This window comes from Peromyscus leucopus, chromosome 7 (assembly GCF_004664715.2).
Source record: "Peromyscus leucopus breed LL Stock chromosome 7, UCI_PerLeu_2.1, whole genome shotgun sequence".
NCBI lineage: Eukaryota > Metazoa > Chordata > Mammalia > Rodentia > Cricetidae > Peromyscus > Peromyscus leucopus.
In genome coordinates this window covers 50,156,078-50,436,402 of record NC_051069.1, presented here as the reverse complement: position 1 = coordinate 50,436,402, position 280,325 = coordinate 50,156,078, and the positions used below count along the sequence as shown (strand labels likewise).

The window sequence follows — 280,325 nt, the reverse complement described above, 5'->3', positions numbered from 1 at the left end:
GCTGGAAGTCTGCAGTCCAGATGGGAGGCTGGTCATGAGTGCGAGACTGGCTTTGGCAGCACTGGGTGCTGTATCAGCCTCTCTGCTGCTAGTGTGGGGATCCCCTCCTTAGGGAGCTGGAAAGTGCCTGATTGTTTTCAGTTTTTCTGATGGATACCTGTAAACAAAAGTTCTTTTGTCTCCTTTTAGTAGGTTTTCTAGACTAGTTTAACTGTGAATAAACTGTGCCATTACTTATTTTTCTCAAATTCTTCTGGTCTCAAAGTCTTACAAGAATACTTGCTAAAGTTTCTCACTCTTTTTTTTTTTCTTTTTGTTTGTTTGTTTTTTTGTTTTGTTTTGTTTTTGTTTTCCAGACAGGGTTTCTCTGTGTAGCCTTGGCTATCCTGGAACTCACTCTGTAGATCAGGCTGGCCTCGAACTACAGAGATCTTCTGCCTCTTATCTCCTGAGTGCTGGGATTAAAGGTGTGTTTTCACCACCGTCAGCTTTTCTTTCATTTTTGAAGTAGTGGCTCACTATGTAGCCCAGGCTGGCCTTGATTTTGGAATCCTTCTGCCTCAACCCAGGCTGGAATTATATTTGTATGCCACCACATCAGGGTCTCCACCATCCCCAGCATTTTGTTCTATGGAGAAGGCATCCAGGCATGGTGAGGATCAGTTGGAGGAGTAAGGTGTAGATGTGAGTTAGAAGAACATTTCTTTGGACAAGGTCCCTTTTAACCCTTGGAGATCCACCTGTCTCTGCTTATTGAGAGCTGGGATCAAAGGTGTGTATCATCACATGTGGCTAGAAGTTCTCTCTGAACTGGGACAGCTTTACCTGTGCTCTCACAAGGAAGTCCAGACTGGTTTCAAAGTGCTTTAAGCCGAGTGCTGGGATTACAGGCTGTGCCAGTATGCCTTTATTGATTTCCTTGTTATTTTTCTTGTTACTTATTTATTTATTTTTTGGGTTTTTGAGACAGGGTTTCTCTGTGTAGCTTTGTGCCTTTCCTGGAACTCACTCTATAGCCCAGGTTGGCCTTGAACTCACAGAGATCCGCCTGCCTCTGCCTCCCGAGTGCTGGGTGTGCCACCACCGCCCAGATTTTTTTTTAAAGATTTATTTATTCATTATGTATACAGTATTCTGCGTGCAGGCCAAAAGAAGGTACCAGATCTCATTATAGATGGTTGTGAGCCATCATGTGGTTGCTGGGAATTGAACTCAGTTCTTCTGGAAGAACAGCTAGTGCTCTTAACCGTTGAGCCATCTCTCCAGCCCCAGAAAGTGGTTCTTATCCTGAAGAAATAAATGTAGATTTCTCTTTCTCTTTCTTGCTTATGCTGCCTTTTTTTTTTTTTTTTTTTTTAGACAGGGTTTCTCTGTGTAGCCCTGGCTACCCTGAAACTCACTCTGTAGATCAGGCTGGCCTCCAACTACAGCCATCCACCTGCCTCAGCATTCCTAGGGCTAGGATTATAGGCATGCACTCTACTGCTGGCTAACACACTGCTGCTACTTTTTTTATTGTAAGCGATACATTTACTTGCTTAGAGTCAGGATCTGCTACATAATATCCAGTTCTTGATTACTTGAGCCATTCTGAAAGATGGGTAATCTCATCATTAAGTATTATATGTATGGCCCATGAACTTGTGACTTCTGCCCCTATTCAGGGTCTCTCTAGGTAACCCTGGCTGTCCTGGAGCTCATCCTATAGACCAGGCTGGCCTCAAACTCAGAGATCCACCTGCCTCTGCCTCCAAGTGCTGGGATTAAGGGTGTGGTCCAACTCTGCCCTGCTTAATTTTTCTTTCTGAAACAGGTCATGTGTTATTGTCCAGGTTAGACTAGATTCAGGCCCCTGGTTTAGACTTTTTAGTGGTTGGGCTGTCACCCTGCAGGTGATTGAGTATTTTTTGTTTCTTTGGTTTTGTTTTGTTTTTTTAAAACAAAATCTCAATTGTTTGATTTTACCAATAAAGACTCAGGAGCCAGATGCTGGAGTGAGAGCCTGCCTGCTCAGAGAGGCAGAGAAAGCACCCAGCTGACCTTCCTCCTCAGCCTCTCTCTTCCCCTATGCCTTCTCAAATCAAACTCGTCAAACTGAGTGTCCTCCCCTTCTACTTCCTGTGTGTCTGTCTGTCCTCCTGAGTCAGTCTTACTCTCTCTGCTCTTGTTTTAATAATCCTATGTCCACTTCCTGTCAACTACTCTGCCTCTTGACCTGTGGTTGACTTTATTTAATCCTGTTTACAGTATTCAAGGAGAAAGCTCTAGGATTAAAGGTGTGTGCTAGAGCTGAGCCACACCACAACCAGACACAAGTTTTTCCAGTAAATAATGCAATCTTGGGTTTCACAGTATGATCAAATTATCCTGCAACATTTCCCCCCTTTTGTCCAAATAAAAAGGAAAGTTTTTTTTTGTTTGTTTGGTTGGTTTTTTTTTCCCCTCAAGACAGGGTTTCTCTGTTTAGTCCTTGCCGTCCTGGAACTCACTTTGTAGACCAAGCTGGCCTCAAACTCAGAAATCTGCCTGCTTCTGCCTCCCGAGTGCAGGGATTAAAGGCGTGCGCCACCAACGCCCCGTCTTTTTTTTTTTTGGTAAAAGTAAAGGTTTTCAATCTAACACAGTAAAACTATTTACAGTAATGAAGCTGTTTCTGCCAAGCTTTCCGCAGTGTCCAACTTGGTTGTATTTGGTAGTCTTAAGATTTTTAGCTTCCAAGTGCTGTAAAATGTTCATGTCAGTCTCATGAACTCAGCAATTTGAATGTCCTGAGCAGTTTGTAGTCAGAAGCTGATCTTTGGGTGGTGTTTGTTTAGTGACAATTTTGACTAGGTAGAACACAGCAGTCAACCCAAAGGTATCCATTATTTGCATGGTGCCAGAAGAGGCATGGAGCAGTTTTTCCCAGTGGTTAGCGTTACCACAATCAAGGTGGATTCATCTTTGCAGGGCCCCATCATCTTGGAGACCTCAAAGGTTACTGTTAGGAATGGTCATAGTTTATTGTAGAAAGCTTAAACATTTTAAATGCCATATTCAGCAGCTCTCCGAAAGGTTTGAGGACTACAGTCTATTGCGTACATCTAAGGTACACAAACTTAGTTCCTAGTTACCTGCTTCAGACTCAAACCCAAAAACACGTACAGGAAGTTAGAGGAAGCTTATTTCTAGAATTAGTACTCTGTATGACTACTGGTATCACAATGGAAAGTTTATGTACGCTTTATAATCTTTCAGATTTTGAGATATTTATACCTTAAGATATTTTAGATGTGAGTCAAATGAGAATAAGATTATGGTAAGATTAATGGCAATAGAATAGTCCCTTATTTTTTGTGTTTTCTTCTGTCCCATACCCGGTGGCTCTTCTGATATGAGACAGATTTTTAGATTTTACTTTAACAAGCATGCATGGGTTTATTAGAGGAGAGAGTAATGCTCCAACCCCAAAGCCAGCTTTAAATTTTTTTTAGGAGATTTATTTACTATGTATAGTGTTCTGCCTGCATGTACGCCTGCACACCAGAAGAGGGCGCTAGACCTCATTACAGATGGTTGTGAGCCACCATGTGGTTGCTGGGAATTGAACTCATGACCTCTGGAAGAGTAGCCAGTGCTCTTAACCTCTGAGCCATCTCTCCAGTCCCTGCCAGCTTTAATTTTTAATTGAATTGGGACCACATAAAAAACCATTTGTCACTCATGTCTATAGAGGGCAGCAGCCACAAGCTTTTGGGAATCTGCCATGATTGGACCAGCCACATGGGGGGAGGGGAGAAGGGAGCACCCTCCTTGTCCTGCCCCCAGACCCCTGATGGTTGCCTAAAGGGAAGGTTGTCTGGTGGGAGAGGTTAGCCACTCAGGCAAGATGGTGGAATGGGTGCCAGCTCTAGCTAGTCTGGGGCTATGAGCCAGGATTTCAGGCCAGTTAGCTGGAGGTGGGTGATACTGCTTGGCTCTTTTACTCTTTTTCTTAGGACATTTTCTCTTGATCTGTTCTTTCTCTTCAGATGTTTCACTTGTCCAGTGGTCTCTGGATTCCTTAGTTGGATGCTTTTATTCTCCTGGATAAAAGCAAAACCCTGCCCCAACCTTAACTCTGGGAGGTTCCTTTATTGGCAGGCTATATCTATCCTAGGGAAAAATGTGGTTTTTTTTTTTTTTTTTTTTTTTTTTTTGCGACAAAGTATTATCTTTCATTTGAAAATATTCTTTTGAAAATTTGGAAATAAATATCCCTTATTATGTGTGGATAAATATGCCTGTATTCACCTTTGTCTTTATATATAAATTCAAGGTTTAAGTGTATTTTTAGATCATAAACATTCAATTTGAATTTCAATCTACCTTTTGCAAGTGGCTTTTAAATTTAAACCATTATAATTCTTATGTACCTGCCTCTGCCTCTCAGGTGCTGGGATTAAAGGTGTGAACCACTGCCTGGCTATGGATTCGTAATAGTAGATATTCTCATAGGGTTGTCTCCATTTCCCCTTATTTTTTAGTGTTAGAGGTAGACTTTGAAGTTTTTTGAATGTGTAATCTATCATTCTTGTTGATTTATTCTGAATTTGTTCCCTGGCAAAATTTAATATCCTAGTTTTAATTAAATGTGATGCTAATTTGTCCACTATTTTATTATTTTCAGACATTTTGTCTGTCTTGCCTGTATGAGCTACCTAAAGTTTGATGTCTTTTCTAAGTTTTGCTAGGTTTTGCTGTCTCCGTTCATTCTTCCCATGACCAGGTTTTTTTTTTTTTTTTTTTTTTTTTTGGTTTTTCGAGACAGGGTTTCTCTGTGTAGCTTTGTGCCTCTCCTGGAACTCACTTGGTAGCCCAGGCTGGCCTGGAACTCAGAGATCCACCTGGCTCTGCCTCCCGAGTGCTGGGATTAAAGGCGTGCGCCACCACCGCCCGGCGACCAGGTATCTTTACCATTTGTCTGCCAGTGAGTGGTTTCCATTTTGATGGCCACATAGCTGTACCACTGCACGTGCACCATGAATTGGGGAAGATGGAGATTTTCCTTTTGCTTTCCTAGTTGTTTGATTTGCATAGCCAGTAGTGCTGTGCTGATTTTTGTTGTCCTTCCTCAGGATTGGCCATTCCATCATCTCCTGGTCTGTAGGCCGCCATCCAGTAAGTTTTGGTTCCATCAGTGGTTGATGAGCAGTCAGCAAACCATGCCTTAGCCAAATGCTGTGACCATTCTGTTAGTCCCCACAGTTCAATAGGTGCCTCTCAGGGAGGGGTGAGCAGTTTAGGGATGGGGCTTAAGGGCAACTGAGCTCTTTCCTCAGTGCGGGAAGGCACAGACCCCTTTACTACCACATCCTGGTCACAAAGAAATTCAGATAGGTACCGGTTCCACTGTAATACCTTTCCTTCTATGGCTAAGCCTGAGAAGGACTCTGCCTTTGAACTGATCCAATCCATCATTGTAAGAGGTGCCCTTATGACCCTAGTGTGGTTGGCAATGACTTGAGTATAACGTTCTCCAAGTCTCATAAGATGTCCAGATTTGTTTCTCAAAGAGAGAATATTTACTTTCCATATATGGAAGGAAAGTGTTTGCAGTAGAAGCCAACAGGTAAATGTTGATGGATTCCTTTTTGCTTTATGAAGAGCCCCCAGTTTCCAATTCATCAATAAATATAATATCCACAATTAGGGTATACTCGAGTTCAATATTGGTCAGGGTTACATGCATGGAGAAAAGCTTACCGGCTGTCACAAAAGCTGCTCTTTGTTCCTGTCCCCTGTCCTCAATGGAAATTAGCTGACTTTTTAGTAACCTTGCAGAGGTTCTGCACCCATCCCATCCTGTGTCCCCCACCCCGCCCCTGTTTCTCTTTGTAACTTTGGAGCCTGTCCTGGAACTCACTGTGTAGTCCAGGCTGGTGTTGAACTCACAAAGATCCACCTGCCTCTGCCTCCCCAGTGCTGGATTAGAGATGAGCACCACTGCCCGGCTTTTCTGATTTTTTTTTTTTTGAGGATTTTTATAATTGTAAATAAGATGTGTGATTTCTCTCGTGTAAATGTATCACTTAGGAGCTGTATCAGAGTTTTGTCCCTGGGTGGTGGGAATAAAGGGGTACACCGCCACTGCCTTGTTCACTGTACCTCTAGAATTTAGAAAACAACTAATTATAGAGATTCCCCGTCTCTGCTGGAATTAAAGCTCAAATATTTTAGCTTCAAATCACCCACCTCTTAGAAATTTAGAAAACAACTATGAACTGTAGTAACCCTTTGAATTCACTTAACATATTTTAAATGTCTTAACTGTGTTTTTAATACCAAACAACAGAAATCCACCCCCCACCCCCTTTTTGTTTTTTTGAGACAGGGTTTGTTTGTGTCATCTTGGTGCCTGTCCTGGATCTCATTCTGTAGACCAGGCTGGCCTGGTCTTTAAGCAAATCTTTTAAAGTGCTATTAGATTTTTCTATAACTGGAGGATTTTGTGATATACCTGTAATATGCTTTGTATTGCAATATGCAAAAGCACTACATTTTACTAGAGACAATGCTGGAGCATTGTCAGTCTTAATTTGTACAGATATCCCCATATTTCTAATAAATCAGCCCTTGCAGAACTTAAAGTTTCCATTGGGCATGATGAAAACATTGTATAGATGGAGGGAGAATAGTGATGGTTGACTCATTAGTATTAAAGTCCTTAATACCCCTGAACTGTACAATTAAATTGTTAAAATGAGAAGCTTTTATGTTATACATGTTTATGATATAAAACAATGTGTTTTTTAAAACAAAATCTCAATTGTTTGATTTTACCAATAAAGACTCGGGAGCCAGATGCTGGAGTGAGAGCCTGCCTGCTCAGAGAGGCAGAGAAAGCACCCAGCTGACCTTCCTCCTCAGCCTCTCTCTTCCCCTATGCCTTCTCAAATCAAACTCGTCAAACTGAGTGTCCTCCCCTTCTACTTCCTGTGTGTCTGTCTGTCCTCCTGAGTCAGTCTTACTCTCTCTGCTCTTGTTTTAATAATCCTATGTCCACTTCCTGTCAACTACTCTGCCTCTTGACCTGTGGTTGACTTTATTTAATCCTGTTTACAGTATTCAGGGAGAAAGCTCTAGGATTAAAGGTGTGTGCTAGAGCTGAGCCACACCACAACCAGACACAAGTTTTTCCAGTAAATAATGCAATCTTGGGGTTCACAATATGATCAAATTATCCTGCAACAATTGAGCCTTTGAAGGGATTTGAACTAAATTTTCCCATGTTCTGTATATTTGGTGTCGTGCCCCCCATCATAACAATGTCTTGGCAGAGAAAGATTTATTTACTGTTTGCAGTGGTTTACAGTTAGAGCAGACAGGCTTGACTGAAATCTCCGTAGTGATGAAGAGGGCTCTGGTCTCTGGAGAGATGGACTGGACTTGAGTCTTGCTGCAGCCTTCTGCAGCTGTGGTTGCCTCACCTCCCTTCTTCATTAGCAAGTGTTGGAGGGTACAGAAAGGCGAGGCTGTGTGAGCCTCATTTGTACTACCTTTTCTAAGTACCCAACAGTTTGGATATGTTGGGTCCTTGAGATTTTTACAAGACATCATTGTCATAGGTGATCCTATTGATAGCAGTGGAAAGCCGGACACATGGAAATCACTGCTTTATCTGTATGTGTGGATGTTTTGCCTGCATAAATGTCTGCACCACTTCTGTGCTGATACCTGAGGAGATCCTGTGAAGTCAGAGTTATGGATGACTGAACTGCCAATGTCCTGTGGAAACGATGTCAAGTTGAAACTTTGTTTCTCTTATTTAAATGTCCAAATAATGAAGATACTGAAAATACAACTGAGGGCAGGCAAGATGGCTCAGTGGGTAAAGGTACTTACCACCAGGCCTGACAACTTAGTTCTGGCCCTCGAACCCACATAAAAGGAGGAGTCCCCAAAATTCCCTGACCTGTACATTTCTGCTGTAGTATGGATATATCCATACCACATACACAATGAACAAATGTAATTTAAAAAAATTTAAAAAACACAACTAGGTTAGTTAGTTTTGTCTTGCCACTTGTGCTTGTGTATGGTTTTGGGAGCTGGTACCCAAGGCCTTGGGCATCAGGTTCTGAGCTACTAGCTATGCTTTGCAGCCCTTCAAAGTAGAACTACTTTGAAAAGAAAACTGTATTTATTTATTTAGAATTTTTGATACAGGGTTTCTCTGTGTAGCTCTGGCTGTCCTGGAATTGACTCTGTAGACCAGGCTGGCCTTGAACTCAAGTGATTCTCCCTGCTTCTGCCTCCTGTGTGCTGGGACTAAAGGTGTGAGCTACCATCAACCAGCAAAAAATGTATTTATTATTCAATGGGTTTTCTTTCTTTACATTAAGTTCTTTTCTAATGTCTGTGTGTGGGTACGTGCAAGTGAGTACTGGTGGCTGAGGGGCCTCAGGAGTTTGTTGTCTACCCTGCAGCTGAAGTCTGAGGCAGTTGTGAGCCACCACCCATTGTGGCTGCTGGGATTCAAGCATGGGTCCTCTGCAAGAGCAGTGTGAATTCTTAATCACTGAGCCTTCTTTCTCCAGTCCCCCAAGGTCTCTGTCCCCTTTTTTGAGTCAGGGTTTCACTGTGTAGTCCTGCCTGGTCTGCTGTGCTTCAACTTAAAGAGAAATACTCCTGCCTCCACCTGCTGAGTTTTGGGTGTGTGGCAACTTTCTTTTCTGTTTGTCTTCCTTCCTTCCCTTTTTATTTATTTTTTAAATGTAACCTTGCTGTTCTGGCACTTGCTGTGTAGATCAGGCTGACCTGATCTACTCGAATAGATCCACTAGTCTGGGATTACAGGAGTGGGCCACCACACCCAGGTTTTCTTTCTTAAAAGATTTTTTTTTTGTGTGTGTGTGTGTGCATGTATGCATGTGGGTGTAGGTGTTTTCAGAGGCCAGAAGAGAATGCTGGATACTCTGAAGCTGGAGTTAGATGGGTGATGGAAACTGACCATAGGTCCTCTGCAAGGGCAGTACATGCTCTCAATCACCCTGCCTCCCTTCCTCCCTCTCTCTTTTGAGACAGGGTCTCTCTGTGTATTTCTGGGTAGCCCAGAACTCACTGTGTAGACCAGACTGGCCCCAAACTTAAGAATTCAGATCCACATGCCTCACCCTTTTAGAGTGCATGTTGGGAGAAAATAACATGCCCTATCCTGCCCAGTTATTATCTTAATTTTTGAAACTATCTTATTTTATAATTCAGGCTGGCCTCCAACTCACAGTTCTCCTGCCTCATCCTCCGGAGTATAACTACAGACATCTGCTATTATGCTTGGCAGGGTCATTGTCTCCTGGGCCACATCTAAGCACCAAGTATCATTTAATTCTGTATCCTGTCATTTGGGTCTGCAACTGTGTATGACCCTGGGTGGTTAGTCTGAAGTGGCTCCACTGGCATTTTTGGAGTGCATGACTGGGTTCTCAGGCATGCTGCACAGCTGTCGTTCGTCTTCATGAGGCCTGGTTGGCTCAGCACTTAGGTGTGTGTGTGGGATCATTAGTCTTTCTGACTGCTTGCTCTGCTGCTGCTTTCCCTGTGACTACTAACACTTGGTTTCATTTCAGTGTCTGTATGCTTGGTTTGTGTGTGTTTCTTTAATTTGTGGTGTGTGTGTGTGTGTGTGTGTGTGTGTGTGTGTGTGTGTGTGTGTGGTTTTTCCAGACAGGGTTTCTCTGTGTAGCTTTGAGCCTTTCCTTGTTCTTACTCTGTAGACCAGGCTGGCCTTTAACTCACAGATCCGCCTGCCTCTGCCTCCCGAGTGCTGGGATTAAAGGTGTGCGCCACCACCACCCAGCTCGTGTGTGTTTTGAGATGGTCTCATGCAGCTCAGGATGGCTTGCAGCTTGCTGTATGATTGGGATTGGCCCTGAACTCCCGATCCTTGTCCTCTGCCTCCCAAATGCTGGGACTTCTGTCTCTGATCACCATGTCTACCTTGTGTGTAGTTTTAAAGAATGAAATGTTGCCAGTTAGATTTGCTTCTGGGTGTAGTGTTTTAGAGTTTTTGTAGTTTAATTCTTTATTCGTAATTTATTTAAAAAGCCTAAGCCAGAGGACTAGGTCTGTAGTTTGAGGAGGCTGTGAGCCCAAGAGCTGGAGGGGAGCAGAATAAGACCCATTTAAAGTGGTACCAGAGTGTAGATGCCAGCATTGCAGAAATCAGCCGCTCAGTCTCTGCACACAGGGACTTGGGTAGCCTTGCAGGAAGGGGTCTCTGGTCACTGTTCTCAGAGGTACTGCAGGATGCCTGACCACAGCTGTCCAACTAAGGTGGGTAGCTGACAGGTGCGGAGGGGAGCTTGAATTGTTTTTGGTGTTTACTTGAATCTGTTATTTATTCACCTAATTTTCTTGTGCCATTAAAAATCAAACCCAGGGCTCCACACATGCAAGGCAAAGGTCTCATGTAGCTTAGGCTGGCCTTGACTTGCTGATCCTCTGCTTTACCTCCTAAGTGTTGGTGGCAAAGGCGCATAAAGCCAGCAGTATGGAGGCTGAGACAGGAAAGTATCAAGTTGGAGGTCAGCTTAAGCTACCAAGTGACACACTGTCTCAAAGCAAAAGTGACTGGGACAGTGACACATTCCTTTACTTTTAGCATGGAGGAAGCAGAGGCAAGTGGTCTCTGTGAATTGGAGATCAGCCTGGTTCATCGTAATTTCTAGTCCCCTCTCCTCCCCCCTAAAAAAAGTAAAGATGGCTTATTGTTAAGAGCACTTTGTGCTCTTCAGGACTTGATTTCAGTTCCCAGTACCCAGGTCTGGAGACTACTCCCAGTTACTGAAAGTTAAGCCCTGCAGACCAGCCTCTGCTGACACCTGCACACATTGGACACCCACTTACACATTTTCTTTCTTCCTTCCTTTTTTAAAATGTTTTGGTTCTAAATTATTTCTTTGTTTGTTTGTTTTGTACGTCCTAAGTTTCTCCTCCCTCCTCTCCTTCGGATTCCTCTCTCTATTCCCCCATCCACTCTTTCACTGTTTCTCTTCAGATAGAGGTGAGCCTTCCATGGATATCAGCCGGCCAAGGTATATCAAGCTGTAGTGAGACTAGGAGGCTCCTTCCTCCTCTTAAGACTGGAGGAGGAATGGGTTCCAAAAGCAGACCTCAGAGTCAGAGACAATGTAATGTGGTCTCTCTGAGACTCCACATACACAGTTAAAAAAAGATGGGCCTCTCGGGTGACTTGGAGGGCTAATGGCACTTGTTACACAAGCCTAATGACCTGAGTTTGATTTTTGTTTTTGGTTTTTCGAGACAGGGTTTCTCTGTGTAGCCTTGGCTGGCCTGGAACTCACTCTGTAGACCAGGCTGGCCTCAAACTAAGGGATCCATCTGCCTCTGTCTTTGCCTCCCAAGTGCTGGGTTTAAAGGCGTGTGCCACCGTTGCCTGACTTGGCTTCACTTTATGTGAGATGTATGCTTGTGTGTGCACCTGTGTGTGCATCTGTGCACATGTCCACTGAGGCCAGAGGGAGGTCGCATGTTTGGCTGCTGTATCATTGTTGCCTTGTTCTTGAGACAGGTCTCACTTGGTAGCCCAGGCTGGCCTCGAACTCACAGAGATCCGCCTGCCTCCGCCTCCTCACTGCTAGGATTAAAGGCGTGTACCACCACTGCCTGGCTCTACACTGGTTCCTTTTGCAGTTCTGGGAAGCAAACCTCTCCACATAAAGATTTGTGCACTCTGCACCACAGCCTCTGTCTCATGTTGTCCTGTTGATCCTTAAGAGTCTACCCCTCTGACCCCTCTGTCATATTTCATCTCTGGGTTTTCTTCCCATTAAAAAAAATAACATTTCTATGTGTATGTTTTGCCTGCGTGTGTGTATTTGTGCATTGAATGTGTGCAGTACCCAAGGAGGCCAGAGAGGGTGGCTGATCCTCTGGAACAGATTGTTGTAAGCTGCATGTGGGTGCAGTAACTGACTCTTGGTCCTCTGCAAGAGCAGGCAGTAAGTGCCCTTAACCACTGAACCATCTCTTCAGCCTCTTTGAGGTTTTTTGTTTGTTTGTTTTTTGGCTCATTTCTTTTGGTGGTACTAGGGATTGAATGCAGTGTCTTAATATATGCTGGACAAAGCTCTACCATTAAGCTGTGTTCTGGGCCAACATCTCCAAAACCCACCCCTACCCCCTTTTTTTCTGGTCTCACTGTGTATCTCTAGTTGGCCTGGGACTCCTTATGCAGACCTGGCTAGTCTCAGAAATCCCCCTGCCTTTGCCTCCTGACACTTGACAGACCCTCACTTGACAGACCCTCCCTGCAGCTAGAGTTGTAGGGAGTTGTCAGCCACTCAGTATGGGTGCAGGGAACTGAACTTTGGTCCTCTGCAAGTGCAACAACTGTCTTTTGAGACAAGGTCTCTTGCACCGGAGACTTGCTTGAACAGATGCTCATGCCTTCACCTGAGTGCTGGGATTACAGTGCATTCCACACAGCTCAGTCATTCGGGACATTTTAAAAACAAAGATAGAGTGGCATGGTTTGTCAGTTTAGATTGGTGGCAGCTGGCTGGACTGCTTTCAGGTTGTTGGGGGATCTGTGTGGGACGGAAGGTGAAGGAAGGAGCTGCTGAGTGCCGCACAGTGCTGTCAGCTTAAAGCCCTGTTTCCTGTAAGACCATGCTTCCCCACAGTGTCTGGGAAGGAAGGCTGGATGGTTTTCTGGTTTGTTCTTTGGCAGCACAGTGTTGCAAGCCTTACCTTGTATATAATTAGAGGTGGAATGATGGCTAGCATATCATAGCCTTGTGGTGTAGACTTGCAACCCTGCTTCAAAAATAAAGGGAGAGACTGTGTTCTTGTCCCTGACCACTTGGAAGTTTTTTTTTTTTTTTTTTTTTTTTTGAGACAGGGTTTCTCTGTGTAGCTTTGGCTGTCCAAGAACTAATATCTGTAGACCAGGCCGGCCTCGAACTCACAAAGATCTGCCTGCCTCTGCCTCCCGAGTGCTGGGATTGAAGAAGTGCACCACCACTGCCGCCCAACATTTGGAAGTTCTTTTTTTTTTTTTTTTTCTTCGAGACAGGGTTTCTCTGTGTAGCTTTGAGCCTTTCCTAGAACTCACTTGGTAGCCCAGGTTGGCCTCGAACTCACATAGATCCACCTGGCTCTGCCTCCCGAGTGCTGGGATTAAAGGCGTGCGCCGCCGCCGCCGCCGCCGCCGCCGCCGCCGCCGCCGCCGCCGCCGCCGCCGCCACCACCACCTGGCCATTTGGAAGTTCTTAATCTCCATCCCTCACTCACCCCTTGGCTTCTCAGAGAGGCTGGTTGGTGTCCTGGTTCCCTAGCTTGAGTCCCAGCCCTGGAGACAGGTGTGGATTTTGTGTGGAATGATGTGGGCTGTGGGCCTCTAGCCCGCTTTATTTCTTCCTAAGAACCTTGTATTTAGGAAGTCTCTGCCACTGGGAAGGCTGCTGGTGAGCTCATGAGATGCGGATCTGGGCTCTCAGACAGCGAGGCTTGCTTTGAGGATGTGCAGGGCAGCCCAGCTCTGGGTATTGGAGACACTGGCATCATTAGAGATAACTCGTCCTTTTGTTTGCTTTGTCCACCTGAATCAGAAACATCTCCATGATAGTTAAGTCTGAAGGAAGAAGGCCCAGGGAGAGTGCACCACAGGCTGCCTAGATGTGGTCATTGGCAAGCTTATGGTGCCTCCTGAGTCAACGTGGGGGGCCTGTCTGTGGCATCTGAGGATGAAGTTTAGGCAGCTGCTGTTGTTTCCAAGGCAAGCCCATGACCTCTCCTCCACACTGATTGTGGTAAGCTGCAGTTGACAGTAGCTGCTATGAAGACAGAGTACACTGGGCTGGTGCTCCCTTGACGCTGTAGCTCACTGAACACCTAGATTCTTGTTGGTTCCAGGTGATCCGTTGTTTTTTTCCCCCTCTCCTTTCTCGTTTCCTCTTCTCTCACTTTCCTTCTCACAGTGTCTCTCAACTATGTAGCTGAGGCTGGCCTTGACCCTCTACCTTCCAAGTGCTGAGATTACAGGCTGCTGCCACCTCACCCAGTTTATGCAGTGCTCTGTGGGAACCCAGGGCCTCCTGCATTGCTAGACCAGTGCTCTCCATCTGAGCGCCAGCCTCCTTCCAGTAAGGTTTTATTAAAGAACTGTCAGTCAGCTGGGCATTCAGAATACAGTGCAGTGAGTTGTTTTCCTCTTTTCAGTATCTTTGTGGACTTGTAGATTTGTATTTGGCCGTCCTGAACCCCTTTTCTGTATGGTTTTGTAACTTGTATGTAAAAACATTCAAACAAAACGGGTTCAGGTTCGAAACAGAGAACTTCCTGTCCCAGTAAGCGTAGCCGAGGTTGCTCACTGACGGTGCTGAGCTTGCCTGGAGTCGACTGTGTACCATTTGTAGGTTCTGTCCATCCCTCAGTTGTTCAAATTCTCCCATTTTTATTTTCTTTGGTGTGTATGTGTATGTGTGTTCATGGGTTTGCTCACTCAGATACATGTGAAGGTCCAAGCCTAGTGTAAAGTTATCACCCTCAGTTGTTTTCCACCTTAGTTTCTGAGGTAGTCTCACTCACAGAACCTGGAGTTTGCTCTTTCTGCCAGACTGGCCTGCCAGCGTCAGGAATCTGTCTCCCCTCCCAAATGCTGGGGTCACAGACGTGCACTGCTGTGCCTTTCTTATGTGGGTGCTGAGGATCCGAACCTAAGTCCTCATGCATTCACAGCAAGCCCTTGACCCACCAAGCCATCTTCCCAGGCCAATTCTTCATTTAAAAACATAATTTATTGTGTGTATGTACGTTTGAGTGCAGTATGTTCGTGTGCATGCCTGTGCATGTGGATGCAGATGGCAGAGATGGCAGAGGAGGATATCAAGTGTCCTGTTCTGTCACTCTTTACCTTATTTCCCTTGAAAAGGGTTTCTGAACCTGGAGGTAGGCTGGAAGCCAGCAAGCCCTGGGGTCCTCCTGTTCTCACATCCTACAGCAGGGGGTTTGTAGGCGGGATAGCTATGCCCCAGCATCTTGCATGAGTGCTGGGCTCCACTCTGAGATCCTTGTGCCTTGCATAGCAAGCACATATATCCAGTGACCATCTCACTCAGCACCTCCTTTATTTTGTTTATTTTTTTAGTTTTTTTTATGATGCATTTAAGACCAAGGAGCAGAGTGTTGCCATCTTACAAAGTTATTTGGAGTTCAGTATTTATTTGCAGTTCTTCTAATTTGAGATGTTTGCTTTGTTTCTGAGACAAGATGTCATTAAAAAAAAAAAAAACCTTTATTTTATTTTTGTGGGTATTCACTTGCACGTATGTGTACCATGTGTGTGCAGTGCCTGCAGAGGTCAGAAGAGAATGTTGAATCCCCTGGAACGGGAGTTACAGGTGTGTGAGCCACCATGTGGGTGCTGGGAACTGAACCTAGGTCCTCTGTAAGAGCAGCAAGTGTTCATAAGTGCTGAGCCATCTCTCCAGCCCGATTGTTTTTCTTATTAACATTGATTCTGCTTTATCCCAGTGATACTTTATAGTGTCTCCTAGGATGAAAAGTTTGTGGCTAGAATAAATGCTACATTAAAGTTTAGCATTAGTAGTTGTTACCTAAGAGCCATCTACTAGGAGACAGGAGAGCCACCACCTCTGTAGGAGCAGCAGTTAAGGCCATTGACTCACCTCACAAGTCCCTCTGTCCCCAGCCTGCAGGCAGTAGTTTGCCTTATCTGTCACTGACCTACCGTCTGACCCAGTAAAGGAGATAAACACTGGACAAATAAAGTGGCACATACTTGTTTAACTAAATGACTGAGGCCTGCAGAGGTGGCTCTGTTGGTAAAGTTCCTGCAAGGAGAAACTTGAGTTGGGTCCCAGAACAAGTGTTTTAAAAGCTAGGTGGGGCCGGGCGGCGGCGGTGGTGGCGCACGCCTTTAATCCTAGCACTCGGGAGGCAGAGGCAGGCGGATCTCTGTGAGTTCGAGGCAGCCTGGGCTACCAAGTGAGTCCCAGGAAAGGCGCAAAGCTACACAGAGAAACCCTGTCTCAAAAAAAAAAAAAAAAAAAAAAAAAAAAAGCTAGGTGGGGGTGGAGGCATATCTCAGTGGTTAAGAGCAGGAGTGTCGCCATATGTATGTTCACAACCATTTACAACTCCAGTTCCAGGGGATCTGATGCCTTCAGCTGACCTCTTTGGTCACCAGACATTTACATGGTGCACAGACACATGTGTGGGCAAAACACATATGTCTGTGTACTACGTTTGTGCTTGCTGCTGCTGCCTGAGGAGGCTGAAAGAGAGTAGATTTCCCAGAACTGGAGTTACAGAAGGTTGTGAGCCACCATGAAAATGCTGGGACTTGAACGGGGGTCCTCTGAAAGAGCAGCACATATTCTTAATTGCCAAGCTACCTCTCTGGCCTTCTTCTTAAACGTACTTCTGTTGTTGTTGTTGTTGTTGTTGTTGTTGTTGTTCTTCTTCTTCTTCTTCTTCTTCTTTTTAATGGAAACAAGCCTTTATTAAGTAACTTTTAATATCAGAAAAAATAAAACATAAATGTACTTCTTAAATAGAAGCTTCATGATCGTGCATTCGTGAGATTTCACAAAGATTTGGCTTGATTGATAATGCTGTATATGGGACTTGGGGTGACAGCCAGCTACAGCTGAGGTATTTCCTTTGCCTGGCAGAATCCAGGCTGTGGTTGGTTTCCTGGTCTTTGGATTTGTTTATAGTTACTTGCCACTGGCTGTGCTTTATCAGAAATACCTGTTTATTATGCAGTAAACGTAAACTAATGGGGCTGGTGTGATGGTCCAGTGTGTAAAGCACTTCTTGCCGAGCCTGATGACCTGAGTTTATCCCCAGAACCCACATGGTGGAAGGAGAGAACCAACTCTGACCACCACAGGCACACTGTGGCATGCATATGTGCCCACCTCCCTTCCAGTTTCACCAAAGACACACAAAATAAATAAATAAATTAAACAACTAGTGGTGTGCACTATTGCACACATGTATCCCCAGCATTTGGGGAGGCTAGGGCAGGAGGGGGTGGGTTGAAGGTCCACCCAAGGGAAATTGGCAAGATTTTCTCAAAATAAAAAGTGAAAAGGTGTCTACGGCCATACCACCCTGAACGCGCCCGGTCTCGTCTGATCTCGGAAGCTAAGCAGGGTCGGGCCTGGTTAGTACTTGAATGGGAGATCGCCTGGGAATACCGGATGCTGTAGACTTAAATAAAAAATTAAAAAAAAAAAAAAAAAAAGTGAAAAGGGACCAGGCTGTGGTGGCGCACAGCTTTAATCCCAGCACTTGGGAGGCAGAGGCAGGCGGATCTCTGTGAGTTCCGAGGCCAGCCTGGTCTACAGAGCGAGATCCAGGACAGGCTCCAAAGCTACACAGAGAAACCCTTTTTTAAAAAGAAAAGAAAAGGGGCTGGGGACACGACCATTGTAGAGCACTTGCTCAGCATGCCCACAGCCCTGGGTTTCATTCCCAGTACTGCACACCAGGAGATCTGTCATGAGTTTCTCAAAGGAGCACAAATGAGCTCCAGGACAGCCATCTCCCAGGTTTCCTTTCCCCTCCAGGCAGGGTTTCTCTGTGTAGTCCTGGCTGTCCTGGAACTCACTTTGTAGACCAGGCTGGCCTTGAACTCACAGAGATCCTCTTGCCTCTGCCTCCCAAATGCTGGGATCAAAGGCGTGCTCCACCACGACCTGGCCTGTCTCCCAGCTTTAGCTCTGTCCAGTGCCTTGCAGTTTTACTCATCCTTTTGTATTTTCTCTTCGGAGTATTCCCGGGAAACAATAGGCTTGTAGTAATTTTAACCATGTATTTATCTGAACTAGGCATAAGCAGGTAGATTAACATATTCCTCCCCTTCTAACAGCTCAAGGCATCAAAATACCATAATTATTTTTTCGCTTTTTTTTTCCTTTTCTTTTCTTTTCTTTTTTTTTTTTTTGAGACAGGATTTCACTGTGTAGCTCTGGCTGATCTGGACCCTGCTTTGTAGGCAAGCTGGCCTGAAATTGAGCTGTCCACCTGCTTTTGCCTCCTGGGTTGCTGGTTTAAAGGTATCTTATTTTTTTTTTAAGATTTGTTTTAATTTTTTATTTATGTGTGTCTCTAGTTATGTTTAGTATGTGCATCTGTGTGCAGGTGCTGTGGAGTCCATAAGAGGGATGTCAGGTCCCCTGGAACTGGAGGGAGATGCTGAGAGCAGAACTTGGGTCTGTTGTTTTATTTTGCTTTTTGAGACATAGCCTTGGCTTCCTGGTATGTAGATCAAGCTGGCCTCAAACTTAAAGACCCCCTGCCTCTGCCTCCTGAGTCTTGAGATTAAAGGCGTGCTCCATTATACCTGGCTCTAACTTGGTCTTCTTGAGAACAGCAACTGCCAAGCCGTCTAGTCCCTAGTTATCACATCTAAGCATTAAATTAAAAAAACCTCTCTTTTTACTTTCGTGTATGTATCTGCTGACCTGTATGTGTGTGTGTGGGTGTGTAGATAGTAGGAGAGGATAGGTGTTTGTGGAGATGAGAAGGTCGCCTAGGCTGGAGTTAGAGAAGGGTGTAAATCACTGAATATGGATTCTAAGAGTTGAACTCCAGGACTCAACAAGAGTAGCCAGTGCTCTGAACCATAGTGTCTCTCCAGCTCTCGAGTATGGTTTTTGAGATAAATTTTCACTTAACCTAGGCTTGCCATGAACAGGATCCTGATCCTGCCTGTACCTCCCAAGTGCTGAAATTATAGGTGTGCGTAAGCATCTTATCCAACACAGCTATGTATAGTTGACTTGTAGTTGAGTTCCAATCTCTTCTTTGACATGGGAAGAACCTGGATCAGCTGATCACAGCAACAATTGTGAATAGGAGCTGCTGACACTTAGGGGTCAGAGGGACTTGGGTTTCATTGCTTACGTAGGCTGGTCTGCTTAGTTTTTCGGGATGTTGAACTTCTAACTTGGCAGTGTTTGGTAGGTAGTCCTGACGCCCTTTGGGAAGGTCTCTGGCCAGTCTTGGCAGTTTGTCCTTGCAGCTTATACCTTTTGAGAGTTGTGCCTACCATACAGTCTTTGTTGGAACACTGTGGTTGGAGGGCTCCTGGTGTGATGGAGCACAGTGCCGTGGAAGGAATCAGCCGTTGGATGGTGCACAATTGCAGGCTGGACAGGCTGTTTGTAGGGTGCCGGAGTGGGGTAGGTTGTAGTTTGCATGTGTTCAGAGAGTTTTTTGCCCTGCAGACTTGAGTTACACACTTGGGTGCCTTAGCTTTTCCAAAGTTGAGTCCATGGGGGTATCTATTTGGTGCACTTGTTTCTACCTTTTTGCTTTTCCACATGTTACTTTGTCTTTTAATTATGTTAATTTTTTATTGCTTGGGGGCGGGCACATGCCATGCCTGAGGAGGTTCAGAGGACTATTTGGGGGAGGAATTGTTGCCCTTATCCCTTGAGCCATCCTGCTGACTCCTCCTTTTAGAAAGGTTTTTCAACAGTTCTGTACATGTATATAATATATTTTGATTATTCCTGCTGAATCCCTTTCAACAAGTCCCCTCTTGCCCCAGGTTTTTTTTTTTTCTTTTTCTTTGTGTGTTATTGTTTTGTAGCCCATTATCCCTAATTAGGGTTGCTTGTATATGTGCGAATGTGTGGGGGTGGGGGTGGGGGTTGTTCCATACTGGAGCATGAGCGACTTCACAGTGGCTTCCTTCCTCCCTGAACAAAATGACTGTCTCCCTCAGCAACTATTAACTACCTAGAGCTCCTCAGCAAGGGTGGGGCCTCATAAGCTCCTCCTTCACCCATGCTAAAATGTTGATGAAGCCCTGCATAATGTAGCTCCTGTGAGGCTAGCTACTGCTGCTATGAGTTCGTGCGTGCAGTGGCCATGCCGTCCAAAAGACACGCTTTCTTTCACAGTACTCCTGCTGCATCTGCCGCTCTCCATGGTCTCTGCTCTCTCTCCTGTGATGTTTCCGGGACCTTGTAGTGAGTGAATAGATGTTCCATTTAGGGTACTCACGCAGTAATCTCTTACCTTTAGCATTCGGACTGGTTATATGAATCTGCATTAACCCAGGCCCACTGCAAACAAGGCTGAGAGCTCTCCTTGTTTGTCTGTGTGACAGAAGCTCTTTAGGACCGTTTGTCTGTCCCTGTAGAGTCCTGTGGGTCAGAGCTCCCACGTTTTTTTCCTTCTCTAAACGCTTAGAGTTGACATTTTGATCTCTTTGTGTGTGTGTGTGTGTGTGTGTGTGTGTGTGTGTGTGTGTGTGTGTGATTTCTTTATGTGCTTGATGTGTATGCATGTGTGTATGAGAGGAGAGGACCCAGAGGAGGAAGATAGTGTGTGTCCTGCTCTATCACTCCAGAGACCTTAGTCCTTACACAGGCTCACTCACTGAATCTGGAGCTAGGCTGTAAGCAGAAAGCTGTAGCCATCCTCCTGTCTCTGACCCACACACTGCTGGGATTACAGACTTACATGAGTGTTGGGGATTTACCCTCTGGTGCTCATGCTTGCTTAGCAAGTGCCTTTATCCAGTAGGCCATCCCCTGCTCTGTCTGTCTATCAAGATAAGAGTTTTGCTCGGTAGCCTAGGCTGGCCTCAACTTTTTTACATCCCTTGGCCTCTGCTTCCTGAATACAGGGCTACAGGGGAGTATTGCCATTTCTAACAAGCAGTTTTCTTTTCTTTCTTCTTTTTTTCTTTTTGAGACAGGGTTTCTCTGTGCAACCCTGGCTGTCCTGGAATTTGCTCTGTAGACCCAGTCTATCCTCTATCACACAGTACTCCTTCTGTTCCTGTCCTCACAAAGTGCTAGGATTGTACAAGAATAGCACCCATATTTTGATGAACATTTCTACTTGCAACATTTTTCGGTAGCTTCTTAATCTTATGTCTTACTTATTTGATTTTTCAAAAAAAATTTTGTTTGAGACAGGGTTTCTTTGTCTAACAATCCTGGCTGTCCTGGAACTCTAGACCAGGCTAGCCTGAAACTCACAGAGAGCCTCATGCCTGTACCTCCTGAGTGCTGGGATTAAAGGTGTTCGCCACCATCAGCTGGCTGATTTTTCAGATTTTTGTATTGCATTTATTTACACAGGGAGAGATGTGCTATGGCACACATGTGGTCAAGGGACAACTTGTGGATCTATCCTTCTACTGTGTGGGCCCTAGGGTTTAAACTCAGGTCATCAGGCTTGATGGCAACCCATCAATCCATCTTGCCAGTCCTCCTTCTTTGTTTTTCGTTTTGTCAGGATGTTGCCTTGTAGCTCATTCTGGCCTTGAACTCTAGACATCCTACCTGGATCACTTATGTGTGCCATGATGCCCTGTTACATTATGTTTTGAGTTTCCGATTTAGTGCTGGGATAGCACCCAGTGCCTGCAGTAGTAAAGCTAAGCACATGCTTTACTACTGAGCAACCTCTGTTTCGTCTGTCTCCTGCTTCGGTTTATTTATAAAGCCCAGCATGCTTGGGTGGCGGAATATAGGCAGTGAAATGAGCATGTGCTTAGCTCTATGAGTCTCTGTGGTCGAGTCTGGAACTTCAGACTAAGTAAAATTTTGATTTCTGTGACAAATGCCTCTAATCTAGCACTTGAAGGTAGGGTAGAGGAGAATCCAGAATTGAAGGTCATATTCCCCTGTGTAGCAAATTCAAGACCAGCCTAAGCTACCAGAGATCCTACCTTGAAAAACCAACCCTGGGAGGGAGATAGCCTGATGGATAGGAATGCTTGCTGCACAAGCATGAAGATCTGGGCTAGAATTCCCAGTGTCCTCGTAAAAAGCTGGACTGGACATGGCCTCAAGAAGGATGTAGCCCTACTATGTAGGTGGGGCAGAGACAGGAGGGTACCAGGGGCTTTCTGAGTGCCAGCACAGCTCTAGGTTTGGTGAGAGGCTCTGTTGCAAGGGGATAAAGTGGGGAATGATAGAGCAGGACACCTAAAGCCTTCTCTGTCCTTTCACGTGTACCCACAAAGACTTGTGTGCATGTACCACACATTTGCAAGATTGTCAGTGGTAGAGCATATGCCCATAGGAATGCTCTAGAACTGCAGAAGAGTCCAAGCTAGGCTTGATGGTGCACACCTGTACTCCTGGCACTTGGGCAGTGGAAGCAGAAGGATTTAGACTCTGGAGCCAGCCTGGGTTGCATAAAATCCTGACACCCTCTCTGCTGCCCCCCAGCATGCTATATAGGAAGAAATGAAACATGGGCAAACAGAAAACCCTCAGTGTGTGGCTGGATTCAGATAGGTCTTCTGGAATCCTGCTGTCTTCCTGTGAAGGGAAATTGGAGTGAGTTGCTTGGCTACCTGGGAAGACAGATGTGTCCTGCTGTGATCCAGCCCTTTGTGAGCTCTAGCCTTCATTCTTACTACCAAGTATATGGCTGTTGAGAGCACGTGTCTCTGGGGTATTTAAAACTAAAAAGTTTTTCTGGTCTTATAGATAGTTGAAGTATTGGTAACACCAAGGAAAGCTGTCACAATTTGAAAAGATATCCAAGACTGATTTCCAGACACTACAAGAAAAAAGGAAGGAAAAATGGTAAGACAAATTTTTTCTTTGATCATAGACACTATTTTTTCACTTATATACGATACCCATAGCGTGTCCCCAAAGCATTTGCTGCGGTTAACATTTTGTCTTAAGACATTTTAAATTCTTTAAAATAATTACGTGTCACGATGTGAATACAGTAGTCCCCCCTTAGCCGTGTTCTTGCTTCCCGCGGATTCAGTTACCTGCGGTCCACCGCAGTCTGAAAATATTAAGTGGAAATTTCCAGAAAGAAAAAAAAATTGCTAAGTTTTAAATTGTGCGCCATCCTGATGCCTGCGTCATTCACCTCACTTCATCTCATCACGTAGGCATTGTACCATCATCACTTCATCACAAGAAGAAGAAGGGTGAGTAGGATGGGCAGCTACTTGGAGGGAGATCACATTCACATTCTGTCCCGTCTAAGCCCCTCCTGTGCCCACTGACTGACCAGTTAAAGCACCTGTGTGCCTAGAGGTTAAACCCAGACCACATTTGGATTTTGGTGCTGTCCGCGGTTTAAGGCATCCACTGGGGTCTCGAAATGTGTACCCCGCGGATAAGGGGGGACTACTGTAGTATAGCGAGCGATACGTAAAGTACCCCATGTCTGCTGCTGCTTGAGAGTCTCCTCTCAGGCTGTGGGCCATATTCCCACCATCTGTCTTCTGTGAAGGATGGACTGGTACTAAGTGGTGAGGGGTGGGCTGCTGGCTGTCCTGGCGTCATTTTTAGCGTAGTTTTCGCATTTCCAGCGTCCCATGAGAATTTTTGTGAACGATGATCGCCATGTGATGGCAAAGCATTCTTCAGTGTACCCAACGCAAGAGGAGCTGGAGGCCGTACAGAATATGGTATCTCACACTGAGCGGGCCCTCAAGGCTGTCTCTGACTGGATTGATGAGCAGGAGAAGGGCGGCAGCGAGCTCGCTGAGGCAGAAAATATGGATACGCCCCCAGATGATGAGAGCAAAGAAGGGGCTGGGTGAGTCTCAGGGTTCTCTCTCTCTCTCTCTCTCTCTCTCTCTCTCTCTCTCTCTCTCTCTCTCTCTCTGTGTGTGTGTGTGTGGGGGGGGGTTGAGGAAGGCTCAGGCCTTTTCAGGCAGGGTCTCATGTTGCCCAGACTTGCTACCTCACTATGTATTGAAGGCTGCACTTGAATTCCTGATGCCTCCTGCCTCTATCTTGCCTAGCTCTTGTAGGGTTTTTTTGTGACAGGATCTCATGGGATAGCCCATGCTGACCTTCAACTTACTTTGTAGCCCAAGGTAGCATCAAAACTACAGAGGTCCTTCCTTCTGCCTCAGCCTCCTGAGTGCTGGGATTACAGGTCTGTGTCACAGCTAAGCTAGCATCTCTCCTAAGAAGTGACAGTCTCCTTGGGTTCTGGCTAGGTTGGCTTCCCATTGAGCCCGACTTTTGTCTGTCTCTCAGGGAACAGAAGGCGGAACACATGACTAGGACCCTGAGGGGCGTGATGCGGGTCGGCCTGGTAGCCAAGGGTCTTCTGCTCAAGGGGGACTTGGATCTGGAGCTGGTTCTGCTCTGTAAGGAGAAGCCCACAACTGCCCTTCTGGACAAGGTGGCTGACAACCTGGCCATCCAGCTCACTGTGAGTCACCGTCACCACCACCACCACCACCACCACCACCACCATGCCAGAGGGGGTCCTAGCGCTTGTGGAGAGGATGGTCAGAGGAAGAGAGGGCCTGTGTCATGTGCCAGGGAGCACCCCTTATATCTGCCATGTGTTCACCTTGATACCAAACAGGTCACCACAGAGCCTTTGAGGGCCTGTGGGAATCACCCACTGCTTATAGTGGTTCACAGTCTCCTAGTTGTTAGTGAAAGCCTTGTGCCCGCACGTGTGCAGCCTGGGCTACTGGGCTAGAATAAACAGTACCATGTGTAGGCTGCATGGGAGGAAGGGAGGAAGGAAGGGCATTAACCCTTCGTGGGTCAGACCTGGACATACTTAAAACTCCACCCATTTGGCTGCAGCTGGAGCTCAGTGGTAGAGGTCAGAGAGAGAAAGAAGAGGGAAAACAGTGGTCATGGTAGTTTATACCTGTAATCCCAGCAGTTAGGAGGCTGAGTCAGGAAGATTATGCGTATTCAAGTCCAGCTTGGGCTATAGAGTAAGACCCTGACTCAAAAAAACACCTCAGTCATTTCTTCCGTTACTAAAATATTGCATAACTAATGGTCTTTGATGCTTGCTGAACATTTACTGAGCCAGACTCCAGGTCAGATGTATGTGTATCTGCCTCCCCCACTTTCTTCGAGAGTTTGTCCATTATGGCCCACCCTCCCTGCCCTGACTTTTTTTGATAGAGTCTCATATAGCCCAGGCTGGCCTTGACATCATTATCTTCCTGCCTCCAGAATGCTAGGATTATAGGAATGAGTCTTCCTGACCAGTTGTGGCTAATCTCATACTTGTCTGAGTGATAGGGGTGATGTGACTGACATTCAGGAGCTGAGAAGCTGATCCCAGCATATGCCCCTGGGGGGGGGGGGCGCAGCCAGAGACAGCAGAGCTTCTTTACTGTCGTACTCTGAATTTCTAGAAAAGTTCTCCTGGATTTAACTTAAAAGATAAGCATACAGAAATTTCAGGTTGGTTTTAAGTATTGTTACTTTGCAAAGAAAAATGCCTTTGTATGTCAGTAAACATTCCATTTTGGGTACATGCTCTGGAGAGGTGTGAATTGAGATCTGGAAGAGCAGCAAGTGCAGAATGTTAGAAACTAGAGAGGAACTGCCACAGGTCAGACTCTCAGATGGTTTCTCACCGCTGGGATTTCATGATTACTATTGTCTCTTTCTAAAGAGTGCTATGTGGAGCACGTTGGTCAATATTTTGAAAGAAAGAGCTTTGGGATCTCTAGGGGTGGTAATGGATCTGGTGGACGCCTCACAAGGCGTGCATAGAGCTGTGGTTAGCGAGCCTGCCCAGTCCAACCCTAGTGTGCACACAAGGGTGCTCATTCTGTCAGTGCTTCCTGACAGCCGAGAGCTCCACCCTCTCTGGAGAGAGACAGGGAGAAGTGAGGCACTCCTTCCCCAAGTGAGTGGTTGCCAGGGATGCTTTGAACACCCTGTGTGACACGGGACAACCTCCTCAGCAAGAATTCCCTGATCCAGAGGTGAGCCATGCTGAGGTCCATTTCCAGGGCACAGGTCCTCTCTACAGTATATGTATGCGCTTTCCTTTTTTTTTTTTTTTTAAAAAAAAAAAGATTTATTTATTTATTATGTACACAGAAGAGGGCACCAGATCTCATTACAGATGGTTGTGAGCCACCATGTGGGTGCTGGGAATTGAACTCAGGACCTCGGGGAAGAGGAGTCGGTGCTCTTATTAACCTCTGAGCCATCTCTCCAGCCCGCACTTTCCTTTTTTGAGACAGGGTTTCTCTGGGTAGTCCTGGCTAGCCTGGAACTCACTCTGTAGCCCAGGCTGGCCTTGAACTCAGAGATCTGCCTGCCTCTGCCTCCCAAGTGCTAGGATTAAAGGCGTGCACCACCACTGCCTGTCCCACTTTACTTCTTTTAACAAAAATAGTTTAAGAGAATGAATTTTTTTCCAATGAACAAGAATTAGCTTATAAAGAAGTTGAGTGTGGACTGTTGAGCCCCCTGTAGACCTGCTTTGCAGGACACACATGATTCCTTGTCTCTCGCTGCCTATAGGCTAGAGTAATGCATGTGCTTCTCTTCCATGTTGTCTGCTGACTGCTTCTCCCAGCATGAAACTTGCTGAGGCTGTGGATCCTCCTCTGTCATGGGCTTTGTTCTGTAGCCTTGAAGTGTGTGCATGTTAGTCCATGTTAGAAATTAGAAGCCCCAGCCTTGAGCCAGCACTAAGGCTGAGACAAGAGAGCCACTGTGCAAGACGAGCTTGTCTCAGAAAATGACAAAAAAGACCTGGTTTTCTCCAGATAGGCTCTCCCTTGTATCCCAAACTGGCCTTGCGTTCAGTCTCCTGCCTCAGCATCCCGAGTGCTAGGGTTATAGACATATGACTTCCTGGTTGGCTAGCTGTTGCATTTATTTTATTTTTACACTAGATTTCACTCTGTAGCTGTGACTTGCCGTGAGCTTGCTCTGTAGGCCAGGTTAGCCTCAAACAGCAGTGTCCTTTTGCTTTTGTCTTCAGGGTGCTGGGATTTCAGGCATGTACCCTGATGCTCAGGCTTGAATTTCATTTGGTTTTTGTTTGTTTTTAAATTAACATTGATTGTTTTTGATGTCATTGTGCTACCCAGGCTTGCATTAACTTCCTGGGCTCAAGTTATCTTCTGGTCTCAGTCTCCCAGTCTCAGCCGCTGGAATAGCTGCCTGCCACTGCATTAGCTCCTTTCACTTCTCTGCCCTTGGGGTAGTCCTGTTCTGTGGCCTGGGTTAGCGTTGACTTCATTATCCTGCCTTAGTCTCTGTAACTGCTGGGATTATAGGTATGAGCCACCTCATCGGACTCCTCCCTTTACATTTTAACATTCTTGGTGGAAATAGCTTCTCTGGCTACAGGGTTAGAGGCCCACCCAGTATTCATAACCTGAGACCCAACGGAGTTTGTCAGGATTGTTGATTGCCTTACAGAGAAAGTGTTTTGAAAGCTACCTTCTTTTCTCCTCCTCCAGACTGTAACAGAAGACAAGTACGAAATACTCCAGTCTGTGGATGATGCTGCGATTGTGATAAAAAACACAAAAGAACCCCCCTTGTCCTTGACCATCCACCTGACCTCCCCTGTTGTCAGAGAAGAAATGGAGAAAATATTAGCCGGAGGTAGGGAGGCCGAGAGAGGCCAGCAGAACATTGCAGACTTGGTGTTCCCTCTCGCTCAAATGTGCTATTCAGTTTTAGAGTGTTCTGATGAGAGGGTGTCAGTGTAGTTCTGACTGCCTGTACTCTAAAGTCATGTCTCCCCTTGGCCTTGTGTTCTTGGGAGTTGGACTCAGCAGTGGTACTAAAAGTGAGTAGCACTTTGCATAGGGAGTGCACATTTTGTTTCTCATGCTCCTTGAATGGTCTTGAACCTCCTTGTTGAACTTGTTTTCCTCTGAAAAAAAAGTGTGTCCCCAGGAATCTTCCAGTGTTGCAGTGGTTAGCGGCAGCCAGATGGCTTCTCTATGAACGGCACGTAGGGGTAGCGATCCCTGCGGCACAGCCTGGGTGGTTTCCTTTGGCCTCTCTCTCTGCCTGTGGCACTCTGTGAGCTTCAGAGAGTCCAGGAGCTGCAGCAGAGTTTGGGATAAGGTTTTAACCATTGTGCTGTCTTCCAGCTCAGTCTTTGCACTTCAGATGCCAAGCTGGTACTTAATCTCCATACAATTCACGATCTCTCTGCAGCCCTCCTGGACCTGCTATCAGGCCTTATCCAAATCCCTGAGAGCCAAACGACAGCCTAGCTGTACCGCAGCGGAGATAGACTTGTTGATTTCCCTTTGGCACATGTATCTGATGCCAGTGACCAAAGCCCTCCACTTAGCTTATCCACTCAGGGACGCTGGACCTTTGACCAACAGGACTCTCTCTGTCAATGCCTGGGGCTAGGGCAGTCCTGCCTGGTGGGCGGAGGTGGTCCCCTGTGCTTCAGGTGGATGCCTGTTTGTGAGAAGCAGAGAGGGAGTTCATTTCCACTCCCCCCACCTTTTTGTTTTTTTTGTTTTTTGTTTTCCCCTATTGTAAATTCCAGCCTAGCTAATTTATGGGGAAGAAACAAGGGAACGGGTCTCTGAGAAGATAGGGTCAGCCTATCTATCTTTTCCCTTCCCCGCCAATTATGCCTTTAGAGTAACTTTTCTTTTTTGATTTTGGTTTTTGTGTCTGTGGTTTAAAATTTTGGAGAGGGCCTCCCAGTTTCTCTGACTTCCTCTCAGAGCAGAGATGATGGCACTTTATTTAGCCTCTCCTTCCCTTGTCCAGGGTGGACACAAATTGAGACTGTGGGAGACTCAGCTGCCCTTTAGGAAGCTGCCACACCCCTTTGCACCTGACAGAACCCCTTGGTCAAACTGTGCCTTGTCTTCTTATTCCATCCATGAATAGAAACGCTATCAGTCAACGACCCCCCGGATGTTCTGGACAGGCAGAAATGCCTTGCTGCCTTGGCGTCCCTCCGACACGCCAAGTGGTTCCAGGTTTGCATTTTGTTCTTCTCTTTGTCTTTCGGTAGAGAATGCCTAAGTTTGACAACATGGCTAACTTTGACGTAAAGTGTCCGTAACATTGACTGTAGTAGCCGTGCCGGTCTTGTTAGCACCTGCAGCCTGCAGCTGCTAAAGGAGCGCGCCTAAATCAATTGGACTTGACACCCCTGAGGAGGAGGCTCCCGCTGAGCAGTGGGCTGCTTTGCACTAAGAGTAATAGGCTCCCTTCCACATGGCAGGGAGCTAGCTCAGTGCTGGCCACACACTTGGTGGCTGTGCACCCCTGCAACCGTTTACCCTTGGCAAAGCAGCACCATGAGATTCGTGTTGTTGATGTTTGCCTGCTGTCCTCCGGGGTGCCCTGAGTGTGAAGAGACTGCGCTTTCTTCCTCTAGGCCAGAGCCAATGGGCTGAAGTCATGTGTCATTGTCATCCGTGTCCTAAGGGACTTGTGTACCCGAGTGCCCTCCTGGGGTCCCCTCAGAGGATGGGTAAGGCACATTATGATTAGAAGTGGGGGTAATGTTTGTCCAGGCAGGTCCTTTCAGAGTGTGGCCTTCACATAGCTTCATGGTATTGGCTTGGGTGGCTGTTGTGATCCATCAGACCCTGGGTTGGGATGGAAGCAAGACAAGGGCCTTCTTGGGTGGGGGAGTGGGTGGGAGGAGCAGTTCAGAAAGGAGGTGGGAGCTGCCTGGGCAGTCCACTGTGACTAGTCATGTGAGGAGAGGTGTGCGGGTGTTCTTGAGTAGTTTGCCACCCACGGCCTGAGGCCCGTTTCCTCCTCCTCCTTCTCCTCCTCCTCCTCCTCATTTTATTTTTTAAGCTACCTGTTTCTTAACAGCCCACTATTAAGAGGTTACAGTTTAAGGCTAATTACCTCAGTCCTCAGTGTTGTCCTTGGCCCATACCGCCTTTATGAAAGCCCCTTCCTAGATGTCTGATGTTGGACTTTGACCTCACTGGCTGGCTTTCAGTCTCGGGACTCCTAACCCCTCTAGCCAGTGATAGGGCTTCCTAGGGTGTTTCCTGCGACTGGGTGCTCATTGTCCCTCTTGCCTTTTAGCCGCTGGAGCTGCTGTGTGAGAAGTCCATCGGCACTGCCAATAGGCCCATGGGTGCTGGCGAAGCCCTGCGAAGAGTGCTGGAGTGCCTGGCCTCCGGCATCGTCATGCCAGGTTGGGGCCTTGTGATTTTCAAGGGACAGAGAGAAAAGGACAGGGATGAAGGCCTCACCGCCACTGCCTCACTGGTCCACTGACTGGGTTAGGGATACAGCAGCTCCACGTCCCCCTGCTAGGGCCAAAGCACGTGACTACCCTCTTGCACCATCATATCCAGCCCTGTGCCGGGTCCGCAACCATGAATGGGGCGGACCCAGGGCCAGTGGTGACCCACTCCCACGTGACTTTCTTCCTCTGAGACACATATAATTTATTTCTGTCTAAGGCTGGATGCCGAGTGGGTCACCGAGCTCGGTGTGTTTTCCAGAGCTGGGTGTGGATGGGGTGCGGGGGGGTAACACACCTGGTTCCCTCAGCCAGCAACTCTTATGAGACGACAAGGGATAATCCTCTGCATATCTTCCTTGTTTCCTGCCTTCAGATGGTTCTGGCATTTATGACCCTTGTGAAAAAGAAGCCACTGATGCTATTGGGCATCTAGACAGACAGCAACGGGAAGATATCACACAGAGTGCGCAGGTATAGTCGTCGCCATTGCCAACGTGAGCCCTTACCCAGTCTGCACTCACTGGCTCCAGTTCCATTACTGGGCATTTGAAGGGCAGCCCCTGGATCATAGGCTCAGGTTGGGGACCAAGGCAAAGGCATGGTGTCAGATACAGGGAGCCCCAATCTGGGCTGCTGCTTTGTTCTGGTGCCACATGTGACTGTCTGCCTCTCCTCCTGCTCGACTGCCATGTTGGCGCGGCGAGGTCAGTGGGCCGCAGCTTTGCTGTGAGAACTGCTAGAGGCTCTTCCCCTGCAGCTCTACCCCTTGGCTCCATGTGGCAACCAGCCCCCAGGTTGGGGTCTCCTGTATTCTTCTTGAGGGGGGTGGTCACAGGCTGGCACTCCCCCACAGCAAGGCTGGGCCAGAGCTGTCAGGCCCTGCCCTGGCTGTCAGGGGACCCCCTTGCTGACCTAAGGGAGACTCTTAGCAGCCCCCCAGTCCCACAAGCTTCCACCCCATCTCAGAAGGCATTAGTGAGCGCACATGTGGTCACTGTGGCATGAGGCAGCCGAGTCAGACTCCTCTTCCCCTTCTCTAGCATGCTCTGCGGCTCGCTGCTTTTGGTCAACTCCATAAAGTCCTAGGAATGGACCCCCTGCCTTCCAAAATGCCCAAGAAACCAAAGAACGAGAACCCAGTGGACTACACTGGTAAGGACACATGGGCACTCATGTCTGGGTTCTCTCCAGAGTGCTGTTTGCATGTCTCAGCTGCTTCTACCTGGTCTCCTTTCAGTTCAAATTCCCCCCAGCACCACCTACGCCATCACACCCATGAAACGCCCCATGGAAGAGGATGGGGAGGAGAAGTCTCCCAGCAAAAAGAAAAAGAAGATCCAGAAGAAAGGTAAGAGCGTTCCCTGGCTGGTGCCCACTTTCTTCCATCTGGCTCAGTCACTGGACATCTGGATGGTTTTGCCTTTTTTTTTTTTTTAACAGAAATATTCCTTGAAGACCATACTAAAAGCCTTATCTTACTTTCTTACTTACTTACTCATTCATTCATTCATTCATTCATTGATTTATAGTCTGCATATGTTTAAAAAGAATTTCTCTGGGGTGTGAATGTGCATGTACCATGGTGTTCATGTCGAGGTTAGAGGACAACCTTGGGTCTGTCCTTGCTTTCTACCTTGTTTTAGACAGGATCTCTTTGTGGTTTCCTGCTGAGTAGGCCAGGCTAGCTGCCCCACAGGGGCGCCCCCCCCATTCTTGTCTAGCCATGGGAGTGCGAGGATCACAGATGTGCCCCTGTCCCGTGTGGCTTTATGTGAGTTCTCAGGAGCTGAACTCTTGGGCATTCACAGTAGGTCCTTTGGCCTCTTAGCCATCTTCCCAGCCTTTGATTTTTTTTTTTTTTTTTTTTTTGAGACATGTTCTCTGTTATTGTTGTGTAACTCTAGTTGCCCTTGAACTGCTGTGTAGACCAGGCTGCCCTTGATATTTAAGTGTTGTGAAAACCTAATGTCCGGGACTGGTGGCTCACATCTGTGATCCCAGAACCCATGAGGTTAAGGTGAGAGAACTGTGACTTCCAGTCCAGACTGAGATTCAGAGTGAGGAAGATGCTTTCTCACCCCCCTCCCCACGACCCCCGGACTAGTAACCGGCACAGGTGCAGTGGGAGGGTCCCGGGGTGAGTTACACTTGCACTGGCTTCGGGAACGGCTCAGGCAGCTCACTTGCCCCAGAGTCATGTAGCAATCTCCAGGCTTTGGCTTTTCTGGGCTCTGCACGTTTCATCCCTTTTAACCTTGGTCTCTTTTTAGAGGAGAAGGCCGAACCTCCCCAAGCTATGAATGCCCTGATGAGGCTGAACCAGCTGAAGCCGGGGCTGCAGTACAAGCTGATCTCCCAGACAGGTCCTGTTCATGCCCCCATCTTCACCATGTCTGTGGAGGTAGATGGCAGTACCTTTGAGGCCTCAGGGCCATCTAAAAAGACTGCCAAACTACATGTGGCTGTAAAGGTAAGTGCAGGTGGATACTCTTTTTTTCAAACAGAAAATGCACTTCCCACGTAGGCCTCAGTTTGCAAGCTGACAGTATGAATGAATCTCAGAAAGGGTGTAGAAACAGAGGTAGATAGAGTTTTGATCACAGCTTCAGAGGCAACCTGAGAAACTAAGGGGCGGGGGACCTTTGCAGGTAGCTAAGATTGTGCTACAAGTTACCTTAGGAAGTTCTGTGGGGTGTGGGGAGGACCTTTGTAGGTGGTTCCTTAAAAGCCTTCTATCATCTGAGCCCTGGGTCTGTCTGCTCCACAGGTGTTACAGGACATGGGCTTGCCAACAGGCGCTGAAGGCAGAGACTCCAGCAAAGGGGAGGACTCGGCTGAGGAGTCAGATGGGAAGCCAGCCGTAGTGGCTCCACCTCCTGTGGTAGAAGCTGTCTCCAACCCCAGTTCTGTCTTCCCTTCAGATGCCACGACTGAGGTGAGTGAGCCTGTGGTGGGTGCTGGGAATGACGCTGCATGCATGGTGGGCCATATTACCAGGACAGAGCAGGTAGTCACTAGTCCTTATGTGCAGAACAGAGCCAGGCATGTCCAACATGTGGCCTAGCCTGAAATCCTGAAACCACTTCAGACATTCTGAGTTGTTTTGCAGTTTTCTGTAACCGGGGTGCATGGTTCTCAAACTTGAACTTTTTTTTCTCTCCATTTTATATTTTATGTATGTGAATCTTTGGCCTGTGTGTATGTCTGTGCAACACATGTGTGCAGTGCCCTCAGATCTCTTGGAACTGGAGTTAAAAGAGGTTGTGAAGCTAGGTGGTTGGTGATGCATGCTTTTAATCCCAGCACTCAGGAGGACAGCCAGGGCCACACAGAGAAACCCTGTCTTGAAAAACAAAACAAACAAACAAACAAACAAACAAAACCAAAAGGTTTGAGTCACCATGTGGGTGATGGGAGCCAAATCCATGTCTTAAGAGAGCCGCCAGTACTTTTAACCACTGAGCCATTTTCCCTCTTTGAATATAATAGACCCTGTAGCAATTTCATTTTATTATTACTATTTTTATTACATTCATTATTGTGTGTATACACACCTGAGGGCACACATTTAGTGGTCATAGTATAACTTGTAGGAGTCTGTTTTGACTGAGCTTGGATCATCAGGCTTGGTGGCAAGTGTCTTTACACATTGAGCCATCTTGCCGGTCCCTGTGTGTGAGCTTGGTTGGTGTACAGTAATGTTTTGCAGTATCAGAAGTTTGGACTCACCTGCCAGATCTTATAGCCAGTCACCTGCAAAGGGAGCAGCTGTGGAAGTTGTGGTGCTCAGAACCTGTACTCAGGGAGCCAGAATGGTGTGGGTGGAGTTGGTTGTATCACTGAGACATGTCAGCTGCCATGCACACAGGATGGTCCAGATCTAGAGGCTCAAGTGAGAGGCCTTGGCTCAGTGGCTGTTTGGCTTCTGGGTGGTGGTGGAGTGCCCAAGTCTAATTTAGTGGGGTTTTCTTTGTGCTTTCCCTGAGGACGTCAAACAGCAGGGGCCCATATTGACTAAGCATGGCAAGAACCCAGTTATGGAGCTTAACGAGAAGAGGCGTGGCCTCAAATACGAGCTAATTTCTGAGTCGGGGGGCAGCCACGACAAACGGTTTGTTATGGAGGTGAGTAATCAGGTGGCTAGAGGGAGGCACCTGAGCTTCCTGGGAAAGAAGTGCTCTGGGAGAGGCCTGGGCCTCTGCAGAAAGGCTTTAAATTAAGCTCCTCACACTAGAGGAGGTGCTGGGTTCACTCAGTCCCCACACACTGTTTTTTCCACAGGTTGAAGTGGATGGTCAGAAGTTTCAAGGTGCTGGTTCAAACAAAAAGGTGGCAAAGGCTTATGCTGCTCTTGCTGCGTTAGAAAAGCTTTTTCCTGATGCCCCCCTTGCCCTTGAAGCCAACAAAAAAAAAAGAACCCCTGTACCTGTTCGAGGTGGACCCAAATTTGCTGCCAAGGTGAGAATTCAACTTTGAGCCCTCTGGCCTCAGGTAGGAATTTGATTGATCTGAGGATGGGGTGACCCCACTCCTGTGCACTCTCTTTCAGCCACACAACCCTGGCTTTGGCATGGGAGGCCCCATGCATAACGAGGTGCCTCCACCTCCCAACCTTCGAGGCCGGGGTCGAGGAGGGAACATCCGTGGGCGAGGACGAGGGCGAGGATTTGGTGGCGCCAACCATGGAGGAGGCTACATGAATGCTGGTGAGGGTCTCCTCCTTCCTGTCGCCCATGTATGGCACACTCCAGGGATGACTGTGTCCCTCTCCTTGGAAGGAAGGGGTAGATGGGTGCATATCTACCCTGCAACCTGTCTGCTGTCTTGCAGGTGCCGGATATGGAAGCTATGGGTACGGCAGCAATTCGGCCACGGCAGGCTACAGTAAGTGTGCGTTCTCTCTGTCTGCACTTGGGAAGCTGCGGCGGCAGCAGCGGCGGCGGCAGCGTAGTCTGGGTCTGAGTTAGGGTAGGTTGCTGGCCTCAGCATCTCTGAGGTTCAGGGCCACCAGCCGTACCTTTTTGCGGTGATTAGGTTAGCCCCGGCCCTCAAGTCCCTGTCCCCAAAGTGTGTCCAAGCTGTCACAGTTTTAATGCTAACACACCCTTGAGTACCGCCTAAGTTCCTTTGAAGTCGGCTTTTTAAATTTCTCTGCTTTAAGCACCAGTCTTTGAGAATGCGCCTTCCTGCCCGTGCACTGCTCTTTGTCTTGAGAAGGAGCCTTCATTGGGGGGTCACACGAGCAGAGAAATCTAAAACCTGAATTTCAAATGTGGCGCTCTGTGCCCTTTTTCAAAAGAATTCTAATTTCTTCTCTCTGCTCTGTCTCCCCCTTTTGTAGGTGACTTTTTCACAGACTGCTACGGCTATCATGATTTTGGGGCTTCCTAGAGCGTCTAAAAGTATTGACACAAAATCAACTTTTTACTCCAATTTCCTCCAACTCCAAAACCCAAAGTGTCCGTGCTGTGTCCCTGTGCTTCTCTGGGGTTCTCAACCGTGGCTTTCCACCGCAGCTTGTCTGAAACTGTTAGCCTGCAGACTTAAGACAATGGCAGGTTCTATCATGAATTTGCCTTTGAACTTGGTCATTTCGAAGTACACACTAAGTGGAAAAACCCTTTTCTCAGATTTTTATTTTTATTTTTGTGCAGCCTCGCACAGAATTCAGAATTCTAGAGCCAGCGTTGTTCAGCATCAAGGCAAAAGCCCATCTTTGCTTTGTATGGAAAGCATTCCTTTATTTGAAGAGACAGATAATGGCACGTTTTAATCTACCTTTGTCTTAATTTACAGCAGGTTTTGTATGCATTTTTCACAAATTTCCACATCTGATTGATGCCTTTGGCAGTGTTGAAAACGGTTTCAGTACATGAGAATCCAGAGCAACTGACTTTTTCTTGCCTTTTTAAGGAGCATGTAACCTGGGATGGCCAGGACTCGCGTAGAGCAGGGCCTTCCACCTTTTGTAAATGCTCTGGTGGGTCCTGGGCTTAAAGGGGATTCTGTGGCTGCTTTAGTTAAGAGCGTGAATTTGCAAAGGCATCAAAACTGCGCTTCCGTTACCTGTGTGAGAAGTAAGACAGGCTTGAAAGGAGAGAATAACGTGAAATTTTGCAAGTCCCGATCACAGCTGTTAATGCATGGACTTCTGGATTGGGTTTGGGTTTATCTTTTTCACAGTGGGCCTTTAAAACTGAGCTGGAAGAGGCCCGCACATTCCCAGTCCCCCCCCCCACCCCCTTTAGCAAAGAGCTGGCTTTGACCCCACCAGGGTCTACACTGCCAGGCACCTAGAAGTTTGTTCCCATGTGTAAAGTACAAGGCCCCTTCTCTCTGGTGGGGATCCTTGTGATACTGCGGTTAGGCCTCTGTCTGCTCTGTAGTCTTTGCTGCAGATCTGCCCCTGCTTTGACTTGCAAGATTTGATGTTTATTCAGACAAAAAAGTGGCCAAAATGGTTATCGTGTGACTTGTTCCCCAAGGTTTGAAAAGTCAGTGGAACTTTCTAAGACTTTGCATGATGTGTTTTATTTTATTTTTATTTTTTAGAAAGTATTGTTTGCGAATAATGTCTTTTTATACCAGGAAATAGTTCTGAATGACGTTGAAAACCTACCTTTTCCTTATTACTATTATTATTTTTTAAATGAATACATGTTAAAGTCATGAGCCCTCCGTCCTGGCGTCTTCATTCATGCCCGGCTTCAGGCAGGCAGCTCAGTCGCTCAGCATAGGACCCTGGGGAAGCCAAGGCAGGGGCCTGGAGGAGGTGCTGGGGTTGGGGTTGGGGTGATCTGGAGCCCTGGGCTTCCCAGTATCCTCACTGAGCCTCCATGTGTTTGCTTTCTTGCATTGTGGGACCCTTCCTCCTCTGTAGTGTTGTGGCTGTGTGATGGGGTGGGAGAGACCTGTCTGAAGACAGGCTTGCACAGGGGCATTGCCTCTGCCAGTGCTTGTGCCAGCAGCTGGGGGAGCATCAGCATGGGCGTGGGCTGTGGACCCACCAGCGGGTAGAGGGAAGGCATGGTGCCCTTAGTTCTCAACCAGGGAAGCAAGGTCAGGCTGTGTGAGAGCACCCTTCTCCCTTCTGCCTGTCTGGGGCCTAATGGGATTCACTGGGCTACAGGTCTGCATGCTGGGGCTACTTTGGGAATCCAGGCTTCTGGGAGCTCCAAGGCCCCTGTTGAGCACTGGAAAATATCCTGGCTTCCCCTGAGACTGGAGGTGGGAACTCCCTTCTGTAGTGGGACTGAAGTGATGCCTTGGCCAGCCCTGTTGTCTTCCTGCTCCTGTCAGCTCTCCCACTAGGGAGCACGCTGATAAACCCAGTGGTGAGAAGTGGGGGGGCCAGAGACCAGAGCGGCCACAGTGCTAGCTCACCAGTCCTGCCACTGAGGCCCCGTTCAGACCCTGAACCTCAGTCTCAGCCTGGGCTTGCCTTCCCAGGAGACGGGGGACCCACTCTATGCCTTCAGTTGTGTTTTTCACACTAAGGAGGGAGGCCGGGCAAGTGTCTTGAGTCTCAAGTCACTGTCTGAAGAGCAGTTGGTCTTTGAAGACCATGGTGGTCTTAGAGACCTCATGGCAAGGCATCTCCTGGGGTCCCCAAGGCTTGTGCCTGTTGAGCTCATTTCCTGCACGGAGGGAGGGGGGGGCTCACTGCTTCTGGGTGCTTTGCTTTTCCTGTCACCGTTGGGGACATCTGGGTAGCCGTCAGCTAGTCCTGAATGTCATCCACGCTCGGAGCCCATCTCATTGTAATGTTGACATCTGCAAAGCTGCTGTCGTGCTGCTGCTTGGCAAAGACCCCTTGTCATCAGCTGAGGGTGAGTGGAGCTGAAGGCTGGGCTGGCTTAAGCCAGGCTGCCTCGACCAGCAGAGCCTCGTGCTCCCGTCTGTCCCTCGCTGCTCTGAGCAGTAAGCTGTGGGCCAGCCTTCAGGGCCCACGACTGCTGCCTTCCCCCCTCCCAGCCCTCCCTCCCTCGGGGACCCTCCACCTGACCTGCTGCTTCCCTGTTTAGGTCAGTTCTACAGCAATGGAGGGCATTCTGGGAATGCCGGTGGTGGAGGCAGCGGGGGCGGTGGTGGCTCCTCCAGCTACAGCTCCTACTACCAAGGAGACAGCTACAACTCACCAGTGCCCCCGAAACATGCTGGGAAGAAGCCGCTGCATGGGGGCCAGCAGAAACCCTCCTACAGCTCGGGTTACCAGTCCCACCAGGGCCAGCAGCAACCCTACAACCAGAGCCAGTACAGCAGCTACGGCACGCCGCAGGGCAAGCAGAAAGGCTTCGGCCATGGGCAGGGCAGCTACTCCTACTCCAACTCCTACAGCTCCCCTGGTGCTGGGGGGGGCTCCGACTACAGCTACGACAGCAAGTTCAGTGAGTTGGCTTTCAGCGCCCACTTTCTGCTTGGGGATGACGGCCGCAAGCCCGGCGCTAGCCAGGAGCTGGGAGGCGCTCTGGGAGAGTGAGTGTAGGGAGAAACCTGGACGCGGGGTCTCTGCCCCCATGCTGTGGCTAGGCACCAGGGCAGATGCTGCAAGGCTGCCTCCTGGGACTTGTCAAGGGCTGCATTCCATCCAGCTCCTCAGTGAACCAGCCCCATGCACTGGCCTCCAGGCTTCATGTGCACTGTCGCCCAGCAGGGTTGAGTAGGTGTGAGTTTGTCCTCCTGACAGAAGAGCAGTCATCACAAAGATTGGGGGCTGAATAAGCTGTGGGATGGGGGGCAGATGAGAGCATTGTGTCCGGGGGAGAAGAGGCAGTTGGGAAGGTGAGACAGGTGGACTTCAGAGTGGGTGAGTCATCCTGACCGGGGCAGAATGACTGTGACAGGGCTCCCCACCCAGGCTCCTCCTCGCCTGTCTGAGCTGCCCTTGGCCCCAGGCCCCACTCACACTGTTGCTTTGTTTCCTCAGACTACAGTGGTAGTGGAGGTCGCAGTGGCGGGAACAGCTATGGCTCCAGCGGGTCCTCCTACAGCGCGGGCTCACATGGGGGTTACGGCGGCGCAGGGGCCGGGGGCGGCGGCTCTTCATACCAAGGCAAACCAGGTGGGCCCCACAGCCAGTGCTCCCCAGGGGCCGGGGCCGTGAGCGGCTGTGCCAGTGACTGCTGCTGCTGCTGCTGCTGCTGCTTCCCCAGGGGGGCTGGGCTGGGGCTCTGGCCAGAGACCTCAAGTCGCCTCATTCTTCAATGCTGGCAGCTACTGAACTGACCTGGGGGGCTCCTATCTCTGGTCAGCCAGTCAGCACTTGACGTCGGCCCCTAAAGGCAAAGTTGCCCCACCTCTTGGGGTAGTAGCGAGTGGTAGTAGGCCAGTGTGACAAAGCAGGGCCCACTGGACTGCCACCCTGGGGACAGTAGTGTGTGACTGTCGCCCAGACCTCTGTGCTAAGCTCCCTCCCTCCATCTTGCAGGAGGCTACTCATCACAGTCGAACTACAGCTCCTCTGGGTCCAGCCAGAGCTACAGCGGCCCTTCCAGCTCCTACCAGTCCTCACAAGGTGGCTACAGTCGGAACACAGAGCACAGCATGAACTACCAGTACAGATAAAGGCCCAGGCTGCCCGCCCTCCCTCACCTTCTGCACCTCTGCCTCCAACTCGTCTCGGGAGATTGTCTGCACATCACAGTCGCCGTGTCCACCGGCGCAGCGCCCACCCGTCCACGTTGCCGATGTTGCCACGCTGTGAAGTGTGGTGGTCCCTGAGACCCGTGCCGTGACCCCTGTTTAGCTGTGTCCGGGACTCCGTGTCTTCAGTGGTTTGTTAGTTGCCATTACACCTTGTCTGAGTAGTGTTGGAGTTGTTGCCTTGCGGTATCCCTCTGTCTGTCTCTGCCCGGTGTGAGTGCCATCGGGCGTCCTTAAAGAGTTGCAGAAGGGACACGGCATCTGTTACTGCTTTTGTGAAGTGAGTTCAATGAGCTGGCTTTATTTTAATGCTTTAGTGTTTCAGTTTTATAAGTGAAAATTTTATTTTAAAAACCAGTGAGAAAGAGTGGTTCGTTTTGTTTTTGTTTTGTTTTGTTGTTTTGTTTTGGTATGTCTGGATCATTCAGGCAGTACATTTGAGTTCCGCTGAATGTAGACAAATAAAGAAAAACAAAACTGCGCTTGTCGCAGGCCTTGCGGCAATGTTTTCTCTTTGGATGGTGTTTCTGCTTCAGGTCATTATTCACCTTATATGGCCCTGGCTAACCTCAAACTTGCAGCAACCCTCCTGCCTCAGCTTCCCAAGTGCTGGGGTAACACGTGTGAGCACCATACCCAGCTTTTTGATGAAGTTTGAAATGTCATCTCACACCATGGCAGAGCAGACTGTCCCTGTAAGACTGTGTAACTCAGTTGGGAAACCACAGGCTGGGGCTGGGTGAGGTTTCCTAGGCACAGTCCTGCCTAGAGGTGCTGTGGAAATGGGAGAGCAGGGCTGAGACTTCCTAAGGGCAGTGGTCGTCCCTGTCAGAGACCTCCGTCCCCAGGTGAAGTCCTGCACTCGAGGGAGGGTGCTGCCGAAGCCCCTGTGGCCTGGAGAGGCATTGGGAAATGCTGCCTGCACCTCTGTCAGGGAAGGCCTTCTCACTCTGACCCTGCCCAGACTGGGATTCCGGGGGGCGGGGGGGGCACCTCCACTGCTGCCAGCCCCAGCACAGGTGTGACACCCTCGGCCAGTGCCCCCTTCCACCACACACACACACACACACACACACACACACACACACACACACACACACACACACGGTGGCTACTCCAGGCTGCTACCTCAATGCAGGAAGTCGGCCAGTGAGATGGATCTCTACTGCAAGAAAGGGACTCGGGTGCCTTAGATGAGCCACCAGGCTGAGGGAGGAGTCCTGAAGCCCGGCACCTTTTGAACTCCTCTGAAGAACAGAGACTGCACCCTCCCTAACTGGCTCTCCCTCGAGCGGCTCTGGGTGATGGGACCCTCCAGCCACACTGAAGTTTCTCAGTGGACACTCAGCCAGCAACAAGGGATTCCACACACCCAGCCCTGGTGCATCCAAGCTCATCAATGTAGGAAGCTGGCTTTAGGAAAGTGTAGCTTGTCCCCTGAACGTAAGAGGATTTCTAGTGCTGGCCCTTGGTCTGTGCATAGCTGGAGGCCTTCCTCACAGTTGCCCTCCAGCCCTAGAAAGCCACCCCGGGAGCTACTGTCTCTTCCCTACCTGGTAGTCAGTAGGCAGGAGCTGGTTTATGATGGACGCTCTCTTGCGTGCTGTTCTCCAGTTGCTTTGAATGGTATCTCATGTCATCTGTTAACAGATCTCCAGGAGTCTGAGCAGGAAAGGGCAGAGGTCATGGTTTGTCTCTGATGAGGGCAATGCACTTTTTTTTTTTTTTTTGGGTGGGGTGGGGGTTCGAGACAGGGTTTCTCTGTGTAGTTTTGGTGCCTGTCCTGGATCTCGGTCTGTAGCCCAGGCTGCCCTGGAACTCAGAGACTCACCTGGCTCTGCCTCCTTAGTGCTGGGTTTTAAGGCGTGCGCCACCGCTGCTTGGCAGCAATGTACTTTTTGTGTAAGCGTAGAGGTTGGGGCCGAGGCTTCAGGTGCAGACTGCTCCCGAGGGTTAACACTTGTCAGAGGAGGGCACTAAAGGCCACCTTGGGTTCCTGACAAGCATGCAGGCCCAGGGCTTCCACCTGCTTGAGCAGTGCCCCTGGGCTGTGGCCAGTCTCTGCCAGTTTACTATCCATTTGATAGCTTTTGTCCCAAGGGTCACTTTGGCTTCTGGCTTCTGCAGCTAAACATCTAGTCAGGCTGTGAGGCCAAGTCTAATAGTGCACATGACCTGCTGAGACCTGGTGTAGACAAGTCAGGTCACAAGAGACTTCATGTGTGTGTTGTTTGAATTTTTGAAACAGGGTCTCACTTCCCTGGCTGACCTTGGAACTTGGGGACCTGCCTCTCCCTGAGTCCTGGGATTTGGACATGTGCCGTCATCACCCTTGGCTCCTGGTCTGTTGGCCTACCACGTGGTTTACTAGGAGGCGCTTATGTTCGGCGTCTATGCCACACTGCTGGTTATTGTCATTGTGCTGCCAGGGCCCAGTGGGCCTCCCCCAGCTTGATAGCAAGACAGGCTAGGGGAGTTGGAGCCAGAAGAGGGGTTAGGTGCAGGGCCGAGGGAAGAGTATGCCAGGCAGAGGAACAGTCCAAAATGTTCCCGGAAGTTTCTCCGGTCCCGCCCAGCCGTTAAGACGAACCTCTCCCATGTCCTGCAGCCACTCGGTAACAAACGCCAGAGGCTTATACTACTTACAAACTTGCTAGCTAGCTCTTATAACAACCCATTTCTATTAATCTATATGTTGCCATGTGGCTGTGGCATTACTGGTTGCTCTTTGGGCAGCTGGTGACTTCCCTGACTATCCTGTTCGAATGTACTGCCTAAACTTACCTGCCCTGCCATAGGCCAGTGCAGCTTTATCAACCAATCAGAGCAGCACATGTCCACAGTGTACAGAAAGACATTCCACAGCGCCAGAATGACAGAACAGCCAGAGTAACAACTGGGTCTGGGCCTGGGTTGAAGCCTTACGTATTCGAAAGGGAAAGGTGAGCAGTGTGACTGGGGGGGGCGGGCAGGAGTCATCAGATGCCAGGCCAAGGGCGTCTTGTAACCCTTGTCCTAAGGACCATGGAATGAATGGATCACTGAGGGATCTGAGCTGGGAAGACCTGGGTGACTACTTTAGTCCTTTGAGTTGTGGAGCAAGGTCAGTGGCATTGGAAGACAAGAAAGGGGATTGCAGGCCAGGAGGTGCTGAAGTTCTGGAATGTTCTGAAATTGAAAGCCCTCTTGGATTTGAGAGAGACTTGAGGTGGTTTAAAAACTTTTTGTCTGAGGAACTCCAAGGTGGGCATTTTGAAAAAGGGGCCAGTACTCACTTCTCCTGCGAGGCAGAATTGTCTGAGCTATAGTGATTGTGATTCCTTGACCCGGGTTTCACCACCACCCAAGAAATGGCACCTACTGGCTTATCTGCTGTGGCACCTAGGCATTGTGGATTGTCATGGACACCTCCACCCTGGCTGGCTAAACAGGCTTACCGGGTCCAGGAACACTTACGGCACCCACCAGAATCCATGGTCCTAAGCACCGTTTCACTGTTGGTTCTGGAACTTAATTCTTCATTTCTGAAAGCTCTGAGCTTTTCCCTGAACCCAGAATTCTATCTAGTCCCTGCCTGTTTTGGACCTCTCTGCCTTCTCATGCCAGCCTGCTAATCTGAGTATGTGGGGGGACTCCATGGAATCCACAGGAACCCCGGTAAGTGAGGACAGAACACCAGTCACCCATGGCTGGACAGAATGCAAGTGCGTGGAGATCCTCCCAGGCGGTTTCTGCACACACCTCTTCTAACCCATTTCGCCGCCTCCTCCCTGCTCAGGATTTCCTAGGTAACTCCTGGGCTTTCCCGCGCTGGGAACCCAGCCAGCTTTAAACTCCCGGAGTCCCCGCCCTGGGCCTCAGCCCCGCCCCCTGCGCCGCAGCTTCTCCAATCGCCTGGCAGCAAGCCTGGCGCTGTCCCTTGTGCTGAAGCTGAGCTCCCCATGCTGTCCCCAGCCCTCCCGCTGATGGCATTAAGTCGCTGCTCCTCCCTTGCCCACTTACCCCAGGGTCGCACAGCTGTGCCATCTGCCCTCTACCCTATCCCTCAGTCCCTCCAGCCACTCTTGACATTTCCTTCTCCCTGCTGCCTGGAGAGCACTCTCCAGCCTCTGCACCAAATCCAGGTCTGTCTTCAAGCTGGGCCCTCCACCAGGCCCACTTCTAGTTTCTGTGATTCTGGACCATGGGAGGCGAAGGAATAAGCTTACTTGAGCCCAAGAATCTTGAAGCCAGCGTGCGCTACAAAACCATCAAAGCTGGGCATAGTGACTTTAAACTGCTACTAGGCATTTGACCACACCCCAAGAAAAGCAAGGGATCCAGGCGGTGGTGGCGCACGCCTTTAATTCCAGCACTCAGGAGGCAGAGGCAGGTGGATCTCTGAGTTCAAAGCCAGCCTGGTCTACAGAGTGAGTTCTAGGACAGTCAGTGCTACACAGAAACCCAGTCTTGAGAGAAAAACAAAAACAAAAACAAAACAACAACCACCAAAAACCACTATCTAAAGATCTGGGCCCCAGAGACGTCCACTCTGTTCCTTCTTCATAATGTAGTCACCTCTTATGATCAGCCTGTAAAACCTACCAACCACTCACAAGGTCCTGAGGTGAGCCACAGCATATGCAAGACCACGGCAATGTTCTCCCATAGTCCTATTACTGGGAGCAAGACAGGTCCTTTGTGTTCATTGGCCAGCCTAGCCTAATGAGTGCATCAAAATAGCATAGGGTGCTGGTGTGGTGACATGTGCCTTTAGTCCCAGCACTCAGGAGGCAGAAGCAGGTGAGCTTTTGAGTTCAAGTGCAGCCAGGGAGGGCTACGGGGTGAGACCCTGTCAAAAAAGTTGAACATGGACGCTGGCTCTAGCAGCTTACACCTGTAATTCCAACACTTGGAGGTTGGACAGGCAGGGAAACTGACGTGAGAGGTCAGCCTGGACTACAGATTGCAACCCTGTCTCAAGATGAACCAAAACAAAAACTGCCAGGTATGGTGGTTATCCTAAGCACTTTAAAAAACAGAGGCAAGCTGCTTGGTGGTGCCGCCTGCCTTTATTTGGTGGATCTCTTGAGTTCGAGGCCAGCCTGGTCTTTGGAGTGAGTTCCAGGACAGCTAGGGAGGGCTACACAGAGAAACCCTGTCTTGACAAAAAAGAAAAAAAGTGAAAGGAGGATCAGCCTCGGCTGCACAGTGAATTTGAGGTCAGCATGAACTATGTCATGTCTTGTCTCAAAAATAACCAGTACAGGACTGGAGAGATGGCCCTGAAGGTCCTAGTCCCATCATGTACATGGTGCCTCACAACTGTAACCCCAGTTCAGGGGTCACACCTGTCCCCCCACCAAGGCTGCACAGAGAGACCCTGTTTGGAAAACAGCTAGGGAAATGGATCAGTACATTAAGGTGACAATCTGAATTTGACTTCCTGGGACCCATATGATGAAAGAACAGATTCCTGGAAGTTGTCCTGGCAAGTGTGTGGGTGTGTGTATGACCACACATGTACACCCACACATGTAAATAAGTGTAAAAATTTAAGAATGGCTCTGACCGTAACCCCAGCACTGTGTGTGTGGAGGTGGGGTGGTGACCATGAGGATCAGTGGGGCTTGCTACCTGACAGCCTAGCTGTAGGTTCAGGCTTGGACTGTCTCGAGAGGTTAAAGTGGAGAGTAACAGAGCAGGACATTCGACATCCTTACACGAACACAAGGGACACCAGCTTTGGTGTTCTGAAGCGGCCTGACTAAACCCAGTCCCACCACTTCCGGAAGCTGGAGTCCTTTAGCCCCTATCACGGGGTAGAGGCGCTAAGATCCTAACCACCTACACCTGCCCAGGAGAGCAGGTTCCCCATAGCAGCCCACTGGGAACGTGGGACGATGGTGCCCTCTGCTGGCAGAGGCGACATCTGCTTTATGTTGACGTTAACTCGCCTGGCTTTATTATGTTCAGGGAGAGGGCTGGTGTGGAGGAACATGAGCATACACACCCACGTGAGCACACACACACTCAGACATCTCACACCGAGTGAATAAAGTAATGGTGGGGGACGAGTTTCTGGACTTTAGGGTTCTTTTTGCAATGCTAGGATTCCTTTGAAAAAATAGCTATTGACTGTGTATTGAGCTCTTGACTGAACGCTGGGTCCTTCTCTAAGCTCTTTGAGTGAATGAATGAATGAATGAACCATGCCTCTAATCCCAGGACTCAGGAGGCAGAAGCAGGCATATCTCTGTGAGTTTGAGGCCAGCCTGGTCTATCAAGTAAGTTCTGGGACAGCCACGACTGCACACAGAAACCCTCTCTTGAAAAAAATAAAACAACAAACAAGCAAAAAAAAAAAAAAAAAAAATGAATGATGAATGAACACAGTATGACAGAGGCTAGTTAGGGACTACACGTATGATACATCCATTCTCATGCTGTTTCTATCTGTGTATGTGAGTGCTGAGAAAGAACGCAGAGACTTATGCATGCCAGCCAGAAAGGAGCCTTATGCATGTCAGCTTTTAACTTTTATTTTACTTAAAATTGTAAAGTTGTGTGTGTGTGCATGCGCACGTGCGTAAGTATTTGACTTACAAGTTTGTGCACCACCAGAGGAGGACATCAGACCCCCTGGACCTGGAGTCACAGGTGGTGGGTGCTGGGAATTGAACCTACGTCCTCTTCGAGAGCAGCCAGTGCTCTTAACTGCTGAGCCAATCTCTCCAGCCCCTATTTTGCTTTTTGAGGCTGGTCTTGAAATCACTATACAGCTGAGGATAGTTTTGAACTCCTAACTCTAACTCTCTTGCCTTTACCTCCCAAGTGCTAGGATTGCAAGTGTGTCTTTTTTCCCCTGGAAAAAAGTTCTGGAGCTTGCTGTATAGACCAGGCTGGCCTTGAACTCACAGTGCTCCACTTGCCTCTGCCTTCCCAGTGCTAGCATCAAAGCTGTGTTGGTTCTGTTCTCTTCTCCACACAATCCTTTTTGCTCAGCCTCACAAACCTTGGGATTCCAGTTGAGTCGTCGTAACGAGCTGTTGTATTGTATACAGTAGGAGAAAAATATGTCTTGGCGTGTTTTTAAATTACATTCATTGTGTGTCCGCCCACACGAATTTGCAGGAATCGGTTCTCATTCTGGGTCCCAGAGACTGAACCCAGGTCATCGGGCTTAGCGGCGTGTATCTTCGCTCGCCCTGCCGCTATCTAGCCATTCATTACCCAGCGAAAGGGACAGCAGTGGGATCTGGAAGCCGCGCGCCCCAGAGTGAGGTGGAGGTAGGCGTCGGTTGCCATGGTTCCCTGTAGCCCGCAGGTCACGTGATTCGAGACATCATGGCGCTGTCCTCTGTGGTCTCAGCCCACGTGGTTCCGGGGCCGGAAATGGCGGCGGCAGGCAGCCCGGCTTCGCTGGAGTCCGCTCCGCGGATCATGCGGCTGGTGGCTGAGTGCAGTCGCTCCGGGGCCCGGGCGGGCGAGCTGCGGCTGCCTCATGGCACTGTGGCCACCCCGGTGTTCATGCCGGTGGGAACACAGGCCACCATGAAGGGCATCACCGCGGAGCAGCTGGACAGCCTGGGCTGCCGCATCTGCTTGGGCAACACCTACCACCTGGGGCTGAGGCCGGTGGGTGGATTCGATCCGGCGGTGGGCGGCGAGGGGGCAGCCCGGCCGGGACGCGCCTCCCAGACCGTCGGTCTGCGCGGGCTCCCCGCGCCTGGGCTCCCCCGGGCCGGGCCGGGGAGCTGCGGGCGGGCGGGCGCCTCACCCGGCCCTTTCTTCCGGCATGCCAGGGCCCGGAGCTGATCAGGAAGGCCCAGGGCCTCCACGGCTTCATGAACTGGCCCCACAATCTGCTGACGGTGAGTTGGGGTCGCCGCCCGAGGTTGGGGTGAGGGCCCCGGGCTCCATCCCCTGACAGCTTCGCCGCCGGGTCCCCCCAGGATAGCGGCGGCTTCCAGATGGTGTCTCTGTTCTCCCTGTCCGAGGTGACCGAGGAGGGCGTCCGCTTCCGCTCGCCCTACGACGGCGAAGAGACACTCTTGAGCCCAGAGAGGTCTGTGGAGATCCAGAACGCGCTGGGTAAGAGACGCTGCTGGCCTGGGGGCGGAGACGCCGCGTGCGGTTTGGGACGTCTGTGAATTGGGACTCGTTCACCCCGCAGAAATGAGGATAACGAATCGGTCCTGTGCTGGGCCAGAGTCCCAGCACAGCAAACACAACACGTAGAAATGCACGCGGTGGCTGCCTAGCGGGAAGATTCTTGCGGGTTCCGGGCCCGCTTGGGCTTCCCAGTGAGAACCTGTTTCCATCTCTGACTCGTGATATCAGCAGTGGGAACACAGTGGTGGATATGTAGCTGCCTTTTTTGGTTTGTTTTCGTTTCATATGTATGTATATTGTTGTTACTTTATTTACTTATTGTTTTTATTTTGGACAGTCTTACTATGTAGCATTGACTGGACGGGAACTTGTTTGTAGCCTGGTAGACCAGGCTGACCTCAAATACACAGAGACCCGCCTGTTTCTGCTTTTGGAGTGTTGGGATTAAAGGCGCGCGCCGCCACACCGAGCTGTTACTGTTCTTAGTAACGAATTTAATGAAATAATAGTGGTAACAGCATGAGACAGGAGTTGTTGTAGGCCCCTTATTTCGTCTATGGAGTTTATATTTTTATTGTGTCTTATTTTTGAGACAGAGTCCTACACAGTCTAGGCTGGCCTAGAACTCACTGCCTTATTAACTGAGGTTGACTTTGAACTCTTGATCCTCCTCCCTCCCTCCACATCCAGAGTGGTGGGATTACCGCCAAATGCCACCATGCCCAGCTTTATACTGAGCTGGGGATCAGGCCCAGGGCTCTTGGCACACTACATAAGCCCTCTACTCACTGAGCTGATCTACAGTCTAGGACAATTTATACTGTATAGATTTTGAGTGATGTTGGAGCCTTGTGCCAACATCATGACCAACAGCAAGTTAGTGAGGAGAGGGACTATTCATCTCACAGGTTTTATCCGTCACTGAGGGATTGTGGGCAGGGCTCTACCACTGCACCAAGGCCCCAGTTCTGGATTTTAGATACAGGATCTCCCTGGAACTGGCCGCACTGGAGCTCAGGATCCTCTCTTCCTGCTGGGATTACAGGCATGCTCAACCACATCTGGCTCTGCCTTTTGGTTTTTGTTTTTGGAGAAAGAATGTAGCTTTGTTGCTCAGCCTGGACTTGACTTCTACCCTCTAGATCTGGTTTTGATAAAAGTCATCCATCTGTCTGTGTTTTAGTTTCTTTCTGTAGCTGTGATAAAAGAGTCTGACCAGAGCAAGTTGAGGAGGAAAGGATTCATTTTGAGTGGGCATATGCTTCCGGGTCACAGTTGATCATCGAGGGCAGTCAAGGCAGGGTCTTAGAACAGAAGCCATGGATGAACGCTGCTCACTGGCTTGCTCGCAGGCTCATGCTTAGTTAGCTATTTTGCTTTAAGATTTATTATTGGGGTTGGGGATTTAGCTCAGTGGTAGAGCGCTTGCCTAGCAAGCACAAGGCCCTGGGTTTGGTCCTCAGCTCTGAAAAAAAAAAAGATTTATTATTGTTATTGTTGTTATTATTATTATTAGTTTTTTGAGACAGGGTTTCTCTGTGTAGCAGTACTAGCTGTCCTGGAACTCTCTTTGTAGACCAGGCTGGCCTCAAACTCACAGAGATCCTTCTGCCTCTGCCTCCTGAGTGCTGGGATTAAAGGTGAACACCACCACCACCACCACCACCACCACCACCACCACCACCACCACCACGCCTGGCTTATTTTTATTACATTGACTTATGTGTTTGTGTGCACACGTGAGTGTGGCGCCTGAGGTAGTATATTTTCTAGACCCGCAGTTACAGACAGCACTGGCCTGCCCGGGTGCTGGGAGTCGGGTCCTCAGGAAGAACACTGCATGATCTCAAAGACAAAGCAGCCTCCTCAGCTCAGAGCTGGCTTTTTCATGCAGCACAGCGTCACTTGCCCAGAGAGAGCCTGCTTCTAGAGGGCGGGTCCTCCCACATCAGCCATTCATCAGGAAAGTCTCAGATGTGGCCACAAGCCAGTCTGATCTAAGAAATTCCTTAATGCTGGCTTTTCTCTCAGATGACTTTAGGCTGGGATAGTCTGTCTGTCTAGTTGTCCTTCAGTCCTTATATCTGTGTTGTCTATCCATCTAAATCTGTCTGGCTATCTATCTAAGCTGGGGGTGTAACCAGGTCCTCACGCGTGCCAAGCCAAGACTGTGCCTTGAGGCATGGCCTCAGGCCTCCACTCTTTGATTTGGTAAGCCTTTGGGTGTCAGATTTGTCAGCAAGCAGCATTAAGCTAAGGGAGGCTGCGGTTTATTTCTATCTTGGTGTGTGCTCTTGCACCACAGAGCAAGCATGGGAGACAGAGGTGAGTCTTGATGCTAGTCCTTGCTCCATCTTGTCTGAGACAGGGTCTCATGGTCCAGGCTGACATCAAGCTCTATGTACCTAACAATGACCTTAAGTTCTGTTTTTCCTCAAAATATATTTTTAAAGGTTTTATTTATTTCTGTTGGATTTGAGACAGGGTCTCACTATATATCATTGACTGCCCTGGATCTTGTTATGCAGGCGAGTTTGGCCTGGAACTCACAGAAATCTTCCTGCTTCTTTTGTGCCAACCATGTCTACTTATTTTATTTATTTTTTGTATATAAGTATTTTGGCCTGCGTGTATGTCTGTGTACTGTATGTGGCCACCAAGGCTAGAAGAGGCCATAAGATTCTCTTAAACTTGTTGTGAGCTGCCATGTGGCTTCTGGGAACTAACCGAGGTTCTCTGGAAGAGCAGCCAACACTCTGGCCCCCAACTTCAAACTCCCGATTCTTCTGCCTCCACCTTCTGAAGGCTGGGGCCACGGGCCTCAACCACCACACCCACTTTATGCAGTGCTGGGGATGGAACCTGAAGCCTTGTGTGCTGGACCATACTGGCTGAGCTGTAGCCTCAGATTCCGGAGTAAAACTGCAGCAGTTCCCTATAAAGCTGGGCACAGTGGGGGCAGAGGCAGGGGGATTGGGAGCTGGAGAACAGCCTGAGATCCATGGTGATCATTTGCAGGAATAGTCCCTCCTTCCACCATGTGGGTCCTGGGGGTTGAACTTGGGTAGTCAGGCCTGGAGGAAAGCACGTTAACCTGTGGAGCCATCTCACGGGCCCATGAGGGCATATGGAAGAAAGAAAACAAGCCGGGCCGTGGTGGCGGCACACGCCTTTGATCCTGGCATTCCGGAGGCAGAGGCAGGCGGATTTCTGTGAGTTCCAGCCTGGTCTACAGAGTGAGAGCCAGGACAGGCATCAAGACTACACAGAGAAACCCTGTCCCAAAAAACAAACAAAAAGAAAGAAAGAAAGAAAGAAAGAAAGAAAGAAAGAAAGAAAGAAAGAAAGAAAGAAAAAAAGAGCACAAAAAAGTTCCCTAGCTTCTGTGCAGCCATATTAGGATGATGGCAAGGAGGTGGTGGTACCCGCGCGGGTCTCTCTGTCTTGTTCCCCTTAGGCTCTGACATCATCATGCAGCTGGACGACGTTGTGAGCAGCACAGTGACAGGCCCTCGAGTGGAGGAGGCCATGCACAGGTGTGCGCGTGGGCGGGAGGAGTGCACAGGTGTGCGTGTGGGCGGGAGGAGGAGGCCGTGCGCAGGTGTGCGTGGGCGGGAGGAGTGCACAGGTGTGCGTGTGGGCGGGAGGAGGCCGTGCACAGGTGTGCGTGGGCGGGAGGAGGCCGTGCGCAGGTGTGGGGGGGCGGGAGGAGGCCGTGCGCAGGTGTGCGTGGGCGGGAGGAGGCCGTGCGCAGGTGTGCGTGGGCGGGAGGAGGCCGTGCACAGGTGTGGGGGGCGGGAGGAGGAGGCCGTGCACAGGTGTGCGTGGGCGGGAGGAGGCCGTGCACAGGTGTGGGGGGGCGGGAGGAGGAGGCCGTGCGCAGGTGTGCGTGGGCGGGAGGAGGCCGTGCACAGGTGTGGGGGGGCGGGAGGAGGAGGCCGTGCGCAGGTGTGCGTGGGCGGGAGGAGGCCGTGCACAGGTGTGTGTGGGCGGGAGGAGGCGTGCGCAGGTGTGGGGGGGCGGGAGGAGGAGGCCGTGCACAGGTGTGCGTGGGCGGGAGGAGGCCGAGCGCAGGTGTGCGTGGGCGGGAGGAGGCCGAGCGCAGGTGTGCGTGGGCGGGAGGAGGCCGTGCACAGGTGTGGTGGGCGGGAGGAGGCCGTGCGCAGGTGTGCGGGGCGGAGGAAGGCCGTGCACAGGTAGGTGTGCGTGGGCGGGAGGAGGCCGTGCACAGGTGTGTGTGGGCGGGAGGAGGCCGTGCACAGGTGTGGTGGGGGCGGGAGGGGAGGAGGAGGCGGCACAGGTGTGCGTGGGCGGGAGGAGGAGTGCACAGGTGTGGGGGGAGGGGCGGGGGGGGGGAGGAGGAGGCCGTGCGCAGGTGTGGGGGGCGGGAGGAGGAGGCCGTGCGCAGGTGTGCGTGGGCGGGAGGAGGCCGTGCACAGGTGTGGGGGGCGGGAGGAGGAGGCCGTGCGCAGGTGTGGGGGGCGGGAGGAGGAGGAGTGCGCAGGTGTGCGTGGGCGGGAGGAGGCCGTGCACAGGTGTGCGTGGGCGGGAGGAGGCCGTGCACAGGTGTGGGGGGCGGGAGGAGAGGCCGTGCACAGGTGTGCGTGGGCGGGAGGAGGCCGAGCGCAGGTGTGCGGGCGGGAGGAGGAGCGCAGGTGTGCGTGGGCGGGAGGAGGCCGTGCACAGGTGTGTGTGGGCGGGAGGAGGCCGTGCGCAGGTGTGGGGGGCGGAGGAGGAGGCCGTGCACAGGTGTGCGTGGGCGGGAGGAGGCCGTGCACAGGTGTGTGTGGGCGGGAGGAGGCCGTGCGCAGGTGTGCATGGGAGGAAGACTCGGGCCCTGCGGTCCCTGCTGTCTCCCAGCCACAAGAGGACCTGTGACCCGGGACCCTCTTGCAGGTCGGTCCGCTGGCTAGACAGATGCATCGCAGCCCATAAGCATCGGGACAAGCAGAACCTGTTTGCCATCATCCAGGGTGGACTGAATGCCGATCTGCGGACCACTTGCCTGAAAGGTAGAGTCAGGTGCTGGTGGAGGTGGGGCTGGTCCAGGCACAGGGTGATGCTTTGGCCATAGCTGTTAACTGGCAAAGGATGCCACAAGTGCAAGATGCACGAGCCAAAGGTCCTGAGGCAGTGTGCAGTAGGGCAGGTCTAGAAAATGGAAGTAGCCAGGCGGTGGTGGCGCACGCCTTTAATCCCAGCACTCGGGAGGCAGAGCCAGGCGGATCTCTGTGAGTTCGAGGCCAGCCTGGGCTACCAAGTGAGTTCCAGTAGAAGGCGCAAAGCTACACAGAGAAACCCTGTATCGAAAAACAAAAAAACAAAACAAAAAAACAAAAAAAAAAAAAAGAAAGAAAATGGAAGTAATGAAGGCAAATACTGGTCCCAGGTTGAACTTTCTAATTGTTTAGCTCTCCCATCCCCCATCTCCCTCCCTCTCTCCTCCCGCTGTGTGTGTGTGTGTGTGTGTTGTGTGTGTGTGTGTGTGTGTGTCCGTCCATATGAGTATGGAGGTCAGAGGACAACTTTTGGGAGTCAGTCCTCTCCGCCGTGTGGATTCTCGGGTGGAACTCTGGTCACCAGGCCTGACAGCGGTGCCTTTGCCCATGGGGCCATCTCGCTGGCCCTTTTCACATATTTTGTTGAAATATTAGGTTGACTTATGACAGGCTTTCATGTAGCCCAGGCTGGCCAGGAGCTCACTGTGTAGCAGAGGATGATCTTGTACTTATTCCCCTGCCTCCACTTCAGAGTGCTGAGATCCCTGGTATGCATCACCAAACTCAGAGGATGCCTTGCTGAGCTGGAACCCAGGGCTTCACGCATACGAATGAAGCTCGCTACCCGCTGAGTTACAGCTCCTCCCCAATTTCTCATATGGTTCAGGGCGGCCTTGAATTCCCGATTCTCCTGCCTCAGTCTCCCGAGTGCTAGGGTCCCAGGGGTGCATTAGTATTTGGCTTTGGAATCTTGTTTCTAGAAAATGGTAAATTCGGGGATACACTTGGCTTTCAGCTATGGGCCTCTTCTGATGATCCGTGTAGAGAGCATTGGGTTGTGAGCAGGCTGAATGGATAAAGAGAAGCTGCCAGCCTCCCAAGCTGTTTGGTCCCTGGAACCCACAGACTCGGTCAGCTGTGCTCTGGCCACTGCGGTGCCTCCGTGTCCGTGAACACATGAATGATGTGATAAAAATGAGCTTGCGCTCCGTCAGCAGGCGTCAGCAGTGGCAGCTCAGGTCCCCAGCAGCAGCTCAGGTCCCCAGCAGTACCCTTTGCCTCTGCTCCCTCCTCCCTCCCTGTGTCTGTCTGTCAGGGCCGGGTCCTTCCTGGGGACTAGGTGCGGTAGGCCTTTCAGGTGGTGACACCCGTCAGAGTTGAAAAGACTGTTGTCAGAAACTGGATTTGCCTTGGGACGTTTGCTGGTGATAAGACAGAGTCTTGCCCCTGATAGGAGGACCCTCTACCACTTAATACACCCTGCCTAAAATGGGTTTACTACATCAAACTACTGAACATCCTAGTCCTTCTTGAGGCTGTAAAGCCAAAACTGTTACCACACACACACCCTTTCTTCCTATCTCTAGCCTTTGTTTCTTGTAATTTTTGAAATGAATTATTTAATTTTTTTTAAAGATTTATTTACTTATTATGTATAGTGTTCTGCCTGAATGTATGCCTGCCCACCAGAAGAGGGCACCAAATCTCATAGATGGTTGTGAGCCGCCATATGATTGCTGGGAATTGAACTCAGGACCTCTGGAAGAGCAGCCAATGCTCTTAACCTCTGAGCCATCTCTCCAGCCCCCTAATTATTTAATTTTTGAGACATGGTCTCTCACATAGCAGCCCTAGGTATATTGTGATTAAAGGCATGTGCCACCATGCCTGGCAAAAAACATTTTTATTTGCTGTGTATGAATATTTTCCTGCATGTATGTATATCATATGTATGCGGAGCCCAAGAAGACCAGAAGGTGTTGGGTCTCCTGGAACTGGAATTACAGATGGCTGTGAGCCCTGTGGGTGCTGAGATCTGAACCTGGTACCCCTGAGAGAACAGCCAGTGCTCTTAACCTCTGGCCCATCATCTCCCACCCTCTTCCTTCCTTCTTTTTATGTAACCATGCTGTTCCAGGACTCGCTCTGTAGCCCAGGCTGGTGACAAATTCTTGATCCTCCAGCCTCAGTCTTCTGAGTGGCTGGGATTCCAGGGTGGATCCAAATGCCTGGCTCAAGGCTTGGTTTTATGGTAAGTTATTGGAATGCTGTACTGAAAGAAATGTAGCCTTGTGACTAGAATATACTCCTAACTTTTTGTAAAGTCACAAAATCCTAAATCCTCCTAAGCTGGGGCCACCTGTTCTTTCAGAGATGACCAAGAGGGATGTGCCGGGCTTCGCCATTGGAGGTCTGAGTGGGGGAGAGAGCAAGGCACAGTTCTGGAAGATGGTGGCATTAAGCACCTCCATGCTGCCCAAAGACAAGCCGAGATACCTGATGGGGGTTGGGTATGTTGGGGCGGAGGAGACAGCCCTGAGCCCTGCTGTGGGGGCAGATCTGGGGTTCCCATTCCCTTTGGTGTGTACTTTCGGGAAGAAGGGATTAGCATTACTGGGGAGCTAATGAGGTGGCACACAGGCACTGCCTGATGAAAACAACGTTCTGGGGCATCCTCACTATGTAGGGAGTAAAGGCCAGCCTGGGCAATGTAAAGTACAGTCTTAGAACAAAAGTAGATAAAAGAGAGCACTGGGCTGTCACCTGAGGTCCACTTGGGGGTGGAGGGAAGCCTGGGAAACCTCCTCCTGAGGCTGACTCTCTGCTCCTCACCCTCACGGCTGCACCCCAGCTATGCCACCGATTTGGTGGTCTGCGTGGCTCTTGGATGTGACATGTTCGACTGTGTGTACCCCACACGGACAGCGGTGAGGCCCGGCAGGGGACTGGAGGGGCTGGGAGCCCATGCCCCTCGTGATCTCGACCTGCCTTGTCCCCGTGCCCCTCGTGATCTTGACCTTCCTTGTCCCCATACCCCTCGTGATCTCGACCTTCCTTGTCCCCATACCCCTCGTGATCTCGACCTTCCTTGTCCCCATGCCCCTCGTGATCTCGACCTTCCTTGTCCCCATGCCCCTCGTGATCTCGACCTTCCTTGTCCCCGTGCCCCTCGTGATCTCGACCTTCCTTGTCTCCAGCGCTTTGGCTCTGCTCTTGTGCCCACTGGGAACCTGCAGTTGAAGAAGCAGCAGTACTCCAAGGATTTCAGTCCCATAAACTCCGAGTGTCCCTGTCCCACCTGCCGAAAGTAGGTCTTGGAAGGTGGGGATTGGAGAGGGGCGGGGCTCAGGCTCTGTAGCCGCTAACCATGTGACCGGCAGGCACAGCCGCGCCTTCCTGCACGCCCTGCTGCACAGCGACAACACCGCAGCCCTGCACCACCTGACCGTGCACAACATTGCCTACCAGGTGCCTGGCGGGGCCCCGGGGCAGGGGGGGGGTCTTGGCTCTGAGGACAGAGTTGGTGGAGGCTGGGGGGGGCTCCTTTTTATTTGAGGGTGTGGTGTAGATCTGTGGCTCAAGTGGGGTTCCCTCTTTGGGGGTGTCATGAGTCCGGGCCCTAAGGACCTTTTGGGGGTGCCTCATCTAGAGGGTGTGGCATGGACGGGCCCCTCAAACATGACCTGTCTCCCTTTGCCTTGGGTTTATGATGTGGGGGCACTCTTGGCACACCTGGTGCCTTGTGGGTCCTCCTGGGACTGATGCTGGTGCCCTCCCCCGCAGCTGCAGCTGCTAGGCGCCCTGCGGAGCAGCATCGTGGAGCAGCGCTTTCCTGACTTTGTGCGAAACTTCATGCGCACCATGTATGGGGACCACAGCCTGTGTCCTGCCTGGGCTGTTGAAGCACTGGCCTCCGTGGGAATCACACTCACATGACCTGGCTGCCCGAGGAGGGATGCTGGGGTATGGGGAATACTGAAGGATTCTTTTTTTAAAAAGATTTTGTTACTGCTTTTTGTTTTCATCTGAGATCTTGTGTCTTCTTGGGAAGGTGGCCTGTCTGTCTTCCTCCTGGTCCCAAGCTTCACTGTAGATGGATGTCTTGCTGCTTCTTTGTAGGAAGTATCATAGGGGGTGCAGGAGAGCCCATTGGTTAGGTATGCGTGAGGCAGCTCTGAGTGATCCAGGACAGAGAAAGAAAGGCAGAGTCCGGAAAGGCCAGAGGTGGCCCTGAGGCCTTGAGTTTAATCTGGTGGCTCTCAGTTGTAACCCTGGCTCTGGAAAGGCAGTCCTTGGAGGATAGCTGCAAGTTCAAGGCTGACTTGGTTTTCATAGCCAGCCCGGGGCACTGAGTAAGACCCCTTCCCAACAAAACAAAACAAAAACGTAGCCATAGCACCGGTGGAGTAACTAGGAACCACCAGGTACAGCCCACCTTGTTGAATGCAGTTGAAGACTCAGGGCTCCTTGTTTGTTTGTTTTTGTTTTGGAGATAAGGTTTCCCTGTGTAGCCCTGCGATCTTGGAACTTACTCATGAGCTCACAGAGATCTGCCTGCCTCTGCCTCCCGAGTGCTGGGATTAAAGGCGTGCACCACCACTGCCCAGTTATCATTTTACTTTTATTTATTAATTTAGATAGTTTTTTTGAGAGAGGTTCTCATGTAGCCCAAGTTTGTTATATTCTTTTTTGTTTTGGTTTTTTGAGACAGGGTTTCTCTGTGTAGTTTTGGTGCCTGTCCTGGATCTTGCTCTGTAGCCCAGGCTGGCCTCGAACTCACAGAGATCTGCCTGCCTCTGCCTCCAGAGTGCTGGGATCAAAGGCATGTGCCACCACCACCTGGCGCTTGTTATATTCTTTAGGAAGACCCTGAATCTCTCTCTTCATCTGTTTCTCTCTCAAGTGCTGGGATCACAGGTAGGCGCTCTCACACCTGGTTCATGTGGTACTGGAGATCAAACCCAAGGCATCGTAGACAAGCACTGTGCCCATAGTCACATCCCCAATCCTATGCATTTTTTTTTATAGTTGCCATGTAATAGTATTCAGCCAACTCCTGACGTTCTGATAAAGTCTGCAACACCAAGTGCCAACCATAACCCCAAGCGTTTGAGTCATGTTCCACAGACAATGGCTTCTCTGTGGCTGGACAATTTCTCTCTAACTCCCACCAAGCCCACTTATAATATAAACACACAGACGCTTATATTATTTACAAACTGTATGGCCCTGGCAGGCTTCTTGCTAACTGCTCTTATAGCTTAAATTTATTCATTTCCATAAATCTATACCTTGCCACGTGGCTCGTGGCTTACCAGCGTCTTCACATGCTGCTTGTCCTGGCTGCGGCTGGCAGTGACTCCCTCTGCCTTCCTGTTCCCTCAATTCTCCTCTCTGTTAGGCCCGCCTATACTTCCTGCCTGGCCACTGGCCAATCAGTGTTTTATTTTTTGACCAATCAGAGCAATTTGACATACAGACCATCCCACAGCACTTCTCCATTGATGATGCCTATTTCCTGAAAGTTCCAAGTTCCCACTGGTTTACACACATCCTCTCATTCCTGTGGCCAATAAGGCAAAAGAGAGTGGGCTTGATCCTCTGATTTTTTTCTTTTTCTCTTTATAGCTAAGTCTTTCCCTCTGTCCTCCTTTCTCACAGCTTTAGCAGACCTGGGTACCACCTTCTGTCAGCTGCCTTCCAGAGTGTCCATTGCGCCAGCCTCCTCACTGGACTCCCTGCTCAGACACATCTGTGGCTCGAAGCATCAAATTACTACTGAGTAATCGTTTCATCCTGGCACGGTGGTGCATGGCCATAATCCCTAAAGTCAAGAGGCTGGGGCAGGAGGATTGGGAGTTCCAGGACAGCCTGGGCTACATAGTAAGGGTCAGCCTGAGCTACACAGACTGACTCAAGTAAACAAAACCACCAGCTGGGACCCTGGCCTATAAAAGAGCTCTTTGTTCATAATAAACTGGGTGTGGTGACTGGTGCCCGTAGTCCCAACACTTCAGAGTTAGAGGCAGGAGGATCTAAATTCAAGGCCACCCTCAGTTATACAAACAGCTTTGAGTCAAGGCCGACTAAATGAGGCTCTATCAAAAACACCACCATTCCCCCAAAATGCATCTGAGTATGGAGTCCAGTGGGCAATTAGAAGGTCTAGAAAGCAGTGAAGTTCAAGAAACAGGGAGACAACTGTGGAATATTGGCTTCTGCCTTAAGATGGCCGGGGGGGTGGGGGGGGTGGGTGGATCAGATCCCATCCCAGTAAAAACCCCAGGGTGGTGAGCCTGTGTAGTTCCAGCCCTGACAGGGTTAGCCAGCAGCCATTCCAGCTGAATTCACCAGTTCCAGGCCCTGAGAGATCCTATTTCAAAAAATAAGAGAGGGGAATGCCTAATGTCAAACTATGACCTCCACATGCACAGGGCAGTGCACCACAGGCTCATAATTGTGCAAAAGTTGGGGGCTGGAAATACGGCTTAGAGTGCTGTTCTTGGAGATGCCTGCAGTTCCGTTCCCAGCACCCATAGTCAGGTGGCTGACAAATGCTTCTAACTCTAGCTTCAGGGGACCCCATGCCCTCTTCTCATCTCATGTGCATATAATACACCCAACATACATAATTAAAAATAAAATAAAGGGGCTGGAGAGGTGGCTCAGCAGTTCAGAGCACTTGTTGCTCTTGCAGAGGCCTTGGGTTCAATTGTTAGCCCTGTCAGTAACTGGTTCCTGGTGATCTGACGCCCTCTCCTGGTCTTCTTGGGCCCTGCATGAACATAGTGAACAAAACATATATGTATGAGAAACACCACATGTGTAAAAGTGAAGTTTGGGGTTGGAGAGAGCTCTACAGTTAAGGACATTTGTTGCTCTTGTGGAGGATCTGGGTTTGATTCCCAGCACCTATATTGTGGTTCACAACCATCCAGAATTCTAGTTCTAGGGGATCTGACACTTCCTGACTTCTGTGGACACCAGGCACATTACATGGTGCACATAAAAATAAAATAAATCTTTAAAGTCTCTAAAATGTTATTTAATGTAAATTTTTAAAAGATGTATTTGCATAAAATTAATTTTTTATGTGCATGGGTGTTTTTCCTGGATGTGAGCTTGTGCATCATGTGTATGTCTGATCCTGGTGGAGGCGAGAAGAGGATGTCAGATTCCTGGAACTGAATTACTAATGGTGGTGAGCTGTCATGAGGATGCTGGGAACCAAACTTGGGTTCTCTGCAAAGCCGGTAAGTGCTCTTAACCACAGAACCATCTCTCTAGGAGCATTTTTTTTTTTTAAGTAAAAATAAGCCTAGGGTTGTAACCACTGGTAAAATGCTTGCTTAGTTTAGCTTCATGAGGCCCTAGACTTAATCCCTATGAACATTCAGGAACATGTGGGTTCAAATAACCACACTCACAGCCTGCTATGAGACTCATCTTCCACTGGCACTGGGACTCTTCTAGAGCTGGAGTCTGTGATCCTTTCTAAGATACAAGTTTTCTCCAGCGCTTAAGAACGCTTGCGTGACTGTCACGGAACCATACCATGAGGTATGGCACTTCCTGAGTACTGTGGCTTTTTGCTTAAAAAGTATCACAAACTGACAACAAAAGCCAGGAAAGCTGGGAAGAATTCCTGACTGACAGACACAGCTGTAAATCAGTATGTGTAATCTTAGCAGGAGGGAGCCCGAGGCAGGAGGATCACCTCGAGTTTGTGGCCAGCCAATGGTTCAGAAACAGCAGAAAAAAAAGGTTGCGGCTCTCTTTTCTCTTATTGGTTGGAGGAGCGAAGTGATATTTATATCAACCAATGAGAAACTTTTACGGAACTAACTAATGTCAAGTGACAAACCAGTGTTTAATGATGGATTCCTTACATCATTGGCAGCCGGACGTTTCCAGAGACCAATAGGACAACCCAAATCAGCATAGTGAGCAGAGGCCTGGGTGTCTGCACGAGACCCCGCCTTCCGGGCGTGACAACCCGGTTTCCACTTCTATTGGTTTTCTCATATTACTGACAGTTCCACAACCCAATGAAATTGTGAGACTAGCCCTTCCTCGTGTCTTTTTTATTGGCTTGCATCTTTGAGTGGCAGCATTCTTGACCAATTGAAGGCAGCATTAGGAATTCGGGCTCCGCCCCAGAGGCTGGGCGGGGAGGTCGCTCGGGTCGGGTGTCGCCTGAGAACCGGATGAGGCGGCGACTGTGAGGCCGAGCCGGGAGCGGGCGTCGCGGCCAAGGGGAGCCCGGGCGGGCTGGCAGAGCGGAGCGGCAGGAAGCAACGGCCACAGACGCCTCGGGGTCGCGTGTCGTCGCCGGGGGAGCCGCGGGGCGGAGGCGGGCACCATGGGCAACCGCGGGATGGAAGAGCTCATCCCGCTGGTTAACAAGCTGCAGGACGCCTTCAGCTCCATCGGCCAGAGCTGCCACCTGGACCTGCCGCAGATCGCCGTGGTGGGCGGCCAGAGCGCAGGCAAGAGTTCGGTGCTCGAGAACTTCGTGGGCCGGTGAGCGAGCGCGCCGGCGGCGGTTCCCAGGCTCCGGCGGGGAGGGCGGGCGGCGGCCTAGGGCGCGGAGGGCGGGCGGAGAATGGCGGAACTGCGGCTCGCGGACGTCGCAGGACCGGTGGCAGTGGGTAAGGTCTGGGGCAAGAGTCTCTATGGCTTTCCGCAGGGGCTGGAGATGCAGTCCCACGTCAGGGACTGGCCAGTGATAGTGGGTGAGGTTTGGGTCAGGACGGTCAATGCAGACCCTTCTTGGTGCATTTAGTCTCAACTATCACTGGTGAATTCTGACATCACTTTGCCTGTGATCCGGGATAGATCCACTCCTCTTTTCTCTTGCTACCTGGAATTCTTAGTGTGCGCGCTGCTGAAGCTACACTTGTCCCCAGCCGTTCATGGGGCGAGAATGACCCCTGGGGTCTGTGTCAGGCTGGTTATTTATCTGGAACCTTCTCTACCGTCTGATTAGCTGTTTATCCGTTCTGGACAGACTTCCTACCGGCACCATTTGGTTGTCCCATCTGTCCAAACCCACCCTGAAGTCCACTGTTGTCTGGCTAGCTGTCTAGGGTGACCTCTGGTGTGCAAATGCCCATCTGTGCCCCTTGCTTACTTGAGTTGGCCTCTGCCATCAATGGCTGAACTTTAGGGGCCTCTGTTGTCTTCCAAGTGAATCCATTCCGTTAGTCTGCCCTGCTGTTCTCCATCACCGCCCAGGCAGTCCTGCCTGGCCTGGCCTCTCTGAGTGACAGAAGGTGAGGGACTTTGGGAAGAAACATTCTTTAGAATTCTTTCCTGGCTCAGGATCCCTGAACCTCCTGGCTGGCTCCTGAGCTAAAGCTTCCCAGTTGGAGAGCTCTCCAGACAGCGCTGGGGGCCTCAGCTTGTTCCATCTGTCCAGTGGGCAAATTCCACTTGCAGCTGTTTCTGTGATCCAGGAAGTGAGTGAAGGAGGGATGTTGATTTACTCCTGTCCCTCCCCCTCGGCCTGTCACATAGCACTACTTCTCCATTCCAGGAAGTGTTCCGTGAATGATGTGGTGTGTGCCCAGTGATAACATTTGCTTTGCTGTGGACATTATCATTGTGTGTGTGTGTGTGTGTGTGTGTGTGTGTGTGTGTGTCTCTGTGTGTGTGTGTCTGTGTCTCACAGTGCACTTGTGGAGGTCAGAGGACATCATCTTTGTGAAGTCCCTCCACATTTATGTAGGTCCTGGGGATCAAACTCAGGTCATCAGGCTTGGATAGCAAGCCTCTTTACCCATTGAGTCATATCATTCTTTGCCCTTCCATCTTAAATTTTTGAGACGTGGTCTCTCTCTGAGCCTGAAGTTCACTGATCGGCTAGCCTGGCTGGCCAGTGAGCTCCAGTGATCCACCTCTCTCTGCCTCACCCTAGCATTGGGTTGGTTACACCCTCCCTCTGTTGTGTGTTATTGTTGTTACTAGTCTTTCGTGGAGGCAGGAGCATCACTGAATTTGAGGCTAGCTTACTCTACATAGAGAGTTCTAGGGCAGCCAGGGCTACATAATGAGACCCTGGTTGATGAAAGGATACAGGGACTGGGATGTTGGCAGTGTCAATTTAGGCAAAATTAGATGCACCTGTGATCTTAGGCACTCGGGAGTCTGAGGCAGGACAATTCTTGAGTTTATGGTCACCCTGGGTTTCATTGTTAGACCTTGTCTCAAAAAAACAAAACAAAACAAAACTGTGAGAGGGTTGTGGATGTAGCTCAGGCATAGAGCACTTGCCTACCGTGAATAAGGCCCTGGGGGTCCCCAGCACTAAACTGATAATAAATATTATTGCCGTTTATGTTATCTTTGATTGCTTCATATTCAAAGAGACCTTTCTGTGACTGTGTTTTAGGTACTAAATTAATTTTTATGTATATTTTTAATTATTAATTTTTTTAGATAGAATCTCACTCTCTAGACCAGGCTGGCCTTGAATCCACAGGGACCCACCTGCTTCTGCCTCCTGAGTACTGGGATTAAAGGTGTGCGTACTCTTCCTGGATTTTTTTTTTTTAAACAGTCTCACACTGTAGACCAGGCTGACCTGGAACTCACCATGTGGCACAGGTTGGCCCTCAGAATTGTAGCAGTCTTTCCTGCTTCCACTTTCCAAGTGCTAGGATCACAGGCATGTACTGCCGTGCCTGGGCATTAAGTTCTTTTTGCTCTGGAATGTCTTAAAGCCCCTGGGCTGCAGGGCCCTGCTGAGAGCGGTCCTTTCGTGGGTCCCATTCAGTCCTATTCTGTATTTCCTGCTGTGAATTTGACTAAAGAGAGTCAGAACTGAGAGTCTGTTTCCTCCGTCTGCTGCTCATGAATGTCCAGTGGGCGTCTGGCTGGCACCCAGGAGCAGAGGATAGAGTGTGTCACCAGCTTGGGCCTGCTCAGCTCCTGGGGACAGCTCGGGCTGCTGCTTGTCAGTGCTGCCATTGGAGTTTTCGCAGAGTGTTGGTATACATGTGGACGACACAGTTGGCCCCGCCTCTTGCAGGGGCTTGCATGCAGTTTGCTGCCAAGGACTTGAAATGTGTGTGACAAGTTTCACATCAAGTCCAGATTTCTACAGAGCCAGAAACTACCCAGAAGGTTCTAAAGAGTAATGATAATGGTGTGGAGGCCTGAGGCCCCCAAGCACAGGTCTGCCATGATTGACTTTGTGTCTTTAGTCAAGTGAATTGGGCTCTCTGGACCCCAGGTTCTTTTGTGTCTGTCTGTGTACACATCTGAGTATGATTATGTGGAGGTCAGAAGTTAGCCTCAGGTGTGGTTCCTCAGGAACCATCTACTTGGTGTTTTTGAGACATGGTCTCTCACTAGAACCTGGGGGTTGCTAATTAATCTAGGGTGACTGGTCAGCACACTCCAGAGACTCACCTGTCCGGCTCTCCACAGTGCTGGAGTGACAGGTGTGCATTATGACGCCTGGCTTTTCACATGGGTGCCAGGCTTGACCCGGGCTTCATGCCTGGGCTCCCCAGCACCATACAACTTTTGTTTGTTTTTTCAAGACAGGGTTTCTCTGTAGCTTTGGAGCCTGTCCTAGAACTCACTTTGTAGACCAGGCTGGCCTTGAACTCACAGAGTTCCGCCTGGCTCTGCCCCCCCAAATGCTGGGATTAAAGGTGTGTGCCACCACTGCCGGGCCATACAACCTGTTTAAAAAACAAAAGCAAAACAAGGACTCCCTTTGAAATGACTGTGCAGCAACCTGGAACTCCCGCGCTCCTGCCTCCACCTCCTGAGTTCTGGCAGTGCAGATGTGCACCATCATGCTTGGCTTTGTATAGTGCTGGGGATGGCACCCAGAGCTTTGTGGGTGAACCAGTCAGCCCCCTAGATTTCTTTTCTACATGATGGGGAGCTGTATGTAGTTTGGGCAGTGCAGGGCAGGGGTAGAGTGCCTGCTTCCATGTGCTAAGGCTCCAGAAGTTCAAAATAAGTAAAACCAAGACCCTGGGGTGAGCTGAGTTAATGGGTAACTCACTGGGTCCTCTACCCAGGGTTGCTCCTATCCTTTTGGAAGCTTTTGCATTGGAAACCTTTGGCTTTGTGCACAAGCCCTCTGTGGCTGCTGTGGCTTTCAGGAGGGCTTGTTTGGTCTCTTCCTAACCTTTGCTGTTTAGCCTTAAGGGCTGGCAAAGAGAGGCTGGTTGGATACTTTTCTTTTTTTCCTCCTTTGGATAGAAGCCCAGGAAGTTGGGGTTCTAGCCTGGGCTTCTCTATCCAGGTAAGCTGAGGCTGGCTCCTTCCTGTGAGTGTTTTGCCTTTCAGAGTCAGTCATCCCAGTAGGAAGTGGGGCTACCATCCCAGCTGAGTGTTTGACCCACCAGCTCCTGCAGTTAGCTGGTGCATGTCATTGCACTGGAGGAACACCTGGTGTGCCGGTCACTGGCGCCTTTGGCAAGGGACTGCATCCCACCTCTGTAAGACCTAGGATCAGGCCAGCAAGATGGCTCAGTGGGTAAAGGGTTTGATCCCCTGATGGAAGCAGAGGAGCAATTCGTGTGTGGTGCATGCACACATACACACAGACCCAAAGAGAATAAAGAAACGAAGTGGGTGTTTTTTTTTAAGTTTTGTTTTGTTTTTAAAGGAAAACAGAAAGGAGCTCCAGGGCTGTAACTCAGTTGGTAGAATGCTTCGCATGAGTGAAGTCCTGGATTCCACCCCCACCATCACATAAGCCTGGACATGCTTGTAAACCCAAGTGGAGGCAAAGGATCAGGAGTTCAAGGTCTGCTCAGCAGCATAGTTAGTCCTGCTAACTTGGGCTACATGAGACCCCCGCCTCCCTGAAAAAGTAAAAGAGAGTTTCAGGCTCAGGCCTGGAACCCCAGCACTCAAGAGGCTGAAGGCAGGAAGATTGCCAGCCTGGGCCCTGTAGGGAAACCCTGGCTAAGCAAACAGAAAGTTGAGGGTGGAGGGGTAGCAACAACTCTTCCTCAGGCCCAGTGAGTGTCCTAGGACAGTGTTTTCCAGTGCTAGCTCAGTTTTCCCATGTGCCCAGGGATATGGCCTTGAGGCAAATAACCTTCCAGCAGAGACTAGATAAAATCCCTGGTGCAGGTGATAGAAGTGCTGGGGGGCACAGAGTGGAGGAGCAGAGCCAGAGAGTGAGGATTGCTGTCAGAGGGGTCCGGTGACACCTGGCTTTGGAGAAGAGCTGGGGAGGGAGAAGTTGGGAAAGGTGTCCTGAAGACTGGGTATGGAGATAGCCAGTGTGAAGGCTCTGAGCTGAAAGCTCCGCCAGGCGTGCCGGGAAGCTAAGACTGTGAGCTGAACTTTGAAAAGGAATTGGTGTGTGGCTTGGTACAGGCCACCTCTTTTCTGGGGGGCAGGGAGGCAAAGTGGCCGGAGGCACTGCCCCATCTCTTAACTGGATGCTTCGGTGGGCTGAGGTACTATGCTCTCCTGATTGGCAGTTTTCTCTGTCTTCTGTTCACCTGTTAGGGCCTGGTCTTATTTTCCTTGGATCAGGAGGCCTTGGTAGCTGTGTGCACAGGTACATGTGCACATGTTCCTATGCATGTGGACACCAACTCACGTCATCAGATTCGGCAGCAGGCACCTCTATCCACTGAGCCATCTCACCAGCATTTTTTCTTCTGTTCCTCCCACTCCCCTCCTGGAACTTGATCTGTAGACCAGGCTAGCCTCGAATTCACAGGGATCCCCCCCCCCACCTCTGCCTCCTGAGTGCTGGTATTAAAGGCATGAGCCACCACTGACGAGCTCTTCTTCTGTTTTTAATACATAGTGTCTTTGATGTACAGCCCAAGCTTGTGAGTCTTTGTCCCCTCCCTGCCAGAGCTGCCGTGGCAGGCCTGCACCATCACACCAGACTGAGCTGAGCACTCTCCAGAGCTGGGTGAGGGCTGGTCACTGAAGGAACCTCATCCCTCTCCTCACATTTGGAGTTGCTCAGAGCTGCAGCTGGTCTAGGCTGTGCCGGGTTTGAATACAAATGCCGAAATGACAGGCTCCTTGGTTGCTGGGAGAAACTTGGGCATCCGCTGAACCCTAATTTACAGGGGAGGGGCCAAGTGCTGGCTGTAATTAGGCCCTTATTAAAGTGTCAACGCTTTTGGAGAAAATACAGTCAGTAATGAGCTACTTTACACAGCCTCTCTGCACACTGAGCAAATGGAGGACATTGTCATGCCTCCTGAGCCAGGTGACACACTAAGAAAGACTCCTGCACCTAGGTGTATGTGGGATTCCTGTGAGGTCATCCTCAGCTTCAGCCAGAGGCTAGGTGAGCATTTTAAGACCTACATTGAAGCCAGGCACTAGTGGCTTGGGAGGCAGAGGCAGGTGGATCTCTGAGTTCCAGGCCAGCCTGGTCTACAGAGCAGAGTTCCAGAATTGCCAAGGCTACACAGAGGAACCCTGTTTCGAGGGGAAGAAAAAAGAAAAGAAAAGAAAGGAAAAGAAAGACCTACTTTGTTATATTTTTGTGTAAATGTGTGTGTGCAGCATACATGTACAGTCCTTTGAAGGCGAGAGGGCGTTGGGTCCTTTGGAACTGGAGTTGTAGACAGTTGTGAACTGCCATGTGGTATTGGGAACTAAACCCTGGTCCTCTGCAAGAGCAGTGGGTGCCCATGACTCCTGAGTCACTTCCCCACACCTTCTCTTGTTTCTTTTGAGGCAGGGTCCCTTTTAGCCCAGGCTGGCCTGGAATTTCCTAAGCAGCTGAGGTTGACCTCCTAATCTTGCTGTATCCATGTGTGCTGGAATTCCAGGTGTGTGTATCACTCTGGTTGGTTCCTTGCTGAGATGGAATCCAGGGCTTGCTGCGTGCAAAGCAGTTGAAGCGGTCCACCAGCTGAGCCCCAGCCCAGCCCACTGAGGTCTCACTCTGATGTCAAGTAGGATTCCATGGTTACTGCCCTGATTTACAGAGGGGGAAGCTGAGATTGGAGAGGGAGAGTACTCTGTTCATCATGGAGGTCAGACTCCTGTGAAGTTGTCAGGTGTGTGTTAACTGTCAGGCCTTAAATCGGGTCAGGTGCTGGAGACTGGATGGGGACCTAGACCTAGCTATACAGAAGATGGGTGAGAAGTGTGGTGAGAGATAACATAGGATCAGAAGTAAGAGATTGGTTTGAGTGCCCATCGTCATGTGGATGCCCCTCAGTTGAACTGGAGACTGGTGGGAGGGGACAGCAGGCACAGAGTCACCCCTCCCCCCAATCTGGTTAGCTGATTGCCGGATGCAGATTCGGCATAGCCTGGTGTACATGGGACTCAGGACACTGCCTGTCCGTTTTTAATTACATGAGTAGAGTGGGAACCAGTGACAGACCCTGCCCTTCTGCCAGCTCCATGGGAGCCGACAGTGTCTGTTTGGAGTCTGTCTTTGATAGTGGAGTGTGCATGCTGTTCCTGGGCTGATCCCTTATCTCCAGCCTGGATTTTCTGGAGCTCCGATCACTCTGCTTTTATTACTTAGCTAATTTTCCAGACTGAGTGTGCTAGCTCACTCCTGTAATCCCAGCACTTGAAAGGCTGAGGCTAGAGGATTACCATGAATTCAAGGCCAGCCTGGGCTACAGGAGACTTGTCTCAAAAAAACCAAACAAACCTAAGGGAAACAAAACAGTATAACAACGAAAAAGCCCATAAAACCAACTAATCAACTTTCTGTTTCTTTTTCTGTGGTGTGTGCGTGAGAGAGAGAGAGAGAGAGAGAGAGAGAGAGAGAGAGAGAGAGAGAGAGAGAGAGCGAGCGAGCACGTGGAGGCCTGAGGTTGATTTAGAAATCTCTTACTACCTCCATTGATTCAGGCCTCTCAGTCAAATCTAGAGCTCGCTGATATGGATAGTCTGGCTAGCCAGTGTGCTCTAAGAACCGACATTGTCTCGTCTTTCTAGGTTGGGATTACAAGCCGGCCGCCATACCTGTTTAGCATTTATGTGTGTTCTGGGGATCCAAACTGTGGTCCTCACTCTTGGGTAGCAAGTGCTTAAAGCTGAGCCCACAGCTAGCTTTCTAGCCAGGGGCAACTGTTAGAAATCTTTTCAGGTAGTTTCCACCTGTAGCTTGGAACCTCCTGACCACCCCAGCATGTTAGGGAGTGGAGGTGGCCTGGGCAGTGCTGGGGAGCAGAGGTGACTGCTGATATTGAGACAGTAGAGCCCTCCCTGGGCTGCCATCCACCCGTCTGCAGCCCTGCATGTGAGCCCACTCACCAGTGTGGATTCCTTGGCAAAGAACCATCATGAATGCTGTGTTTAGAGATTAGCCTCTTCTCGGCCTTCTCTCATGGGTCTTACCCTGAGGCTTGCTTGCCTATAGACCTCCCTAACAGAAGGATTTTCCAGTCTTTCTTCTGAGCCTGGGATAAAGTCTGGCTCTACTACTGAGCTAAACCCCAACCAACCCCCTATTTATTGTTTTTTTTTGAGTCAGGGTCTCTCTGTATAACAAACAGTCTGGCTGCCCTGGAATTCACTTTGTAGACCAGGCTGACCTCGAACTCACAGAGATCCACCTGCTTCTGCCTCCCTAGCACTGGGATTAAAGGTGTGTGCCACCATGCCTGGCTTATTTATTTATTTTATGTGTTTGAGTATTTTGTCTGTGTGTGTTTTGTGTGCATGCCTGGTATGTAAGGAGACAAGAGGACATTGGATTCCCTGGAATTGGAGTAACAGAGGTTGTGATCCACCATGTGCTTACTGGGAACTGAACCCTGGTCCTCTTGAAGAGCAGTCTGTGTTCTTAGCTACTGAGTCATCTTTCTAGGCTCTTAATTATTATTTTTGAGACACTGAACCTGGTTTCCCTGCCTTTGCCTTTGCCTTTCCCCCTCCTCCAGAAGAAGGATTCTAGGCATCTATCACCAAGCCCAGGTTTTTCTCTCGTTTTGGGATTTGACCTCATGTTTTCGGAGGAAGTGCGTTATCCACGGAGCCATCTCCCCAGCCTCTATCGTTTGTTTTATTGATAGAGTTTTGTTTGCAGCTCAGGCTGGCTTCAGACCCGCAGTCCTCTTGCCTTAGCCCCTGAGTGCTGGGACTTGAGGCGCTGTCACTCCACCTGGGCCCTCCACTGTCCTCACCCCGACTGTGGTCCACAGTAGAAGCAAGGCCATCAGGTGACCTAGGAACACCCCAACTCCCTGCTGAAGAAGGAGACACCCAGAGACTGTTCCAAACACACTTTCCCAGAGACTTCCAGGGCTCTAGAGCAGGCAGGCATTGTCCTAGCTGGTGTGACACTGCTTGCTGGGTGATACACCCTGGCACAGCCAGACCAGCTCCACTGAAAGCCCCAGAGGTAGCCTCAGTACACAGCTGTCTGTCCTGGCTGTGGGGCTTCTGTCTTCTGGACTTCTGATGAGGTCTTTCTAGAGCAGTGGTTCCCGCCCTTCCCAGTGCTGCGACCTTTAGTACAGTTCCTCAGCTGTGGGGACCCCAGCCATGGGATTGTGACCTTTAGTACAGCTCCTCGTGCTGTGGGGACCCCAGCCCTGGGATTGTTTCATTGCTGCCTCGTGACTGTAATTTTGTTACTGCTGTGAATCATAATGTAAATATCTGATATGCAGGATATCTGATATCCAACCCCTGTGGAAGGGTTTTTCGAACCCCAAATCCCTGTTCTAGAACTACTGTTGTAGAGAATGGTGGCTTTCTGGCCTTGAACTCCTGCTCCCTCTGCTTCCACCCGACAGTGCGGGCACTCGAGGTGGTGCCACTGTGCTGAGTGGGAATGCGTGCTTGCTAGGATGCTTGTGGCTGCTGGAGGAAGCCCAGCAGAAAGCCAGACCAGGAGCTGGTGGCCTGCGCCCGGAGCCCCGCTCATCCGTCTGCCTGTGGTCAGCTTCCCACGCCACCGTTTTGCAGTGCTGACCTGCCGCTCGACCAAGCCCAAGTCCGGCTCATGCAGCCTCTGCCTTGGTGGCACTGTCAGGGGACACTGCTCAGCACAGGCTGTTGAGGAGTTGGGGTGGGCTGTTTTCTAGGGAGGGCCTTACCTGGGTTTGTCCCTGGCCTGAAAACTGAATCTTAAACTTTTTTTAAAAAGAGTTTTCTTGAGAAGGTCTCATGTCGTCATTGCTGACCTCAAACTAAGTTAAGTGTGTGGCTGAGGCTGGGCCTGCTCTTCTGTGCTTCCTGCCTTCCCCTCCCTACGCTGAGATGACAGACGTGACACGTCACCAGTCCCAGCTGCTGCTCCCCCTGCCACCACAGTCATTCCTAGATGAATTGTGTGTGTGTGTGAGAGAGAGTTTCGTATAATCCAGGCTAGCCTCATACTTCATCTGCCTTCATCTTCTAAGTGCTCAGATGACAGGCATGGACCACAATTCCTGGCTTATGTGGTGCTAGGGATGGAACCCAGGGCTTCATGCACCCCCAAGCCTGGTTTGGTGAAACAAGATCTTCCTTTGTAGCCTAGGGTGGCCTGGACTCCTGATCGTCCTGAGCGCTGAGATGATTTACATGTGCCATCACACTGGACTTGAAACAATTTTATGGTACTGGGGATTGCTCCTAGGGGCTCTACCATTGAGTCACCTATTCAACTTTAAGTTTACAGAAGTCATTTATTTATTTAGGATGTTAGAAACGGGTTTCCCTGTGTAGCCCTGGCTATCTGAAGACCAGGCTGGCTCTAAACTCGAGGTCTGCTGGCCTCTGCTTCCCAAGTGCTGAGTAAAGGCATGTGCCACCTGGCTGCAGAAGAATTATAAGGATAGGTCAGAGAGGGACTGGCCAGGTTGTTCAGTGGGTAAAGATGCTGCCTAGGCAGCTGATGACCTGAGTTGGACCCCTCGGACCTCTACAGTGGAAGAAGAGAACAGACAACTAAATTGTCCTCTGACAGCGTTGGCCATGGCAATCCTGCCTCCAAACAAACAAATCAATAAAATGTAATTTAAAAGTTGGGCCGTGGTGGTGCATGCCTTTAATCCCAGCACTCAGAAGGTAGAGGCAGGTGATTTCTATGAGTTTATTTCTATGAGGCCAGCCTGGTCTATAGAGCAAGTTCTAGGACAGCCAGGGCTACATAAAGAAACCTTGTCTCAAAACAAACAAACAAACGAAACCCCCAAATCAAACAAAAAAGTAATTAAAAAATGTATAGAACTGGGTCAGGCAGTGGTGGCGCACGCCTTTAATCCCAGCACACTGGAGGCAGAGGCAGGCAGATCTCTGTGAGTTCAAGGCCAGCCTGGTCTACAGAGGGAGATCCAGGAAAGGCACCAGAACTACACAGAGAAACCCTGTCTCGAAAAACAAAACAAAATAAAATTATAGAGCAGGTTGCTTGTGTTTGTCTGCCTTGCCTCTCTCTACTGCAGACTCTGTTGAGACCATCACTGTCACTGTTGATGGACGCCACCTGTCAGATGGCTGCCATCACCCTGTCACCCTTCTGACGCAGGATCACATGTCCAGCTGCCTCACTTCTTGGATCTCTAGGCTCTCAGGTTCTCCTAGTTTCTCATGACCTTGGGTTTTGAAGGAGCATGAGCAACAGTAACTTATTCTGGCTTATCTAGGTTTTTCTCACAGTTGACTGTGAGTTCCTTCATTTTGGGTAAGAAAATTATCCATCCTCTAGGGGTTCATGGTGTCAGCCAGCAAGACATGTTACCAGGGAGATGGCTGTGGTCTCCTGTTGAGCATGGCATCTGTCACATTTCCCTACTTGAAAGTCACTGTTTCTGTTTTTCCATATTCTATCCTTTGTAAGTATCCAGACCCTAAAGGTTTCATGTGTGAGGGTGCATGTGTGTCTGTGAGTTAGTGTGTATGTGTGGATGCCAGAGATTGATGTCAAGTGTCTCCCTAAGAAGTGTGGAAGAGTCTTTGACTTAAACACGGCGGCTTGTCCAAATCTGCTCATCTGGCTAGCCTGTGTGTGTTCCAGGGATCTCCTGTCTCTCCCCTACAAACACTGGGATTCCAGGCAGGGAACACATCTGCGTGCAGTTGATGTTGGTCCTGGGGTTCTGGACTTTGGCTCTCGAGCTTGCAGGGTGAGTGCTTTGCCTGCCCAGCCATCTCCCCAGTCTTCTTCATTTAGAGTTTACTCGGGGCTGGGGATGCAACTCATGTCCTAGACAAGCTAGACAAGGCCTCTACCACTGAACCCTCAGGCTCCCAACCCCTCACGGGGTGAGGGGACAATTCTAGGCCAGGGCTCTACCACTGAGCCACGCCCTCGGCACCTCATTGGTGGGGATTCTAGGCGGGAATTCCACCTTTAAATAGTACCTCTAGTTTCTCACTGATAGATTCCAGGCAAGTGCCCTTCCGCTGAGTCAGTTTTCCAGCCCCTGATTAGGGAGTAGAGGGCAACTGTTGTAGGCAGGGTTCAGTACTGAGCCGCATCTCCGACCCTCGTTGGGGTAGTCCAGTCACTCCACTGTTGAAGCGCATTTCCTAGCCGTCTACTGCAGTTTTGTGTAAAGTGTAAGTTGAGAGCTGTGTTTGGTGTCAGCGTTCTATTGCATTGGATGGCCTTTGTCAGACGGCCGTGGTCTTTTATAGGTGCTGCTGGAGCACTGCCCAGTGGTTCCCACATCTGCCCAGCCACATCTGTTTATATGACTGCAGCTCTCAGCTCAGTGTTGAAATGAGGCCCTGTGAGCACTCTTTGTTCTTTTTCTCAATTGTTTTGGATGCTCTGGGTCCTTTAAACACTGACTGTGTGTTTCTCTCTGTGGTTCTGAGAGTCGGACTTTGCTGCTCACACTGACCCGGAGCTTGAGCCACCTCTGCTTCAGTTGGGTGCGTGCTGGTGTCAGCTCGAGGTGCCCACTTTACCGTCCGCTCAGGGATCGGGTGATTGATTCATTTTGTTTCTCTGTGTAGCCCTGGCTATCCTGGAAGTCACCTGTAGACCAGGCTGGCCTCTAACTCACAGAGATCCACTTGTCATCCACCTCCTGAGTTTTGGAATTAAGGGCATGTGTTACCACTATTGGCTTTATTTATTTATTTTAGTCAAGATCTCACTAAGCAACTCTGGCGGTTTGGGAATTTAATCTGTAGACCAGGCTAGCCTCAATGTCAGCCTCCGAGTGCTGGGACTGACACAGTGGGCCTCCAGCCCCAGCTGTGTTGTGGGTTTCTACCAAACACTAAACACAGTGATGGAGTCCCAGTCAAGTATAGACCAGAATTCCATCTTTAGCACCAGTGTGCGTGTGTGTGCGCGCACACACACACACACACACACACACACACACACACACACACCACCCCTCCCTCCAAAAAAAAGAAAATAAAAAATACTGTTTCTGTTTATAAAGCCCTGCTACTTGGTGTTTGTTTTGATTGGTTGAAGCAATATACTGTGCCATCAGGCTCACTTCGTACCTGAGGATGACCCTGGACTCCTGGTCCTCCTGCCTCTCCCTCCCAAGTGCTAGGACGAAAAGCTTGCATCCCACACTAGTTTGTGTGATGCTGAGGACAGACCTCAGGACTCCGTGTGTGCCAGGCAAGCCCTTGACCAAGTGAGCCCAGCAGGGCCATGGTTTCACTTTATTCATCTTTATGGTTGTGTGTGCACGTTTGTGGTGTTGGTTCTGGCCTTCCACCTCCTTTGAGAGTGGATCTCCTGTTCAGTGCTGTGTAGGACAGGCCAGGTGACCTCTGATCTGGGGGGGTCTCTTGTCTGTGCACCTCAGCCTCCTGTTAGTTTTGAGTGCTGCGTTGTCCATCAGCTGTCCAGGCTCCTCACTGCCTGCTGCCTCCCTCTTGTCCATTTGACTACCCACCCCATAGAAGGAGCCTGCCCCAAACCCTGGGGCATGTGGTGGTGCAGGCCTGTGCTCCAGTGCTGCTCCCAGGAATGCTGGAAATGGCCTAAGTGTATTGCTTAGGAAATAGCCACTCAGAAGACGTCAGTGCTGGTTCACTACAGATGTAATTGTATTTTTTCAAGTAGTTGATGGAGTCTGCAAAAATGGAAGCTACAGATACAAGGAGCTGACTGAATATTTTCCCTCTGCCCAGAATCTCCTATAGTTATTAATTCTTTGAAGGTCATTTATTTTACTTTATTTTGAGATGAGGCCTTAGTGTATAGTTCTGGTTGTCCTGGAACTCACTGTGTAGACCAAGCTGGCTTTGAGCTCACAGCGAGTGTTGAGTGCTGGGATTAAAGTAAAGTGTTTGCAACACTGTACCTGGCTTATTTATTTTTATTTCTATTACTCCTGTGTGCTTATATGCGCAAGAGTGCAGATGTCCACAGAACCAGCGTAGCATCTTTCTGGAGCTAGAGTTACAGGTGGTTGTGAGCCACCAGCTGGGTGCTGGGACTCCAACTCTTCTTTCAACTCCCTATTTATCTTAAAACTCTTTGGTTGTTGTTTTGTATAGTTGGGAGACAGGTAGCCCTGGCTGTTCTGGAGCTTGCAATGTAGACCAGGCTGGCCTCAAACTCCTCACAGAGATCCACGTGCCCCGTGGGTCTTGCAAGTGTAGGGATTAAAGGTGTGAGCCACCACATCCAGTCATAAAAACTTGTGTGTGTGTGTGTGTGTTAGTGGTGTGTGTGTGTGTATGTGTTAGTGGTGTGTGTGTGTGTATGTGTGTGTGTGTTAGTGGTGTGTGTGTGTGTGTTAGTGGTGTGTGTGTGTGTGTGCGCGCGTGTGTGTGTGGGGGGGGTAGTGGTGGTCAGAGGACAGCTTGTAGGAGTTGGTTCTCTCCCCTGTGTTGGTCCAGGTATTGAACTCAGGTCTTCAGACTTGGCAGCAAGCACCTTTACCTGCTGAGCCCTCTCATAGCCCCTTCCTTTATTTTATTCCAGCCCCACTGGGCCTTGATGCTCCTCGACCTTTGACATGCTATCTGCACTCCCCTGACCACTGCTGACCCCTCAGGTCGCTCTGCAGCGCACTTCCTGCCTCCTGCAGGCTTCCCTGCAAATGTCCCCTCCCCGGGCTTCCCTGGACACTGCGGCTGTGCCACCACTTGTCACTCTGCCACTGTGATTCCTTTGGAAGGCTTCGACAGCCTGTGTTTGGCCTGAGCTTCCTCTTCCTGGGTGTGCCCTGCCTTGCAGAGCCTGGCCCAGCGCCCTGTGTCATTTGCATCCACCTAGGCTTTAGTCACCAGTCAGGAGTCACTCAGCAGAGGAGACAGGTGTACTCGGCCACACCGTCACCTGGGCTCCACCCAGTTGGATCACACCAGCATGCTTAGGGCTTTGCGTAGCTGGGTCACAGTGAGACACTGCAGCCACACACAGCAAAAGGAGGTGAGGACTTCTGCTCACAGCGGGGTCACAGCGGGGTCACAGCAGGACAAGGCTTCAGGGCCAAGGCCTTCCTGGGCTGTCTGTGTTGGCAGCAGTGGGGTTTTTGGGGACAGGGTCTCATGTTGCCCAGGCAGGCCTCAGACCTACAGGAGGCTGGCCTTAAACTTCTGATCTTCCTGCCTCTACTTCCCCAGTGCTAGGATGAACCAACACCAAGCACATCTGCTTTATGGGGTGCTGAGGGTGAAACCCAGGGCTCTCTCTCATGTGCTAGGCAAGCATTCTGCCGCTCACCACCAGCACCGCCATGGTCCTAGAGTTTATAGAGACATAAAATCATGTATGTGTGTATGGCATGAAAATACAAACCAATGCAAGTTTAGAGGAGTAACGGCTAATAGGAGATATATGATCGGCATCCACTACACACGCACATGAAAATGCCCTCCCAGAACACAGTGTCGTGTACAGTGAAGACCAACAACAAAAACCACCAGAAAATGTAACAGAAACAAAGACATGAGAAGGTAGCCACAAAAGCCATGTGAATCCACTCGGAAGAACAGTCTGAGCAAGCTAGTTCCCAGAGACAAAGTAGACTAGTGCTTGTGTGTGCGTGTGTGGGGAGGGTTGGGGGGGGGTCAGCGGGGTGAGTACTTGGCAGACACGGAGCTTGGGGAAGATTAAAATGTCCTGAAATTAATGGAAATGGTTTCACAGTCTGAATCCACAAAAAACCCCAGTAGCCACTTAAAACCAGTGGATCACAAGGCCTGTGACACACTTTCCAGAAAGAGTTAAGCCAGAGGCTGAAAGCAACTCTCCCATCCCCCCACGCACTTACAAGAGAATGAGTAGTTCTGTCTTGCAGACAAAATACAGTGCTGGGGCAGGGCCACTGAGGCAGGAGCATAGCCAGAGTTCAACCTAGCAATGGTGTGAGACCCTGTAGGAGCCATAGATAAGAGAAACAGATCATTTCTCCTTCCGAGATAGGATTACCCACTTCTTGGTGAGCTCCAGCCAGCTCCGGCATTGCAGGTGCTGTACTCCTGTGTGTGTGCATAGCGTATCACCATCCCCCTGTGCAGGGCTGGGGGAGGCTCCTAGGCTCATCTCATAACCAAGCTGCTGCAGCTGCTGCAGTAAACAAAGGTGCAAAATGTCTCTGGTGTGTTGATTTGAACTCCTAGGAGTGGTGTGCGGGCTTCTCCCTAATGTTAGGTCTCAGGAGTCCACCGTTCCTCCATGCCAGACCAAGTTCTAGGACGTGTGTGTGTTTGTTTGTTTAGAGCTAGAGATTGACCTCATGCATGTTAGGTAAGTACTCTCACACTGAGCTTGAGCCCTCTTTATTGTTTTGTTTTTGGGTTGTTGTTGTTTGAGACAGGGTTTCTCTGTGTAGCCTTGGCTGTCCTGGAACTCAGATCTGCCTGCCTCTGCCTCCCAAGCGCTGGGATTAGAGGTGTGCGCCTCCTCCTTCTTTTTGGTTTTTGAGACAGGATCTCATCATATAGTCCAGCCTGGTCCCTAACTCCAGTGCTGGGGCAACAAGTATCACTACTGCACCCTATTTTATCTGGTGCTGGGAGTGGAACCCAGGGCTTCTTGCATTCCAGGCAAACACTCTACAAACTGAGCCACAGTGCCAGCCTTCAAATATTCATTCATTCATTCATTCATTTATCCTTTTTTTTTTAAGATTTATTTATTATGTATACAGTGTTCTGTCTGCATATATCTCTGCAGGCCAGAAGAGGACCAGATCTCATTACAGATGGTTGTGAGCCACCATGTGGTTGCTGGGAATTGAACTCAGGACCTTTGGAAGAGCAAGTAGCGCTCTTAACCTCTGAGCCATCTCTCCAGCCCTCATTTATTTTTATTTATTTATTTATTTATTTATTTATTTATTTATTTATTTATTTATTTATTTATTTGAGATAGAGTCTCAATGTGTGGCCCTGTTGGTTTGAAATTCAATATGTGGACCAGGCTGACCTCATACTCATGGATTCCTCCTGCCTTTGCCTCATTCCCAGAGCTGGAATTAAAGGTTTGTGATACCATGTCAGGCTATACAACATGTTTTGGTTGTATTCACGGCTACTTCCTCTAACATCCCTGTGACACTGTCCCGCATTCCCTCCACATTTCACGTCTTCATTCTTTAATGCCGTGTGGAGTCAGTACTGCCCACGTATGTGTGGATGTGAGAGGCCATCCATTGGAACAGGGCCGCCGAACAGTGGCCACATCTCTAAAGAAAAATAGACCCTTTGTTCCCCAGGGACCTCATGAGCCTTTCCCATGTTTTGTCTTTGAGGTAAATTCTGGCATTATAGCCCTGGTTAGCCACAAACTTGTGATTGCCCTGCCTCAGCCTCCTGAGCACTGATATTACAGGGGAGGACTTCTGTGTCCAGCTTCATCTTTGTTTTCTTGTGATGCTTTTTTAAAAAATTCTTCAGAATTTCATTTGTGTATATACTGAATGCTTGGTTGTTGTGGTGTTTGAATGAGAATGGACCCATTGGCTCATATTTTTAAATAAATGGTCCTCAGTTGGTGAAATTGTTTAGGAAGGATTGGGAGGTGTGGCTTTGTAAGAAGTGGGTCACTGCCTGTAATGAGCATAGTAAAAATGCCTCTTAGACATGTAAAAATAGCTTAGTCAGGAAATTCACTACACCCAAGGCTGTACCTGAGAACCACAACCCAGTGACATCACTCACTCTAGATAACCAGACTCAGTCCTAGAACCCCATGGCACTCACTGGACAGTATATAAGCAGAGACCAAGAGCAGTGCTTTGCTCTGCACATCTGGGGAGACTCCACCTTGATCTGTCCTGAGGCTGGAGAGTCTCCCCGAGGACTCTGACCCTCAAATCAGATACTCTTGTAAGAGGCTGGACCTGACCTTAAGCTTTGTCACACAAGTGAACAACCTTAGGGAGACAGGTTTAGGATTAGGAATTTAGAGCGTGAATTTTGAGTGATAACTGTCAGCATAATAAAATATAACTTCTGTTAAACTAACTGTGTGTATCTGCCCTCTTGCTCTAAACACCATTCCCAGTTAGTTCTCTCTGCCTCACTCTCTGCCTCTTGCTTGTAGTAGATCAGATGTACTAATCCAGTGCTCCGGCTACCTGCTGGCTGCCATGTTCCCACCTTGATGATCATGGACTCTGGTACCTCTGGTACCATGAGCCCCAGATTAAATCCTTCCTTTTTAAAAAATAATTTATTTTTATTTATGTGCGTTAGTGTTTTGCCTGCATGTATGTTTGTGTAAGGGTGTCAGATCCCCTAGAACTAGAGTTACACACAGTTGGAGCTGCCATGTGGGTGCTGGGAATTGAACCTGGGTCCTCTGGAAGAGTAGCCAGAACTCTTAACCGCTGAGCCATCTCTCCAGCCCCATAAATGTACCTTTCTCATGGTGTTTTGTCATGGACACAGTGGTGCATGCCTCTAATACCATCACATCACTCCAGAGGCAGAGGGAGGCAGATCTTTGTGAGTTCAAGGCCAACTTGGTCTTCATAATGAGCTATAGGACAGCCAGAGGTGTGTAGAGAGACCCTGTCTGGGAGGGGGGCAGGTAGTCTTTTTTTGCTTTCCCTTTGCCCTCACTCTTCCCCTCCCACTGATATCCTGTTCAAATCCCTCCCACTGGTCTTGTTTAGCTATGGTTGCTTGCAAAGGCATGAGTGTGTGTGTTGTGTGTGTGTGTGTGTATGTGGGAGGGCTATTTACTGCATATAATACTGCCTCCCAGAACCATTTCACTGCCTGTAGTCCTTCATTGAGGGGTGGAGCCTCCTGAGTCCCCTGCTCCATGCATAATGAGATGTTGGCAGGCTGAATCCTGTGAGGGAGTTGAGCCGCAGCTACAGCTCCATCCTGTCCAGAAGATACTACTTCTCAGCACTCTTCGCCCTCTGGCTCTTAAAATCTTCATTTTATTTGTTATGTATTTATTTGCTTTTTAGTTTTTCAAGGCAGGGTTTCTCTGTGTAGTCCTGACTGTCCTGGAACTCCCTCTGTAGATCAGATTAAAGGCACACACTACCACAGCAGGCTTGTTTTTGTATTTTTGAAGCAGAGTCTATGTACCCTTGGCTGTTCTGGAACTCTCTACATAGGCCTCAGACTCACAAAGATATACCTGCCTCTGCCTACTCAGTGCTGGAATTAGAGGCATGTGCCTGGCTTCTTAACATCTTTCTGTTCCGCTTTCAGATGCCTCTTGAACTTTGGAGGCACTGATAAAGCTGTCCTTCGTGAGCCGCCCACTGCTGCAGAGGCAAGCTTCTGATGGAGGCCGAGAGCAGCACTCATCAGTAGTTACAGACTTAAGCATTTCAGAAGCCTGTTTGACAGTAAAATAGCGGTAGGTCCTGCCAGGCTGTCCACACCTTTAATCCCAGCACTTGAGAGACAAAGGTGGGGGCTCTGAGTTCAAGGCCAGCCCGGTCTACAATGCCAGTTCCAGGACAGCCAGGCTACATATAGAGACCCTGTTAAGAAAACAACAAAAACCTGTAGGAAGTTATCTCCCAAAGCCTGGACCTCTCTAGCCACCAGCTGCACAGAGCCAGGTGTGAATAATAACCCTGATACCATTGCTGCACCAATGGATATATCTTTTCAGGCAGGTTGTTACTGTAGCTTTGGGCACAGCTGGGTAGGACATTGATGAGTTTCTCAGCACATTTTTTTTGGTAAGATTTGTTGATTTTTATTTATGTGCATTGCTGCTTTGCCTGCATGTATGTCCTTGTGAGGGTACCAGATCTCCTGGAACTGGAGTTGCAGACAGTTGTGAGCCTAGATCCTCTGGAAGAGCAGCCAGTGCTCTTAACCATTGAGCCATCTCTCCAGTCCAGAACCGTACTGTGGTTCTGTTGTTTTGTTTGTTTGTTTGTTTGTTTTTGTTTTGTTTTGAGACAGGGTTGCTCTGTGTAGTCCTGGCTGTCCTGGAACTCACTCTGTAGCCCAGGCTGGCCTCGAACTCACAGAGATCCACCTGCTTCTGCCTCCAGAGTGCTGGGATTAAAAGGCGGCCGCCGCCGCCGCCACCACCACCGCCACCGCCGCCACCACCCTGCTCTCAGCACCTTCTGATACCTGCTGCTCGTCAGGGTGTGGTATCTTCAGCAATAGGTCTGATGTCTAGCTCTGCTGGCCCACCAAGGGCAATGTGTCAGGGCAACATTGCTGAACTTCCATTTACGCTCCCAGCTTCTAGGAAGAGGGGAACTTTCTGCTGCTCCTGTCTGACTTCCTGAGCAGCAGAGTGCTGGCCTTGCAGAATGAGCTCAGACGTGTTCCTCCTCCTCCTTCCTTGGAAGAGTCTTTGAAGAATCAGTGTTCGTTCCCTTTTCAGTGTTTCTTAGAATTCACCATGAAGATGTTGGCTCTGGGCTGTCTTTTGGGGAACGTTTTGAACACTAATTCAGATCCTTTATTCCTTTTAAGTCTCTAGAGATTTTACCACTTTCAGCCAGATCCTTTCTAAAAAATTTTTTTCCATTTCCTCCAAGGTTTTTATGTTTCTTCCATAGTGTTCTCTTAGTCTTTTAAAAATAGTTTTTCATGGACTGGAGAGATGGCTCTGTGGTTAACAGTAGTTGTTGTTTGTTGGGTTCAATTCCCAGCACCATATCCTCGGCTCACAATCCTTTGTAATTCCAGTTCCAGGAGATCCGATGCCCTCATCCGGTTTCTGAGGGCACTGCATACACGTGGTGCACATACATACATGCAGGCAAGCACTCATGCACATAAAGTAAAAATAAACAAATCTTAGCTGGGTGTGATGGTGCAGGCCTTTTATTCTAGCACTCAGGAGGCAGAGACAGGTGGATCTCCATGAGTTCAAGATGAGCCTGGTCAACATAGTAGATTCTAGGCTAGCCAGGGCTACAGAGTGAGCCCCTTTCTCAAAAATAAAAAAACACTTTACAAATGTTAATTCATGTGTGTGTGTGTGTGTGTGTGTGTGTGTGTGTGTGTGTGTGTGTGTGTGTGTGAGAGAGAGAGAGAGAGAGAGAGAGAGAGAGAGAGAGAGAGAGAGAGAGAGGCACTTGGAGGTCAGAGGGCAAATTTGGAGTCAGCTCTCTCCATCTTTACATGGGTTCTAGGGATGGAACTCAGGTCTTCAGGCTCGAACAGCAAACACCTTTTCCTGCTGAGCCATCTCGACATCCTTTCTATTATTTTTTGGTTAGTCGTGATCTCCCTACATTTATTCCAAATACTAGTATTTTTGGTCTCCCCCCACTCCCTGGGAAGTCTCGGTTCTTTCCTTTCCCTCTCCTCCCCCCACATTTGTTTTTTTAAACAAGTTGGCCTCAACTTCACTGTATAGCAAATCTGAATTCCTGCTTCTCCTATATCTACCTCCCCAGTACTGAGATGCCAGGTGTGCACCACCGTGCTTGATTTGTGTGGTACTGGGGATGAAAGGGCTTCTGTATCCTGGGGGAGCATTCGACCAATGGAACCCCAGTCCTTGAGACTTTGGTTTGTTTGCCCCACCTCCCACCCACACCAAGACAGGGTTTCTCTGTGTAACATTCTGGCTGTCCTGGACCTCACTCTGTAGACCAGGCTGGCCTCAAACTCAGAGGTTCACCTGCCTCTATCTTTGGGATTAAAGGCATGGGCTACCACCTCCCAGCAGTTTGCTTTTAATTACTGGGTCTCCCTCTACAGACTGCAGGCACACAATGGCTGATGTCCACATATATTCGTACTTCCCCAATCCCGTTCTGACTTAGGTTTCTGCTGAAGCTGGGGAACATACATCCCTCCCTTCCAGTCTTGACTGTGCTGTGTGCACTCGAGGGTTGGGAAGATGGCTGAGTGGGACAGCACTAGTTTAGCAATCAGAGGCCCTGAGTTCTAGCCCACCATGAAAGAAAAGGAGGAAAAGTAGACAGACAAAACCCCCGGAGAGTGTGGGCCTCACTGTTGCCAGGTGGATCTGGGCACAGGTCTTTCCCACCTTGCTGTTTCTTGGTAGTATTCACTCTAAATATTTTCTATTTCCTTACTCATCTTTTTTTTTTTTTTCTTGGTTTTTGAGACAGGGTTTCTCTGTGTAGCTTTGCGCCTTTCCTGGAACTCACTTGGTAGCCCAGGCTGGCCTCGAACTCATAGAGATCCTCCTGCCTCTGCCTCCCGAGTGCTGGGATTAAAGGCGTGCGCCACCACTGCCTGGCTTTCCTTACTCATCTTTGATTCATTTTTCTTTCCTTTTTGTTGTGGGGGCAGGGTCTCACTATATCATCTTGTCTGGCCTGGAAATTACTATGTAGACCACTGGCCTTAAACTCACAGAGATCCTCCTGCCTCTGCTTTCTGAGTGCTGATATAAAATGAGCCTGCACAGCCTAGTTTGTTTGTTTGTTTCTTTCTTTCTTTCTTTTTTTTTTTTTTTTTTTTTTAAGTAAGAAAAGATTAAACTGGGCAGTGGTGGCGCAAGCCTTTAATCCCAGCACTCAGGAGGCAGAGGCAGGTGCATCTCTGAGTTCGAGGACAGCCAGGATTACACAGAGAAACTGTTTCAAAAAACAAAAACAAACAAGATTTATTTGTCTTATTTTTATGTGTATGAGTTTTTGCCTACATATATGTATGCAGACCATGCATGCCTGTGTCTGAGGAGACCAGTAGGGTATGCTCGGTTCCGCTGGAACTAGAGTGACACTCTTTGTGGGTGCTAGGAATCAAACCTGGGTCCTTTGCAAGAACAGCCAGTGCTCTTTAACTGCTGAGCCACCTCTCCAGCCCAACCCCCACCCTGATTTTTTTTTGACAGGCTGTTTCTATATAAACCCAGGCTAGTCTGGAAATTCCAGTATTTTTGCCCTAAGCCCCTGGAGTACAGGGGCCCTTTCTGGCTATTTGTGCAATTATTGAAAGGGTCATTTTGAATTGGATGGCCAGAACTCACCTAAAAAGCTGGGTGGGTGTTGTGGCCTGCTTCCATCAGGAGGGAGGCAGAGACAGGAAATCCAGAGTGAGCTGACTGGCTAGACTAGCTGAACCACAGCTCTGGGTTTCCAGGAGACACCGCCTCAGAGAATAAGGTGAAGGGCGATGGAGGAAGACACTGCCATCAGCCTTGATTCCATCTGCTCACGTGCACATGTGCACCCACACAAGCATTTACATGCACATTACCCACACACAAACAAGTGGGGTGTTGACATCCACACCTATGGAATGACCTAATTCCCCTGCCCTGTTCTTTTCTACCATCACACAGTATTCCTTGACTCGCCAGGCCATTACCTCCGTCATTGTCTTGCAGGGCCTTCTAGTTGTTTCTAGATGTCATTCTCCTGATGGAGCCTGAGGGTCATCAGCTTGTGTGAGTGCAGTGCTGAGGAATCAGTCCCTGAAGAAAGCAGGTAACTGGAGAAGGAAGTAGATTTAGGAATGTGTTGCCTCACCTGACAGGAGAAGGGTCTGAGCTGCTTGTGGTGGTTTTTACCAGTGGCTTCCCCCCACCATTGCCTTTTGTGGCAGCCCCCAGCTTCCTGTGCCTCCTCTGCCTGCTTCTGCCTCAGGGCATGGCCACGTATTAGGACCTCATTTATAGATGGAGGGACTGGGACAGTGATGTCCTTGTGCAGGTCACACATGGTGAGGCTGTGGCTGAACTGTCAGGGTGCAGACTCTGACTGTGGTAGCCCCATTCTTAATTGGTGCCAGGAGGCAGCCATAGTGGCCTTCCTGTGCTCAGAGTTTGCTGGTTTCTTTTCATCCTGGCTCCCAGATGTGCTGAGGGCAGGATCACTGCAACTTTGGTAGGGCACCTGAGCGGTCAGAAGTGTTACTTTTACCTGTGTGGCTTTGATCTGAGTTACTGAGTCCCTGGTTTCCACATCTACCAAATGTGAGTAGAGAAAGCATGTAATTCCAGCACTCGGGATACCAAGCCAGGAGGATTAGGAGTTCAGGTCTGCTAGAGCTACATTTTGATACCATTAAACAACCAAAAGACCAACTGGGGTTAGGAGAGCCCCATGGGAGCACAGCAAGACTCCCTTCCCACAGCCAGGCCAGCTCCTGTGGGGGATGTGTGTTCTGCACAGGCCTCAAACCCAGTATGTAGCCAAGGATGACCTGGCACCTCTGATCTTCCTGCTTCCATCTCCGGAGTGCCGGGACACACAGGTATGTCCGCCATCTCTGTTTTGTGCAGTGCTGGGGATAGAACTCAGGGAACAGTGACAGACACTACTGGAACTTGGTGCTGAGACACAGCAGACCAGCTTCCCCGGCCTTGTGGGGCTGCCAGGCTGCTTTGGAGCTGAGAGTAGGGTAGGTATGTGACTGCTGCTGAAGGAGAAAGATCACGGGTGGCTGAGCTGCCAGAGGAGGGGTCTGCAAAAGGGATTGATTGCCTTGTGAGGTCGATGGTTCTGGAATATTCTGGTAGACTGGAGGCTGCCTGTCTTTCCTTCCTTCCTAGGGACCAGTTTGGCCCACTGAGTTGGTAATCCATGTGTCGCCAGCCATCTCTCACACAGAGGCTGTATAGACTTGTTGGCAATCATTGTCTCAGTCCCCAGCTCACCCTGTTTTACACAGCCCTGCAGCTGGCCCAGGATATGAAAGAGTCCTCTGCCTAGGGCACTTAACCTGGCACACGGCAGGGCAGGGCATGGACACAGCTCTTCACTAGCAGTTCTGAGCCATCAAAGGGCCTAGAAGGGCAGAGTTGAGATCCATGGTTCCATGATTCAGACAACTCCCCTGATAATGTTGTTTGGCTGTTCCATACAACTGGATGATGACAGGTTAAATATTTACCTGTTATAAAGTTATACATGAACTGCAAAAACCTGGAATTCATGTCACCTTGGAGACTGAAACATACTCTTGTTTTGTTTTGAGACAAAGTCTCATGGAGCCCAGGCTGGCCTCACAGACAGTAACCCTGCCTCCTGAGTGCTAGAATTTCACACACACATACCACCACTCTGGGACTTTTCATTTTTTTTTTAAGCAGGGTCTCCTGGAGCCCAGACTGGCCTAGAGTTTACTATGTAGCTGATGTTGACCTTGAACTCCATGGGCCTCCACACCCAGGGAAACAGATACTGTGCTATTCTGAATCCATGGAGGACCTCCATCAAGCCAGCTGCCTCTGTGCAGAAAGATACAAACAGATGAAACCCCTTGATTATGGCTAGGTCTGTGGCTTAATGGTTAGTGTCTGCCTGACAAGCACAAATCCCTGGGCTCCATCGACAAGCCGGGCACCGTGGTGCACACCTGTGGTCTGAGCACTTGTAGGGGCGAGAGGCTATACTCAGCTACCTAGAGGTCAGCCTCTAGATGAGATCCCACCTCAAGACAAAGAAAACAAACATCAAACAACAACAACAAAAAGTTGCGCCAGGCGGTGGTGGCGCACGCCTTTAATCCCAGCATTGGAGGCAGAGGCAGGCGGATCTCTGTGAGTTCGAGGCCAGCCTGGTCTACAGAGCGAGATCCAGGACAGCCACCAAAACTACACGGAAAGTTTCTGTCTTGTGAACCCCGCCCCCCTCCACCAAACAAAACAAAACAAAACTTCCTAAATATGGTGCAGGTTCCCTTCTTATAGAACGGGTTTCCTCTGTACAGAGCCCACTCACTGTCCCACACTCTGAGGGGCACCTGGAACTGGACTGCTTCTCAGAACAGTTACAAAGTTGAGTTAGCCTCTTCCCTGCTGGTCGGACAGTTGGGTCATTAATGTTGCCGTCTGTCCTTGTTAACTCATGTAGGCAGTGACTGGTCTTTAACTGTCGGGTTTCTGCCCTGGATCAGTGTGATGATAGGTGTAGGGGTCCCAAGGAGACTGAGACCCATCTCCTGTGTGCCCTGGAGGTCCATGTTCCAGCTGGAACTGATTATTTGCTAAGTAGATGAACCAGAAAGTGCAAGCTAGTAAGGACATCTCTGTGAGGAGAATGAAAACAGGCAGTGCAGGGTGAGTGTGGGCTCACCAGGGATCAGCTGACCTCTCTGACGAGAGGTCATCTCAGCTGAGCCCTCAGAGTGCAGAGGAAGCCAGAGTTTTCATAAGAAAGGTCAGTGTGTGAGGATGAACAAAGGCCCTGAGGCAGAAATATGCTGAGCTCCTCTGAGGGTCCTTCACTATGGACCCAGCTGGAGGGAATAAGTGAAGGAGTCGGGTGGTGATTGTTGAGTGATGACAGGGTCTCCAAGGCCCTTGGGGAACACATGGCAGCCCCTGAAAGTTAGGAGCGGAGGGGTGATTACAGTTACCCCAAGTTTACTTTGGCTGTGTAAGATGAATGCTGTCATGTGTGGGTGTGCATGCCAGAAACTGAGAGTGGACATCTCTTGCTATGTTGTTCTCCCCCATATTTTTTGAGACTAGAGTCTTTTACTGAACCTGGGATTTATCAGTTTGGGCTAGACTGGTTGGCCAGTGAGCCCATGAGCCAGGGCTCTTTCTGTCCCCACCTCCCAAGTGCTGGGATTGCAGCTGTAAACCATTGCTTGGCTTGTGTGGGGCTGGGGACCCACACCTGGGTCCTCCTTTTACTGACCAAGGCATCTCCCTACCCCAAGAATGCCGTATTGTGGGGTACATGGCAAGAACTTTGTAACTGAGACTCTCCTCGAGGTGGGTGTCAATGAAGAAACTGAGGCAGTCAGAGGACTCTCAACTCACCAGATTGTCCAGAAAGGTTCTTGAAGTAATCCAAGGACAGGATTACATCTGGGCCTTGGAAAGTCCCAGAGACACAGCTCTCAAGTCACCCTATTTCCTGCTCCTGCTCCCCGCCCAAGCTGGTCCTCAGATATGAGCACAAGCAGGTGACACTCGGCCCGAGTGCCAAGGGCGGGACTGATTTGAGTCCTGCCGGATTCCTGGCTGGGGAGGGACTGCTGGGCAGAAGCTGGGAGGCCAGCAGCACCAGGCCTGAGCTCACAGGGCCAAGCAGGCGCCAGGTCACCGCCCCCCCCCCCCACCTGAGCTCAGTCTGGTCTGTGATGTTGTACCTGTTGTGTGCCCAACTCTGGGTGGAGAGATTGGGGGAGGAGAGCTGAGTTTGGATCTAACCATGGAGTGGCTGCTGCTGGGATGGGAGCATGGTCGGGGCAGGTGGGGGGTAGGGAGCATGGTCGGGGCAGGTGGGGGGTAGGGAGCATGGTGGGGCAGGTGGGGGTGGGGCATGGTAGGTGTAGGGAGCATGGTCGGGGCAGGTGGGGGTAGGGAGCATGGTGGGGCAGGTGGGGGTAGGGAGCATGGTCGGGCAGGTGGGGGGTAGGGAGCATGGTCGGGACAGGTGGGGGGTAGGGAGCATGGTCGGGGCAGGTGGGGGGTAGGGAGCATGGTCGGGGCAGGTGGGGGTAGGGAGCATGGTGGGGCAGGTGGGGGGTAGGGAGCATGGTGGGGCAGGTGGGGGTAGGGAGCATGGTGGGGCAGGTGGGGGGTAGGGAGCATGGTGGGCAGGTGGGGGGTAGGGAGCATGGTGGGGCAGGTGGGGGGTAGGGAGCATGGTCGGGGCAGGTGGGGGTAGGGAGCATGGTGGGGCAGGTGGGGGGTAGGGAGCATGGTTGGGGCAGGTGGGGGGTAGGGAGCATGGTCAGGGCAGGAAACAGCTTAGGTGGAGTCAGGTCTGGGAGTCCTACAGGAAGAAGGCTCCTGATAGGTGGAAGTGGGCCTGGCCATGGTGGTGGTGGTGGCCGTGGTGGTGGTGGTGGCCGTGGTGGTGGTGGTGAACGTGGAGGTCTGTGTTGGCAGAGAGGGGAAGAGTTGGTAGGAGTGGGTCATGCAGAACTTAGTGGGCCATAGGAAGGCGGGAGACCCCCCCCCCCCACCAGAGGCCCTAATCAGCTTGCTGAGGGAGAGAAGGTGGATCTGATCTGGTTTGACCTCTAATCTAGTAGCTCCAGGCTCCTAGGTCTTGGGAATGAGGGTGAGGGGTCTCCACCCAGGGCCTTTGCCTACATCCTGCCAGAAGCCAGGCTACTGCAGTGATGTTGGGCTGGCTCAACCTTTCCTGCTTGTGTTTGGTTTCCCACCCTCTCCTCAGGGCGAAGCCAAGCTCTCTACACAAGAAAGTAAACAACCTGCCCTTGTGCTGTCTTCCTGTCCCCACCCAGGAGCTCTTTTCCCTCTTCAGGGAGCCATAAGGCTTAGAGCCCTACGAAGGCTCCCAGGGGGAGAAGCTCTTCACAGGTCCCTGTCATTAGTCCTGTGGACAGGGGATGGCCTTTTATCCCACAGGGAACCGAGCCACTGCCCAGAGAGGGCCTAATACAGCCCACAGAGACGTGTGGCCCAGGAGCCCTTGCACGGCCGTCTGTCCTCTCAGCACACACGGATTATAGCTGCTGTTTGTGCGCTGGCCCAGGCCGAGTTGGTGGCAGTGGGAATGAAGGGTGGGCTCAAGCTCTAGCCTCTGCCCATGGGTAGGTGGGCAGTTGCCCAGGGAAGGGTACCTGGCAGAAGGAACAACCCCTGCAAAGGTCAAGGGTTCAGAGGGCCACTGGGGGACCTAGATAGACCGAGATTGGATTGGCAGCGACAAAGGGCCAACCCTTTTGTGAGGGAGCTCTCTGGAGGTCTGTTATTAGAAGTCCATGTGGGGTGAGGGGTTGGGCTGTGGCTCAGTCAGTAGAATGCTGGACTAGCGTGCACAAAGCCCTGGGGTCTGTCAGCACCACATAAACCAGGCATGGTGGCATACCTGTAATCCTAGCACTGGGAGGTAGAGACAGGAAGATCAGGAGTTCAAGGCCATCCTCTACTACATAGAGCTTGAGGCTAGCCTGGGCTACAAGAGTCCCTGTGCCAATAGAAAAAGGAGAAAGGAAAGAAACAGAAGGGGGAGAGCTCCGTCTGACAGTGGAAATGATGTCACACTTTACACTGACTAAACTGATCATGTTCTGTCGCTGTACTAGGCCTAGAGAAACAGAAGAGTGGAGCCTAGCCTGGGGAGCTGATCCTGCGCTTAGATATAGAGTTGTGGGTGTCTTTGAGCCCGAGTCTCCCCATTCCCCATATATTTGTTGCCATCCCCCACAGTTGGCAGAGTTTTACTGACCAGGAAACCCAGACCTGAGAGTGACCCCAAGTCACATAGCACAGAACTGGTAAGTGAGAAACTGGAATGCTAGGGCAGCCAGAGCACACAGGAAATGCCATAGCAACAGCAGAGAGAGGGACTCGTGCCTTGGGAGGCGGGAGGCCTGGGGAAGAAGAACTGGATGAAGCCAAGGCCATCTCCATTGCCAGCTGTGGGCAGTTGGCATTTGTGGGAGAACTGCTTAGGAGGCCTGCAGGGTGTATTCTGCTGCTCTGCCCAGGAAACACCCCTCCTTTTTTTCAAAGATTATTTTTTATGTGTGTGAGTGTTTGCCTGTGTGTGTATCTGTGTACTTACTACCTATGTGTGCCTGGTGCTTAGGTCAGTGAGGGTGTGGGATCCCCTGAGACTGGAGTTAGAGATGGTTGTGAACCACCATGTAGGTGCTGGGAATTGAACCAGGGTCCTCTGGAAGAACAGCCAGGGCTCTTAGCCACTGAGCCATCGCTCCAACTCCAGAAAAAAGGGAAAAAATCTAAAGCACATTTATTTACTTACTTACTGTTGGTGACTTGACGTGACATGCAGGTGGTAGTGGTGGTGGGGGTACTTGACATGACATGCAGGTTGGTGTGGTGGTGGTGGTGGTGGTGGTGGTGGTGGTGGTGGTGGTGGTGGTGGTGGTGTACTTGGCATGACATGCAGGTGGAGGCCAGAGGACAACTTTTCAGAGGCAGTTCTGTCCTTCCACCATGTGAAACCCAGGTTTAGCAGCAGATGCCCTTATCTCCTTGGCCGTTTCACTAGCCCATGGGATCATCTTGACCAGACCTTTCTGCACCAACCCTGAGGGTTTACAGTGGGTAGCCTTGGGGCTGTCCAGCCACACGGGGTGCTGCGTACTCAGTTCCAAGGCATGTAGGAACAGCCCTGGCTGCTAGCTCGCAGTCTGGCCTGTGACATGACTGGCCGTCTACTTCCTCTTCCTCCTCTGGCTCTGCCTTCTTGTTGCCCTCCCTATTGGCCACCAAGGCTCCAGCCTTTTCTTGGGGAGAACTAGAGCTTATCCAGGGCATCACATTTGAAACTCTCTGTGTCCCTTGTCTGAGGTGTCACCATTGTCCTCAGGGTGTCTTATCCCTCAGATACCCTCAGTAATGCCACTGTGACACATGCAGTGGTTACTGGTCCCGGGGGCAGGGGGTGTGGCTCAGTGGTAGACTCCCCCACTGAGAGGCTGCACCGTGAGGAGGGACTGAGATTCTGGGACCCGGTGGTCAGAGTCTTCAGGTGGACCTCATGTGATTCGGTCTAGGTTGCTGCCTTTGCTGATGCACTGCAGCCTTAGGCAAGGCCTAGTCTCTGCTTCACTCAGTTCCGTGAGATGGGGCATTGAGTCATCTGGCAGGATCTTATCATCCATGCAAAGTGCTCTGTTCCTCCCTGGTCACACCATAGGGACTGCTCCACAATACCTATGGATGTATTTAACTAGTCTCAGATAGCTGAGGCTGGCCCATAACTCACTGTGTAGGCAGGTCTGACCTTGACCACATTGACCATAGCTATCTTCACAAAGTCCCTTTGCAGTCAGCACCCTGTGACACAGTCAGCAGTCAGCAACGTTGAAGACAGTTGGTGACTCCTTGGTGTGGAGCCAGCTCCATGGGCTCTGTTGTAGTTCATTTGTGTTTTCTTTAATATCAAAACAAATCCTCCCAGTTTGGTCCACCCAGGAGGAAGTTCCTTGTGAGACGATAAAAGGCTCTTTTTCTTTTATGTGTCTGGCTTCCTGTGCCTCTGGATGGACTGTCGTCGGTATGGACTAGCCCCTTTGCTGAGTTGTGGAGATTTTGTTTAACTTACTCTGTAAATCACTTAACAGGCTACATTTCATTGATTTATTGTGTGTATGCACGTGTGCATCTGTGTGTGCTCCTGTGTGTCATGGTCACGTGTGGAGGTCAGAAGACCACTTATGAGTTGGCGCTCCCTTCACCATGCCAGTCCTAGGCATTAAGTTCATTCATCAGCCTTGCTGGCAAGCACCGTCACCCTCCTCTCCTATCTTGAATTCCTTCTGTTACAGTGCTGGTGATGAGCCCCTTAGCTGCGCGTGCTAGGCAGGTGCAGTGATGCTGAGCTCTAGCTCCAGTTGATGTAGCTCAGGCTGGCCAAAGACGACCTTGACATTCTGATCCTCCCACTGCTGAGTTTCCCTCCTCCCCAGCAGAATTCCCACGTGGGGCTCTGGAAGCCACGCAACCCAAGTTCTTTTTGTGCTGTGTAAAGGACTGAATCTGGGGTTTCGCACACACCATGCAAGTATGCTGCCATCCTGTATTGCTCTGCAAATTCTTTAGATCTGAGTCGTTTTGTTTTTCCAGATGGTTACCTATAGCTCAGGCTGGCCTTGAGCTCTCTATATAGCTGAGCCTGGTCATGAACTTTTGATCCTTCTGCCTCTCATGCCCTGCTGGTGACCTTTCCTGAGATATAATGTAGATACAGTAAAATATAGATCTTAAATACACACCCTGATTGTTCTGATAACTTAAATAAAAAAAAAAAAAAAAAAAAAACTGCTGATCGCTGGACAGATCAGCATTGAAGACATTTTTGCCACCCCAGAAAGTTCCGTCTTGTATCTTCCTGTCTGTTTCTCCGAAAGAAGCCTCTGCCCTGATCTGATCGCAAGAGACAGCTCTGGCTGTTGAGGTTCAAGTCCATTCATTATGTACCAGCTTAGCCTGGGCCATGTGCCTGGAAAGGGTGTGCATGGGGTCTCCAGGACAGCTGCACTCATTTCTGCCTCCACGAGGCAGGCCACACAGATGTCCATTCACCAGACAGACAGAACTATGGACCAGCCATTTGACAGTGCTGATGGTTACCTAACTCGGGATGCTTTTGCCTCCCAATGTGCTGGTACAGACATTAGCCACCATCTCCATTTCCTTCAGTGGGAATCCACCCCAGAGCCTCCTGCATGCTGGGCAAACACTAGCTACTGAGCCACCTTTCAGCCCTTGTTTTAGTCTGAGACAGCATCTTGCTGTGGAGTCCCATCTACCTGCCTCAGTCTTCAGTGCCCTGGGTTGCTGGTGGTTGGCTGTTTTAGCTCAGCTGACCTGTCTTTGCCATAGGGAACGTTGTCTGAATACAATATAAAGAGGGGCTAGTGGAAGTGCTAGAGCACCAGAACAGCCCTGGGCACAGGGCTCTGTGTCCTCAGCCTCCAGACCCTCTCTAGCCTGGGGTGGGGAGCGGCTGGGTTGGTGTGTTGGCTGAGGTTTGCAGACAGTTGCACTGCCTGTGCTCACGTGTCCTGCCCTTCTAGCAGGACGGGGAGTCACTTCTGCTGCTTTCTCTTCTCCCAGGGACTTCCTTCCACGAGGATCAGGAATTGTCACCCGGAGGCCTCTCATTCTGCAGCTCATCTTTTCTAAAACAGGTATGAGAAGTAGAAACTTCAAAACAAAACCCAAGAAAAAATCAAAATAACAAACAAGTAAGGGATACGGAGGCAGCCTAGTTCACAGACCGCTTGCCCGACACATGGGAAACCCTGATTCCATCCCCAGCATAGCATCAGCTGGCATGGTGGTGCAAGCTTGTGATCCGAGCAGAAGGGTCAGAAGCTCAAGGTCACCCTGTGCTGCACGAGAGTTCAAGACCATCCTGGACTACTAAGACCCTGTCTCCAGACACCAACAAACAAGTACTACGAGGAGGCCATATCTGGATGTAGAAATGGACTTGGTCCCCTGAGGGTATTGGGGCCTAAGGAGAAATCAGAGCTCTTGTGTTGTTTAGGTTTGGATTTGAAGGTCCCACATGTACAGGGAAGCTGAAAATCAGCTCAGTGAACACCCCAGCTGCAGCCCGGAGTTCCTAACCAGGACCAGGCCACCAAGTGCCATAGTTACTTTCTGAATCTTTTTTTTTTTTTTTTTTGTAAAGAAGTCTTGCATTTCAACTAAAATCATTTCCTTATACTTTGTGTGCAGACACAGACCAGACCCAATTAAAAGAACTAGTGTGCCTGGCATTTGAGGCCTAGCCCATGGTCTCATGCTTCCAGTTGTTTCCCAACATGCCCTTCCACTGAAAACTGAAGCATAGCCAGGCTCCCTGCATTTCTAGTGGGCTGCTGGCTTGAAATCCCCAGCCAGTCCAACATGACCTGACAGCCCCCACCCCCACCCTCACCCTGCCTTCCAAAGCCCTGCTGTTTTCCTTCACCCTGATTCTACCAGGCCGGCTTGGAGGAGAGGCTGCACTGAGACCTGGTGGTTTGGTGCACAGTGCCCTTTGCGGGCTTTGCTTCATGCATGATAGGGTGGGCTGCTGCTCTTGCATTGGGCTTCCAGTCAGCCGTCCTGGGAAAGGCCCTGGGCAGCTCTTCTATGTTTGTCTCCTTGCCCTTCAGGAATCCCCATATGCACTTTTTCATGGGGTACCAGCTGGCACTGTTGCTGCTTCTGGTCCCTGGCTACCCTGGGAAAAGCCTGCCTGGGTAAGCAGGGAAGGGAGCAAGCCTTCACAGGTTCCTGTACTGGCTTCCTTTGTGGGCACCCTGCCTGCAGGGTGAAGAAAATGGGAAGGCAAGTTAGTCATGTGCCAGGCCCTGGATGAACAGTGCTAGCTGTTTGGTTGCTTGTTTGGACAGCTGGTACCCAGGCTGGCCCCAGATCTCTTGGACATGAGTGCTAGGATGACTTACTAGGTGAGCCGCCACGCTTTACTGTAGTCTGTAGTTTGATTTACTTTATTTATTTAAACATTTTTTGTATCTTTATTTTTAATTGTGTGAATATTTTACCTGCATATATGTCTGTTCACTACATGTGTACCTGGTCGCTGTGAAGGTGAGAAGAAGGCATCAGATCCCCCAGAACAGGAGTTACAGGCACTATGAACCACTGCTTGGGTGCTGGGAATCAGACCCAGTGCTCTTAACCTCTGAGCCATCTCTTCAGCCCCTTCTTTTTTCTTTTCTTTTCTTTTTTTGTTTTTGTTTTTGTTTTCTGAGACAGGCTTTCTCTGTGTAGTCTTGGTGCCTGTCCTGGATCTCACTCTGTAGACCAGGCTAGCCTCGAACTCACAGAGATCCTCCTGCCTCTGCCTCCCGAGTGCTGGGATTAAAGGTGTGCGCCACCACCGCCCGGCCAGCCCCTTATTTTATTTGTTAAATTATGTGTATGCATGTGTGTCTGTGTGTGTGCATGTGCATGTGAGTGCAGGTACAAACAGAGGTCTGAAGCCACCAGATCTCCTGGAGCTCAGGTGGTCCTGAGCCACCTTACCTGGGTCCTAGGAACCAAACTTGGGTCCTGTAAGGTCAGAGTATGCTCTTAACCGTGGATTCGTCTCTCTAGCCCTGTTTTTTATTTATCTTCTGTGTGTGTGTGTGTGTGTGTGTGTGTGTGTGTGTGTGTGTGTGTGTGTGTGTAAGTGCGCACGTGCTTGTGTATGGAGATCAGAAGACAACTTTGCAGAAGTCAGTTCTGTCCTTCTGCTCTGTGGGTCCCTGCGTCCAGCTCAGGTTGTCAGGATGGTGTCTTCCCCTGCTGAGTCATCTCTCTTGCCCATTTACTGTAGTTGTATGCTCGCTATTGTTAGACTGTCTAGGGACGTTTGTTGGGACAGCACATCAGCTGACCCCTACTTTGGAAGGCCATTGCTTTTGCCATAGAGGCTGCCACCAGTAGTGGTCCATGGGGCACTCACAGTTCACCGCAGGCGGGCCCAGAGAGTGAGTGCCACCCTGTGCTCCCAGGGAAAAGGAGCTGGGGAGAGGGCAGGTGACAGGGAGGGTGAGTCTTTAGGCCTCTCTCAGGAGCTGACGTGGAACTGCTGCTGGCACGTTTCCCGTCCTGCGGAGCGCTCCTAAGGCTTTGGGTGTGCTGGGCAAGTGCTCTGAGCTGCATCCCTCGCCCTCTTGATTTGCTTGTTTAGAATTGCTAGCTCAGGCTGGTCTCCACTGGTGTCTGGGGATGATCTTGAGCTCCTGGCCTTCCTGCCAAATGCTGGGATTATAGATATGCACCACCATGCCTGGTTTAGGGGGTTGGGGATGGGGCTAAGACCTTGTGCACACTAGAAGAGCACCCCCTGAGCTATAGCTCCCTCCAACGGCATTGTTTAACTCTTTATTTTGAGACAGAGTCTCACTTTGTAGGCAGGCAGGCTTTGAACTGTATTCCAGGTGGGCCTTAAGCGTTTGATCTTCCATTTGCAGCCTCCTGAGTAGCTAGAACAGCACACCTCAAGGCCTGACTGGCATGTGCAGGGAAGAGGGGGTGCTGGTGCCTAGCAGATCTGGTGTGTAGAAGTTCCTGGGCTGCCAAAGTCTGCTGGAAGTCTGAGATTCTCTGGGTCTGGGTAGTCTTGGGGAAAAGCCCATGAAAGGAACCATTGAGCTGAGGACACCTGGCCAAAGCTGACCTTCATAAAGGTCAGAACAGTCCCTGACCTTTCTCCCTCTTGCAGGGACCCCAGACTTTCCCACCTCTTGCCTGAGGCCACGAAGGATTACTACTACTTAGATCCTTGATGGAGCTGCTTTTGGGGATATGACCAGGCATGTGGGAGGAGGCTGGAGCAGGTCACTAGGCATGGCTGCTTGGGGCAGGGGGACAGTTTGTAGAGATGGGACAGAGCTGGATCTCCTGGGCTGGGTGGACAGGTGTGTCTCAGGATTTTCCTATCCTGAGTCCCCTAAGCTTGAATGCCCCCACCCTTTGCCTAATAGTGGCATTGCCAGTCTCCTTGCTTCAGGTAGATGCTCATACTGTGCTGGGCCTTGGTAATGCTGTAGACTGCATTTCCTATTCTCAGCTGGCTGAAGAGGGTATCGCTGGGCTGGTTAGAGAGCAGATCAGGCTTCAGATCTACCCTGGGCCAGGGACCCCTGGAGCACATTCTAGGTCCTAGCAGTAATGAGTGCAGAACTGGGAGTGGAGGTGGAGAGGTAGGAGACGGATAGGCGAGCCCTAGAGATTACAAATTCCTCACATTGATGCTGGCTGCAGAGCCAGGGATTTGGACAGACCAGTGTCCTTCTGTACCTCAGTGGCTGCTGCTCCTTCGAGGTTCAGGACTGTAAAGATATGCCTCGTGAGGCCAGACCAGGGTCCTCCCCGTTAGAACTTCAGACACCCAAGTGCCTTGTGGCTTTTTGTTCAGGCTGGTTTACTGAGCCATGACTAGAAGCTAGTACTGTTTAAAAATTACCTAAGACCACAAGTTCCAGGGAGCCTAGTGGCCCACGAGTGAATCCTCTCCTCACTCAGAATCATCCTGCTAAACTCTGGGGGTGAGGGTGGGGTTTCTCTTCCATCCCCAGCCTTCACCCTGACTTTGGTCTGTGATCACTGGGCCAGAAAAGAGATGTCAAGACACGGCCAGTCCCTAGCAGAACCCAGCCCCTCTTGTTCCCCAGAGACAGCCATGCCTCCTCACCGCCCCTCAAGCTCATGTGTTCCCACCTCTGGCCCTCACCATGTTCCATGGAGTCACTTTTTAGACAAAACTGTACTTTCTTGAGTCAAATTGAGTTTTGTTTGAGACGGAATCTCGTGTAGTTCAAGCTGGCCTTGAATTTGCTTCTATCTGAAGCTAGCCTTGAATTCTGATCTCCCATGTAGTGGGATACAGGCATGCCTCACCATGTCTGGCTGTGTTCTCCCTACGTCTCTTCCTCACTAAGATGGGAGATACGCTGAGGCAGGGGGATGCTGAAATACTTGGCTGTCCGTTCTTGCCTGACACCCAGCCTTGGGCCTTAGATCCTTCATCAGTGCTCCAGCTGCATGGGCTAGGACTGGAGAATGAATGGAGCTGTTCACCATTTCCTACCCAGGACCTCCTTCCCTTCCCTGGGCTGTTCGGCCATGGAGGCCCTTTTCCAAACCTGTGGCTTCCATCTGTACAGGCGTGGGTGGCCATCAGGACATACTTTGGGGTGCTTCTGGGTCTAAGAAAAAAAAGTCTGGAGCAGGTGTGGTTCAAGTTGGGGGGCTAGTTGGAATGATGACTGCTTTGGAGTAACAGTGTATCTTCGGGCTGGAGAGATGGCTCAGAGGTTAAGAGCACTGACTGCTCTTCCAGAGGTTCTGAGTTCAATTCCCAGCAACCACTTGGTGGCTCACAACCATCTGTATTGAGATCTGGTGCCCTCTTCTGGCCTGCAGTCATACATGCTGTATACATAGTAAATAAATAAATCTTAAAACAAAACAAAACAGTGTATCTTATACAAGCCCCTGTTTATCTCAAACCCAGAGGAGCTGTAGGCTGAATAGGAATAGTAAATGTGTACTAATGCTCCTAAGACTTGGAGACTCATGCATGCACGAATCCTGGGGTTTTTTGTTTGTTTTATTTTTGAGGCAGAGTAGCACAGCCTCAAACTCACGTATAGCTGCAAGTGACCTTGAACTCCTGATCCTCCTGTCTCTACCTCCCTAGTGCTGGAGTTATAGGAGTGCTCCACCACATAGGGTTTATGTGGTGCCGGGGTCAAAAGGCTTTCTACCAAACTGCATTTTATTCCCACTCCTATTTTTTTAGATCTATGAATTTAGTGTGTGTGTGTGTGTGTGTGTGTGTGTTGTGTGTGTGTGTGTATGTATTTATGTATGTATGTAGATGCCTGTAGAATTCAGAGGTGCTGTATCCTTTGGAGCTGGAGTTTTAGGTGTGAGCTTCCTGACGTGGGTGCTAAGAACCAAACACAGTCCTCTTCAGGAACAGCACTCACTCTTGATTACTGAGCAAGCTCCAGCCTCCTGCTGGTTTGTTTGAGACTGGAACTTAGTACCTCACCTAGGCTCCTACAGGTTGACAGATCCTGTTTCGTTGTTGGATATATCTGGGGGTCTCCAAAGTGTGTCTGAGCCCCCAGGCGTTTTTGTCCAGACATGCATGCCAATGCCAGACCTGAAGAAGGCAGATCTTGTGGTCCTGGGCATCAGGAGCTGGCCAAGATGGCATTGCTTTTTGCCAGGCTGTGGATGAAGTCTCACTGCTTTCATCTTCCAACACCTACATACATGCTTAGGAAGCAGAAGCGGGTGCTGGCGAGTGTAGTGACCCACACCCAACCCTTTGGTTTATAGCCACGTCCAGGCAGGTGGAGAGCTCTTTAGAGACCCTCCCAGTTTGTTCCCCGGGCACACAGTGAGGCTGCCGCTGGCAATTCTGCCAGGAAGACTGGCTGGCCCACCAGGGTGAGCAGTGTGGCTGCCAACCCAGGCCCACCTTTGGGAGAGCCTGTCTGGGTCACTGTGCAGGGCAGGGCCTGGGGAAATGCACTCTGCTGCCAGTGGATGTGTGGTTGTCAGAACACTGCGGTGTTGGCCCAGAGACCAGAGGAACATGGGGACCAGGATAGGCAGAGCTGGCCGTGACTTAGAGGCGTGGTCTGGACTGCTGAGGACAACTGGCAGGCAGCTCGGCCTTAAGGCATCCAGCACACTCTTTGAACATTTGAGCATGTGCATTAAAGGGCAGCTTTTTTGAGGCAGAGTCTCTCTTTGCCTTGGACTAAGTCTCTTTGTCCAGCGAGGCCTGTCTGTGCCTGCCCAGCACTGGGCTGACAAGCATGCGCTACCACACTTGTCTTATTAATGTGAGTTCTGTGAATCCCATGCAGGCCCTCATGTTCACATTGTAAGCTCCTCACTGACTGCGTCCTCAGCCTTGAGAGGTTCTTTTTAAGGCACGGCTTCATGTGTAGCCCAGGCTGTCCTCTAACTCGTGATCCTGCCTCTGGCTATTGACTGCTCCTGTAGGTGTTGGCTGCCCTGACAAGCTTAAAGCAGGCATTTGTGGTAGGACCTGTCAGAGGTGCTGTGTGCCTTATATGAGTGGCATGCCCTCCCTGGACAGGGGATGACAGAGCCCTCTCCCCCAACACTTCCCATATTGCACCTTGGGGTCCTCTGCTCCCTAAATGCAGAGGTGCTGGCTGCCACTCTTCCTGTCCTCACACAGATTTGGTTAGGATGTCTGCTTTGCTGCAGGTCAAGGGGCCCTCTAGGGCTGGTCAAGCTAACAGCTGCAGCAAACACGGGACACCTGGTCTGCTGCTGCTGCTGCTGCTGCTGCTGCGCTGCAGGTTCAGCCCATTGGAGTAGTGCAGGTGGTAAAGAAGGCTGAGATGAAGAGTGACAGGCAGGAAGCCCTGCAGGGAGTGGGGGGGAGCCAAACCAGGCGCCGCCACCATCTCACACTTGCTGACAGCTTTGATCCGGAAGAGAACTGCGGTCCTGTGGGGGCTGGGCAGCTGATCCATTTTTAGTGGCAGCTGCAGGAAGAGTGTTTCCGCTTGTCTCCTGGAAGGCCAGAGCAGGGCTGCCTGCCCTTGGGAAGTGGGTCAGCTGATAGTGTCCCAGAGCCTCCTGCCCACACCCTCACTCGCCGCGCTCCTTGGTGCCAGCACCCATGCTAGATACAGACCTGGTCCTGCTGAGACCATTGGTTTGAGAGTCACTAACCCTGTCAGGTGGTCTGACCTACCCAGTCCCAGTGCCACCTCTGAGCTTGATCAGCTCGATGTCCTCTCTGCACGTCTGTGAAATGGGCATTGAGTTTGTGTATGTGTGTGCATGAGTGTACACGTGTGTGCTGGTGTGCACCTGCACATGTGCAGAGACTAGAGGAGGAGGATGTCCGGGGTCCTCTTCAGCCCTCTCCACCTGTTTCTTTGAGGCAAGGTCTCTGGGGCTTGCTTTTTGTTTATTTGTTTCATTTTGTTTGAGACAATATAACCTTGGCCTGCCTTGAACTCACAGAGATTCTCCTGCCTACACCTTCTGAGTGCTGGCATTAAAAGTGTGCGCCACCATGCTGGACTTTTTTGTTTTTGCTAGGCTGGAGGCCAGCTAGCCCCAGTGAGCCTCCTCTCCCTGTCCCCTTTGGAGCTGGGGGTTACAGGATTTGATTTGGAGGATGCCTGGTTGGTGTGTAGGTGCTGGGATCCAAGTTTACATCCTCATGTTTGCATTCCAAAGACTCTTAACTTCTGAGTCATCTCTGGCCACGTGCTTTGTTTTTATTGAGACAGGGTCTCATGTAGCCCAGGCTGGTCTCCCATTCCTCATTCCTCTGCCTCCACATCCCTGGATCTGGGATAACAGGTCTTTGTTACCACACTGCTTTGTCCAGTGCTGGGGTCCCCCAGGCTTCCTGCATGCCTGCTAAGGGTTCTGCCAGCTGAGCTGCTGGACCAGCTCTACCTGTGGAGACTCTTCTCAGCCCAGGCTTTTGGTCCCAAGCTCCCTGAGACTGCTCTTCTTTGAGGCAGCCTGCCCTTTCATTTGTGATTTGGACAGCCAGGTTCTTTTGATTTTCATTCTCGGATGCTCCACACAGTGTTCATCCTGGCCTCTCCCTGCAGGGGTCTTGCTGCCCCACAGTGTCAGCCTGAGTGAGAATGAGAGTTGGCACCTCCTCAGCCTTTTACTTGGCAGATTCAGGCATTTAGACCCCAGCCCGGCAGCTGATGCTTGCAGTCCAAACACAAACACCTACTTATTTTGTGTTTGTCAGACAGTATCTCCTGTGTGGCCCAGTTTGTCCTTGATCTCATCATCCTTCTTCCTCAGCCTTTTAAGTCCCTAAACCACAGGTGCATGCTGCAGTACCTAGCTCTTCCCATCCTGGACCATGAGTGAGCTTCAAATTAACCTGGGACTGAATCCCTTTATCAAAAAGAAAAAAGTCTGTCAGTAAAGAGTTTTTCACAAAGTATGAGGACCTCTGTTTGTCCTCAGTACCCTTGTAAAGGTCAGGTGTTGGGGTGCACACTAGTAACCATGTCCCCGCAGTGGTGGAGATGGAAGGGTTGCTGCAGTCACATGACCAGCCAGTCTAGCCCAATTCAAGCCTTAGGCCCCATTTAGAGGTACTGTCTCAAAAAGTGAGGTGGGGAGCAGCAGAGGAAGGACATCCGAGTTTAATCTCTGGCCACCACACACATGTGTGCATGAATACTTCACACACACACACACACACACACACACACACACACACACACACAATTTAAAAAGAAGAATCAGTCAGGCCTGGTGGTATACACCTTTCATCCTAACAAAGACAGACAGATGTCTGAGTTCACGGCCAGAACTACATAGTGTGACTGTTTCAAAATATAAACCAACCTGATAAAATGAAAGACAGAACAAATGCCATGATCCTCAAGTTTCTGTGGGAACTGAAGTGGTTTCATTTTTCTCTGCCTGGCACACGGCGTGCTCTGTGCATCCTCCTCCCCCGTACACACCCTTCTCACCGTGAACGTCTTCTTCCCGTGTCAGAATATGCCGAGTTTTTGCACTGCAAGTCCAAAAAGTTTACAGACTTTGACGAAGTCCGGCAGGAGATCGAAGCGGAGACCGACCGGGTCACGGGGACCAACAAAGGCATCTCCCCGGTGCCCATCAACCTGCGGGTCTACTCACCACATGGTAGGTGGCTTGGGCGGGGACCGAGGGCAGCTGGGATAGTCTCCTGTCCAGGCGGATCTTCCCACTTCTCAAGCATCTGAGAAAAGCACATGCCTATACCCTCAGTTCTGGGAAGAGCAAGGTCAAGGACATAGTAAGACCCCATCTCAAACAAAAGCCAAAAATTAGGGCTGAAAATGGGGCTCGTGATCAGGCAGTTGTGCAGCAGGCAAGAAGTCAATCCCCAGGACCACACTTAGAATAAAAACGAGCCAGGCATAGTGGTGTGTGCATCTGTAATCCCAGCACTCAGTAGGCTAAGACATAAAGACTGTGTTGGATGCTAACCAACATCAGCGAACTTTTTGTAAAAGGTTCCGTCTTTGTAAAATGTAAATTTTTTTTTTAAGATTTATTTATTTATTTATTATGTATACAGCATGTATCCTGTAGCCAGAAAGGCACAGATCTCGTACAGATGCTGTGACCACCATGTGGTTGCTGGAATTGAACAAGGACCTCTGAAACACCAGTGCTCTTAACCTCTGAGCCATCTCTCCAGCCCCAAAATGTAAAATTTTTAAAAATGTTACTTGATGTGTGTTTTGCCTGAATGTATGTGTACATACCATATATATTCCTAGTACCTGAGGAAGTCAGAAGAGGGCGTCAGATCCCACGGAACTGGAATTACAGGTGGTTATGAATGGGAGTTACACCCGGGTCCTTTGAAAGGGCCAATGTTGGTAACTACTAAGCTACTTTTTTTGGGGTGGTTTTTTTGAGACAGGAGTTTCTCTGTGTGGCCCTGGCTGTCCTGGAACTCACTTGGTAGCCCAGGCTGGCCTTGAACTCACAGAGATCCGCCTGTCTCTGCCTCCTGAGTGCTGGGATTAAATGTGTCTGACTCATTTTTTATATTTCTTCGCCGGGCGTTGGTGCGACGCTTTAATCCGCACTCGGAGCAGAGCAGGCGGATCTTGTGAGTTCGAGGCCAGCCTGGGCTACCAAGTGAGCTCCAGGAAGGCGCAAAGCTACACAGAGAAACCCTGTCTCCAAAAACCAAAAAATATATATATATATATTTCTTCAAAGTTTCTTTTGTGTGTGTGTGTGTGTGTTCTCACATCATATGGCGCACATATGGAGGCTGGAGGACAGCTTGCAAGGGTCAGTTTTTCCACCATGTAGGGCCCAGGGATGGCTCTCAGGCCATCAGGTTTGGTGATAGGAATCTACCCACTGAGCTACTTCACTGGCCCTGTTTATTCCCCCTCTTCCCCTCTCCCCCTTCCTCCCTTCTCCCTCCCTCCCTTCCTCTCCTTCCTCCCGTCCTCCCTTGTTTCTTTCTAAAACAATATATCATGTAGCCCGGACTGGCCTCAAACCCCTTTTATGGTTCAGAAGACCTTGAATTCCTCATCTACCTGCTCCTACCTCCCCAGTGCTAGATTATAGACGTGCACACCCAGACATGGTTCATGTGGTGCTAGGAACAGCATGCAGAGCTTTGTGCATGCTAGGTGTGCCCTTTACCAGCTGAGCTCCAACCCTGGCCCTGTAGCTGGAGCTCCATAGTATGTTCAAGGCCGGTCTGGGCTACACACCCAGGCTCTGCCTCAAAACAGGGAAGGTGTGGCAGGAAGGGATGCGGCTCAGTGAGTAGAATGCTTGCTGCACGCATATGAAGACTTGCATTCTCCCCATAGCAGCCACGCACAGCCCAGCCCAGCCCAGCCACGCACAGCACAGCACAGCACAGCCACGCACAGCACAGCACAGCACAGCACAGCCACGCACAGCACAGCACAGCACAGCACAGCCACGCACAGCACAGCACGCACAGCCACAGCACAGCCCAGCACAGCTCAGCACAGCCCAGCACAGTGTGTCTTTAATCCTGGAACCAGGACACTGGGCAGATGATGTGTAGCTCAGTCGGTAGCCTAGGCTCAGTGAGGAGACCCTTTCTCAAAAGACACAGTGTAGGAGCCAGCAAGATAGTTCACCAGGCTGGATGGTGGTGGCGCACACCTTTAATCCCAGCACTCGGGAGGCAGAGGCAGGCGGATCTCTGTGAGTTTGAGGCCAGCCTGGTCTACAGAGTGGTTCCAGGACAGCCAGGGATACACAGAGCAACCCTGTCTTGGAAAATGGAAAAAAAAGATAGTTCACCAGGTAAAGGAACCTACTGGCAAGCCTGATGAGCAATACCTGGGTGACCTCTGACCTCCACATGCATGTGCTCATGAGGGCATCCACCAAACACAAAAGGCACACACAGAAGTGTGTTGTAGTAGGAGTGTTAGGAGTGGGCCCAACTGTGACTCCCCTGAGGAACTTGCTGATGTCTACTGGGTCTCCAGGGACTGTGTATGTATGCTCCGAACCCTTTCCTGGGCTCTGACTACTTTTGCCTCTTGATTTCACCCTCAGTGTTGAACTTGACCCTCATCGACCTCCCAGGAATCACTAAGGTGCCAGTGGGGGACCAGCCGCCAGACATCGAGTACCAGATCAAGGACATGATCCTGCAGTTTATCAGCCGAGAAAGCAGCCTTATTCTTGCTGTCACACCTGCCAACATGGACTTGGCCAACTCAGACGCCCTCAAGCTGGCCAAGGAGGTGGACCCCCAAGGTGACCCTCCAGCCCCAGGGCAGCAGCTCTCTCTAGGAGTACTAGTCCCCCCTGGTGTGCACTCTGGCACAGGGCTGTTAGAAAGAGGCCTCCTGGGATTCAGCGTCCCCTGTGTGGTGGGCATCCCTTGCAACACTTGAAAGAGCTAGACATTCCCTCTTTCTTGAGTATTAATGAGGTCTACTCTGCCAGCCCTGGAGGGTGGGATCTGGCTTTAGTTAGTAGTCAGCTTCCCATCACTATGACCAACACCCTGACATAGTCATCATCTTTTAAAGAGCATGCAGGGTTATTTAGGCTCAGTGTCAGAGGTTCCTGTTGTGGTTGGTGACTTTGAACTCACAGGGATCCGCATGCCTCTGCCTATCAAGTTCTGGGATTAAAAGGGTGTGCCACCATGCCCAGCAGAAAGTGCTAAGCTGTTGGGTCTCCGAGAAAACAGTACTTCACTGTGTACATGGGAGCAAACCCACTCACCTCACATCCAGGGAACAAAATAGAATAAGAAAAGGGACATGGGACCCAGTGAACAGAAAGCCTCAAGGAGACCTCACTTCAAAGGCAGATAGCTTAGCACATGAGCCTTTGACTGGTATTTAAGATCCAGATCTTAGTCTACAGATACTACTCAGTGGTAGAATTGCCTAGGGAGGGGTTGGGGGTATAACTCGGCATGAATGAGGATCTGGGTTCGAACCAAGGGCTCATCTGTTAAGAGCACTTTCTGCTAGGCAATGGTGGCACACACTTCTAATCCCAGAACTTGATAGACAGAGGCATGCGGATCCCTGTGAGTTCAAGGCCAGCCAGGGCTACATAGTGAAACTTTGTCTAAAAAAGGAAAAAAAAAAACAAACCAAAAAACACTTGCTGCTCTTGCAGACGACATGGATTTGGTTTCCAGCACCCACATGTTGGATCCCTCTTCTGACCTCTGCAGGCAGCAGGCACGCATGTGATGCACAGACATACATGCACGCCAAACTCAAACTCATAAAAATAATGGAAATGAGCTAATAAAATTAAAAAGCCTTAGCAAATATAAATCACTAAGACCCAGTCTTTAGCAGCCGCCCTCCCAGAACAGTTATAACTCCAGACACATGTGTCTTCAGTGTTCAGTCCTCTCTGTGGAGATGGGAACATCTGGGCCTGGAGTATAGCTCATTTGGTGGTGTGCTAGCACACAGAATCCCAGCCCTTCATGAACCTGGTGTGGTGCTGCACACCTGTGATACTAGCACTCCAGGGGTGCAGGCACACACCTGTGATACTAGCACTCCAGAGGTGCAGGCGCACACCTGTGATACTAGCACTCCAGGGGTGCAGGCACACACCTGTGATACTAGCACTCCAGAGGTGCAGGCAGGAGGGTCAAGACTTCCTGCTACATTTTATTTGTTTGTTTGTTTGTTTATTTATTTGCTTGGTTGATTTTTCAAGACAGAGTTTCTCTGTGTAACAGCCCTGGCTCTTCTAAAACTCTCTTTGTAGAGCAGGCTGACCTCTGCCTCCCGAGTGCTGGGATTGAAGGTGTGCTCCACCACTGTAGGGTGAATTGTTTTGTTACTTCTTAAAGTGGGACAGCCTTCCTTATTTTTGTGTGTCTGTAATCTGCCCCTGTTTTGTGGTGGTTGCTTTGGTTTTTGTGCTTTTTATTTGTTTATTTTTCAGTCATTGTTCCAGAATGTAGTGCTGGCAGTATTCGATACCTGCCTCTGCTCCCAGGTGTTGAGATTGCAGGTGCCCAGCCCTGTTTTATACGGTAGTGATAGTGTGTCATTCTGTGGGGAGGCCCCATTGTCGAGCTACCCACTCCTTAGCCTCACTGATCTGTTCTCATCAACGGGTGTTTCCATTGGAGTCCATGCCGCAGGCCCCCCATTTCTTTTCCTGGTGTGGCCTGTGCCCTTCACAGTAGTACCAGCTAATGCAGCCGCCTGTGACGTCCAAGTTCACCCCGTCTTCTGTGGGCCTCCGTTAGCTCCTGATGTGCTTGCTCATGTGGTACATACAGACAACACGTGTGTGCATCCGGGCTGTGCCTGGGTTCCTGGTGTGTCCGTTGTTCCTGTTTAGGCTGGACCTCGTGTAGTCTACATTGGCTTAAAAATCTGTGTAGGTAAAGATGACCTTAAAGTCCTGATCCTCCTGCCTCCACCTCCCAAGTGCTGAGATTACAGGTGTGCACCAACAAGTCCAGTATAATTGGGTACTTAGGAAGAGCCCCAGGCTCCTTTTCAAGTGCTCTGCAGCTCAGCTGGCACCAGGGTGGTACCCAGGGCTTGTGAATGCTAAAGCAAATATGGTCCATGAAGTTCATCATCCTCACCTGGCTTGGGAGCTCAGCTTATAAACTGTCCCAGTGAATTGTGGCCAGGACCCCAAGCTAAAACACTTTGGCTGCAGGGATTAAGGGGTGGAGAAGCACAGTAGGCTTAGGGCCTGGCTTTGCTGTGTGGTGCGCTGACTGGCAGGTGCGGGTCCTTGGAGTGGAACTTGAGCTAGGTAACAAGGAGCCCTGGAAATAGTTGCTCGGGTTCAAGTATGATGTTGGGAATGGGCAGGGGAGAGTCTAGTTTCCATGATGTTTTCTGGTTCTGCTGTGGCCCGCTTATATTCTTGGCCAGTGTTTATTGAGAAAGCACTTGTCCCTTGACAATTATTGGGGCTGTCATTGTCATTTTACACTGCCAACAGGTGTCCAGGCAAAGTGACACACAGTTTGTCCCTTGTTTTGCAGCCTGTCAGTGGGTCCCAGGGCCCTTCCTCATGACCCCTTCTGATTTCTGGGCTCTTTCAGGCCTACGGACCATTGGTGTCATCACCAAGCTGGACCTGATGGATGAAGGCACAGATGCCAGGGATGTCCTGGAAAACAAGCTACTGCCCTTGAGAAGAGGTATGCAGGGCAGGGCTGGGGTGGGCCCACAGGAGTATGTATTTTGAGATTCTCATCTGGACATAGTGGTTTTGAATTACAACTGTTTTCTGGAACATTCGGAAGCAAGTAGGTAGCCAGCCTTGGTGCATGCTATAATCCCAGCACTCTGGAGGTGGAGATGGGGAGCAGAAATTCTAGGTCATCTTTGGCTACGTAGCAAGTTCTATACCACCCTAGGTTGCATGAGACCTTGTCTCCAACAAACAAATGTAAAATGCTTTTTCAAAAATAAATTTACGTTCTAGGAATGAATCTCCTTCCTAGGTAGAACCATTGCCCACCATATGCTAGGAACAAGAGTCATTCCCCAGCTGCACAAACCAAACATAACAGAGACACGTACTACTTGATTCCACTTATGGAAGGACCCTAAGCTGTCACTTCCCAACATGTAGATGGTGGCATTTAGACACTGGAGGACAGCCAGGCGTGGACACACACCTGTCAGTCCGACATTCAAGAGCCTGCGGTGGAAGGGTCATGAGTTTGAAGACAGCGTGGGTAAAGCACTCCTGACCTGAGTTTGGAATTCACATAAAGGTAGAAGGAAGGGGGCACAGACTCCATTTGTCCTCCAGTGTACATTTTTGAGAACGTTTTTGAAAACGTTTTGGCTGCAGGGAATGGGGGCTGAGAAGTGCTTCCCTAGCTGGTGGAGGCTGAGGCTGGAAGGCTAGGCCTGGTGAGCCTGGTGACCCCACAGCTGTGAGTGCTGCCAGACACTTGGCCTCCTCCTCAGCCAAGGGGAGCTCACATCCATCCATTTGGACTTGAGGGCCTCAGCGCCTCTTCCTCCATGATGGCAGTCACTGGCCTCTGTCCCCCTTTGTCTTCCCAAGAGTGTCATCTGTCCCTTCCTCTCCACTCATGAGTGTTATCCTCTCATCGTGTGACCTTGGGCTCTTCCTCACTTGTCTCCCCTGAGACTTCAGAGCTCCTCCCACTGGAAGCCTGGAGCCCACGAATGCAAGGACCATGCGCCTTGCATGCACAAGACGCTGGCCGGTCTCCAGCACCACAGCATCCACTGTGGCCCCCCTTCTGACTTGTAGACTCAAACCCCTGCTGGGGTACTGTTGCTCTGAGCACCCGTTCTTTTGTGTTATTTGTGTATGTGGTGCCTTGTTTTGTTTTGGTGGTGGTGTTTGAGACAGGCTGGACTTGAACTTCTTGCCTCGGCCTCAGCTGGGATTCTGATGTATGCCACCATACCGGGCTTATTTACTTATATATATATTGTGAATGTTCAATTTGAAACTATTTGTATACATGTTTTTGTTTTTAAGGACTGTGTATGCCTAGTGACTATCATGACATAACCCAGGGCCACCTTGAACTTGAGATCCTCCTCCTCAGACTTCGGTCATGGGCCACAAAGTCTGACTTTAGTGGGTTTTATTTTACTTCATTTATTATTTACATGTGGAGGTGAGGCATGAATGATGTTTGTGGTGGGGAGGTGCCACAGCTCAGGTTTGGAGGTCAGAAGACAACTCTTTAGAGTTAGTTCTCTGTCCATCGTATGAATTCTGGGAGGTCAAACTCAGGTCATTAGGCCTGGCGGCTCGCCATTTTACTGCTGGGCATTTGCTGGCTGTAGTGAGTCTTAATATGACAAGATATGCTATGTTCTCTTTACTTTGTTTTTCAGGGTTTTGTTGTTGATGATGTTTTTGTTTTGGAATATTTTTATGTCTTTATTTTTTAGATTTATTTTAATTTTTAACTTAAGAATTATTTTTAAATTCACTATGACAAGGAGTATGGGTGTGTGCCAGCCCCCTGGAGGCCACAGGCTCAAGTTAGAGCCATTCATGAGCCACTGACATGGGTGCTGTGGAGGAGCAGTGTCCTGGTTGGCTTTCTGTTACTGTCACAGACACTATGGCTAAAAGCAGCTTGGAAGGAAAGGCTGTGTTTGACTTACAGGTCACAGCCCATCATGGAAGGAAGCCAAATCAGGAACCTGGAGGCAGGAACTGAAGCACAGGCCACAGAGAAACACTGCTTATCGGCTTGCTTGCTTTCTATAACCTGCTCTACCTCCTTTCTTTTTGGGGTTTGTTTTGTTTTGTTTCTCTGTGTAGCCTTGGCTGTCCTGGAACTCACTCTGTAGACCAGGCTGGCCTCAAACTCACAGAGATCCGCCTGCCTCTGCCTCCCGAGTGCTGGGGTCAAAGGCGTGCACGCCCAGCTTCAGCCTGCTTTCTTTCTTTCTTTTTTTTTTCTTTTTTTTTTCCAGAGCTGAGGACCGAACCCAGGGTCTTGTGCTTGCTAGGCAAGCGCTCTACCACTGAGCTAAAGCCCCCAACCCCGGGCCTGCTTTCTTATACACCTAGGAGCAGCAGTCCAGGGGTGGCACTACTCGCAGTGAGCTGGGGGCTCCTGCATCACTCACTAGTGAAGAAAATACCTACAGGCAATCTGATGGAGTCAGTTCCTCAATGAAGGTTCTCTTCCAGCTGTCTCCCGCTTGTAGTAAAGACAGACACTACCCAGCACAGGCAGAAGTGCTTTGAACTGCACAGCTGTCTCTATTTTGTGGTGCTGGGATAGGAGCCAGGGCTTTTTCTGCATGCTAAGCAGGGCTGTCCCTGCTAAGCTGCTCCTCCAGCCCTCATACCTGTCCTTGAAGCTCAGTTTGGAGACTTTGCTGCCCATCTTCACCACCGTCCACATTTCAAGCCGCTTCCCCCAGCTGCCTTCCATTGCATTACATCCCTAGTGAGGTCTCAGTACTATCCTGTGACCTCTTCTCTGAGTGATTCATGGGGCCAGTGTGTTTCTAACTTCCGCCTGGCCCAGGTGGAGTGAAGTCAACACTGGTAGACACAGCACCGAACCCTCCCTGGCCTAATGCGTATCTTGACCTTCTCTCTTAGGCTACATTGGTGTGGTTAACCGCAGCCAGAAAGACATCGAGGGCAAAAAGGACATCCGGGCTGCCCTGGCAGCTGAGAGGAAGTTCTTCCTCTCTCACCCAGCCTACCGGCACATGGCCGACCGAATGGGTACCCCACACTTACAGAAGACCCTGAATCAGGTACAGCCGAGGTTTGAGGCTACCATGTAGAGTGGGTCAGTCTTCACCGTACAACAGTGTGGCTCTACACTTGGGCTCTTCTCAGTCTCCAGCAGTAGCAAGGCTGTCGGTCCATCTTGTTGCTCCCGTCCCAAGTGTTTGCACTGAAGGTCTGTTGAGGACTGCGTGAGGCATGAGCTGGTAGCGTGACTGTTTGACTCTGTTGGTGTCGCTGTTGTTTGAAAGGCACTGCAGTAATTCACTGGCCGGAAGTCTAAAGACAGTCTGGAGGTTGGTAACGGTCAGTCAGGGCTGCTGACTGCAGCTAAGTGGGAAAAAGGCGCTGCAGTCTGGCAGCTGGGATCTAAAGCCCGGCCCAGCCTCTGAGCAAGCAGTCTTGGCCCAGCTTTGCCATGCCTCCTTTCTCTTGCCTTCTACTTCCTGGGGTAGGAGTCAGGGAGGCCATGTGTGTGCAGCACAGGGTACATGCCTTGTGTGAAAGGGAACAATCTCCAGGGACTGCCATGTTTATCACAGTGAAGAAAAAGTAAGATAACTGCTAAGTGCAGACAGGGCCAGAGACCAGAATCCCCAGTGAGGGTGTGGGGCTCTGGCTCCATGCTAACACCTGTCCGGAATCTACCGGTTTTGGGTTGGGAATGCTGCTTAGCTGTAGAGTGCCAGCCTAGCATGTGGGCAGCCCTGGGGGGGCATCTCCAGCACCACATAAATCAGTGAGGTGATACATCTTTAATCCCAGCACTCAGCTCAGGAAATCAGGAATCCAGGGTCATCCTCAGCTACATAATCTGGGATAAATGAGAGTCTGCCTGCATCAGAAAACATCAACCAGGTCCCTCCATTATGCATGGACCAGGGCAGAGGCACTGTGGGCAGAGGCCATTGTCCTTAGGGAAAGTCCAATGGGAAGCCAGCTGGTAAACAAGCTATCAGATAAAGTCCTAGTCAAATGTTAGCTGCAGCTGGGGGTCACTGCAAGATGAAGCTCAGCCCTAGAGCAGCTGGGACAGGAATTGGGCAGTGTGTCTTGTAGGAAGAGGCCCAAACCCAGAGGCCATTGGGTTTGGGCAGAGTGAGGAGGGACAGGTAGGAAGGAAAACTCTCCGTGGGGCCTGGCGTTGCTTGAGAGCCAGGTGTGTAGGCTGGCTGGTCCCTTTGAATTGATGGGTGTTGTAGCTAGAGTTTTCCTGCCTTGCCCACAGTCAGGACAAATCTCTGTCACCCGCCAGTCCCACAGCCGCTCAGACCCAACCAAGTAAACACAGAGACTTATATTGCTTACAAACTGTATGGCCATGGCAGACTTCTTGCTAACTGCTCTTATTGCTTAAATTAATCCATTTCCATAAATCTATACCTTGCCATGTGGCTCGTGACTTACCAGTGTCTTCACATGCTGCTTGTCATGGTGGCGGCTGGCAGTGACTCTTTCCACCTTCCTGTTCTTTCTTTTCTCCTCTCTGTTAGTCCCGCCTATACTTCCTGCCTAGCCACTGGCCAATCAGTGTTTTATTTATTGACCAATCAGAGTAATTTGACATACAGACCATTCCACAGCAGGGTGTTTTGTGGGGCAGTGGTTGTTCCTGCTTCTCTTTTCTGAGCTGGGGAGGTCCACAGGTGGCTCAGCAGGTCCAGCCACCTGCCACCCAAGCCTAAGGACCCGATTTCAATCCCCAAAAGACATGGATAGGCAGAAGGAGGCAATGGACTCCATGAAACTGCCCTCTGACCTCCACACAGTCACCCTGGCATGCGCACTGACTCCCCCGCCAATAATAGGTAAATAAGAATTTTAAAACCACCACAGAGCTATAAGCATCCAGCCTGCCTTGTGAGACCTGTAGCTTCCCTTGAGAACAACAAGACTTGGGACTCACCACAGGCACGAGTCTCTCCTTCCTTTCCTCTAGCGCTGGTGTCTTCAGAATCTTCATCTTCTCTGTTGATGTGGTGTTCTTGCTCTGTCCCTCCTGTCTCCCTGCAGATGTGTGCACTCCACCCCCACCCTCACCCCACTTCTCCTGGGATGCCTTTGGGTCATAGTTGGAGGGCCATTCCAGGCCTGCACATTGGTCCTGCAGTCCACATCTGGATGTTGTCTGACATCTGCCTGCGGGCTTTCTGCAGCACCTTGTGCTGTCACCAGCTTCTGTCCATGTCCTGATGATTTTATCTGTAGTTTTGTGCACCCACCGCTCTGGGTGTTAAGACTGAGGGTGGATTGTGTTCTTTCCTGGTCTCTAGGGTGGGCTACCCTGTCTGACCCTTACCTTTCCCCTACAGCAACTGACCAACCACATCCGGGAGTCACTGCCAACCCTGCGCAGCAAACTGCAGAGCCAGCTGCTGTCCCTGGAGAAGGAAGTGGAAGAGTACAAGAATTTCCGGCCCGATGACCCCACACGCAAGACCAAAGCCTTGCTGCAGTACGTGCCCTCCCTGCCTTGCCTCGGTCCCGCCCAGTTCATTCTGCTCTCCATTCATGCCCTGTCCTGAGCTGCCCGTGATGGGGGGTCCAGAGTCTTGACATTTCAACATGACATTGTCATCTGCAGGGTACATGCTCAAAAACCATGCACTTGCATTACAAAAGAAAAGAAAAGAAAAAACACATTGTTTGAATAAGTTACTATTTTATGTTGTTCCACGTTCATTCTTGTAGTTGGCTGTGGCCTGTGGCACGAAAGTTGGACACATTGGAATGGGGTATATTATCTAAGACCATCGTCCTCTCAGCCCTTGGGAGGCGGGAGCGGGAGAAAAAATCAAAAGTTCCTGAGCTGAGGAGGTGGATGAACAATTAAAGTGCTGCCTCCAGGTCGGATGGCTCCAGTTCCCTCCCTAGAACTGACATGGTGGAAGGAGAGAGTCTGCTTTCATGATCTCTCCTCTGACCTCCACACACGCTCTGTGACACATACGTACACTCGTGGTTAAGAGCACTGACTGCTCCTGCAGAGAACTGAGTTCAGTTCCCAGCTCCCACATGGCAGCTCACAGCCACCTAGAACTGTAGCACCAAGGGATCTGATGCTCTCTTCTAGTCGTCACTCAGACACATACATGTACATAAAAATGAGACGGGCCGGGGGGGGGGGGGGGGGGGGGGGGGTGGTGGTGGTGGTGGTGCACACCTTTAATCCCAGCACTCGGGAGGCAGAGGTAGGCGGATCTCTGTGAGTTCGAGGCCAGCCTGGGCTACCAAGTATGTTCCAGGAAAGGTGCAGAGTTACACAGAGAAACCCTGTCTCCAAAAACCAAAAATTAAAAAAAAAAAATTAAAAAAATGAGACAGGGAAGGATTTAGGAAGACACTGGACAGTGTGTGCACACACATGGGCAGTATAAGAGACCTTGTCTAATAAAAAAAGAAGCTAATATATTGTGAACAATTGAGTGTGGTGGTGGCCTGACACACACTTTGGCCACTTGTTAGGCTGAAGGCAGTGGGGGTCTCTTGAGCTCAGGAGTTCAAGGCCAGCCTCACTTATAGCCCAGAGCGTGGAGGTCCAAGGTGACGTTGAGGAATCAGTTCCTTCCTTGCATCAGACACAGTGACAAGGGCTGTTACTCATTGAACCCTTACGCCTCCAAATATTTATTTCTCTCTCTCTCTCTCTCTCTCTCTCTCTCTCTCTCTCTCTCTCTCTCTCTCTCTCTCTCTCTCTCTCTCTCTCTGTCATTCCACAAACTATTGATGTACTACTTCTTATGGTTGCCAAGCACTCCAGTGCTCATGCTGTTCGCCTGCTCTGTTTTACTCACACTGAGGCTCACAGTGCGGTGTCACTTGATCAGGCTTCTCCAGCTGTCCATGGTAGAGCCCCCTGCAGCCAGGGTCGAGAGACAGGAGAACATACAGGTGCCCCTGGCCTGTCTGGAGCTGCTGTCTTGACATTCAGCAGTAAATGCAGTAAAGCAAGTGGAGCCCTGGGGAGGGGTCGTCCATGAGGACAACCAGGATGGTGCCCAGTGCTTGCCAAAGCAGCTCTGCTATTTTACTCATTTTTAAAAGCGTGTAAATAAGCTGGAGAGTTGGCTCAGAGGTTAAGAGCACCAGTTGCTCTTCCAGAGGTCCTGAGTTCAATTCCCAGCAACCACATGGTGACTCATAGCCATTTATAATGAGATCTGGTGCCCTCTTCTGGTGGGCAGGCATACATGCAGGCAGAACACTGGATACACAATAAATAAATAAATAAATCTTTTTAAACATGTATGCATTGGCTGTTAAATGGTTATATTTAAAGAAAAATGGCCCAGGAAATGCCGGGAATCTTTTGACTTCGCTTCTGTGGAGCTGATACTCTGTGATCCTGGTTATATTCTGGCTCCCCTCATCATCATCTGCAAAATGAATAGGTGCAATAAAGATATTTCCCACCAAAACTTATTTAACTAAAAATAGGACCCTCGTTTTCGAGAGGTGTGGGTAAATTATCTGCAGAGAGGATAGCTGTGACAGTGTCACAAAACTGGACTGAAATCGACTTTTAACGCACAGATCCCTTGTCAATGTGCTTCCACGCCTGTAACTAACATGAATGGCACCTAGCTCTCTCTAGGTACTCTGTGGGCACAGAGTTCATGTACACAGGAACATTTTAACACGCAATTTGATAAGATGGGGGGGGCAGGTAACTGTGCTGTTAGAGAACTAAATATGGCTTATGGCACCATGTGCTGTATTCTAATTTTTAATTTTTGCCAGGCTTAGAAGATCTTCTCTTTCCCTTACTAAGGATTAGCACCTTACCCTGAGCTGTAGCTTTTCTTTCACACTCAGGATTCCGTGTATTCCAATTTGGAGCTCTGGTAGAAAAAACAAAGCTTCATATGTATTCATAGTAACTTTCATGCTTCCTCTAAGTGAGTAAATATGTATACTCATGTTACTTTAAAAAAAAAAAAAAAAAAAGAAAGAAAAATGGCCAAACATGGTGGCATACATAACACCTGTAATACTAGCACTCGGGAGGCCTAGGCAGAAGGGTCTTCAGTTCAAGGCCAGCTGGGGTTACACAGCAAGATCCTGTCTTCAAAACAAAACATGAAAGACAAGAAAATTAACTTGCTGACAAGTTAGCTCAGGGGGTAAACATGCTTGCTGCCAAGACTGATACCCTGAGCTCTATCCCCAAGACCCACACAATGGAAGGAGAGAACTGACTCGCACAGTACCCTCTGACCCCACTCATACACTGTGGCATGCCTCCACCCAGTAAATACATGTAACTTTAAAATTCATTTTAAAGAGCAAAGTTTGCCACGCGACTCATGTAGTTGCAGGGTTGTGCAGAAACTTCCTTCTTGACCTTTTGCTTTTTCTTTTCTTGAAGGATGGTCCAGCAGTTTGGAGTTGACTTTGAGAAGCGAATTGAGGGCTCTGGAGATCAAGTGGACACACTGGAGCTGTCTGGGGGGGCCCGAATCAATCGCATCTTTCATGAGCGCTTTCCCTTTGAGCTGGTAAAGGTAGGTGTCAGCCTGGAGGGCCTTAAAATTTCTTCCCAAACCAAGTTGTCACACGCTCTGAATCATGCTGGAGGCCACCGTCAGTAAACATGGCCTGAAGGGCATGTCCTGTGGTCGCTGTCTTCCCAGATCTCACAGCTTAGACTCTCTGGGCAGAGCAGTGGGAAAGTCCGTGTTTCTTCCGCTGATGAGGGGAAAAAAGATAGTGATGGTCAACAAGATGGCTCAGCAGGTAACGGCACCTGTGCCCAACCCGATGACTGGGTTTGAACCCAAGCAGAGGCAAAGAACCAGCTCCTACAAGTTTCCTCTGACCTCCACACAGACTTCGTGAGACTCAGGCCCCTCCTACAAACATGCACATCCAACAAATACAAATGATATACAATTCTGGGCTTACACCAGTAATTCCAGACTTCTGTAAGCTGAGGAGGAGAGCGAGTTTAAAGATACATGGCCTATACAAGACCTTGTCTCAAAAAACTAAAACAAAATCAAAACAAAACAAGCCAGAAATCCCAGCGCTCGGGAGGCAGAGGCAGGACACTGTCTGAGTTCCAGGACAGCAGGAAGATGTGGTCTCAAAACAAAAGCTGAAGCAAACTGCATTTGTGTCCTTTTCCTTTGGGGCAGGTTCTGTCTCACAGGCATGGTGTGCACAGGCCAGTCTGGAGGGTGGACAACCTCCAGTGTTGCTTTTCAGTTGCCCCTCACTCTTTTGTTTGTCTTTCCAAGACAGACTTTTCTTTGTGTGGCCCTGGCTGTCCTGGAACTCCAGCTGTAGACCAGGCTGGCCTTGAACTCAGAGATTTATCTGTCTCTGTCCTACCGAGTGCTGGGATTAAAGGAGTGTGCCACCACCCCCACCCCGGATATCACTCTTTCTTAGTTTTTTTCATTCAATAACTATATTTATGATATTCATTAATTACATTAATTGTATTGATTTATTACATTCATGATATTATGTCCTGATACTACTGTCCATTTGTGGGAATTTTCCATCACACAAAACAGAGATTCTGTACTTAGGAAATCATTGCTCTATATTCCTTTCTTCTCCATCTTGAGATAACGTCTAATCTTTCTGTCTCAATGAATTTGTATATTCTATATATTTTATGTAATACAATTTATAGTATTTGTCCCCTTTTTTGAATGTAAAAACATTTTATGTACAACTGCAGGAGAAATAATACACAGATAGCTTGAACATAAAAACAGATTATAATTTAAAAATCCAAGGTTATTTTAAACAGTAAAATATTTTCTCTGTAGAAAATAGTAAAAATGATAACATTTCCAATAAGCCCTTTTAAGCCAAATAATAGCTGAATTATACATATAAATATTGATTAGTTTCTGGGATACAGAAGAGACCTATCTTCATCTGTTCAGAGAGCTATGTTTTACTTAAGTTGTGTGAGATTCCTACTCATCTTCTCCTTCACTGTTAGATTTACGGCAGACATTTTTCTATAGGCTAATCCATATTCTAAAAAGATTTTAGCCTTCCCTCCAGAAAGTATGGTCAGCATTTTCTTTCATCAGCTTGATACAGTACAAATTCTTATCCTAATAGCGAAATGTTTCACTAAAGCTTGCCCAGTGATTGGGTAAAACCAAAACTTATTATAAGCCACAGTCATCCTAGGGTCCGCCCTGCTAGGTAGCCTCCCTGGATCTGTGGGTTGCAATCTGATTGTCCTTTGCTTTATATCTAGTATCCACTTATGAGTGAGTACATACCATGTTTGTCCTTCTGAGTCTGGGTTACCTCACTCATGATGATTTTTTTCTAGTTCCATTCATTTGCCTGCAAATTTCATGCTGTCATTGTTTTTCTCTGCTGAGTAGTACTCCATTGTGTATATGTACCACATTTTCTTAATCCATTCTTCAGTTGCCAGGCACCTAGGTTGTTTCCAGGTTCTGGCTATTACAAATAGTGCTGCTATGAACATAGTTGAGCATGTATCTTTGTGGTATGATTGAGCATTCCTTGGGTATATGCCCAAGAGTGGGATGGCTGGGTCTTGAGGTAGTTCGATTCCTAATTTTCTGAGAAACCGCCATACTGATTTCCACAGTGGTTGTACAAGTTTACATTCCACCAACAGTGGAGGAGTGTTCCCTTTGCTCCACATCCTCTCCAACATTGACTGTCATTGGTGTTTTTGATCGTAGCCATTCTGACAGGTATAAGGTGGTGTCTCAGAGTCATTTTGATTTGCATTTCTCTGATGTCTAAGGATGTTGAGCATTTCCTTAAATGTCTTTTAGCCATTTGAGATTCTTCTTTTGAGAATTCTCTCTTTATATTCTCTCTTTATATATTTTTTTATATTTATATTCTCTCTATAGCCCATTTTTAAATTGGATTGTTCAGTATTTTGATGTCTAGTTTCTTGAGTTCTTTATTTACGTTGGAGATCAGTCCTCTGTCAGGTGTGGGGTTGGTGAAGACCTTTTCCCATTCTGTTGGCTGTCTTTTTGTCTTATTGACTGTGTCTATTGCCCTACAAAAGCTTCTCAATTTCAGGAGGTCCCATTTATTAATTGTGCTCAGTGTCTGTGCTGCTGGTGTTATATTTAGGAAGTGATCTCCTGTGCCAGTGCGTTCTAGAGTACTTCCTACTTTCTCTTCTATCAAGTTCAGTGTAACTGGATTTATGTTGAGGTCTTTGATCCACTTGGACTTGAGTTTTGTGCATGGTGACAGATATGGATCTATTTGCAATCTTCTACATGTTGACATCCAGTTATGCCAGCACCATTTGTTGAAGATACTTTCTTTTTTCCATTTTATAGTTTTGGCTGCTTTGTCAAAAATCAGGTGTTAATATGTATGTCGATTAATGTCAGGCTCTTCAATTTGATTCCATTGGTCCATATGTCAGTTTTTATGCCAATAACAAGCTGTTTTTATTACTATAGCTCTATAATAGAGCTTGAGGTCAGGGATGGTGATGCCTCCAGAGGTTGCTTTATTATACAGGATTCTTTTAACTATCCTGGGTTTTTTGTTTTTTCATATGAAGTTGAGTAATGTTCTTTCCAAGTCTGTGAAGAATTGTGTTGGGATTTTGATGGGGATTGCAATGAATCTGTAGATTGCTTTTGGTAAGATTGTCATTTTTACCGTTAACCCTGCCTATCCATGAGCATGGGAGATCCTTCCATTTTTTGATATCTTCTTCAATTCCTTTCTTAGAGACTCAAAGTTCTTATCATATAGGTCTTTCACTTGCTTAGTTAGAGTTACCCCAAGGTATTTTATATTGTTTATGGCTATTGTAAAGGGTGATGTTTCTCTGACTTCTTTCTCAGCCCTTTTATCATTTGTGTATAGGAGGGCTACTGATTTCTTTGAATTAATCTTGTATCCTGCCACTTTACTGAAGGAGTTTATCAACTGTAGGAGTTCCCTGGTAGAGTTTTTGGGGTCACTTATGTATACTATCACATCATCTGCAAATAGGGAAAGTTTGACTTCTTCCTTTCCAGTTTGTATCCCTTGATCTCCTTTTGTTGTCTTATTGCTCTAGCTAGAACTTCAGGTACTATGTTGAATAAGGATGGGGAGAGTGGACAACTTTATCTTGTTCCTGACCCCCAGATATCACTCTTTCTTATTTTTTAAGGCAAGGTCTCATTGTAGCCTAAGTTGGCCCCAACCTCTCTGTGATGACCTTCTAATCCTCCTGTGCCGGGATCACAGGCATGTGTGTGTTAGCGCATCCAGTTTATTCTGTGTTGTGGATTCATGCACATGGGGCAAGCACTCACCCATCGGAGCTGCGGCCCTGGTCCAGCCACGCTTTTTCAGAGACAGGATCTCTCACTTGCCTGGAACGGAACCAGTAGGCTATGCCTGCTGGCTGGAAAGACTTTTTTTGTTTTATGTTTATGAATGTTTTCCCTAATGTGTGTAAGTGCAGCACGTCCATACTTAATGGCCTGCAGAAGCCAGAAGAGGGCACTGGATCCCATGGAACTGGAGTACTGGAGTTAAGGACAGTTGTAAGCCGCTGTGTGAGTGCTGGGTCCTTTGCAAAAACCATGTCTGCAGCCCAATATACCCAGCTTTATCTATGTGTGCGTGTGCGTGCGTGCGTGCGTGCGTGCGTGCGTGCGTGCGTGTGCACGCGTGTGTAATGGTATATCTATTTATTTAGTGTGTGGAGGTCAGAGAACAACTTTCAGGACTTGGTTCTTTTCCTTCTACCACATGGATTCTGGGGTACACTCAGATCATCAGGTTTAGTGGCAGGTACCCTTACTTACTGAGCCATCTCTGTGACCCTCCGTTGTTTTTAATTTTGAGCTGCTAGGTCATCTTTGTGAGATACAACCATGAATAGGAATAGTCCCAGAATCTGCTTATGCTGTGAGATGACCCTGGGAATTCATTCCATGTATTTGGCTTGTTTCTTAGATGGAGTTTGATGAGAAAGATCTACGACGAGAGATCAGCTACGCTATTAAGAACATCCACGGAGTCAGGCAAGTTCCATGGGAAGTCCACATGTTCTCTTCCCCTCTACCCATGTGGGCCCCCCAACCTTCTGAGTCCCTGGTAGTGAGGCTGTGAGAAGGTTCATGGGTAGTTTTCAGGACTATATATACATCTTGGTCTCCAAGGACATAGTGTATGACCATCCTGGGTCTCTTGGCTAATTGTGTGCCCTGGATGAAATGCATAGATTAGTGTGACCTTACTCATGGTGAAATCTATAGTGATCAGAGGTTGGGTGGGAACAGAGTTGAGTTGTACTCATGGGAACCTGGATCTTGTTTCGTCAGGGTCACTTGTGAGCCTCTCAGTGTCCCCTCCTTAGTTACAATCAATTAAGTGTACCCAGCTGTCTAGCATCCCAAGATCCTTGGGTTACCGTGAGGGCTCCCCAGTCAGGGACTCTTAGGCATCCCACCCCTAGCTTTAATGGGATGGCCTTCCTTATCAGGGACCTAGCCATGCTTAGAAAGTGGCTGACCACCTTTGTTTCTCTCTGACTTATCTTTCCCTGCTTCCCCACTGGGTCTGGACCTTTTTAGAACTGGGCTCTTCACGCCGGACTTGGCGTTCGAGGCCATTGTGAAAAAGCAGGTGGTCAAGCTGAAAGAGCCCTGTCTGAAATGCGTGGACCTGGTTATCCAGGAGCTTATCAGTACAGTTAGGCAATGCACCAGCAAGGTACCGCACCCGCGGACATGGGGCCGCAGGCTTGGTATCAGGCCCCAGGTTACCTCATTTCCAAGAATACTGAAGGGATGGGAATGGGTCAGTCTGGACCCACTCAGGAGGGGGTGGGGGAATGCTGGGCTTCTGAGAACCAGCTAGAGGGTGATAGGCCTCCTGGGACCCTGATACCAAGCCCAGCATGCATATGGTGGAATGGGGGTATCATCTGGCTGTGTCGCTTTGCTGCTTGCTAGGGAAGCAGATTGGGGCTCCCCGCTTGAGCTGTTGGAGGCCAAGATACTTGAAGCTCCCCTGACGTCCCCCTTGACAAATGACAAATGCCTGGCTTCTCTGGAACGAGCCACTTCTCTGTCCTCATGGCCCTGGAAAGAGCATAAAACTGGTGGCATAATGCGAACTCAGTACCCAGATTCCCAAAGCTGCTTGGGCTCCACAGTGGCCCTGACAGCTTTTGTGTGCCCTATGCTGTCCACGTTTCTTCCCCACCCTTCCATGTAAATCTATATTCAGTGTTCCCGCTCATGAAGACCTTTGTATCCTCCCCTCCATGGGCAACTGTCTCCATTCTCACCAACCCGCCAGGCCAGGAGGGCTAGTTCTCAGGACAGTACACTCCTGCCAAGCAGCTGAAGTGCTGGGGGTGGGGAGGGGAAGAGAGGGCATCTGCTTGTGGGACCTCAACGTCCCCAGCCCTCTGAAATGGCAGAGAATTTCTGCTTGAGCTGCCTGTTCTACTGGAGCAAAGTCCCCACTTGCTTCCTCAACTTCTCCAGGAAAACAGAGCAAAAGAAAAAACCAAAACAAAAAACCAGCCAGGCAAGGGCTGGGGTCAGGGTAGGGTGAGTTTGCAGAGTGCTTGCCTGCACGAAGCTTGGGGTTCCATCCTTAGCATCATATAGACCATGTATGAATAGCTCAGACCTGTGATCCCAGTGTTCAGGAGTTGGAAGTAGGAAGATCAGAAGTTCAAGGTCATCCTTAGTCGTATGCCAAGTTGGAGGCTATCATGTTGTGTGAGACCACGAGACCGGTTCAAAAACCAGAACCTAGAGTGGCTGCTGATTGTCATCCTAGGGGCCATTGTCACAGAAGTGACCAGTTGAGATTCGATCACATACCTATGGCCCTATGATGACAGTATCCTGTAGCACTTAGCCTTGAACTGTAGACCAGCCCTCTGCTCTCCCAGGCCTTGCTGATTCCAAACAGCTTCCAAGACATATATGGGTGCAGGCTTTTCTGCGCATGCACTAACCGGCTCATTCTTGTTTCTTCTCTCTCTTTCTCTCTCCATCTCCCGTCCTATGTGTGCGTTTGTGCGTGTGGCCTGCACTACCCCTGGGTGTCTCTCAACCTCGTCCCGCCCTTCTCCGCATGACCCAGGACGGGGCTCTTCACCCCCGACATGGCCTTTGAAGCCATCGTGAAAAAACAGCTTGTAAAACTCAAAGAGCCGAGTTTGAAGTGTGTTGACCTGGTGGTGTCGGAGCTAGCCACGGTCATTAAAAAGTGTGCTGAGAAGGTAACAGGCCTTGCTCCTCCTGTCCCTCATCAGTTCCCACCTCATTTCTTCCGTGGTATCAGCCCTGAGCATCTGGACAGTCCTGCCTCGAAGGAACCCTGCTAGGCACACCTGTCACCTTCTCCACCTCAGCTGCCACCTCAGACTCTGGGTGGCAGAACACACATGGCCCCACCTTTTCAGTTGTGGGGTCCAGTGGAGCCCCCTTTGACATGCCCAAGAACAGTCACTGTGAAGCTGTTCCCACTCCTAGATCCCATCCCTGACCACTGCATGTCCAGCTCCGTGTTCCCGTGTTAGGGTGCATTTAGCAGCATCTCTCCCCAACTGGGGAAGGTGTGGCTTCCCACACGTGTGGCTCGGATCATTCACTTTCCCAGAGGGGTCTAAGGCGTGGCCATATGGGTGCCAAATTCACAATGATCAGGGGACAGTTTCCAGCAAAGGGTTCCCTGAGCTCGATGACCCAGATGCTGTCTCTGTTATTCTGGAGCAGGGCACCATGATCATTTGAATGCTCTGTGAGGGCCATCAGTTTGTCCTGCCTTCACCTAAGGCTGGGCGGGAGGGGGATGTCTGGCACCTCTGGGTGACAAAAGCATGTCACTCACTTTCTCTGCCACTTTCCACCTCCAATCGCTGGCTTTGCAAAGCGGCTCTCAGCATGCAAGGCCACGCTCTCCCCTTTCCACCCCACCTGCCCCGACCGACCGACCAACCAACCAACCGGCCTGCCCTTGTCTCCTAGCTCCTGAGCTGGGAGACAAGAGCAAACTGGGGACCTGGTGCCCCTCATGTCTTTCCCTGTTTCATCCTTGCACTTGGTTTATGTTTCTCTCTGGCCTGGCCATGAAGACCTTGCCATCTCAGCCTTTCTACTTGTCCCCCAGCTCAGTTCCTACCCCCGGTTGCGAGAGGAGACAGAGCGAATCGTCACCACCTACATCAGGGAGCGAGAGGGGAGAACCAAGGACCAGGTATTGTACCAGTTCGCTGTTCCTTTTCCTGTCTGTTCATGTGTAGGAAATATTAAGAGTATAGTTCTGCGAGGTTACTTTTTTATTATTATAATTGTTCATTTCAAATGTGTTTTCCACAGCTTGCATGTGGAGGCCAGAGGACATCTCCGAGGAGTTGTCGCTCCTCCTCTCTTTATGTAGAAGTTCTGGGGGGTCAAACTCAGGTCACCAGGCTTCCAAAGCAAGCCTCTCATCTGCTGAGCCATCTCACCAGCTCCAGAGATGCATTCTGAGGTCCAGGACCATGACTCTGTTGGTGTAGCACTTGCTTAGCCTGTCTGAAGCCCTGGTTTCCATCACTAGCACCCAATAAGCAGGGTGTGATAGTGCACAGTTGTCATCCTACACTTGGGAGCTGGAAGCAGGAGGATCAGAAAGTTCCTGCCATCCCTTGACTGCACACTGAGTTCCACCCACCAGTCTGGGCTGCCCGAGACTTTGTCCCTCACCACCACTCATCAGTCTCCACCATTCCCAGTGCCAGCCTGTACCCTAGCCTCCCCATCACGTGTTGTTCAGGTGATGTTAATGTCTTTGTACAGCTACAGATTAGATTGCTCTATGATGCAACTAAATATTCATTTTCTGAAGACCAAGGTGGTTTCTTGTTTGCCGGGGCCTTTCCCCACAGTGCTTTGGGGAGACTCCATGTGACTCTGATTTTCGACCCTGGCCCAATGTGTAGGGTCTGCAGGTTGACTTTCTCCATTGTTGGGGCTTGTTGTTTCTGTTTGTTTGTTTTTTTCTTTCCGAGACAGGGTTTCTCTGTGTAGCTTTGGTGCCTGTCCTGGATCTTGCTCTGTAGACCAGGCTGGCCTCGAACTCACAGAGGCCTGCCTCTGCCTCCCGAGTGCTGGGATTAAAGGTGTGCGCCACCACTGCCCGGCTGTTGGGGCATTTTCTACGGTGAATATACTGTACCTTTTTAGGGCTACCCTTGCCTCCCAGAGGATGACTGGGACTCTCTGGAGGAGAGTGGACCTGCAGCCCCTTCCACAGCGGAATCTCTGCTGCCCCTTTCCATACCCTGGGCTGTCATTAATCCTTCAGGTAGGGGGCTAGAGAGATGCCTCATTGGTTACATGGTCAGCGGACCCAGATTTTGTTCCCAGCACCCATGTGTTGGCTCACAACCATCTGTGAATCCAGTTCCAGGGGATCCCATACCTACTTCTGATGTAGTAAGCACTAGGCATGCACTTGGTGAACAGACAATACATGCTGGTCTCATGCATATAAATATAAAATAAAATAAATATATAATTATGGGACCTCATTACAGGTGCTTAAATGTAAACTAATACAAGTATCCATATTGTGTCTGCTTATTTCTCTGGTGAGTTTCCCCAAAACACCTTTACCGTTGATGGCAAAGAAACTGGCTTCTTTGTCCTTAAATCTTCACTTGGCACCAGGCCTCTTAGATTTGCTTCCACGGCTAATGGTGCAGACGTCATCATTAGTGTGAAGAGTGAGCAGGACTCTCAAGAGTTCAAGGCCAGACAGACCGCCTTACATAGTGAGACCGTCTTGAAATAAAACAACGGCAGACTGCTTCCAGCATTCACAAAGCCCTGGGTTGTAAGCAGATTTTTCTGTCCGTCCTGCCAGCTCCCAAATCACGACGTGGAGACTTACTACTAATTGTGAAAGTTCAGCTGATAGCCTTGGCTTGTTTCTAACTAGCTCTATGACGTAAATTAACCCACTTCTATTCATTTACTTTCTGCCTTGTGGCTTTATTATTTGTACTCTGTACTGCCCAGTTCCTTTAGCCTCTGGCTGGAGACTCTACTGTCTCTGCCCTTCTTCTTCCCAGTGTTCTCTCTGCCCCAAAATCCTGCCGAGCTATTGGCTGTTTAGCCTTTTATTAAACAAATCCAAGTGACAAATCTTCACAGTGTACAGAAAGATTATTCCACAACATTGGGTTCCATCCCCAGCACCTCATGAACCTTTTAGTGGTGGTGCATGTGAGATTGCTCAGGAAGTAGAGGCAGGAGGATCAGGGGCTGAAGGTCCTTCTTGGCTGCGTGGTGAGTTAGAGGCCATCTTGGGTTCCATGAGACCCTGTCTCCAAAGAAAACAAACAGAAAGTCAAAATAATCCACCCCCAGAAGCAAGCACTTGTGGTTGGTTTCCATCCGCATTCCTGAGGCTGCTGCTGCTGTTTGTCCTGTGCACACAGCCCCTGGTGCCCCACCGTGGACACTGCCAGGCTTCAACTTGGCTGTGGATGACAGCATTCAGGCCATACAGAGGCAGCTTCAAGGACTCTGCACACAGCACCCAGCCCTCCCCAACCACCACCTGGGTCTGTGAAGTTTGTCTTGCTTATTAGTGAGGACCTAGAGGGGCCAGTGGAAGCCTTTTGGGGACCCACAGCCCCTCTTCCCAGACAGCCTGGCCTGTTCTTAATGGGGATGAGGGTGGAAAGGTGCCTGAGCCAGTGATATCCATGGAGCAACCTCAGCCTGTGCAAACCAGGACCAGAGCATCTCAGCACACAGGGTTGTAATGGGGTTGGCAATGGACTATCTGAAGGCATCTCTGTCTGCCAGATTTATGAGAATGCTACCTTCCCAGGTGTGGATGTGTTTAAACATACAGCGGCTCCTGCAGATGTGATTGGGCTTTTACTGTGTGTGGTGCTGGGTTCTAGCCTCATGCCAGTCAAATGCCCTGCCTACCTCTGAACCAGAGCCCCAGCCCGACTTTTTTTGTTTATTTTATGGGAATAAATACTTTGTCTACATGTATGTGTGTGTGTGTACCACATGCATGTCAGGTGCCTGTGATGGCTAGAAGAGGGCATCAGATCCTCTAGAACTGGAGTTTTATAGACAGTTGTGAGCCACCATGTGGGTGCTGGGAATTAAATCTGAGTCCTGGAGAAGCAACAAATGCTTATAACCACTGAACATTCTCCCTAGCCTCCAGCCTTTTAATTTTAGTAAGTATATTGAAAACAGAGCTACTCATGAGCCATGTTTTTTAATCCCAGCACTTGGGAATCAGAGGTAGGTGGCTCTCTGAATCTCTGAGTTTAAGGCCAGCCTGGTCTACAGAGTGAGTTCTAGGACAGGCTCCAAAGCTACACAGAGAAACCTTGTCTCATAAAACCAAAAGGAAGAAAGGAAGGGAAAAGGGGAAGGGAAAAGGGAAGGAAAGAAGAAAACGGAGCAATGCTTTACCCTGGCTGGCTTGAATTCAGAATGTAGCTGTGACAAAGGATGTGTGGAGTGGTGGGGAGGGGGGTATGACACAGGGATGAATCAAGATGGCTTACAGCAGCATTTAATTGGGGAAAAAATACACCTTTTAGACTCTATAGGGGCATGTGAGCCGGGGTATGGCTTGAGGTCAGGGCTTGAGGAATCTAGCACTCTACTGACCTTGACAGCAGACACCAGTCATATGTTAATGGAAGGACCATCAATTCCTCTTGCCAGAGATAAGGAGACTGACAGGAACTTTCCTCAATCTCCAGAAGGAATGGAGACCTTTATCCAAATGCCTGACCTTGAGAAAAGGTCTTCTGGAGACCAGGCACTCCAGTACAGTTTCTTAGTCTTACTATGTGGGTCTATTCCCCTCATAACAAAAGGGAAGGTCCTGATGTCTTACTCTTTTCCATTATACGGCAACATTCTGATTTCTCTGTATTTACTAACTGAACTCTTGACCTTAATGGCCCTAGGCTCTGGATTTGAATTGTAGGCATCTCATCCTTGGGATCAGGTGTGTCCAGCAAATCTCTAACTTTCCTGTCCTTGGTGTAATTAGAAGGGCACAATGGGTGGGCTGGAGAGATGGCTCAGAGGCTAAGAGCACTCACTGCTTGTTCTTCCAAAGGTCCAGAGTTCAATTCCCAGCAACCACATGGTGGCTCACAACCATCTGTAATGAGATCTGGTGCCCTCTTCTGGTTTGCAGGGATTTGTGCAGACAGAACACTGTATACATAATAAATAAATAAATCTTTTTTAAAAAAAAAAAAAAAGAAGGGCACAATGGGATTCCTGGTTCCATGGTGGCAGGGATTTTTTTTTTTCCAAAGAATTACTTTGTGTAGAGAGACTACCATTATACACATTTTTATCCTTTTATCAAAGCCCAAACAAAATTTCCCGAAGGGAAAGGCATTAATATTGAGAATCATTAAAAATGAAAATAAAAAAATAAAAAATAAATTTAAAAAAAAATGAAAATAAAAAGGTGCTGGAGAAGTGTGATCTGCAGTGTTGAAATGCTGGAACTTTGCTAGGCAGCAGTGGTCACCATGCGGTCCACACCATTTTGTGTTCAATATAATATGTACCTATATTGTCATGGAGGTGTGCTGCAAACATGCGTGTGCTTTTCAGTGTGAGAAGAGCACTGATGAGATAGATCAGAGGCTAGTCTGAAGTCACAGTGCACTGTGATGGGAAGCCAGCTCAGGTGCATCTCAGTGGTAGAGTGCTAGCCTGGCATGTATCAGATCCTGACTTCCAACCCAGCAGTACCAGTAAAAGGGAAAAAAGGAGAGTGAACCCAATCCACATCCCTAACTTAGCAGCAGTAGACCCAGATTCCAGGTGGGTCATGGGCCAAAGGAAGACACAAGTTCTCATGATCGCCGTCAAGGCTGTGGACATGAGCACCATTGGGCCACCAGGCACGTCCCTTTAGCCCCGTCTTCCTGTGGGGGTCTTTTCCCCTGCATGCAGATCTACCCTTATCCTGGTGATCCAGCCTTCCTGCTGAGCTCCTGCCTGGGAGCCTGCTGGTGTGTGTGTGTGTGTGTGTGTGTGTGTGTGTGTGTGTGTGTGTGTGTGTGTGTGTACACGTGTGTGTGTACATGTGTGTGTGTGTACACACGTGTGTGTGTGTGTGTGTGTGTACATGTGTGTGTGTGTGTGTACATGTGTGTACAGAAAGCACTGTGCTTACTGCCTTCCTTGCTGGTCTGTACTCTATACTCACAGCCACCTCTACTTTCCTCTAGATTCTTCTTCTGATTGACATTGAGCAGTCCTACATCAACACGAACCATGAAGACTTCATTGGATTTGCCAAGTATGTACTTATGCAGCCAGTGATGAGGGCAGCACCCATTCCCACCCCAGCACCAGAATGTCGGTCTGACTGGTGGGAATGCTGGGCACAGTGCAGAGCCATTTGAGAGTACCTTGAAGCTTTTGGGGCTCATCATGACTTCTGTGATAGCGCCCTCACCCAGCAGGCTGCCTGTGGACATCTCAAGGACAAAGTGGGGGTTCTGTGGGTAGTAACTTAGGGAAGCGGGAGGCCAGCCAGCTTCATACCCTGCAGGACTTCTCAGAGCCTGTCACGGACCAACATACATCCAGATCCTGGCCTTTCACGAGCAGAGCCCTCGCACGCTTTGCTTTCCACTTAGACACTATAAGTTGAAAACCAGAGCGTTGGGCTGGGTCTCTCTGTCTCCGTGGTTAGCACACTTACCTAGCATGTGCACGGCTCTGGCTTAGACCACGTAAGCCAGGTGTGGCATCTGGTGCATTGGCCCAGGGTCAACCATAGCACTGGACCAGCTGGGGAGACCCGAGTGCCACTAGGGGTGTTGTGGTGGCTCGTGTGGGTCTCTTAGATGGGGCTAATAGGACCATCCACACCATCTATATACTAGTGGTGTACTTTGATGCCTGGCCCCCGGGGGGAGCAGTCAGCAATCCCAGCCAGGTCCACTACCCACAGGAATTTCCTGTGCAAAATCAGACAGGACAGTGTGTTCAGGGCTCCTGGACGTCCAGAGGGTGGCTGTGGGGCCTGACCTTAGGGTTCTGGAGACCTCTTGACAGGGAGGGCCTGCTGGGTACAAGGCTTGAAGTTTATGTCGTGCTCTGGGCAAAGCTGATGAAGCATCTCTTCTGGGCTGGGCACACGGGGGCTGCGAGAAGTGAGTGAGTGAGTGATCAGAAGCCCCTCTGAGGATGGTGGCTGTGAGTCTCGCTCTCCCGACTGTGCGTGGACAGCGTGGCCCCGGATTGGTTGCTGCCAGTTTCCTCACCTCAATGTCTCTGCTTCTCACACTTCATCCACAGTTCCTTCTCACACTCTCTCCTGTTTTTCCTTTGACCACCCCACTTCTTTCTCTGGATTCCGGGGCCTTCCCTCGTCCCCAGCTGTTACTATACTGAGGAGCTGGTCACAGGGTGGGTATTGCCTGCTGTGTGCCTTTTTCCCTGGGGTGTGACCCGGGGTGCCTGTGGGGGATGTCCCAGGAGCCCCTGGATCACAGCAGAGCCCCTCCTTCAGCCAGGGCCCCGCCAGGCCTTGTGAAGAGGACAGTGGGTAAGACACCAAAGTGCCTGCCCAGGATAGCCGCAGATGAGACCTGGAGGGACCCGTCCAAAGACGTCCTGACAGCAGTGGCAGGCCAGGAACTCCTGAGAGCTGGAGGCTGGGAGGGAGGACCGGGAGGCAGGACCATCAGCCAGTATGTCAGGGTGGACACAGCGGCTGGTAGCCACACCCCTTGCCAGGACTGCCCTGTAGGCAGGCTGAGGAGAAGAATTTAGATGACCTGCCATGGTCCCCAAGTCTCTGGTTAGGGCCGGGGAGAGGTGTCTCTGTCTTGGCTGCTGTTTGAGGGGCCCACCAAGCACTTACGGTGAACTGCTTCTGGGCCTTGCTGTAAGTGATGGCTTAGTTTGGGCCCATCTCCTTCAGTGTGGACATATTTCTTCTTTGTTTAATGTCCTAGGCTCCAGACTGCCTCAAAACATGGCAGACAGGGCCCAGGGGAAAAGCCCTGAGGGCTGCTAGTGTGGCCCAGTTGGTCGAGCACTTGCTTAGCATGCAGGAAGTCTAGCACAGGTCACAGGGACCTGACAGCACACACCTATCCTCCCACCACAAGAGGCAGAGGCAGGGGTGAGTCCAGAGTCACCCTCTGCTGTATTTCTGAGTTAGAAGCTAGCCAGGACCACAGGAGACCTTCCCTCAAAAAAAAAAAAAAAGTGTAGGGTCAGTAAGATGGCTTAGCAGGTAAAGGTGCTTGGTGTACAAGCCACATGAGTGGTTGGATCCCCACTGTACAAGCATGTGCCTCCCAAGAAATTGACAAAAGTTTCGAAGTAAAGCAAGCCCTGGTGTAATAATGTCAGGAAGAGCACTGGGTGTTACTCTACATTAGTTCTTAGTTTTCCAGTCCTTACCAACCTAGAATAAGGAGCCCATCCCCTCCAAACACACTCAGCCTGTCCAGCTGCTGACTGAAGCTGTGCTGCTGGGTCCCAGGCTCCCTGTGCAGGCCACCTGAGCTCAGACTCATGCTCTGCCTAGCTTCTTCCCTCTTTTCGGGGTTACTAGCCTGCACTCTGCTAACTGCCACTTGAGACTCAGCTGGTCTGTGCTGTAGGAAGTCTCAGAGCAGCCGGCAAGGAGTGCAGCCAAGCTGTATTGCTGTTGGTGTCTTCTGCGGTGTCCAGCTAGAGCAGTAAGATGGGGCTGTAGACAGGACAGAGTGGTCAAGAGCACTGGCTGCTTCTACAGAGGACCTGGGTTCTGTTCCCGGCACCCACATCAGGTGGCTCACAACCACCCGCAACTCTAGCTCCGGGGGATCCAATGCCTCTGGCCTCCAGGGGCACCTGCACATGTGTGGTGCACATAAATTCACACAGGCACACGCACACACTTTTTTTTTTTTTTTTTTTAAGGAGAAAATACAACAGAGAAGTAACAGGACACAGTTTTTTTCGGGTGGTTATGTAGCTGTGTGATTGTTAGAGCAGTGCATGTATCAACACCAATGAGGAGAGGGAAACACAGTGGCCTGCCTAGAGGGACTGGGTGCAGAGGGCTTTCCTGGCATACACAAAGACTTGTGTTCCAGCCCCAGCACCTCATAAACCAGGGATGGAGGCACTAGGTTGGTAAAGGCAAGAGGATCGGGAGTCAAGGTCATCCTAGGCTACATGTAGGGTTGGAGGCCAGCCTGGGCTACTTGAGGCCCTATCTCAAAATTGATTGTAAACCTAATAGTGCACAATCCCAGCACTTGGAGGCTGAGGCAGACAGATCTCTATCAGTTCCTGGCCAGCCTGGTCTACATAGTGAGACCCTGTCTCAAGAAAGTGATAGAGGGAGCTAGAATTGCTGTGGGCCTGGAGGGGAGAGCTAGACCAGCATGCATGAGGTCTTGCATGTGTCTGCTGAATCTCCCTTTAAAAAGTGAGGGAGGAGAATGTGCCTGTTATGAGGAAACATGCAGAAACCTCCTGTAATGGGTTTAGGTACTCCCTGGCTTGAGTCAGGACCTTCTAGCGAGCCCCTTGGCCAGTGTGAGCCCCAGAGTTAGGAGGGCTTGTTATGAGAGCCACTTCCAGACTGATGTAGGGTCAGGGGTGGGAAGAGAATGTGAAGAAACCTCAAGTATGTTGTGCTAAGGTCTCCCTGGGCCAGCTCCCTGTCCTATTCCCCTGCATCTTACACCTGCTGTGTGAGGCTTTAAGTTCAGTGACTTGTAGGAAACAGCTGGTGCTTCTGGAGTGCTCGTGAGAAGGTTCTAGAAGCCAGGGTTAGCCAGACACATTTTTCTTGTTTCATGTGCTCTAGCTGCCCTCTACATACAGGAGCCATGTCTTTGCCTCTAGCCTTAATGGGTCAGTGTGCCCCTAGGGAAAACACCCTAGCCTGGGCCACCAGGGCCTCTCTTCATCTCCCTCCCACTCTCACCTGAATATGCCTTCTCTACTTCTGTTACAGTGCCCAGCAGAGGAGCACACAGCTGAACAAGAAGAGGGCCATACCCAATCAGGTAGCTCCCCTGCCTCAGCTGTCATTCTCTTCTGGGGACAGCAGCGCACTGAGCACCATCATAGCACTTGATATGGGAACTGACCCCTTAGTACCAGGCCACTCACTCTGTCAGCCGCTGGTCCACACAGCTGTTAGGGCTACGGCTCCCACAGGGCCTGGGGGGCAAATTCCAACACCCAAAGGCCTCATCTAACATCTAAGGTGGAATTAGAGTTGACCCCCAAAGCAGGGGATTGTGTAACAATCACCCTGAGGCGTGTGCAAGCTGGTTGTGTTTCCTAACTCTTGGCCCCAGAAGTGAATCAGGTAGATAGAAGCCATGGAAGGTGCCACAGGCAGCTCAGGAGAGATGGAAGTGGTTTGAATCCCACACCCGGAGAACCCCCAGGTTTCCTTTATATCTACCCCAGCTCCAGGGGCCTTGCACATGTGTGAATGGCTTCATAATGCCAGCATTACATGTCTGGTTGGGCTTGTTCTGTCCATTTTCTGCCACTGCCCCCAATCTCCTTCCCATGTCAGGCTGGGGTGAGGGTGGGGTGCTGTGCTATTGTATCTTGCACGATTTAGAGCCAGATTGGGGAAAAATGTAACAATTGCATGGTTTTGAATTTTCTTTCTTTTTTTTTTTTTTTTTTGCGCTTGCCATAGGTAGTTCATATGTTGTTGCTTTTGTTTGTTTGTTTGAAAGAAGATAATGAATTAAATATTAACACCGTGAATATAATTAATAGCATGTAATTTTTTTCTTTTGCTGTTTTTTGTTCCTCTGCTCTTCTTTCTCCTGTCATTGTGCTTTTCCCGCTTTTCCTCCGTCCCTTCACGTCCCTTCATCTCTCCTCCTCCTCCTCTTTCTTGATTGACCCACAACCCTAACTTTACATTCTCAAAGGGGGAGATCTTGGTAAGTACCTGCTTAGTGTGGAAGCTAACTTAGAGAGTCTCGTAGTAAAGGAGGTCCACCCTTCACCTCGACTCAAAAAACTAACCAATGAGCTAACCTGGGAGCCACATGCCACCGCTGTCACCGGACCTCTTGTCCTGGGTATCTGCTGCTCTCACAAAAATACTAACCCAGTTACTCCTTTCTGGGAGGCGCACTCTTCTGCCTGGTTCCTAGCAGGTTCTCCTGGTGCCCTGTAGTTCAGAGATGGCAAATACGCAGCCCACACATAGCCTCCATCCCCTCAGCTTCCTAGCCATGGCAGATTTTGCTCAGATCCTGCTGGGATTCATTATTGCTGCTGCCCACCCTTACCCTTCCTGCCTTCTGTGCAGACATCACTGACTGACCAGAGCATGTGTTATTACCACATGCAGCAATTTGCCCTCTCTGTACCTGTGGCAGGCATGACTAAATGATCCAACACTCCTTCCTGTGATTTTCCTCTACAGTGAGCCTGGGGCAGACATTGCTAGTCAATCCTGGCATTCTTATTTAGTATGTATACCACCAACTCCCTCATTCTGTAGCTGTTGTAACTGATTGTAGTAATTTTTTCTTTTAATTTCTCCATGTGATATCCTACTCCTGTACTCATGGTGGACATAAATAATCAGGTTGGCTCTAGCCTACTGCCTCCCTGGGAGATATGATGATTAGTGTGGACTTTCAGCTCCACCACCAACCCCCTTTTTTTTTCTTATCCATTGCCTGGGACAGATATCACTCACTGGTGCCAGCACGTTTTTCTGCTGTGCTCAGAATTGTCGCCATACTCCTGGGCAGCTCCCCCAGTCACTTGATGTGTGTTGTATTTGCCATCCTGACTGTGGGTAACTCACCTTCCCTCTGTACAAGGGCTGGGAGCTGGGGTGTCAGAAGGGTGTTGAGGGCTGATTCTAGGTGGAGGTACTCCCTGCAAGCAGCTTGACCCCTAGCCCTGGCAGTCCCCTTTCTCCAGAATATTCTTCTCTGCAAAGATATTCTTTGGGTTTGGAGCCTTTGCAAAGGCTGAGCTGGTTCTGTGCCAGTGGCGGGTCCTTGACGGGCCTGGTAAAGCAGGCTGGGTCAAGGCTGAAGCCTGGTCCAGTGTTAGAGAAGAGGGCCAGGGACCAGATCATCCTAGGCTTGGAGCAAGTCAGACAAGTACTGCCTCTTCCCTCTAGCCCAGAGAGCCATTGTTTCTACCTGATTCCATTCTCCTGGCCACAAAGCCATGTGCAGCCGCAAGGCCATGAGCATGGCTGGTCATAGGCTCTGGGTGCCTAAGCCATACTCGGTGTTCCAAATGATCTTCACCCAGGGAGGAGACCATCATGGCTCCTGCTGAGCTCACCTTGCTGCCCAAGCCACCAGGAGGGGCCATCTCTCTTCTGTGTGCCTGCATGCCTGTCACTGTGTACCCCAGAAATGGGAACCCTAGGTGCCTCTCCTGTTGCCACACCTCTCCCCTGCTCCCTTCTCCCCCCAAGTCCTTGGGTAGGGCTATGAGCTGGGTTCCCAGTCTGCCTTGGAGATAAGGAGGTAAGCCTTCCCTGTTCCCTGGGGTCAGTCTGTGTCTGTACTCATAGGGTGAGAGTTTTGTCTCCAGCTGCACTGGGCTATCTACTCAGGCAGGGGCTGGAAGGGAAGGTGCCTTGGGGCCTCTTGCTAGCCTGTGTGCCCTGTAGTCCAGTCAGCCGCTCTGGCTGCCCTTACCCTTAGTGGAAGCAGCTGGGCCAAACCTCCAAGGGACAATGACACACTTGTTATGCAGGAGTACAGAGACCCTACCACGTGGCATTACTCTTCTTTCGGTACAGTGGCATCTTGGGCCCAAGTTTCTCTCCCGTGGTTGACGTGTGGTGACTGAGTGTAAGTCCAGTAAGCTCTTGAGGCTGGGCCAACACTAGTCAAAGGGCAGAATACAGCTACAGCCACCTCAGGCTGTCTGACGGTCCAGAACCAAGCAAGCAGCCTTGCCAACCTCACAGCCAGCCTGGGTGGCCTGGCGTCAGGGGTGTTCCTGGATGCTGAACTTCTAGAGGCCATTTTGGAATGAATTGGTAGGAGTCAGTCACTCTGTTCATAGCATGGACACCATGCCCTCCCTGGGCCTCCAGGCATCTCTGGGAATCCGAGGTCTCTTGACATTCCAAGGAGGGAAAAATCTGTACCCTCAGCTTTAATGAGGGATGTCAAGTGACAGCTTATGCTGTCCCCAACCCAAGAAGGGACTTCAGCCGTTTGCAGGAGTCCTTGAAACTTTAGCGGCCGCTGTAGCCTTCGTGGTCTGTACTTGGAGCCCACGAGTGCCCACTGTAGCAGAATAGGTGGACACAGCCCTGTTGAGGTTTGGCAGCCCTGGAGGCAGACAGGATAGGGAAGAAGAAGTCTCCACTCCAGGCTCCAGACTGACCCCCAGAGAACCTGTTCTGGGTTCTTGTACTCCATCCTACCTGGGAGCCCCAACTCTTCATGGCTATGCACAGCACATGCTCTGCAGCCTGCCTTAGTCCCATGCATCCCTGTTGCCACCTCTGCCTTCTTCCCACTGTCCCCAGAATCCCCAGGTCAGGAGGTGGGGGCTCAGGCCCACATGTGCCTCCGTGTCCCAGGGATCACAGGAACATGAAAACGTGGCCCCCCAGTCTGCCTGCGCCTAGCAGTCAGCTGAGTGCCCAGGCTGTCCTGGCTTCGGTTCCCCATCCAAATGACATATGGCCCAGTGAGCCCTTCCCATGCACTGTCTCCGAGCCCAGACCCTGAGTAGTTATGCATAGAAAAGTACGCTCGCTGTGCTTGAAGCTAGCGGGGACACAGTCCCAGTCTGGACCCTTTCAGGGTCTCTGGAAATGGTCTTCTGGGCTGCTTTCTTTGTCCTCAGCCCCAGGAAGGAAGTGACAGCCACCAGTCACATGGTGTGGGTTCTCCATCAAGGCATCTCAGCTTGCTTTGTGTGACCCGAGGAAGTGCAGTTCCTTAGTGTCACACTCTGCGTGACCTACTCCCGCCTCCTGGCCTGGGCCCCTTGCCATTCTTAGGACATGCATTTTGTTCTGTACGTCACTCAAAGCACTCTAACCACAGAAGGGCTTCTAGGGTCCCCCCGCGCAATTCTGTCCCTGGGCTAGTGATTTGCTTCCTGTCTGTCTGTATCTCCATCCATCCCCACACCTGTCCCAGCTCCCCGTCTGATTCCCAGCTGGGATTGCTTGGGTTGATATGGAGCTAGGATCCTGGCTTGGGGCTGGAAGTATCCCTGCTGCAGAACCGGGCTTCCATCCTTACTGGGGAGGGAGGGGGTGGTGGGGTAGCAGGGTTGTCCTCCCTGCTAAGATGAGCCCTCCCCACCAGGTGATCCGCAGGGGCTGGCTGACCATCAACAACATCAGCTTGATGAAGGGCGGCTCCAAGGAGTACTGGTTCGTGCTGACGGCGGAATCCCTGTCTTGGTACAAGGATGAGGAGGTGAGCAGCTGGGGACAAGGGTGGCCTGATGAGAAGAGAGGAGGCGGTAATTCCAAACTGATTCCCCTTGGCCAGCACTTGTTCTCGCAGTCACTTGAGAAGGGGAGTTTACATGCTGAACTCTCCACACTAGGAAGCAGTACAGGCAAAACTGGGCTATGTGCTGAGTTCCAGACCTGTCCGGTTACACAGGCCCAGGGGCAGACAGTTAGTGAGTAAAATGCTTGTCCTGCTGCAGAGGCCCCGACTCCAATCCCAGACCTACGTGGAAAGGAGGGTGCAGTGTGTGCTCATAGTCTAACGGGAGGCAGACACGGGGTCTGCTGGCCTGTCTCAGAAAGCCAGAGAAATGACACCAGAGTGCTTCTCTGGCTTCTGCGTGTACACGCGCTTACACATAAAACGTACATAGACCTCCACAATAGAGAAGTGAGAAAGAGAAAGAAATGGAATGTGGGTGAAGCTCAGTCGGTAGACTACCTGGCTAACACACGTGAAGCCTTGGTTCCATCCTCACTCAGCTTCACATAAAGCAGGCATGGTGGTACATGCCTCTGATACCAACACTCAGGATGAGGAGTTCCCGGCCATGAAACTTCATCATGCCGATACTTCTCTATGAAGGGTGGACCCTGGCCTGAGCTCCCTCCCACTGTTGAGGGAGCTGAGGGGGCACTCTAGTCCCAGGCCTCGTACAGGGCCGCTCCCAGCATGCACCCTGGTGTTTTGTACCAGTGGTCACCTCTGTAGGCTCTTCAGCCACCATATAGGAGGGTCCCCACCACCACCAGTGTACCAAAGGGGTGCTGGACTTCAGCATGGTAGGGACACGTGACAGGAAGCCTGTTCCTGCACATTGCATTGTTCCTTCTTAGAAGCTGGCCAGCTGGTGTCCTGGCCCCTGAAGTGGTACCCTCAGTGGCAAGGGCAGACTTCACTTGTAGATGTAACCAACCGTCTTATTAAATAAGAAACACAGAACCAATGTAAAAGAGAAAGCCAAGAGGTCAGAGCTCAGAGCTAAAATCTCACCCTTCCTCCTGCAGTGGTCCTAGCTTCCCGAAAGAGACCTATTTCCTGTGTATATGTCTTTTCATAGTCTTTCTGTTCTGCCTTCTCATTGGTTGTAAACCCAAACACGTGACTGCCTCGTCACTGTCTTTATGTACAGCCCTCCAGGTCTTAAAGGCATATGTCTCCAATGCTGGCTGTATCCCTGAACACACAGAGATCTACCTAGCTCTTCTACCAAGTGCTGGGATTAAAGGCGTGTGCCACCACCGCCACACTCTTGCTATGGCTCTAATAGCTCTGACCCCCGGGCAACTTTATTTATTAACATACAATCAAAATCACATTTCAGTACAATTAGAATACCACCACATTCACACATTCACTGGTCTTTTTTTTTAAACACAGACTGGGTTTGATTTCACTCTGTAGCTCAGGGTGACACTATATCCTCCTGGCTCACCCTCCCTGTGCTGGGATGACAGGCATGCACCACCACACTGGGTTTATGAGGCATGCAGGGGAGGCACTCTCCCCACCGAGCCCCAGGCTTCTCTGATCACTGCTGTGAGGTTTGGGGGCACAGACGCAGTGGTGCCCCACATGGAGGCTTGGTGGAGCAGGTGGGACTGGGGCCAGCGCACAGCTGAGAACAGGCGAGCGGCCCACGCCTTCAGTCCCAGTGCCCGGGCGGCAGAGGCAGTGGGGCCGGAGGGATGGCTCAGCGGTTAAGAGCACTGGCTGTTCTTCCAGACGACCCAGGTTCGATTCCCAACAACCACACGGTGCTCATAGTTGTCTGTAACTCCAGGCCCAGGGTACAGACACCCTCATGCAGGCAAAACATCAGTGCACATAAATGGGGGTAAAAGAGGCAGACAGGAGGATCTCTGTGAGTTCGAGGCCTACAGAAGCGCTCCAGGACAACCAGACCTGTTACAAGAGAAACCTTGTCTTGCAAAACAAAAACAGAAAGAAAGCTTGCATGCCCATGAGGCCTCACCCTGTGCCAGGCTGACAGACTAGGTAAGGCCACACAGGGCTACATTCAGAAGGCATGCTCCTCCATTTCTTTATAGACTTTAAATGTGCTACATTTATTTATCTGAGTGTATGTGCACAATTGTGCCAGAGTACATGGAAGTCTGAATACAACTTCCAAGAGTCTGTTCTCTCCCACCATGTACCTCTCCTGCCACGTGGCCAAACTCAGGTGGGCAGGCTTGGCTGCCAGTACCTTTACCCATGGAGCCATCTTTCAAGTCCTCATCCCCTTCAGTAAGTGCTCAAGCCCACCTTGGGATTGGTGCTGTCATGGCTAGGTGGGGAAACTGAGGCCTTGAAAGGTGGCTAGCCTCATGTCACAGAATATGGAAGGGTCCCTGTAAGGGGGAACACTTCATGGTGGCTGTCTGAAGGACACCTCTGCCCTGAGTTCAGGCCATTCCCACACCCAGACCAGAAGTGTTCATTCAGGGGTCTTTGAAGATAACTCCCTTCTCCATGGGAGGCCATGGGCTTGCTTCTGGATGGTCTACCATGGCCCTATCTGAGGTATCTGTACGCCTCTAAACTACAGGCACCCCCAGTGGCCATCATGTAGATGCAGTTGCCCTCGGGGCTGAGGTGGTGGGGACTGGTTGCCCTCCCTCTCTTCTTGCCTGTCTCTTAAGTTTTACGGTGACTTTATTTTGTGTATGTGTGTGTGCAGGTGTGCATGTGCCCTGGGACACACACATGGAGGTCAGAGGGCAGCTTGTGGCCACGGTTGCTTCTTTCCACCGTGCGGTCAGGGGTCAAGCCTGGGTCATCAGGCTTGGTGGCAAGCTGGTTTATCTACTGGGACATGTCATGGGTCCCAAGGGCTTGTTTGGTTGTTTGGTTTGCTGTGGTGTTTGTTTATGTTTTTACATCTTTATGCATATGGGTGGTTTTACTACATATCTGTCTGTCTACCGTGTGTGCACAGCCCTCAGAGGTGAGAAGAGGGCATTCGATCTCCTGGAACTTCTTACAAGAGGTTGTTAGCTGCCACATGGGTGCTGGAAACCAAACCTCTAGAAGAGGAGACAGTACTTTTTTGGTTTTTTGAAACAGGGTTTCTCTGTGAAACAGTCCTAGCTGGAGACCAGGCTGGCCTTGAACTCATAGAGATCCGCCTGTCTCTGCCTCCCGGGTGCTGGGATTAAAGACGTGTACTGCCACCACCCGCCTGAGGCAGTACTTTTAACTACCCATCTCTTCACCCTTCTGTTTGTGTTTTTAAAAGTCTTTTACTTATTGTTGTTATTAGATTTGCCCTTCTTTCTGTCCCTGCATCTGTGAGCTTGGTGACCCCTGCCTCAAGGATATCAGGGATCTAGGCTGCACAGTGCCCCGTGGTGAGCCCAGGATAGTAACCTGACTGTCTTTTTTCTGTAGCACTTAAAACTGTTGGGGATTGTGTCCCCCAGGGTGAGGCACCCAGCTGTTGAGTTTCTTTCTGGGTTCTCGCTCCAGCACTCTAAGAAAAGCATGCTGACAGCTGGGCAGACCAGGGGTATGTGTGTGGTTGTCCAGGCTCCTGCTTTACGGAGGAGCCTAGCCCTGGGCCTAGCTGACAAGATGAATATTGAGTGCTGCTTTCCGTTGCTGGGAAGGACCGTGCACTGGGCCTCACTGTAGACCAGCCCTGTGACAGGGCCACAGCACCAGCAAGAGGAGTGAGAGGATCCCTGTGTGTGCTGAAGATGTAGCAGGCTGGAATAGATCCAGGGGCTGTGGAGGATCCTGGCAGGGCCCTCAGCATCATGGGCAGCAGTCATCCCTGAAAGCCTTTGGTAAAGACCAGAAGGCACCTTTTCTTTATTTTAGGAATATAAAAAGAGAACAGAAGCCGGGCAGTGGTGGCGCATGCCTTTAATCCCAGCACTCGGGAGGCAGAGGCAGGCGGATCTCTGTGGGTTCAAGGCCAGCCTAGTCTCCAAAGCGAGTTCCAGGAAAGGCGCAAAGCTACACAGAAAAACCCTGTCTCGAAAAACAAAAACAAAAAAAAAGAGAACAGTGCCAATTGAAAGCAAGGAAAAGGGCCAGTTCAGCTGAGGACATCCTTCCCCAGCCCCAGGGCTCTGTCAGTCCTGGGGCTACTTTTCCCACCCTCTTCTTCCTTCCAGAATTTTCCATGGTAGAGACAGCAGCACAGAGGGTCACACTCACCTCGGGTCGTCTGTTCCCACTGCCGTTGCTCGCCCAAGCCCAGCCTAACCAATGTGCAGACTACTGTACATACCACAGCCTGCTGAACAGCTAGTCTGAACACTGGGATGGCGGGGATGGTAGTTCAGTCCTCAGGGTGGCCACTGTGCAGGCCGGGGAGCCTCTGCTTCTCCCAGGGTCCTCCATCCATGCTTGCACCCCATGCTCTTCTGACGTGGTAAGGCCAGGGTGACTGGCTCACATCTGCAGAAAGTTGGGGCTTTCAGGAAATCTGAAGGCAGGCTGGAGGAGGGCTTGGGTCGATGGCCAGTGCCACGAAAGGAGGTCCCTGTGCAGTTGTGTATTCTGTGAGCAAACACATGCGCGTGCTTCTGCATGTGCGTGTGAGTGAGATGGCAGCCGCCTGATCTGGGCAGAATCACATATAAACAGTTCCAGATGTGGCAAGCCTGGATGTCTGTGACTCAGTTACTTGGCCCTGGTCTGCTGGTGGGAAGCTTCCTGCCTCATGACACCATAGAGTTCAGACCACAGAGTTGCTCTGGGAAGTTATCCCCTCAGGAAACAGAAGCTCCTTCAGGGACCCCAAATCCCCAGCTTTGTTTCTTATAATCGCACAGGCTTCAGGGATGCCCTCCCTGTTTGGGGCTCCCAGCATATAGCGTCTGTGTGCAGATGTTCCGTCCTCTGTGGCCACAGACCCTCTCTCTGCCTGTGCTCCAGTCAGGCATTCAGACCCAGTGAGGCTAACTGGAGTCAGTCCAGAGCAACAACACAGGAAATCTGGAGCCAGAACCATACCACCCTCCCCATGGTGAGACTCAGCAGTCCTCTTTGGTAGGTGGGGACGGACACAGGAGAAAGCAGCTTGTCCTAAGGCTCGCAGCCTGGAAAGGCAGAGTGGAGTTTAACACAAGTACACATACGATGTTCGTCGTCTGTGTCGTCGTCGTCATCGTCGTCGTCGACGACGTCGTCCCCCCCCTTCCCGTCCGTCCGTCCGTCCGTCCGTCCGTCCGTCCGTCCGTGTGTGTGTGTGTGTGTGTGTGTGTCCCTCTTTCAGCACTGTAGCTGCTGGTGAATTCAGAGATGGTATTCCAAAAGGCTTCCTTCTGGGGCTTTTTGATAGCACAACGGCCAGAAACATGAGAGTCACGAAAGATGTCTAGGTTGAGCCTGGGGAGCTAGCTGTGTGGAAAAGAATATTTACCTGAGTTCAGATCCCCAGCACCTGTGGAAAATGTGTGGGTACCTGAACCCCAGCACTGTAGTGGGCAGAGAGGATGGCTGGAACTTGCTGGCCAGCATCCTAGCTCCAGGTTTAGTACAAGAGCCTGTCTCGAGGAAATAGACATCTTCTGGATCCCCGTGACGACATCTCCTTCCCCGATATGTGCGTACAGCATACACACGGAAGATGTCCAGGGGAGGGTTTGAGGCTCAGTTAGAGCTTTTGCCTAGCATACACAGAGCCCTGGGTTCCATCCCAGTACTTCATGAGCTGGGTGTGATTGATGGTTCAAGCCTGTAATTCATTACAGCTCTTGTGAGGCAGAGGCAGGAGGATCAGGAATTCAAGGTTTTCCTCAGCTGTATAGCAAGTTGGAGGCTAGCCTGGGCTATGTGAGACTTTGGTTTTGTTTTGTTTTAGAGTCTGTGTAGTGCAGAAAGTCCCCACAGAGAGCTGACTTTATCTACAGCCTTACTTAGGTTACACAGTGGCCCCTGCTCTGGGCCCCCGGACAGCCAGCTTCCTCTTCCGAGCAGACAGAAGAGGAAAAGTCCTGTGAGCGGATCAACGAGGCTTTGGCCACTGCTGCCAGTCACGTGCCTCTGAGAGTTGTAAAGAAACTAACCGGCACAGACCTGCCATTGCTGCTCCGTGGGAGGCTGAGGCAGGAGGGTTGGAACTTAAAGAAGGCCTGGCTAACTTAGTGAGCCCGGTTAGGATGAGACGAAAGAGTGCTGCCCGGGCCGCTGAGCAGGGGGGCTCGCCCGTGAGTGAGCGCCTGGCTTCCGTTCCCAGCATCGCCAGAGACTGTACCGAAGGCTTGGGCTGACCTCAGGGGTGGTGCTTGCCTGGCATGCACGAAAGCCTGGGCTTGATTCCAAGCATGGAGTAAAGAGAGACGGTGACTCACAGAGCCAGGGACACTTCTATGGCATGGGTGCCCTGGCATTCTGCCGTCCGAGGTGGCCTCTCGGTGCTGCAGTCTCCCTCCCCGTGAGTGAGACCATCACCATAACTCAGTGCTGTCAGTTGGTCCGTTACCACTGGGAATGAAGAGTGGTCACATTGCACAGGAAGTCAGGGCTGAGCAGTCTGAGCACGCACTGCATGTGTTCTCCGGACGGACGGAGAACAGAATTGACAGGCACCCATCTGGGGTCTGCTGGTCAGCCGGTCAGTCACCTCGGTCATAAGCACAGTGTCTACAGTAGGGTGGGATAGGGTCAGCCCTAAGGTCCCTTCTGCTCGGACTCTAAGAAGGCAAGGAAGGAGCAGTGTAGGGTGTTGGGACAGGAACTTTCTGGACAGAGGCCTTGGACATACATAAGAGACCTGGAATTTTAAGGGAACATCCAGGTGGACAAGGGGGTGACAGAGCTCTCAGCACACCACGTCAGGTATTGGCAGTAGCTTTCAGGTGGCTGCCGGCTCTAGGTGAGGCTCTGCCCTCTGTCCTCAGGAGAAAGAGAAGAAGTACATGCTGCCGCTGGACAACCTCAAAATCCGGGATGTGGAGAAGGGCTTCATGTCCAACAAGCACGTGTTTGCCATCTTCAACACAGAGCAGAGGTGAGGAGCCTGTGGGGTCCCCGGGAGGTCCGAGTGGCCAGCAGCCTTGTTCACAGGTTTCCAGAATCCTGAGCACTCACTCATGAGTCCCTGCCCCAGGGTCTCACCTAGAAAGGGAGTGTAGTTGAGAACTGTCCCAGGGGTATTTCTGTGTAGTGGAGGTGAGGGCAGAGCACCATAGATACAGACGGTAGAAATGATGGAGTTGGCGTGAGGACCAGCACAGTGCTGGAGAGGCAGAAACAGGAGGGCCCCTGGTGGTCACTACCCAGCTAGTCTAGCCAGTTCTGGAAACTTCAGGCCACTGAGACAGACCGTGTCTCAAAGAGGGAGGTGCACAGAAAGTGAGGAGGACAGCTGGATTGACTCTAGCCTCTGCATACACATGCACACACCCACGCCACAGACTGACTTGCTAACGTGCCCTGGGCATTGTTCCTGTATAGAGACCATTCAGTGATGGAAGCCGGACTTGGGGCTCATGGTAGATTGCCTGCCTAGAGTCCACCAGTGAGAATCTGGAGGTGTGTGGTACAGTGAGCTGGTCAGATGGCTCAGAGTAGAAAGTGCAGTCCTGGTGGCCTGAGGTCAGTCCCTAGAATGTATGTCACACACACACACACACTCACACTAACACACACACACACACACACACACACACACACACTCACACTAACACACACACACACACACACACTCACACAAACACTAACAAACACACACTCACACTAACACACAAACACACACACACAAACACACACACAACAAACACACACACACACACACACACACACACACCATCGTCGTAATAATGGAAAAATTGTAAGCCATCTTGTCAGGATGCCAGACAGTGCAGGCTGAGTATATTCCTGCTGTTGTAGGAAGTTCTGGTAGACATTGTTGCTGTGCTCTTCCCTGCAGACACCTCAGTGGGAGCTCCTAAGCCAGAGCAGGTATCACGAGATATGCCCAACATGGGACTGGTGGGCAGCCATCCCTGCAGGAGAACAGGAAAGAGGGTTAGGCATGGTGTCAGGAGGCAGAGGCAGGTGGATCTCTTGAGTTCTAAGCTAGCCTAGTCTACAGAGCAAGTTTCAGGACAGCCAGGGAGGGCTACACAGAGAAACCCTGTCTTGAAAAACCAAAAAAAAAAAAAAAAAAAAAAAAAAAAAAGCGAAATTCCCTGACAAAAATAACTCAAGAGGGAAGGAGTTCAAGTTTATCGCTGACAGCCTATCACTGTGAGGAGCCTGAGGCAGCTGGGCACGCCACACCCCGTCACAGACAGAGATGAGTGCTTCCATGCTTGCTCACCTTCCCCTGTCTAGAGAGTGCATGGTGTCATGTGCCATTCTGCTGAGCTGAGTCTCCCACAACAGGCGGACGCATTGCAGACATGTCCCTATGGAGACTCCTCCCAGGCCGTTCTAGGTTATGTCAAGTTGATAATTAAAGCCACCTGTCACAGAGAAGAAATGACTGAGCTCAAATACCAGGTTGGAATGTCCGGCATGGTGGCACACACCTCTAATCTCAGCACACAGGAGCCTGAGGCAGGAAGTTCTAAGTTTGAGGCTGGCTGTGGCTGTATAGCAAACACTGCCAGATAGATAGATAGATAGATAGATAGATAGATAGATAGATAGATAGATAGATAGATAGATAGATATAGATAGCAAGCCATCAACACTTCTGTCCAGATTTGCGTGATCTGACAGCAGTGTATGGTATGTATGTAGATGGTACCCGGTGCTATAGCTTACATGGCAGACACACCCAGAAGTCCTTTAACAAACTGGGGACGCTACTAGAACCAACTCTATGCCCAGGTCAGGCAGAGCGCCCCCTGCCAAGAGTCTATGCTTTTAGTGGTCAGCCATGTCCCTTTCTGCCACCCACTGCAGGAATGTCTACAAGGACCTACGACAGATAGAACTGGCTTGTGACTCCCAGGAAGATGTGGACAGCTGGAAGGCTTCGTTCCTGCGAGCTGGGGTCTACCCAGAGAAGGACCAGGTGAGGAGCCGCCTTCCTGCCCTAGATGGCACACCAGAGGCTGCCTGGGAGAAGTGTCAGTCAGCTTTCCTTTGCTGCGGTAAAAATAGCTGCCGGGCCCCTGGCTTAGGTGACGAGGCGCTTGCAGCACAAGAGCAGAGTTCGGTCCCCAGGACCCACAAGAGCAGCAGCGGGGGTGGGGAGAGCAGCCTGCCTCACCCGTCACATCTTCGTCCCCAGGTCATGGGGAGAGACTTGTCTCTAAAGTAACTCTGCTCTTCATGGTGAGTTCTACGACAGCCAGAGTTACATGGAGACCCTGTCATTCCTTGGTAGGCAGGCAGGTAGGTAGATAGATTTTGAAGAAGTGGAGATAAGGAAAGCCCCATCCATGTTGGGATACGAAGAACAGCTTGTAGGGATGGTGCTCACACACACACACACACACAGACGAACACAGATCGACAAGTACCTGACACACACAGCTAGGGAGAGGTGTCCCGTCTGGCCCCTGCTTGGCCCCATGCGACGTGAAAGGGCTGGGCCAAGGCATCTCCAGGGATACACCCCTAGTGACCGACCTCCTCCAGCTAAGCCAAACGTGGTGAAGTTTCGAGAGCGTCACAGATTCAGTATGTTGTTCTAGGAAGATGGCTCAGCAGATAAAGGCACTGGCCACATGGTGGCTCACAGCTGTCTGTAACTCCAGTTCCAGGGTCTGACACCCTCTCTGGCCTCTGTGGACATCTGCACACACACATGGTATATACACTGATGTACACATACATCAACACAGAACACACAGCTGACACCCACTGAACCAAGTGAGTCAGAGTTGGGCTCAGTTTCTCATTAGGATCCAGAAAGTTCTCCAGCTGAGTCCATGGCCTGCAAGACAGGTGGACTTGGGACTCTCATCTGCCTTGTTTTCTCTTCTCTTCCTGTCCTTGCAGTGAAGTCCCAACAGAATCCTGGGCATCCCAAGGGACACTGTGTTCCCTCCCATCCCCTGGGAAAAGAGTCCAGCCTGGCTTTCAACCAGTATACCCCAGCACAGACCACCTGGTGTCCAACAGGGCCGTCGGCAGGGCAGGCACATAGTTCCCAAGAGTGGGTACTCCACAACAGCTCTTGAGCTGTGCTCACCGCCTCTGTGTCCCTTGCAGGCAGAGAATGAGGATGGAGCACAGGAGAACACCTTCTCCATGGACCCGCAGCTAGAACGACAAGTGGAGACCATCCGGAACCTGGTGGACTCCTATGTGGCCATCATCAACAAGTCCATCCGAGACCTCATGCCAAAGACCATCATGCACCTCATGATCAACAATGTGAGTGGAAGCTCCAAGGTAGCCAAGGGCTAGCTGAGCTGGCCGGGCGATCCAGCCACAGCACCACAAAAACCAGGCATTTGAAGTATATTTGTTGTTGGTTTGAAGTACACCTGCCTGCCCAGCACCAGACAGTGGAGGCAGGAGGATCAGAAGTTCACCATCCTTCTCAGATACATAGCCAGTTTGAGGGTATCTTCGATTATGTAGGACCTTGTCTCTGAAATCAAAACCAAGGCAGGCAAGGTGGCTCAGGTAAAGGCCCTGGAACTCATTCCACAAAGCTGTCCTCTGACATGCACACCATGACCCACACGCCCACATACAACAGAGGAATAATACATAACATTATTCCAGCACTCAGGAGGCAGAGGCAGGGTGAGTGTAAGGTCAGACTGGTCTCCAAAGCAAGTCCCAGGACAGCCAGGGCTCTAAGAAAGAAAGAGAGGTGTGGGGGGGGTAGCATTAAGAACAAATTAAGGACTGGAGAGGTGACAGTTAAGAGCACTGGCTACTCTTCCAGAGGTCCTGAGTTCAATTCTCAGCACCCACATGGTGACTCAGAGCCATCTACAATGGGATCTGATTCTTCTGGTGTGCATGAAGATAGAGCACTCATATACAGAAAATACATTAATAATAAATCTTTAAGGAAAACAACAGAAACTTAATTTTAAAATAAGTCCTGCAAAGGTAGAGCAAGTTGGTTTGTTGAGGTAGCTTTTCGTTTTGTTTTTGTTGTTGGTTAGTTGGCTTTTGTGCTGTTGGGGATTGAACCCAGGTCATGGTGCATGTTAGGCAAACACTGGATTATTGAACTGCACCTCTACCCCTCATTGGGGGATTCTAGGCAGGGGCTCACCACTGAGCCACACCCAGCCCCTCACTGGGGGGTTCTAGGCAGAGGTTCTACAGCTAAACCACGCCCCAGCTTCTCACTGAGGGATTGATTTTAGCTCTATGGCTAAACCTCAGCCTGTGATGGATGGTTTTCTAGTCACGTTAGGCTTCTGAGTTCTTGACTAACGTGAGGATCTGACCTCTCCCACCATTGTCCTCAGACAAAGGCCTTCATCCACCATGAGCTGCTGGCTTACCTATACTCCTCAGCAGACCAGAGCAGCCTCATGGAAGAGTCAGCTGAGCAGGCCCAGCGACGAGACGACATGCTGCGCATGTACCACGCGCTCAAGGAAGCACTCAACATCATTGGGGACATCAGTACCAGCACCGTGTCCACGCCTGTGCCCCCACCTGTCGATGACACTTGGCTCCAGAACACCAGTGGCCACAGGTCTGGAGGGCATTTTGCCCCTGATGTGCCCATACCTGCTCCACCCTTCCTGTTCCCTCCGTCCATCAGGAGATAGGCCATAACTGAAGGATGGGCAGGGCACAACACACAGACCTGAGAACCTGTCCTGCCTAAAGTCACAAGGGTAGCCATGGCTTCTACGGGCCAATCTGAGCCAGATCCTTGGGGGAAAAAAAACCACACACATTGTAATTCCCCACCAGCCTTTTTATCTTCTAGTGCTTTCTCTATGGGTTAAGTCCAAGTAGAAGCCAAGGGCAAGAAGCCCAGAAACAGGACAGTCACCACAGGTCAGCCTCCCCGAGATCCTAGAGAAGGACACAGGGAAGTGTTTACAGACATCTAAGCAGCCACAGTCAGGGGAGTCAGTGTAGTGCGCCCACTGAGACTTCAGGAAGAGGACCAGAGCCCAGACCTGGGAGGATCAGGTCTCTAGGCCCAGTGGGGAACAGGGCAGGCAGGTGCCTCACAGAGAGACCTAGGGCCACACACTGGGGACCAGGGCTGGGCTCTGACAGGGTCTTGGGCTGTAAGTGTCCAAGTGCAGCAATCTCAACACACTTGCCCCTCCAAGCTTTACTGTCAGTACACAGGGACCCCCAGTAACTTGGAATGGTGTGGCTCAGGCTGGTGGTTCCCAGTGCCTCTGCCCCCCATCTTAGTCCCTTACAGTGGGTGTTCAGAGTATCCTCTGGGTTCAAGCCTCTCTCTCCTCCACAGCCCCACCCCACAGCGCCGACCTGTGTCCAGCGTGCACCCACCAGGCCGGCCTCCTGCAGTGCGGGGTCCCACACCAGGGCCCCCCCTGATTCCTGTGCCTGTGGGGCCTACAGCCTCCTTCTCGGCACCCCCCATCCCATCCCGGCCTGGACCACAGAGCGTGTTTGCCAACAATGACCCCTTCTCAGCGCCACCTCAGATACCATCTCGGCCAGCACGGATTCCCCCTGGTATCCCACCAGGAGTGCCCAGGTAAGGCGCACAGCCTGCATCCTGGGGTCCCTTTGTAGTGACTGACTCCCTACTTCTGCTGACTTCCAGTATAGCCCCAACAAGACAGAGTAGCGCAGGCATTCCTGCTTGTGTGCCGAGGAACTGAGCCCTAGAGTGGCCCATCCTATTTAGCCAGTGCCACAGAAGAGTGGATCAGCAGACGCCAGGGCTCCTGGCCTATCCTCTGAGCAGCAGGTTCCATGTCCCCTAACCCTGGGCACCATGTGTCACTGACGCCTGGTGAGCTAGACTCTGTCTCCGTTTCTGAGCTCCAGGGAGGGCAGGGAAGCAGGACACCACCTCCTCTAGTCGAAGTGCAGTTCCGTCCCCAGGACCCTCTTGCTGGAAGGAAAGGACCAGCTCCTCCCAAGCAAGCCACAGGGATACCAGAAAAAAAAACACCTGGATTTGATAGGCTCCCTCCTGGTGCCCAACTCTGGGAGCACCCTGGGTGGGCTGGATGGGCTGGGTCCTCATCTCCCCTGCTTCTGGCCTCACTGCCCTCCACCTCCCCATGTCTTTACTCTCTTTGCAGCAGAAGAGCGCCCGCTGCGCCCAGCCGGCCCACCATTATCCGCCCAGCCGAGCCGTCCCTGCTCGACTAGGCTGCAGGGGCCGTGTTCTGGGGCTCCTCGTGCACCCCCAGTGCAGGAGAGCTTTGGTGGTCTGGGCCCCACTGCTGCCCTGCCCCCTGCTGGGACCAGGCTCCCTGTGGGCAACCCTCCCTTTCCTCCCTAGCCTGGTGGACATGACAGTGACGGGGAGGGTGGGAGCCCCAGACAGCAGGACATGGGGACTTTGCACTTTGGGACAAGGAGAGCCCTCTGGTCGGCATCCTTGGGACCATCTGGAAAGAAAAATTCAGGCTGCTGTAGGGGAACTCTACCAGGGGCTTCCCCACACAGACTGTAAGCCTGTGTGTTCTTAGGGTACAGGAACTGCCCAACTTTTCCTGAGGGCTCTTCTGGAGGGAGCCAGGCCCGGGGCCCAGTGTGGCCACCCCCCGGCTCGAGCTGTATATATATCTTCTCTGGCCATATTAACCGCACCACCTGAGCCCAGCCCAGACTCGACAGCCAGAGGCGCTTTGTGCCTTCCTTAGGCTTGGAGTTCCTCAGCTCTGGCCTGCCTCACTCTCCTCAGCCCCAACGTGGTTTGGGCTGTGTGAGCTGGGGAGACATAGGGGCTTCTTGCTCCCAGCCAGCCCTCCCCACAGGGTGGGCCCTGGTGCCTCTGTGCAGACCCTGTTCCCACTGCTTGGTTTGACCACTGTTAAGTGCCTGCCTCTGTATATCCTATTAATAAACTAAATAAAGGGAAGCCCCTCTGGTGGCTGTGTGTGTGGGCCTTTTGTGTCTGTCCCAGCCCAAAGGGAGACTGTCCACCCTGTCCTGGGGCTGCCCTTCGCTCATTTCCATGTGTGTCTTCTGTCACCCTTCCAAACCCTATACCACCTCCCCATCAGTGCTCATAGGAAACAGGCATTCTAGCCACGCCCCCAGTGGCACTGTGGCCACGCCCACTTCCAGGTCCCCCACTGGCTCTCTAGGGACACCATTCAACTATGCTTTATGATCTTTTTCTTTCGTGCCAGGCGACCACCTCCATCGGCTCCTGCCCGACCTTTCTTCTGAGCTTCGTGGGAGTGCCCTCCCGCCTTCCTGGCTGCCCTGCCTTGAGGCTAGGTCTGCCCCAGGCTGATTTCCCTGAGCCCCAGTCAGCAGGCACTGTTAATGTTTCTGACCATAATTTATTGACTCCAGTGCCCAGGACAGATGCCCTTTGTTCCTTGAGGCTCTCAGGCAGGCTTTGGTGGGGCTGCATCTCAGCCCTCTGAGGTCCTGCACTCTGAAAGGAGGAAGGGGCCCCTCTTGGAGTTCTGTTACCAGATCCCCCAACCAGCTGGCTCCTCTCTGGGCCAGGGCTCCTTCCTATCAAATAAAAGTGACTGTCCTGGCAAGAACTCTGCAGATGTGTCTCCTTCCCAGACCCTAGCAAGGTCTTATCCCCAGGAGCAAAGTGGAGACACTGAGGGTGGGTGTGTCCCACTGGGCAAAGGGCAAGAGACAGCTGCGCAGCATGACCCCATCCTGGTGGCTGGAAGACTTAAGCTAAGGCACAATTTCAGGAGAAAACCAGGGCATCTGAGAGCCATACATCCCCAGCTGCAGTGCCCAACACTTCCAGCTTCCAAGAAACAGGCACTGTTGCTGAACCTCCCTCCAAGGGGTCTGCAATCCACTTGCACTCCCCGCTCATCCAGAAGGGGGACATGGGGCCACTGCTGAGGACCCAACGGCAGCTTCTCTGAGTCTGTCCAGCAAGTCACACATGCCTGTTCCCTCCGTTGTTTCGTTCATCCTCTGTGGCTGGGGCTACGTGGGTACAGGACGCTTGTCATGGAAGAAGCGCTTGAGTGTGCAGACCTGCAGGACGGCCACCAGCAGCAGCACAGCCACATTGGCAGCTGACCAGAAGTTGACCCGCTCCAGGTTGTCTTCTTGAAGGTTCCGATCACGGGCCTCAAAGGCTCGGAGCAGAGTCAGCATCTGGATGCTCCGTTCCAGCCGGGTCCTCATAGTCTCTATGGATTCCTGCCAGGGCATGGAGAGGAAGGGGTCAAATCCTCACTCACTGTGTGACCATCAGCAAGTCAATGTGCCTCTCTGGCTTCATGTCTCACATCCTCTCCTAGAAACAGGGATTTGTTGTTTTTTGTTTTGTTTTTCATTTTTTTCCCCTTTATGTTTTCTTGTTTGTTTTTAGGTAAAGACTTTTTGGTTTTTCGAGACAGGGTTTCTCTGTGTAACAGATCTAGCTGCCTGGAACTAGCTCAAGACCAGGCTGGCCTCAAACTCCCAGAGATCCACCTGCTTCTGCCTCCTAAGTACTAGGATTAAAGGCATGTGCCACCACCACCCGGCTTCTTTTGGATTTGTGAGATGGGATCTTGCTATGTAGCCCAGGTTGGTCTTGAACTCACTGGAATCCTGCCTCAGCCTCCTGAGTGCTGGGGTTACAAGCATGCACTACCACACCCAGCTCACCTTGATGTCTTCCATTTTGACATCAAGCATCTCCTCTGGCTCCACAGCTTCTGCCCAACCTTCCACCTCCTCCTCGTCTTGGAAACTGTCAAAGATGAGCTCAAAGAAGACTAGCTTCTCAGAGATGGTGCTGAAGGAGTTGTCAAAGCACAGCCTGTAGTCCCCAGCCTCAGTAGGCTCCACCCTGGGCAGACAGACGAGACACACAGACATGACCCTGGAGTGACCAGCCAGCTGGTCTGTGGAGCCAGTGGGATGGTAACCCGAGGCCACTGGGGAGCTGCAGGGCTGTAACTGAACCAAGACAGGGCAAGACTTCACTCACGTGTGCACCCCATCAGCCTTTCGAGACTCACTGACCAACAGCACACCCTGAGGGCTCTCCAAGGTGAAGTCCACGTCCAGTCCAGCTCCTCCAATCACCTGAAGAGCAGGTAAGAGTTGGGGGACAGGCAGGTTTGGGCCAAGCCTATCTTCCACAGAAGGCCTGGGTTGAACCAAACTGGAAAAGACCCACCTGAGACCACCAGGAGCCTGTCTTAAAAACAAAAACGTACCTGTTTGGGGGAGGGGAGTAGTGACTGGCTATCAGAGGACAACTTGCAGGAGTCGGTTCTCTACTTCTACCATAGAGTTACGAAACTCAGGCCTTCGGGTTTAGCTGCAAGCTCCTTTACCCACTGAGCCTTCTGGCTGCCCCCAAAGGCCTATCTGAGCACCCATTGCCACACCTGCGAGGTCCCTTCCTGGTCCCTAAGACGCCACCAGGTGAGGTCTTTCATCAGGCCATCCCGCCACCCCCTTGAGCAGTCCAAGGTGGGCGTCTAGCTAGCTGCGAGCTTACAGTGGGCACCAACCCGCTAGCCGCCAGGGCACTCCCTTGGCCCCAACCCGAAGAACTTCCAGCAGAGAGAGCCCCTAGGCAGCAAGACTGTAGGCATCCCGGCCACGCCCAGTCCCCGCCCCTCCTGCCGGCTGGCCACACCCCCTCCTGGTCCTACGCTGTATGCCGAGTCCGGGACCCTCTCACCTGGTACTCAGTCTCCAAACTAGCATTGGCCGGCGCGGACTGGTAAAAACACTGCTTCCTCCCCGCGGGAAGCAGGAAAGTAAACTCGCCGTCCTGAATGGGCGGCGGCCCCGCCTCTCCCACTCCTACTGATGGCAGGAGTAGCCACAGGGCCAGGGCTATTGCCGCACCGGCCGCCATTATCCGGGTCACCCTCTGCTCTTCTCTCGGGATGCGGGTCCTTTAAGAGCACGTCCCGCCCACCTCTCATTTCGGCGAAGCTCATTGGCTGGAGCTTCTGTTCGGCCGCAAACCCGCGGAATGCTGTGTGAAGGACCCCAAAGAGGAGAGCGGCCCGGGTGAATGCCTCATCTGCTAGAAAGCGTACTAACGCTGATGCGGATTTTGTGAAACTTCTCCATATCTGTTACTAACCATTGGGGTCGGAGGGAAAAATTACAGACCTGAATTGATGAAGCACTTTTTTACAGGCAAAAATTAAGATGACTAAACGAGGAGGTTTGCGGGTCCTCTTGTGGGACCGCCTTCTGTCCTACCCCCCATTCAAAGTGCGTTCGGCCCATTGATCAATCTGCCGTGCGTCAGGTGCTCACGGTGGTACCCCGATCGATAGGTTCTGGCGGTGCTAGTTCAGTGGACGTGGCCTCCCCAGACTCAGCGCTAGCGCTGCTTTCCCTCTGTGCCTTATACCATCACTTTATAAGGATTTTGGTCTCTTAAATTAGGGTGCTTGTTAAGTGGTGAGTAGAACACGTCCTCACCCTGCATCCAATTGGTCTCAAACCTTTAGGTCAACAGGTCCTAGTGTATCTGTGCTCACACAAGCTGTAATCCCAGCACTTGGAAGGAAGAGTTCGAATTTGAGGCCCTCGTCATCTACATCTGTCTAGCATGGCTGAAGACTGAGGTCCTGTCTTCAAAAAAGAGGGATCTGTATGGCCTCAGAGGATAAAGACCCTCGCTGCTAAACCTGATGGCCTGAGTTCAATTCCTCATACCCACACGGTGGAAGGACAGAACTGACGCCCACAGATTGTCCTCTGACCTCCATGCACGCGCACACACACAACACTGTGCTGGTTAGCTTTCTTGTGTCCACTTGACACAAAAACTATTCTGGCAAAAGGAATTCTCTTGCCCTGTGGGCATTTTCTTCATTGCTAACTGATGCAGGAAGGCCTAGCCCACTATGGGTGGTGCCAGACTAGGCAAGTGGGTCTGGGGTATAGAAGACAAGTAGTTTGGGGGCTGGTGAGAGGGCTCAGAGGTTAAGAGCACTGGCTGTTCTTCCAGAGGACCTGGGTTCAATTCCCAGGACCCATATGGCAACCCACAACTACCATTAAATCTAGTTTCAGGGGATCTGACACCTTCACACAGACATACATACAGGCAAAATAAGAATGCACATGAAATAAATAAAAAAAAGATAGTTTGAAGCAGGGTAGTGATAGCACATGCCTTTAATCCCAGTACTCGGGAGGCAGAGGCGGACTGATCTCTGTGAGTTCGAGGCCAGCCTGATCTGCAGAGCGAGTTCCAGGGTTCTGCAGAGAAACCCTGTCTCAAAAAACCAAAATGAAAAAGTAGTTTAAGCAAATCAGTAAGCAACTGTATACTTCATAGGTCCTGCCCTGATCAACTATAATTGGGACACATAAGCTAAATAAACTGTTTCCTCTCCAAGTTGCTTTTGATCATGGATTTTATCACAGCAACAGAAACAAAACTGGAACACACACAAAATACAATATAATAAAAAGAAAATTTTGGACAGGCATTATGCATGCCTTTAGTCCCAGCACTCGGGAGGAAGAGGGAGATGAATCTCTGAGTTTGAGGCCAGCCTGACCTGGATAATGAGTGAAACTCTGTCTCAACAAATTTAAATATATATACATTTACATATGTACGTATGTATATTAAGAGCATATAGCTTGATGGTAGAGCTAGAGCATAGCACGGGCAAGGTCCTGGGTTCGACTCCCAGTACCACAAAACAGATACAGGCCAACAAACTCTCAGAAGAGGATAGTATGCTAATTAATTTTGTCAACATGACACAATGTGGAATCAGCTGAAGAGAGAGTCTCACTAGGACGTTGCCTAGAACAGGTTGGCCTGGGTGACTGTCTGGATTGTGTTACCTGAGAGGTTAGACATGCCCACTGTGGGAAGTTCCTGGATTTGGGCTCTGAACTGTGTAAGACTCCAGAAGGAAGTGGAGTAGTGAGCAGGCCTGTATGCATAGGTCTGTTCACGACTGTGGATGTGATGATGTGACTAGCTGTCCAAAGACCCTGGTGCTCTGACCTCCCTGCTCTGATGAACTGAAACTTGGAATTGTGAACTACAATAACCCTTTGGTCAGGGTGTTTCATCCACAGAAACGAGGAAGTCTGAACATGCAGCCAAAGTCAGGAGGTACAGGCCTCAGAGCAAAGGATGCCTGGTTCAAAGCTCAACCTTTAACATACTTTTAAAAAAATACAGACAGGCGGTGATGGCGCACGCCTTTAGTCCCAGCACTCAGGAGGAGAGGCAGGAAGATCTCTGTGAGTTCAAAGCCAGCCTGGTCTACAAAGTGTGTTCCAGGACAGCCAGGGCTACACAGAGAAACACTATCTCAAAAAACAATCTGTACCAAACTGGAAAACCTAAAAGAAATGGGTAAATTTCTTGATATGTACCACCACCAAAGTCAAATCAAGATCAGATAGGCCGTGGTTTAATTAAACCACAGATTAAATAGACGAGTGGTTTGCGTGAGCCTGGCCCCCACGGTCTCTTGTGTGGGCTTAGTCCCAAGATGGACTGTTTGGAGAGGATTCGGTGTGGCCTTTTTGGAGGAGGTGTGTCACTGAGGATGGGCTTTAAATTTAAAAAACCTACCCCAGGCCAGTGTCTTCTATCTCTGTCTGCTGACTGATTGTTCCAGCTCCATGCCTGTCTGCTTCCCACCATGATGATAATAAAATAACCCTCTGGATCTATAAGCATGCCTCCAATTAAGAGTTGCCATGGTCACAGCAACCCTAAGACACAGACCTATAATCCCTAGTGAAATAGAAGCAGAAACTAAAGTCTCAACCAAAAGAAGTCTAGTGCCAAATGGATTCAACACAAAATCCTACCAGATGTTCAAAGAATTAATGCCAATACTACTCAAATTATTCCACATAACAGAAGCAAAAGAACATTGCCTAATTCTTTCTATGAGGCTACAATTTTCCTGATTTCCTAAACCACATGAAGACTCAACAAAGAAAGACAATTACAGACCAATTTCCTTTATGAACATAGATGCAAGATACTCAATATAATACCTGGCAAACAAAACCAAGAACACATCAAAAAGATCATCCATCATGATCAAGTAGATTTCATCCCAGAGATCCAGTGATGGTCCAACTTGTGTAAATTGATAAATGTAATCCACCATATAAACAGACTGAAAGACAAAAACCACATGATCGTCTCATTAGATGCGAAAAGGCCTTTGAAAATATCCAACACTGCTTCATGATAAAAGTCCTGAAAAGACTAGGGATACAAGGATTGTACCTCAACATCATAAAGGTGATTGACAGCAATCCCACAGCCAACATCAACCTAAACAGACCCTCACAGCATTTCCGCTAAAGTCAGGAACAAGATAAGGTTGTCCATGCTCATTCTCTCCATACCTATTCAATACAGTATTTGAAGTCTTAGCTAGAACAATAAGACAGCTGAAGGAGATCAAGTGGACATAAATAGGAAAGGAAGAAATCAAAATACCTTGTTTGAAGGCAATATGTTTTGTTTTTGGTTTTTTTTTGTTTTTTTTTTTGTTTTTGGTTTTTCGAGACAGGCTTTCTCTGTGTAGCTTTGCGCCTTTCCTGGAACTCACTTGGTAGCCCAGGCTGGCCTCGAACTCACAGAGATCCGCCTGGCTCTGCCTCCCGAGTGCTGGGATTAAAGGCTTGCGCCACCACCGCCCGGCGGCAATATGATTTTATACATAAAAAGACCCTAAAAACTCTACCAGGAAACTTCTACAGCTGATAAACACTTGTACCTGGATACAAATTAATGCGCACACACACACACAAATACAAATGACAAACAGACTGAGAAAGGAATCAGGGAAACTACTGTGTGTGTGTGTGTGTGTGTGTGTGTGTGTGTGTGTATCCCAGGATATATAAATATGATATCTGTATATACATATATATCCCAAGCTATCTATATGCTGTGTGTGCATATGGTATGTATGTGTGTATACACAAAAATCAGGATAGCTAAGCCAATCCTGAAGAATAATAAAGGCTGATGGAGCTATCATCATCCCCAATCTTGAATTGTACTTCAGAACTATACTAATAAAAACAGCATGGTATTGGCATAAAAACAGATACATTGATCAATGGAATACAATTGAATACAATATAAGTCCATACATACTTATGGACACTTGATTTTTTACAAAGAAGCTAGAAATAGACACTGGAAAAAAGACAGTATCTTCAACAAATGATGCTGGTTAGCTGTATATAGAAGAATGCAAACAGATCCATATTTATCACCCTGCACAAAACTCATCTCCAAATGGATCAAGGATCTCAACATAAGGTCAAATACACTGAACCTGATAGAAAAGAAGGTGGGGAATAGGCTTGAACGCATTGGCACAGGGGACAACTTTCTGAACAGGACACCATTAGCACAGGCGCTAAGATCAATGGTTAATAAGTGGACCTCATGAAACTGAAAAGCTTCTGTAAGACAAAGACACTGTCAATAGGACAGACTCACAGTGCACAGAAGGGGAAGCCTTTACCAACTACACATCTGATAGAAGGCTGATAGCTAAATTATATAAAGAGCTTAAAACTTTACATCAAGAAAATAACCCCAATTAAAAATGGGGTAAAGAACTAAGCAGAGTTCTTTAAAAATGCAACACAAATGCCTGAGAAACATTTAAAGAAATGTTCAACTGTTGTTTTTGCTCTTTTGGGGGGCCCACCACCCACCTCCCAAATAGATCGCACACCGAGACTTATTCTTAATTATAAATGCTTGACCTTAGCTTGACTTGTTTCTAGCCAGGTTTCATTAAATTATCCCATCTACCTTTTGCCTCTGGGCTTTTCCCATTTTCTTATTTCTATAACTCTTACTCTGTGGCTTGCTGTGAACCTGGGTGGCTGGCCCCTAGAGTCCTCTTTCTTCTCTGGCTCTTCTTTCCTTTTCTCCTAGATTTCTCCTTCTATTTATTCTCTCTGCCTGCCAGCCCTGCCTATTTCTCTCTCCTGCCTCGCCATTGGCCATGCAGTTCCTTATTAGACCATCAAGTGTTTTAGACAGGCAAAGTAACACAGCTTCACAGAATTAAACAAATACAACATAAACAAAAGTAACACACCTTAAAACAATCTACAACATTCAACATCCTTAGTTATCAGGAAACTGCAAATGAAAGCAATTTTGAGATTTCATCTTACACCAGTCAGAATGGCCAAGAACAATTAAAAAAAAAATGACAGACCGGGCGGTGGTGGCGCACGCCTTTAATCCCAGCACTCGGGAAGCAGAGCCAGGCGATCTCTGCGAGTCGAGCAGCCTGGCTACAAGTGAGTCAGAAAGCGCAAAACTACACAGAGGAAACCCTGTCTCGGAAAAAAAATAAATAAATAAATAAAAAATAAAAAAAGATTTCGCCGGGCGGTGGTGGCGCATGCCTTTAATCCCAGCACTCGGGAAGCAGGTGGATCTCTGTGAGTTCGAGGCCAGCCTGGGCTACCAAGTGAGTTCCAGGAAAGGCACAAAGCTACACAGAGAAACCCTGTCTCGAAAAACCAAAACAAACAAACAAAAAAATGACAACTTATGCTGGTGAGGATGTGGGGAAAAGGAAACACTCATTCTTTGCTAGTGAGAGTGCAAACTTGTGCATTGACTATGGAAATCAGTGTGGTGGTTCCTCCGGAATCTGGAAGAAGGGAATTGATCTATCTCAAGATCCAGCGATACCCCTCTTGGGCCTATACCAAAGGGACTCTACATCCTACAACAAAGACACTTGCTCATCCAGGTTCATTGCTGCTCTACTCACAATAGCCAGGAATGAAAACAGCTTAGATGTCTGTCAACAGATGAATGGATAATGAAAATGTGGTATATTTATACAGTGGCATATTACTCAGCTGATTAAAAAATGAAATAATGAAATTCACAGAAAAATGATGGAAGTTAATAAGGTGAAATAACCCAGACCCAAAAAGATAACTGTGGTATATATTCCCTTGTAGATGAGTGCTAGCTTTTAAGCCTTCTTTAGGCATGCTACCACTGTATAGCCATAGAGGTTAGGTACAGAGTAAGGGACTTGGGGTGGGGAGATGTGCCAAGGAAGGGGAAATAGAATATACAGTTATGGAGAGACTGGAACGGGAGGATTAAATGGGGCAGGGTGAAGGTGGTATGGGTGTGAGTACAGGGAGGGGCGACCAACACTAAGGGCCATTTGAGGGGTCACACGGAACCCTACTACAATAGAAGTTTCTTAAAATATAAACACATGAAAGAAATCCAAATGGAGTCACCAAATAACAGAGGAGAGGAAGCTCCAATCAGACATCTCTTGCCACCAAGTGAATCCTCCAGTGTCAGAAATCAGTCACATCTATTTGAGTTGTTGGCCAAAGACGCCCCATAGAAACTCGGGCTATTGCCAGGGCTGCTCTTCAAAAACTATTGGGAAGGCCTTGAAGACAACACATATCTCATTGAACATGGAGATATGTGAGCTGGTGCCTACCTAGAGCCTTCACCCTACTGACTAGAGTTCATGGTACTGGAGGTTCTCTTCATGCTACCAGAAGAGAAGGGTGAACACCAATCCAGCTACAAACCCTTCCATCTACACTGATGACTGCAACATTTGCTGGTGTAACCATAGCACAAGAATTGTGGGAGTAAAAACCACTTTCTGATTGGATTTAAGGCCAATTCCATGAGATGGAGCCCGTGCTTGTCATTGCTCGGGTGGCCTAGAACTCGAGACTAGACAGGCCATGGGCCTAGGGGAAAACCAAACACTACTGTTCTGCTAAAGGAATGTCACAATGAAAGGACTCCTAACTACATCCTTCTGGACCCGTAGATCACTCAGTCTTGTTCAGCCATCACCAGAGACTTCCTCCTGCAAAAATGGGAACAAACACAGAGACCCACACTGGACAGCGTGCAGAGAGGGAGGGACCGTGGAACACTCCGTCCTAAATAGGATGTCTCCATCAAGTCCCTCCCCTCGAGGATTAGGAAACTATGAAAGAGGCGGCAGAAAGAGTGTAAGAGCCAGAGGGGATGGAGAACACCAAGGAAACAAGGTCTCCTAGACACAGCAGGGCTGACACACGTGTGAACTCACAGACTGGCCGCACGCACACACGGGGCCTGCACAGGTTGGAGCCAGATGGGTCCCAGCACTGAGAGGGCAGTGGACACGAGAGCCCCACTCTAACCCAGAAGCTGGTTTTCTCCAGTGGAGTCTTCCTGAGTACACAAACCACAATTAACCCCATGCCCAGCAGTAGATGACCGACACAAAATGAATTCAGTGGAATTTTTAGACTGTTCTTTGCCTCATATTGATTTGTCTGGGCATTTTTTACCTTCCTGGCCTTTTGTTTATATATTATGGTTTCTGATTTTATGTTTTAATGGTTTGTGTGTGTTGCTCCTGATTTTTCTTTTTTTTTTTTTTTTTTTTTTTTTTTTTTGTCTTGTTTTTGTTTGTTTGCCTGTTTTCTAAAGAGAGAAAGAACGAAATCATGGAGCTGGATGATGAGAGGTGGAGAGGGTCTGGGAGGAAACGAGAGAAGGGACACCACGGTCGGAATACATTGTATGAAAAAATTTTCAATAAAAAGATAAACCTTTAAATGAGGCAGTCCCCCACTGGGTCTCAGTTTCCCTGTCCATGAATAGGAACAACAGCGCCAGCTAGCTTTTGTGAAGACCAGTGCAGTGAGGCTTGTGCCCTGTCTGGGACATCTGAGGCCAGTGGCCCCTCAATAGCTGCCCACCAGCGGGCACTTCTCGTTTCTCTCTCCACCTCAGGCTGGAATGTCTGCTCCCTTCCTCTGGGAAGCAGACAGATCAGCACAGAAGTATCTGGAACGGTGGCCTCTGACAGGCGCCTGTGCAAACCTCTGAAGGATTGTTTACAGTGGAATCTCCAGACTTCCCAGAGACGGAGGTCGGTCGGCAGCTGGGACACGGATCCTTCAGAGGCCAGAGCCCGGCAGCAGCCATCTCCTGCACGCGGACCTGGTGAGGTCCTGTGTGCACACTGCCAGGGCTGCCTTCATTCAGTTCGAATTCACTCAGATACCCTGCATTGGTGGGGACAGTGGGGAACCGATGATCCCTGTCAGAATAAAAAGGATTCAAACAATCTTTAAAAGGAGAGAAGAATATGACTTGTATTTGTGTATTTGAGCACAGAGACCGTGTATTCGTTAAGAACTGAGAAAAAACTCATGAGAGTGGGAAGGGTCCCGGGGAACCTGTTTGCTTTTAGTGTGTTTTGATTCACTGTCTGCCTGAGTGAGTGTGGCAGCACGACACACTTGAGGAGTCTCCCTATTCCACCACATGGGTCCTGGGGGTCCGGTTCAGGCAGACAAGCCTTGACCTCAGGAACCACCGATTTCTTTCTCTTTATATTTATCTGTTTGCCTACTTATGTATTTATTTTTTGGAGCTGAGGACCGAACCCAGGACCTTGCACTTGCTAGGCAAGTGCTCTACCACTGAGCTAAATCCCCAACCCCCTTTCTATTTTTTCTTAAGAGAAAAAAGGAACTCATACCACTGTGACCCCTCACCACAGTGACCCCTCACCACAGTGACCCCTCACCACTGTGACCCCTCACCACAGTGACCCCTCACCACAGTGACCCCTCACCACAGTGACCCCTCACCAGTGACTGTCACCACGGGGTATCAGGGTGTGTCACGGGTGGACTCCCGGTTTTCAGACCCTCACCCATCCCCAGGGTCTCTCTGCCTTTGCTCTCTGGATATCTGAGCTCTTAGCTGTTCCTGCCTGCAGGCCTTTGCTCCGCCCAGGTAGCAGCTTGCTCTGGGGTTCCTTTGTCACGGCAATGAAGAGTCACTGACACAGAAGGGAGTGGGGGAGTCTGGCCATGTCGGCTCTGGTTTTGTCTGATGTTTTGAGTGCTGTGGAAGACTTTGGGGATTTGGAGTGGGAAAAGCAGTTGAGCAGCGAACGCTGCAAGGACCTCTGACTGGAGCATCCTAGCAGGGGCCGGGAGCCGTGGACCGTGCAGGCCCGTGCAGCCGGCTCCACAGGAGCAGCACTAGCAATGAGACTAGTGACCATCATGTTGGCAAAAATGTGGCTGCGTTATACCCTGGTCCTAAGAACTTGCTTGAAGCGAAGTTGAAAATAATGGACTAATTTCTGTGATGGAAGGGCCTTCAGGATGGCCTCATCTTGATTCCATCACAGGCTATTAGGAATCCCTCTTATTCAGGTCTATGAGGAAGAGCCAAGGGGCAGAAAGGCTGTAAATGTGTAGTTTGGGGGAAAAGTACCGCAGCCAGGGTTTGTGCTGAAAGAGAGCAGGAGATCCAGGTGAGGGGTCTGCTCCGCCGTACAGTCAGGGAAGGAGCCCCTCAGGACAAGACCCCAGCCAGCTAAACTCCCCACTTGTGAAGGGCAAAGGCCTGAGGAATTTCTGCTCCTAAAAAGCAAAAACAAAGGAAAGCTTCTGCAAATGAGATTCAAGAGTCCAGGCTTCGCCCAAGCAGGCAGCTTACGGGTTTCAGTCACACAGCTCATGGCTGTAGAGTTGAGAAGGATACGACCCCTGACCCTCCAGTAAAGGGTCGTGGAATCTTCCTGAGTAATTACAGAGAACTGCTGAGGCCAGGCAATGTGTGGCAGGGAAGTTCCCACATGCCTGGCTTGAGGCCAGCCTAGGGCTGCCCCAGACCCCGTCTGAAAAACCAGCAAGCACAGGAAACGATGTTCACTCAAGGAGTCATTAGGGAACTAGAGATAAAAACCACAAGAGTCCACTTCCACAGTAAAAACAAAACAGACCAGACGCTGGTCATCAGGTGGTAATGGGAAACTACACAGTTGCCACCAGTGGGAAGTGTGACAGGCTCCCCAGGAATTCCTCTAAAAGTTACAACAGATTTACCGTAACTTAGAGTTTACACTCCTGGGTAAAACTGAAAGCCGCTACTAAAATAACCACAGGCACAGTTCCTACCACTGTGTCACAGCGTGAAGGGAAGAATCACGGGCCTGGAGAGGCTCAGAACTTAACTGCGTGTTCTTGCAGAGGTCCTGGGGACCATTCTCAGCACCTACATGGCAGTTCACAACTGGAGTCCCAGAATGTCCAGCGCCCTCTTCTTCTGAATCCTCGGGCACCACACACGGGTGGTCATACATGCACGCAAGCAAACGACCATTACACATGAAATAACAAAACACAAAATAAATAGGATGGGGCACGATAGCACTCAAACAAAATCCCAGCACTTGGGAGACAGGCAGGCAGATCTCTGAGAGTGAGGCCAGCCTGATCTACAAGGTGAGGCCTTGTCTCAAGAAACCAGAAAGAGGGCTGAAGAGATGGCTCAGAGGTTAAGAGCATCAACTGCTTTTCCAGAGGTCCTGAGTTCCATTCCCAGCACCCACATGATGGCTAACAACCATCTGTAATGAGATGTATACATAATAAATATATATCTTCTGTATACATAATAAATAAATAAATAAATAAATAAATAAATAAATAGATAAATAAATAAATAAATCTTTAAAAAAGAAAGAAAGAAAAAGAGAAACCAGAAAGCACCAGGTGGTGGCGGCACACACCTTTAATCCCAGCACTTGGGAGGCAAAGCCAGGCTGATCTCTGTGAGTTCAAGGCCAGCCTAGGCTACAGAGTGAGTTCCAAGACATGCTCCAAAGCTACACAGAGAAACCCTGTCTTGAAAAACAAAAAACAAAAAACAAAAAAGAAAGAAAAAAAAAAGAAAAGAAAAAGAAGGAGAGTCTCAGCTTAAATTGTACAAGAAATAAAGCTATCCACCTGACCTAGGAGACTGGTGTTTTTTCCATAAGGGTGTTACCTTAGTTCAGGAAATCGTTTGGCCTTGGGTGCTTAATGGGTATTTTAGATAAATACACTGTTAAGAGTTCTTGGGAGCCGGCGGTGGTGGGCACGCTTTAATCAGCACTCGGGAGGCAGAGGCAGCGATCTCTGTGAGTTCGAGCCAGCCTGGACTACAAGTGAGTCCAGAAAGCGCAAAGCTACACAGAGAAACCTGTCTCGAAAAAAAAAAAAAAAAAAAAAAAAAAAGAGTTCTTGGAAGCACACATAACATATATGAAAATCATGTAGGAACCAGCTAATATATATACAAAAGCTAAAATATCGCCAAGACTTCTTAAGCCATGGCTTGACCTTTGGAAAAGTCCTTGACTGTTCCAAGTAGTAGCTTTTGTGATAGTAGCTGGATTCCATTATATTTTTCTGCGGCTGGTAGCATGTGGCCCCAAGTCTGATGTCAGAGGGCTCAGATGGCCCTGCCCTTCCAGCTCCAATGCCTGCAACATAACACCTCTGTCCTGGGCTGGTTCCGTGCCCTGTGTGCGGCTCTCCTTGGTAACACAACATTCAGGCTTCACTTTCACAGCCATACGCAATGGCCTCTCAAGGCCTCTTGCTCACTCAGGGTCCCAATACCTCCTGCCTCTGCTTTTCAAGTGTTGGGATTACAAGCACTCAGCATGATAATATTCACCTCTTTCTCCTTTTTGTATATATGCTTTAGAGAAACATTTATTCACATTTTTTTTGTATATTTCAAACTTGGATTTTTTTTTTTTTTTTTGGTTTTTCGAGACAGGGTTTCTCTGCACAGCTTTGCGCCTTTCTGGAGCTCATTGGTAGCCAGGCTGCTCGAACTCAGAGATCGCTGCTCTGCTCCGAGTGTTGAGATTAAAGGCGTGCGCCACCACCGCCCGGCAAACTTGGATTGTTTTTGTTGTTGATGCTTAAATGCTCTTTATATATTGTGTCCCTTTTCTTTTCTTTTCTTTCTTTTTTTCTCCTGGGTGCCAGGTAGGGGTGTTGAGACAGGGTTTCTCTGTGTAGCCCTGGTTGTCCTGGAACTCACTCTGTAGACCAGGCTGGCCTCGAACTCACAGAGATCCGCCTGGCTCTGCCTCCTGAGTGCTGGGATTAAAGGCGTGCGCCACCCCTTGCTTTTCATGTCGCTGTGGTCCAATGCCTAGCAGAAGCAGTTTGAGGAGGATGTATATTCTGTGGCTCACAGTCCAGGGTTCAGTGCATCCCAGCAGAGAAGGCTTGGTGGCATGGGCCTGAGGATCACAGTCACAGTCAGAAAGAGAGAGTGAAACCTGGCCCTCAGCTTCCCTTTCTTGGGTTAGTGCTGCACACAGTTTACCAAAGCTGGCAAGTCCCTTACCAGTGTGCCCAGGTTTCTTCCAGGTGGTTCCACATCCTGTCAGGTGATGATATACTAATATTCTGCTTTGCTTTGTGTTATATTTCACCGTGGCTCACATGTGGTGTGAGAGGAGAGTTCTTGGTCGGCCCTTTTCTGCCACCTTGTGGTGTCCAGGGATCAAACTCTGCTTGTCAGCCCTCTTCTGACCTGCATGAGCAGCGGACGGACATGCACATAGTGCAGGACACACATACAGTCAAAACACTTGTCCACAGGAGATAAATCTCAAGTTGTTTTTAAGATTTGCTCTCATTTTATGCCTGTGCATGTATGTTTGAAACACCGTTCAAGTGACCCTCAGGGCAAGGTGCAGCCTGTTTGCTCTTTTTTTTTTTTAAACATTTTTTTAATTATTTACTTTTATTTCATGTGCATTGGTGTTTTGCCTGCATACATGTCTGTATGAGGGTGTCAGATCCCCTGGAACTGGAGTTACAGACAGTAGTGAGCTGCCATGGGGTGCTGGGAATTGAATCAAGGTCCTCTGGAAGAGCAGCCAGTGCTCTTAACCACTGAGCCATCTCTCCAGCCCCGTTGGCTCTTTTTCAAGACAGGGTCTCATGTAGTTCAGACTGCTCTCCAACTCACTAAGTAGCCAACCAAGCATGTCCTTGAACTCCTGATCACCTGGCCTCTGCCTCCCAAGTGCTGGCATGATGTGTGGGTACCCCATGCTGATTTTATTCATGCTGGGGATGGACCCAGGGCTTCATACATGCTGGGCAAGCACTCCACTCACTGAAGTGCCTCAGAAGCCACCCCACCCTACCTCACCCCAAACCCTGCCCCCTTTTTTGAGACAGGGTTTCACTATGTAGCTGACCTGGAATTTTTTGTGTAGACCAGGCTGGCCTTGAACTCACAGAGATCTGCCTCTGCCTCTCCAGTGCAGGATTATGTGAGTATACCACCATGACCTCCTAAAGTGGGCTCTTCCCTGCTTTGGACAAAAGTTCTCTGTAACCTCAGAGTCTGTGACTGAACCACTTAGAGGATAGAGTCCTGTCAGGGGCTCAACCCTCATCTTCTAGAGAGCTTGCCTAGCTTCCCTGGGCTCCTTGCTTTGCTGAATTCTCCCACTATCCCTTGTAACTTTTTGTTTGCTGAAGCCGGGTTTCATGTAGTCCAGAACTACATGAACTCACGATCTAGAGCAGAGCTTCTCAACCTGTGGGTCAAGACCCCTTGAAGGTTGAATGAGTCTTTCACAGGGCTTGCATATCAGATATTCTACATATCAGAACTACATTACAGTTCATAACAGTAGCCAAACCACAGTTCTGAGGTAGCAACAAAAATAATTTTATTGTTGGGGGTCACTACAACATGAGGAACTGTAAAGGGGTGCAGTGTTAGGAAGGTTGAGAACCACTGACCTAGAGGCTGGCCTTGAACTCCTGAAACTCGTGCCTTTACTTCCTGAGTGCTGAGATGATGGGCCTGCTGGTTAGTCTGATGTCAACTTGACACAAGCTAGTCACTCTGGAAGAGGGGACCTCGATAAGAAAATACCCAAACTGGACTGGCCTACGGGCAAGCCTGTGGTACATTTTCCTGACGATTGGTGGGGGACAGTGTCACCCCTGGGACTGTGGTCCTGGGTGCTATAAGAAGGCAGACTGGACAAGCCATGAGGAGCAAGCCAGTGAGCAGCATCCTCCATGGCCTCTGCAGCAGCTCCTTCTCCAGTTCCTGGCCTGACTTGTTTGACATTTGACTGTGATGTGAGAGTGGATGTGAGACAAACCCTTTCATCTCACACAGCATGAGAACCTAACAAAGACAGAAATCGGTACCAGGAGTAGGGTGTTGCTGGGAGAAACCTGACCGTGTGTTTTGGGGAGGCTTGTGGTGATATCTGAGGTTTGGCTGGAGAAGCTGTGGAGTGGTAGGAGCTCCGTGGACTGCTCTGTGGGATCCTGGGAGACGGAAGTGTTGATGGCAGTGCAGAGGACGGAGGTCTGGCTTGTGATGCTCCAGAGGGAGTGGGAGAGTCCCTTAAAGACTCTACATTGACCATTCACGGGTTTGAATTAAGAATCTACTGGGCGGTGGTGGTGCACACCTTTAGTCCCAGCACTCAGGAGGCAGAGCCAGGTGGATCTCTGAGTTTGAGGCCAGCCTGGTCTACAGAGTGATTTCCGGGACAGCCAGGGCTACAGACAGAGCAACTGTCTTAGTTAGGGTTTCTTTCTTCTTCTTTTTTTAATTTTTAATTTTATTTTGGTTTTTCTGTATGACCCTGGCTGTCCTGGAACTCACTCTGTAGACCAGGCTGGCATCAAACAGAGATCCACCTGCCTCTGCCTCCTGATGCTGGGATTAAAGGTGTGCGTCTTTATGCCTGGTAAGTCGGTGTTTTGTTTTGTTTTGAGATAGAATCTCGGCTGTATAGCCAGAGATACACAGAGAACCCTGTCTCAGAAATAAAATAAAATGAGAGGGAGAGAGAGATAGAGGGTCTCTCTTGTCTTGGTCAGCATGTAGCCCATGCTTCTCGAGTCTGGGAGGTACTTCTTTTTCAGATGTATTTGTTTTATGAGTGTTTTGCCTGCATGTACAACCTGTGTGTAGTGCCCAAGAATCCAGAAGAGGGCACTGGATCTCCTGGAACCAGAGTTGTTCCTGGTTATGAGCAGCCACGTGGGTGCTGGGAATCAACCCTAGGTCCTTTGGAGGAACGGCTAGTGTCCCTAACCACAGGATCTCTCCAGCCCAGGACAGGCTTCTTGTTCCTTGTGACTGTATTAGTTACTTCGCTGTGGCTGTAATAACCACCACCATCAAGACAACTCACAGAAGGAGGGGTTTATTTGAGCTTATGGTTCCAGAGGTAGACTCCATGACAGAGTGGAGGCAGCTCATGTAGCCGCTGAACCACAAACAGGAACCAAGAGCAAAATGGGAACGCAGGCGTCTGAACTCTCAGAGCTCCCCACCAGCAGCACACTTCCTTCAGCAAGGCCTGCTTCCTGAACCTCCCAAATAATGCCATAGTCTGTGGAGACAGGCTTCCTTAAAACACCACAGTGATCAAAAGCTGCCCCCTAGTGTAGACTTTAAGGCACATTGTAGGATTGAATGGGAAACTAAATAAAAATGTATCATTAACTTAGAAGTGTATTGATTTAACAGGAATTTTCTCCATCTGTTGTTCCTTCAAACAGCTGGGGAAGCCTTGAGGCCTTTATCCAAAACTGCAAACCACGGGGCATGGGGCTCCTGAAAGCTAGAGCAGCACTCTCCCGGGGAGCCTTGCCCCAGCCCTCACTGGGGATTCTAGGCAAGCATTCTTAGGCCCCTTGATGAAACCAGGGCATTTGCTGTGGTTCCTTGATCTAATTAATATCCCTGCTCTCACCCTCTCCAGCAGCTGAGACATCACAGTACTCAGTCAGATCTTGCCTGAGGACACGCAGGCTCACCCCTCGATGCCACCACATCATTTGGTTTTGCCACCGGTCGGTGTGTCATGGGTGGAGGCTTCCTCTTAGCCCACGGACACTACCGAGGTTCTTGAGGTTGGAGGGAGGAAGCGTTTTCCCTGCAGTGTACAGAACTGTAGCCGGAGCGGCTACGAGCAGTGGCAGAGTGACTGGCTGTGTGTTTGGGGAAGGGGTGGGGACAGGAGAGAATCACTTTTGGTGCCCAAGCGTGTGTGCAACTTCCTGCCGCTGAGGAAACAGTACAAACCAACCCTCGCTTCTCCTTTCTCCACTGTGGTCGCAGGGCTGGCAGGGAGCCCCAGATCCTCGTGGCCTCAGCCAGCTTTCCCAGCCCTACATGGGAGGAGAGATGCCCTGGACCATTCTGCTGTTTGCATCTGGTGAGTCTCAAGCTTGCCCTTGGGGAAGCACCCAGCTGCCCCTCCCCTGTCCACCAGGCTGCCCTCTGGGGCAGAAAGCACAGTGCGGCTGCTCTCTGCAGTTGTTAGATGAGTCGGATCCCCACAGAGGCAGCCTGGGAAACGCCAGCCTGAGCTTTCTCATCCCCTTGAGCCAAGTTTTCTAGAAATATTACCCCAGTAGCAGTGCTACTGTCCGTGACTCAGCCCCCTTGGCCGCCAGGACTGTGGCACTCAGAGAAAGGGACTCGGAAACTTGTGATGTCAGGAGAGGTTAGCTCAGAAGTTCTGTGAAGTTTGTCTGCAGGCATCCTGCTCAAAGCCGAGGGGCATAACACAGGAGTGCCTGCCGGGGATGTATGTGGCTCTGTCTGTCTGTTTGTCTGTTTTAAAGAGGGGCTGGTGAGATGGGTCAGGGGAAGGGCACTTGCTGCCAAGGCTGACGACCTGAGTTTGATCCCTGGCATTCACACAGTGGAAGGAGAGACCCAACTCCTGCAAGTTGTCCTCTGTTTTACACACACACACACACACACACACACACACACACACACACACACACTGAATGAATAAATTTAATTTTTAAAAAGAGAGAAGAAAGCAGGGAGCTAGAGGACAACTCAGCAGCTAGGAGCCCCGGCTGCTCTTCCAAAGAACCTGGGTTCAGTTCCCAGCACCCACATGGCAGAACACAACTTTCTGTAACTCAGGTCCAAAGGGATTTGACACCCTTTTCTGGGCTCCACAGGAACCAGATACCTACATATTGCCCAGACATACACGCAGGCAAATCACTCATGCACAGAATATAAATGTTAAGAAGACAAACTGGATTGCCTCTGACTTTCTGGTCAGGAAGTTGTGACAGGGAGGCAAGACTGGTCCCTCTCGAGGAGCTGCTGCCTGCAGAACTCACCCCACCCTCCCACAGCACCCGGGAGTGAGGGGATTCCTCCTCCCCCTCCCTGCTTACTCTCTTTCACTCACCCTTTGCCAACCAACGTGACCTCACCTCTTGGGTTTGCTTCTCTTGTGGATGAAGCCAGGGCCTCACCCATGGCAGAAGCACCGAGCCACACCCCAGCTCCTCACTGGGGAACTCTAGGTAGGGGCTCTACCATGGAGCCCCATCCCAGCTCATCGGTGTGCCCCATCCACCTTCTGGGCTTCTTCCTACAGCATTTCCTCAGGCTGGAAGGTTCTTCCCTAATCTTCACAGCGGTCCTTCTCTACAAGCAAGGCTCAGATTATGTGTCACCTCTTCTGGGAAGTCCTCTGAGGTCACCCTAGTTCACAAGTAGCCTTCTCCATTACCCAGCACTCCTCTTGCACTTTCCTGAGGTCAGCACTTCTGTTTATTTCTTTCCTGCCTTCATTTTATTTTCTGTGTTTGGTGATTTGCCTACTCGTATGTCTGGGCACTGTGTGCATGCCTGGTGCCTGTGGAGGCCAGAAGGGGGCGTCAGATCCCTTTGGACCTGAGTTGCAGACCGAGTGATGAGCTGCCATGTGGGTGCTTGGAATCAGGTCCTGTGGAAGAGCAGCCAGTGCTCTTAACCGCTGAGCCGTCTCCCCAGTCCTGGCTTCTGTTCATTTCTAGAGTACATTGCCTTGTCCCTAGCAACCACAGCAGGGTCTGCTGCACGGTTCTGTTGACCGAGCATCACTCGATTGTATAATGATCACCGCGACTGTCGATAAGATGACTTAATGACATGTGAGTGCCATCGTACCCATGTGCTGGGCACCCAGTTTCCGAGACAGTGGTGAGTGTTCAGGGGTCACCAGTGTCCTGTTACAAACACCAAGGCTCAGGGCCTGGAGTGTAGATCAACAGGTTAGGATGGCTTGATCCCCAGCACTGTCTAGGCGCGCACGTAGATCACCTACTTCGAGTAGGTGAGCTGGTCCCAAGAACACTGCCAGCTCAAGCTGTCCTTCTTCATTACAGGCTCCTTTGCCATTCCTGCACCGGCCATCTTCCTGGTGCCCCCCTACCCAAGCAGCCAAGACGACGCCATCTACATCTCATGTACAGCCCCAGAGGACTTCCTCGGGGCCAATTTCACCCTGTTCCGAGGGGAAGAGGCAGTCCAGCGTCTGCAGGCCCCCGCAGATCAGCCCGGCGTGACATTCAATGTGACTCGTGGTGGCAGTGAGGCTGCTGGGGGTGACTTCCGCTGTCAGTACGGCGTGATGGGTGAGCACAGCCAGCCCCAGCTGTCCGGCCTCAGCCAGTCAGTGCAGGTCTCCTTTCCAGGTAAGACCCCAATGCGGAGCCCCGTCATGCTGCCCTCTCCCTCCCCGAGATGCTTTGGTGCAAGTCCAAGTCTACAGACAAGTAGATTGGAAGGAAGAGAAGCGGCCCCCTGATAGATACCCAGGACTTACAGCAGGGAAATGGTGAGCAAAGGCCCTGGGGCTGGAACTTGCATTTGTGTTTTGAGGGAGACCTCAGGAAGGCAGAAGCTCAGTGATAGGAAGGACATGTGCGGTGTGGCAGGGAGGTAATCTTGTAGGGACTAGTGGGCCACCCGCAGACATCAGCTGTTGATCTGACTGAGCAGAGCCCTGGGAGGCCTCATATCTGTGTTTGCTGTGGACCACAGAAATACGAAGCAGGAATTCAGCTGATGTAGCACGAATCTTAACAGGTCTTATTAATAAAATCAAACCTGAAGCCAGGTATCGGGGTGAACACTGGAAGATCAGAGAAGCAGAACAAGCTACAGCCACCTCACCTCTCCATTTCCTCAGCTGATCCTGTTTCCTCAGACTGGAAGCCTCTGAGTCCTCATCCAAATGGATCTCAGCTGAACTGCTGCTCAAAAGCCTAAAAGCTTAACATGGCTCTAGTTCCTGGTCCTCACGCCTTATATACCTTTCTGCTTTCTGCCATCACTTCCTGGGATTAAAGGCGTGAGTCACCATGCCTGGCTGTTTCCAGTGTGGCCTTGAACTCACAGAGATCCAGATGGATCTCTGCCTCTGGAATGCTAAGATTAAAGGCATGTGCCACCACTGCCTAACCTCTATATTTAATATTATGGCTGTTCTGTCTCTGACCCCAGATAAGTTTATTAGGATGCACAATATTTTGGGGAACACAATACCACATTTCCCCTTTTTTGTCTAAAATTTAAAAAAGCTTATAACTAATACAAGAAAAACTATATCCAATAAGTATATACAATATATACAGTCAAGAATTACATTAACAATGTCCAGTCCATTAACATTTGACAAATTCAGACAAAAAATTTTCTTTACTTATCCTATTTAAAACAAGTAGTTCCTTTTTAAAAGTAGATTCAATAATCTCCCTTTTTATCTTATCATATCCATATTGTCTTTTTTTCATAATAGATTCAATAATCTACCTTTTGTCATTTTTTTTTTTTTTTTTTTTTTTTTGGTTTTTTCGAGACAGGGTTTCTCTGTGTAGCTTTGTGCCTTTTCCTGGAACTCACTTGGTAGCCCAGGCTGGCCTCGAACTCACAGAGATCCGCCTGCCTCTGCCTCCCGAGTGCTGGGATTAAAGGCGTGTGCCACCACCGCCCAGCCCCCTTTTGTCATTTTTATATCTTCCCCCTTTTAGAGTAGATTCAATGATCTACCCATTTATCCTATTATTTCTTTCTTTTTTCTCAGAGTAGATTCAATGATCTACCTCACATCTATATTCTCTTTTTTCTTTTTGGTTTTTCAAGACAGGGTTTCTCTGTGTAGCTTTGTGCCTTTCCTGGAACTCACTTGTTAGCCCAGGCTGGCCTCGAACTCACAGAGATCTGCCTGCCTCTGCCTCCCAAGTGCTGGGATTAAAGGTGTGTGCCACCACATGGCTCTTTTTTTTTTTTTTAAACAAAAACTCTGAAGCTAATCTCCTTGTTCAGCTTTTTTCCTAACCATTAACAATTAACAACTTGTAACCAACCATCATAAACAATGACACTATCCATAACTTTTTGACGAAAAACCATCTACCCCACCTCTTGGGAATATGGGCATAGTTTTCTTAAAATAACTTCCTGCTTTCTGGGGATTAAGACATCTTTAGGGAATCCTGAAAAGAAAATGCTTGGGTTAATTGTCAAGTCCTGGGAGAGGTAGCTGTATCATTTGTTGTCCAGTCTCTGCATAATGGGAAAATGTAGGAATTGTCTCAAGTCCTTGCTCGAGTTGTCTGTGAATCTGGATCATCTCAGCTAGCCATTTCCAAATTGTCCTGAGCAGTTGGAGTCCAAAGCTGATCTTTTGATGGTGTTAATTAGCTTAATGGCTTTACCATTGTCCATGTGAAATCTTCTTTGTGGGGTCCCATCATCCTTTTGAACATTTCAAAGTTGCTGTTAGGTGTAGTCATGGTTCCCTGCAGACATTGTGTGTGTGTGTGTGTGTGTGTGTGTGTGTGTGTGTGTGTGTGTGTGTGTGTGTGCGCGCCTCCGCCTCCTCTGTGGTTTTGGAGCAATCACAGTCTGATAAATGTCTGTATCAGAACCATGAACTTTCTTCCCTAGAAGAGAAAATCTTCACAGCAATTTCTCCCCAACATTTGTCTTGCCAAACTTTTCCAAACTGACCTTTGCCGATGCTTTCTTGTAACACGATGGTCCAGGCAATTCTTCTCTGAACCAGCAGCAGTAAACCCTTCGTCCCAGGTAGCAGCATCACCACAGTCACCAACACAATGAGAAGCAGCCAGCAACTCGGAGCAGCATCTGATGCCTCCATGGTCCCACCGCCACCACTGTTTGTGGTTGGTGATATTGGCTTTTGAATATTAGCCCTTTCCTCCTATGAATTTCTCATGTGCTACTGTATCTTTTCCATTCCTAGAACAGTGTGCTTGATCATTCACTGGACACTATTTCCCCTATACAGTTGAGATATTTGAACATGTCCCCAACTGTGACACAGGCAAGACTTCCTTTTTTCCAGGCCTTTGTTTCCAGAATTAGCATTACTCAGATATCTGCCTTCTGTAATTATTTCCACTGGCAAGTATTCAGGGCCAGGGCCTTCTCCAAACAAACACATTTTGTCTGAGAAACCTCTCAACATCCAAGGACAAAATTCAGATAGACAAGCATCCATACCACCTTCTAGTCTCCTGAACTAAAGTAAATATCCACGTGGAGGAGACAATGGCCAAGGCCGGACAGATGTTAGGTACTTTACTTCTTGTGCAAAGTAAGCTTAACCCTTTCTCCCATCACCCACGTGGTACCTCTCGACTTCCCCTTTAACAACTAACTCAGAACAAAAGGGCTTTCACATACAGGTGCATCAAGCTATGAGGCAGGCTTCCTAGCTACCGAGTAGACTTGCCCTTCCGGACCAGAATGTGGCAGAGTCAGAGAATTGCTGATTGCATGTGTATTTAAACAGGCCAGGGGAGAGAAGAGGGGGATGAAGATGGAAGGAACTTAGATAGAACAAGGAGAGGACAGGAGGGGAAGGGAGAGAGAGGAGCTAAGGATGAGAACAGAACTGAAGCTGTGTAGAGAGATTTTGACTCAGAAGAATAAAGTGAGTGGACTAAAGAGCTTGGTGTACTTAGATTTATTTGAGGATCCCTCAGATTAATCCACTGCTGGTAGCGTCTCTTCTGGAACTCTGGGAGAAGACTGTAGAGGCTAGACCCCAATAGTCTTTGTTGAGTGTTCTTTCCCTGAGATGGGATGGGTTTGCATTATGGATCTGAAGTGCCAGGTATGAGCTTAGGGGAGCTGAGTGGAAAGTGGAGTCTAGGAGAGGCGGCCAGCCTCTCTCACAGACAGACACAGAAGGCTCAGTGTGTGTTTGGGGGCAGCTTGCTGCCATGCCCAACAGCTTGGCTTGAGTTCACCCCTTAGATTCCACATGGGGTAAGGAGAACCAGTTCCCAAAAGTTACCCTCTGACCTCCACTCCACACACACGCTATGACATATGTACACTGCCTCCCCATGCTCAACATAAATAAAAATGTAATTACAAAATTATTTTTAAAGAGCAAGGTCAGGCATGTGGCACAAATCTGTAATCCCGGCACTCTGGAGACCGAGGCAGGAGGACTGCCATGAGTTGGAGGCCAGTCAGGCTAGACAGCAAGATTTTATCTCAATAACAAATAGAAGATCTGGGTGTTGTGGTGGACTCCTGCTATCCAGCACTTGGATGGTGGAGGCAGGAGGATTAGAAGTTCAAGGTCATCCTTGAGAGTGAGGAAAAGGCCTCCTGATCTAGCTGCCCGCTGTCTGCGGGTCGGGAAAGCAGAGTGGGCTCTGAGCTCTCTGCCTGAGCTCCACTATCAGTGGCTCCCTTCCTCACCTAGGCCTGGTGGTCTTGCAGCCAAAAGATGAGATGCCTCTCCTGATGCAGAGGGTGAATGAACAAGACCTAACCTTGTGAAAATACCAGTCCCTCCTCCCCTGTCAGCTGAGATCAGGAACCCCACTCCACCCCCACCCCAGGTCCTGGGGAGGGGAATCTGAATCCTTTGCAGACAAAAACTTGGGAAATGCCCATTCTTTCCTTTTTAAAGGAACATTTTAAGAGATACTCATGTGGGGGGCTTCTCCCCTCCCCCAGTGCAGCTGTGGATGACCTTAAGCTCCTGATCCCTTGCACTCATCTCCCTAGTGCTGGGGTGACAGGAGTGTCACATGCTGCCATGGAGCTCCCGTCCTGGGGGATGGCTTCTAGGAAGCCATCACAGCCCACTGTATGGCCAGAGTGGATGTCGTTGACTCTTTAGTACCCAGACTGGAGCCACAAGATAATTGCATTTAATGAGGTTTAAAATCCCCATTCAAAGCCAGGCAATGGTCAAGGTTCAGGCCAGCCTGAGCTATGGAGCAAGACCTTGTTTCAAAAACACAACATGGAGGGGCTAGAGAGATGCTCAGCACTTTGGAGCACTGGCTGCTCTTTCAGAAGACCTGGGTTCAGTTCCCTGGGTTCAGTTCCTAGGACCTACATGGCCGCTTACAACCACCTCTAACTCCAACCCCAGGAGACCCACTCCCTCTTCTGGCCTCCACTGGCATTGCATGCAAGTGGTGCACAGACACATGCAGGCAAAACACTCAAACACATGAAATAAACAAATAACCACCCATTAATTAAGAAAGACGACGACATGGGAGCTAGGCTTGGTGGTGCACCTCTAATCCCAGCACTCAGAAGTAGAGGCAAGTTCAGAGCCAGTCTGGTCGACATAGAGCGTTCCAGGCAAGCCAGGCCTACATGGTGAGGTCCTGTCTCAAAACAAACTTGGCATGGATGAGGCTGCACTGTGGGAGCACTTGCTGGGCATCCTCAAAGCCCCAGGTCTCACCCCAGCACGGGGCACATGCCTGTCATCCTGGTAGAGGCAGGAGGATCAGGAGTTCAAGGTCTTCCTCTGCTACAGAGCAAGTTTGAGTGAGGGCTGCCGGGCCCTTGAGTCCTTTTGGAAAAAGAGGTGGGGCGCAGAGGAAAGAGAGGAAAAAGATTGGATTCGCCCACAAAAGGGCTTTGCTGGTTCACTGAAGGCAGTTCACTGTGTGAATTCAGACACGGCTAGAATTGAAAATGAAAGATGTACACAGTGACAGCCTGTCTCAAACAAACAAACAAACACCCAAAGGGCAGGAACTCCATGTCATCTCGCCCTCCTTCCCTTATTTTAAGGACACCTTTCCCTACAGTGGCCAAACCCTGCCCAGCAGCTCTCGGTGTGCATCTTAGTGCTCCAGTGCCAACCCTAGCCACAGAGAACCTTTAAAATAGCCCTTCCAAAATTAGTATTCATTCATTCATTTATTTATTTATTGTTTTATGTGTATGGGTATTTTCATTCATTCATTCATTCTTTTATTGTTTTATGTGTATGGGTATTTTCATTCATTCCTTTAATTATTGTTTTATGTGTATGGGTATTTTCATTCATTCTTTATTATTTTTATGTGTATGGGTATTTTCATTCATTAATTCATTTATTGTTTTATGTGTATAGGTATTTTCATTCATTCCTTTAATTATTGTTTTATGTGTATGGGTATTTTCATTCATTCATTTATTCATTTATTGTTTTATGTGTATGGGTATTTTCATTCATTCCTTTAATTATTGTTTTATGTGAATGGGTATTTTCACTCATTCATTTATTTATTTATTGTTTTATGTGTGTGGGTATTTTGCCTGCATGTATTGAATGTGCACCACATGTGTGCAATGCCCGAAGAGGCCAGAAGAGGGTTTTTTTGTTTTTTTGTTTTTCTGAGACAGAGTTTCTCTGTGTAACTTTGGAGCCTGTCCTGAAACTCAATCTGTAGACCAGGCTGGCCTCGAACTCACAAAGACCCACTTGCCTCTGCTTCCCGAGTGCTGGGATTAAAGGCTGGCTCTTTTTTGTTTTTTTTTTTTTTTTTTTTTTGAGACAGGATTTCTCTGTAGCCCTGGCTGTCCTGGAACTCACTCTGTAGACCAGGCTGGCCTCAAACTCAAGAGATCGGTCTGCTCTGCCTCCCAAGTGCCTGGATTACAGGAGTGTGCCACTACCACCCAGTCAGAAGAGGATTCTTATCCTCTGGGTCTGGCATTGCACATGGTTATGAGCTACCATGTGGACCCTGGGAATTTAATATGGGTTCTCTGGAAGAGGAGCCAGTGCTTTTAACCACTGAGGTCTCTCCAGCCTCCATAATTTGTTTTCTTTTCCTTTTTTTTTTTTTAAATAGATTTATTTACTTATGTATTTTATGGAGTGCTCCATCTGCATGTATGCCTGCACACCAGAAGAGGGCATCAGATCCCATTATAAGTAGTTGTGAGCCTCCTTGTGGGTGCTGGGACTTGAACCCAGGTCCTCTGAAAGAGCAGTCCATGCTCTTAACCCTTGAGTCATCTCTCCAGTCCTAATTTCTTTTTAATTGTATTTTATTTGTGTTGCATTTTATTGGTGTGTGTGTGTGTGTGTGTAATGTATGTATTCCTGTTGGCACACATGGAGGTCAGAAGACAATCTGAGAATCTGTTCTCTCCTTACAGCATGTGGGAATTGAACTCAGATTGTCAGGTTTGGTGGCAAGTGCCTTTAACTACTAAGTCACTGTCTTAGGTTACTATTGCTATTATGAAACACCATGACCAAGAGCAAGTTGGGGCAGAAAGGGTTTCTTTGGCTTACACTTCTGCATCATAGTCACACTGAAGGAAGACAGGGCAGGATCTCACACAGGGCAGAAACCTGAGGCAGGAGCTGATGCAGAGGCCATGGAGGGGTGCTGCTCACTGGCTTGCTCAGCCTGCCTTTTTTTTTTTTTTTTTTTCCTCCTTTCTTTTTGTTTTTTTGAGATAGGGTTTCTCTGTGCAGCCTTGGCTGTTCTGGAACTTGCTCTGTAGCCCAGGCTGGCTTGAAATCAGAGATCCACCTGCCTCTGGCTCCCAAGTGCTGGGATTAAAGGCGTGCACCACTGCCACCCAGCCTCAACCTGCTTTCTTCTAGAACCCAGGACCACCAGCCCAGGGATGGCACCATCCACAGTGGGCTGGGCTCTCCAACTTCAATCACTAATTATGAAAATGCCCTACAGCAGGCAGTGGTGGCATGTGCCTTTTCCAGCCCTACAATCAGATTTTTTTTAAAAATTTATTTAATATATATAGTGTTCTGCCTGAGGGCGCCAGATCTCATTACAGATGGCTGTGAGCCACATGTTGCTGCTGGGAATTGAACTCAGGACCTCTGGAAGAGCAGCCAATGCTCTTAACCTCTGAGCTATCTCTTCAGTCCCCTACAACCAGATCTTTTGGGCCATTTTCTCAATCGAGGTTCCCTCCTTTCATATGACTCTGGCTAGTGACAAGTTGACATAAAACTAGCCAGCAGAGGCCATGGCAGGCAGCTGACTAGAAACAGGGCTGTGTCCTCTCCCAGACACCCCCCCACTACATACGCCCTCCCAGCCCTGGGGAAGCCAGTCCTCTCAAAGCTTAGCTAGTGATATGGCAAAGCCAGAGTTCCGATCTAGAACATCTTTTAAGAACAGGATCAGAGCAAGTTTTATTTTGCTCATGGATTTGGTCAAATATCTTTTGATCTGTGCAACTTAGAGTTCAAGTCTACCTGTTAATGTATGTGGGGAAGCACACAGAGCTGCATGTGATGATATTTTATTTGTATGTTAATAAAGTTTGCCTGGAAAAAAAAAAAAAAAAACCAAAACTAGGCAGCAGAGCCATCTTGCCAGCCCTAAAATATCTTAAATTTTTTTTTCTGAGACAAGGTCTCATACTGTAGCTCAGGCTTGCCTCAAACTCAATGTAATCCTCCTGCCTCAGACTCCTAAGGGTTGTGATTACACAGAGCGTTCTCGTCCTCCCTCCCTCCCTCTCTCTCTCTCTCTCTCTCTCTCCTTGAGACAGGGTTTCTCTGTGTAGCCCTGGCTGTCCTGGAACTCACTCTGTAGAGCAGGCCAACCTTGAACTCACAGAAATCCACCTGCATCTGCCTCCCAAGTGCTGGTATTAAAGGTGTACAGGTATGCCAGGCACACAGAGCTCTTTTTAAAAATGTTTTCATGGAGGCTGGAGAGATGGAGAGATGGCTCAGCATTTGAGAGGACTGGCTGCTCTTCCAAAGGACCCAAGTTTGGTTTCCAGCACTCATATCAGGGAGTTCACAGCTGCCTGTAACCCTAGTGTAAGGGGAACTGACACCCTTTTCTGGACTCCGGGGGCTCTAGAATGTACTGAAGAAGCCTCCTCTCAGCCTCTATGCATATAAATAAAAATACAAATGATGTTTTCATTAGCATGTATTAACTATACACAACAATGGATCATTTGTCCATTGTCAGACCACCTAGATGGTTCAGTGGTTAAGGACACTTGCCCTCAGGCCTGATGACCTGAGTCCATCTTTGGGACCCATATGATGGAAGGAGAGAACCAACTCCCACATGTTGTCCTCTGACCTCCATACACATACTGGTGTGTGTGTGTGTGTGTGTGTGTGTGTGTGTGTGTGTGTGTGTGAGAGAGAGAGAGAGAGAGAGAGAGAGAGAGAGAGAGAGAGAGAGAACTAAATGGAATAAAAAATTTAAATATCCATTCTTTCTTTTTGATGGTGCTGGGGATGGAACCTAGAACCTTCCTTACATTAGGTGAATTTTCTATCCTGAGCTATATAGCCCCTTGCTTTGTCTTTGTTTTTTTTTTTTAGTGTGTGTGTGTATATGTGTTTGTGTAGGTCATTCTGTATCCTAGGCTGGCTTTGACTTCTCTAGCACATGCTAGCCTTGAACTCATAATCCTCCTCCTCCTCCTCCTCAATTTTCTAAATGAAATCCAGTCTTAGGATGGGGATTCTTCCCCAGAAGGAAGAAACTTTCTTACTGGTCCAGCAGAAGTCCTCACTGGTTGCTAATTGCCTATGTACAAGGCTCTTTAAGTTTCCAGGCCCACCTACACTCAAGATGCTTGGCTGCAGCATCTCTTGGGTAAGGGTGGAGCTCCAGGAGGTACCCCCAGGTGCGTGCCCTCCCATGCCCTCCCAGCTCCTTCACCTGCCCTGTTTTCTCCTCCCTCTAGTCCCCACCTGGATCATGGTGCTCTCCCTGAGCCTGGCTGGAGCCGTCCTCCTCCTCCTCGCAGGGATGGTGGCTATCGCTGTGGTGGTCAGGAAAGGTAATGGGGCATGCAGGAAACAAGGCCAGTGGGCAGGAAAGGTGATGGGGCATGCAGGAAACAAGGCCAGCTGGCAGTCTTCCACATGGCTCTCAGTCTTCCTCTTTCAGTGTTTAAGGCAGGGTCTCACTATGTAGCCCTGGCTGCCCTGAAACCACTGTGTGGTCCAGGTTGGCCTGGAAACCAGAAATCCACTGCCTCGGTTTCTGCCCTTGGAGTGTGGCATTGCACCATCATGCCCAGGTCCTGGTCCCTTCCACCCCCACTTTCCCCCCCCCTCTCTCCCCCTTCCCTTCCCCCCTCTCTCCTCCCCCTTCCCCCCTCTCTCCTCCTCCCCCCTCTCTCCTCCTCCCCCTCTCTCCTCCTCCCCCACTTTCTCCTCCTCCCCCCTCCCTATTCTCTCCTCCCCCCACTCTCCTTCCTCCTCCCTCCCCACTCTCTCCTCCCCCCTCCCCCACTCTCTTCTCCCTCACTCTCTCCCACCCCTCTCCTCCCTCCACTCTCTTCTCCCCCTCCCCTCTCCTCCTCCCCCCTCACTCTCTTCTCCTCCCCCTCCCCCCTCTCTCCTCCCCCCACTCTCCTCTCCTCCCCCTCTAGGATCATTGAGGCTGATGTTGAAATCCTATTTACTCCTGGAGTTTTTTTTTTTTTTTTTTTTTTTTTTCTGTGTGTGTGTGTGTGTGTGTGTGCGTGTGTGTGTGCGTGCGTGCGTGTGTGTGTGCGTGTGCGTGTGCGTGTGCATGTGTGTGTGTGTGCGTGTGTGCGTGTGTGTGTGTGTGTGTGTGTGTGTGTGTGTGTGTGTGTCTAGAACTTGAACTCCTCCTGCTTCAGCTTCCCAAGTGCTACAATTTCATATGGACAATACCACAACTGTTTTATTTTAATTTTTTTCACTTTTTTATGCGTATAGGTATCTGCCTGCATGCATAAATACACACCACATGTACACAATGCCCAAAAGCCAAAACAGGGCATCGAATACCCTGCAACTGGAGTTACAATGGCTGTGGGTCGTCATGATCTTCAGGAGGAAAAAGGTAGCTCAGTTCAACATGACTAATCAGCTGATGCTGGTTCAGACTTCAGGAGTCTGACCCCAAATGGTTTATTTTAGGCATGTTAAGCACAGGACAATTTGGTGAAAATTTTCCTAGTGATAATTAACTCAATCCCATGTGCACAATTAAGCTTAAGAAATGACACTGAAACTCTTTGTAAAGTACATGTGACATCTTCCATTAAGATGGGTTCTACAGGTTGACTATATGTGACACCTTCCAAAAAGATAGGTTCTATACATTGACTGAGAGGAGCAAGCTCATGATAAGGGTCTGAGGGAAGATCTGGTGTGGTCTGAACCACAGGGATGTCACCAAGGTCATCAGACTATTAACCACACCGCTCCCAGCCTTCTGGGCAGATAGCAGGCTATGCATCCCTTCCTTTGCAGACCAGCCCCCCCCCCCCCCCCCCCGTGTGTGTGTGTGTGTGTGTGTGTGTGTGTGTGTGTGTGTGTGTGTATTAGTGCAGTACCAGCCGTGTGTGTGTGTGTGTGTGTGTGTGTGTGTGTGTGTGTGTAATAGTCCAGGTTCCCCTTGTGCTCATCTGTGAGCATGAGGACTTCTGTGCCTCCTACACATGTAGCTGGAACTGAGCCTGGGGTCTCTGGAAAAGCAGCCAGTGCTCTTAGCTGGAGCCATCTCTGCCCCTCCCCAGGACTGCTTCTTTTCACCCATGTTTTCAGGAGCACGGAGACAGTCAGTCTGGGGAATTCTTTCACCAGAATTCAGCAGCAGGTCACCAGCAGAAGGGAGGTGACAGGGGGAGGAAGGGGAGACTGACATATGGGACCCCTGGGTACTCAAGGGTACTATCCTGTTTCTGGACCACCCTCTGAGGCATCAAGATCGATGGTGGTTCAAGTCTCTTGCATAAAAGGCACCGTGGGCACACCTGTAATCCCAGCTCTTGCTAACTGAAGGCAGAGGATCAAGACTTCAATGTCAGTCTCACTATATAGCAAGTTCCAGGCTAACCTGGGCTATGTGAGGTGCTGTCTCAGAAACAAAAGCATAGTCCCATTTGTGTTCAAGCACTCCCTCCATTTCTAGAACTTTCATCCTCTAAACCAGTGGTTCTCACCCTTCTTAATGCTGTGACCCTTTAATACAGTTCCTCATGTTGTGGTGACCCCCAACCATAAAATTATTTTCATTGCTACTTCATAACTGTAATTTTGCTACTGTTATGAATTGTAGTCTAGGTATTTTTGGAGATAGAGGTTTCTTGAGGGGTCATAACCCATAGGTTAAGAACTACTGCTCTGGATTCTACTCATTAGGCAGTGGCTCTGTTCACTTCACCCTCAGCTCCTGGCAACAGTGGAGACTTCTTTCTAAACAAAGTTTACTTTTCATTATGGGGGAGGTGTGTGGAGGTCACACTCCCACCCTAACCCCCACCCCCACTTTTGACAGGTATCACATAGCCCAGGCTGGCCTCAAACTTGCTTAATAGCTGAGGGTGGCCTTAATAGCTGAGAGGTGCCTCCACCTCTCTAGTGCTAGGGCCACAGGCTTGTGTTGGAAATTGTCTAACAGGATATTCATGTTTTTGTTTTGTTTTGTTGAGACAGTTTCTCTGTGTAGCCCTGGCTGTCCTGGAACTCGTAGGTGGCACCACTTGCTGAGTAGCTGGGAATATAGCGGTTGCTGTCATATTGTCATCCTAAGGTTGCTAAGGCTTAGCTCAGTGCGGGGTGCTTGTCTCATGTGCATGAGGCCCACGGTTCAATCCCCACCCCCCACAGGGTTTCTCTGTGTAGACCAGGCTGGCCTGGAACTCACAGAGATCTATCTGCCTCTGCCTCTGGTGTGCTGGGATTAAAGGCCTGTGCAACTACCTAAAACCCACCCTGAAATTCATAGTTTTTAAGAAAAACACTTTTACATGTTTACACAATTTTGAAGATTTTGTTTGTTTGGATTTCACTTCAGAGCCCAGGCTGGTCTGAAGACCTGCCATCTCCCATATAGATCAGGTTGGCCTTGAAATGTAGGTAATCCTCCTGCCTCTGCTTTCAGTTTGAAGGGATTACAGCAGTGAGCCACCACACTGGTAACTTGGAGTTCTTGTTTTTTAAATGAACATACATTTCTCGTAAGTCAAGTACAAAAATAAATAAGGGCAGTAAGATCGCTAAGCAGACAAAGATGCTTGCCAAGCATACCTACACAAGTTCCATCCCTGGGGCTCGTGGCAGGACGGCTGCCTCCACAGGATTTCCTCTGCCCTCTGCATATGCCTCTGGTGTGTGTACCCACACCCATACAAGAACATGCACACACAGAGTAAATAAAGGTTAAAAAGAAAAACCCACCTAAAATGTATGGGGTGACGTGGTAGTACACACCTGTAATTCCAGAACTCAAAGGCTGTGGAGGAGGACTGTGGTTTAGAGACCAACCCTGGCTAGACCCCGTCTCAAAGAAACAGATCAAGGGTGATGCCACACACCCATAATTCTAGCATTTAGCTGGTAGAAGTAGGAGGACCAGGAGTTCAAAGCCAGCCTTGGCTACATAGTGAGTTCAGGTTAGCCTGAGCTATACGGGACTGTTTTAGAAAACTAAGTGAAGGTGGGCATGTTGGTACAACCTTTTAATCCCTGTACTCAGCAGGCAGATCTGTACCTACAGTCTAATCTACATCGTGAGTTCCAGAACAACCAGAGCTACATGTGAAACCTTGCCTAGAAAACAAAACTACCGCAAAAAAACAAAACTGAGAGAGGCCTGTTTATAGCAGCTTTTGTACTTAGTAGCAGATCTATGTGGATGAGGCAAAGTTGGGTTCCACAGGGGTCAAGGGAGTTTTTGGTTTTATGGGTGTAGGCATTTCTCAGCTGCTACCAGATCCAGAATAATCTAACCAATACTTGTTCATCTTTCTTCCAGCTAAAATGAAAAAACTTACAGAAGCAAAGGTGAGTCCCTCCAGGGTGTCTCTGAGCACTTCACTGGCTGGGCAGACGCTGGGCAGACCTTCATCCCCGAAGGTGTTCTCTGGTGAGAGGGCTGATAGATGCATGGAACATGAATTATTTATTGAGCATTGCTATGTGTCAGGATGTTCTAAAACCAATGCTCATCACTTCCTCCCAGAAGTCCAGATGAACCCCATTTTCCAGATGTGAATACTGAGGCCTGGAGTCCAGTCACATGGGGCCAGACAACCCAGCTGCCTTACTTCCAACTCACTGCTGGCTGCCCCAATACTGTCCCAGAAACCTAGGTATTTGCAGTGGCATTCTCCACTGGGCCATGTTAGACGCCCTGGAGTTGTCCCTGGGTACTAATAGCCAGAGAGCTGTCACTTAGTGTAATGACTGGAAATGAGTGTGCAGGTATTTGCTGTGGGCAAGGGATGAGCAAGTGGTAAGCGCAAGCCCTAGCAGGTGTGGCTGGGGGGATGTTCTTGAACAAGTGTCCTATTTCATGGGGCATCCTTTCTTCTGAATCCCTTTGCAGAGAGCGTGACTCCTGCTGGGCTCAGGTCAACTTCACCAACACAGGTCTGTTATGTTCTCCGGCTCCTCGATGCTCCCCTGGGTGAAGTAAGCTTCACAATCCTGTTGCTACTTGGACCCTTTCTGTGGCCTCTTGTTGCTCTTGAGGTCCAAACACTGTCCCCATTCTTTCTGCTGGGTTACCACTTTCTGTTTCTGTCTCCAGCCTCTCCACTGGCTCTACCCACTGCCTAGAACTCTCTCTCTAGCTTCAATGTATAAGCTACCCCCTCCAGGAAACCTTCCCTGATCCCCACTCAGGCTCTGTACTACACTTCCACACCACCCAAGCTATCAGCACACGTAAGAGATCAGCAGCGTTTGTCTATTGATTGACTTGTCCGTGATTTATGTGTGTGCGGGAGCCGGCATGCCACAGTGCATGTGAGGAGGTCAGAGGACAACTTGCAGGGATCATTTCTTCCTTCTACCAAGGGGTCCTGGGCATTGAATCAAGTCAACAAACTTGGCTGTAGGGGCCTTTACCTGCTGAGCCATATCACTGCCCCCCCCCCCAGCCTGTTCTACACAGTGAGACCTGTGCCTTCCCTCTGAATGTTCACAACTCACCCTGGGGTGGCTGGAAAGGAGCAGGAGAGGATACTGGAGGATGAACCCCAACTCCTTCTGCAGGGTGGATTCTGGATGTGAGGCTGTGGGACAGGAGCAGGTGGGTGCAAGGCAGCGGGCCACCCTGTGCTGACTCTGCTCTCTCTGTTTCAGACATGTCCTTTGATAACTCTCTGTTTGCCATCTCCACGGTGAGTAGAGGGGCCGTGTCACTGGGAGTCCTCTGACCATGAGCTTCAGAACCAGGAAGAAGCCCAGAGTCACAGAACTAGGACTTGCCCCTAAGTCTGGGGCTGGTTATGAGAAACTAGGGGATCACAGGGCCATATTGTCACTGGATTGGGTTCAACACTTGAGGATGGTGAGGGGTTTGGGGTGACCCATGGCCTCTTCAGGTTCCTATGTGGAGCCTTGTGACACTGTGATATGCTCTTATCTCCTCCTGACAATAAGAAAAGCTTATTTTTAAGTCAGTGTAGGGGCTTCACACCTCTAATCCCAGCACTTGGGAGGTGGAAGCAGAAAGACTGGAGGACTTGAGTTTGAGACTAGCCTGGGCTACACAGTGAGGTATAGGTCAACCTGGGCTAGAGTCTCTATCTCCCCTCCACACTTTATTTTTGTGTGTGTGTGTGTGCGTAGGGGTGTGCGCCACAGCATACCTGTGGAGGTTAGAGGTCAACTTGCTGGAGTTTGTTCTCTCCTTCTACCAGGAATCAAGTTCAGGTCACCAGGTCTGACTGAAAGTGCTTTGAGTTGCTGAGTCATCTCACCAGCCTGTCTTAAAACAACGAGGAGGGCGACGCCACACACACCTTTAATCCTAGCACTCAGGAGACAGACAGGTGGATTCCTGAGTTAGCCTGGTCTATAAATGAGTTCTAGGTCAGCCAGGGTTACACAGAGAGACCCTGTTGCAAAAGTCGACAAAACAAAACAATGAAACAAAAGCTGGAGACGCAGCTGGGGGTAGAATGAGCTGTGTTCGAAGCAGGGGTTCCACACTCGGCACCACATACAAAAAGAGAAGGGCGGGAGCTGGGGGAGAGACCTGGTACATCTGTTGCGACTTTAGCTCTTGGACCAACCCTGAACTGTGCAGATCACCCAAGAAGGCAGGGCATGGTGGCCGGGGCATGTAATCCCACCATTTGGGAGTTTGGGGCAGGTGGAGTGCTGCAGGTTTGTTCCAGACAGGGGCAGCCAGAACCACCCAGCCCCTAAGGCTTTCTATTGTTAGGTTTGGTTAGATCTTGCTTCCAGACAGCCTGGTCACAAACTCACTATGTTGCTGAGGATGCACCTGAACATCTGATCATCTTCCAGCTACCTCCCAAGTGCTGCGATCACAGGTGTGCACAGGTGTGCACTATAGTCCGATTCTGTAGTGCTGGGGGTGGAACCCAGGGCTTCCTGCATACTAGGCAAATACTCTGCCATATGAGTCACAGTTCACTTGCTTTTATTTGAGACCAGATCTCAGTATGTAGTCGTCCCCTCACTGTCCCCGGGCTGTATAAAACACTGTAACACACACATATCTGTCTTAGGCTCGGCATGTACCAAAAGTCTCAAGCTCTAGTTCCTGCTTTTCTTGATTTGCCTATTTTCATATGAACAATATATTTCTTCTTTTGACTAGCTAGTTCCACCCCACATAGTACCTTAGTTTCATCCCATTTTTTTTTCTTTTTCTTTTTTAATGGTGTTTTGTCTATATGTATGTCTGTGTGAGAGTGTTGGATCCTGAGCTGCCATGTGGGTGCTGGGAATTGAACCTGGGTCCTCTGGAAGAGCAGTCTGTGCTCTTAACTGCTGGGCCATCTCTCCAGCCCTCTAGTCCCAATTTTATTTTATTTTATTTTTTAAGAAAGATCTCTATGTTGTCCTGGCTGCCCTGGAACTCAGAGACCCTCCCATCTCTACGTCCCAAGTGCTGGGATTAAAGGTGTGGGCTATGAGACCTGGCATCTTTCTTTTTTAAGACAGGGTCTTAGGGGCTGGAGAGATGGCTCAGCAATTAATAGCACTGGCTGCTCTTCCAGAGGACCCAAGTTCAATTCCCAGCACCCACATGGCAGCTCACAACTGTCTGCAACTCCAGTTCCGGGAGATCTGAAACCTTCACACCAATGTACATAAAATAAAGTTAAATAAATTATTAAAAAAAAAAAAAAAGACAGGGTCTTACCAGCTGGGCAGTGGCGGCGGCGGCGGCGGCGGCGGCGGTGGTGGCGCCGCGCATGCCTTTAATCCTAGTACTTGGGAGGTAGAGGCAGGGAGATCTCTGTAAGTTCAAGGTCAGCCGGGTCTACAGGTGAGAGAGAGAGAGAGAGAGAGAGAGAGAGAGAGAGAGAGAGAGAGAGAGAGAGTGTGAGTGTTAGTTCCAGGCCAGCCAAAGCTACACAGAGGTACCCTGTCTTGGGGAAAAAAAAAATAGGGTCTTTAGCTCTGGCTGCCTGGAACTCACTATGTAGCTCAGGCTGGCTTCCAATTCACAGAGACCTGCTTGCCCGTCTCCTGAGTGCTGGGATTAAAGGCATGCCCTGCTGTATTTTTTTTTTTTTTTTTTACAAAGACCCTGTGGGATCTTACTGGAGTCACTGGTTAGGGAGGACCAAAGCTCTGAGGGGACCTCAACCTGTCTCAATCAGCTGGGTTCAGTTCTTGAAAGGTTTTAGGGGAGCCCTGATAGGTGAGCACAAAGGTGAGCTGGCTTACTGGTGCCATCCACGTCATGACCTCTGTTTCAGGCCCACAGTGCCCCTCGGAGATGGATACTATCATCTGAAACTAAGGCGTAGGAGAGCTGTCACTCAAGTGATGTCAGGCTGCTAGGGAGTGACAGAGTGGGAGCTGAGCCCAGGCCTCTGGCCTCCTTCCTCAGCAGAGAGAAGGCAGCAGGAGCAGAGCCACTGCAGGTTGGGGTATGGGTGTGGGGAGAGGTGGAGGGTACCTGAGAGTTTAGAATAGGGGGAACTCACAGGTTCTTACACCCCAAATCACTCAGTTCTTTTTCTTCCACGGACAAAGAAAATGACTCAGGAAGACTTGGTGGCAACCCCAGATGCACATCTTTGCAACTCAGAGCCTCAAAAGCGGCCGACCTCTACATCATCCTCTCCAGAGCTCCCCGAGTTCAGCACTTTCCGGGCCTGCCAGTGAGGCGAGGAGTGAGGACCCCTTTATCCGGTTCTCCCCATCCCACTGCCCAAAGCTGCAGAAGCTGGACATCTACCCAGAGACTCGGCGGTAGGGAGGGGTCAAGCCAAGGCTTTCTAAGGAGATGGACTGGCCAGAGGAAGGGTGTGACCTTCCTCACAGAAGACAAGACAAATCGTCAGGGGAGCAGCCTAGAGGCTGGACAGAGAGCCAGAGCCCATTTGTAGATTCCCTGGATTGTAGACCTCCAGAGGTGTCGCCACTGCATCTGGACATCCAGCTGGGCACAGGAGGTCTACATTCTGTACCTCTTTCCTCTGCTTCCCCAGCTGCACCTGACCTTCAGACTGGTGTTTATATTTTTGTATGTTCTCTGTTGTTTCTAGACAGGGTCTCACTGTGTAGCCCTGTCTGTCCTGGAACTCACTATGTAAACCAGGCTGGCCTCAAACTCAAGAGATCCACCTGCCTGTCTCTAGAGTTCTGGGATTAACGGTGCATACCACCATGCCAGACTTTGGGGTGTTTTTGTGGTTGTTGTTTTCAGGACAGGGTTTCACTGTGTAGTCCTGTCTGTCCTGGAACTCACTATGTAGACCAGGCTGCCTGCCTCTGCCTCCCAAGTGCTAGAATTAAAGGCTTGCACCACCCCAGCCCGACAGGGTGTATGCTTTTTAGTGACAGAATTTCACTTTGTAGCTCAGGCTGGCCTTGAGATCATGAGCGTGTACCATTGGAAGGCGGGGCTGGGGAAAGGGCTGGGTGTATTTTTAGTCCTGCTGGCAGTTAAAGTAACCCCAAGTTTAGGTAATCCTTAAATTTGGGATTGCATGACTTGGGGTTGGGGAGGAAGGTGAACTGGCCACGCTGGAGGTACCATACCACTGAACTTCAGTTAATGTGATGTATGAGAAATGCCTGGAGGTGCAGGGAGGGAATGCAGCATTGTGGAGACCAGGAACGTGGGAACAAAGGGGTCGTAAGGACCAGGAGAAACTAGAGGTCCCAAAGAGTCCACCAAAACGTGAATAGCAGATGACACTGTTGAACTAGCCATTACTGGGGGATCCGAGAGTTAGCTGGAAAGGAGGGGTCCCGGTGGAGAAGCTGGAGAATTTCCTCAAAGACTGACAGTTCAGTGGGAATCCCCAAGGTCCGGAGTGGGCTCAAAGTGCTTTTCCAGCCGTGCAGCCTGGGGCGAGGCCGGCCCCCTCCTAGCACGCGCAGGTCCTCCCTCCTCCACCAGGGAGAGCAGAACGAGGTGCAGCGCCTCGCCAGGACCGAGGGGGCGGGGACTCGGCTCAGGGGCGTGGCCGAGCGCCTAGTGTGGAACCTTCATTCTCCAGGCCGGGGGCGGTCGTTCACAGGACCCTGGCCAGGAGATGACCGGCCCTCCTGAGGCAGAGCACCGCCCCTTGACCTGCGCTGCTGCTCCGCCCTCAGAGCGCCCGCCTTTTGCGACTCGCGGCGGCCCCTGTGGGGGCGGGGCCAGCCCTCCTCCGGCCGTACCCGAGCGCCTACTCACCCCGGAGCGTGTGGTTCGCTGGGCGCCGGCATAGAGGCAGAGCCCAGCCCTCGAGGGGGCGTTCCTTCTTCGTCGGCCACCGGTCCCGGGCTCAAGCTCCTCCACCCTTCTCGAGCTACTCCACTGTGGCACAAAGCATGGTCGTTCGCGCGTGGCCGGCCTGGGGGCGGGGCGTGGCCCCCGGAGGGCGTGGCCGAGCGGCCGAACGCCCCCTCCTGGCGCTGACGGAGGTCCAAAGCGCCGTGGTTCACAAAACGCCGGCCCGGAGGGGCGGGGCCTCCCGGTCCTTCCGGGGGCGTGCCCGAGCGGCCAAGCACCGCCTCCTGACGCATGCCCTGCCCATCTCTCCGGAGCTGCTGCGCCGTGGCACAAAGCGCCGCTTCTCACGCAACGCGGCCTCGGGGCGGAGCTTAGCGCCCCTGGGGGCGTGCCATAGCGCCAAGCACCGCCTCCCGACGTAGGGTCCTTCGCCCCGGCGTCCCGGGGAGGCTAAGCCACCTCACAAAGCGGCGACCGTTCCCGCGGGGTGGGGCCGGCCCCACCCACGTCGTGCTCGCTCTCGCCGGGCTCCCTCAGGCGCCAGCAGGTGGCGCTGCGCCACCGAGCCGGCCCGTGGCGGCGGCGGCGAGGCGGCGCGTGGCCGGCAGGCGGCGCGCTGCCAGCCTCGGCCTCGGCCTCGGCCTGCGCGGCGGCGGCGGCGGCGGCCTGGGCCCGGGTGCGGCGGTGGCGGTGGCGGTGGCGGTGGTGGCAGCGGGGCCTGGAGCCGGACCTAAGATGGCAGCGGCGGCAGCGACGGCCGTGGGGCCGGGTGCGGGGAGCGCGGGGGTGGCGGGCCCGGGCGGCGCGGGGCCCTGCGCGACAGTGTCGGTGTTCCCCGGCGCCCGCCTCCTCACTATCGGCGACGCGAACGGCGAGATCCAGCGGCACGCGGAGCAGCAGGCGCTGCGCCTCGAGGTGCGCGCCGGACCCGACGCGGCGGGCATCGCCCTCTACAGTCGTGAGTGCTGGGGACACCCTGGGGACGGCGGCGCACGAGGCCGGCAGCGCGGGCGCCGGGGGAGGGGCGGGCGGGCGGGCGGGGGGACTCGAGCCGAGCCAGTGCACGCGGCTCTCTCAGCCCGCGGGCGAGATGGCAAAGAAGGCGTGCGCGGGGACCGAGGAGCCCGAAGAGGGGCGCGGGAAACAGTCGGGGGCCTGAGATTTGCGGGGGGGGGGGCGCGTGGCAGGAAGTGGGGCCCCGAGGATTCGGGGGGGATAATGCCGGAGGGACCGGAGAGGGGACGATCGAGAGGGCTCTCGCGCGGGTGTGGTTTGTGGATCTCTTCTCAGGGGACATCCTCTACACACTCACACGGACATTTGAAAAGTGGCTTTCAGTGTGGAGCCCCAGGAAGGCTGGGTGCCGCCCTTGTGGAGGAGGACTTGGGATTCGGGATCCCCCCCCGCCCCCGCACACACACACATACCTCGATTGGTAAACTTTAGAACTGGGGACAGATCAAGATTCCCGCCCCCATCCCCCATGGAAACGTGGAAGAGGGGAAAGGCCGGTTTGCTGATGGCCGGCTTTAGAAGTCAAGAGGTAACACCACCTCCGTCGCCACGCGCCTCCTGTCTCCTTTTTTAAGGACGTGAGAAGCTGGTGACATTATCAGAAGCTGCTTCAAAAACTGACATTTCAGTGGGGGAAATAAAGGGGGGAAAATCAGTGTTTGCGAAGGGCAAACCCCTCCCCCCAAGCTTTGTGGTTCCACCTTTCATTCTTTCTCTTGTTACTCTTTCTTCTGGCTGATTCCTCACTGGCATTTTGCTATTCTGTTTCATGGTCTTTGTCTCCCAGGGTTTCGTACACGGATGCTCTTAAGGGGCCACCAAGGAGGAACGGACTGGTTTTGGCCTGTGGGAATTCCCTCCCTCCTTGGTAATGGAGTGTTGGGAAGAGAAATGTGTGTAGCAGTTGTTCACTTCTCCTCTCTGCCTTGACTTTGAAAACACAGGAGAAACGAGTGTGTCTGGTGCCCAAAAGTGGGGCACCTTTGGGGGCTTGGGCAGAGCTGGGATCTCCTTGACCATACAGGGAAAGGGGAATTTCACAGATTTGGAATTTAAGACTGGTAAGGAAGTGAAGCCCTGCAGGACCCCAGACCTCTAAGCGAGGTACCAGGGCCTACCCTGGAAAGTGTTCTGGGACGTTGGATGTGGTAGTGCCAGCCTGTGGGCCCAACACTTGGTAAGCTGAAGTAGGAGGGCTGAAAGCTTGAGTATAGGTTGGGTGCTGTGGGCAGATCCTGCCTCAGTCACCAAGACAGAGTTCTGGGTGGCTTGGGTTGTGAACTTGACAAAAACACTTTATTTATAGAATTTATTATGTTTACATAGTTGTTAGTTCCCATATAATCCCTTACACCCACTTTCTTCTGTTCTGAGACGATCATCTTATTCCAGGAGAATCTTGACAGTTTGTGGTCTTGTTTTGTTGTAATTATCTAAGTTGCCTGGGGGCTCAGCATGGGTGAGATTATGGGTTCTGTTCCCAGCAGTGAAATAAAAATAAGAAAGATGATCATAGACTAGGGATAGAGCTCAGGTAGAACATTTGCCTGGTAGTTTGAGGCCTCGGGCTAGATTTCCCAGTACCACCAAAGCCCCAAAAAACAATCCTCAAGTGCCAGGTGTGGTAGTGTGGACCTGTATCCCAGCATTTGGGACACTGAAGCAGGAGAAACTCAGTGTTTTGTTTTTGAGACAGGATCCTTCTGTGTAGTCCTGGCTGTCCTGTAGCTAGTTATATATGCCAGGCTGGCCTCGAACTCACAGAGATCCTTCTTCTGCCTCCCAAGTGCTGGGATTAAAGGCGTGTGCTACCATGCCTGGCTGTAGGAGGAGCTCAGTTTAAGAGCAGCCTGGCTACAAAGTGAGGTCTTGTCTTCAGAAAGGCAAGTGGTTATACATACACCTGTAACCTGAGCGCAAGTGAGGTGGATGAAAGGAGCGGAAGTTCAAGCCAGTCTGTACTCCTTGAGAGGCTGATTCTCTCTTCCCACAAATCCTGACAGTGTTGAAAGTTATACAGAAATACATATACACACATATATATGCACATCTATGTGTGCATATGTATATGTAAAGTGATGTTGAGGAAAAAGTCATATGTTTCTCAAAATCCTCAGTCCCAGATATATTTTTGGGGCCAGAAAGAATTTTCAACCTCTAAGCCAGTGGTTCTCGACCTTCCTCATGCTGTGACTCTCTAATACACTTCCTTATGTTGTAGTGACCCCCAACCATAAAATTATTTTGTTGCTACTTCCTACCTGTAATTTTGCAACTGTTAGGAATCGTAATGTAAAAAACTGGTATGTGCCAGGCAGTGGTGCACGCCTTTAATCCCAGCACTCGGGAGGCAGAGGCAGGCGGATCTCTGTGAGTTCGAGGCCAGCCTGGTCTACAGAGCGAGATCCAGGAAAGGCACCAAAAACTACACAGAGAAACCCTGTCTCGAAAAACAACAACAAAATCTGATATGTGACCCTCAAAGGGATCGTGACTGCTCTAGGCTAAAATGACATTGGGGTGGTGTGAAGATTTCACCCCTTTTTTATTACATATATTTATTTATGTGTGTGTGGGGCGGTGTATCATGTTACAGTGAGAATGTGGAGGTCAGAGGACAACTTGCAGGAGTTGGTTCTCTCTTTCTACCCTCTGGGTCCTGGGAATCAAACTCATCAGACTTGGTAGCAAGTGCCCTTACCCACCGAGCCATTTTTGAGATAACCCTGTGCTTTCCGAGCTGGCCTTGAACTTGCTGTGTAGTCTAAGGTGGCCTTGAACATCATGCTTCTTCCACTTCCTGCTGGGATTATAGACTTGTACCTACCATTCCTGACTTTGGGGTGTGGTTAAACATGGGTTCTGAAGGCAAGTCAAAGCTGGGTGTGTAGATTTCCAATGGTCTCTGTAACAAATGACCACAAATTTGGTGGCTTAGAGCAGTAGAGATATACTCTCGTTTCCTGGTCACATTCTGAAATCAAGGTGTCACAAGGCCACTTTCCCTCTGGGCTGGAGGGAAGAAGATTGCCCTCTTACAGGTTCCACTGGCTCCAGGCACTCCTTGACTTTCTGTAACCAAACTCTAAGCACCCCTTACTTCCTGTGGCTTCTTATTTGCCTCCGTGTACTTGTTTTCCTAATTTTGTTTTTGTTTTGTCTTGAGATGGTCTCATGTAGAGACTTCTTGGGGCCTCGATGCTTTGGTCAAGCTGAAGGACACTGACCTGTTCATTATGAGCCTGCATGCTTCCAGCCAACTTGTGTTTGCAGTCCCCAGGATCTGAATTTGTACATAGGCTGTAAGGAGGGTTTGTCAGAATACCAGAAGGAATTTTCTTTTAAAGTTTTTGGAGTCAGGGGTTCTCTGTGTAGCCCTGGCTGTCCTGGAACTAGCTCTGTAGACCAGGCTGACCTCGAACTCCCAGAGATCCTTCTGCCTCTGTCTCCCAAGTGCTGGGATTAAAGGCATATGCCACCACTGCCTGGCCACAGGAATCTTGTATTACTTCAAATGTTGAAGGATGTCTGTGGGTCCTCGAAGGGCCTGAACTAAACTCTGGAGTCTGACAGGTGCTGGTCAGTCCCCTAGCCTTTAGTTGGCCTCAGGAGCGGCCTGTGCCTGTGTCTCTGCAGCAGCACTTCTCTGCCCATAGTCCGTGTCCCTCTGGGGCTGAAGGGCTGGAAGAAGAAAAGGGCTTCTAGGGCAGGGGATTGTAGCGAGTATTTGTCAACAGTATTTCTCAATTTTATGTTCTTTGGTAATTACACATGTGAATACAATGTATTTAGATCACATCCACACCCAAGAACATTTTTTACAGATGTTATTTCTATATTATTGTTACTAATATTTTGAGACAAAGTCTTATGTTGCTAAAACTGACTTCAGATACACAATGTAGCTGATGACCTTCAGTCCCAGATCCTCTTGTCCCCAGTCTCTCCAGGGCTGGGAGTACAGACATGCAGCACCATGCTGGTTTATGCTGTGCTGAGGATGGAACCTTGTGTGTAGCAGGCAGACCTTCTGCCTGCCGAGCCTCAGCCCCAGCCATCAGGGTAGCATAGGAAGAGCTGGTTTTCTAGGATGCCCCTTAGTTTTGTACCCTTGATGGGAGAGCAATTCTTGGGCCTCTGTTTCTGGGCAGCTGTGCCCTTCATTGGGAAGTGTGGCAGCTAGCTCCAGAAGGTCCTCTTCTGGTCCCCCTGCAGAGTGGTTATCCTTCTCAACTCTCCTAGTCATTTGAAGTAACTCTGGCTGTTATCCATGGGGATTGGCCACATGGCAGGCAGCTACTGTAACCAGGCCACTCTCCCTGGCATGGGCTTTCCTCGGTCTTGAGGAAGTGTTGGCATGGCCTCTACAGGAATATAGGCTGCCACCCCTTGAAGGAAGCTGTGTCTCAGAAAAGCCCAGCCTGGGCTGGCTAGGAGGAGAGCAGAGTTGACTTTCAGTTGCTCAGCCTGGCACCATCTCATCTGGAGATGCCCAGGTCATTTTTCTGTCTTAGTCAGCAAGAATGAGTTTGGATGATGTCCTGCTTGCTCCTTAACCCCTTAGGAAGAGATGCTTTGCCTGTCTGATAAGCAAGGGCTGATGTCATTTTGGTGAGAGGACATCCAGTGTGGAAAGGCGGGAAGAAACCCCTCTGGGCTGTACTCAGACAGTAGAGTGTTTGCCTAACATGCATTAAACAGTCTTGCATAACCCTGCATCAACCAGGCATGCTGCTGTACACCTGTAATCCCAGCCCTGGGGAGGCTGAGGCAGGAGGATCTGCAGTTCAAGGCCAGTCTAGGCTACATAGTGAGTTCAAGGTCAGACTTGTGATACAGCTAGACTGAAGTCATAGAATCAGGGGCCGTTGTGACTCCCCTCTACCATCTCCTGAGCATTTGTTATGAACCCAGGTTTGGTCTGCCACATTGACAAGATAAAAGGAAGTTGAAAAGTTAGCAATACCAGGAAGATGATCTTCTGTCACCTGCATTGCTTATGGCTGTTGTCATTTATTTTGTACTTACTTTATACCAGGCTCTGCATGAGCTCCTGTTGTCCAACTCAAGTGCTTGACCTTGGGATCTGTCAGGGAAAGAACAGCATAAACCACTGCCTGTTGGCAAAATGGAGCCTATGGCCTATTTTTATACAGTCAGATCTAAAAAAACATTTACAGTTTGTAGGGGTTGGAAAAAAATCACCAGTCCACAAAGAATACTTAGCCAGGACCATCTTGTCCTATAAAACCTGTAGTATTTATTTGTGGGTCCTTAACAGCAAAAACGTGTAAACCCTGGGATGAAAGAATGAGGCAAGCTGGGCGGTGGCGCACGCCTTTAATCCCAGCACTCAGGAGGCAGAGGCAGGCGGATCTCTGAGTTCGAGGTCAGCCTGGTCTGCAGAGTTCTAAGACAGCCAGAGTTACACAGAGAAACCCTATCTGGGGAGGGAGGGAGGGAGGGAGGAGGGAGGGAGGGAGGGAGGAGAGAGAGAGAGGAGAGAGAGAGAGAGAGAGAGAGAGAGAGAGAGAGAGCACAGAGAAAGGGGCGGGGAGTGAGGGAGGAGCGAGCTGGAGGCAGCACTGGGCTCATCCCAGTGAATGGAACCACATAAACACGTGTGTGCAAGCCCAGTGAATGGACCAGAAGTTTAAAGTCGGCCTTGGCTACATGTTGAATTCAAGGCCAGCCTATGCTACCTGAGACCCTGTTTCAAAAAAATAAAAAAAGAAATGTGGCCTCAGCCAGACTTGGGACAGGCCAAGTCTGTGGGTCAGGCCTTAAAATAAGGGTACACTTTCTGGGTGGCATGGGCCCGTTGGCCTATAGATGATGGCCTTCTGTGTGTGTCACTACTGGTCTTTAAAAAGCCTGGTGAGACTGGCTGGGACTCACGTCTAGAATCCTAGTGCTGAGACAGGAAGATCGCCTGAAATTGGAATCCAGCCTGGGGTATATTGTAGCTGGAGAGCTTCTCTCCAGCTCCCAAGTTCCACCAGTCCCGGAACCCACTTATAAAATAAAGACACAGACTCTTACATTATTTAAACTGCTTGGCCATTAGCTCAGGCCTATCATTGTCTAGTTCTCACTCTTATATTTAGCCCTTTTCTATTAATCTATACTTTGCTACGTGGCTCGGCTCACTGGTACCTTACATCTTCCTTGTCCTGGCAGCGGCTCCAGGCAGTCTCCCTTCTCCTTCCTCCTACCTCAATTTTCCTCTCTGTTAGTCCCTTCCTGTCTGGCTATCGACCAATCAGATTTATTTACATATAGCAATATCCACAGCAGTATATAGTGAGTTCTTGGCCAGCCTGGACTACAGTGAGAAACTCAAAAATTTTTGATGGAGGGTGATGGTGAAATTTCTGGGGAAATGGCTCAGGGGTTAAGAAAACACTTGTTGCTCTTCCAGGGGACCTAGGTTTGCTTCCTAGCACCTACATAATGGCTTATAACCATTTGTAATTCCAGTTCCAGAGGAGCCAGCACCCCTTTCTGATTGTGGGCACACACAGTACACACACACACAGTACACACACACACACACACACACACACACACACACACACATATACACGTAGGCAAAACACTCATGCACATAAATAAGTAGATCTAAAAAAGAAATGGAAAGCCCTGTGAGGTTGGGAGTTGTGGTCCTGTTTTGCTGGTGACCAAGCAGGCCGCGTGCTGGTTGATGTGCTGAGATGATGGCCTGTGCTCTGCAGTTCTTCTTCCTGCGCCCTGCAGGCCAACAGATGACGTGGAGACAGTGTAGTGTGTGTCCGGGCAGCAGCCACTTACACAAGGCGGCATCTCCTTTTTCGTGCTCTTGGACATCGTGTGAGGTTGGCAGGGGTTGATGGGGTGTGGGGCAGAAGTCCCGTAGGGCCGTCAAGGTGGTTCAGCAGGTAAGGCTTCCCATGGAACCCTGCGACCCATGGAAGGTGGAAGGAGAGAACCAACTCCACAGAGTTGTTCTTTGAGCTCAGAACTTGTGTTCCAGAACAAAAGAATTCCACTCGCGGTGTTAGGGAAGGAGCAACAAAAGGTTAGACCCTAGACCCCTGGAGGAGGGTTCTTAATAACCTGCCCTCAGGGTCCCTCAAAACTCGAGTCCAGGCTGACTCCAATTTTCCTTTTCCTTGTCCCACAGGGAAAAGTGCTTTTGGTACTGGGATGGGGCCATCTGCACACTGCTATGCTTTCTACACCTCCGCCCTCTGCTCTGTAGCCCAGGTTAGTCTTGAGCTTCCTGCCTCTGCCTCCTTCATAGCTGGAATTACAGGTGTGCATGACCATGCCTGCCATGCTTCCCTTTGTCATTTCTTTTTTTCTTTTTTTTTTTGGGGGGTGTGTCTGAGGGCATGCATGATGTTCGCAGGTGCATAAGAAAGTGTGCCTGCAAGGCCGGTAAACCCTGGGTGCCATTCCTTGTGTGTGTGGGGAGGCGCGGGGGACACCTTTGGTATCATTCCTCGGGGCTTGGTGCCTTTTCAAGACAAGGTTGCTCACTGGCCTGGGGTTATAAACCACCACACTGAGTCTTTCTACCTGGCTTCTAGGGACTAAATTCAACACCTTAGGCTTACATGGCAAGTACTTTATCAACTAAGGAATATTCCTAGCTTGTAGTTCTTTTTTTGAAATAACATTTCTCACTGGCCTGGAACTTGTCAGGTAGGCTGGGTTGGCCGGCCCAGGAATACTCGTGTCTGGGACTCCCCAGCATTGGGATTACTGGAACTCACCACCACAGCCAGCGTGGTTTTTACTTGGGTTCTGGGGGATCAAACTCAGGCACTCATGCTTGCATGATAAGCATTTAGACACTGAGCCATCTCTCTGGCCACCATTTCTTTTTCCAAAATGTTTTACAGGGCCTAGAGAGTTGGCTCAGCTGTTAAGAGCACTTGTTGTAAGCCAGGCAGTGGTGGCTCACACCTTTAATCTCAGCACTCAGGAGGCAGAGGCAGGTGCATCACCGAGTTCGAGACCAGCCTGGTCTACAAAGCAAGTTCAAGGACAGCCAGGGCTGTTACACAGAGAAACCCTGTCTTGAAAAACAAAACAACAACAAAAAGAGCACTTGTTGCTCTTGCAGAAGACCTGGGTTTGATTCCCAGCTCCCACATGGTGACTCATAAACACCCATAACTCCAGTTCCAGGTGATCTGAGACCCTCTTCTTACCTCCACAGGCAAAAGTGCACATTTATACATGTACATGCATAGTACACATGTATACATGCTGGCAAAACATCATACACATAAATAAATGTAAAAAGTATTTTTAGTAAAGACTTTAGATACAAATTTATTATTGAACCACCAAATGGACTGACTCACGGAGTTTGGATAAAGAGCAAATCAAGGCTGGTGAGGTGGCTTGCTGGGTAAGGTGCCTGCTGCCAAGCCTGATGGGGTGAGTTGAACCCTGGGACTCAGACGTGGGAAGGAGAGAACTGACTCCCACAAGTTGTCTTCTGACCTCCACACATGGACCCTGGCACGTGGTAGTCTGTCCGCTCATAAGTAAACATCTTGAGGTGTTTTGTTTTGTTTACTTTATGGATGTATGCATATATGTATATGCTTTACATCGGTGCCTGGAACTGGTAGAGGTCAGAAGAGGCTGTCAGATCCCCTGGAACTGTGATGATAGGAGGTTGTGAGTCATCATGTCAGTGTTGGGAGTTGAACCCAGGTCTTCTGCAAGAGCAGCCAGTACTCTCCAACACCCCTCCCCCATGTTGATGGATGGATGGATGGATGGATGGATGGATGGATGGATGGATGGATGGGAGGATTTCACATCAAAATCTGACCTTGTGCTTCTGAGCAGCTGTCCTGGATGTCAGCCCTAGCCTACAGGCCTTGAGTCCACTGAGGTGTGATGTCCCCCCCAAGTTGCTCTGATTTGGTACCTCCCATAGAGCAGCTCTTTGAACTCAGGTGTCCTTTCTTATGTGTGGATAATGTTTCCTCATTAAGCCCAGCCCTTCCCTTTAGGTAGCTGAGTTTGAGCTCCCTGACAATAGCCATGGTCTCCAGGTTCCAACCCTCTAGCCCTTACCCTCTTCACCCCTACCCAGGCCATGCCCAGACCCAAAGCCCTACAGCTAGTGGTTCTCAACCTTCCTAATGCTGAGACCCTTTAATACAGCACCTCATGTTGTGGTGAACCCAGTCATAAAGTTATTTTGTTTCTACTTCATAACTATAAATTTTGCTACTGTTACGAATCGTAATGTAAATATCTGAAATGTGCCCCCCCCCAAGGGTCTTTACCCACAAATTGAGAACCAGTGCCCTCCCTGTGATTTGGACATGGAAGAGTAGACGGTGTAATTTGGTTTTCATGTCATTGGACTGTGTCCTGTGACCTGACTTGTATGTTTGCAGAATTAACTCATTCAGTCAGACATTTTTCCGAATAGATGCACTTGAGCTTGCCTGAGTATGTCATGGAGACAGTTGGAGGATAATGTATGTCACCTGTAGCTTGTGCCTTAGATTCCCTTATGTCTCAGATCCTGGTGAGATTGTGAATGGCAAGCCCTGAGCCTTGGGCTTCCGCATGAGTGCCTAGACCAGGGGACAGGCAGAGTGTTCTCACCAGGATGGGACTCCACCGGGGATCCGCTTGGTTTAGCAAATGGAAACGGCTCAGGAGACCGTCTGTGGCAGTGTAGTTTCTGCCCAGAACATCCACTCTGTAACTGTGGTCTGCTGGAGAACCCAGGAAACAAGACTTAGGAAATGAGGTGAGTGGAAAGGGCATGCCCAGCTGTGCTGGGTGGAGAGTTGAGGGTGGGAGGAACTTCAGACAGGTCAGCCCAGGACTCTGAACCTGATCTTCGGAGAGCCTCTCAAGATTTTGTGTTTATTGCAGTGCTGGGGGAGCTCACTCAAGGCCCTTGCACACACAGGTGTACACAAGTGTTATATAGTGAGCTGCACTCCCAGCCCATGGGGCTCTAAGACTGAACCCAGTTTGCTGAGGTATGAGGCCAAAAGTCAGTGGCTGTGACCCCAGACCATTCTGTGAGCTTCACTTGCCCTCCCACTTGTAGAGATGGATGACAGCTGCGCCTCTCAGGGCCAGTGTGGAGACAGGAATACATTTAAGAATTTGGCCTAAGAGCCTGGTTCAGTCACATCCTCATCGCTATAGCTGGCCTTGCTGTTACTGTGAACTCCTGGGCAGACCCTCCAGCAGGTTTTGAGAAGAATTCATAAATAAGGGCTGACCAGGCTTGAGTTGGGGCTCATACTTGGGGAAAGGGAGAAACTTAGAAAGGCAAGAGAGACCACCAGCCCCAGAGGCTGCCATGGCGTCCCAGTGAACAGGTACAGGCTTCTCGAGGGCAGGGTGAGGGTGGTGTCTGTAGAGGTTTTCAGCCATATGGGTGTAGCCCATATTTAATTCATTGCCCCAAGGAGGACATGCACCTGAGCGAGCTGCTGCTCCTAGCACTTGCTTTCCACTAGCAGAAAATCTCTGCTCTGTGCAGCTTGGAGATTTGAAAATATCTGAGGTCCTATACTTACTAAATCAGTAATCACTTAAGCTTGTTTGTCCCAGCCTGGGACTGGAGCTACTGAGTGATGGGATGCCTGCCTGGCATGCTGGAGGTCCTGGCTCCTGTTCCCAGCACTGCAAAAACAAGCAAATTGAACCTTGCTTGTTCACTCAGAGGATGGAGATCTGAGATTAGAGGGAGGCTGGTCATTGGGCCTCTGCTAGAGAAGCCTTAAGGTTGCCTAGAGTTAGCCCATGCGCAGTGGAACTCAGTGCTCACTGTCAGGTCTTTCCTATATACTATATACTCAATATTTTTGACTGTGCTACCATTTCCTCTGCTGCAAAATGGAATTTGCACCTCTTCTCTAGAGGGCAAGCTGACAAGAATCAAGTATTAGGGTAGAGTGTGGCCAGGTGGCTTCATAGACCTGCATTGGGAGTGAGGTTCTAGGTTGAGCTTGGCCAAGGGCAGCAGGCAGGGCAGAAGCTTTTATTTTCAGAGTGACCTGCATGAAGAAATGGGGAGGAGGAAGGTTCAGATAACTGCCCCTTTGTCCTCTCAGGGTGAAGGGCTGTCCTGGGCCTCAGACTCCTTGGATCTCAGTGTCTTGGTGGTGGGGAGGGCCAGCTGGCTGAAGGTGGCTTTGGCCAGGTTAGACATTGTTTCCAGACTCACAGTCCTGTAAAGTCACATGCAGCCCCCATCTCTAGTAGACTCTTGTCTTTGGAGGCAGAGAGGATGTGGACAAACACCCCATCCCTTCTGTGCCTGACAGGAATAGGGCCCGAGAGGTACTGAGGAGGATGTCAGCTAATGGCTAAGAGAAAAGGCTGGCCTAGCTATAGAGCTGGGAGGTCAAGAGGGTGGAGGACAGCAAGGTGGTCTGTCACGTTTTCTATCATGCTGGGTGGGGTTCCTGTCACAGCGGGCTGGAGTCATGGCTGGCAAGTTATCCTCCCTCTCTCCTGACTTTGGGCCAGAAGCTGCTGAGGACCTGAGTGACAGTCATGACCTTGTGACCTTGGCTAAGTGAATGAGTTCTTAAGTCCTCCAGTAATATGAAGGGCCTTTCAGAGCCTGGCTAGTCCAGTGAGTGAATAATGTTCATAAGCCCACCATGTGGCCCCAAAGGGATATATGTCTATAGCAGCCAGCTGCCATTTGCCCTAGGATCTGCTTCTTTGTCAACTTTTTAAGAACTGTTTGGGTAGCTTCAGAATCCAAGGTCCTGGAAATAGCAAGATGGGTCTTTCAGCGCCCTTCCAGGCTTGCCCACCTAACACTGGCACCTGCCCTGAGCTTAGAAGCCAACAGAATTTTTTGTTTGTTTCATTAATTTCTATTTATTTATTTTTTCAGGACAGGGTTTCTCTGTATAGTTTTGGTGCCTGTTCTGGATCTTGCTCTGTAGCCCAGGCTGGCCTCAAACTCACAGAGTCCCTGCCTCTCGAGTGCTGGGATTAAAAGTGCGGGCCACCACCACCTGGCTTGTTTTTGTTGAGACAAGATTTCTCTGTGTGATTCTAGCTGTCCTTAAACTCAAAAAGAGATCCACCTGTCTTTGCCTTTCGATTGCTGGGATCACCCAACGTTTTTTGCTTTTGAGATAGGGTCTCATTCAGCTTAGGCTGTCCTTGAACTAACTATGTAGCTAAGGATGACCTGGATTGCTGATTCTCCCACTTCTGCCTCTGCCTTTTGAGTACTGGAATAACAGGCGTGAGCCACCGTGACAGTTCTTTGGGTGTTGGAGGTAGAACCCAAGGCATCGTGTGTGCTGTAGACAGGCACTCTACCGACTGAGCTACATCTCCGACTCATTGTGTGTATGTGGTGTGTGTATGCATGTGAATACACATGTGTGTGCAATCCAGGAGTTGACCCTGGGTGTCTTCTCATTACTTACTTTCCACTTTAGTTACTGAGGCTGGTCTTTTCATTGTACCAGAGTTCACTGATTTCTCTAGTCTGGAAGCTCACCCCAGGGATCCCATCTCCACCTCCCAGGACTAGGATTACAGATGGGCGGTTGAGTCTATGCAGCGTTTACTTGGGGGTTTGGGATCCTTAGTTTCTCCATGGCAAGTGCTTTATGCACTAACCATCTCCTCAGAGCCCCTATCCTCTTGAAACACACACACACACACACACACACACACACACACACACACACACACACACACACAGGGTTTCTCTGTGTAACAGTCCTGGCTGTCCTGGAACTCACTTTGTAGACCAGCACAGAAATCCATCTGCCTCTGCCTCCTGAGTGCTGGGATTAAAGGTACACGCCGTCACCACCCAACTCCACTTGAATTTTTTGAGACAGAGTCTCACTCTGTAGCCCATACTGACCTTGAACTGTAGCAGTCCTGCTCAACTTGTTAGCATCACACGTGTGTGCCACAAAACCTTCCCCCCATGAGCAGCTTCATAAAGGAAAATGAGACCAAGTTTCAGAGTAGCCTTAAGAGGCAGGGCCTGGAGGTTCTGGGAGACCCTTCATATCTTCTGTATGTTCATTGATTTGTTCTTTCTTTTGTTTCATGGCTGTTAATCAACACCACGAAGTTGCCTGGGCCTTGGGTATTGAGTTTGGTGCATTTGACAGTTGTGGATATCCAGCACCCGTGTAACCTGCTGCCCAGGGTCAGCCAGTGAGCCTGCCCCTACAGCAAGCGTGTCTCTCTGCTCTGGAAGTTTTTGTTGGTGCAGGCTGCCCCTCCTTTCCAGCCACCTGCTGCTAGTCCTCTGCTTCAAGGATGCCCATTCTTGGGAACAAGTACAGATTGTTTTTCTGGGCTATACTCTTTGCACTGAGCCTGAGAGCTCCCTCCCCTGCACCCATGTTTTTGTCTACCTCTTTAAAGTCATTCATTTTCCATAGTTTGGCAAGATATAACCAAGCTGTTTTCCTTCAATGCTATTGGCTGTTGCTTCAGCTAATTATGTTCCCCAAGGTGGGGTTCATTTTCATTGTGTGCATGCACGTGGCAGTGAGAATGATTTAGGTTCTAGAAACCCGCCCATTAGCACAGACTGGATGAGACTGAGGGATGCTGCCCAAATGCCCATCGTGGGTTAGTGCTAACAAAAAAGGCATGCTCTTGTTATGCATGGGGGTTAATAAAGACAGATGCAGGGAGGCTTGGCATGGTGTCTCACTTCTTTAATCCCAGCACTCAGGAGGCAGAGTCAGGCGGATCTCAGTGAGTTTGGGGCCAGCTTGGTCTACAGAGTGAGTTCCAGGACAGCCAGGGCAGTTATACAGAGAAACCCTGTCTTGACCCCCCCCTCCCCTCCCCCCCCCAAAAAAAAGACAGATGAGGGTTGTCTTGCAGACCCAGGAGGAGCTGGAAAGGAAGATGGAGGGTCCTTCTGGACTTGTCAGGTGCCCTTGAGGGACACTTCCCCTCTCCACCCATAAAGATGTTGTTACTGAGTCTGGGTGGGTGATAGTAGACACGTGCTTGTGCCTCTCCTTATTGATGCAGCCATCATGCCTGGCTGGCCATGTGCTTAACTGAAATTCATTGCTTTTTTTTTTTTTAGTTGTGTACGTGTGGTGGTGGTGGTGGTGGTGGTGGTGTGTGTGTGTGTATGTGTATGTGTAGGTACGTCAGAGGACTACCTCAGGTGTTGGCCCCCACCATTCACCTATTTTGAGGCAGGGTCTCTTATATGCAGTCACCCAAGGCTGGCTGGCTTATAAGCTATTGGGGATTCTCCTGTCTCCACCTCCCATCTCTGTTGGGAGCCCTGGGACTATAGCTTTACAACTGGGTACACCTGTGTTCAGCCTTACATGAATTCTGAAGATTCAAACTGTTATGCCCAGATCGTGGGGACCCCTAAAAGATCACCACTGAGACCAAATCCCACATGTAAAAGCAGAGAGCCTTTATTTCAAGCTCCAGAGCTTTATCCCTCTGTCTGTCTGACACAGCAGTGAGAGCAGAGAGCCCTGAGCTCAGGTGGGGCAGAGTTTTTATAGCAGAGGTTGGGGTGAGGGGATTTCCAGGGTCCAGGACCCTGATTGGCTGACAGTTGTCTTGGGGTATCTGTAAAACAAAAAATAGGTGTGTGCTAGACTCAAGGACATCTGGCCACCTTATCTAATGGTGGGAATGTTTGGGATGTCAGGTACTTCCTCACCCCTGGATAGATCCCTGGGTGGTATCAGCTTAAGGCTTTTCCTGGATCTGGTTGTTGCCTGCCAGTAAGCCTGTCACAGAAGCTGTGTCTAGGCCCCTAAGCTTGTCATGGCTGCTGTGTGGTCAAGCTATTTTGGGGCTTCTTCATACAAACCCAGGGCTTCACACTTGTATGGCTAGTGCTTTACCCACTGAAACAACTCCCCAGCCTCACTGACTTGTGGTATATGTGTGTTCAATTGTGTGTACCGAAGAACACATACAGAGGAGGAAGAACATCAAGAGATATTCCTCTATTGCTCTCCACATTATTTTTTGAAACAGGGTCAACTTGAAGTTTATGGATTCTGTCACATGGCTAGTCAGTGAGCCCCTGGAATTCACCTATATCTGCTTGCCAGTGTTGGGGTTATGGGCATTCATGGCCATGCCTAGCTCTTACGTAGGCAATCGGGATTTGAATTCAGGTCCTCTGGCTTCATCAGCAAAGATTCTTACTCACTGAACCAATTTCCTCAGTCCCTGTTGATTGCCTCTCACTGTCTGAATACCCTTGAGGTTGGCATGTTCTCCCAAGGATCCCAGTAGACACAGCTCTCCCCTCCTTGCTTTTAAAAATGCAAAAGGTGAGTGACAGTTGTTTTGGTCCCACAGCCTGCATTTAGTCACCAGGTCTACATCTCTCGTGCTGCTCTCCTCCCTGCTTCCTTTGCTTCCTCAGGTTCTGGTGACACAAGTCACTTATGTCTCTGGCTTGGAGTAGGTCTCCCCTGAGATCCCCATCCTAGTTCTGCATCACTAACTGGCCAGTGCAGACTGTTCCAGAGTTCCTCAAGCAAGGCGCCTGTCTGGGCTGGGCTGCACTGCTGTGGTCCACCGCCACTTTAAGAACAATGGCTCCCTCTAGCCTATACAACATTTGGATCCATATCTGGAGAGGCAACATTTGAGCCTGGGTGGGATGTATCCCTTCTAACTGAAACATCCTGTGCTCCTGGAGTCCTCAAGCACCTAATGGAGGCCTCTCTGGCCTCCCTGCAGCCCCAGGACATCCTGTTTCTCTGAAACAGAGGCTCGGCCTGCCACCGATGGCAGCTGCACTTCCCCACCTGACTCACACCTCTGTGAGGCGGATTGTGTAGCTCCTGCCTCTGGCAGTTTCAGCTCTCAGCAGTGACCCCTGGGTACACACTGAGGTCCCTGAGCTCCTTCCCACTGCTCCTCCCTCCACTTGCTCCATGCCACCTCAGCCTTCCAGACCTCTTGATGTATCTATCCTGTCCCTAAAGACCTTGTGCTGTGATACAGTTCCTGCCAAGTCTTACAGCTGCCACTAGGCTGCCGTATGCTCATGCAGGGGGTTGGCTCTGGGGCCTGTACTGAAATGGTTGGAAACCCAACAGTGAGCCCCTGCCTTGAACCTCTAGTGAGGAACTGGGCGTGGCGTGTGCACCATCCACACATTCCCTCCCAAAAGATTACAAGTGGTGTGTGAAACTGATTCCTGTGTCGGCCCTTGGCTGTAAGGGCCTTCCAGGTAAGCTAGGTTTAGGGGTCACCATTTGGCGGATTAATAGGGAAATACAGTAAGGGGTGAAGACACCTATGCTATGTTTACTATTGCTTTGCCCAGGATTTTCTCTGAGGCCCCTCCTCTCCACTCATTGTCTCTGCCCTCTGTGCTGAGATGGGTGCTTTGTGTTAACCCCACCCTGCAGTGTGCCCACAGGCACAGGGTGTGTTCATCCTCATGACAACACTCTGGACTGTGATTGGTTTGATTTTTCTAGACAATTAAACTTTACATTTGCTCTGACTGACTCTGAACTAGTCTGGCCTTTGGCCATCTTTGCCAGGGGGAGGGAAGCTTTCCCAGGTAACAGCTGCCTGGAATGCAGCCTAGAGCTGGGCTGCCTGGGGCAACCTGACCTGGTGCAACTCAGCTTGCCCCACCTCCATCACACCCTCTGGTGACAGAGGAATGGGTGCTGTTGGCTCTGGGAGAACTGTGCATGGAGGAACAAACCTGGCCTGTGCCCCTGACCTCCCTGTGCATCAGGGTTCAGTTAGGCCTCACAGCAGTCAGCGCTGTATGCCTGGTTATCTTCTGTGTACAGGACAGAAATTCTACCAGCTCAGTAGGGTGTGTCGTGAGAAGCCAGACCAATCTTTCCTGTGCACTGTTCCTTGGGTCAGTCACTCAGAAACACAGACAAGCCTGTGTCCCATTTGTCTACTCTTCCTGTCATGTACACTCCTCTGGGCACACACCTCTAAAGCCCTGGCCTGGCCCTGGTCAAGCTGGAGAAGTGTTCACTGGCCTATGTGCATAGAGCTGGATGAAGGAAGGTTGGCCTGAAAAGTATTCCTTTTCCTGGGACAGCCATGGTGCTTGTTGGAACTGTTTCCACACTAGCCCCTCCTCCTCCTTTCATCCCTGTCCCTCCTCTTTTTCATGCCCTATCCTGCCTGTGGCTGCGTGTGTGTGTGTGTGTGTGTGTGTGTGTGTGTGTGTGTGTGTGTGTGTGTGTGTGTGTTGGTTTGTGTTGCCCATGTGTGTGCAAAGGCTAGAGTGTGACCTCCAGTGATGTTCTTCCCCAGGTGCCATCCAGTTTAGTTTATTAAAAATTGTTAATAATCATTGTGTTTGCACACTCATGTTGTGGATGTGGGTAATCTATGCTGTGGTGTGCATGTGGAGGTCAGAGGACAGCTTTGTGATTTCATTTCTCTCCTAAAATCTTTTCACCTACTGAGTGTCTGCCTCCCTAACAATGGGATTGCAAATGTGTACTACCACACCTATTTTTTTGTTGTTTTTTTAATATTTATTTATTTTTGTTTTACATGCCTGTATGTATGTCTATGTGAGGGTGTTGGATTCCCCCAGAAATGGAGTTACAGACAGTTGTGAGCTGCCAGGTAGGTGCTGGGAATTGAACCAGGGTTCTCTGGAAGAGCAGCCAGCACTCATAGCTGCTGAACCATTTCTCCATCTCCTGCTTTTTGTTTTCTAAAAAGATTTTTATTTTATGTGTGTGAGTGTTTTGCCAGTGTATTTGTGTACTACATGTGTGCAGTGCTCATGGAGGCCACAAGAGGGTGTCAGATACCTGGGAACTGGAGATAACATTGCCGCCAGTTATGAGCTGCAGTCTGAGTGCTAGGAATTAAAATCCAATCCTCAGGCTGGTGAGAAGTCTCGGTGGTTGAGAGTACTGACTGCTTTTCCAGAGGTCCCGGGTTCAAGTGCCATCACCACATGGCAGCTCACAACTATCTGTAATTCCAGTTTCAGGGGACCTGATACCCATGGCAAAACACCCCCCCCCCAAAAAAAAAGAGTGCTGCCTAGAAAAATAAATAAATGAATACCCAATCCACTGGAAGAAGAGCCAGCGCTCTTAACTGCTGAGTTATCTCTCTAGCCCATGATTGTTTTAATGTGGGTTCTGGGTTTTGAACTCGGTTCTTTGTGCTTTCATGACATACACTGCTCAGACTCAGAGGTCCACCTTTGTTTGGAGCACTGTGACTGAAAGCGTGTACTACCACAGGTCAAAACCTACTTCTTAGCTGGGTGTAGTGGTGCACACCTTTAATCCAAACACTGGGAGGCAGAGGCAGGCTTATTTCTGTGAGTTAGAGGCCAGCCTGGTGACGGAACAAGTTCTGGGACAGCCAGAGCAATACAGAAAAACCCTGTTTTGAAACACAAACAGAAAAACCCAAAACAAAACAAAAAAAGCTACTTTAATTGACCATTCATTTGTTAGTTCATCTAGTAGGTATTAGCTTTTGTGTTCAGGACTTCCTTATACTGTGTCTGCTGATGTCTTTGTGCTTGTTTGCAAGTAGAGCTGTGTAGGATAAGGAAAGCAAAGGAAGTTCCCTGTTGCTTCACTTAGCGAGGACAGAAGAGCCTAGGGTGACCTCATAGTCCTCATATGCCCCAGGGCAGGCAGACTGGCTGCAGCCGCTTCCCAGCTTCTCTGCGGACAGCAGATCATCTGCCTTAGATTACAAGAGGATGATCTGGCTGAGCTCCTGGGTCATCGCTCTCCATGGCAGTGGGTGATCTGCACTGGTGACAGCCATCATGACTACTTCAGTATTTAGCAGTGATGATGGCCACTTCCACCTCCATGACACAGCAGAGAAGGACTTTGATCCCTCTGTACCTGCTTCACAGATGTACTGTCAACAGCTTGTTTTCAACACCACCCCTCCATGGGCTGCCTAGCCTTCCCTGGGGGTTCTGTCAGTCTTCCTACCCTGGGAATGTTCGGATCTCTCTTAGATGAGGGAACCAAGACCCAGGGTTGCAGCTGAACAGTGGTCCTCCTTGATCAGAGCTGTCGTCCCAGCTGGGTGACTCCACAGTGATCTAGCCACACAAGATAGAGGAGAAACCTTTGGTGGCCAGTGGTTTGGAGGCAAAGTCATTGCAGGGAGTGGAGGCGGGAGGCCTTGGGACAGGGGTGTTTGTGATACAGTTTACACCCATCCCTGTGCATCAGCCTGTCTACTCCCTCTCAGCACTCTGTGTTCTTGTCTTCTCACTGGCTGCCTCTCACCCCTGCAGGCTCAGCATGTGAAGCAAGACTCAGCCCTTGTGTTCACAACTGGACCTGGTGCATCCTGTGTATGGTGCATTGGCTGAGGCTAGGTGGGCTCAGGGTTTCATCTTGGTCTTGGGGAGAGAGAGGTTGGGGGGCTCTTCCCCGTCCCCCAACTCTCCTCTCACTGTGGAGTGACTCTTCTGGAAGGTAAAGGACCCTGTTGTACTTGGCAATGTTAGGTGATTTAAGGAAAGACTCCATACTTGACCCATGTGTGTGCTTCCCAACAAGTGCCCAAGATGCTCCTCTAGGGGTGGCAATAATAGCCTCCTGCTGGGCAGGTGAGGGTGTGGAGTGTTGTTGACTTCATCCCACCTACTTAGCTGCTTTTTAGTGTTACCCTATTGCCCCTCTTTCCGCTCCTTATACAAATAGAAGGTTCCACTGGAGAAGAGCTTCCCTTTGGGTCTTGTGCACTCCTACTGGTCTCTAGCCTACAACTTAAGGCATCAAGGGATTTCTGCTTGCCCTATTGCTTTCTAGACAAGGGGTCGGGAACAGTGACCTTCAAGCAATGGGAAGATCTTCAGCTACACTTAGATATAGACAGAGCAGGCTTAGCATTTGGACCTGAGTCTTTGTGCTTCCACACACTGAGCTCCCGCTGGAGGGGGGACAGGGATAGAGGACAGACTAGCTGGGCGGTGGTGGCACAGGCCTTTAATCCCAGCACTGGGAGGCAGAGCCAGACGGATCTCTGTGAGTTCTTTTGGATCTCTGTGAGTTCTTTTGAGGCCAGCCTGGTCTACAGAGCGAAATCCAGGACAGGCACCAAAAACTACACAGAAAAACCCTGTCTCGGAAAAACAACAACAACCAAAAAAAAAAAAAAAGTGTCTGCCACCACTGTCTGGCCTCTATGTTTAATCTGGTGGCTTGTTCTGTTCTCTGATCTTCAGGCAAATTTTATTAGGGTATACAATGTATCACCACATTAACCAGTGAGCTAGTGTCTGGACCAGGCAGGGTTCAGTGAAGCAGAGGATGCTATAGAGGGCCTATGAGTCCCATGTGTACTTACGACTTCTTACTGAAGACTCTGAGAAACCAGGAGGCCATGAATGTTATTTTCCTGTTTACTTGTTTTCAGTGAGGTTTTTTGTTGTTTTTTTTTTTGTTTGTTTGTTTTTGTTTTTGTTTTTTGTTACTTTGTATATGCATGGGTGCACCTATCCTGGCACATTGTGTAGAGGTCAGAGGCCAATGTTTGGGAGTTGCTTCTGACCTTTTTTTTTGTTTTTCAAGACAGGGTTTCTCTGTGTAGCTTTGTGCTTTTCCTGGAACTCACTCTGTAGACCAGACTGGCCTCGAACTCACAGAGATCTGCCTGGCTCTGCCTCCCAAGTGCTGAGATTAAAGGCGTGCGCCGCCACCGCCGCCGCCGCCGCCGCCGCCGCCGCCACCACCACCCAGCCCTTATTTCAGGTTAAAGCAGAGTATCATTGTTTCTGTCAATATACACTGTACTCCTCCATGTCAGCTGGCTTGTGAGCTTCTGGGTGATTCTATTTCTGGAATTACAGATGCTGGCCATGTACCCCGCTTTTCGTCTACATGAAAAGTTCTAGGGATGGAACTCAGACCTGCACACTTATGTGGCTACTGCTTTTACCCACTGAGTCATCCCCCAGCCCACTTTGCCCAGCTAGGCAGAGCAAGGTTTTGGATACAGGGTCTCCTCCTGTAGTCCAGGCTGACCTGGAACTCATTGTGTATCCCATATTGGCCTTAAACTCAGGGGTGATACTTAAGCTTTAACTTCCCAAATGCTAGGGACTAGGTGTGAGCCCCTACACATGGCATGTTTGTTTTGAGAAGGGGTTCATTATTGCTACCCAGGTTGATTTTGAACTCATGAGATCCAGTAACCTCTGCCTCCTGAGTGTGCACAGTGAGGAGGATGTTGAGCAGAGGAGAGCCCAGCGGTTGGGCTGAGGTGGTGCGTGTCTAGTAGGGTAGACCAGACTGTTACTGAGGCTTGGCATGACCCTGGGACTCTGGTCAGGGGCTCCTGCAGGAGCTTCAGGGTCCTGTAGATCCTCTGTCCTGGGGAGGCAGCAGGTCTAGGACAAGTGTTAGAGGAGTTTTCTGGCAAGTGGGGAACAGTGTAGTTTGCATCCCCAGTCCATCCTCCTCCACCCAGTTCCCTTCCATGTCTCCTAGCTTAAGAATCTTCCTAGTGCTGCTGCCCATGGCTGTGGGAGCCTCTAGGTTTTGGAGCTGTATGTCTAACTAGGTCTCACGTTGCCCCTCAGCTTGGCAGCCCTCCTTCTACAGTAGTGGTTCTCAGCTGGTGACTTCAGATCCCTTTTGGCAAACCTCTGTCTCCAAAAACACTTATGTTATGATTCATAACAGTAGCAAAATACAGTTAAGAAGTAGCAACAAAGTAATTTTATGGTTGGGGTCACCATGACATGAGGAACTGTATAGGACTGAAGCATTTAGGAAGGTTGGGAACCACTGCCGTACAGGTCCCCTGCACTCACTGAGAGGTCTCCCCAGTCTCCAGCCACAATGGCTTTGGTGCATCTCCTGACTTGCATAGTTTAGTGCCATGGGCCCCTCAAGTCTGGGATGGGAAGTGGATGTTCTCATTATCCGTGTCTGGTAAGCAGATGAGGACGTGAGTAGAAAGTGGGCTTAGCACTACACCTGTAACTCTAGACATGGCAGTCCTGTGAAGTAAACCTGGCTCTCTTCCTGGCTTGTCAATAAAGTTGTATTGACACAGCCGTAGTTATTTGTTTACTTATTGAAGTCTGCTGCAGACCGAATTGAGTCATTGTGACACAGATCGTCCTCACAGAAAAAAATTTTCTTTTTTAATAATAGTGCTGGAGACAAGGCCCAGGGTTGAACACGTGCTCAACAAGAGTTTAACCACTAACTTTCACTCCTAGAATAGATGTAATATTTAGTGCTTGGTTCTTCTTCTTTTTTTGGGGGGGGGGTTGTTTGTTTGTTTTGTTTTTCAAGACAGGGTTTCTCTGTGTAGCTTTGCGCCTTTCCTGGAACTCACTCTGTAGCCCAGGCTGGCCTCGAACTCACAGAGATCTGCCCGCCTCTGCCTCCCGAGTGCTGGGATTAAAGTCATGTGCGCCACCACTGCCCAGCTAAAGGGTATGTATCCCAGGCTGGCCTCGAACTCCAGATCCACCTGCCTCTACCTCCTTCAACAAATCCTTCCAGCCTGTGCCACCAGAACCAGCTGTTAGGCTCTTCTTTAGAAAAATGTGGCCACTCCAGGATGCTGTCCATTCCACCTTGGCCAGGAGCAGTAACTCTGAAGACAGTCACGAGAGCCTATCTCTGTGTAACCTTGAGTAAGACCCTTACTCTCTGAGCAAGTTGGTGACATAATGAAGAAATGAGGGGCCTGTGTAAAGTGTTAGGTGGCTGTCTCATGGCAGAAATTGGGGGATAGATGAGGAACTTTTTTGTAGGGAGCAACATGAGCTGTCCTGAAGGTCTTCCTGTCATGGGGAATCTGTTTGTGTCCTACTTGCCCTGTACAGCTGTCCCTTGTCACCCTAGACTCTCATTCCTTGGCCACAGAACTTGACAGGCTCTGATGGCCAGGACCAGGGTCCTCAGTTCAGAGCCCATTCTTTGTGCTCTATTTGAGACCCATTTGAGAATCCACCCAGACAAGGACTGTTCCCACCCATAACCTGCCATTTCCTGTTTTCTCGAGTTTTAGGGACTCTAGAGAAAGAAATGATAACTCTGGCCTGAGCTTGACTGGTGTGAACCAACACATCCAGCTCAACCCTCCCCTGTGGATGTGTGTGTCAGTCAGTGCGTGTGTTGTATGTGCATGTCTTACTGTTGGTATGTATACATAGGCACATACTTGCATGGAGATCAGAGGAGGACATCGAGTGGCCTGCTCTGTCACCCTACTTTCCCTTGATACTGGTGAACCTGGCCAGCTGGGGTTCTAGGCGTGCGTGTGGCCTCTGCCAAAGAAACATTTTGTTTGCTTTTGGTTTATTTTTGTAGAGATGGAACCCAGGATTTTGCATGTGCCATGCAAATTCTTCAGAGCCAAGCTTGTACTCCAGGCCACCTAAAGCGGGAGGTGGAGGGGGGGCGGGACGGGGGATGGCTGTGGTGCAGCTGGTTTGTTAGCTTGCATGGGTATATCAGAAAGGTTCCTGGTGCCTCCTGTGTTCAGAGGATAGGCCTGGGGGGGGGTGGCTGTGATACTCAGAGATTGCTGACTCCTTCATCTGTGCTTTCAGATCTCTCAGCCAGGGTAGCCCTGGCCACAGCCCTTCCTGGTGCCAGGTTGTAGAGGAGCACTCAGGGCAGCTGGGTAAACAAGCACACTGGGGTCTTATCATCACACAGACCCACCCCGAAGATCATCTTTATCTTGTGTCCCAGGAGGGGTGGGTCCCAGGCACCTTGCCTTGGGTCCCTGTGTCTAGGGCAGTGGACAGCCAAAACACTTGCCTTAAGTCAGGCTCTGCCCACAGAGCCTTGCTCTTCCGTAGGCTAGACAGAAGGATGGGAACCGGGGTCCCTGCATGCACTGTAAGCCTCCTTGCACCCTACTGTCAGGTAGGGATCAGTCTTCTTTCTCTGTTGAAATGACAGTCCCATAAACTAACACGAAGCATTTTAAAGTACAATGCAGTGGCATTGAGCTTATTCGGTGTTATATAACTGTGACCTTTAGCTATCTCCAAAACCCTGTCATCACCTCAAAAGAAACCCCACACCAGGAAGCTCTTGCTCCCCCACTGCCTTCTCAGAGCCCCTGGCAACTGAAAGTCTGTCCCAGCCACCTCGGTTTCCCCTTCCTGCTGCTCCGTTGAATGCAGTATTTATTGCACGGCACTTGTGGCTGCCCCCTTCTGACAGTAGTTTCTGGTAGTGTTCCAGTCTGTAGCTGGTCTTGACTCTGTTTCTCTCTATGCTGAAATAATACCACTATCTGATTCTGTTTATCTGTTGATCAGTTGATGGAATTTGAGTTGTGTCTAGTTTGGACTATTGGGGATAAAGAGTCCCCTTGTCTCTTTCTCTGTATATGTGTATTTCCTTCCCACTTCTGGTCCTCCTGCCTCCACCCTCTGAAGGCTTTTCACAGCTGGGCAGCACTCCTACTGCTTCCTGTACGTTATGCTGTGCTGGGGTAGTCTAGGCTCCCTGCATTCTAGGCAAGCCCCCTCTCCACCAGCCAGCCCTGACCCCAGCGTGTTCTCTTCTTTCTTGGAGCTCTTACTGTGTTGTCCAGGTTGGCCCTTGAACTCCTGGGCTAAGATTTCCACGAGCCTCTTGGCCTCAGCCTCATGACCGACTGGGCTGTTGCTGCAGTCCCTATACCTGACTATGTGCAAACAAGCATTTGTTTGAAGCTCTGCCTACTGTTCTTTGCGGGGATATACCTGGAAGAGAGTTGCTGTGTCAGGCGGTCACATCCCCTCTAGAGATGTTTGCTGGCCTTCATTCTTCCACATCTCTCCATTCACTTGCTTCATGTCACTGTTTAAATTGTAGACATTATGAGAAGTGACATCTCATAGACAGGGTTGGAGTTGTTTATTTTCATTTTTGTTTTGTTGTGGGTTTTTTTATTGCTATGATAGACTCCAGGGCCTTGTACTTTTGAGGTAAGTGCTCTGCCCCCCCCACCTTTTTAAGGTCAGGGTCTCATTGTGGCCTGGAATTCAAGAGTCTCCTAATTTCAGGTTCTAGAGTTCTGAGGAACAAGCATGCTCTTGGGTCACTTTGTATTATTTTTGAGATAGGATCTTGTTATGTTGCCCAGGCTGGTCCCAAATTCCTAGTCCGAGTAGGGATGCTCAGCCTCCCCACGAATTTACAATTTTAAAATTTTCAAAAATTACAATTTATGGGCTGGAGAGATGGCTCAGTAGTTAAGAACACTGACTGCTCTTCTAGAGAACCTGGGTTCAATTCCCAGCACTCACATGGCAGCTCACAACTGTTTGTAATCCGGTTCCAGGAGATCTGACTTCCCATGGCAAAACACCAGTGCACATAAAATAAAATAAAAATTGCAGTTTATAGTTCTCATGCTCTTAGTTTCATAGCGATGAATCCATTGCGAAATCAAAGCCACAGATTTATTCCTGTTTCTTTCAAAGAGCCGTATAGGTGGTTTTGTTTGTTTGTTTTTTGTTTTGTTTGTTTTAGGTATGAGTGCTCTGTTGGTATCATATCTCACTATATAGATGGTTGTGAGCCACCATGTGGTTGCTGAGAATTGAACTTAAGACCTCTGGAAGAGCAGCCAGTGCTCTTAACCACTAAGCCACCTCTCCATCCTCACCCTGTAGCTTTTTTAATTACATTTAAAAAATTTATTTGTGTGTGTGCATACATGTAGACATCAGAAAATGACTGCTTTTGGAAGTCAGTTCTTTCCTTCCACCATATGGAGCCCTGGGATTGAATTCAGGAGATCAGGCTTGGCAGCAAGCGCCATTACCCTGAGTCATGAGACTCTCACCAACCCAAGAGTCTTCTAGTATGAACTCTTGTTTGGGCCAGATTCATTTGAGTTACCTTTTGTTATAGTATGAGGTCAGAATTTAGTTGCATGGTTTTCTAAGTGACTGTCCAGATGTTCCAGTGTTCCTTATTAGAGACGCTTGTCTCTCCTTTGGCACCCTTGTAGGAAGTCACTTGACCATTAATGGCAGAATTTATTTCTGTTTTCTGTTTCTATTCTACAGGTCTATCTTGTTCTTTTCAAAGACTCTATTTTGATTACTGAAGCTTTATGTGACTGTTTTGAATCAGAGACTCCTCCGACTAATTCTTCTTTTTCACCCTACTTTGGCTACTCAGGGTGCTTGGAAACATGTCTTCAGCAACATTTACACCAGCCTTTTTTCTGTTTTCTGTTTTGCTACTTATTTGGCGAGCCATGTGTGAACAGCAACATTGGTCCAGTGAACTTACTCACTGCTGCATTTGTGTTCTAGGAATAAGGATGTTCTGGGGCTGTGACTATAGCTCAGTTGGTAGATCACTCACCTAACAACACACAGGGTCCTGGGTTCTATTCCAGCACCACATAAACCAGGCACACGGTACATACCTGCAACCCCAGCACCCGGTGCAGTGAAAGTGGGAGTTCAAAATCATACTAAGCTGCATAGAGTTACAGGTTAGCCTGAGCTACTTGAGATCCATGGAGCCAAGGTCTCATTTCACACCATCCATCTAGTGTAATGGATCCAGGCCTGGGTCCATTGGATACTTACTAGCTGCCTCTTCTGTATCCCTCACTCTAGAATAGTTCTCAGTGGTTTCTCTCACCTAATGTTGACCATTTGAGGAGACCTCGAAGGGTGTCTTGCAAGCTGGTCCACTCCGTGTATCCGCTGGTGTCTGCTGTCCATTTATGAGTTAAGGTCAAAAGTACTTCCTGGGGGCATTGGAGATGGTTCAATGGGGAGAAGGTGCTATTGCCCAAGCCTGGCAACCTGAGTTTGATTCCCAGAGTCTTTGGCATACCATATAAGAAAGAACCAACTTCTGAAGGCATGTCCTCTAACCTCATGCTTGCCAGCATGCACAGGTGCGTGTACACACACACACACACACACACACACACACACACACACACACACACAAGATATCAATAATAAAATGTACAAATTTTAAAGCAGGAATAGTGCTGCACAGGTGCCGTGAGATATATCCTTTTTCTGGGGATATTGGCTTCATCCTTCAGTGTACTGGACTCGTGTGGAACAAATAACTAGAAACTATGGTTGTGATGGGCATGTCGTGCTCCTGGCTGCTGGGCTATGTAATTGAGCATATACAGTAGCTCCCTGGGTCACTGCCCCACCAGCCTGGACAAGCCACATGGCTTGCTGTATCCTACTGAGGAGCTGTCGGTGGCACAGAAGCATAGGTTGCACCTGGCTCCCACTGCCAAGGACACAGTCATTGCCCCTGAGAGCAAAGGGCCATCCTAAAGGGTCATTGGTACCTCCATTCTGACAGCTATGAAGTCCAGTGACGGCCCTTGTAACTCAGAAGGACCTGAACAAATGCACCTTTGGCAGAACCAAGACTCCAGAGCCCCAGCCCCTTCATTATCCTTGAGTTGTCTGTGTCTTCCTAAGACTCTTTCTGCCCTTCCTTAAGGATGGCTCTGCCTACGTTCTCCCCACCTGTCGGTTCATACAGGGACAGGAGGTCTCTGGAAGCGCAGGTCTTCTTCCCCTGTGAGTATGCTTGTCTTCCCCTGTGAGACACTGATCTCCTGGGGACCCTGGCAATATCCCTGCAGTGCAGTCATCCTTTATCTCTTTTTCACTGAGACAGAGGCAGAGCCCTTCAAAGTGTTTATGAGGTACCCCAAAAGGATGGGGAGGGCGGGGACACAGTAAAGCAAGGCAGTCAGTCACCAGGGCACCTTTGCTCATGCTAGCCATCCGTCTCTCTCTTGCAGATGAAGATGTGTGTGTGTTCAAGTGCTCAGTGTCCCGAGAGACAGAGTGCAGCCGTGTGGGCAGGCAGTCCTTCATCATCACACTGGGCTGCAACAGCGTCCTCATCCAGTTCGCCACACCCCACGGTATGTGTTTGGTTCCATGGTGGAGCCTGGGAGATGGGGAGATGGTCAGTTAATAGAAGTGTTTGCTACACAAGCGTAAGGACCTGAGCTCAGTCAGTCCTTAGCACCACATGAAAAGTCAGCCTTGGCAGCATGAGCTTGTAATCTCAGATGGAGAGAGAGAGAGAGACAGGTATATCCCTGCAGCTCACACTGGCCAGCCAGCCTTAACCTCATCAGAGTTCCAGGCTAGAGACTGCCTCAGAAAAAAAGGTGATTGATTCCTAAGAAGTGACACACAAACCCGACCACTTGCCTCCACATACACAGGCACCACCACCACATGCACACATACTGTGCACTTGCATATGCTGAATGCCTTGGCATACACTTGTAGCGCTTGTAGTTCCAGCTGCTGAGGAGGCTGAGGCAGAAGGAAGGATTCCTGCTTAAAGACAGAGTATAAGTTATAGCCGTAGCCAGGTATGGGGTATGGTGGCACATGCTCATTGTCTCAGCTTCCCAGAAGGCTAGAACATGGGGGTCATTTGAGCACAAGAGTGTGAAACTAGCCTGAGCAGCCAGCGTAGCAAGATCCTTGCTCCAAAAAAAGAAGAAGGAAAAAAACCAGCCCCATGAGGAGATATGTCCTCGGTAAGAATGTATTCTTGGTGTTAAACAGATACCCTGACCTGGCACCTCAGTGGCTGCTGTGGATCCTCTGGGTCTCAATTCTTTGTCCTTTCCTCCAAAAGGGTCATCCTGACTCTCTTGTTATACCTAAGCCTCTCAGAGAGCTAGTCGGGTTAAGCCTGAGGCCAGCCTTCTCAGCTGGGGCTGGGATCCCAGGGCAGGGGTGAGATGAGGCCTAGAGGTGGGCAGAGCCTTCACTCTCTTAAAGAAGCTCCTGGGCGCTCTGAGCAGGCCTGTTGTTGGACATCCTAAGGACACTAAGGTTGTTGAGGAGGGCTTGTGGAAACCCGGGTGAACAAAGCTGGGACCTTGGGGGTTTTTGAAGCAGTACCAGGCCTGTGGATGTCCTGTGACAGGACTTGGTCAGTGGAGTGCTTGGGTGAGTCTGGTGACTGGTACAGGGGAGAGGGGCTGCTGGTTCCCAGAGCCCTGCACGTCTCCCCAGGAGGTTACCTGTGCCTCTAGTGGAGCTGTTCCTTGTCACCTGCACAAGCATCCTCAGGCCTCCTCTCCTTTCCCTCCCCTCCCATCTCCTTCCCTTCTTGGTGATCCTAACGCAGAGGAAAAAGGAGAGGCAGAAGTATCAGTGCAAGGCCTGCCTCTTCTATGTTGCAAATCTGAGAAGCCTGGGCCACAGGAGACATTGTCCCCAAAAAATTGAAAAAATTTGTTTTAAATTTGAGGGACTAAGATGTAGCTCAGTGGGTGAGCCCTTGTATGACATGCTTGAAGTCATACCCCATCTACAGTCCCAGCACTCAGGAGGTGGAGGCAGGAGGACCAGGAGTTCAAGGCCAGCCTGGGCTAATTGTCTGGTTTTTTTTTTTTTTGTTTTTTGTTTTTTAAATCTTTTTGTTGACCCAGGGTTTTTTTATGTGTGGCTTGAGCTGAATAACCACTCCTAGTTCTCCATGCACAGGCGGCATAGCTCATGGAAGGGTGGAACATCTCGGGATGGGTTCCTGTGGAGGAGGGTCTGCTGAGTCCAGATTTGTGGTCGGTCCTTTCATTTTCGTGTGTGCGTGTGCGTGTATGTGTGTGCGTGTGTGCGTGCGTGAACGTAGGTGTGCTTGTGCTGGCTTGCATGTGGAGGTGAGAAGAGCTCCATCTATGTCTGCCATCGCCTTTTACCTTGAGATGTAATCTCTCAATGTTCACCACTGAGCACCCCAAGATAGCTGACCCACAAGTTTCTGGGGATTTTTTAATCTCTACATTAAGAGGGAGAGACATAATGCTACTACATCAGGTTTTTATGTGGCTTTGGGGGATCTGAACTCAGGTCTTCATGCTTACATGGCAAGCACTTTATCCACTGAACAGTCTTCCCAGTCCCCAAATTCATCCTTAAAAAAGAAGTGTTAGGGACTGGAGAGATGGTTTAGCAACTGAAGATCTGCTGTGCAGTCTGAAGACCTGAGTTCAGTCTCTAGAAACCACACCAAGATCGGAAAGGAGAGAACCCACTCCCCAGAGTCCCTCTGACCTCCACATTCATGCCATGGCACGTGCTTCCAACACATAATATACACAGTAAGAAGAAGTAAACAGTTTGGTTTTGGGGTTTTGTTTTGGTTGATTTTTGGAGACAGGTTTTTTCTGTGTAACTTTGGCTGTCCTGAAACTTGCTATGTAGACCAGGCTGGCCTCGAACTCACAGAGATCTGCCTCCTGAGTGATGAGATTAAAGGGGTGTGCTACCACCCAGCTAAGATATGTTGGAAATACTACCACCAGGAATTACCATCCCCATTAGATTATTAGTCTGGAGACAGGGGTAGCAGAGATGGCCCAGCAGGTAAGAAAGAGTACTGGCTGTGTTCCCCCTACACACACACAGCAGCTCAGAACTGTCTGCAGCTCCAGTTGAGGAGATCTGAAACCTCCTTCTAGCTTGTGTGTGCACCAGGCATGCAAGTGGTGCAAATACATGTATGCAGGCAAAACACCCATACACATAGAATAAATTGCTAGGGAGGGATGTTTGGAGAGATGGCTCAGTGGTTAAGAGCTCTTCCTGAGGACGCAAGTTCAATTCCCATTGCCCACATAGAAACTCACAACTGTCTGATATTCCATTCCCAGGGGATCCAAAGCCCTCTCAGGGATTCCTCAGGTATAGACATACATACAGGCAAAATACCCATAGGTATGTATATAAATGAATGAATGAATGAATGAATGAATGGATAAATAACAAATCCTAGAGGTGATGTGGCCTAGGGTTAGTTCAATCTCAGGGAGTTCTAGTTGGATTTTTCATTGGGCCACCAGCTCACAAATAGTGACATGGAGACTTAATATTAATTATGAAAGCTCAGCCTTACTTTAGGCTTGTCCCACTGGCTCTTAAAACTTAAATTACCCATGTATTTTAATCTACCTTCTGTCGTGTGGCTTGTTAACCTCATCCCTCTGCACTGCCTGTGCTGCTTCCTCCGAGTCTGGCTGGCACTCCACCTTCTTCCCGAGTTCTCTTTCTGCCTGGAAGTCCTACCACCTGCCTAGCTATTGGCCATTCAGCTTTTTTTATTTACTTACTTATTTGTTTGTTGTTTGTTTGTTTTGGTTTTTCAAGACAGGATTTCTTTGTGTAGCCTTGGCTGTTCTGGAACTAGCTTCATAAACTCCTCGAACTCACAGAGATCTTTCTGCCTCTGCCTCCTGAGTGCTGGAATTAAAGGCGTGTACCACCACTGCCCAGCCTCCTGGCTGGCTTTTAATTAGTTAGTATTAGTTAATTTGCATGTATCTGTATATATGATGTGTGTGTGTAAATGTATGTTTGTGTGTATAGGAGCACATGCGTTAAGGTGCGTGTGCATGCATGTGCATAGGAATATGGAGGCCAGAAGCTCTTCACCTCATTTACTGAGAAAGGGCCTCTCACTTGAACCCAGAGCTCATCAGCTGTGCTAACTGGGGAGGCTAACCAGTGTGCTCCAAGGATCCCATCTTCACCCCTCATCACTGGACTAGAAATCTGGACTCCAGTCCTGACACTTGTCTAGCAAGGATTGTATCCATTGAACCAGTTCTCTAACACTATTCTTTTTAAAGTCTGTAACTTGGTGGCCATTTTTCTAGGTTCCTTGGTAAAGTAAGTTTTTTCTTAATGTATTTTTATTCTTTGAGAATTTCACACATTCATACAATGTATTTTTTTTTTTTTTTCCGAGACAGGGTTTCTCTTGTGTAGCTTTGCGCCTTTCCTGGAACTCACTTGGTAGCCCAGGCTGGCCTCGAACTCACAGAGATCCGCCTGGCTCTGCCTCCCGAGTGCTGGGATTAAAGGCGTGCGCCACCACCGCCCGGCCCATACAATGTATTTTTACACATTCACCCCTAATTCCTCCGATTCAAGCCCTATCCTGTCTCCTCCTCCTTTAATTTTTTCTTTAATATGTATAATCCACCCAGTCCAATTTGTGTTGTCCATATACTTGCTGGGGGAGGCCACACACACACCCTTAGAGAAAACGAACTCTCCTCCCCTAGCAGCTCTCAGTTGTTCATAGGTCCTCATCTAGGGGTGGGCCGCTGATCCCCTCTGCTCCCCACCTTCTGAGTGACTTCTGTGTGAATCACTTCAAAGAACTTCATAGCACTGTGTCCCAGGGAAGGGTGCTGACACCCTCTCCACATGCTTTTCTGGGTCCACAGGACTCGCCTGCTCTCTTCAACATTGAGATGTTGTCCTTGTGTCCAGTGCCATCCCCAGAGGCTACTGTGAGGTGCTTCCCACACTGGCAGGCTGTTGTCTGGGAGGAATGCCTGGCCTGTTCTCACCACATGCACCCGCACTCATGCCCTCCTGTCAGTTAGAGCAGCAGGCTTGGCTCTTCTTTTCCTTTCCTTCTCAATTGGAACATTGTATTGGGGAAAAGGAAGACACCAGTTCCCATGTGTCCAAGTAGACAAGTTGGAAAAGGCAGACAGGAAGAGCAAATGCCCAGGCCCTCAGACTCTCCCAGAGGGCCATAGCACTGGCCTCCCAGTGATCTGGCTCCCCCTTTCCAGATTTCTGTTCTTTCTACAACATCCTGAAAACCTGCCGGGGACACACACTGGAGCGCTCTGTGTTTAGCGAGCGGACAGAGGAATCCTCAGCTGTGCAGTACTTCCAGGTGAGTTAGCACCTATCCTGGGCCAGACAGCCCCTTAGTGTTACCCTCCCTGCCTTCCCACAGGAGGTCACGTGGCACAGAGTAGGCCCACACAGGTGCTCATCCTGGCTCTGTCCCTTACTAGCTGTGTAGCCTCAGCAAGTGTTCACCACTTGCTGCTAGGCCTCAGTTTCCTCATCTGTGATGCCCAAGTCCCCAGGTGTTTAGAGTAGTGACTGAACTATAGCAATGTCACAAACCCTTGGTGAGTGTAAGGCACTGTGTCAGCAGTCTTCCATGCCCGCAGCCTTGGACTTTCCCAACAACTGTTATTGTCCCCATTTACAGATGAGAAAACTGAGGCTCAGAGAGGTTAAGTGACTTTGCTCCAAGTCACACAGCTCTTATGCAACAGAGCCACGATGGGAAAGCAGGTCTGCCTGATGCCCAAGCCTGTGGCCCTGCCAGGTGCCACGCTGCCTCCTGATCGCCTGTTGTCTTACAGAGAGACACCGCACATCACCTGCCTGGCGCTCTGAGCTCTAGGGTTTTGTTCCATCCATTCCTCTTCTTTTTTGGGACCCTAAGATGGGAAAGTTGGCCCCTAGATGTTACAACCCAATCCATGACAAATTTTGTGATTTCTTGGGTGACCTCCTGGTCCAGGTGGCATCTGTGTCTGTCAGCCATGACAACAGTGGAAGAGTCCCTCTTGGGGACTGCTCCTCAGATCCCTGCTCCCACTTCTGAAGCAGCTGGCTCTTGTCAGTTGGGTTCAGGCTGGAGGAGGGTACATGGCCTCCCAAGGGAGGTTGATGCTGTCAGGCCCTCCCTCTGTCTTAGGGCAGCCATGGCTGTGGCAGTCTGTTGTGCCACGTGCCACGTGCCCTTGGTGTGTCTCTGTTCCAGTTTTATGGCTACCTGTCCCAGCAGCAGAATATGATGCAGGACTATGTGCGAACAGGCACCTACCAACGTGCGATCCTGCAGAACCACACTGACTTCAAGGACAAGGTGAGCCATCAGGACAGAAAGCATCCTCAACAGAGGCTGCTGGTCCCCGAGAGGCTGGGCCAGGGGCCTCCTTTGCCGCCTCCAGGTCTGCTGCCTCCTTTCTTTCTATCTGTTGTTGTTCTGAGTCAGCCCTCCATTTTCTTTTAGTTAAAATTATGTTCATTCTTTGATTTCCTATAGAGAACACTTTGCCTCTTCTAACATACATGTCTTTGGTCATACTGTTTTCTGCCCCAGCTGTATTGGGTGGGGTGTAGTGAACAAACGTTAAGTTTTACATGGAACCTAGCTCTAATGCCAGCACTCAGGAAATGTTGCCAGGAGGGTCACCAACTATGGAATCGGGAATACTTACCTAGCATGAAGAAGACTGCCTTCCATTCTAGTGTTGCAGAAAAATAAAACAGCTTTCCATATGGAAGTTGATGTTTGCATGTGTGTGTTATAAAGTAGTGAGTAAGCTGGGTGTGGCGGCAGAGGCAGGCATATCTCTAAATTGGAAATCATCCAGGGCCATACCATGAGTCCCTTTCTCAAGGAAAGGGGGGGGGGGTGAGAATAATGAAGGCACACCTCTTTCCTAGTCACACAGATAGATGTAGAGCAATTGAGCTCTGCAGTAGTAGTGGACCCCAACTGAACCTTCTCTCATCCATTTCAGTTCTAATTTCATCTACCAGGAACAAGGCAGAACCCACAGGCTGGGGACTCCAATGATTCAGAGCCCCACCCCTCAACTTTAAATATCAAGGTCCAGCCCCAACTGCCTTTCCCAGGTCTTTTGACAGATGGCTCTGAGTTGGGGTGCCCACAACAGCTGTTTACCCAAGCAGCTCTTAGAGCTCAGGGAAGCATGGTTGCCAGCTTATCAGAGGATTCCAAAGGATGGGATGAAGATACTGGAACAATACTAGAGGGGGAGGCCTCACTGCTTTCTGGAGCTTCTAGCTCCCACTCATCCCCACAGACTGAACTCAGAACCCAGGCTTTTCTGGCACTATTACTGATGGTGTGCTAATTGGCTTGTGAAAAAATCCAGCAAGACCTGTCCACATGTTCTTGGCCTTTTTAGCTAGCATCCCTCCTCCAAGCACAGGGTAGGTAGGATAGGACCCTTTTGAAGAATCTTTGCTTGTGTGTGTGGGTGGGGGGGGGGTTGTAAGACAATACCTACTGTGTTGTCCAAGCTACATTTAGGCTCAGTCTTCCTACCTTAGCCTCTGGCAGCCTGCCTCACCATGCCTGGACACCCCTCCCCACAACACCCCCACTCCCACTCCCTATACTTTTGCTGCTGTTCAGTCCAGGTTGGTGATGTGTACCTAGAGTCCCAACACTTGAGAGGCTGGAACAGCAGAGGTCAGGAGGACAGGGCCATTCTGGTCTTCCCAGTAGTGTAAGGTAGTCAGTCAACTCTTTATGATCTAGGCTTTCTGTTGGATGATTTGGCTCAGCTGTGGGGGTAGATAGGCATGTGTCCGGCCAGCCACGCAAGGCTGAGATATTTGATAGGTCAGGCATAGTGAATGCAGTTTTGCCTCATATATGATCTCATTGTGAAGGAAGGCACATCTCCATGGTCTTTTTTTTTCCTCCTTTCTCCTTTCTCTATCTTTTTTATGTTGGAGAGAGGTGACTTGAGACAGACATGGTTGTCTGAGGTATCACAGGCTTGCCTTGAACTCACTATTTTCACTTGTCAAGTGCTTGAATTGCATCCTCAAGCCTTATGCTAGCTCTGTCTCAGCTTCTCGGCAGGTGGGTGGGCGAGGACGATGAGTTTCTGGCACCAGGACATTTCCTCCAACACCTCTCTGGTTTTCACTTCTGTTCTTCCCAGATCAGCAGTGTTTGAATCTTCAGATAGGGTCTCACTATGTAGTCTAGGCTGGCCTTGAATTCATGGTCCTCCTGCCCCCTTCTTGTCATTGTTGGGATTTATAGGCATTTGCCACTGTGCAAGATTGCTTTTTGTTTTGTTTTATTATGTGTGGGCATTTGTTGTGTATCACATGCGTGCAGTGCCTGGGGAGGCCAGAAGAGGGCATCAGATCTCCTGGAACTGGAGTTACAGGTCATTGTGAACTGCAATGTGGGTGCCAAGAATTGAGCCTGGGTCCTCTGGAAGAGTAACCATCTCTCCAGCCCCCTGAAAACAATTCTTTTGTTGACACATAGTAGTTCTGCTATTGTTTATGTTGTTTATGATGGGCATAGTGTGTGGTGGTTGGCACATCTGTAGCCTCATACACATATCATTTTCTCAGATTGTTCTCGACGTGGGCTGTGGCTCTGGGATCCTGTCATTTTTTGCTGCTCAAGCAGGAGCCAGGAAAATTTACGCAGTGGAGGCCAGCACCATGGCTCAGCATGCTGAGGTCAGTGTCCTCATCTCTGTACCCACCGAGAGCCCCCAGGGGACCTGGAGACATCACTGCTGTTCTTCGTCTCTGGAACCATGTGGTTACAGGCAGGAGAGGGGAAGCCCACTGGGCCTGTGGTAGCAAAGCCACAGTGACTAAGGAGGTATCTACAAGGGTGTGTTCTCCTGCCTCAGGGGCAGCGTGGCAGACACAGCTCCCTGTTGGGAATTCTGAGTCATGTACCTGAACTGCCCTGAGTGCTAGCCTGCCTGAGCCCCATACATCCTCTGCAGATGACAACAGGATTTCGTTTTACCATATCCTTGCCCGCCCCCCCCCCCCCCACTTTTCTCATGGAAAACTTAATTTTCAAGTTCAGGATTTAAAAAACTATAGAGGGGTAAATACTGTGCTTTCCTCTCGTATCCCTGGCTTCCTACTACTTAGGCCCTTTACCAGACAAAGAGAGTCCCCTAGGTTCTTCCAGACTGTTGTATGGATACATTCATAAGCTTGGCTCCCCCTCCCACAGCCTATATCTCATACAAACAGGGCACTGCCAGCTAACTTCTGGATGTTCCCTAGCTGCAGATCTGGGACTGTGACTTTCATAGGGCTTCTGTGCAGCACTTTCATAGGGCTTCCATGTGAGTTCAGTCTCTCCTGCCTCTTCCTTCTCGTAACATGTGAGTCCCTTGACACACCTCCCTCTGTCAGGCCCTCACTGTGTGTGTGAAGGACAACTTGCCAGGACTAGGCTCTCGCTCTGGGGTGAGCACTTCCCCGAGCAGCAGGTACATTGGTGTCTGAGAGCTGGGCCACAGGAACTCTTTCCCCATCATTAGGATGTCCACAGGGAAAGCAGAGGTATGAGCAGAGACCATTCATGAGCCATTTATGGGGTTGAGGAGGATCTATACCAAGCAAGTACAGGAAGCCTTCTCCCACCTCCTACAGGTCCTGGTGAAGAGTAACAACCTGACGGACCGCATCGTGGTCATCCCTGGCAAGGTAGAGGAGGTCTCATTGCCTGAGCAAGTGGACATTATCATCTCAGAGCCTATGGGCTACATGCTCTTCAATGAACGCATGCTCGAGAGCTACCTCCATGCCAAAAAGTACCTGAAGCCCAGTGGTGAGTGTCCCATGCTCAGGAGCACTGAGCCTTTCAACCACAGCAGTTGGCCCCTGGGCAAGCCCACTGCTACCAGCAGCCTGTAGGTAGCTACTTGTCCTCTTGTCTATCAGTGATCTACATACAGGGAGTTGGGGGTTTCTTTCCTCCTACCCTAACCGAACCTGCTGGCTATGGCTTCTGGATCCACAGACCCGCCCCTAATAGGACAGAGATGGAAGTCCAGGGATGGGCTGAACTCAGTTCTGTCACTGGTGGTCTCCTAAGGGTTGTTTATCTCCAAACTGGAAACCTTGTCCAGGGCTATGTGGCCAGCCTACTCCCCTAAGAGCTAAGAAGTAGGTAGGTGGGAATGAGCACATGCCTAAGGTTGCAGGTAATCTCTGTGTGTAGTGATGTATGGAAATATATACAGGTGTGTGGATGAGGATGTACAGGTGTGTGATGTTCACATGAAGGTGTATGCACAGGTTTTTGGATGTGTGTTCTTGGGTGAAAGTGTGGATGGTGAGGGTCTATGGGTGGTGTAGATATGTGTGCATATTTGAGGGTGTGGCGTGTCTGATGTTTTATAGGTGTTTAAGGATGTGTGTGTTTACATGTTAAAGTATGGGGGTGGTAGATGTGTGTGTGAAGGTGTGAGATCTGAGGGTAAATAGGCAGGTAGATGTGCACTGAAGGTATGGTGTGTGTGAAGGCATATGGGTGGGTGTACACCTCTGTGTAGGTATATGTACATGTATAAGGGCCTGTGGATATATTTCGTTTCCTGTCCATGTTCCTGGCTGACTGTCCATACCATACCTCTGGTTGAGTTCCTGCACCAAGTGGCAGTTTGTACTGGGATCTCTACTCTGCTCTGAGCACAGTAGTGCATGCAGTCCATTTCTCTGATGAGTTCGGGGGTGTCTGTATCTGAATAGTTCTTTAAAGTCATAGGTGTATATGCATTTGTGGGAGCTCAGGGACCCTGGTCTAGAAGTAGCCTCAAGTAGAGATTAGCAACCAGGCAGGTGCTGCTGATAGCCTTGGTGAATGTTGATTCCATGACTCCTCTGCCTAGGAGGATTGGCTCAGTTCCTGTAGGCAGGGTATGGCCACAGTTCTCCATGTGTGTAAGAATAGGACTCTAGGCTGTCCAGCAGCTGCCCTGGGTCTCCCTTCCCTCCCCTCTAGCTCTATTAGTGGCTAAGCCTGTGGGGTGAAAACAGCTGGCCCTTTTGTGAGGCCAGGCAGGGGTTAGGCTAGAGACTCCTGTCAGTGGTTTTCAACCACTCAGAAGCCCCTTTGGGGATTAAAGGAGCCAGAAATGGGTTCCTTACATGATACCCACTTGCCTCTATCACCCCATGGCCACAGTTAAGCATTCGAACCTAGTGTGGATTGTGAGGGAGGCCCACATCTGCAGGCCAAGTGTTCATCCTGTGCAGTCTTGACTTTCCTCATACCTGCTTCTCCCTGCTACCAGCCTAGCCCCATTTTGCTTATTCATGAGTCTCAGAGGAGGACCCTCTACTTATGTTTCAGTCCCATGCCAAGCCTGGTATTTGGGCAGTCGTTACTGAATGGTGTAGCTTAACCCCCCAAACACTCTGTCTGGAGCGGCCCAGGCACACTGGACACCAAGAGGCTCTAGTACGACCTTTCTTGCTTCCCAGTGCTAATGTTGGGACATAAGGACAGGCCTATTTACTTCTTGGGATGGGGGAGGGCCAGTGAGATGAGAGCAAGTGTGCTGATGAACATAGAAGCTGGTAGGAGACAACTGACCCTAGTCAACTGATCCAAGGGCCTTGGCTGTACATAGGGAGATTTTTTTTTTAATGACTTATTTATTTATTATGTACACAGTGTTCCACCTGCATATGTGCCTGCAGGCCAGAAGAGGGCACCAGATCTTATTATAGATGGTCATGAGCCACCATATGGTTGCTGAGAACTGAACTCAGGACCTCTGGAAGAGCAGCCAGTGCTCTTAACCTCTGAGCCATCTCTCCAGCCCTGCATAAGGAGATTTTGAACTGATTTGTAGATCATTGTTGAAAAATCAAATCACCAAAGAAAAAAGCCTCTGAGGTGGTGCCATACGCCTTTAATCCCAGCACTTGAGAGGCAGAGGCAGGTGGGTCTCTGCAAGTTAAGGCCAGCCTGGTCTACAGAGTGAGTTCCAGGACAGCCAGGGCTACCCAGAGAAACTTTTGTCTCAAAAAAGAAAAAAAAGAAAAAGGCCACTGTTCTCAGGATTAATCTGGATATGGTGGCACACTCTTAAGATCCCGGCATCTGGGAGCCTGATGCAGAAAGACCCTGTGTCAGAAAGACAGACAAGCCAGGGTGATGGTGTACACCTGTAATTCCAGCACTTGGTGAAGGCTTAGGCAGGAGTTGAAGGCTGTCTGGGTTAAATGTGAGCTTATTCTCCTTTCTTCCCACCCCACCCCTCTCCTGCCCCCACCTGAAAAAAACTAAAGCCAAAAAAAAAAATTGATGTCTGAGAGTTAAACTCAGGGTCACCAGTTCCACCCCCAGCACCACAAAACGAAGCAGTAAGCTACTTCAGTTTTGATTCTAGCTACGGTACAGTTCACACATTTCTAGAGGCCACGGGCCAAAGGTGCTGCATGCTGTGGGATGGATGGATGGATGGATGGATGGATGGATGGATGGATGGATGGATGGATGACAGATGGAAGGAAGGAAGGTAGGTAGGTAGGTAGGTCGGTTGAGCTGTGATTGGGGATCTCAGGGTACTCTGGAAGCTCTACCCAGCCTTGCAGGATGTGCTGCCCTGACAACAGCACTCCTCCCTGCCCCCTCCCCCACTCCCAGGAAACATGTTCCCCACCATTGGTGACGTCCACCTCGCACCCTTCACCGATGAACAGCTCTACATGGAGCAGTTCACCAAAGCCAACTTCTGGTGAGTGCGCCCTGGGTGTCCCGGCCAGACCATGGGGCCTGCCTGCTTGGGGATGGACCCAATCCTCAGGTGGGCCCTTGCCTCTCCTCTTTTTCCTCTTCCCCTCAGTAGGATCTGAAGGACATGGGCTAGATGAGAGCCAGCTAGGAAAGAAAGCAGGTGACTCCACCTGCCTCTCTTGCTACTGGTGACCTCAGGGTGGGGTTGGGGATTTCCACAGGTACCAGCCATCCTTCCACGGAGTGGACCTGTCGGCCCTCCGAGGCGCCGCTGTGGATGAGTACTTCCGGCAACCTGTGGTGGTGAGTAGTGTGTACAGGGCACTGCTGGACTGATGAGGTCAGGGCTTCACCAAGGCCTCACCCAAGCTCTGGAATCTAGAAACGCCTGCTTCTCTCACCCTCACTCCCTCTGCAGAGCACATGCACCAACCAGCAGGGTGGATCTGTAGAAACTCGTTTGATTGAATACTACATAAAGCCATGGTTCGGGAATCAAGAACTAAAGAGGTGGGCTGGAGAGCTGGCTCAGCAGTTAGGAGCACTACCTGTTCTTCCAGAGGACTCGGGTTCAATTCCCGGGCCCCCACATGGCAGCTCACAACTGTAACCCCAGTTCCAGGGACCCTGACACACTCATACATATGAGTATATACAGGCAAAACACCAGTGTATATTAAATAAATAAATCTTAAAAAAAAAAAAAGAATCTCAATAGGCATTATGGTCCATGCCTATAACCCCTGCATTCATGGCAATCAGGAGATCCAAGCTGGCCTGGGATCTTTCTCATAAAAACATGGTAAAAGGTAAAAGTAACAGGAATGGAGAGATGACTCAGCAGTTACAAGCACCCAGTGTTCTTGCAGAGGATCTGAGTTTGGTTCCCAGCACCCTATCAGATGGCTCACAGTGGCCTGTAACTTCAGGTCCAGGGGCCTCTGAGGGCACCTGCACTCAAGTGAACATACATAGAAAGAGGGGCAGAGAGAGACAGAGAGAACAAATGCAATTAAGGAAAGAAAAATTGGAGAGATGTCTCAGTGGTTAAGGGTACTGGCTACTCTTCTAGAAGACACCAGAGGACCTGGGTTCAATTCCCAGCATCCACATGGCAGTTTGCAGCCATCCATAATGGGGCATCAGACACTGTGGTGTATAAACTTAGATCCAGATAAAAGATCCACACACAAGCTGGCCGGTGGTGGCGCACACCTTTAATCCCAGCACTCAGGAGGCAGAGGCAGGTGGATCTCTGTGAGTTCGAGGCCAGCCTGGACTACACAGAGAAACCCTGTCTCGAAGGGAAAAAAAAAAGTCCACTCATGTAAAGTAACTATATATTATATATATAATTTATTAAATATATTAAATTATATATTTATATATATTAAATATTTAATATATATTAAATTATATATATTTATATAATATATATATATATTTTTTTTTTTGCATGGGTAGGTGCTTTGCCTGCACTTATGTCTGTGCGCTACATGTGTGCAGTGCCCACAGACGCCAGGAGAGGGTGTTGGGTCCCCTGGGACTGGAGTTCCAGGGGTTGTGAGTTGCCTTGTGGGTGCTGGGAATTGAACCTAAGTCCTCTGAGAGCAGCCAGTGCTCTTAACCTCTGAGCCATCTCTCCAGACCCATAAATTAGTTTTGTTTATTTTCAAAGAAGAGTACAGAGTACTGGTGGCTCTTGCAGTGGACCCTGGCAGCTCCAGTTCTAGGGATCGGATGCTCTCTTGGCTTCCACAGGCATTGCATGTACATGGTGTACTTCCATACGAGAAAACACACCGAAAATAAAAATGAGTAAATTGGGGGCTGGAGAGATGACTTAGCACTTAAGAGCACTTGTAACTCTTGCAGACGGCCAGGTTCAATTCCCAGAACCGACGTGGTGGCTTACACCCAAACTCCAGTTCTAGGGAATCCAGTGCCAGGTGCATTTACATATGTCTAATAGAAATAAAATTTCAAAGACATCAAATAAGTAAATCTTTCTCAAAAAAAATTTTAAAATAATTAAATTTTATTTATTTGAGACAGGCTCTCAGTATGTACACTGCCTGGCCTGGAACTCAGAGCTCTGCCTGAATCAAGAAAAAAGTCTTAAGCAGGGCAGTGGTGACGCACGTCTTTAATTTCCGCACTTGGGAGGCAGACACAGGTGGATTTCTGTGAGTTCGAGGCCAGCCCAGTCTACGGAGTGAATTCCAGGACAGCGAAAGCTACACAGAGAAACTATCCAAAAAATCCAAAAGAAAAAAAAAAAAAAAAAGGAAAGGGGGGAGAAAAAAGTCTAATTCTGAAATGTGTGCTTACAGATGCATATTTATTAAGCTTTTCCTCAAAGTATAGCATAATTGGTATATTACTGTATCTCCATTTCTCTGTCATCAAAGAACATGCACTGAATATTTGCAGACCTTGGACAGTTGAGACTTGCTCAAAGTCTAGTGTGCAGTGCTCGGCTAATGCTTTGTGTATGCTTGGAAGAAATGAATGTTAGCAGGGTACGGTAGTGCAGACTTTAGAAGGCAGAGGCAAAGTCTAATTACCTTCTTTATGACAGGGTGTCACTCTGAAGAACTCAAATTGTCCTTGACATTACAAAGGTCCTTTCAAGCACTGGGATTAAATTGTGTACTGGGCCTGACACCCCCACACACACACACACACACACACACACACCTTGTTTACTAAATACTTAGGCTGTTTTTTTTTTTTCTCATGATTTTGATTGGGATATTTTTCCTAATTTTTTTCTATTTCAGCCTTATAGTTTTGGTTCTATATATTTTGAAAGTGTATTATTAAGTGCATATAGGTCTAGAATTATTATAACATCCTATTGGATTAGTCCTTTTGTCATTATGAAATCATTATATTACCATTTGCTTTAAAGTTTTAGTCTGTTTTTACCCAATAATAGTGCAAGGACATTTTCTTCAGTTGTGTCTTTTTTTTTTTTTTTTTTTTTTCCTTTGGTTTTTGAAGATGGTTTCTTGGTGTAGCTTTGGCGCCTTTCCTGGAACTCACTCTGTAGACCAGGATGGCCTCGAACTCAGATCCATGTACTTCTTTAAGTGCTAGGATTAAAGGTGTGTGCCACCACCACCCAGAGTTTCTACTTTTGATGAACATGAAATGTTTCATCTTTTAATTCCAGTGCTTAGCCTGCTTACACTTACTATAATTAATTACTGGTCTGTAGAAGATATTCAGTCTCCCCAATCCTTAATGTCTTTTTCTTTGACTAGTCTGGGAGACTCTGAGACAGTGTGTCGTCTCTCTTAGTGAGATTTCTGTCTCCCGTCTCTTTCTCCTCTGGAATCTAGTTGTATGTACAGTAGTCAGTCACTTCAGCAAGATGATTCTTTGTCCTTTAGAGACTATCACACTTCACAGTGCACACTGGCCTTACAGGTGTGTCACCACATCTGGCAGATGAATCTGAAACTCTTTTCAAGTGCTCAGTCTTCCAGTTCAGTTCCCTTCTCTTCAATGTCTTACTTGCTCTTTGGCTTTCTCTTCTGTTTCTTTAGATAGCAGTCTGACTAACTTACGTTGACCTGGAACTCACTGTTGTAGCCCAGGCTGGTTTAACCTTCCAATCTTATCACCTCAGCCTCCCATTGCTGAATGTACAGGCATGTGCTACTGAGGCTGAACTCACCCTTTTTGTTTTTGTTAGTTTGACACAGGGTCTCACTGTGTATAGCCCTGACTGGCCTCAAACTCCAGTCTCTGCCTTCTTAGTGCTGGGATTAAAGGTGTGGCGCACCACACTCTGAATTCATCTTTTAAATTTTTGTATGTTGCTTGGCAACATATATGTTGGTTCTCTCCACTTTTACACTGGGCTCCAGGGATTGAACTCAAATAGCCAGGCCTGCACAGCAAGTGACTTCACCTGCTGAACCAGCTGGGTAATTCTCTTTTTGTTTTTTGAAACAGTCTCACTATGTGGCCCTGTTGGCTTGGAACTCACTATATAAAGACAAGGCTGGCTTCAAACTCAGAAATCCCCATGCGTCTGCCCCCAGAGAGCTGGGATTAAAGGCATGAGCCACCAGGCCAGGCTCCTGTTTTTGTTTTCTACTTGAGATCTCCGTATGTTGCTTAGCTTAGGCCCAAGTGAGAAGGTACCACCACTTGCTGAGTAGCTGGGAATATAGGGGTTGCAGTCATATTGTCATCCTAAGGTTGTTAAGGCTTAGCTCAGTGTGGAGTGCTTGTCTCATGTGCATGAGGCACATGATTCAAACCCCCCCCCCCAATAGGGTTTCTCTGTGTAGACCAGGCTGGCCTGGAACTCACAACAGAGATCTGCCTGCCTCTGTGTCCACAGTGCTGGGATTAAAGGTGTGCGCCACCACCCAGCTCCAGGCTTCAATCTCTTTAACAGCAAAAATGAGAAAGAAAAAAAGCACAGCCAAGTTCATGCTGTACACACTGGAGTCCCCACTCCTCAGGAGACTGAGGCAGAATGATCAGGAATACAAAGTCAGCATGGGAGGATGGCTCAGCTGGAAAATTGCTTGTTGCTGTGCAAACCTGAGGACTGAATTCATGAGTTCACCCCAGAACCTTTTTATGTGTATGAATGTTCTGCCTGCATGAGTGTCTGTATGCCACTGTTAGGCCAAGAGCCCAGGAAGATCAAAAGAGAACTGGAGTTATAGAGACTGCCGTGTGGGTGCTGGGAATCGAGCCTGGGTCTTCTGGAAGAGAATAGCCAGTGCTTTTTTTTTTTCTTTCCAGTACTCTGGAAGAGAGTAACCACTCAGCCATCTCTCCAGCACACCAGCCAGCCTCTTGAGCCTCCCTTTCATTCTTTGTGTGCTCTGATGTCAATGGTGGACCAATCATGGTTTAATTAAACAGTGACACCACCGCGACCCCCAAAATAGAAGGACATGATGGCACGTGTGGTGGATAACCTTGGGTGTCTTCACCTTGAAACAGGGTCTTTCATTGGCCTGGGTGCACCCAGGACTTCTATGTTATTCATGTGCTATTTCACTGTGAACTCTGAATTTGTTTGTTTGTTTGTTTGTTTAAGAATATTATATAGGCTGGGTGGCAGATGATGATTTTAATCCAAGTGGATCTCTGAGTTCCAGCCAAACCTGGTCTTTATAGGAGACCCTGTCTCAAGAAAATTAAAAACAAAAACAAAAAGCCTAGTGTGGTGGCATAGGCTTGTAATCCCAGCACTTGGGAGGCAGAGGCAGATGGATCTCTGTGAGTCCGAGGCCAGCCTGGTCTACAAAGCAAGTTCCAGGATGGCCAGAGCTGTTACACAGAGAAACGCTGTCTTTTAAAAAAAGAAAGAATGAAAGAAAGAAATTGAAACAATGAGCCACTAACTGTATTACTTGTCCCTGTATATGTGTTTCTATAGGTTAAACTTAAGTGCCAGGGCTGGGGGGTTTGGGCTTTTATTTTTGTTTTTTTGAAACAAGGTTTCTCTATGTAGCTCTGGCTGTCCTGGAATTAACTCACTCTGTAGACCAGGCTGGCCTCAATCAGAGATGTGCTTGCCTCTGCCTCCCAAATGCTAGGATTAAAGGTGTGATCCACCACCGCCCAGCTTTCATTTTGAGACAGGGTCTCACTATGTAGCTCTGACTGGCTTGGAACTCACTTATGTAGACCAGGCTGGCTTTGAACTTAATAAAACATTTTGAGGGGAGTAGTCTGATTGCTGTCTCTGGTGTCATGCCTAGCAAGTCTGAGAAGGGCAAGCTGGATTTAGCCAGATAGCAGAAGTTAGTGCCATGGCCAGGCCTGGAGGACAAGGGGAGGCATTGAGGCTTTCCCCTTCTTCCATGGCATTGCAGCACAAGCTGGGTCACACCTGTCATCTTGCAGGACACATTTGATATCCGGATCCTGATGGCCAAATCTGTCAAGTACACAGTGAACTTCTTAGAAGCCAAAGAAGGCGATTTGCACAGGTACCCTTCGTCCCCTGGGCACCCATGTCCACCACTGCCCGCCCCCACCAGCCGCCATGCTCCCACCCTGCATTCCTCACAGTCACGTACTCACCACCCCCTAGGCACTCATGGCCAGCTGCTCTTCCCCCAGCTACCCCTCCTGCTCTCCTCAGTTAGGTTGGGCTTCTACAGCAAGCCCATGCCCTTTGCCTTGCAGGATAGAAATCCCATTCAAATTCCACATGCTGCATTCAGGGCTGGTCCATGGCTTGGCGTTCTGGTTCGATGTTGCTTTTATTGGCTCCATGTAAGTATGGCACTGCGGGGACTCTTTGCAGCTATGGCCCCAGGCCTGGCTGTGTCATGACTCCTCAGGTGGTTTTTCCTATCCAGAACCCAGGGGGAGCCATGGGGGAGGCGTGTGCTTGTCATTTCCTCAGCAGCTACCCTGAGTGCCTGTCCCTTACGTGTGTTTGTCTCAGTGCGTGGGTGTCAGGGTGAGTAGGGACCCCATGGCCACGGATTGGCTGTGCACATGCTTGCTTGTGCCTGCCTGGAGTCCAGCCAGTCTTAGCCCTGAGACCCCAGGGGAGCACTCAGGGAAGGCCCTTGGGGTGATACCCAAGTGTGTGGGTAGTGGCACAAGTGGTGGTGCCACCCAGTGAAGTACACCCATCTCTTCTCGACAGAATGACCGTGTGGCTATCCACAGCCCCAACAGAGCCCCTGACCCACTGGTACCAGGTCCGGTGCCTCTTCCAGTCACCGTTGTTTGCCAAGGCCGGGGACACGCTCTCAGGGACATGTCTGCTTATTGCCAACAAAAGGTGCACCCTGCCACCCATCCAGGGCTGGATAGGGCAGTGGCACAGGGGTCCACCAGCCCAGCTGCCTCACAGCCACTTTCTCTATCCCCCAGACAGAGCTATGACATCAGTATTGTGGCCCAGGTAGACCAGACGGGCTCCAAATCCAGTAACCTGCTGGACCTGAAGAACCCCTTTTTCAGGTAGCAGGGTTCTAGTGGGGGGAAGAGGGAACCAGGAGCCCCACAGCTCTACCTACGGTGAATCTCTGCCACAGGTACACGGGCACGACCCCATCACCCCCACCTGGCTCACACTACACATCTCCCTCCGAGAATATGTGGAACACAGGAAGCACCTACAATCTCAGCAGCGGGGTAGCTGTGGCCGGTGAGTCTGAATGCTATTTCCAGACAGCTGGAGGCCCGTGGTGGCAGCCGAGACCCCACATCCCCAGAGCTTGCCTTGCTCCACCCCTGACACTCCACTTTCTGGTCAGGAATGCCTACTGCCTATGACCTGAGCAGTGTTATTGCCGGCGGCTCTAGTGTGGGTCACAACAACCTGATTCCCTTAGGTGAGTGTCTCCTAAGATCTATGGCATGGCAGGGGAGGACTGGGATGTGCCAGTGGCCAGTTCAATAGCCAGTGCTTGGTCCTCTGCCACCACTGTCGCTGTCGTGGTCACCTCTTCCTCTTCCTGGGGACTCTAGCCCTGTGTGCCTCTCCACCTTGGTCTGTCACCACTCCATCTGCCCTTCCCACACCAACCATAAGAGTGGAGTGGGCAGGCTGGGGGCGGTGACGTCTCCCTTCCTCCTTCTTTCCTCCCTGTCGCTGCGCAGCCAACACAGGGATTGTCAATCACACCCACTCCCGGATGGGCTCCATAATGAGCACGGGCATTGTCCAAGGTAACAGGGTAGCGGGGCCGTGGGCGGGGGGCCTCCCGCCTGGCCTGCGCACACGCTCAAGCTACCAGTGGGGGCCAGGCAGGCTTAGGGGTCATGCTGGCTCCTCAGTGCCCATGACCTGCCCCACAGGCTCCTCAGGTGCCCAAGGAGGCAGCGGTGGCTCCAGTGCCCACTATGCAGTCAACAACCAGTTCACCATGGGTGGCCCCGCCATCTCCATGGCCTCACCCATGTCCATCCCAACCAACACCATGCACTACGGGAGCTAGGTGCCTCCAGCCGCAACACCACTGCGCACTGACAGCACCAGGAAACCAAATGAAGTCCGCACCCAGTGCAGCTGGTGGCTGTTCCCCTTGTTCTGGAGAAGCGTGAACACCCGGTCACAGCCCTCTTTGCTATGGGAACTTGGACACTTTTGTACACGATGTCGTCGCTGCCCTCAAGTACCCCCAGCCCACCCTTTGGCCCCGAGCGCGTGTCGCTGCCATATTTTACATGAGATCCTGTCGGGGCAGCCCTCATCCAGTTCTGCCCTCTCCACTGACCTGGCTTTGACATCTGCTGGAAGAGGCAAGCCCCCTCCCACCCCACCTCACACACACAGCTGCGCCTGCGCCTGACCAGGCAGGAGGAGGTCAGCAGCTGCTACCACAAGACCTGGCAGCCCCCATCTCCCAACCCGTCCTTGCGCCTGCCCCTCACCTGGGGTGGCGGCACAGCCAGCTGGACCTCACGTTCAACTACCAGGCCACATGGTCACCATGGGCGTGACATGCTGCTTTTTTTAATTTTATTTTTTTACGAAAAGAACCAGTGTCAACCCACAGACCCTCTGAGAAACCCGGCTGGCCGGGCCCAGCCAGCAGCCCCTGTCCCTAGGCCCAGAGGCTCTAGGTGAGGGGTGGCCCTGTCGAGCCTTCAGGGCGGGCGTAACCCCCTCTCACCAAAGGGTTCACCTCACACTTGAATGTACAAACACCCAGCTGTCCAAAGGCCTCTAGCCCCTGCTTCCTGCTACTGTCCTGAGTCCCGAAGGTCCCCTCCACCAAAAGCTGAAACAGGCAGCCCAGAGGGAAAGTCACCCAAGACCACTGGGGCAGACGAAAACCTCAAGGATCTGTCACAGAAGGAAGGAGGGCATCCTCTCCTGATAGCTAACATAGGCCTGTGTGCTGCACTCCACATCCATGCTCCACCTCTTCCTCTCAAGACAGCTTCCCTGGGAAGGGGCCTAGTAGGGCCTCTCCCTCCAGACAGAAAAAGAAGAAAAGCAAACAAGTAAGGAAGGGCAGTTTCCCCCCTGCCCCTTGCCCTAGAGTCCCCACCTCAGTGGCCAGAGCCCAGGCTGGGCCCATGCCCACCACAGGTACTCCTGACAACGGCTGGACCTGCCCTGTGCCACCCCCTGACCTGTCAGGGAAACAGAGGGCCCACAGGCAGTCTGGGAAACCGGGCGCTTCTGTCCATCAGTAATACTCCCTGCTCGGCTGCCCCTCCCCACCTTTATATAAATTCTCTGGATCACCTTTGCATAGAAAATAAAAGTGTTTGCTTTGTAAGAAAAGCCTGCAAAGTAGCAGGGTTGTCTCCAGGGTCCAAGAATCCTCCAATCTTCACAGGGAGGGCAGGACAGGTAATAGCCCCTTGAGTTTGGCCTGGAAAAGAGAGACTCCTAGGAGTGACCCCAGGGAAAGAAAGAAGGTGAGCCCTTATCCACAACAGAAACTGTCCCTCACCTGCAGACCTGGCCTTCCTAGAAGGTTGTCATGGACCGGGCTGAGGTGGGCAGCAGGACACTGGAAGACAGAGGTGTGGCTTGGGGTGCTGGTGTCCCATGTTCCAGAGGCAGTGGCTGGAAGAAGTACAGCTGCAGCGAGAATTGAGGGTGAATGTGCAGCTGGGTGGCAGCAAGCCGTACCCCACAGCCCTGCTGAGGACCACATGGACCCTACCTTACAACCTAGAGCCAAGAGGGCGTGAAGCAGTACCACCACGGACAGCAGTGCTGCAGCCACCAGCCTCGTATCCTCGCGGACAACAGGCCACAGGGTGAACACCAGCCCAGCAGCTGACAGAGCCAGGGCCAATGCTCCAAAGAGCCACTGCAGCCACTCCACTGGGATAAGCCACAGGACCTAGTGTGACAAGTGTGGCTGGTCACCATACAGGGTGGGCCATGCAGCGCCCACCAGTCCCCAGAGCCAAACCACACTCACCACGGTGGGGATGAAGACAAAGAGTGAGTAGCCATAGACACAAACAGTCTCCAGGAAGGTGTACAGCCCCATGCGCTCCCTTGTGCCCTGGCGCCACCGGAGGAAGCCCCACAGTGCCAGCGGCACTAGCCACGCATAGCAGTAGATGGTGATGCCTGCTACTGTCACTAGGAATGCAATGTGGGCAGTCACTGCATGCCCTGGGGCCCTAGCAGCCAGGAGCTGAGCCCACCCGCCTGCTTACCCTTGTGGAACTGGGGGCTGTAGTGGATGGAGGGGTCCCGCCTCTGTGCAAGCACCAAAGTGAGGTTGCCAGTAACCGCCAGGACAAAGGCCAAAGTGGCACAGATCCAGAAGGGACCTGCAAAGGAGGACATGGAGTCCCAGGTCTATCAGTCCCAGGAAAGGTGGCTATGTCCTGGTTCAAGTGTGGTAAGACCCCAGACCCCATTTGACTCTCCAGATCACTGGTGACAGGAGCTGCCTCTGGGCTCAATCCTATCTTTCTGGACATACCTTCCAAAGTGCCTCAAGCACTTGGCTTTTTCCTCTTCTCTGACAACATTCTTTGTAGGTAGAATAGGATTGGTACTATTCCACTGTGGGCAGGGTCTTGTCCAAACCTGAGGCTTCGTGAATGCCACTTGTAGCTGTCCACTTCCAAATCGCTCCAGGGCACTGAACTGCACACTTCACACGGGTGTCCTGAGCCCTACACCCTTGATCTTCTCCTCATACCTGCCCAGCTTTTCCTGTGTGCCGATGGCAACTTGCTCTTGGTAGACTGGGTAGAAAGCCACCCTGGCCTTTCCTACTCCTCTTGGCTGTGGGAAATACTCTAGAATCAACCATTCTGCACTCAGCCTCCACTGTAATGTCTGTCCCCTGCCTGCTCTTGATGGCTTCTACCCTTCATTTCAACAGTGCCAGAGGAGAGCCTAAAAATTCTTCACCAAGATCCCTTCTCACCACCATGTGGGACCAGTATACTCACCCTCTACCCATGACCTCCCACTGTTCCTTACACTCCAGTGACCTATGCAACTCAGCTAAGTTTCCACCATGGGGCCCAGAAACTTTCTGGGTCCTCTTCTAAGCCTCTCCCCACCAATGTCAAAAAACTTACTTGCCTACTCAGAGGCGTTCCTGCCTTCCTTAAACCAAGTTAGAAGTTAGCCCTAAGTTAGAAGGTAATAATCTTCTGTGTCCTGTCTTGGGGTTTCCCTTAACTAAACACAAATTTTACTCTTACTTACTGCCCCACTCAGGGCCTGGCACAGTTCCATGTTTGTTGAATGAATACTCCATTGAGTCAAACATACAGCCTTATTTACCATATAAGTCAGGCCGATTTCTAAGATGGTACCGCACAAAGTTGTGGCTAGGGTGAGGCAGCAGCGAGCCTTTGATCCGGTCCAAGACCTGGAGAGCAAAGCCAGGGTCCAGAATGAGAACCCTAGCATTCTGAGAGGCATGACCCCTCTAGACTTCTAACTTGCCTACATCCTAACTGAACAAGCTCAGCTGTCCGCTCCAGGCTGTTCATGGGGTGTCTCTATGGCTTGTGGTCTTGGCCCCTAGCTCCTGCTGAACATGTCACCACTCTGAATGTGGGCTTTTAGTCCTGCCACCTTTCTCTCAACTTCTCTTTTTATTTTATTTTATGTGCACTGGTGTTTTGCCATGGGTGTCAGATCCCCTGGAACTGGAGTTAGACAGTTGGAGCTGCCATATGGGTGCTGGGAATTGAACCTGGGTCCTCTGGAAGAAAATCCAGTGCTCTTAACCACTGAGCCATCATCTCTTCAGTCCCTCTCTCAACTTCTTGCAGCCTCTCCTCCCAGCCACAGTAAGGACAGTCCCTAAGTTCTAGATGTTCTCCCTCCATCTCCAGGCTGTGCCCTCTCAGTAGATCTGGTTTATCAGAGGCTGGCCTGTGTTCCACATTCATATCAGTCTACTTATTCCTCGTCTGTTCTAAAGTCTTCATGACTTCCCATCACCTCGGGCCAAAACCCAAACTTCAGCTCATTAGAGGGGCCTGCATTCAGGCCTAGCGGTGTCAGTTGTGGCCCTAGCTACACAGGAGGCCTGACTGGGAAAGATGCCAAGACCCTGGCTTTGTAACCTAGTTTTGCTTTCCAGCCCTTCCACAACACACATTCTATCCAAATTCAGTGCCCCAAATAGAGTGGCTGAACCCCAAGCAACTCCAAGCCCCTTCCACCAAGCCCCAGGCCTTACCTGGGAGGTGTCCACATCAAAGAAGCCCTGATAATAGTCAAACGTCCAGAACCTTGGCTGTGGCTTTTCCTCCTGTAGAAGCTACAAGACAAGACTCTCAGAACCTGCCTGCTTAGCCAGGGTAAGGGCAGAGGCAGGGCGTGGGGGCCCGGAGACTCACCGATGTCTTGTCACCCTCTTCCTCCACCTCTTCGGCTCCATAACCAATGCCTGATCCCACAAGCACAGCCACATGTTCCCGGGAGGTCAGCGCATCACTTTGACTTGTAGTGGCTGCACCTGGGGTCTCTGCCAGAAGGTTTGTGGCTTCCTCAAACTCTACGAAGAGGCAATATGGGCAAAGGTGTTTGGAGTCTGGAAAGTCCTTTGGCCCACTGCTCACCAGCCTGGGCTGCGGGGCCTCACTGCCCTCCCCTAAGGACCTAACTTAGGTCCTGGGCAGACTCAGGCTCTGGTGTGCCTGTGTCCATGGTGATGGCAGGGATTGAGTCCGCAATGAACCCCAGGCTCATCCTGGGGTCTGGGTCCCAGCTGCCCGTGGTTCTAGCCTAGGACAGTAGGAGCTCAGGCCACTTCCGGGCCCCACTCACCATGGAAGGCCAGTTCGTCAGCCGCTGCCATGATTCTTTAGCGGTGTCACCGCATCGCGCTCTGTGAACAGAAATGCATCAGTCCCCAGCCCTCCTCAGGACTGACGCTTCCGCCGCGAGTCCTGCCTGGAGCCTAACCCACCGAGGGAGCCCCGCTCCACGCCAGGGCCCTGCAGGTGCACCCCGCCCTCCTCACCTGAGTACCTACGCTGGCGTGGACCGTGCTCCGTGCGCGTGCGCGCGGCCAGCCTACCCGTCAGAGCCCAGCCTCCACGCAACGGCAACATCCGGCGCTAGCCCGGATTTTAGTGGGGGGGGGACTGAGAAACTACTTCCGGTGTCTTGCGCCTGCGCAGGAGCCACTCTCCAGCCCTTTTCTTTCCGTCACTATGCATTTCCACTCGGCCAACGGACCGCCGGAAGAGGATGGCGACAGCGGCTCCAAAGAGATTCTGGTCCGGAGGGCGCAGTGAAGCAGGACAAGAGGCGAGTGGCACCGCGACGGTGGCGGCAAGGCCAGGGTTGTGGGCACGACTGGGTGAGTAGGGGCCAGAGGCGGCAGGGTGGGGGGCCCGAGTGTCCGGACACTGTGGTCACGCAGCGCTTCTTCCCCTCAGGCACCTGGGCCCGCGCGCTGCTTCGGGATTACGCCGAGGCGTGCGGAGACGCGGCGACCGCAGCGCGTGCCCGGCCGGGCCGCGCCGCCGTCTACGTGGGGCTGCTGGGCGGCGCCGCGGCGTGCTGCGCCCTAGCGCCCAGCGAGGCGACCTTCGAGGAGGCCTTGCTCGACGCGTCGGGGTCCCTCTTGCTGCTGGCGCCGGCGACGCGCAACCGCCACTCGGAAGCGTTCTTGCAGCGCCTGCTGTGGCTGAGGGGCCGCGGGCGATTGCGCCACGTGAACCTGGGGCTCTGCTCGCTGGTATACGAGGCGCCCTTCGATGCCCAGGCCAGTCTCTACCAGGCCCGCTGCCGCTACCTGCAGCCACGCTGGATCGACTTCCCCGGCCGCGTCCTCGACGTGGGGTTCATGGGCCGTTGGTGGATCCTGGAGAACCGCATGCATGATTGCGACATCAACGATGACGAGTTTCTCCACCTGCCCGCGCACCTCCGCGTCGTCGGCCGCCACCAGCTGCATTCCGAGGCCAACGAGAGGCTGTTCGAGGAGAAGTACAAGCCCGTCGTGCTCACCGATGACCAAGTGGACCAGGCGCTGTGGGAAGAGCAGGTGTTGCAAAAGGAGAAAAAGGATAGACTGGCGCTTAGCGAGGCCGATTCACTGGTGCAGTCCGAGGTTTCCAGATGAAACCCAGGGAGCCCCCGGTTTACAGGCTCAGGCAAAAAACTGTTGGCCAGGTGCAGTGGATGAGAAATCCATTCAGTGTGGTTTTGTAGGAAGCCCTTCTCGCTCTGTCTGTCCCAATAGCTGAAGCTAATTGAAAGCCTTTCTGGTCTTGGAGGTGGAGAAAAGCTGAAGGACTGGTCTTAACCATGGAGCATTTGACCGTGTTATGCTTATAACCATCAGAACCACGAGTAAGGAGCCTGCACTGTGTGTGTAGCCTGTTGTAGCTGGGGGTGTACTTCAGTGCAGTGGTAGAGCACTTGCCTAGCATGTGTGGGTTCCTGGGTTCCATTCCCAGCACTGCAAAACAACACAAATGAACTTCTGGGTTTGGATTATTTATTTGGTTGGTTTTTGAGACTAGTACTCCCATATAGCCCAAACTGGCCCTGAATCCTCCTGCCTCAGCTCCAGTCCACCACGGTGTACATAGCCCATGTGTCAGCCCTATTCATATGGCTACAAAGACGTCTTGATTGCCAGTGACTCCCAAGATCCTAAGACCAGTCACATATTCACATTTTTTGAGTGTTTGTATGAACTTTTAAGGAAGATCTGGCTGTGTTGCCCAGGTTAGTTTAGAATTTATGGGCAAAAGTGGTCCTTCCAGGGGCTGGATAGTTCAGTATTTAAGAGTACTGATGCTCCTCCCTTGATTCAAGAACCTTGATTCAATTCTCAGCATCCACATAGGGGCTCACAATCGTCTATAACTCCAATTCAGGGAATCTGACCTTTCTCTTCTGGAGTCCTCAGGTACTAGGCAGGCACGTGATGCACAGACATGCATGCAGACAAAACACTCATGCACATAACGTTTAAAAAACGATCTCCTAAATAGCCTTCCAAGGTTGGGCTATAATCATGTGCCAGTGCCCAACCTCAGATTTTTTTTATTTCAGTTGGAACTGAAATGTGCTTGTTTGGGTTTTTTGTTTGTTGTGGGTTTTGGTTCAGTTTGTTTTGATACAGGGTCTGGAACTGGCTATGAAGAACAGTCTGGTCTTCAACTCACAGATATCTGTCTGCCTCTGAAATTTAATTTTTTTCTGGGGGAGGGGGTTGTTTCTGAGAAGTGATCTCACAGCCCAGCCCAGCCTCAATCACTAGGTAGTAAAGGGTGACTGAGTGATTCTCTTGCTTGCACTTCCCGAATGGAGGGTGAAATGTTTCTGTTGTGTGGTTTATTAAAGTTGAGTACTTTTGTTACGTGCTAGACATTAAACCCAGGGTCTGGTACATACTAGGCAAGCACTGTACTTTATTTTGGTTCGAGGGTAATTCTTCCCCAGAATAGTATGGAATGTAAGGCAAGTGCTCCACTGGTGATCCACATGCTGGGACTTCCTTGCTGGAAGATATTAAACACTGCTGTCACTTGGCATAAATAAGCCCTGTCTGAAAGGCCTGGAGAAAAGGCTGAGTGGGTAAGAGTGTTTACTATTGTTGCAGAGGACCTGGGTTTAATTCCAGTATTCACATCTTGGCTCATTAGTTCCAGTTTCAGGGGAGCAATGGTTGGTTTTGATTTTTTTGAGACAAAGTTTCACTGTATTAACAGTGGCTGTCCAGGAACTCTGTAGACCGGGTTGGTCTTGAACTCACAGAAATCCACCTGCCTCTGCCTCCAGAGTGCTGGGACTAAAGGCATGTACCACCACCGCCCGACTGAAGTTTATGTATGCACAAGCAAAACGAAGTTGCTGGGACGTGGTGACATGCCTTAATCCCAGCACTCAGGAGGCAGAGGCAGGCATATCTCAGTTCCATGATAGCCAGAGCTACGTATAAACAAACAACAAAAAAGAAAACAGCCCCAGAAGTTGTCCTCTGACCTCCACAAACATGCCATAGTGCATGTGTGTGCTGTGCCTGTCCTCACACATCGTACACATTTTTTTTTCCCAGACATGCTTTCTTTGTGTAGTCTTAGCTGTCCTGGAAGTGGCTGTGTAGAGCAGGCTATCCTCAAACTCATAGAGATCAGCCTGCCTCTGCTTCCCAAGTGCTGGGATTAAAGGCGTGCACCACCACCACAGCCCAGCCATACACAATGGTTTTTCTTTTTTTTAAAAAAAAAAAAAAAAAAAAAAGGTTTATTTATTATGTATACAGTGTTCTGCCTGCAGGCCAAAAGAGGGCACCAGATCTCATTACAGATGGTTGTGAGCCACCTTGTGGTTGCTGGGAATCGAACTCAGGACCTCTGGAAGAGCAGCTGGTGCTCTTAACCGCTGAACCATCTCTCCAGCTCCCCACACAATGGTTTTTCGAGGCAGGGTTTCTCTGTGTAGCTTTGGAGCCTGTCCTGGATCTCCCTCTGTAGACCAGGCTGGCCTCGAACTCACAGAGATCCTCCTGGCTCTGCCTCCCAAGTGCTGGGATTAAAGGCGTGCGCCACCACTGCCTGGCCACAATTGGTCTTTCATAACAAGGTTTCTCTGTGTGACAGCTCTGGCTGTCCTAGAACTCACTGTACCAAGTGCTGGGATTAAAGGCATGGGCTACCACCACCCAGCAATACACAATTTAAGGTTTATTTCATGTTTATGAGTGTTTTGTTTGCATTTGTGCATATGTACCACATAAGCACAGTGCTCAGAGAGGTCAGAAGAAGGCATCATATTCCCCTAGGTCTAGAGTTACAGGTGGTGGTGGCTGCTGTGTGGGTGCTATGAATTGAACCCAGATCCTCTTCAAAAGCAGTAAGTATTTTTCCACTGAGCCATCTCGCCAGCTTTGTGTAATTTTTTAAAGCCAGCCAACCCAATGATTCAGCAGGTAAAAGTGCTTACCACTCAAGCCTGATAACCTGAGTTTGATCCCCAGAACAGTTGTCCTCTGACCTTTGTGGCATACATGTTCCAGTACTGTTACACAACATACACAGCACACGTGATTAAAAAAAAAAACTTTAGACAAAATCTGTAGCCAAGTTTAATGGAGAACTTGGTATGTAGCCTGGGATGGCCTCGAACTTATTCTGTCCGTACCTCCCGAGTGCTGGGATGACAGGCATGTGGTGATGTGCACAGTTTTCCACCCTTTTTTTTCTTAGATTAGCTGTGATGGCTCCTCTTGACTTTCAACTTGACTACATCTGGAATTAACTAAAACCCAAGGGGCTGGAAGGTCTGTGAAGAATTTGAAGTGGGAAATCCACCCTTATTCTGGGCCACACGTGCTGGCAGCCTCTATAAAAGCCATTGAAGAAGGAAGATTTTGCTCCTTGCCTGCTTGCCTTTGCTCTCATTGGCAGGTCCATTTCTTCCATAGCATTAGAGCCTGCTTTGGGATTCCAGCATATATGAAGACCAGCTGAGACATCCAGCCTCATGAACTGAACAATTACTGAATTCTTGGACCTTCTATTTGTAGATGGCTATTGTTAGAATAGTTGGACTACAGCTTTATAAGCCATTCTAATCCCCTTTATATATTTATATAATATATATATTATATGTATATGATGGTAACTATATATATGTATGTATATAGTTTTGTTTTTCGAGACAGGGTTTCTCTGTGTAGTTTTGGTGCCTGTCCTGGATCTTGCTCTGTAGACCAGGCTGGCCTCGAACTCATAGAAATCTGCCTGGCTCTGCCTCCCCAGTGCTAGGATTAAAGGCGTATGCCACCACTGCCACCTGGCTTGAAATATATACTTATATAAAGGGGATTTATTAGACTGGCTTATAAGTTCTGTTTTAGAGGACCTTAACTAATATTAGTCAACTTTGGGAAGGGATTTAAGACCCACTGACAGAGCTGAGCGGTGGTGGTGCATGGTCCTGGTCTACAGAGTGAGTTCCAGGACAGGCTCCAAAGGTACACAGAGAACCCTGTATTGGGAAAAAAAAAAAAAAGACCCACTGACAGCAAGATGACAAGTGTCTCATGGAAGTATTTATTATTTTATGTATGTGTTTGTTTTGCCTGTGTGTATGTCTGTGCACCATGTGTGCCTGGTGTTCATGGAGGTCAGAAGAGGGCATTGGATCTTCTGCAACTGGAGTTACAGCTGTGAGCTACCATGTGGGTGCCTGGAGTAGAACTTGGGTTCCCTGCAAGATCAACAAATGCTCTTAACTGCTGAGCCAATCTTCAGCCCCCTTTGTTCATTTTTAGAGCTTTATTGTTTGTTAGTGCACATGTGGAAGTCATTTCTCTCTGTGTGTGTCTGCATTAATTCCAGGTATTGAACTCCGGTGGTCAGGCTTGCCCAACAAGCACGTTTGCCCACTGAGCCATCTCCATGGGCCTGGTCAGCAGTAGTAAAGAGGGACTTGGGAAATGGTGTGCTGGCTGGTGTTTTGTCAGCTGACACAAGCGAGGGTAGGGTCATTTGGAAGAGGGACTCTCAGATGAGAAAATGCCTCCACAGACTGGCCTGTCAGAAGCCTATAGTGTTTTCTCATTAGTGATCGATATGGGAAGGCCCCGCCCATTGTGGGTGGGGCCACCCCAGCCTGGTGGTCCTGGCTGCTGTAAGAAATCAGGCCGAACAAGCCAGGGAGCAAGCAAGAAAGCAGTGTCCTCCATGGCTTCTGCTTCAGCTCCTCATGCCAGGTCCCTGCCCTGCTTTAGTTACAGCCCTGACTTCTTTGACAATGAACTGTACCTTGGAACTGTACACTGAAATAAACTCTTTCCTCCCCAAGTTGCCTTTGGTCATGGTGTTTTATCACAGCAATGGAAACCTAAACTAAAACTGATGACTCCATGGGTAAGAGCAGATTGCTATTTAAGCAAGAGGGCCTGAGTTCAAATCCCTGTCGCCCCTGTTGTTCCCAGTAACCCCAGTGCTGTGCCAGGGAAGTGCAAGGCAGACAGGCTTGCTCAGGCTTGCTCCAGATTCAGTGAGACTATACCTCAAGAGGATGAGGGAGAGCCATACAAGAGGACACCTGATGTCCTCGGACTTCGATGGGTGCTCATACCACACACAGACACACGAGGACTATTAAAGAGGATTGCACACACCAGCAATACTTGTGGCCATCGTTAGACGCCACTTGGTACTTCTAACCAGGGTGTGTCTCATGTAATCTCCACCCCTCAGATCTGAATGGGGCTGGGAAATGGAGAGCAGGAGGTAGCATAAATTCAACATTGAAAGCTGTTAGCAGCTAACCGTGGAGGGGGCCAACCTAAAGGCCTCGATGCTGATCTGGTCAACCATTGACCAATCTCCAGAGGGAGTACTGATCCCTGTCTCTGTTGTGGTTACGCAGAATCTATATAGCCTTGGCGCCTAAACTCATTATGTTTCCAGGCTAGCCTGAAACTCATTAAAGATTCTCTTGCCTCCGCCTCTCAAATGCTAAGATTAAAGGTGTTGAGCTGGGGCTAGAGAGTTGGCTCAGTGGCTGAGAGCGTGTGTTTAAGCTACCATTTGTGTGCTAGGTATGTACATGCACAGACATACATGCAGGCAAAACACATGCATAAAAATTTTAAACGTTTAAATCGTAGTAAAGCAATGTGCTCCCGAATTCAGCTTTGTATTGAGATGGTCTTGTGTAGCCTAGGCTAATCCCCAATTTATCTATGACCTTCAATTTCTGACCCGACTGCCTTCCTCTCTAGGGTGCCAGGATTTCAGCTGTGCACCACCGTGCCCATTTACACAGTACTGGCAATCCAGTTCTGTGCTTTGTGTATGCCGAGCACTTTCTACAAACAGATACTGAATTCTAAACTAGTCTGTCTTGACATATTTTATTGCATTTATCTATTATACAGGTGTATATTTGTGTGTATGAGTACATTAGCACATGGGTATCATGAGGCACATGAGAGGGTCCTAGGGGTTGAACCCGGGCCAAGCACCTTTACACAATGAGCCATTTAACTGCTTCCCCCTCTTTTAAAGATTTTTAATTTTTTGAGCATTTTGCCTGCATGTATGTATGTGCACCATGCATGTAGATGTTGTCCAAGGAGGTCAGAAGAAGGCATTGGGTCCCCAGGAGTCACAGACAATTGTTAGCTGCCATGTGAATGCTGGGAACCAAACCCAGGTCCTTTGCAAGATCAGCAAGTGCTCCTAACTGCACAGCAGTCCCTCCATCCAACCTAAATAGTCTTTAAAAAAAAAAAAAAAAAAAAAAAATTCTTACTAGTGTATGAATGACCTGTCTTCAGGAACACCAGAAGAGGGCACCAGATCTCATTACAGATGGTTGTGAGCCACCATGTGGTTCCTGGGAATTGAACTCAGGACCTCTGGAATTGCAGCCAGTGCTCTTAACCTTTGAGTCATCTCTCCAGCCCCATCGGCACTCCCTCCCCAACCCCCACCCGGAATAAAATTAACCTTAATCTCTGCTTTCTGGGCCAGTCCAGGATTGGCTGCCAACATGTTCCTGCTATTCCTATACAGCCGGGCAGAGGGCGCCACAGACTCAATTCACAATTCAGCTACTTTGTCCAGGCCTGGCTGACCTCATGGGAATGGCTAGCAAAGCCCCATGTGGCTTCTGTTGTGTGAAGCACAGCAGATGTGAGCTGCTTTATCTACTGACTGGCATTACTGGTATATGGTGGCAGAGGTCGGTGCCATGGGAAGGGCCACAACCATTCCTAGGGTTGGCAAAAGAAGCCAGCCATCTGCTCAGTCCACCTTCCTGTGGACTGCGGCCTCAACTCCAAGAAGACACCTCTTGGTGATGCATAGGCCCTGGAGGGTAGGACAGTCCTTAGATTCCATCTCTGAGGCATCTCCTTGGCCAGGTGGCCTTGCACACACCAATGCGGCTTAGCCCAGCCAGGTCTGGTCTTCCGTACCTGCTCTCCATTAAAGGCATGTGCTTTGTGAGCCAACCCCTGAAGCTCTCCATGTATGAGGTCTTTGTGTGATTATGAGATTATTATAGCTCTTAGCCAGCCACCTGTCCCCGTCTAGGTTTGATCGCCTGACAGCCACAGCTAACCCTCTGTATTTGCAGGTTCTGTACCCAGAGAGTCCAACCACCAGAGATGGAAAACATCCCACGGGCATAGCTGAAGTTCACCTGCCGTTCAGGGAGTCCCCGGCTCCGTCCGTCCGGCCTGAGCACTGGTAAATGGGCCTGGTCGTGTACAACCTGTAATGGCGCACTTTTCTCTGAAAGCTCAGTAAGACTATACCTCAAGGTCATCGTCTGCTTTGTAGTGATAGTTCAAGGCCAGCCTGGGCTAAATGAGATCCTATCTCAAAAAAAAAAAAGAACAAGAAGGAGATCAAGAAAAAGTTTCACAGAACTGATGATGTACTGACTCTGTCCTGTCGTGGTCTTCTAAATAATAAAGTACAAAGCCAGGCATGGTGGCTTTCACCTGTTATCCCAGCCCCGAAGAGGCTGAGGCAGGAGGATCATGATGAGCTTGAGATCAGCCTGAACTATGAAACAAGACCCCATGAGATGATGATAATGAAGGCGGTGGGAGCACTTGGGAGCACTTGCCTAGCATGCACAAGGCCCAAGCTTCCGTTCTGGTTCCAGAAGCAATGAGGAAATCAGTGAAGTGGGCCCCTCCTCTTGAAGTTTGGCCCCGACTGGATTTGCCTGTGTGTCATTTCCTTTGTGGTTTCTTCCCTCGTGGCTCCCGTCAAGTCTCATTAGAGCATGCTTTGACTGTGCCTGGGAAACAGTAAATAGCTGGTGGCCCAGTAGATAATTTCATCAAGACTGGGAAAAGAGCTGGCCAGTGGTGGCGCACACCTTTAGTACCAGGCAGATCTCTGTGAGTTCAAGACCAGCCAGGTCTATATGATGAGTTCCAGGCTAGCCAGAGCTACATAGGGAGACCCTGTCTTTAAAAGAAAAAAAAAAAAATGCTTGCCACCAAACATGACAACCTGAATTCAATTCCTGGAGCACTCTCAAAAGTGGAAGGAGAGGGATCTGGAGAGATGGCTTAGGGGTTAAGAGCACTGGTTGCTCTTCCAGAGGTCCTGGGTACATGGCAGCTCACAACTGTCTGTGACTCAGGTCTCGGGATCTAACATGCACATGATGTGCAGACATAGGCAGAATACCCATTCACATAAAATAAAAATAAAGGTTAAAAAAAAATTTTAGAAAAGTGGAGAGGCAGTGGGCCATGGTGTTGCACACCTTTAATCCCAGCACTCGGGAGGCAGGGGCAGGTGAATTTCTGTGAGTTCGAGGCCAGCCTGGTCTACAAAGTGAGTCCCAGGACAGGCTCCAAAACCTACACAGAGAAACCCTGTCTCAAAACCCCCCTCTCCCCCCCCAAAAAAAAAAAAGAAAAAGAGAACTGTAGGGCCTGTAGGGCATTTTCTTAATTAGTGATTGATGGTGGGTGCTGTCACTCCTGGGCTGGGGGCCCTGGGTTCTATAAGGAAGCAGGCTGAGCCAGGTGGTGGTGTTAGTGCACACCTCTAATCCCAGCACTCAGGAGGCAGGGCCAGGTGGATTTCTGTGAGTTCGAGGCCAGCCTGGCTACAGTGCAAGATCCAGGAAAGGCACAAAGCTACACAGAGAAACCCTGTCTCGAAAAACCAAAAAAAAAAAAAAAAAAAAAAAAAAAAAAAAAAAAAAAAAAAACATGAAACAAAGAAAAAAAAAAAAAAAAAAAAAAAAAAAAAAAGAAAGTCTCGAAAAACCAAAAAAAGAAAAAAAGCAGGCTGAACAAACCACAGAGAACAAGCCAGTAAGCAGCACCCCAGCACCCCTCCCTGGCCTCTGCATCAGATCCTGCCTTCAGGTTCCTGCCCTGTTTGAGTTCCTGTCCTGGCTTTCTTCAATGATGGACTACCGTATGGAAGTGTAAGCCAAATAAACCCTTTCCTCCCCAACTTGCTTTTGGTCACGGTGTTTCATTGAAGTATTGGTAATCCTGAGACACCTGGTTTACACAAGCCTTCAGAATGTCTCCAGAGCACCGGGAGATGATGCTGATCCGGGTGTGGCGGCACACAAGCCCAGCACTCAGAAGCCGAGAGGAGACAATCTGGAGTTTGTCCCCCGAGATGCTAAAATTCTGCCTCAAAAGGAAATAAAGCAGGGCGGGGACGCTCAGGGGTGAAATGCTTCCTGCACACAGGTGAGGGACTGCGTCCGCATCCCAGCGCGAGGCAGACAGTCAGGTGCCGGGGCATCTGTAGTCTCAGGGATGGGCGAGCAGACACTGGCAGTTCCCTGGGCCTCAAAGGACACATAAATACAAATAAACCAAAGGCATGCTGAGCATGTTAAATTATTTTGTTAATTTCTGAAAGTACTCTTTTAAGTTTTTATTCGTTTATTATTTTATGTGTACAATTTTTTCCTGCATATATGTCTGTACCATGTGCATTCCTGGTGCTGAAAGAGGTCAGCAGAGGAAGCTGCCATGTGGGGACTGGGAATCCAGGATCTCTGGAAAGCAGCCAGTGCTCTTAACTTCTGATCCACCACTCCAGCTCCTTAATGTTAAATTTCATTTACTTCCACCTTATTCCTTTTTCTTATTTGTGTGCGTATGTGTGTTTTTTAAGACAGGGTCTCTTTACATAGCCCTAGCTATCTTAGAACTCACTCTGTAGACCAGGCTGGCCTCGAACTCACAGAGATCCGCCTGCCTCTGCCTCCCGACTGCTGGGATCAAAGGCGTGTCCCACCGTGCCGGCAGCATATTTCCACCTTATCCTCTGGGCTGGCCAGGAAGCAAGCCCTAGGACCCTCCTGTGTGGGCCTCCCCAGTGCCGGGACCGCCAGCCTGTGTCCCTGCATCCTCAGCTTCTCATGCGGGCCTCGCACTGTGCAGCAAACACTCTGCTCTCTGCTCAGACCCACATCTTCATTTCTTCTCATGGAAATGCATCCCACTGCCTGCATGTTCCGTGGCTTGCCTTCCGCGCACCTGCAGAAAGACGTTCGGTCACTCCCCAGCAGGAGTGGTGGGTGGCCTTGCTGTGGTGGCTGCGTGGGGCACAGCCACATGCACTTGTTCTGAGCAGTGAACACCAGAGGGCGCCAGAGCCTCTGCTCCCTGGAAGACAAGCTAAGCGGGGAGGCGTTTCCTAGGGTGAGGGAGTTAGTTAAGGTAGACTAGCTGCTTTAATATATATATAAATATATATATATATTTATATTTATATTTATATATTTATATATATATAAAACTGAGTGGGGATGCAGCTCCATGTTCACCTAGCATACATTCACCTCCAGCACTTCGAATGCTAGGCATGTGGTGGCCCGTACCTGTAATCTCAGTGTCCAGGAGGTAGAGGCAGGAGGATCATTTCAAGACTACATAGTACGTTCAAGGCAAGCACCAGATGCTGAGAGCCTGTCTTGAAAAAAAACAAAAAGACAAGAAAAAAACCTGCAAAATGAACATCCAGCCACACATTAGTTAAAGAGAAACCAGGCGTGAGGTGCAGCCTTTAATCCCTGCACTGGAGAAACAGAAGTGTTGTTCTGGGTCCTCGGTGCCTGTTTCAGTTCCTGCCCTTGCTTCACTCCATGATGGTGTGTAACTTGTAAACTGAAATAAGCCCTTTCCTTCCCAAGTCACTTTCTCTGTGTTGTTCTTTTTTTTTTATTTGTTTTTTTTTATTTTACAACACCATTCAGTTCAATATAATAACCACAGATTCCCCTGTTCTCCCCCTCTCACCCCCTCCCCCTTTAATTTGTTTTTTAATTACACTCATGATATTCATTAATTACACTCATGATATTAATTGCATTTGTGGTATTCATTGATTACATTCGCAGTATTCATTCAATAATTATATTTATGACATTCATTAATTACATTAGTTGTATTGATTTATTACATTCATGATATTATGTCCTGATACTGTCCATTTGTGGGGCTTTTCCATCACACAAAACAGAGATTCTGTACTTAGGAAATCATTGCTCTATATTCCTTTCTTCTCTGTCTTGAGATAACGTCTAATCTTTCTGTCTCAATGAATTTGTATATTCTATATATTTTATGTAATACAATTCTATAGTATTTGTCCCTTCTTTGAATTTAAAAACATTTTATGTACAACTGCAGGAGAAATAATACACAGATAGCTTGAACATAAAAATGGTGATATATACTTTTAATATCAGCACTCAGGAAGCAGAAGCAGGCAGATCCCTGTGAGTTTGGGGCCAGTCTGGTCTAAATATTAAGTTCCAGACTAGCCAGGGCTACATAGACACTGTATCAAAATAATAATTAGTAACAATAATAAATAATAAATTGCTGGGTGGTGATGGTACAGATCTTTAATCCCAGCACTTGGGAGGCAGAGCCAGGCAGATCTCTGAGTTCAAGGCCAGCGTGGGCTACAGAGCAAGATGCAGGACAAGCACCAAAAACTACACAGAGAAACCCTGTCTCAAAAAACAATCAATCAATCAATCAATAGGTGATAAATCATACAACAGGAGTAGAGAAAGTCAGCAAGATGGACATATTCTAGGAGCAGTAGGTGGAAAGACTGGCACCCCACGCTGGGGTGGGATGGGGTTGCAAGAAAAGGAGCATGCTCTAGAAGGGAGGCCGAGCTCTTGGATGTAGGAGGTGATTGTTGCTATGCAAACTGAGAAAGGGCCCGAGTCTGGAGCCTGGGGCTGTGTGTGATTGTGAGTGTGTGGTGTATGTGGTGTATGTCCACTGGTAGAGACCAGAGGAGGACATCAGTGTTTCGGCTCTGTCGCTCTCCACCTTATGTCTAGAAACAGGATCTTTCTGATCCTGGATCTAGGCTGGCAGCCACAAGTCCCTGAAATCCTCCTGTGAGCTGCCCGCAGCAATGTCAAGGGCGCAGGCTCCTGTGTGGCGACATCAACATCCAGGTTCTGTGTGGTGCTCAGGGCTTCATGCTTGTACAAGTCCGCTATCCACTGAGCTATCTGCACAGCTCCTTCTCTGTGCCTGTCACTTTTCATGCATCCTTGTCTTGTGTAGGGTTTCTGTTGCTGTGAAGAGACACCATGACCACAGCAACTCTTGTTTTTTGCTTTCTCTCTCTCTCTCTCTCTCTCTCTCTCTCTCTCTCTTTCCTTTTTCCAGAGCTGAGGACCAAACCCAGGGCCTTGCACTTGCTAGGCAAGTGCTCTACCACTGAGCTAAATCCCCAACCTACTTGTTTTTGTTTTTCAAGACAAGGTTTCTCTGTGTAGCCCTAGCTGTCCTGGAACTCAGTCTGTAGACCAGGCTGACCTCGAACTCACAAAAATCCACCTGGCTCTGCCTCCCAAGTGCTGGGATTAAAGGTGTGCGCCACCACCGCCCCGGCTAAGTGACAAATCTTTACAGTGTACAAAAGGATTATCTTACAGCACACTTCCTCCAACAAGGCCACACCCACTCCAAATAAGCCACACCTCCTAATAGTGCAACTCCCTGTGGGGAAGTTATGGGGGATTCTGGGGCCAATTACATTCAAACTATTACATTGTTCCAGTTCCTTGTTCGTGTACACCAGAATGTGTCAGTCAAGACAGGTGCCCTCTAGACTTGTGTCTGCCTCCCTAACAGTGGAAAGTTGCACATGTCTTAGGGTTTCTATTGCTGTGACAAACACCATGACAAAAAACAAGTTGAGGAGGAAAGTTTATTCAGTTCACACATCCACATGGTAATCCATCATTGAAGCAATCCAAACAGCAACTCAAACAGGGCAGGAACCTGGAGGCAGGCGCTGATGCAGAGGCCACAGAGGGATGCTGCTTACATGGTTTGCTCAGCCTGTTTTCTTATAGAACCCAGGTCCACTAGCACAAGGAATGGAACCACCTATAATGGGCTGGGCCCTCCCACATCAATCAATAATTAAGAAAATGCCTAGCCGGGCGGTGGTGGCACACCCCTTTAATCCCAGCACTTGGGAGGCAGAGGCAGGTAGATCTCTAAAAGTTTGAGGCCAGCCTGGTCTACAGAATGAGTTCCAGGATAGCCAGAGGGCTACACAGAAGAAACCCTGTCTCAAAAAACCAAAACCAAACCAAACCAAACCAAACAAACAAACAAACAAACAAAACAAAACAAAAAAAAAAAAAAAAAAAAAGGAAGAAAAAGCCTTACAGCCAGGTCTTATGAAGGTGTGTTAGTTAGGCAGAGCCAGGTGGATCTTTGTGACAAAACACCATGACCACAAAAGCAAGTTGGAGAGGAAAGGGTTTGTTAGGCTCACTCTCCAGCATTGCCGTTCATTGCTGAAGGAAGACAGGCAGGGCAGGATCCTGGAGGCAGGGGCAGATGTAGAGGACATGGAGGAGGCTGCTTACTGATTTGCTCCCCATGGCTTGCTCAGCCTTTCTTATAGAACCCAGGACTGCTAACCCAAGGATGGCACCAGCCACCATGGGCTGGGCCTTCTCCCATTGATTACTATTTGAGAAAATGCCTTACAGCTGGCTGTCAAGGAGGCATTTCCTCAGCTGAAGCTCCTTCCTCTCATGACTCTGTAGCTTGTGTCCAATTGACACACAAAACCACGCAGTACAGGAGGCATTTTCTCAATTGAGGAGCCTTTCAGATAACTCTGTGTGTCAGTTGACATGACTAGCTAGCACAGACAGGAAACTGAGAAAAAAAAGCAGATGATTAGAGACAAGATAACTTCCAAAACCTCCCCCAGTGACCAGCTTCCTTCAGCTGGGTCTCACCTCCTACAGTTTTCACAACCTCCTAATACTATGCCACCAGGTGGGGACAAAAATGTTCAACCAGAAGACTATAGTGGAAATTTCTATCTTTTTTTAAAGACTGATTGATTTATTTAATATATGAGTGCTCTATCTGCATGTATGCCTTTATGCCAGAAGAGGGCATCAGTTCCCACTATAAGGTGGTTACTGGGAATTGAACAAGCCAGCTTGGTCTACGGAATGAGTTCCAGCACAGCCAAAGCTATGCAGAGAAAACCTGCCTTGAAAAAGCAACCAAAAAAAAAAAAAAAGATTTCTTTATGTGTTTTTGTATATGGGTGTTCTGTTGGCATATTCATCTGCCCACCAGAAGAGGGTGTCAGATCCCATGGGACTACAGTTATAGAAGCTTGTGGGCGTCCTTGTGGGTTCTGCTATTGAACCCAGGACCTCTGGAGGAGCAGCCATGGCTCTTAACCACTCAGCCAGCTCTCCTGCCCCAATGGCTTTAGTGAGCCATGGGTTCCGGCTGTGTTAGCTCAAGGCTGTGTAACCTGTTTAACTAAGCCTCACAGGACCCACCCACAAGCCTTCATACTGGTGCTTCCCTGCGATGCCAGAGGCTGTGGCTACCTGAATCGGGCTTAATCCCCAGAACTGAAGACACCAGGCATGGTGGTATACATCTATGATCTCATCACTCACCAGGATCAGAAGTTCAAGGTCATTTTCAGCTAGCAGTTCAAAGTCATTTTGGTCTGTGGTGATACTCCCTTTGTGTTCTAACAAAGTTTACCTGCAGATGAGAGCTAACCATTAGTTAACTATAGAGGCCAGTGATGGCACACACCTTTAATCCCAGAACTCAGGAGGAGGAAGCAGGAAAATCAGGAGTTCAAGGCCACCCTGGGCTACACAAGATTGAACCAGTCTAAAAGAAACAGAACCAACCAAGGCTGAGCGGTGATGGCACACACCTTTAATCCCAGCACTCAGGAGGCAGAGCCAGGTGGATCTTTGTGAGTTCGAGGCCAGCCTGGACTACCAAGTGAGTTCCAGGAAAGGCACAAAGCTACACAGAGAAACCCTGTCTCGAAAAAACAAAAACAAACAAACAACAACAACAACAAAAACGGAACCAGGTGGTGGTGATGGCTCATGCCTTTGATCCCAGCACTTGGGATCCCATGCCGTTGATCCTAGCACTTGGGAGGTACACACCTTTAATCCCAGCATTAGGGAGGTGGAGACAGGAAAATAGGGCAGGAGGGGAAACAGGAGCTCACCCATTTTCCGACTAAGGAGTTGGAGATGTAAGAGGTGACTTTGGCTGTTCCTTCACTTCTCTGACCTTTCAGCATTTACGCTGATATCTGACTCTGGGTTTTTATTATTAAAACCAATTAGAATTCATGCTACACTGGGCTGTATAAGACTCCATCTCAAACAACCAAACAAAAATGGGTAAGGGCAGAATGTCCCGGTGGATAAAGGCACTTGCCACCAAGCCTGACGACCTGATTGTGATTCCTGGATGGTGGAATACAGTGGAAGGAAAAAAATGGACTTCCCTGATCTCCTCATGCATGCTGAACATGCATTTTCCTCCCCAAACCAGAATGAGGCTATAAGAAGAAAGAGAATGTACAAAGAGAGGCAGAAGGACCTGAAGAGAGACTAAAGGTGGGTGGTATTGCTAGCAGGTTCCACCTCCCCCATGCCTTACTCCAGGGCTGGCTTACCACAGAGTGGGAATCCATAAAAGCTTCTGTTTGGTAGTGGTAGGACTTGGCAGTTTCATTCCAGCACTCAGGAGGTGAGACAGGGTCACGAATTTGAGGTCAGCCTGGACATAGTAAGAAGCCTTTCTCTAAAATCAAGAAGATTTTGTTGATTTTGAAATCACAAAGTCCTTGTGCTGGTTGACAGATCATTCTATGGCCATCCCATAAACGGGTGAAGTGACGGGTGGTGAGACAGTGCCATCTTATTTGAAGCACGGGTCTCACACCTGTCATCCTGGGACTTCAGAAGAGGAGGAAAGAGGATCAGGAGTTCAAGGCCATCCTCAGTTACTGAAGAATCCCAGCCCAGCCAGGAGTGGGGGGGCATGCCTTTAATCCCAGCACTCAGGAGGCAGACACAGGTGGATCTCTGAGTCTGAGGCCAGCCTGGGCTACATGAGACTACCTTCAAAATTAAGTAAATATGTACAGGAAGATGGCTCAGCAGCAGATAAACTCATTTTCTACCAAGCCTGAACCTGGGACCCGCATGGTAGAAGGAGAAAACTGGCTTCTGAAAGTTTTCCTCTGAGCTCCACATGGGCACCATGGCCCTCCCATTCACATGTGTGCGCATGCACACACACATAATAAAGTATTTTTTAATAAATTCCAAGGTGAGCTGGGCGTAGTGGTACACAACTTTGATCTCAGCACTTAGGAGGCAGAGGTAGGCTGATCTCTCTGAGTTTGAGGCCAGCCTGGTCTACATGGAGAATTCTAGGCCAGCCAGGGCTGCATAATGTCTCAAAAAACCTGGCCCATTCTGCTCTTTCAGCAGAGTTCAGTTCCCAGCATGTAGTTCTAGCTCCAGGCACCTGATTCCCTTTTCTGGCCTCACTGGCATCTATACATATATCACACACACACACACACACACACACACACACACACACACACACACACAATCGAAATAACCATTTGAAATAATAATAATACAAATAAAAACCTAAAGTGACAGATTTGCTCATTAGCCTGGTGTAAACACCACAATGCAAACACGTATTCAAAGATTATATTGTACCCCATTCATGTGTGTAATTATTATGTTTCAATAAAAAATAAGCTGTTGAAAGTACTTGTTGCTCTTGTAGAAGACCAGGGTTCAATTCCCAGCACCCACATCAGATGGCTGAAAATAGCCTTAATTCCAGCTGCAGTAGGCTCAACTTCCCTAGCCTCTTTGGGCACCTGTACACACACACACACACACACACACACACACACACACACAACACAACACAACACACACACACACACACACACACACACACACACACACCACCACGCACGCACACACACACACACACACACACACACACACACACACACACACACACACACAAAGATAATAAAAATAATTCATGTACCCTGGCTGGTCTAGAACTTGCTATGTAGACTAAGCTGGTATCAAACTCACAGAGATATCTGCCTGCCTCTGCCTCTAGAGTGGTGGAATTAAAGGTGTGCATCTTTAATAAAATTTTGCTTGTTTGTTTTTAATTTTTTAAGATTTATTTCTTTCATATATATGGTGCTCTATCTGCATGTACACCTTCAAGCCAGAAGAGGGCTCGAGATCCCATTACAGATGGCTGTGAGCCACCATGTAGTTCCTGGGAATTGAACTCAGGACCTCTAGAAAAGCTGCCAATGTTCTTAACTCCAGCACTCCTTCCTTTTTTCTTTTCTTTTTTTTCTTTTTTTTTTTTTTTTTTTTTTTTAGGCAGGGTTTCTCTGTGTAACACCATGGCTGTCCTGGAACTTGCTCTGTAAACCAGGCTCTCCTCGAACTCACAGAGATCTATCTGCCTCTGCCTCCTGAGTGCTGGGACTAAAGGTGTGCGCCACCACCACTGGCTAATATAAATTATTTTTCAAAAACCCCATTTTACCAGGAGTGGTGGCTTATGCCTTTAATCCTATCCCAGCACTTGAGAGGCAGAGGCAGGTGGATCTCTTCTCTATGAGTTCAAGGCCAGCCTGGTCTACAAAGCAAGTTCTAGGACAGCCAGGGCTGTTACACAGAGAAACCCTGTCTTGAAAAACCAAAAGTAGAAAAAAAAAAAGAAAGAAAGAAAGAAAAGAAAGAAAAGAAAAGAAACCGTGAAGGAATGTTGCTCACTGGCTCATGCTCAGCTAACTTTCTTCTGCAGCCTAGGCCTACCTGCCTAGGGATTCTGCTGCCCACAGTGGGTTGACCCTCCCATATCAACCATCACTCAAGGTAATCACTCACACACATGGTCTCTGTCCAGTGTGACAGAGACAGTTCTTCAACTGAGATTTCCTTTTCCCTGGTGACTCCTAGCTTGTGTCAAATCGACAATAAAAACTAAACAGATTGCCTGGGCAGTGGTGGCGCACGCCTTTAATCCCAGCACTCAGGAGGGAAAGGCAGGTGGATCTCTGTGAGTTCAAGGCTCTGCTGGTCTACAGAGTGAGTTCCAGGACAGCCAGGGCTACACAGAGAGACCTGTCTCCCAGCTTCTTCCCCCAAAGGAAACAACTAACCAGGACTGGACTGAGGTCCAGATCCCAGTTGTGTACTCCCTCAACAGTAAGATTTAGAGAGCCGCCAGGTGGCCTGCTCCTGAGGATTCCTAGTAAAGGTGACGTGGGGTCCAGTAGACTTGTGAGTTAGCAATGAGGTCTCAGGTTACCCGGTTCCAGTCTGGCTTCTGCCTATATGTGGAGTCTTGCCTGTGATCTTTCTCGTGGGTGCCCATCTGGGAATGGAAAAGGCCCAGTTGCTGATGCAGGTTAAGAGCTTGGCGGAGTTGCTCACTCAGTAGCCAGGCACCCAGGACCCTCTTCATGCCCTGGCCCCCATTTTTCTTTCTTTTTACCTTTTGAAGCATTCTCATATAGTCTAGGCTGACCTCAGATCCACTCTGTAGTGGAGGGTGACTGCATTACTGATCTTCATGGCTGCAAATTCTCATTTCTGAGCCAAAAGGCATGTACCACGGTGTCTAGTTTACTCAGTGTTAGTGATGGAACCCAGGGCTTCATGAATGCTAGGCAAGCTCTACAAGCAAGAATACACTCCCAGGCCATAGGTGACACTTAAAAAGGTCTAGTATGGTGGGAGTGCTGGCCTTTAATCTCAGCACTCTGGAGACAAGGCAGGTCTCTGAGTCCGAGGACAGCCTGATCTACATAACAAGTCACAGGCCAGCCAAGGTTACACAGAGAGACTCTGTCTCCAAACAAACAAACAAACAAAAATCTGAACAAACTCTAGTATGTGAATTGGACATGGGGTCATCTGTAATCCTAGTACTCGGGAGAAGGAGGCAGGAGAACCCTGAGTTGAAGGCCAGTTCTGTCTTCATAGATAGACCCTGTCAAAAAATAAAGCAAGCCTTATGGAGGACCAGGGTTCAGTTCCCAGTGTCTCTATGGCAGGTCATATCATCTGGGTACTACCCATGCATGTGGTACACATACATACAGGAAAAACACTAATACAGTTGTTGGGTTTGGTTTTTTTTCTTTCCCCAGAGAGGCTTAGAGAGATGGCTCAGTAGTTAAGAGTATACTGGTCTTGCAGAGGATCTGACTTTTCACACACATACAGATAATAAAACTAAAAATTAGGGGCTAGAGAGATGGCTCAGCTGTTAAGAGCACTGGCTGCTCTCCCAGAGGACCCAGGTTCAATTCCCAGCGCCCACATGGCAGCTTACAACTGTCTGTAACTCCAGTTCCAGGGGATTCAACACCCTCATCCAGGCAAAACACCAGTGCACATAAAAATAAAAAATAAAAATTAATGACTGAGCCGGGCGGTGGTGGCGCACGCCTTTGATCCCAGCACTCGGGAGGCAGAGCCAGGCAGATCTCTGTGAGTTCGAGGCCAGCCTGGGCTACCAAGTGAGCTCCAGGAAAGGCACAAAGCTACGCAGAGAAACCATGTCTTGAAAAACAAACAAACAAACAAACAAAAAAAAAACAAAAAAAAATTAATGACTGGCAGTGGTGGCACACCTCTTTAATCCCAGCACTTGGGAGGCAGAGGCAGGCGGATCTCTGTGAGTTTGAGGCCAGCCTGGTCTACAGAGAGAGTTCCAGGACAGCCAGGGCTACACAAAGAAACCAGATCTTGAAAGACTGGAAAAAAAAACTTGTGTCTTTCATCTGTATGATAAGTGTATGTGTATATGCCTAAGGAGGCCAGAGGAAGAAGGTATCAGTTTACAGGCATTGAGAGCCACTTGAGGTGTTGGTTGTGAACAGAATCTGGGTCCTCTGCAAGAGCAAGTGCTGTTAACTGCTGAGGCATCCCACCCAGCCACCAAAATACTTGTCTATTTTTGAGAAGAGTCTCATTAAGTAACCCTATAGTGACTTGGAACTCACTATGTGGACAAAGTTGGTCACAAAGTCACAGATTGGCCTGCTGAGATTAAGGGCAAATGCCACCAAGCCCCATTTTAAAATAAATCCTTTTTAAAATAATTTATTTTTATTTCATGTGCACTTGTTTGTCTGTATTATCTGTATGAAGGTGTCAGATCCCCTGGAACTGGAGTTACAGGCAGTTATAATCTGCCATGTGGGTGCTGGGAATTGAACCCGGGTTCTCTGAAGGCTCATTGCTGAGCTATGTTTCCAGACCCTTAAAATAATTCTTAAAAACAGAAATAAGCCGGGCAGTGGTGGTGGCACACACCTTTAATCCCAGCACTTGGGAGGCAGAGACAGGTGGATCTCTGTGAGTTCGAGGCCAGCCTGTGCTACAGAGTGAGATCCAGGAAAGGCACAAAGCTACACAGAGAAACCCTGTCTCTAAGAAAAAACAAACAAAAAAACAAAGAAATAAAATTCTATGAGGCTGCCAGTCTTGGTAGCTTGATCTGTAATCCTAGCAACCGTGGAGGGGTCCCAAAACAGCTTGACCACACAGCAACCATGACAGGCTTAGGGGCCTAGACACAGCTTCTGTGACAGGCTTACTGGCAGGCAACAACCAGATCCAGGAAAAGCCTTAAACTGATACCACCCAGGGATCTATCCAGGGGTGAGGAAGTACCTGACACCCCAAACATTCCAGCCATCAGATAAGGTGGCCAGATGTCCTTGAGTCTAGCACACACCTATTTTTGTTTTACAGATACCCCAAGACAACTGTCAGCCAATCAGGGTCCTGGACCTTGGAAATCCCCTCACCCCAACCTCTGCTATGATAAAAACTCTGCCCCACCTGAGCTTAGGGCTCTCTGCTCTCACCACTGCATCGGACAGACAGACCAAGCTCAGAGCTTGAATAAAGGCTCTTTGCTTTTACATGTGGGATTCGGTCTCTATGGTGGTTTTTGGGGGTCCCCGTGATCTGGGCATAACAGTATTTGTAGGAAGCAGTGTCAGGGGAATCATTGCCAGTGATTTTTTTTTCTTTTTTAAAATTATTTATTTATTGTGTGTACAGTATTCTGCCAGCATGTATACCTGCGTGACAGAAGAGGGCACCAGATCTCATTACAGATGGTTGGGAGTCACCATGTGGTTGCTGGGAATTGAACACAGGATGTCTGGAAGAACAGCCAGGGCTTTTAACCTCTTAGCCATCTCTCCAGCCCGCCAGTGATTTTCTGACAGGAAACATTGTTTGTTCTTTATGACAAAAAACAAAAGAAAACAAAATAGCATTTTGTTTGATTGTTTGTATCCCTGGCTGTCCTGGAATTCGTTATGTAGGAGACCAAGTTGGGCCAGGTGGTGGTGGTGCACACCTTTAATCCGAGCACTGGGGAGGCAGAGGAAGGAGGATCTTTGAGTTCAAGTCCAGCCTGGTGTACAGAGCAAGTTCCAGGACAATCAGGGCTACACAGAGAAATCCTGTTTTGAAAAACTAAACAAAAAAAGTTGGCATCAAATTCACAGAGCTCCATCTGTCTCTGCCTTCTGAATACTGAGATTAAAGGCGTGGGATTCCATGCCTGACCACCAATATTTTTCAAACTCAACCAGAGGCTTGGGATCTCTACACTTGCACCAGGTTCTACCCTCATTCCTTCATATCTAGGCTTTTGGCTTTCTTAAAAACTTGAAGGAAAATTGTGACTCTGGCTGTCTCTACCTCACACCCTGCGCATATTTCACTTACTCATCCTGCTACCCACAGATCTGAACCAGAGGGCGGCTAGGAGCTGATGGCAGCTCAATAAATATTTGGAAAGCTAATTACTGGGCCTCAGCAGGTTCTGCAGGAAATGTGGCCAGGGCACAGCCTTGCAAAGCAGGCAGAGCCGCGCCAGCGCAGGATGCAAGAGTTTCCCAGGCCTGCCCTTGGCCTCGCGTAGGCTCTGTCCCGTCCTGAGGCAGTCTGACCGTTTATTGGCTTCACTTTCCACCCTGGGTGCTCTTTTCCGAGCCTATGGGCTTCGCTTTCATCATTACTATCTCCCATCAGGACCACAAAGTCCCCTCCCCCAGCCCCGAAGCCTCCCCGCAGTGGCGCCCTCCCTGCGCATGCTCCCCGGATTGTGTGTGTGTGTGTGGGGGGGGGGGGGGGGGGCGGTGCATGGCTTGGATGCAGCGGTGCGCATGTGCAAGGCCGCCCAGCGCCCCACAGGGGCGGGGCATCAGGAGCTCGTGCGGCCTGCGGACCCGCCCACCGTCTCGCGGCCTCAGGGACCCGTGCGCGTGCGCACAGCGGGCTCCTGCGCGTGCGCACAGGGAGCGGAAGGGTGGGCTGGCGCGCGCACGAGGCCGGGCGGGCAGCGGAAGCGGGCGCTGGGCACGGGGGCGGGCGGGCGGCGGGCGCGCGTGTGGCGGGCGCGCGGGCTGCGCGTGTGTTGGGGGGGCGGCCAGCCGAAGCTGAGCGGGCGCGCGCGCGAGGCTTTTCCCCGGGCTTCGCCGCGGCGGCGGCGGCTTCTTTGTTTCGAGAGGAGAAGCGAGACGCCCACTCTGTCCCCGACCCCTCGTGGAGGGTTGGGGGCGGCGCCAGGAAGGCTGCGGCGCCGGTACCTCTGGGTAAGGAACGGAGACTCCCGGGTGGGACGAGGCGCCCGGCCGGGGCTGGGCCAGGACGGTTTGAATGAAGCCGAGGCGCCGGGAGGGGGAGGGGGCAGCCGGGCGACCCGAGCGGGGTCGGGGTACGGCGGCGCCCGAGGGTCAAGAAGCCCAGCGCGCGGCTCAGGCCGCAGTGCAGCGAGACAGCGGCCGCCGCCAGCCTCCGTGGCTGGCGAGGCGGGGGGCCCTGGGCCTCGTGGAGGCCGCGCGCGCGTTCTCGTGAGATCTTGGGACAAAGCTCCCTCCCGTTGGCGTTTCAGAGATCCAGATCCCCCACTCTGGTTTCTGTGACCCCAACTTTCAACAATGGCCGGGTGTCGTGGGCTCTTCTGGCCTCTTTGTAATGGGTGCGATCCTACTGCGCTGTGGTCGGGCGTCGGAGCAACGTTTTACCGCAGATATTGATGATGTTCAGTGTAGCTTGGACGCAGTCGTGAACCCTCTTCGCTCCCAAGACATCACCTTTTTTTTTTTTTTTTGGATAAATTTCATTATTGCAGATTTTGAAGGAAATGTAAACAATTCCTTCCATTCCTTGCAGGTAGTGACTTTGAAACATTTGCCTAAAAAGTGAAAGATGGCAGGGAGCGTTTGCTCACGGCGGCATTGTTTTTCTTTCGAGTCCCTTGGCCTTCCCAGTTTTCCAGATAGGGCTTTTTATTTTAAAACATCGAAGCGAATGTTTCGTGCGAAGGCATCGGCCTGATCCCTTCCCCACTTCCAGCGACTCCGGCTGCTTCTAGGGGATTGGAAACAAGTTTAGTTTGAATTGACAGACTGGCTTTGAGTTTGATGCCCTGCGCTGGCTGTCACTTAGCTCTGTGGCCTTAGGCAAAGTCGCTTAATGTCTCCGAAGTCCTTGGTTTCCTCCTTTGTACAAGGGAACTGCTTTCGCAGATAGGGTTGGGAAAAACTGGGCAAATAGTTCCTGCATCATCTTTATTATTGTGATTTTGGAGACAGGATCTCATATCACCAAGGCTGACCTCCAACTTCTTATGCAGCCCAGGCTGGCCTTGAATTCCTCATCTTCCTGCCTCCACTTCTCAAGAGCTGGAATAGGGGTCTCCAGCCAGACTTCCTGCACTGTTACTGACTGGTCCACCCGATAGTTGAATCCCTACTGTGTGTCACATGTCTTACAGGGGAATAGGCTGCAAACGTATTCATTTACGAAGTGTTTGTTTTGTTTTGGTTTCGCTGTGTAGCCCTGGCTGTCCTGGAACTCGGTGTATCTGGCTGGCCTCAAACTCGCACATATCTGCCTGCCTCTGCCTCCTGAATGCTGAAATGAAAGGCATGCATCACCACACCCTGTGGGCCCACTCGTGTGGTTTTTTGTTTTGTTTGTTTGTTTTTGGAGACAGGGTTTCAACAGTCCTGGCTGGCCTTAAACTTGCTCTGTAGACCCACTGGCCTCTGCCTCCTGACTGCTGGAATTAAAGGCCTGTACCACCGCCACTCGGCTCGTGATTTTTTTTTTTTTAAATTAAACGTTTCAATTCCTTATTAGTGTGTGGAGGTGAGAGGACAGCGTGTTGGTGTCGTGTCTCCCCTTCATCATATGGATTCCTGGCATTGAACTCAGGTCGTCCGTTTACTGTTGAGCCGTGTTTCCTACCCCAATCCTCTAAGTGTGTTTGATTTTTGTGGTATTGGGGATCAGACTTGACCCTGTACGTGTTAGGCAAGTGTTATACCACCACTGAACCACTTAGCCAGCAAGCATTGTTTTTATGAATGTGGATGGCATTTTTTGTTTTTTTGTTAATGGGTGTTGTTGGGCCTGGAACCCAGAGTTTTGTGCATGTTAGACATGAGGTATATCCCCAACCCCTTGGTCTGCCATTTAATCCTCACAACCTACCCTGTAGAGGGACAGAGTGGTTGCACAAGGGAGCAGTGGTAGGCATAAGTCAGGGAGGTTGCATGGAAGAGGAACCTTCCCTGAAAATTGGGGAGGGTGTGTCCCCTCCACGCCGACCTGCTGGGGTTGGAGTGGTGCCAGCGGACTGTTGCTCTGTCCGCCTGCAGCATTGCAAGTTGGAAGCAGAGAGTAGCCGAGGAAAGCAGGGTCCTTGGGAGGGAGGAACTGCGGGGTGAGGTGATTGGTAACAAGATCCAAAGCAGTAATCATGTGTTACTGCTGTTGGACTTTCTGAGGACTCTGAACTTTCCAGAAGGGTGCTTTCCTAGCCCCAGAAGTCACTGCTTCAAAAGTGATGAGAAGTCGCTCAAGTCTGGGGTCCTGATTTGGTGGTTTGTTTGTAGGGAGTGAAGGGTGTTGCTTCTTTTCTTGAACTTAAAGAATTGTTTTGTAGGCTGGAGAGTTGATTCAGTGGCTACGTACTTGTTGCTTAGGACCTAGGTTCAATTCCCAGCACCCATGTGGAAGGTCACTACCTCCTTAGGCACCAAGCTCGAATGTGGTGATACATGCAGGCAAAACACTCACACACATAAAATAAAAAAATCTAAAAAAACAGTTTGTTTAATTTTGTGTGATATGTGTAGAGGTTGGGACAACTTTGAGGAGCCTATTTTCTCCTACCATGTGGGTCCTGGGGATTGAATTCCAGCAAGCATTATTTTCCGCTAGCCTGAACATGAAAACAGGTTATAATTTAAAAGTCCAAGGTTATTTTAAACAGTAAAATATTTTCTCTGTAGAAAATATTAAAAAATGATAACATTTCCCAATAAGCCCTTTTAAGCCAAATGATAGCTGAATTATACATATAAATATTGATTAGATTCTGGGATACAGAAGAAACCTATCTTCATCTGTTCAGAGAGCTATGTTTTACTTAAGTTGTGTAAGTGAAATTCCTATTCATCTTCCCCTTCACCGTTTGATTTACGGCAGACATTTTTCTATAGGCTAATCCATAATCTAAGACAATTTTAGCCTCCCTTCCTGAAAGTATGGCCAGCATTTTTTCTGTCTTTTTAATTTGTTTGTTTGTTTTTTAAAAGTGTTTGTTTGTTTATTTATTTATTTATTTATTTATTTATTTATTTATTTATTATGTAGACAATGTTCTGCCTGCATATATGTCTACAGGCCAGAATAGGGCACCAGGTCTCATTACAGATGGTTGTGAGCCACCATGTGGTTGCTGGGGATTGAACTCAGGACCTCTGGAAGAACAGCCAGTGCTCTTAACCTCTGAGCCTTCTCTCCAGCCCCATGTTTTTGTTTTTTTTGAGACAGGGTTTCTCTGTGTTGTTTTGGAGCCTGTCCTGGATATTGCTCTGTAGACCAGGCTGGCCTCGAACTCACAGAGATTCACGTGGCTCTGCCTCCTGAGTGCTGGGGTTAAGGACATGTCCCACCACACCTGTGACTTCAAACTCTTGATGTCCTCCTTCAGCATATAGGGGGCTAAGATGTATCATCTATTTAATTACATTCTTTTTTCAGAGACAGGGTTTCTCTGTGTAGCTTTGGAGCCTGTCCTGGATCTCGCTCTGTAGACCAGGCTGGTGTCGAACTCAGAGAGATCTGCCTGGCTCTGCCTCCGAGTGCTGGATTAAAGGTGTGCCCACCACCACCTGGCAACATTCTTAAAACTTTGTTATTTTTTATGTATATGAGTATTTTGCCTGAATGTATGTCTGTGTATCACGTGCATGCCTGGTGCCTGCCAGGTCAGGAGAGGTTTTTGGAGTCAACAAGTGGTTGTGAGCTGCCATGTGGGTGCTGGGAGTTGAAACTTGGGTCTTCTGCAAAAACAAGTGCTCTTAACCACCAAGGCAACTTTTTTTTGTTGTTGTTTTGTTTTGTTTTGTTTTTTGAGACAGGGTTTCTCTGTGTAGTTTTTGGTGCCTGTTCTGGATCTCTCTCTGTAGACCAGGCTGGTGTCGAACTCAGAGAGATCTGCCTGGCTCTGCCTCCTGAGTGCTGGGATTAAAGGCGAGTGCCACCACCGCCCGGTGTGAGCGTCTTTTTAGCACCTCTCTGTGAGGGTGTTTGGTGTTCATGTGGTGCGTGTGAGGTGAGTTCTGTACGATGCTAGGAGTGGTTGCTTATGCGTTTGGGTGTGGGCAGCCTTAGTCAACTGTGTAATGATTGTACAGTCATCCAGTATCCCTGAACCTGTATGTTTGCCCTATTGGACACACTCTGTATATTTTCTTTGATAGGCAGAAAACAGGCTGATCTGAGTTCAAAGCCAGCCAAGGATACATAGTGAGACCCAGTCTCAAAAAAGAAAGGAAGAAAAGGGAGGCAGGGTGGGGGAAGGTGGGGGGTGGGGGGGTGACTAATGCGTGTATCATTAGGAAAGTAATAAATATTCATCATTATGTCCCCAAATTATTTGGTGTGTAGCCTAGTGCTGCAGGAAATGTTTTATATGTTTTTGAATGCAGGGTGGGTAGCTCTATGCCATCATTGGATCTATGGTGGAGGGTGTTGCTGTGGCCACTAAGCTTTTTTTGTCTGAGAGCAGCACCCAGCTGATGCACCCATGTTCATCTGCAAATTATTTGCCTATTTTCACCACTCTTAGTGGCCCCTCAAAACATTGAGAGGCAACCCTAGATTACTTCATGCAGTAACTTTTGTTGGATGTGGGATGGCAGAGGGAGTCAATATTCTGGGTGGGTGTGTGGTGAGGTCATCTTCCAGTGAAGGCACCAATGTGCAAAGGACCAGTCTTCACCCAGGGCTCTGATGACAGCGCTTGGGGTGGCTTCTGGTTATGACAGTCAGAAATGAGATGTCAGTACCTAGTACCTGAAATACAGTAAATCCTCAGGTGTGTCAGCTGATTTTGGTTCCAGTCACTGGGCCTACCACGGCATAGACTGTTGTCCCCTTAACAACCTATAATAAGATTGGGTATGGTGTTGCACACCTTTAATCCCAGCACTAGGGAGGAGGAGGCAGGGGATATCTTTGAGTCTAGCCTGGTCTACATATTGAGTTTCAGGACTACATAGAGACTCTCTTAAAAAACAAAAAAAAAAAGCACAAAACAAAAACAGAAAAACTGGACAGACTATCATGAATGGTGCCCATTGGTTGGAGTAGTACAAGAAGTAACAGTCACTCATTTGCCATTCACCAAGCTGGCTGTGGTAGTTTATGCTTGTAATCTGAGATTTAGAGGCAAGAGGATTGCAGAGAGCATGGGTTATCCTTGGCTACATAACGAGTACCAGTCAGCAGGAGCTACAAGCAAAACCCTGTCTTAAAGAACAAATAAGGGGCCAGGCATGGTGGTGCATGCCTTTAATCCCAGCCCTTGAGAGGCAGAGGCAGGTAGATCTCTAAGAGTTTGAGGCCAGCCTGGTCTACAGACTGAGTTCCAGGACTGCCAGAGCTATACAGAGAAACCCTGTCTTGAAAACAAATAAAACAACGGCATCAAAAACAAATAAGGGAGGGGAAAAAAAGAATCCTAGTAAATAGGTCTGCATGGTGTGTCCACAGCAGGCCTTCCAGGGAGTAGTGGGGAGTAGGCAGGGGCTCTGCTTCTCATTGAACACCCAGCTTCTTATTTCCAAAGCGGGCAGTAGTGATACCTGACTGTAGAATTGTTACAGGGACTAAACACCAACAAAATTACAACTGTAAAACCTAGAGTTGTGCTCTCGGGAGGCAGAGCCAGGAGGATCTCTGTGAGTTCGAGGCCAGCCTGGGCTACCAAGTGAGTTCAGGACAGGCACAAAGCTACACAGAGAAACCCTGTCTGGAAAAACCAAACCAACAACAACAACTTAGAGTTGTGCTAAGCAGTAGGGTACAGGCTGGGGACATAGTGCAGTGGCAGAGGCTTCCCTAGCCCTAGAAGCCCCGGGATCTAGTGTCTGGAGGTTGTGAGCCGCTTGATACGGGTGCTGGGCTTGAACTCGGAGCCCTCTGCAAGAGCAGGAAGTGCTCTTAACCTTTGAACCATTTCTCCAGCCCACAGCTGAACACTTAAAATACTTACTGTCTATTTGTAGTTCTATCAAGAACTGTGTTTTTATAGCTCATTTTTTGGTTGTCAGTGTTTTCTGGGGCGTTGTTTTTTTTTTTTTTTTTTTTTTTTTTTTTTTTTTTTTTTTTTTTTTTTTTTTTTTTCACGACAAGGTTTCTCTGTAGTTTTGGAGCCTGTCCTGGAAGTGTCGTTAATTTTTATAAGTTTATTTTGTGTGTGCACATGCAAAAGGAGAGGAGGGCATCACTCTGCCTTTCCACTGTGGGAAACAAGACCATCACTCTGTCAAACTCAAGAAATTACTGGAAGTGAAACATTTCGTAATATAGTGTTTTGTTTTGTTTTTTTTCTTTCAGAAAGGGATGCCAGCATAGAGAATAGGCAAAAATGTCTGGCATGTTGATTTGGTGCAAGATGGTTTTGTTTGGACTTACTTAGATCAGACTGGCCTTAAGCTCACAGAGTTTCACCTGCCTCTGCCTCCTGAGTATAACATAACACCCAGCTCTCATCAAGACTTGTTTGTTTGTGTAATTTGTTTTTTTTTTTTTTTTTTTTTTTTTTTTTTTTTTTTTTTTGAGACAAGGTTTGTCTCTGCAGTCCTGGCTGCCTTGGAACTCACTTTGTAGACCAGGCTGACCTGAACTCACAGAGATCCAGTTGCCTCTGCCTTCCTAGTGATGGGATAAAAGGGGTGAGCCACTACCACCTGGCAGATTTGAGTGTTTTATCTGCATGTATGTCTGTATACCAGAAAAGGGCATCAGATCCCATGGTACTGCAGTTACAGACAGTTGTGAGTTGCCATGTGGGTGCTGGGAATTGACCTCTGGAAGAGCTGTTAGTGTACTTAACTGCTGAGCCAGCTCTCCAGCAACTACTAGGGATTTGAATATGTTTCATTCTTGCATAGCAAGTACTTCTAACCCAAGTCATCTCCTTGACTCCTAATTTGTATAGTTATTTCTGTTTCTAGATATCATCCCATGCCTGAAGTGGAGCTGGCAAAGATGCTCTCTCACTCTGTAGGCTGGTGGGCTGCTCTGCCTAGATCATGTATTTTTTTTGCCTCTTGTTCTGTTATCCAGCTAGTTGGAATCAACTCCTATTTTGCCTTTATAATAAAAAATTAATACTTGTAATTCTGCCATTCAGCTTTGTGAAGGAGAGAATGTGTTTGGTGATGTAACTTTACTTGCTGACTTTAAGACAGTCTTTTGTAGCCCACGCTGACCACAAACTCAGTGGGTCTGAAGGTGAGCTTGAACTGCTGCCAAATATTCCCATCTCTGTTTACTATTTAAAAATCTTTAATTTCAGGCTGGAGAGATGGCTCAATGGCTCTGCTCTTCCAGAGGTCCTGAGTTCAATTTCTGACAACCACATGATGGCTCACAACCATCTGTAATCAGATCTGGCACCCCCTTCTGGCATGTAGGCATACATGCAGACAGAACACTATACATAATAATAAGTAAATCTTTAAAAAAAAAAATAACTTCTTTCTTTTTTCACATACATCTATTTATTTTGTATTTGTTTATGCAATAGTCAGGTTAGGAGGTCAGAGGTCAACTTTCAGGAACAGGTTCTCTCTTTAATCAAGTGAGTTCTGAGGTTCAAATTTAGGTCATTGGGCTAAGTGGCAAGTGTCCTGACTTAGTGTTTCTATTGCTGCAATGAAACATTGTGACTAAAAGCAAGTTGGGGAGGTAAGGGTTTATTTGGCTTACACTTCCATATCTCTGTTCATCATCAAAGGAAGTCAGGACAGGATCTCAAACAGGACACAAACCTAGAAGCATGAGCTGATGCAGAGGCCTTGGAGGGGTGCTACTTACTGGCTTGCTTCTCATGGCTTGTTCAGCCTGCTTATAGAACCCAGGACCACAATCTATGGGCTGCCCCCCCCCCCCCCACCCCCCAATCAATCACTAAGAAAATGCCTTACAGCCAGGTCTTATGAAGGCATTTTCTCAATTCAGGTTCCTTCCTTTCAGATAACTCTTTTTTTTTTTCAATTAATTTTTTTTGTTGGTGTTTTGCCATGAGTGTTATCCCCTAGAATGGGAGTTACAGACACTTTTGATCTGCTATGTGGGTGCTGGGATTTGAACCTGGGTCCTCTGGAAGAACAGTCAGTTCTCTTAACCTCTGAGCCATCTCTCCAGCCCCAGATAACTCTTACTATGTGTCTAGTTGACATGAGACCAGCCAGCACATGCCCTTAACCTCAGAGCCATCTTGCTTGTTCCTATTTATTTATTCTGATTTTTCTTTTCTTTTTTAAAGATTTATTTATTTATTATGTATACAGTGTTCTGCCTACATGCATGCTTGCAGGCCAGAAGAGGGCGCCAGTTCTCATTACAGATGGTTGTGAGCCACCATGTGGTTGCTGGGAATTGAACTCAGGACCTCTGGAAGAACAACCAGTGCTCTTAACCGCTGAGCCAAAAAAATCTCTCCAGCCCCCTTATTCTGATTTTTTCAATGCAGGGTTTCTCTGTGTAGCCCTGGTTGTCCTGGAACTCACTTTGAAGACCAGCCTGGCCCGAACTCACTGAGATCTGCCTGCCTCTGTCACCCAAGTGCTGGGACTAAAGGTGTGCCCGCCACCATCGCCTGCCTCCTAATTATTTTTTAAGATAGGCTCTTGCATGGCGTAGATTGGCCTGGAGCTTGCTATGTAGTTGAAAGTGACCTTTAACTTTTTTCTTTTTTCATAGGATCTTGCCTTGTATTCCAGGCCGGTCTCAAACTCAGCAGTTTTCCTGGCTCAGCCTCCTCAGGATAGGGTTTACAGGTTTGGGTACCACATTTGTCTTAAGCATTGGGATTTCATTTTTCTGACTTCTCTTAAGTTGTACATCCCTCTGTGGTCTAGTGACTAGGATTCTGAGCTTTCATAAGCTGTAGCATTGAAAAACACTTGAGAGTTTAGTGGGGTTTGTTTTGTTTTGTTTTGAACGAAGAATTTGGGACTGTGATCTGGCTTAGGGGTAGAGCACTTGCCTAGTATGTATCAAGCCCTAGGATCTATCTCACACACACATTCATGCACACATAAAATTTATAGGGAGGAGAGAGTCTGGAGGGATGGAGAGATGGTTAAGACTACTGGCTGCTCTTCCAGAGGACCCAGACTCCATTCCCAGCACACACATGGTGGTTCACAACAGTCTGTAACTTCAGTTCCAGGAGTTCTATGCCTCCTTCTGTCCTCTGGGCACTGCACATAGGAATTACACAGACATCCACGCAGACAAAACACCCATATATTAAAATAAAACAATAATTAACAAAAATGGAAAAAAAATGTGAAACTATTCTTTGATTTTTACCTGTTACTTAACAAAATGTCCCCAGAGTTCAATCACCCTTCTCATAAACACAAGCATAAATAAATAAATAAAGGTGTCAGATCCCCTGGAACTGGAGTCACAGACAGCTGCAAGCTACCATATGGGTGCTGAGAATTGAACCCATGTTCTCTGGAAGAGCAGCCAGTGCTCTCAACCCCTGATCCATCTCTGCAGCTTCCATGAATTAATTTTTAAGAAAGGGCTGGAGAGATGGCCCTGCAGGAGAGTGTGTGCCGCTCTTGTATAGTTGTGTGGTCGCTACACGAGTGTGTGGGTTCATGCAGATCTGTGGAATGAAGACACAGGCATCTTAAGAATGAATTGAGCCTATCATGGCTGCAGGGGGGTCCAGCCTCCAAGGACTGAAGCACTAACCCTTTGTCTAGGGCATATTTATTTACTCCATTTTACAGTTTAGAGAGTTAATCTCTGTACCTTTAAAGCAACCCAAAAGGAGCTCCCAGAGACCAAATGCCAGGTGCAAATTACTTGATTTATCAGGTACCACGGTTTTCCAGGTTTCCTGGACCAAATTTCGCATAGGCCTTTGATCCTTGGAGTACTCTGATCCTTGACTCTTAAACAAGATTCACATAGGGCAATAAGAGAAACAAAAGGTAAGAGGAACAAAAGGTATATGCTTCAACAAAGGAAGGATTAAGGCTAGGGGCTGCTCTCTGGACCAGGCCAGGAGCTCAGCAGGAATGTCACCACAGTAGAAGATCAGAGTTTGGTTCCCAGCACCCACATTGGGTGTCCCATAACCACCTGTAGCTCCAGCTCCAGGAGGATCTGTTTGTTATCTTTGACTTCCTTGGACTCTGGTGCTCATGTGCTTGTGGTTGCAGGTGCCTGTGGAGGCCAGAAGAGGACATGATCAGATCCTCTGCTTGGACCTGGAGTTAGAGGTAGCCTGAGCTCTCCTGCATGGGTGCTGGGGAGTGAACCGATATATGCTCTTCACTGCCGAATTCTCTTTAGACCAAATTGGATTGGTGATATGATTCAGTGGTGGAGTGATTGCTTAGCATATTTGATCCTGGGTTCAGTCAGTAGCACTATACACTTAAGCCAGAAGGGATGTTTAAAAGCTCTGAGTGTGCTGGGCGGTAGCAGCAGCAGCAGCAGCACACACACACCTTGAATCCCAGCACTCTGGAGGCAGAGGCAGGTGGATCTCTTTAGTTCCAGGCCATCTTGGTCTACAGAGCGAGATCCAGGACAGGTACCAAAACTACACAGAGAAACCCTG

General features: G+C 49.6%; 9 protein-coding genes, 1 long non-coding RNA gene and 1 other non-coding gene across 54 annotated transcripts in view; 8 read left to right on the top strand and 3 right to left on the bottom strand.

The window, feature by feature from the left end:
* The window catches only part of Ilf3 (interleukin enhancer binding factor 3), a 41,799-nt gene extending 1,677 nt beyond the window's left edge, over nt 1-40,122 (top strand). Inside the window, exons 1-21 of one of the 14 annotated variants that reach the window (XM_037207708.1) lie at nt 21,137-22,381; nt 22,479-22,577; nt 22,901-22,939; nt 23,312-23,556; nt 24,006-24,183; nt 27,218-27,365; nt 28,629-28,720; nt 29,125-29,220; nt 29,796-29,907; nt 30,335-30,432; nt 31,002-31,113; nt 31,199-31,309; nt 32,232-32,431; nt 32,729-32,896; nt 33,948-34,085; nt 34,243-34,419; nt 34,511-34,667; nt 34,792-34,845; nt 37,986-38,348; nt 38,888-39,022; nt 39,389-39,525. In XM_037207708.1, coding sequence (XP_037063603.1) covers nt 22,575-22,577; nt 22,901-22,939; nt 23,312-23,556; nt 24,006-24,183; nt 27,218-27,365; nt 28,629-28,720; nt 29,125-29,220; nt 29,796-29,907; nt 30,335-30,432; nt 31,002-31,113; nt 31,199-31,309; nt 32,232-32,431; nt 32,729-32,896; nt 33,948-34,085; nt 34,243-34,419; nt 34,511-34,667; nt 34,792-34,845; nt 37,986-38,348; nt 38,888-39,022; nt 39,389-39,525 — 2,763 coding nt within the window. In that variant the 5' untranslated portion in view covers nt 21,137-22,381; nt 22,479-22,574. Of the gene's footprint in view, nt 1-21,136; nt 22,382-22,478; nt 22,578-22,900; nt 22,940-23,311; nt 23,557-24,005; nt 24,184-27,217; nt 27,366-28,628; nt 28,721-29,124; nt 29,221-29,795; nt 29,908-30,334; nt 30,433-31,001; nt 31,114-31,198; nt 31,310-32,231; nt 32,432-32,728; nt 32,897-33,947; nt 34,086-34,242; nt 34,420-34,510; nt 34,668-34,791; nt 34,846-35,302; nt 36,634-37,985; nt 38,349-38,887; nt 39,023-39,388 lie in introns of those variants that run through there. The other 13 variants (XM_037207709.1, XM_028872454.2, XM_037207711.1 and 10 more) reach the window with 13 other exon arrangements.
* On the top strand, nt 17,107-17,225 carry LOC114695307. The gene has a single exon (XR_003734827.1). It is a non-coding gene; the product is annotated as a 5S ribosomal RNA (ribosomal RNA).
* Nucleotides 40,123-46,383: 6,261 nt separating the features above from the next.
* On the top strand, nt 46,384-58,674 carry Qtrt1 (queuine tRNA-ribosyltransferase catalytic subunit 1). 2 transcript variants are annotated; one of them, XM_028872461.2, is made up of 11 exons: nt 46,384-47,220; nt 47,388-47,456; nt 47,538-47,676; nt 51,155-51,233; nt 52,594-52,709; nt 55,069-55,207; nt 55,549-55,624; nt 55,895-56,004; nt 56,078-56,165; nt 56,481-56,660; nt 58,359-58,674. In XM_028872461.2, the coding sequence occupies exons 1-10, from the start codon at nt 46,930-46,932 to the stop codon at nt 56,631-56,633; spliced, it is 1,260 nt and encodes a 419-aa protein (XP_028728294.2). In that variant the 5' UTR covers nt 46,384-46,929; the 3' UTR covers nt 56,634-56,660; nt 58,359-58,674. The 2 variants fall into 2 exon arrangements, with proteins under 2 accessions (XP_028728294.2, XP_028728293.2); XM_028872460.2 differs by lacking the exon at nt 58,359-58,674 and having other exon boundaries at nt 56,481-56,726.
* Nucleotides 58,675-60,878: 2,204 nt separating this feature from the next.
* Nucleotides 60,879-152,151, top strand: Dnm2 (dynamin 2). Of its 16 annotated transcripts, none has more exons than XM_028872463.2 (22): nt 60,889-61,220; nt 93,439-93,512; nt 102,385-102,534; nt 104,950-105,153; nt 107,957-108,055; nt 110,980-111,140; nt 113,427-113,569; nt 116,483-116,618; nt 121,057-121,124; nt 123,208-123,346; nt 124,237-124,323; nt 129,356-129,426; nt 130,515-130,544; nt 133,102-133,153; nt 134,048-134,059; nt 137,435-137,548; nt 144,445-144,554; nt 146,459-146,570; nt 147,716-147,880; nt 148,942-149,174; nt 149,916-150,167; nt 150,724-151,520. In XM_028872463.2, the coding sequence occupies exons 1-22, from the start codon at nt 61,060-61,062 to the stop codon at nt 150,791-150,793; spliced, it is 2,643 nt and encodes an 880-aa protein (XP_028728296.1). In that variant the 5' UTR covers nt 60,889-61,059; the 3' UTR covers nt 150,794-151,520. The 16 variants fall into 16 exon arrangements, with proteins under 16 accessions (XP_028728307.1, XP_028728304.1, XP_028728300.1 ...); XM_028872468.2 differs by lacking the exons at nt 123,208-123,346; nt 150,724-151,520 and adding exons at nt 121,677-121,815; nt 151,783-152,151 and having other exon boundaries at nt 60,890-61,220; XM_028872464.2 differs by lacking the exon at nt 123,208-123,346 and adding an exon at nt 121,677-121,815 and having other exon boundaries at nt 60,890-61,220; nt 150,727-151,520.
* On the bottom strand, nt 151,919-154,757 carry Tmed1 (transmembrane p24 trafficking protein 1). The gene is made up of 4 exons (XM_028872480.2): nt 154,266-154,757; nt 153,561-153,658; nt 153,236-153,419; nt 151,919-152,782 (listed from the first exon to the last, which is right to left on the bottom strand). Exons 1-4 carry the CDS (start codon nt 154,443-154,445, stop codon nt 152,564-152,566), a joined length of 681 nt encoding a protein of 226 aa, XP_028728313.1. The 5' UTR covers nt 154,446-154,757; the 3' UTR covers nt 151,919-152,563.
* On the top strand, nt 153,583-190,593 carry C7H19orf38 (chromosome 7 C19orf38 homolog). 7 transcript variants are annotated; one of them, XR_005091992.1, is made up of 9 exons: nt 153,583-153,669; nt 170,568-170,664; nt 172,634-172,942; nt 182,241-182,336; nt 186,293-186,321; nt 186,866-186,909; nt 187,627-187,664; nt 188,714-188,825; nt 190,507-190,593. XR_005091992.1 is itself a non-coding variant. In XM_037207706.1 (6 exons), exons 2-6 carry the CDS (start codon nt 170,622-170,624, stop codon nt 186,872-186,874), a joined length of 486 nt encoding a protein of 161 aa, XP_037063601.1. In that variant the 5' UTR covers nt 153,583-153,669; nt 170,568-170,621; the 3' UTR covers nt 186,875-187,615. The 7 variants fall into 7 exon arrangements, 4 of the variants coding, with proteins under 4 accessions (XP_037063601.1, XP_037063599.1, XP_037063598.1 ...); XR_005091993.1 differs by having other exon boundaries at nt 186,866-186,951; XR_005091994.1 differs by lacking the exon at nt 182,241-182,336.
* LOC114695231 lies at nt 177,872-186,398 on the bottom strand. The gene is made up of 2 exons (XR_003734821.2): nt 186,312-186,398; nt 177,872-178,226 (listed from the first exon to the last, which is right to left on the bottom strand). It is a non-coding gene; the product is annotated as an uncharacterized LOC114695231 (long non-coding RNA).
* Nucleotides 190,594-192,861: 2,268 nt separating the features above from the next.
* Carm1 (coactivator associated arginine methyltransferase 1) lies at nt 192,862-242,548 on the top strand. 5 transcript variants are annotated; one of them, XM_028872483.2, is made up of 16 exons: nt 192,862-193,157; nt 220,973-221,098; nt 225,791-225,897; nt 226,786-226,890; nt 229,158-229,268; nt 230,211-230,388; nt 233,218-233,308; nt 233,529-233,610; nt 239,194-239,279; nt 239,479-239,568; nt 239,951-240,088; nt 240,181-240,270; nt 240,345-240,457; nt 240,567-240,644; nt 240,913-240,981; nt 241,111-242,548. In XM_028872483.2, exons 1-16 carry the CDS (start codon nt 192,935-192,937, stop codon nt 241,248-241,250), a joined length of 1,827 nt encoding a protein of 608 aa, XP_028728316.1. In that variant the 5' UTR covers nt 192,862-192,934; the 3' UTR covers nt 241,251-242,548. The 5 variants fall into 5 exon arrangements, with proteins under 5 accessions (XP_028728316.1, XP_028728318.1, XP_028728317.1 ...); XM_037207698.1 differs by lacking the exon at nt 192,862-193,157 and adding an exon at nt 220,371-220,745; XM_028872485.2 differs by lacking the exon at nt 239,951-240,088.
* Yipf2 (Yip1 domain family member 2) lies at nt 221,057-246,327 on the bottom strand. Of its 5 annotated transcripts, none has more exons than XM_037207699.1 (10): nt 246,231-246,319; nt 246,035-246,095; nt 245,605-245,762; nt 245,445-245,525; nt 244,535-244,622; nt 243,445-243,561; nt 243,201-243,367; nt 242,937-243,119; nt 242,721-242,851; nt 221,057-221,124 (listed from the first exon to the last, which is right to left on the bottom strand). In XM_037207699.1, the coding sequence occupies exons 2-9, from the start codon at nt 246,063-246,065 to the stop codon at nt 242,738-242,740; spliced, it is 939 nt and encodes a 312-aa protein (XP_037063594.1). In that variant the 5' UTR covers nt 246,066-246,095; nt 246,231-246,319; the 3' UTR covers nt 221,057-221,124; nt 242,721-242,737. The 5 variants fall into 5 exon arrangements, with proteins under 5 accessions (XP_037063594.1, XP_037063596.1, XP_028728320.1 ...); XM_037207701.1 differs by lacking the exon at nt 221,057-221,124 and adding an exon at nt 241,758-242,639 and having other exon boundaries at nt 246,243-246,327; XM_028872487.2 differs by lacking the exon at nt 221,057-221,124 and adding an exon at nt 241,758-242,639 and having other exon boundaries at nt 246,239-246,324.
* Nucleotides 246,328-246,448: 121 nt separating this feature from the next.
* Timm29 (translocase of inner mitochondrial membrane 29) lies at nt 246,449-248,625 on the top strand. The gene is made up of 2 exons (XM_028872488.2): nt 246,449-246,572; nt 246,652-248,625. The coding sequence occupies exons 1-2, from the start codon at nt 246,461-246,463 to the stop codon at nt 247,338-247,340; spliced, it is 801 nt and encodes a 266-aa protein (XP_028728321.1). The 5' UTR covers nt 246,449-246,460; the 3' UTR covers nt 247,341-248,625.
* Nucleotides 248,626-269,556: 20,931 nt separating this feature from the next.
* Smarca4 (SWI/SNF related, matrix associated, actin dependent regulator of chromatin, subfamily a, member 4) overlaps nt 269,557-280,325 on the top strand; it is a 90,838-nt gene continuing 80,069 nt past the window's right edge. Inside the window, 1 exon segment of the mRNA XM_028872489.2 lies at nt 269,557-269,739. The gene's annotated coding sequence lies outside the window, so the exon portion shown is untranslated.

Bases quoted from the DNA above. Each gene is read 5' to 3' on its own strand.
- Qtrt1 (XM_028872461.2), top strand. From the start codon at position 46,930: ATGGCGCTGTCCTCTGTGGTCTCAGCCCACGTGGTTCCGGGGCCGGAA. The intron at 47,221-47,387 runs GTGGGTGGATTC...CCGGCATGCCAG, and splicing joins ACCACCTGGGGCTGAGGCCG to GGCCCGGAGCTGATCAGGAA. The intron at 56,005-56,077 runs GTAGGTCTTGGA...TGTGACCGGCAG, and splicing joins CCCTGTCCCACCTGCCGAAA to GCACAGCCGCGCCTTCCTGC.
- Dnm2 (XM_028872463.2), top strand. From the start codon at position 61,060: ATGGGCAACCGCGGGATGGAAGAGCTCATCCCGCTGGTTAACAAGCTG. The intron at 130,545-133,101 runs GTGGGTATTGCC...CTTCTGTTACAG, and splicing joins ACTGAGGAGCTGGTCACAGG to TGCCCAGCAGAGGAGCACAC. The intron at 144,555-146,458 runs GTGAGGAGCCTG...CACCCACTGCAG, and splicing joins ATCTTCAACACAGAGCAGAG to GAATGTCTACAAGGACCTAC.
- Tmed1 (XM_028872480.2), bottom strand. From the start codon at position 154,445: ATGGCGGCCGGTGCGGCAATAGCCCTGGCCCTGTGGCTACTCCTGCCA. The intron at 153,659-154,265 runs GTGAGAGGGTCC...CCTGCTCTTCAG, and splicing joins GTTTGGAGACTGAGTACCAG to GTGATTGGAGGAGCTGGACT. The intron at 152,783-153,235 runs GTGAGCTGGGTG...ATGCCCTGGCAG, and splicing joins TCAAAATGGAAGACATCAAG to GAATCCATAGAGACTATGAG.
- C7H19orf38 (XM_037207703.1), top strand. From the start codon at position 170,622: ATGGGAGGAGAGATGCCCTGGACCATTCTGCTGTTTGCATCTG. The intron at 170,665-172,633 runs GTGAGTCTCAAG...TCTTCATTACAG, and splicing joins CATTCTGCTGTTTGCATCTG to GCTCCTTTGCCATTCCTGCA. The intron at 172,943-182,240 runs GTAAGACCCCAA...TCCTCCCTCTAG, and splicing joins AGTGCAGGTCTCCTTTCCAG to TCCCCACCTGGATCATGGTG.
- Carm1 (XM_028872481.2), top strand. From the start codon at position 192,935: ATGGCAGCGGCGGCAGCGACGGCCGTGGGGCCGGGTGCGGGGAGCGCG. The intron at 226,891-229,157 runs GTGAGCCATCAG...TCATTTTCTCAG, and splicing joins ACACTGACTTCAAGGACAAG to ATTGTTCTCGACGTGGGCTG. The intron at 239,280-239,478 runs GTACCCTTCGTC...TTTGCCTTGCAG, and splicing joins AAAGAAGGCGATTTGCACAG to GATAGAAATCCCATTCAAAT.
- Yipf2 (XM_037207701.1), bottom strand. From the start codon at position 246,065: ATGGCAGCGGCTGACGAACTGGCCTTCCATG. The intron at 245,763-246,034 runs GTGAGTGGGGCC...GCCTCTTCGTAG, and splicing joins TGACGAACTGGCCTTCCATG to AGTTTGAGGAAGCCACAAAC. The intron at 242,852-242,936 runs GTAGGGTCCATG...TTCTCGCTGCAG, and splicing joins TCTTGGCTCTAGGTTGTAAG to CTGTACTTCTTCCAGCCACT.
- Timm29 (XM_028872488.2), top strand. From the start codon at position 246,461: ATGGCGACAGCGGCTCCAAAGAGATTCTGGTCCGGAGGGCGCAGTGAA. The intron at 246,573-246,651 runs GTGAGTAGGGGC...TCTTCCCCTCAG, and splicing joins AGGGTTGTGGGCACGACTGG to GCACCTGGGCCCGCGCGCTG.